General features: G+C 39.4%; 2 protein-coding genes across 10 annotated transcripts; one reads left to right on the forward strand and one right to left on the reverse strand.

Moving 5' to 3' along the window:
* Positions 1-353: 353 nt before the first annotated feature.
* LOC124214239 (protein amalgam) lies at positions 354-224,614 on the reverse strand. Of its 9 annotated transcripts, XM_046616446.2 has the most exons (8): positions 224,094-224,614; positions 152,161-152,248; positions 98,259-98,810; positions 29,474-29,652; positions 20,506-20,716; positions 17,309-17,420; positions 15,507-15,685; positions 354-1,390 (listed from the first exon to the last, which is right to left on the reverse strand). In XM_046616446.2, the coding sequence occupies exons 3-8, from the start codon at positions 98,326-98,328 to the stop codon at positions 1,281-1,283; spliced, it is 861 nt and encodes a 286-aa protein (XP_046472402.1). In that variant the 5' UTR covers positions 98,329-98,810; positions 152,161-152,248; positions 224,094-224,614; the 3' UTR covers positions 354-1,280. The 9 variants fall into 9 exon arrangements, with proteins under 9 accessions (XP_046472402.1, XP_046472405.1, XP_046472404.1 ...); XM_046616449.2 differs by lacking the exons at positions 152,161-152,248; positions 224,094-224,614 and adding an exon at positions 101,161-101,315; XM_046616448.2 differs by lacking the exons at positions 152,161-152,248; positions 224,094-224,614 and adding an exon at positions 101,148-101,315.
* On the forward strand, positions 213,561-219,950 carry LOC124214238 (uncharacterized). The gene is made up of 2 exons (XM_046616443.2): positions 213,561-216,258; positions 219,815-219,950. The coding sequence occupies exons 1-2, from the start codon at positions 214,996-214,998 to the stop codon at positions 219,839-219,841; spliced, it is 1,290 nt and encodes a 429-aa protein (XP_046472399.1). The 5' UTR covers positions 213,561-214,995; the 3' UTR covers positions 219,842-219,950.
* Positions 224,615-236,486: the final 11,872 nt, after the last annotated feature.

Genomic DNA, 236,486 nt, shown 5'->3' on the forward strand with positions numbered 1-236,486 from the left:
TTCTTTTCTTTTTTTTTTGTTTTGTTTTTTTTTTTTTTGGTTTTTTTTTTTAAATACAGATTTACTCTACTATTACACACGATGGGTAGTCGGTTAACAGCGAAGCCGATAAAATACGTCCTAAATGTTACAAACTATATTATACATGGATATGTCATGGTCTCGTGAGTAGTAAAACAGTCAATTTCATATAATTAATATTTATAATATATAATATACGTAAGTACGTAACTCTATGTGTGTATATATATATATAATGTAATATATAATACGTCATACCGTTGGTACACAACACCGCACAGAGGATTGGGATCTTATCGTTATTTAAAGTATTAAATTTACACCCACGTCTGTTGTTGTTGTTGTCTTTTTTTTTTTTTTTTGTTTTTTTTTTTTTTATATCATATTATCAACAGTGGAAAACCCAAAACAAGCCAAATTCAACAAATTCGGTATATTCAATTCGCATGCGGTATTTGCAGGAAAAAATTACTGACGATACGGAGAGCGGACAAATGCGGGTTTAAATTAAAAAAAGAAAAAAAAAAAAAAAATAACACTGCTTCGCATCGTAGAACGATCGATTACTCCAGCGTATCGCGCTCGGTCGCCGTACAAGCGTCTCTGCATCAATTCGACGAGATTAGTTACGTAAATGACACGTTAATTAAACTATCATTATACAGCCACTAATTCATACTTTGGTATTCCCTTCGCGTTAATACGTCGCATTCGTTTTATCATCGTACTAACAGTTATCATCGAGGTAGACATATTTACACAATTTTTCGCTCTAAACACTGTCCCTATATAATTAATTCACTTTATCCCGCCGCACGGTCACAAATTTCTCTGCACCTCATGCGGCAGAGCAATAACATTAACAACTATACATATCATCGTAAATTTTACTCATTTATCATTTCAACTACCGTCACTATTCGGTTATTATGTTATAGTTTACAATTATCGTTATCGTACTATCGTTACCATTATTTTTATCGTTATCGGTATAATTATTATTATTATTATTGTTGTTATTATTATTATTATTATTGTTATTGTTATTATTACTCACAATTTAACCGTTACGATCATCGGGCGTTTTTTTTTTCACAGTTATGACGACAAGGAGGGCGCTGATTCGTCGGGCGGTAAATTCAAGGGAAACTGCAGTCGGGGTTCCGTTGACACGGGGTGATCGAAGGGATGCGAATCGGGGGTTCGATGGGCTCCTTGGTTCTGGGCTGATGTAGTCAGTGGTTCAAGCTTCCGGCCAGTCACCTTGCAAACGAACCAGCGTGCAGGAGCAGGAGAAGCAGGGCTAATGTCCTTGTCGCCGCTCCGCTATTACTCGAATTTCCGTGCTGCATAGCCGCCGGATGCTCGCCTGGAATCAAAACGGAGTCAGTGATCATCCGTATGTATAAATGACAGATTCCGAGTTGAGGGATTATCGTTTTAATTCGGGTGCAGGAAAATAATTTGGATCAAAAGAATTTTTTTTTTCCTATTTCATAGTTTGCGCTAAGCTATAGGTAATAGCAGCGAAATTGGTTTCTTAACTGTAACTGTTTGTATATAATTGTTGAAATTGAAACGAAATTTCGTACTCCCGATCAGTGTGATTATAGTTGTTGGTACTAAATTTCTTTTAAATGTCATCATGGGATTAAATACAAAAAATATCGAGTTTTAATTATTTTGAAATTCTTAGTTACAAAATCTTTTCTCAGATTTTGTTTCACCTTAGATTGTGGTTTTCAAGTTCGATAAGATTTGTTTCTATTGGTTATTAGCGAGTACGAATGACACGAGATTCTCCGCCATCAGCGCGAATAATATTGTTTAAGATTTGTTAAATGATTTTTTTCTCTCTATTTACTCACGACTTAGACCGCGGGTCCCATTTATCATGCAATGAAACGATTTTGAATATGTCAGAATTACCAAAAATCCGAAATCCGGGATCAGATATTCTAGAATTACGTCGTGACATTCAGATTCAGCACTTTTAAAGAGCTTTGAGTATATAAATAGTTTCATAAAAATGCGGATACACTATCGGCAATGTGTTCTAATATAAAAGTGTTCCATGAATCAAATATTAAATGCATAGCTGTAATCAGTTGAAACACGTACGATAATTTTGTGAGAAAAAATACTTCACACGTGAAAAAAAAAAAAAATAATAATGAAAACTATAGTGCCACTAGTATTTTGCACTAAAATTTGCAGCAACAGCGGTGAGATTTATATTACTGCGTTGTAGACGAAAAAACGTTCGAATTATGATCCAAGATTCTTTTTTTTACCGTGTTATCTCTACCACCGTTATTTATCATTTTCACGTGGTTCTGCTCAAAAAACTTTGAGCCCTTAACCCGCACATCTTTCAAGTTTGTGAAATCAAAAAGATCTTCAATAAATAAATCCAGGGATGGGGAAGAAAAATAGGGATTCGAGAATTGCATTCGCGCTCAAGAGGTACACAGGTGAGTATCCACTATCTCAAGTTGTCCGTCGGAGCACTTTACGGAAACCGGAAGTACCTACTGCAAGTTGGGGAAATAATAGCCTGTCCAGATAATAAATCGTGGTCAGTCTGCAAACTACTCGGCGGATGTTTACCGTTCAAGCTCGCAATGGTTTTCCAGTGATTCGGTCAAGCTGGTTGGTTGCGAAGCCACAAAATCTACCAGAGGGAAATAAGAGCTGAGAAGAGCTCCGCTCGTCTCTCCAGAGCAATACATTATTTTCAAGCTCCGAAAGTGAAACAGCGCTAATAAAGAGAAAGGTGAAACAGAGGGAATGGGAGTAAGAAAACGTAGAGGGTAGAAAAAACGGAGGCAAGCTCACCTCGGGATGAGAAGATGAATTACGCAGAGACAAGTCACGGAGACACACCGAGAGGAAACGGCAAATTTTATCAGATTCAAGGTTTTGTCAGATCTTTAGGCAGGCTGGTTGCTTCGTGTTTTAGCCGTCAAACGCGTCTTGTCAAAGGTTATGTTCAAGTGAAGCGAATTTTTTTAGCTTAAACGGGTCTCGAACAGCCAATGTAGCGATTTGGCAAGGTTTGGTAAACTTTTTATTGTCAATTGACCGATGACTGATTACCGCTACAAGTTATCGCAACATTATTTCGATTCGCCACTTGACGCTGGTGAATTTGACATCTCGCGCTCCGCTTCGGGTAAGTTGGCTCCCTGTCTTACCGATGAAAGTATTACCACCAGAGTTAGATCGTTCTGCGCATGCGTAGTCGATCACACAGCCGGCTAAGTGTCACAGTTTCAAATCTTTACTTTTAACCACAGTCCTGCCAGCTGGGTTTACGTGCGATTTATGAGTTCGTCCAATTGCCGCAAGGACTCGGGGCCGCGACGTCGGGCAAGTGATAATTTTTTACTGAAACGAGCGTCAGCATTCACCGTCGCCGTTATGCTTCGTTGCGGAAGGGAAAAAGAGCCGGAAAAGAAAGAGTAGAAGAGAAGGCGAAACAGGAACGAAAACACGAGGTAGAGAAATTTGCACGTTACGATGTTGTACGTCTCGCTACGTTGGATTCTCCGGCAGCTTATACATGCAAGTTTTTACGACGTTGAACAGCACAAGTTGTTCATTCAATGCAAAAATCGAACGAATATCGAGTTAACTTCGCATCTCAGTACTTGGAAAATTCATACATAATATGAGTAAAGTATGTAATATTTACAACAGTAATTTTCGGATTGACATCAGATGTACAGTTCAGCTAGGATAAAAAAAAAAAAAAACAAACAAACAATGTATTATATGAAACAAAAATGTGATGTTAGGTATTTTTGATCGCACTTTTTTGCCCAGACTGTGAATTCAGCAAAAAACGATGCTTATTGTAATAAATTTTTTTAAATCCATTGTATAATCTGAAGCGAAAATATGTTCAAACTGAGCAAAGTTTTGTGAGATCTCGCCAAATGCAACAAATCTGCTTTTTTTTTTGTGCGACAGCAAAAACTATTTCTTTGAGAAATTGAGTTGATTAGGAGATAATTTTCCGAAATGAATTTCACTTTCGAGATAAATGCTTCGTCAAGATGTAGCATAACAGTTAATGGGTCGTATTGCTGAAACAAAAACCCGATTCCTTTGTCTGAAATAGACGTGAAGAAAGTTGGATAATAGATATCATTTTAAACTGTATAAGGAATGTCTCAGATTCTATGGCAGTAAAATAAGCTTTATTCGTTTGAAACGCTTTGTTAAATTGAGATGAACTTTCCATTGAGTATACACTCTATATACATCTTTCAAAAACAGCTTACGTCAATCAAAAGCGTTTGGAAATTTCGCATTGAGATGCTTATTTCGCCTTGAATAAAGCCTCAAAGATCCTTTCCGATAAGGATCTGGTGTGAAAAAAAGGAAAAAGGAGAGAGAGAGAAATGTTCTTCAGCAACGATCCGTTTCGATAACGAGGTAAGCGGATAATAACACAGTACTGGTGTGAGAATACGGATTGAATCAGTTCTCGAAATTCTTCTCCACAATAACGAGAAAAGGAAATGAAATTGGAGTGAGGTGAGGAGTTAAATTTATATTCGCAAAAATAAATTAGGCATTACAGGTAATCTGTGATTATAACAGTGTCTGAATATAAGAGACGCGGGGTAAACGGAGGCATCCGCACATCGGTGAGTTTGCTCAAAAGAGCTCGAGCAGGAATTAGGAAGGAAGAAAGAAAGGAGTGGGGAGGCGATAAGGGGGGAGGCGAGTAATACACTTTGAGTGAATAAATTTTGAAGGTAATTGGCTGCTCGACTGCAAAGGCGGCTGGATGTCGGTGCCCGAGAAGTAAGAGGCGCACCTTCTTCGGGGAAACTTTTAACATTATACCAAAAAATGAGACCGACGTTGGCCTTCCAACTCCCCGGTAACCGACAAGGGCTGTCAGATCCATTAAGGCGTAAATCACCAATAAACTCTGGCGTACAGCTGGACGATAATGAAAGAAAGCTTAATTATCAATTTTACAAACTTCATTTCGAACCGGGAATTTTGAAAAAAAAAAACATTTTCATTCCGTGTAGGAAACCGATTGGAGCTGGAATATAAAATAATACTTCGTGAAACTTGACCGATAAATCTCACCCTTTAAAATATGCTGATGAATCACCGAAAACGCGACGGTAAAAAAAAAAAAAAAAAAATAAATAAAATAAAAGAAATAAATTTGTTCGGCTTATGCAGGTGAATTAGGGATCTGAGCTGTGGCGCATTTTTTAATCTCAATTCCGGTAGGGGATTAAATTAAACCTTCCGTAAGGATTGCGGGGTGTAAAATACGTTGGAATAAAAGATGAAAAAAAAAAAAAAAAAAAAAAATAAAATAAATAAATAAAAATAAAAACAGGAAACAAATTGAAAAAGCTCTTTTGAACGACGGTACTGTTGCCTTATGATGTACCGGAAAAACACTTGCTTCACTCTCTGCTCATTAGGCAACGGTAGCATTCGGTAGTTGCCTCATTATTTTCTGTGAGATATGTGATAGGGTGGCTAGAAACGCGATGGATGGTGAAACCGGCGCGTTCCAGGCAGTCAATGAGATCGTATTTCGCGGTGACAATTTATCGTTTCAGGTATCGCTTGTGCAGAAAATTGGCGATGAGACGGTGAAACAATTGCCAATGTGTATGGCAATAATTCAAGTATATTCTGAAGCAAGAATCAAATTTGATAAGACAATTACAGCCGATCCTGATAGAGGTGTTGTATATTTCTTTCGTAACTGTATCTGAGTCGTATGTGGGACAATTGTTTAAAAAGAAAGGTAAGTAACAGGTTTGACTAAGCTTAAGTTATACCTTGGTGAAAACTTTTTGTTTTTTCTTTTCCAAGGTTGTTTGAAACCCGGAAAAATTTGTAAGCCTGAAAGTTTCAGATAGATATACAATCAAAAACGATTAGATAATTCAAGGACATATGTGAAATGCCAAAGTGAAGGTTTTCAGATTTTTCGAGGCAACTCAAGAATGGAAGAGCTTAAGTGAAGAAATTATGTTACAGCATTTGAATGTGAAATTGATATAATTTGAAAAATTTCCGAAGTTTATCTCACCTATAATTTCTTTCCGAATTACATATCGACTCGATATTAGAGTCTCCCAGTGTAAATTTAAAAGAAAAACATTCATATGGCCAAAAAATGTATAAGCATGAGAATATTTCTCAATTTTCGCGCAAGCTCAGCGAAGGCAACCTGTAAGATAATACGGAACTCATCGTGAGACAACGATAAGAATAGTTCTCTTAGTTATCTGGTATCGGAGTCTTCTTTTATTATTCTCGATCTTCTTTTCTTTTCTGTTTTTTTTTTTTTTCCGTTTCTTTAGATGTCTTTTTTTTATATTTTGAAAGTGAAGAGGAGCAATCTGGGGCAGCAAACAAAAGAATCATGCCGCGCCGATAAAGCTCTGATCGTAAATTATTCATGGGAATACCTACCGGCGAGTAGCTAGACTATCGGCATTGTGTGTAAAAACCGTTACTCCACTCGAGTGTCTGCAGGTAGTTATATAGCAACATAATTTACGTATTATAAACGGTGCTCGAGAGATTCTTTCGTCCGGAAGATAAATGCCGACCATTAACAGTTATGTAGAGCAAGAGCAAGAAAGAGAGAGAGAGAGAGAGAGAGAGAGTAAGTGAGGGAGAGAAAGGGAGAGGGAGGGTGAAAAAACCCATGAAAATTGATTAAGATTCCCGTATACATACACGAGTATAATTATCCCGCTATAAAGGGTTGAAAAAAATATCTGGTAATTTTACAACGTGCACTCTGTGTACAGGGTAAAAATGTTAAGCTTATAACGAACATGTTCGTTCATCGTCCGAGGGAGTGAAAAAAAGAAAAAAAACTACCCAAACCGCTACTTTTTTCAAGGCACTTATAATTTGCTAACTTATACCTGCATTAAATCTATTGTATAATGGAACACTCGTTATTTATATACGGGATCTAATATTACAAAGTTACCGATTAATGCATTATTCTTGACAGATTTATGAATTTGATTCCTACTTCGGTATTTCATTGTCGTTACTTTTCTGAATTGAGAAATTTTTCATTCAAATTGTCAATTGGACGTTAGCAGTACGACAAACGCTCAGTTTCGCATTTTCTAAAATTTATATCTCTCATCAGACTCACGATAGCATAGCTACTTCACCGTGTGTACGTTCGTCAGACGCAAAGACGTGCAATTTCGGAAGGATCAAAAAGCGTTGCTAATGTGTAAGCGCGACGTTGCGGATGGGGAAATGAAAAACGTTCGTATTTACCGACCACCGCCGGCACAGAGCGCTGTGAGAGCGAGATAATTGGTTTAGTTATTATACGTGGAATATATCCTCGAAAGGAATTGTGCAAAACCCAGGGAGAATTTCACCGCAGGCTCGCCTCTTTCCCATTCGCCTCAAACTCGGGCAATTCGTTGGGACATCAGTTTGAAAAAAATTCAAAAAAACATGTTTTTTGAATCTCGACTCGGGGTCGAGGGGTCTATTAATCATTTGATTCACCGGCGTTTTTGTGCGGTAGCGAACCGCGTTATCTTTGTAAGCATCGCGCCCGATTACATATTTTATGGCGGTTGTGCGGTTTTACGCATCGTGCAGAATGGCGGAAAGAGGCAAAGAGAAGTCACGTGATGATTACTTTAATCTCGCGGAATGAACGCGGAGAGGGAAAACAAACTCATTAGGGAATCATTTTCCGCGTCATACCGTCATCGCCTTTGTTCCGTCGCTCCCGAGCTTATGCCGTGATGAATTTTTTAAATAAAGCTCCCAGAGCGCAGTTCTGCTCTTCGCCCCCCCCTCCCCCCCTCCCCCTTGCCCCCCGATTTTCTACTCGGCTAACATGTACCTCGCAGGCTTTTGTTCGGGATCAAAGAACGTTATCCGTTATAACAGACGTTTATTATTTTGCCAAAATCGACCTGCTGTGTTCTGCAAGCTCGCCGATTTGATCGCCGTGCATGTTTCGCTGCTGTTGCTACAACGTGGATCACTTTTCTCCGATAAATGGAGATAATATACAGACAGGAGACGGGGCAACTTATTAGTAGGTTGAGTGATTTACCGCGCATGCGCAGAACAATCGAACTCTGTCGGTAATATTTTCGTCGGTAAGGTAGGGGGGAGCCAACTTACCCGAAACAGGGGACGAGACTTCAATTTCTCCCACGTCAAATGGCGAATCGAAATGATATTTTTATGATGTCTCGTAGCAGTAACAAGCGATTAGTGCAGTTGGCAATAAAAGTTTGCCAAGCCTTTGCGAATCACTGCATGAAATATTCAAAGTTTACTTTCCTTGAAAAAAATTTGCATCGAAAACCTACTTAAGCCGCGCTTGAAGCTCGAGGCAGCCAGCCAGTGTAAAAATCGAACAATGTTTAAGCATGCGCGTTCAGATGCTCAATTTGATAAGTTTCAACATATGAACTTCAATCAATTTTATTAAGACTAGGAGGGGGAACTTTAATTTTGTATAAATACTGATATCTGTAGTACTGACAATCGAAGGTATTATTTAACTATACAACTACAATATTCATCCGTCATATTTTTCTTATATTTCAATACTAAACAGTCGAAAGACAAACCTGCGCTAGCTTTTACGTGGGATGTTTGAAAGATGTCACTAAATTCTAACTTTGTTGATGTTCGGTAACAGGGTGACTGCAGGGGTCAGGGTAAGGATAGAGTTTGGTAAAGATTTATCCAGGAAACTCTGTAAGAAAAGGAAGAAAATTTGGGAAAAGTCAGCCGGGTTCACCGCGGGCAGGGAGAAGAGGTTGCATGCAATATTAATATCTTTTTGTAAAAAAATCTGTATGTCACGCGGTGAATATTTATTCAGGATCGCAGCTCTAGTTGAGTGAAGTGAACGTGCAGCTTTTATTGCGAAATGTCAAAAACTTTGCCTTCCAGACGAGTTCTGACGCTCGCTGTCAACTCCAAAACTCGAGAAAGAAAATAAGGAAACGTCAATCTGACAAAGTTCCGTACCGCAGCATCTCATAATTGAGGACGGATGGGCCCCGACGCCTGAATCGAAAGTTAGGAAAGGATAAAAAACTGTTTGAAAAATTTCTGATAGTGTTATTTATTGCCTTAATGAAAAAGACAGCGATGGAATGATATCCTTATGGTGTAATTAAAATCAATCTGAGAAAATTCGAACAGTACAAGCCAATTATGTACCAGCCATTTCAGGAGAAGTTACATAAATCGAACGAAACCTTAGTCTTTTTCGTACGATTCTCATGTTCTTAGGTTTATGTTCTGTTTTATCGTACAAGCTATTTTACAACAATTTTGGAATTTTTTTTTTACAGAAGCTTTCCGACGATCTCCATGATAAACAAAATGAGCTTAAAATCTTAGAAACGGATCAAAAACGGCAGAGTTTGATCATCTCGAACTTTTCATGATAAAACCTTTCGTCAAATTAATTTCTATTTCACATTAGGGGCCTTGTTTCTATTGTCTCTACTATCACTGACGCACATAATGTTGCTGAAAATTGTTTGAACGATTTTTTTCTCTTTTCCTATAACTTGCATCCGAAAGGTCTGATCATCTGTAACTATTTTTAACCAAACTAACCGCGCTTATATTACGTCTCGATCAAAGCTAGTTGAAAGGATCAACAGGATGGAAGGGAAAACAAATTCTAAATAAAATAAAAAAATACTAACATCCGTTTCTGCTGCGCGCAGCTCGCACTTGTATGGATTATTGGTTAACTTCGTTTCATAACACGATTCTACATATCCGGGTGTATTATAATGCATCGTACATTACGGCTTGGTGCGGTTTTAATGATACAGTCGTCTCTTGTTATGCAACGCCACCGGCGCTTAGCTTTTCAGGCATAAAAAAAGCTTCCACATGCTCCCGGATGATTAATTAACGGCTAGTGAAGGCTTATATTCCAGATATTCTTATGCCGATGTAAGCCTACCAAGGATTACATCTCGTGCATTAATTATCTCATTATTTCATACGTTATTAATGAACCAATTATTTCTCGTGCGAAAATTGCTAGATGCTCCAGTATGTTCATAATCTGCAGCAGATGCGGTAAAGCGGACAAATTTTACTCATAATTATCGAATTTACGGCGTAGATTTTATCTGAATTGCATTTAAAGAAATGCAAAATGTACGCATGGTGGAAAATAAATTCTACATCATTCTATACTCCGATGTTCGGCTCTTTGATCAGTTTCATCCTAACCTCGTTGAGTCGATTTTCTGAAAGCAATGCAGACTTTCGAATACACTTTGAAAAGTTTTCCGTGTAACTTTTTTCTTGGGAAAAGTGATCGACCTTTTCTCTCCCTCTTCACCTTCAAGTATTCTACGTATCGCAGCTTGGTAGATCATCAAAATGCGGGAGGGACTGCGATGCCACCGATAGAAGATAGTTTCTTTTTCGTAACTTCAAGAAGCCAATAGTTGATAAGATTTCGCTATTTTAAAATGCGAGTATTGTAGTATACCTTCCGATTTCAATTACGCAGTCTGATAAAGATTAGTTTGTGAAATTTGTTGTGAAAATAGCCTCGTAAATTTTATTCTTAGTTTCTGTATTCAGCTCATAAATTTTGGACATCTCTATTTTTACACATTTGCAGGATGATCTTTGGCATATTCCTCGGTTCAGGATTTAATCCAACTCACAAGAACTGTGAATACATGGACGTAACAATCGGTGATAAAGTTGATAGAGAATAAAGTTTGTGCTCGAAAAAGAATCGACACAAAAAATTGAAATGATGAAATTAGCTAGAAAGGAAAAGTTCAAACGATGCAATCGATCAAGCTAATTTGGTAGAGCCGCTAAATTTTTTACCATAGTAAACGAACGAAAAATATTCATTTACAACAATTCGATACACAGTAATTCGGATTTCTTGTAATTCTAATTTCTGTTTTTAACGGTACCGAAACAAAGGAATTGAATGTCGGATAAAATCTGCGTCATGTTAACCCTTTCATGCATGCAGTCTTCCTTACATGCGATTCACTTGAAATTTTGCGTACATGTGCTTCTGGGGTCGTTAATTACGAACCTGAACTCGAAATTCGAAAATTGAAAAAGTTGGATCGAATATGGAGGACGTAAACTTAAAAAATTATTTGATTTTGATTAAATTCTATGTTACATGGTTTTTGGGGTCATTAATTACGAATCTGAACTCGAAATTAGAAAATTGAAAATAGTGGATCCAATGTGACGGACAAACAAAAACAAGGACAAGAAAAATTTGGAAAGGCATTCGGATTTTCATGGTAGATCGGTAGAAAATGCTTTTTTCTTGTGGAAAAGTACGAATTTCGCCTGTTTGTTTACATGTCCCATCTTTGCAATAAATAAATAAACAACTTTTATATTTTTTTCAGACTTGCCAATATTTCAGGGACCGTATGGAACTAAAAAAATTCGGCAATTATACCAAAAAGGTAGTTTAATAAATAAAAAGCTGCAAAAAAAAAAAAAAAAAATAAAAATCTACGAATCAAAGGTTTCGTTGGTTCGAGCTCATAGAACATGCTTAAATTTTCATTTAATGGATTCTGAGTTTGGCGAATAAAAAATTGCGTGGGCATCGCGTATCTCGAATCGATTATCGTGCAGCTCGACGTCATTTCCACCCGTCAAACTTCTGAACCCCGCAATACTTTTCCTCTCCAACGATGTACCGACTCGAAGACTCCGGCTGCAAGTTTCCGTCCAACTTTCGAGTACGGTTCAGGATGAAGAGCGAGGGTATTGGCACCCGGTGCCTCCACCTCCGCCACAGTCATCGCCGCCCGTCGCTTGACTCTAAAAGACGCGGGAAGGTACGTGCTTAACTTGAACGAAGCTTTTCACGCGAAAGTGTATGCAAAAATGCAGCGTAGCCGGGGGCTGGAAAGGGGTTGGACGAGGTGAGTGCACCCCGTGCGGAGGATTTTCGTATGCGATAAGTCGTGGAAAAAGGGGATGAGGAGCCGGAAGTGCCGGTGAAGAGCAGCTCGGTCTAGGGGGTGGCATCAGGCGGAACCCCCGAGTTATTCTCCTGCAAGACGCGTAAGGCACCGAGGAAATAAATCCTTCGGATACGTTCCCCGACTTCTTTTCACCTCCGGGGCTTAAGGGATAAATCAGCCGAGATATTGTCCCACGCAAATCCAACCCCCCTTTTCTCCCCTTTCTTTCCCTTACGCACCGGTATTTTCGAAAGTACCATTCGCAGGATCGTGAGTCGGGTTGTGACTCTTGTATCATTTAACGGAGGTTGATTGGATCGAAATCGATGCTTTTCATAAATTTTTTTACGAGATAATCGTACACTGAGTGACTTCATCGAGTTTTCTTATTTGTGAGCAGCGAAGATCGATTTGAAAATAGTGGAAGTATAAAGAGAGATCCGAAATTTTATTTTGAATTTCATTTTACGATAGCACGTTTTCTGTAGAAGACTATTCTTTACGAATTCACTGAAACACATGATCTTCGTCATATTGTCATCACTGAATACTTAGTTTTAGAAAATTGCACGGAGTCAATAATAATCGTCCCGAAAAAAACCTGTTTCAGTGACTTCGTGTAAAAATGTTATTTCAATGAAATAAGCCATTTTAAAGTGAAATCGAACGAATATACTAAATTTCAAACCATTTTAAAGCGATTTAAAAAGAAGCAACGGTATATTTAAGATTTTCTTTATCAGACCAGTATTTTCTATTATTGTATTTTCAAAGAAATCTTCGCAGTTTCCCAATATAATGATTTGATAAGTACTAAATGAACGAATATCTTGTAATGAAATTGTTAAAATTCATCATTGTTGTCAACTAAAAAAGTTCAAACATACATACCTTTAGAGCAATTACGTCAATATATCGCTGGTTTATTTAATATCTAAAAAGCCCGTGTACCTTAAGATCGAATTTTAGCCAATTATGGCTCGGTTTATTTTTCATGTTATGAACAGCCAAGCTTCTGATATTTCAATTTACGTTGTTTCGTTTTTTTTTCTATGCTGAGATTATCTACAAGAAAATTGAACTCCGACAGCTCTACTCTCTCTTAATAAGCCCTCATCCTGTCTTTATGTTTGCTTGTTTCATTGAGATCCTATTACTACATATTGAACGTTTTAAAAGTTATGTCGTAAAAGCCATAAAAAATATCAGCCACGAAAAGTAACATCACAGTCCATAGAAATTTGATGGGTGGTAGTTAATTGAACCACATTTGCAGTAATTAGTGCCTAAAATAATTCGCCAAGTAGCTAGGATAAAAACACGCTATTGGATGAATTTTTCTATGTTTACTTATTGCTGTGAATAATATTTGTCGCAGCTATATTGAAATATAAAGACCAACTAATTAGATTCTAGTTTACGATTTTAACCATCACGTTTCCATTGGAAATACGGCATCTTGATCAATAGCATATTTTTCAATGCGGAGCGCTCCGATTTTATAGAATTCGGTTTCACGGTTCGTTCAGAGTATATCTTCATCTTCTCCACTGCACACTCTCTAGAAAGCGAGAAATCGGCCCCAAAATAGCTTGAGAAGGTCTTTCCGCGTTAGCCGTGACCCGCAGCTTGCGATTCGTTACGCGACTTATCTCGTTTAAGCTAGGCGGAATTAAGAGGTAGTGCTTTTGCATGAAAGCTATCTGGGGACTTGGATCCGTTATACAATAGACGTTTCAAGTGAGCGCTACTCAAGTGTGTCAAGGCGAAGGGATATCGACTTTCCTTACAACATCTTATAGGACCGAGTGTATAAGCGAATAAAGTACGACAGGCTGTTCTTTTCTTGTTATAGTCTCAGTTTTATTTCTGAAAGCTTTTACTCCGATTCCATTACATTTCATAATTAGGTACAACGAAAGCAATATAACCTGAGACTCGTGAATTCGAATTTCAGAATCACATTTCAAGTTCGTATATTTCTTTATTCCGATGACATTATACCGCCGTTTTGTATTCTTTTCAGTAAAGAAATCAAAAGTAACATTTAAGTTCAGAGAATGCTGATGAGATGTTCAGAATTCTTATTTCTCCATTTGAAAATTCGGTTTGTGGTAGCGTTTTATCGATCAACTTCAATTCGTATTTTCCATGATTTCGAATGACGGTAAAACTAATAATCCCTCGCCAGAGGAAAATTGAAAATAAAAATGCATATCTCAATTAAACAAGCTGAATCACTTTACAGAGAAAAATTAATAATTTAACCTGCAGTCGGAATGTTCCGATTTGCATCAAGTAATAAAATACATACATTTGAAATAACCATTTATGAAGTAAATATTTGCCAGTGTCGAATCAAACGAATATGAAATATTTAACATCGACTGTTATTTCACTCACGGTAAAACAATTTACAATAGCATATTTTCACGAGTTATTTTCACGTTACATAAACGTAAAACACTTGTAATGAGTTTTATGAATGCTGGAGTTCTTTGACTGGCTGTTACGCTCAATAATAAAGAATAAAAGGAAACCAAATACCCAAGAAACAACAATTTTGGGTGTTTTATGAAAAATCGATTCACCAGCAAAGTACGAAAACACGGTTCATCGAAATTGAACGAACGATATGCTTGTTCAGTAAAAAAGAAGAAGTAGAATAATGTGAGTAGAATATCAAGAAGAGTTCTGGATTCAGATTCGTTTACCGAATAATACTTCACTTAAAATTAGCCAAGACACAAACGATTTTCTAGAATTTTTGGGGGTGGGGGGATATTACCATTCTGACTGACTGACTTTATCGAACATCGAATCATTGTTACACGACGTTATCCATCATCCAATAATTTCATTGCTTTACCTCGCTGAAAATTTGTCTGCCTTACCACGCTTTTAACCCTTATCGGGTAAAATTCCGGAACTGCATTAGCAACACGCCTACCTTATCGAGCAAGATTGAGCGATTTTACCCAGTGAGGCATGAAACTGTGGTAAGGTAGGAAAACATTCAGTAAGGTAGAGCAACGAAATTATCGAACGATCGATTCCGTCGGATTCGATGATCGATAAAGTCATTCAATCAGAGTAATTATATCCTCTCAGCTTCAAGGATTTTAGAACAGGGTTTGTGTTTTGGCTAAGTAGAGTGTCGGTAACCGAATCTGTATCCAGAACTCTCCTTCATATTTCACACTTGTTCGATTGGAAAAAGTGTAGTAAACCAAACAAACGTATTTGACGACTATAACCACATTAAATAGTTACTAAATATACCAAATTTCCTTTTGGATAGAACAGTATTCAAACAGTGGGTGTAACGGTATCCATACACTGAGAGAAATTTTTAGTTCCGTTTACCGCTCATTCCTGAACTATTTTCATTTTTCACCACAATCGAAAAATATAGTTCCAGGTACAAAATGATAAAAGAAATACAGGAGTCAGGATAGACGACTCACCCACCATTGAGTACGTGCACCATGACGCTGGCTGACTCGGCCGTCGAGGGTGCGCAGGTGTAGTTTCCCGAGTCGGCGGGTAGCGCCCGAGAAATTAACAGCTTCGAAGTCCGCGTCTGTTTCTCCGTTACGACGCTGATTCCACCCCGCTGGCTGTAGTTTATAACGTGTTCGCCCCTGTACCTTTGGGGGCAGATGAAAGGAAGGAATTTATTAAGAGTGACCTCAGGATCGCTCGATTGCGCCTTGCGTGCAAAGCCGTATTGCGCAAATGCGTGAAGTTGGTGAATCGCGTACGTGCAGAAATTTTGCAAACTTGTGTATTAAATGGGAATTCCATTCTCGTACTTTTCCAGAAATTGCCGAGGAGCTATACCTATACGTACATACGCTATACAGGGCGAGATTAAAATTTCCTTTTCGTCTTCCGGCAGCTTTCTCCGGGAAACAAATAGCTTGCCAAAAGTTTTCAAACAAAGTCTCGCTAACTGCTAAAGTTACTTCTCTCTCACCGTCAATGAAGCGGGCAAAAGAGCGCCCCTTACCTTTTAAAAACGATCCACGAGTAAAACCGTACCTTCGCTTTGGGCAGCGATTTCTTTGCTTACTTATTCATTTCTCTATAGATCGTCACGCCGAGGTGAGACAATCGACGTTAAATTACATTCAAAATCGAGGTATTATAAAATACTGATTCAAGTGAGGCGGAAATTCGGTCAGAAATCAATCGAGGCTGTACTCAAAGTCCCTTTCATTCGCTTCAAGTTATATTCGTTGCGATTTGAAATCAGTAGAATTCAATTTGGGTAATTTACATTCGAAAATCCAATCAAAACAAAAAAGTCTTAAGTGAGACTCTATCCCGAAATGATCATCTCCTTATTAAAAATTTTGATCTCGCGTAACTCGAGTTGAAACTTCCAAATCTATGTACGGAATACGGTTTCAAGCAGATTTTACACAGACAAGCAGAATTTCCACAAACTCTAACTAAACAAGCATAATACAATTATCGATGAAGAGAAAGAAGAACTATTTTCAGAAAGCAAAAACAGAGCAAATTGTTTGCGCAGCTCTTTCTTCAATCGTGACCGCAAAGAAAAAAAAAGACCAATCGACGCCACGCGAATAAATTAATAAAATTAAAGGATTAATGACAAAAAAATATGAGAACAAACTCGTTCATAAATTGTGTGAAACGGAAAAGAAGTCGATGATACGGTGGCAAGTCGAGAGCGTTGCAAGCTCCTCGGGGAACGCTTTATTTCCGTTGGCGGCTACATCCGGGAATGCTTGAACCCGGGTGCGCTGCACGTTTAGTTTGGAGCGTTGGATGTAGTGCAATCGGTGAATTTGAACACGTATACGATTATCAAATCGAAGTATCTTCCGGGGTGAAATACGCCGATTCTGATAGCACATATCAACCTTATAGCCTCGGATAGCAGCGCGCGTCTTAAAGATATTACGATAAATGGGGTAGGATTTTGAAGGTCTTCGAGAGTTGCAATTTTGTTTTTCTCAAAATCTCAGCACTAAGAAAAAGGCATTAATTTTGTTATTGCAGAGTTAACGTGGAGTGGTATAAATTCGATGCAGATTTGAGAGTTAATTATATGTTTGTTTTTTTGTGTTTTTTTTTTATTGATATAAATTTTTGCCAATTAGTAAAGTAATTGAAAGAAATAACGATGGAAAAAGAAAAATCAGTGCCGAAGCTTATTTTAGTATCAGAGTTTCTTAAAGGTATGACGATGAAACCATTGAACGAATCCTGATACTTTGAAGGAGTTCAACAGGACTTACCAATAAATGAAGGACGGAGGCTCTGGAGTCTTGAGCACGGTGCACGTCAGGTTTATATCGCTTCCACTTTTGATGTAGAGTTCAGGGTTCCCCGTGATCATAGCCTTCGAAACTGAAAGAAGCCAGACGAAAGGTGTGAGAGCCTAATTGATCCTGGATGAGAAAAGGGCGCTGGTCTGGAGGAAAAAATTGATTACATAACGAAGAATAAAGGGAAAGAGAGATTAGATTTTTTAGAAAGATAAAGAGAGAGAGAGAAGGGGAGGGGGGAGTAGAAAGAGGGAGAGGGAGGATGGAAAAAAGAGAAACAAGCGGATACAAAAAAAAAATTCAATCACGCGGGAGAAAGCCAAGCCCAACGACCCGGCGCGCGCTAATATTATTTTTGCATCCCGTTGGGGATCGAGTTAGTATTTTACATTAAACCAAAATGAAGGGCAGCAAAAGCTCCGACCATATATATGTATACCGTTGCGCCGTTAATGCAATTATAGGGGTAATACGGTTCGGGCTGATCTGTACGATTAAAACTACCTTATGCAAATCCGAATAAGTGTCTGTTCATGTCTTAAAATCCCGTACCCGCTACTCGAAACAACCTAATTTGAAGGTGAGCTGAAATTTTTCCTTTCTTCTTGCTTTATATTTTCGTAACCTCAATTTCACGGTAAAACAGTCTTTATACATCGCAGATCGGAAGCCGAATCGATCGTTGGTCAAGAAGAGCGTTGCGTAATTTAGACTCGTGGTTCCAGCTCGTTGATTTCAAGTGGCGAATCAGCTCCCAATCAGCTAAAAGGTAAAGTAGATCGTTTTACTCGATAATAAAGAGCTGAATTTTGGAATAGTGCACTTGATTTATGACCGATTTGTCTCAAGGGTACTTTTGACTGACGAGAAAAGCATCACGCCAGTTTTTTCAATTTTTGGAATATTTTTAGGTAGATCAAAAAACATGGGTCACGCATTTTCACTTAACAGTGAAATCCATTCTCAAAGTTTATTCCCAAAAATCGGAGAAAACTTTGATCTTCGTGATTTGAACGGCTCAATCAGCGTGTCAAAAAATACGTGTCCAACTGTTTTTGACGTGCGGCAACATGTCACAAAACGAAGAAAATCGGTAAGGGTTATTTCGTTCTTGGGACTGCGAGTTACTGCTTACGTAATTGTCAGTAATATTTATTCGGTGAATAAGCGTCGATACCAATGACGCGTTAGAAACCAGTTGAACCTATTCACCCGGGTTGACATTGCGTGTTTTTCTACGGGTTCTATGAGCGTTGTGTAAAAAGCCTGTCAGTCGATTGATGGAACGGCTTATCCATATATCATGGACTCGTGAACGGACGGTGCAAAGAATAGTAAATCGAGAATATAAAAATGGGGAAAACGACTAGAAGTGGAGTGTAAAAAAGGAAAAGTAGAATTAATATTGACTGATCGTTAGACGGTAATCAAAGCTTCGTACATTGGGACGAACGACTGCAAACAGATTAACCTCGGTTGTACTCGGAGGCTATTCATCACGGGGTAATTGGTTCTGTCAGGCAGCATGGCTTTCTTCCCTCAACGGCGGGTTATAACAGCTTGCGGAAGGGAATGAAATGGGAAGACCAAAATGGGGAAAAAATGAAAAAAGAATGCGGAGAAATAAGCAGATTCGAAAGTGACGAATTGCGGATTTGCCGTCGGAGAAGGAAAAGGAGGAGGCGGAAATCTACTCTGCTTGGTGCACTGCAAACCAAGGTGTACAAGGTGCGAGGCACCGAACTACGGCACGCCACTTGGCGCTGCTTCGCAAGTTGATGTGTGTATTCAACCACCCACGGCGAGTCTAACCGCCACCTTTGAATGGTGCCTAATACCTGAGGGACATGAGAAGTGAAAAGAAGAGCAGAGGCGAGGAAAGAAGAGAAGCGAGGGCGGCGGCCATCCTCGAACCTCAAGCTGCACCTTTGAAGGATATTTTTCTCCAACACATAGCCTCGCCTCAGCTCTTGGGCATCGGTTATTGCTTTGATAACCAGGCCGCGTGTTCACCAGTTCACCCACACACGCCAGACACGTCCTGGAACCGTTTCAAAGCTTTTTCCTACAGCGCAAACGTTTCCCGTCGATTCCGTTTGATGTCGCGGACTCGGTACCTCGTCGTCTAGTCTGGGTGCCTGTTTATTCCAGAGTGAGGGAGTATGCAAATCGCCGACCGAGTTCTGCTCTGCGAACTCACGAGACCAGGTGCTCGGATCGCTTGCTTCTCTGTATTCACGAGGGAATTATGTTATCTGGAAACTCATCGATGACGCTAAGGATCAATTTAGAGCAGGCAGGGTCACAGAGGTCTATAAATAGGCAACGTTTATTTGGCGCCACCTCACTGTTGAACTTGATTCTGTTGGTACTATGCATGTATTCAGTTGTTGAGTTGATTACGAAAACGGTCTGTTAAAGGAATCATTACACAGAACTTCTGAGAAGATTATTGTTTGATCAAAGCTGACATTTCCACACCATCATCATCTTTGCCCATATCTCCATTTAGGCGTAATGGATATGGCCAGAAATGGATCAGTCGATATGTTTCAAGTGTCCAAACATAGCACATCTACTCTGATGGAATCTTAAACTCGAGGATGATGATATGGTCGGACAATATCAGTCAAAATGTGTCGATGCAAAAGAAAGAATTATTGACGAGTCACAGGTTCAGAAGCCGGGGAGCTGTATTTGAATTCAGTCAAGGTGAGTTTAATTAAGTTACCATCTTCCGTGGTATTGCAAAGGTAAAAATTGAACGATCGTTTCTCTTTGAAGTATTGCTCTACAATAGAACAATTTTTCTGCTCAATTCAGAAATTCACTTTCGGATAGCTTGACATTGACATCAAATTATTTTTTCGTACAGTGTACAATCTTGGCTTAACAGAAAAAACAAACGTGCTACCGCAGTTTAAATGCTTCGAAACGATTAGTAGCCTATCTTTTCGTTCGGAACCCAAGTGCTTCAATTTAGTTTTCAAGTCGCTCAAATTGAACTTGACTGACTTCAGTCAATAACAGTATTAGAACCTTTTCTGCAGTTTTCTTTTTCCAGTCTATTGCTTTTATGATTACACTGCACATCCTGATGGGCACAGTAATTTGACGAGAATTTTGGGAAAGGGAAAGAAGCCCACACGAATCTAAAGACAACTCACCGACTACACTGAGGTGGTAAGCCTGGCTGATCTTGGGCTCCGTCGAGACTTGACACTCGTAAACGCCGCTGTCTCGGATCTGGGGTGAACTGATCTTCAGGGTCCACTCGTCGCTACCGTCACTGTGGAGCGACTGAAACCGCTGGTCGTTCGTGTAGGTCAGAATGCCGACCGTCAGAATGTGCAGATCCCTTTTTCTGATCCACGAAACCTGGAAGAAAAATGACGATCGATGGATTCAACGTCAGCGTGATCAATCTATTACATGTATATTGGGGTGGTTCGAAAAAAGTTTTTGACTCTCTCTAACCCCGTCAAATGGTAGGGTTTTGAAGCAAAAAGAGCCTGCCAAAAGATGAGTTCTTTAGCTCCAGTCTCTTGGTTTGTGATCTTGATTTTTATCTCTCGTTCATTCGACACAGGGAAATTCCACTTTTTTTTAAAAGTTAAAATACTAGTGAATTGTTCAATGTGTTTTTAAATTTATGCTTGAAGCTGATTCTTCAAAATTTCCAAATCTGTATCAAAGCATAGTTCTCGTCGTTAGAACACACGTTACAATCACCTGGAAACTGCCAATTTTCTCTTTTTCGATAAAAAATTTGAACTTATAAGAAAAAGTGAAATTTTCCAATGTTAACTGAATGGGTGATAAAAATTAAGCTAGCAACCTGTTGGACTTGAGCTACAGAGCTCATTTTTTGGAGGGATCTTTTTTCTAACGAACACTAACACTTGAGAGGGTCAAAGTGAAAAAAGACTGTTATTTTTAACCATCCAAGTGAATATATTATTTTGTTTCTTTTCTTTCATCGATCTTTGGAAAACATTCTAATTTAGAATATCTACCAATTCGCTGGTTATTTGCAAGTGTCGACATTCCACGCTTTTAAAACACTGCATAAACCAGCGGAGTGAGTAACACAACCTCAATAATTGATGTATGCATAATGGCCTCTGGTAAGAAGCATATTCAGCACTGAATTTTTGTTTGCGTTTCAGCTACGGAGAAAAAAACGCCTTTCTGCAAGTCATATTTGAGTCACCGTATCTTCACAAAGAGCAGAACAAATCGTTTCAGCGGGTTCAGTGGCCTCGTTTTTTCAAATAGAAAGCGAAAAGATCTGTTTTGGAGGTTACGTTACCCGCTCCACTAGTTAAATCAGCTGTTCAAAAATCAGAAAAGGGTCGATTTATATTTGCAAAGAAATTATTTTTCAGATTGGCGAAAAGCAAAACAAATTAATTTATACTAGTTTTAAAACACTCGCTCGCTAAACTCCGGTCGGGGTCAAATGCCTAGTGTAACTGGTTTTGGTGTTCGTACGCTTGCTTACTCGTTGTCAGTGTTTTATTAGATGACATAGTTGTAGGGGAGACTGGGGCACGATGACTGCCCAAAAAATTCTGGTACTTGCTTCACAGTATACAGAACGAATACTGTCTTTGCGCATGTGACGCAAACCGAATCTGCCCGTAAGATTTTTTCTATATAATGCTACAAATCACGTTTACACATGCATGTAAGTATAACGTATTGAGATTTTATGATAATAAATTTCGTCAAAAAATACCACAAAACAACGAGCTAAGTACTGAGGGATTTGAAACACTACGCTCAGAAATTTTAGCTCTAATTGAACGACGTTATTTTCATGTATTCCTATGTATACAATGCCAGCCACTCACCAATTGCAATTTGTTGATCCTAGTCGTAAAGTTTTTTTTCTGATTCAAAATGTTATCTGAAGCATGCATATTGGTTTGATGGTATAAAACATGACGTTTTCAATAATAAAATTTGTAAACTTGAAAATTAGTCAGGAAGGTTAAAAGTCATCAGGTCAAGGACCTGGACCGCCAGAACTACGGAGTGCTTGTCCTGGAAGTCAAGTTTCGCCAGAAAGCGTACCTGGAACGCAGAAACTACGCAGCGCTTTTCCTGGATGTCAAAATCCACCAGGTGGAGGACCTGGACAGCCAGAACTACGGAAAATTAGTCCTGAAGGTCAAAAGTCACCAATACAAGGACCTGGACAGCCAGAACCACGGAGCGCTTGTCCTGGAAGTCGAGTTTCGCCAGGTAGCGTACCTGGAGCGCAGGAACCATTGAGCGCTTGTCCTGGAAGTTAAGTTTCACCAGGTAACGTACCTGGAGCGCAGGAACCACGGAGCGCTTGTCTTGGAAGTCGAGTTGCACCAGGACGCGGACGTGGAGCGTAGGATCCAGGAGGTAGGGAACCCGATACTCGAAATCTGCGGAGTGCGATTCTCATACGTCCTTTCTACTGCGCGGTTGTTTCCAGACTGAGGAATTCGGCTAGCTGATTTTCGTTGTCGACGATTACTATAGATCGATGACGTCGAGAGAGAAAAAATTTTTCGTGACGTCACTTTCTGAACATCCGAACATCCAAACTGTGGTTCCGAACTTTAATACAATGTATGATGTATGATTTCGTGAATAAGTTCTCGAGTTGCACATATCCTCGTGAAATGAATGCCTAACTACAATCCTACGTGTTTGCCTCGGGCCAATGGTTAGGAAGCCAACGAACCCGATTGGCGTAAACCTCGATCGACTGGCTAATTGTTTACAGACAGGCGGCGGGCGGTGCCTGGACTGGAATGCCAAAGTTGACACCGCTAACGCCAACACCTTGATGAATAAGTTGTCTCGATAGTCCGGACTTCAAGGTGCAAGTTGCCATTTGGCAGAGCTGCTTTCACGGGCCATCGAGTAGATCGTTCTAAATTAACCAAAACCCGGAATTCCGAACTTACGAGTCAATTCCCCTACATAAATTGCAGCTATATTCGACATTTTGCAAATTGATGTGCTTCGGCTTTGAACGTGGTGTGGCAACGTCAAACTGAGAAGGTGTAATGAAATCGATGCAAGCGTTGGAATTTCCATTCACACCAAATAATTGAACTTGATCTCCTCGCTCAGCATCCAACGATAAATACCAGTTGTTGCATGAATCCAAAGTCACTAGCATATCAGTGGGGTTGACATCAATAAATCGGAAAAATACAGTACCACCGTTTCTTGCAACGAGATTTACTGAGATCGTTGAAAAACTAACAAGTACGAATGTAACTTAAAAACTTGAATAATTCCTAGAGCTTATGCATTCGTGCTCGATCATTTTTCAGCTATTCCGCGAGTTTTCAACAACTGAAACGGCGATCCATTTATTATATATCACGATCGCATTGCCAAAGTGAACTATAAATTTTTCCCCAGCACGGATTCAGTCGAGTCGTAATGTCACCGTGAAAAATGCGACTGTTCGAACTAAAATAAAAACCAATCGTACATTTTTCATCCGAAAGTGACGTGAGAATGTTTCGTCGAATGGTTTCGTATTCATGTCGGTACAGTGTGTTACGTGCTCAGTCCCTCTTCGCACTCGCAACTCATTCTCCGTCCATCTTATCTAGAAGCCTCTTCACTTCATTAGACTAAACAATCTCTCGCACATCCTGTGCATACCTGACTATTTCCTCTCAACCCCAGAACCCTGATCACTCACTTTGCTTTGCGCACTCACCAACGCTTCTTTCTGCTCATCCCAAGTCACTTCATCTTCACCTCTCGACCCGCGCACTTCTCATCTACCTTAGAAACTGATCGCTTCGTCTGTATATTTTCGAACCAATCAATAAATATGAAATTCATGTTCTAATAATAGCACGCATCTGTTCGACTGTATTGCTCGACTTCCCGGTTGCTATTAAGGATAAAAGCAAAGTTCAACCCCATCGCACTGTATTCCTTACCGCTCGGGAATAAACGACCCTAAAATCGTTGCAACTGTATACTACGATTTCAATGGTGAAGCTTTTTTCCGCACTTTTTTTTCTATTATTTAAAATGGTAGAAGAACGAAGTTTCTCAATATTTTGCAACCCTCCGCGTCCCCAAATGAATAAAAATGAACGAATAAAAAAAGTTGGTGAAATTGATATCAATAGCCGTAAATTGCGAGGTCCCGGGATGACCGAGCCCTAAAATTCCGGACGGACATAATAAAACAAGTGTCGTGCAAATGTTTGAACATTTGTTTCCAGCCAGAGATGCGAATACTGCCGTCCAGCACGCAGACACGTTTTATATACACAGCAATTTTGGCATCGAGGGAGTCAGGCGTGTCTGAATGCAGCGGCGTAGATACAGTCGATATGTTTTGATTCATCATCGATGAAAATCAGGGATCAAGAGAAGGGTTCTGGGCGTCATTTGGATGATGCATGAAGCGGCAGATAATAGGCTGAGTCACCTAAATTATACACAACCACAAAGTTGTTATATATTGTACCAGGGACGGTTTTAATCTCGTCTGGTCGGAGCAGAGGGTCGTGATTCTAAAAAAAAAAAAAAAAAAAAAAAATAGAATAAAAAATGGCATAATGGAGTAAAAAATCCACTCGGCTAATGGGAAAGAAGAATTTGACGAAAGGGTAAATAACGGCCTGTTGATAATAGGAGAGTTAGTAGGTTTTGGTTTGTGGACATGAGCCAGCGGAGGGTTTGCACGGAGGCTCGGAGGCGTTACAAAGTTATTATTTCCACTCCTCGCAACTCGAATCTCCATTAACAAGAATCACGATCCTATAAAGTGCATGAAATCGACGAACGTCACGCAAAACGGACATCGCCATATCCTTTCACCGCGTAGAAATTCAACATCACAAAAAGAAAAGAAAAAAAAAAAGGACGGGCTAAAGAAATATTTGTCGCGATTGCCTTTTTTTAGCTATATATGTATATATGGGTCATTCCATGTCAAATCGACCAATAGTTGGAATCGACCCCCTTCGATTTGGCCGAATTTTGTTCAGGAGTTTTCTTTTATCCTATTACGAAGTTATGCCAAAGGAAAAAAATTTTTTAAATTTTTTTCAAAAGAAATGAAGAACTCAAAATTTCACAATTTTTCCTATTTTTAAACTTATATTTTAAATATCTTGAAAACTGTTGCAAATTAAGAAATGATCAATGGTTAATTTCAAAGAGGATACTTGGGGCTGTAAAAAAAAAAAATTCTCGAAAAAAATTTTGAAAAATCTCAAATTTGTGAAATTTTGAATTTTTAAAAGTTCTCAAAATTGACGCTCGACAATAAATTTTTGACTCAAATTTTTTTGTATACCATCTTGAACCAACCTTAAGAGATCCTGAAATTTTTGAAACTGTGTTTTTAGATTTTTCCATAATATGAATTTTTGAATTTTACTAAAAAAATTATTTTCTTAAAAAAATTTTTTTTTCATTTTCATCTCAAATGTGTTCAGTAAATCATGTTAGTTTGTAATTTTGAACAATCAAAATTTTATTTAGGGGCATAATGATGAGCAATAAGAACATTGATGTTATTTTAGTAATGAAAATTGATTCCGATCGATTCCAACTATTGGTCGATTTGACATGGAATGACCCATATATGATTCAACTAGTTTTCATTTTATTCTTTATTTTTGTTTTTTGTGCTCAAATACGGTGTATACTCACGTAATTATACTTAAACTCTTTATAATTTAGCGCGCCCGATTGTTTCATCCAGATTTATACTCGTTGAAATTGTTTGAAGCAGATTTTTATACTTTTCAAACTATTCGAAAATCGAGTCTTATTTAATTTGGATTGAAATTTATATTTTGAACTTTGAGTTAAATCCGGAAAGAGTTGTACATTCGGCGAACTTTAATTTCGGCGAAATTTCGTTAATTGTTTCAAATCTTTTCGAATATATTTTTTATACTTGTACAGATCTTTGGTAGTGACTGACTCCAATATTCCACGTCCATCTTCGATGCTTGAATCTTAAAGAATAAAAAATTCAATACCGATCTCTTATACATCAGTTTCATCCTCAGACACCAATATAATTCGGAGTTACGACGAAGTGGATTCGATGGGTTTGAAAATGATCCATATTCGGATTGTTAGATCGATGGGGCAAAGAAACCCTTCTTGGCACAATCGACCTTTATTTCTTACAGATTCGATTAAATGAATGATCAAAATGTAGAAATGATGACACATGTATCTGCATTGAGAACAGAAACTCTTCAACCGAAATGAACAATTACTTGATTATCAGCAAACAAATATGTGATTCGATCAAGAATCATTACATACGTGATGCTAGTGTTGAGGGGACTGTTAATCAACTAATTACAAATTACGATTTGTAGTTTCAATTGGTAATTATGAAAACAAAATTAATTTGAAATTACAAAAGTCCACCCCAATATAGCGCGGAAATTTGTTATTATATGCGCCCAACACTTCTCGACGCGAATATGAAACGTTATTCGAATTCACAGGCCAATACACAGCATATTGTTCGAATCAATTCGAATTCAATTGAACTCAACATAATCGTTAAATTCGAAACAAACCAAAATAATATTTTCCCTGCTGTTTCCTAAACTTGATTGGAGTAAGATGAAAAAAAAAAATGAAGAAAAAAATAACAGGGATCAAACCTCACGCACCTTTTTTTTTTTTTTTGAAAACCGGGCTTCGCTATCAAATCATGGAGTTAGTCTATAATGTCTGAGTTGTCGGGGTACGACGAGAGTAATTTTCTAAAACCCGGTTCCGGCCCGAAAGAGGCGTGTTTCCAACCTGCAGCGAAAGTGGGTGGGATTCGTTTGCTGGAAGAGCGGAGTTGGTATATTTATCGAAATCGACTTTCCTACATCGGCCGTGAGAGAGAGAGAGAGAGAGAGAGAGAGAAAGAGAGTGGAAAATGTGTACACGCAGCAGAGGGATCTCGAATGGCTATCGCGGACGGGGGTTTATACGGGCTGGTCGGAGGAGAGATTTGAAAAGTTTAAAAGTCAATAAAACGATTCCGCTGCCAAAGTAACGGCGACCGAACGATACTCGCGTACGTAGACGCGTAACTGCATCCGCTGCTCCGGCTATATACACGGAGAGTTCATCCCTTGGGATCAAAGTTATGGCTGTGCGTTACGTGTGTCTACCCTCATACTTTTCTGATACCGCGTCGCGAGAATATTTGGATAAATATTTAAAGACCGAGCTCATCCTTAACTGCGTAAGTACCCGCGCGATGATCAGAAATAAGTACACGCTATTTTTACTCACGTTTTTAAACTTTGATAATCGATGATGTAAGAAGGTGGTCTCTGTGTTTATAGCTTAGAGCATACACCGCTGGAGGGAGCTGCCATCCGATCGACCTCGCGAAAAATGTAGCCGAAGTGATGCGAGAGAAAGATATTCGTTAGGGTTACTCCGTTTGTCTCATTCCGCATTTGATTGGCTGAGATGAAAGGTGTCGACCAATCAGGTGTGGAGCGAGAGAGACAGATTGTGACAAACATAACCTCACTCCTTTTCACTCCTCCGCTACACGTTCCGTTTACGCGAAACTATCTACGGTAGTTCATGCTCTAAGGTTTATAAGGACCGAGCGCGAGTACAAGTAGCGCCTCGAGTGGCCAAATTTATCACCGTCGGTGGGACTTGCACTAACCTTGACGAGTCGTCTGGCGGTTATTCGTCATCATTTTTTCGAAAAAACAAACCATGGTACCAAAAAAATGTCTTCTCTCGGTGTGAGCTGAGTGAACGTTAGTTGTTGCGCTGTGAGTTGTTTCAATAGTTTCAGAAATACCGAGTAAACCGTTATTTACTGTGTGACAGGGTGATTCAAAACGATTGGTTGATTTCGTGACGTGGCGTAGCCACTGAAGATTATGATTGGCTCAGTCATTGGCGTAGAGAGAGGAAAATGCCCGTCGGTTGGGAGAAATACGGTCGATTTGGCGCTGTCGTCAATTTGACGCACGGTCTCTTATTTGTCGTGACGGCTGCTTGTCATCAGACCCCGCAATTGCGTTTTTTACATATTAAAAAGATCATTTAGCTACTGCAAAGCTTGTACGCTATTTGGAATCTGAAAGTATCTGACTTTGATCTGTAAATACGCGTATCTTGCGTAAATATAAAACCCGATGTAATATAAAAACACTAGCGTAGCGTTATATTTTAATTCCACACACCTAAATACCTGAGAAAAGCATTATTACTTAAGGGTGAAATGAAAGGTTATACTTGGCAGACCTGTGTTATCAATTTACCATCAACAGCCTGTGATTTTTTGTAACGAAAAGAAAAAGGAAAGAAGCTTTGGTATTAAGTAATATACATAGAACATATGAAGTGGTACGACGATATAAAATTTTAAGTACAAGTTGTTTTTCCTCAAGATCGATAATACTCTGTGTAAGAAGAAGCTTATTTCTTCGGCAGACGCAAAATTCCAGCCTTTTTCTCGAAATTCTTGACTTTTCCTTCACTTTTTCATGCTGTAAGGAATTTCATAAGTTTTCCCGATTTTCCAATTTTTCCTTGTGCGTACGAACTCTGCACTGAGTTTTCGCATATTTTTCCCATAGATTGCCACGTTTACATAAAACTTAAAAAAAAATAAATAAATAAATAATTCGTGAATTTGTCAACTACGGCGAAATAAATGCGGTTCTGATTGATAACCTAAATTATTGTCCTGACAACTTTTTTGTTGAATCAAATAACATTTACGTAACAAAATCTTCCGTTGTTAGGTATTTTTGAATCTCCGACTCCAAGTAAGACTCCAACCATCTCTGATATTCTCGTATTTATTTTTTTGCTCAGTGTGACGCCTTCGATTTTTCTGTGAAAATCAAGGAGCCTACTTTTTCTAAATAATCAAATACGTTTCTCCAAGTTTAGATACTTATTTTAAAAAAAGTTTATAATTTTTCTTCCAAATCTTTTTCATTCGACTGCCAAGTCCTATCACTTTCAGATTTTACACTCGGTCGTGTTCGAATTCCCCGCAAAAGTTTGTCTGACGGATCGACGCACTCTTCTCTTCTCGAGAAAGAAAGGCTTCGCGGATTCGGGTATCGGTTAAAAATGATAGTTGGTCAAACTCACCGCTCGATCACCGAGGTTCCTGACCCTGCAGTGAAGGTAGGCTGACTGTCCAACGGTGGTGGTGGTTTCCCTTCGGGTGGTGTTGTCGAAGTAGGGTTGGCTGAAGGGTGGCTGCTCCCAGTAGGAGGGCTGGTGGTGCTCGACGACGTTGCCCCCGTTTCCGTTTTTCGCGGCGCATTCTAAAACCGAGAAAATCCCACCAATCTGTTAGCAGAAACGACGCCGCATCTATTTCTTTGGTGATTTTCCGCGCTGGTCGGAGAGGCAAAGGAAGATAATAAAATTCGGAATGAGCGAGCAGGCTGACATTTTTCTTTATATCTTTTCCTTTTTTATCTCTATCCTCTACCCCCCCTTCCACCGTTTACTTGTCTTTTTTCCTCTTGTTTTTTTTTTTTTTTTTTTTTTTTCCTCATTCACTTTTGCCCCTCTCGGCCCCTCACCGTCCCGCAGAAATTAATAGCGCAGACGTTACCGAGCTCTTATACGCTTCTTAAGTAGCGAGGAGATGCCGAGGCTCGAGAAAGCGTCCGTCCCTCGGGAAGTGTTACTTAAAATTCCACCGTTCAGCAGTATGGGATGCCGAGTGGCGGAGAGGGCGGGGGCGGGGGGGGAGGGGAGGGTCTGAGCGATGCCTGTAAATGTCTTCATTTCCTGTAAAAGTCCCCCTAATTCGGTTGGGCTCTGACGCCCAACGCGAAGAAAATTCTGCCGCTCAGGTAATAGACAGACACCTGAGGTCAAGCTGAAGTTAGGGATGTATATGATAAACTGTTAGAAATCGCGGGAAAAAATTTAATTTTTTTGTTTTTTTTTTTATCCGCTACAAAGCCTATATTTTAGCTAAAGTCTAAGAGTTGCCTCGCTTGTTCATATTTAAAAAATATCTAAATAAGCGCTTGTTCAAGTTTCGTTCAACGGTAGCTTACAAAAAACGAATTAAAAAAAAATTAGGAGCAGCTGGATCTTGTTTGGATGTAACAGTTTGGATTATCAAATTGTGTTCAATACTGACGTAATATTTTTTTCACAGTAGAATAGTGAGAAACCAGATACTGAACAGCGTTACGATTTTCGTATCTGTTGTTTAAAATAGACCTAGGCTGATATTCCAAGGTCTAAGAATACAATGTTATTATTTTTGAAGCCACAAACCGTACAAACTGGAATGAGTATACCTTTTTGACAGTTCGTTTGTTGTCCTAGTCGGAAACGATGTACGACGAGTAAGATCTAAACAGTATTAAAACAATGAAGTGAGGAAACGAATGTTCGAAAAATGTCACTGAATTTAGTCTATCTAGATCTGCATGTAACCGACAAGTAAAAATATCCCTGTCACATGGAGAAAAATTTAAGAACACGGATTTCAAATTGCAGGATTTCATTTTATTCAAAAGATCAAAAAAAAAAAAAATCGTTATTCTTCTACTTCTTTAAATTCATATGAAAAATATCGGTCAGAAAAATTCATATTGCTCGTCAAATCTGATGAAAAAAGGTTTATTCTTTTCGTAAATCAATTCTCCACAAATCTTCTCGGTTTGACTTTAAATTAACGATAAAGTTGTTCTTGCTGAGACGTAAGTTTGTTACGTATAAATTATATTGATCGTGCACATATGATTTTTTTTTCATCGACTGTCGTTCAGTAGGAGAAAAATTCTACGTCAGAAAATTTGTAGAGAATTTGTAAATAAAACAAGCGATTTATACCCTTTTTTTACTAACGAAAAATTGCAAGACAATGTGATTTCTTTAAAGTTATCAAAAACGAGGTTTTTACAGTTGAAATACGGTTTTCGCAAAATTTTCGGTCTGGATCACAGGGAACTCTTATTTAGACCTGGCTTGATTAACTTCAAGTGTACTTTCGCGCCATGTATTGTCATATATTTGCACTGATAAATATTGGGATTCAGGAAATCGAAAATTTCATTTACAATTGTAACATTATGTTTAACAACTTTGATGCAATCACGTTACTGAAATCACCTCTCAAACAAAAAGATCGTGCGATTCGATCAATTTTTACAAATTGGAGCTCATTTAATTCGTCAATTATTTGCATCAAGTCACCGTGACGTCAGGTTCGTTATAACGATGAACCATTTTCTTACAAAGCATATTATTCCATAATATTCAAGAAATAACAATAATTACACTGTAATTATGAGTCTTTTGATCGGTAAAGAAGATTAATAGAAAATATAATTCCAACAGTTTGTAAAGAACTGAGAGTTGACTGTGATTAATTAAAATCGAACGAACGCTGCATTCGTGTAGCATCGAAAAAGAAATCAGCATCCAACAGTGCGGATGTTCTAACGTGATGAATGAATCTTGGTTAAAATTCATGGGTTTCAAAGAACTTTCTACGTCAAGATATTTTCGTAATCAAAATCCGCTTGATTGACTCGAGGCAAGAATGTGAAATTTTTGTCTTGTCGTTTTTTCGTTTCTGGTGTTTTCAGCGAACCGTGAAAACCAATTTTAGGTCAATAAAATAAAAAAAGGGTCGAAACGTCAAGCAATTTGACAGTATTCGTTGACCTAAGACGCCGAAAACTTACTCTCACAGAATTTGGATAAGGTCGGGTAAAAACACTTCAATAACAGGCTAATATTGCACTCACAGAGCTGCGCCAGAATTGGCTCCTTGTTTTTCAATACGACGAAGCAGATTCCACGGTCTTGCTCTTTGAGCGATTGAGGGCGAGTACTTCGCTCTGAATATTCTTCGAGCGTGCATTAACTCAGGAATAAAAGAAAACTCAGAATCCCTACGGGATGCTGCACATGTCAAACGCGAACAGCTTCGATGCAGAGAGAATTCCTGTCGTTTTTCCAATACTTACATTTAGATTCCATCTGTGTTAACGTGGCTTTGTTTTTCATGTTTTTGTTCCCAATGTAGGGCACAGGGTTCGCTGCATCAGTAAACGTCAATTCGTGACTGATCTGTACATGTATACGGTCGTTCGTGGATTCAAGAAGAGGGTGAAATCGGTGAATATTGATGTCTGAATGACACCTCTTGTCGGGAGGAATTTGGAGTTCCGGAAAATTCATGCCTTAGATCCTCATTTCAACAGTGAGATGTTTTGATTTATTAAGTTGACCGTAACAGAAAGTCCCAGAGTATATAATTTATGTTCAAACCATCTCCGCGTGATGTTTGGAGTTTTTAATAATAATAACCTAGCAACCGTCATCGACGTCTTGAGAAACTCTCTCACCACATTCGACGATGGATTCGCATACCCGTATAGACTTTTGATCGAAACCAACGAGGCACGGTACTCAATTCGCTTCCACCTACGCGCATAAATGGGGAAAAGTATAGTTCGAAGTCCGTGCGCAAGTGTAGAACGGGGTGGAGATCGGTAATTGAGATACCGGTTCAACTCAGCATAATATGCTGCTGTTTGATTTCGGTTGGATAAATTCAGGGAAAGGAGATATAAGGGAGATTTGTTCAGGTAACTGTCGGTGATTACTTGACTAAGTCAAATATAACGGTCAAACATGCCAGGACGACCATTTTCATGCATAAAACAACTCAGCTTTATTTGAAAAATATATAGAAGCCGTTTGTTCTCAGATTTCTGTTTCGGGTCACGCGGTGTCGTTCAAAGTAGCAAAAATCTTACTAGAATATTCGTGTAATATAATGCAAATTGAAATGTGAGATTTTCTAACAGCCAAACGATCCGTGCGCCTGATGCAGGCAACCGCGCAGTGTCGCCACATTCTATTTTTCATCATTTTCCACATTTCCTAATATTCAGGTTATTTTTACAAATAACGTTTAAAATTTCGAATAGTCACGGTGGGATACGATGATCGAACCGAACACGAGCTGTATCTCTGATTGACTTGCTAAGGCGCACAAATCCTTACGCTGTTAGAAAAAATTACGGTACATTTTTGGTTAGGTAAACGTTTCGATATGCTGTGACAATGTCAGAAAATTGAACACCCAAGTGTGCATGCGACAAATTGATCGTCTGTTTAGATAGGCTGGCTAATTTTATTTAGATAGGCGACGACGCGAACTGTTAATATACGCAAGCTTTTCGAGGTTATGTTGACTGAGATAAAAATTCTTCACATTTCGGTTACCTCAAATTCCCAGCGCAACATAACCTCGGGGCGCCAACGAATTTTGATAGCTATAAACGTCTAGCCGCGTGAACTGAGTTGGCAATCCTGACAAGCAAACAAAAAAATAAAACTCGGCGGGAATCGGTTGAACCAATCAATGAAATCACGTGATTTGACGCCTGCGCATTTGGGTGTTTGGTTTCCCGAAACTCTCACCGATACGTGCCACAAAATTTTTCTTCCTCAGTATTTCGTATTTGCATAAAAAAAAAAAAAAACACTCGATTCCTTTTTCTTTGCGAAACCCCATAACGACATAACTGTATTGAAACATGTATCATCGTTCTGATAATTTGGCGAAAATTTCGCAAAACAAATTGCTTGTAAGATGAAGTGTCCGGCAAGCGCAGCTGCACAAGTGGGAGAAACGATTAGCGTTTGAGGAAGGGGGATGTGTTTTCAGTTGAATGCACATCGCATCGCGTCGACGAGGCCGAAAGTGTCGGAAAAGCTTGCCTGGGTCAAAAAGCTCGCGGCGAAGTGCGGCGAGAGGTGGGGGGGAAGGGGGGGGGAGGCTGCGGCGTTTGCTAATGACGTCAGGGCAAGACTGCTAGGTATACCTATACGGTTTCCGTTTGATGGATGCGTGTGCGAGGGGGCGTTCCTCCCCCCTCCCCCGTTCCGTGCTTTTCCCCCCCCCCTTCTCGCTGTACCTTTCGGTTTTCGGAGGGTTCTTCCGCCCCGCAGGAGAGTGTGGTTTGCCGGGGTATTTTTTTTTTTTCTCGCTTTATAAATTTTCCTTCTCTCTCTCATTTTTTTTCTCCTACTTTCTTTCCCTGTTTTTTTTTTTTAGTTTTTTTTTAGTTTTTTTTTCATTGTATTTGTTTTCTCTACCGCCCCCCTCTTCTACTACGGTTAACTCCCTCGCAACATTTCATTACTCATTCGCAACCGCGCCGCTCGCTCTCATAGCTTAGGGCAAAGAGATGCCGTGCCCTGCGGTCGCGTACCTCATGTCAAAACTTGAGAGGCTACCCTTGCGTTTTAACCGACAGCTGCTCCTGCCGCTGCTGTTGATGTTGATGTTGATGCTGATGCTGCTTATAACGTCCAGAGTGGGGCGGAAAGAAGGGAGCGAGGGAGCGAACAAGCCCATGGACAATTATTTTTAGGCATGGCATAAAATGACGCAGCGAAATGGTAGGTACATGATTTATTTTTCATAGATAGCACCGGCATATGCAACGATCAATTTTTAATCCTACATTTTATAAGCTCTTGCGTGATATAAAACTTACACCTTCGGATTTCTTTTGATACGCTCTTTTTTCATCAACAAATTAGAATCTTATCGAAGTTTATAACTCTTCTGAAATATTGTAATATATGTACCACGTACTTCGAGAAGCTATATTTAGCTATATATGGAATAAATACAATTAAAACATTTTTTTTTTTTTTACAATTGTATTTGGAATATAATTTAATGATAACTTTTCTACTCGAGTAGAATGGCAAGCGCTCCACGAACCGCAAGTATTTTATCATCGCCGGTACAATATGAAAGCGGCAGGTAACGTCAAAAATGTTGCTTCAAATTCAAATGTTTGTAGTCCAGAATTGAAGTAGGATATTCAAGTATGAAAAAAATTGTTGAATAATGTCAAAATGTCACTCAAGCTCGTATCCAGTTACGTGTGCACGAATCCGCTCATGTAGACGTACATTATGTATTACATTATACATACCCAGAACGGGGATTGTGTCAGCTGAAAATTAAATCCAGGATCACCTCTGACGTCGTTTATTCAAACGCAAGAGGAAATAAAGAAAAATTTCACTGTACGTATGAAATTAAAGATAAAAGAAAAAACCACGTAGATCTCACAATTATATTCGTCGATTGAAGTTATTTTCACCTCCGTGAAATAGCTTGTAAAGTCTCGGCAATTAATATCGAAAATCAAGGTTTATGAATCTTAAGACCATAGAACGTAAAGCTTAAAAAAATAAAGCTTCCCAACGTAAAAATATATATTCTTTAACAGTTAGATTTTTAAACCCCAATTATTATGAGACTTGAAGAAGAATACTCGTGAATTTCGACAGCAAGAAATAAAAATCAATCACAATTTATTTAATCGTTCCCATTGTTTGCTTCAAAATAATCCACTTTGAACTACTAGAGTACTTTTCCTATTTTTATAGAGTGTTGTGCGTTTTTGCGGACACGAATCAATCGACTTGTTTTTTTTTTTCTGCAAGTTGGCTGATTCAAAGAGCTTTGGATTTCGGACTTAGAACGAAGCCGCACGCAGAAAAGGCGTCGATGTAGATTGCGACCGCGGCACGGTAGCTGGAAAGGGGGGGGGGGGGGGGGGAGGGGGGGGGAGGGTTTAGAAATAATCCTGACTGACGCATGACGTGAGCATGAATTTTCACAATATTTTTTCCCTCCCGCCGCTGTCACACTTTTTCCTGTCTCTTACATTCTACCGAATTTCTATTGCTTTAGTCTGGTTTCATCGTGTAATTTAATCGTATTCAAAATATATCATATCCGTTGTTCTCTACTTCTTCTATCAATCTACTGAATCATCTTGTTGTCATACGGTGTATAATTGGAATCAAGGAGTGCATAATATAATCCTAATCAATCGATTGAAGTTTTCTAAGTGGAAATTCACCATTTAAGGTGATCAGTTAACCAAAGATCGATACCGTTTCATGATTTTTTTTACGAGATTGGGTATTTGTCAAATCATTATATTCATAAGCAACGAAGATCTATTTAAAAATTCGAAAATATAAAATACATGCTTCATAGACAAAAGTTTGGATGTCGGTGCTATATTTCAAATGTTTTTATATTAAAAAAAAAAAAAAAAAAAAACCTAGCAGATGCGCCCGATTTCACTTTACGCCGGTTTATTTTATTCAGAAAATTAGTTTCTACAGAATCCACCGAATTAACACTTTCTAAAATCATTTTGGAATCGTTAAACGTTGAATTCTACAACAATACACCGATACTGATAACGATTAACAAATTTCAGTATCGAAATAAATATTGTAAGAAAGAAAATTTGTTCGAATGACTTTAGGGGAAAAAGTATTCCTATATCTATTTCCAGAGAGATTCTCGCAGCTTGGTAATACAATATAATACTTTTTAAAATACTCAATGTATGACCGATTTGTGATAAAATTAACACAAAGTATCGATTTTCCACCAATCAACCAACCTTCTAATTAACACTCGGCCGCGTCTGACTTCAACGAGCATTTGTACCAACCTTCTTAGGGTTATCATCAACGTTCTTTTGTCTCTCGAAATGATTCATCTTCGAAGAGAATAGCCTTCGGTATCGCAATTGCGCGTACGAATTAAGGTATTCGCCGTCTCAGTCCTTGGAGTAATCGTACGAAGCACGTACGGATGGAGAGTCGAAACTGGTTCAAGTCGGCTAATGAATCAAATTTATACGCGGTTTGCGCAGCAGAATTTCTACTTCCGGGCAAAACGCATCTACCCTCAATGTCGCCGTAGCCTTTCACGGTACACTGCGAGTACAGAACGTGCCTTTCGATGCTGCTTTAGTATAGTTTGAACCTCTTCCCCCCTTTCCTGTCTACCTTACAGCAGGTGAAACTTTCAATGTAGTCAAAGGAATATGGCAGAAATATGTAGACTGAGAGTAAAGTAAAAGATTTATGAGAACAAGAGCAGTAAAGTGGAGAAAAATGAACTAAAAACAAGAAATAGAAGAAGTCGGACAGAGATATCTGGTTATCACTCTCCCTTTCTCGTCGTTCAATCTTTTACTCAAGAGTGAAGAGTGAAGAATTTCGTACTGGCCATATAGTGTGTTTCGAGGAGGTACGAAATAAGAGATGAAGATGAAAATGAAAAATGGAAGAAAATCAGAGATACCGCGCCTGAAAAGTGAGAGAAAAATAAACTATTGTTAGAACAATCTTCGGGCACTTCTCAAATAATTTTCTATACACCTTACCATGATTTTCCTGTCTCATTTTATACAACTTGATCAAAAATCTTGTGCGCAAGAATAGAGAAGGTAGAAGAGCGATGGAAAAAAATACGTGTCACGTCGCACATGGCACAATGCCAATTCTGTGATGCTTGAATAGATTTTATATATTTTGCGCATTTTTTCATGCGTGTTTTCCGTACGCAAAATACCCGTTTCTATGACGGTAAAGTGAGTCTGCGAATGCGCATGCGCGGAGTACGGAAAAAATCACTTTCAAGTCGTGGGAGTTAAAAGTGTACTTTTCCGGACTGCGCGCATGCGCTGTCGCGATAAAATCTGACATTACGCGACCCTAACCTCAATTTCGTGCTTCGTGAAAAAACGCGTAACATACTCTTTTTACATAAATAATCGTATATAAAAAGGCGGCAATAGTCTTTTCGCCTCGCGTATTTGCAATATTCGTCTTCGGTTCGCCTGCGACTCATATTGCAAATTATAAATCGTCCAAATTATTTCTCAAAATTGTCTTACAACTTATACATCGGTCCAAAGTCAAATAACTACCGAACGAAATTTCCCGACAAATTTACATCCACGCAAACTATTCAGAAATAGCTTAGCTAAATTCGCTCGCAATCCAATCAATTCCAACTCACGAAAAACTGCACCGATTTTCTATAACCGTCAAAACATCGAGATCAAGTGTAAACTTGACTTTTTATTCCCCATTTGACTATCGTAACTTCCTTTTTTTTCTGAACACGTATACAGTGCCAGAAGTAACAAAAAAAAAAAAAAAACTGCTCCGTACATCATAAAATATTTTGCCTTTTTCGTCCCAGTTTTTTAACCTCTAAATCGTCCTATACGTGGCGCTAGTAGACTTTCGACACTTCTGACACACTTGCCGATGCCTTTGAGGTTATAATTCTGCTCATTCTGTTCATTCTGCTTGTGCGAAAATTGCGAATGGTGAATGTCACGATAGTTCCGATCGTATATTTAGACATAACACGTATAAACCACATAACGAATTCTGAGGGCACCGAGAAAGTTTGCCAAAGAACAACTAGCGCCGCTAGTGGCGGAATTTGGCGAGGAACGTTGCGCGCGCCACTTTAGCAGCGAGTGACAAAGGTTTGGTAAAAACCAAGCAGCCGGCGGATTTCGGGCATAATGCCTATCTGCCATCGCGATTGCGGAGTCAGGCGATTCGTTTGGGTCGGAAAGTAGGATTAGCGGTAAATGCAGCAATGCAGGACTCGAAGTACTTTGCTGCAGCGGTTAAACGACGCGAGGATTTATATATACCGACTAAGATTTTATCGGTTGGGTCAACGACTGGCCAGCCAGACGGCTCGTAAGAGTCGTAAGTTTGCGCAAAGAAATTGCCACAGGTATTATACGTGTTTTCAACAACACGTGAAATCTGTTTGCAAATCGCAATGGTAATTACTCACACGCGTTTACCGAGCAATTTTATCCCCATTTTTTATCACTTCGATCGTAATACGTTTATTTTCAGGCTGATCAAGTATACGTATAGTTGATGCACGAGTTTTTTCTATCCTAAAATCTGTGGAAAATATTTATTAATAATTTGATACACAAAATGAAGGAACGAAATTTGCACTGAAATTGATTTTAACAAAGACAATAGCTGTATCGTGTACGAAAGAATAAAAGTTGACAAATTTTCTAAATTATCTGTGAAAGAAATATTTTTTCAATTCGAATAAGTTTAACTTCACTTGATAATAAAAATAATTGTTTCACAACAATTTTCACAAAAATTATCGATCATTAATTATTGTGACAATTAGGTGGTGACTCGCGTAACTTTTCTTCCCTACGCTCCTCCAATAGCTGTCAAATCTTTTCAGATCCTCACTGCGAGAATCGTAACGCAAAGAGCTTTTCGAAAAAAACCACTTTCTGACGTTATTCCAAATAATACCTGGACACATACGAAAGGTAGTGAAAACCACTTGTTTTCCGGAATTCTATGACGAGTTAAAATTTTAAGCTAATCGAAAAATTCTAGACTTTCACCGACGTTCTCTTTCAACTGTCAGCAAGATTGTTCAAGCTGAATAAAATTATCATTTCATGCTAGTAATACATTATATAATTTACTCCGAAAATAAAGTCCCGCAAAGTATTTCCTTCCGGGCAGCGTGCAAATTTCGCGTTTCTTTTTTAAAAACGAGCAAAATATCGTTAAAGTAAATACCTTGCACCATAGCAATCGACCGGAGCAGCCATATATAATCAGGCGATTCGTCTCTGGAGCATCGCGGTGCAAAAATGAGGGCAGCCGGGCAGCGGGCTTGAAAATGGGGACGAACAGAGGCGAGGAGGAGCTTTCGTAGCTTCGGTAGGTTGGCGTAGGATATGGAACCTGGCCGGTAATATGCGTATGCAAATATCTCAATTCCTATGCCGAAATTTTGCCCATAGAAAAGGTTCGCGGACGCTCGTCGGTCCGGAGGTAGGTATTACTAATATTTTCCGAGTTACGAGCGTCAATATATTCCGAGTGGGAAATGATAATAATAATAATGACAATAGCGGCTCCGGTTACGGTAATAACGCCAATAAGATTCGGCTGATTTATCGGAATTTTTGGGTCCCCCTGCTGCTTGTATGTAAAACGCCTCCGGGATCTTATAACAATTTTATTATATCCATGCGCCCATCCATTGAGCGGGGAACATGACTTGCAACGGATATATTCTGCAGGGTACATTATACCCACTCCGCCCAAACCAATCCCACAACTCCTGCATAATAGCTTGCCTCAAAAATATATTGCTTTTAATAACACCGCCGCGCTTCCTTTTTACTTGTATCAATTTCTGCCTAACGTTATGCTTACCACCGGGAAAGAAAACAGGGTTATTATCTTGCGGTACTTCCCCAAGGACGACCGTAACAATCGAGTCACAGAATTTTTCGTGAGTTAGATTTTTTTTTTCATCGATTTTCGAACCATCGGTTTTATGGAATATGAAAACAGATTCGAACGATTTGTTCGACCTATGTCAATGGTGGTGGGTGAATCGTTCGTTTGATTCAATCTCGAGAAACGTAAGAACTGACGAAAAACGTAGAGAGAATCTGTTCTGAAAGTGCGCGATAGTTGGTGATCACTCATTTTCTCGGAACAAATAAAACTAGGCAATCAACGATTTGTCTTTGACATAAAGTTTGGGCTGGGTTGTTTGTACGGAAATGTTGTCACTTTATTCTTTCCCTATTTCCTATATCAATTAATTTAACATTTTTTCACGAATGTGAAAATTGAATCGGTAATCTAAGTATAGTTCAGATTGTGAAACTTGGTAAAAACGTCATTATTCGTAGCTTATGGTTGCGGGTAAAAGAGAAGGGCGTCCACGAGATAGAAGAATTCTCAAAACACGCGAATTTTGAAATGTATAGGACAGTAAAAATATAAAATTCTGAAGGTAAATAAGAATATAGCAAGTGAAAACTACGATTTGATAGTTTGGATTTCTATACTTCACCTTTCGACATTTTGAATTTTCTATTTTGTATTCCAACTTTCTACATTACAAAATTCTATAGAATAGGTAATGGCGTTTTGGAAAATCGGATACTGTGACTATTCTGTTCTCTAATCCTTCTACATGTTCATTTACACCCATTCCTAATTATCTAAATTTAATGGGTCGATTAACCACAAATTCTTATAAGAATACTGATCACAATTCTCAATTGAAAGGACCACCATTGCGATAGCGCACCTTTTTCAGAAAAGTTTTCCTCCTTCTCGCGAGCTTTCTCGTTCCATTGTGCGGAGAAACAACTCGGTGAAAAAGAACCGGGATTTTCGAGGATCGAGGTTTGACCGGTGGCTTCTAATTAGGGCCAATCCTCATCTAATTATTGTTTCGAGCTGCATGCAGGGTTTTAGATCCAACTTGAAGCCTCTCGCGAGGGACGATGGGAAACCGCAAAAAAAGCCTACGGGTTTCTTTCCTTGTTCATTTCTCGGCTATGACCATATCTGCCGCTCGGAAACTACTCGTATCATACATACTTCCAGATTTAGGTATATACCTATGTATACATACCTTATACCTACACGTGCGTGAATGGCACCGAGAGTTGAGTCGCGACGTTATTAACCGGCAATCGTCTTATGGGAGTAAAAGAGAATCGTGCTTTCTTGATTGAGATTCTTTGTTTTCTACCTCTCTCGATCTCTGAGATTGGTAGTTCAACTCCGCCTTTTTCAAAGCAGACTTATCACGTTTGCAGAGTTCTGTGAGAAACCTAACAACTTGACCGTCAACATTTTTTACTTTTACAAAACTTTGCTGAGCGATGATAGCATCTTTGAAACCCATTGATTTGTAGTTGTAATATTTTTTTCTTGATCGAGTTCTTGGAAATATGTCAACGAAAGAAATTTCTACGGAGAATATGCTCGGAAAATTTACTTCTTGAGTGAAATATAATAGAAGAAAGGACATCGGTAGCGTGCTCGGAAAAAGCAGATTTTTGCACAAATTTTGGACAAGTTTGCTGACAGTTTGGCATAAAGAAGTACAAACTGCAGCTTGCAAATTGAAATTTTCAGTTTCTCTTTACATTACATAAAATTTTACCAGGTGGATTATACAGCAAACTTTCAAAAATAAAAGAAAATCAGGAAGTGAAGAGTTGTCGGGTAAAAAAGAAAAATTGAAAGACACGTGTCACATTAATTTTGAGTGACGTTCGATTATGGAAAAAATTTTCTTAAGTCTCCCGTTTTTTCTAATCTCATTTTCAGTAGCTGAAAGTAGGTAATAATTTCCATACACATACAGAGTGGATTCCTAACGACTGCGCGGTCCGTCGTTTGCTAAAATTTAATGCGCACGCGCTGCATTTCGAGAGCGATTGTTTGCCAGGGCAACCAACCGACAATAAGTTTAAACGAGAGTTAGCGGTGTATGTTGCCTGAATTTTTATTTCACAGATGTCATTGTCGACCACGACTGCCAGTAACGAGCACCAAAATTTTTGAGGTTAGATACAGTTGGTCACCCTGTCGAACAACCGCTCTCGGATTGTGGCGCATGCGCGTGAAAATTTTATCAGACTTCGAACTACGCGGTCGTTAGGATTTCAATCTGTATGCATATACCTGCTCCACGTTGCCTCAGAGATCAATTCTGAATAGATAAACGCGCGGTGAGCTGCAGGGTGTATTTGAATGAGGTGTAGAATAATCTATGCGATGAAAGCGAGATCAGCACAGCTGGCGTGTTGCATGTCTCGTGTCATTACAGGCAGCGGCACGAGAGAGCGTCGTTACTACGCGAGAGCCAATATCGCGCCCGTTTGTCCATAATCTCGGCGATCGGATCGGATCGTGTCGAAAAAGTAAAAAAATAAATGTAAGAGAGGAGGAAAAAAAAAAAGGAGGAAAGAAAGAAGAATGGGAGAAAAAGAGTGAAGGAGGGAAAGAGGGGGGGGGGGGGGGGTAGGAGGAGGGGGGAGATTAACGAACGACGCTGCTGATATTAGCCTCGGCAAAAGAAGAGGGAAAAATTGGAGGAAAAAAAAAAATGGCATCCATCTTGGCCTGGAGGCGATGATCAAATCCTTGAAATAAGCGTAAGCCTTATTTTACGCGTCGATATTTTCAGCTTCGGCTCCGAAAAAATCCCGAAATCCCGCGAAAGCTCAAGCTTTTTTCAGTTCCAGTTTGAGGGGAAACTTTTCCTCTTTCTTACGTCGCATGGAAATCGCCGGCCGTTTGTCATTTATATTCGGTTCTAGATATACGGGTCCGCGCTCTTGAACAAAACGAATTTTCACACACGGCCAACTTTTCCACGTTTCACGCGGCTGACATCAAACTGTAATAACGGAATCGTACAAGTGTGAATAAGGTTATGGATACACGAATGCCTAGCCAACCAGACACTTTTTTTCTACCCACACTTTTAAGGATCTGTCAAACGTACAATTTAACGAAAAGACAGTCGATACGAAGATACGGCATCGACTGAATTCAATAGACCTGGAATTTCGGTGAAAAAATATCACGTTCGATCTCGGAAAATGGGAAATTTCCAAATTACAACTGCAATGGCAAAATTATTAATGTTACTTCAGAGAAACGAAATTATCTTCGATATATATTTGTTCGACCATATTTGGTTAACGGAACCAGTTCATTTTGTTCGTCAATGAATTCTCGATGAATAGGTACAAACCGGGTTTTCCCTAACGACAAAGTATTTTTTATTAAAAACTTAGGATATTATGTCAAGCCTTTTGTATTAATTATGTTTTTCTATCAGTCACAGGTGAAATTGTAACGAGTCGATCACAAGTTATACAAATTACAAATATAATTTACTGTCTCAATTAGAAGTACAATTATCGACACTTTATTTTGTTTCATTTGTATTTTTTTCAAATATACAAATTGCAACTAGCGTGTTTTTTCACTTCAGGAAAACGCATAATTGCAATTTGTATATTATTTTGTCCCAATTTGAAAACAGGAATATAATTAATATTTAATTTCACTAACAAATGAGATTTCTGTTCTTTCTGTCGATTACGTAAAGTAAAATAACTTTCAAAAAAAAAAAAAAGAAAAAAAAAAGAAAAGGTTCGAAAATGTGATCTATTCGATAGAAGTTTCAATAATAATTGTGCGATTGTGAACAACATTCGCGATTTCCAAACTTTTCCCAGGGACTGAGTGACATATTTCCTGAAATCGCTTGCATGTTTTTATCGCTGCGAAAATCTACCAACGTGCGGACCAGAAATAGTGAGGAAGAAAATAGGAAAACGGGCTCTGCAGCCACCCCGACTGCAATTTGTCAGAGCCGTCAAGCATCGGGTGTGAAATTTCCTCAGCTGAATATTCCTATGCCTGTAACGTGAGAGAGTTGCAGTGTAGGAGTGCAAAATTACTCGATGTTCAGCAGGGGGTTCAATTACAGTGCGAGTGTGTTTTTTCGAGCGAAAAAGAACGCGGTTGAATCTCTCGTTGCCATCGCTATAAATTACATCGAGTCTCGTCGTCAAAGATTTAAGATTTTTATTTTATTGTGAAATTTGTTTACCTTCAAACTTTTGTAAATCAACAATGAAATGCGCATTTGAATGAGCTGTATATTAACGTGTCAAATTTTTCCTGTATAAAAATATACATTCTCGTTGAATAATTAATTATTTGAGGAAAAAACTTGGGGGTTTCTTTCTCATCTGTATAAGATACGATTAAAAATCGATCGTTTACATGCGATTGTATAATTGAAAGAGGCAAGACTTTTCGGAATATTTGAAAATCCCGTAGATTGAATAAAAAAGAATATTGAATAAGACCAATTTGCCAGAAAAACATAGTGAAATTTGTTGTTGCAATTCGTTCGTCAATCTTTCCGCTAAATATTTTCTTCCTCCGCTTGAAATCATAAATTGAATCCCGAGCGATTTATATTTATTACCATACCTTCCCACCGATTACTTTAACTGTAATACCGTATTTTTTAAACTCTACTTCCGTACAATTTTGTTCGAAAAAAAGTTTTCTAAATTTTTGTCGCCCTGTAACGACGAAGCACCTCCTCTATAAATACCAGCGTCGTCTGGCGTCTTGAGCCGAATTCGTTTATGATAATCTTATTCAAGATACGCTGCACCTTATTACTTATAATGCATTGAGAAGCGGAGCGACGAGGGATGGAAAAGCACGGGGTGTGCGGAAGATGGGAAAACCAATCACGAGATTATCCATGCGATACGCACGCACACACACTCACACACACACATTACACATATATTACACACCCCCATTATAATCGCATGATGGGCTAGCAGTTGACATCAATTAGCCAGATAATTCGCATGGGCGAAAAGGGGGGGGGGGGGGGGGGGTGGGGGTGAATTGATTGGGCGGAACACGAAGAACCAGGTGTTGTATAAGGGTTAAGAGCGTGAGGGAAAAGGGAAGCATTCTGCGGTTAACGAAGTAATGGCCTGTGCACGTGACCTGAACATTGACGTCTAATGGGTCCGGAAAAAGACGGATGATCGCCGAGAGAACGACCCTTGGAACTCTCTTTTATTCTCCCCAAAACTTTTCCGAACTCCTTGTTTTTGGAATTGTTTTTAGGCGAAGTGTTGACCGCTTTTCGCGATTGATATTTAAGTCAACTTTGAATAGGCGGGTGGTAAACGTAGATGAAACAAGCGCGGAAAGATACTGGTATTTAATTTTGTTTTAGGTTCTGAAATTCGAGAACGGTCTATTAATTTTCAACATTTTATTCGTATCATTCCAGATGTAATTATTTAAGCCGTGTTTGAATTGAAAGAACAAAAGCTTACAAGAGATTGGTTGGTTGAAAATCGATACTTTAAGACAATTTCATCATGAGATTGTCACACATTGAGTATTTGTAAAATTAATGGAGTTATAAGCTGGGGAAGATTTTTTTTTTATGGTTGCTTTAAAAAAAGAACGAATGGTCAAAAGCCAATGGATACGTTTGATTTCACTTGGTGATAGATTTATTATGTTAAGAAAACAATTTTTCGCAAATTCACCGACACATTTTTCTTCTCTCAACAATTCATTCGATTCTGGTAGTTGTTTATAAAAATCAATGTCAGTGCAATCGTGAATAATTGAACACTTTGGCGTATTTTGTACTTTCTTACTTTACTTCAATTTAATGAAATTCTCGTTATATTAATTTGACAACTATAAAGTATTTGTGCTAAATGTGCAGCCGTCTGGCAATGAAATTTAGAAAAAAAAAACGTACATGGATTCACAATTAAGTATCATCAAATTTCTGTACAAGTTATATTCGACTGGGTCATAAATGAATCCTTTCTCTCCAAGTGTGAAAGTGAACAATTCGCGTACCCAGATTTCACCCCAACAACGTACGAGGAATGCACAAATAATCAATGTACGTACGCGTGTAGGTACAATAACAAGCTTTTTCGGAACGCGTAAAAGCACCCCAATTGCAACATTCTTTTGCACAGTATCGTAATTAGTCCGCGGTTTCGGCATGCCTATATTCAGTTCCCGTTTCGAGGGGGATGAAAAGTGGTTGGGGATGACGGGAGGGGATGGGAACGAGGCCAATTTGCGATGGTATTTCGTAAGCCTTCGGATGTTGCATCGAGGAATTCGAAGGGAACGGAGGACATCCCATTAAAACTTTCTTAAACGTTATTCCGATGCAATGACTGAAGATTACCGTTGCGAGGTAGTTTTCTTCCGCACCTCGCCGTTTCGCGAGGGGTTTAGCAGGGGGGAAAAAAGGGAAACAAGAGGAACCGGAAAGAGCACGCGGGCTTAGCAATTGTCGTCGATTCGAATCACGGAGCAGGTAGCGAGAGGGAGAGAGGGAGGAATAAGAACTGTCAGAGGCAAACGTTCGGTCAATTATAACTTGCTTTGGCACGTGATTCGCCTTCTAAGAGTGCTTTTCCGACTCCGTGCAATGCGTGATATACATACACATGCGGGGAGGAAAAGCAGGGCGTGCGAATAACTCGGTGCAGGGCAGGTACGTAAGGCCCAGAGGATTTTGAACGTCTTCCGATCTGCGGAAGAAAACGAATTCAGCGTCCTCTTTTTCGGTCCGGTTCGTGATTGCGATCGACTTTCCTTCTCATTGTTAGTTGGAGTTGGAGTCGCGATTGAGGCGCGTTGTGGTGCGGCAGGAAGTTAGGTCGTTTCATTCGGATAGTTTACATTGTGTAAGAAGTAGGCAGACTCGGTCTTTTATTTTTCGGCCAGGCGTAAGTTTGCAATGTGAGCTGGAGACGAATGTTGCAAATACGCGAGGGGAAAAGACCGTTGACTCCTTGTTGCGCACGATTCTTTATACAACAAGAGTACATTACGCGTTTTTTCGCGAAATTGAGGTTAGGATCGCGTAATGTCAGATTTGTTGTCGACAGCGCATGCGCGCGGTACAAAAAATGCCTCTTTTAACGCCTAGGACTTAAAAGTGGTACTTTCAGTACTCCGCGCATGCGCGTTCGTAGACTTGATTTACTAACATAGAAACGAGTACTTTGCGTATGGAAAGCATGCACGAAAAACGCGTAAAACATGCTCGCAGTTTTACACGCCGATAATAATGCAGGCACGAAAAATAATTAGATCATGTTTTTCTTATTTGTATCAGACAAGAGTTGAAGCAAATTTGTGGCGGACGGGAAATAGGTGTAGGTAAATCTGTTCGTTACCAAATTTGTAAAATTCAATTGCTTGTTTAACATCTGTAATGTTATATCTCTGTCGAAAGAAAAAAAAGAAAACAAGGGAAACCCGACCTGATTATTTCGTGTTTCTACGCTCCATACATTTGTAATTTTTTTTTTTTATTCTGTCACGTAATGATACAATTTAATCTCACGTGTTGGTTCAAATTGAACACCATGTCATGAGAATTCCAAATATGCTGTCGCCGACGCTGTGATTTAAAGAATGAGTAGGTATAATGCGAAGGAACGTTTCGGTCCCAAAAACAACCGCAACCAAGCTTTCTTGAAATTGTAATAAAATCACAGGAAATTCTTTCAAATTACACGAATGAAATTAAATTTTTGTCGGGAAAAGTAGCTGGAATAAATTAATGAAATCAGTGGCTAGATTATTTGAAATTGGTGGAATCGTTGATATTTTGAAATCACGAGAACAATAGATAGCAATAAAATTTGGAATATTTGAAATATTAATATCTTAAAAATGTTGAAATAATTCAAGTGTTGCGATACCTACACAAATCTCTGGAGATCTAGAAAGCTTGAGAACGTTGAAATCTGGAGAAAAAAAAAAAACAAACTTCTTCGACATTATTTATTGAAACTGAAGAAGCGTATCAAATACGATTAAATATCTGCCGACAAGGATATCAAAATAAATACATCTCTGCATTTTTTTTCGACGCGATACAACGAATACTTGCTGTTCGAAGAAATGGTCATACTTGGCGATGTACGTCGCAAATAACACAAGTCGCTGAAAATCCGTCCTGCAGCCGAAAACACCAGAGTTCCACTTTTTCATTGTAGGTTCCTCGAGTCGATTGTAGCCTGCGGTTTGGTTATTTATACCCCCAAGGCGTAACGAAAAACCTCCCCATATTAGTCGACTCTGCTTTATCCGACCCGTTGAGGAGGGTTGATCTGAATAATACCCAACGTCGTAGGGGTGGTGGTCCTAATTTGACATGCGAAACTCGGCCGAATGCGCAGGCGTCCGACTCTTTATGTACACGCGTACGGGAAAAAAGGGTGGGGGTAAGAATCCTGCAGAAATATTCCTTTCTCTTCCGTTGGAATTCAAGAACGCCGTCGTCTCTCCGCTCGCTTCAGACAATTTAGAAAGTTAATGTCGCACGCCGATGCATCCAGCATTTCTCAAACGAGGAGCTTAATTTGACTTTCTCAATTAAACGGATGAAAGAGGTTCAAGCGGGATTTTATTTTTAATCTCCCTTAATTAGCCAACAAAACTCACTCTTCTTTCCTTTATCACTTTTAATTGAAAACCGGGGACACTTTTCGTCAATGAATCGATACGTTTTCGTTTCCATATCGCGTAATCAGACATTTATTAATTTCGTGAAACAGATGTTTTTCTATTCCAGCTTGATATTTTTTTATCTTTGTGTCTCGTTTCTATAGAAAGTACCTCATTTCTTACATATTTATCGTTTTAACCAGTTGAAAAATATAACAACCAGCAAATCGATTATAATTATATAATTTCACACGTGAATATGGCAAGAACATTATAAATATATTAATGAATGGAGAATGAAGACAAAGAGCTGCGATTCACGGTCGAGGCTGGGGATAAAAATTTAAGGGATAAATCAAAATCCAACGTAGAATTGTGGTTTAGAGAAAATTTAGGGGTAAAACAGGCATGAAATTGTGCCTATACGAGGTTCTTGAATAATAAGGCTTATACAATGTCCATTACACAGGCGAGCAATGTTATTCAAAGGTTTTGTCGTATAAATTAGGCGGGTGTAATTCAATTACTTGCTTCGTAAATTAGCCGGAGACAAAAAACCGGAGGGAGGTGGAGAGGACGGAGTGGAAAAAAAAAGAGAAAAAGAAAAAAATTAAAAAGGAAAAAGGGAAAAAATTTTCAACGTGCAAGGGAGGAAGAGAGGGCAAAGGACGGCAGGATGTGTAATTAGACAGGCGGGGAGATGTCCTTAGAAAGATTAGAAAAAATTGCCAACATTACACCTGCAGCGCGTTTCGTCGTAATTTGGAAAAAGCGCAAAATTAATGAAAGCGAAAATTCACAAAGACGTGATATTATTTTTGCGAACGAACCGCCATCCTCGACTCATCCCTCTTGCTTTTATTTTCTCCCACCCAAGATCACCGACAGAAAATAACTTTCCTCTCTATCTCGAGAAGGAGAGTCATCTTTTTTTTTTCTCCGACCTCCGGTTCCTCGACTTTACCATCCCCAACCATTATTGCAATTTATTAGACTGATACGTAAATGCCAACGAGATCCCCAACGGGACTCCAAGATTTTTATTATCAGACTGCAGGTTTTTGTTTTACTGTCACTGTTTGTCGGCTGTGGCGGTTCTATCGTCCTGAAATCGTTGAAGAGAATATCAAACGTGCGAAGCAGAAAAAAAGTAATCAAGTTAAATTATTGTAATAGAATTGGAAATTGAAAAAAGTAACTGTGTTGCGTATTCGGGTGAATCTTATTAAAGCAATTCCTCTCTGATGTGTAAAGAGAATGTGAAAAATCGAGCATTCAGTTGGTCACAGATTTAAGAAAATTGTATTTATTTTCAGTCTTATTTTTGCAGAGGACAAATTATGTAATATTGACGGACGTTCATTTTCATTGGGTGATTCAAATTATCGGGTGCGAGTTTCAACATCGTTCATAATTTTTTCTCTACGAAGCTTCAATTTATCAATTCAGTCACCTGTTATTTTTTTGTGCATGTAAAGATTTTTCGATTAACTGAAGAACCGAGAAACAACTTTATTCTCGATGATTCCCAGATAATGAATGTGTAACGAATACTCTTTCGGAAAAATTTCTTTCACACGGGTTTAGAAATTGTTGCTTTTCAATGCAGACATTTCCATCATTCATTGTCAGTTGAATCAAGAATTTTCTTGGTACAAATGAGAAATTTTATTCCAAAAAATGTCGATTTTTTTGATACTACATCGATGATTGATGAAAGCTGTCTCGAAAATTCAACACGCGTTACGAAAAAATAAAAGAAACTTTTTTGGAAATTTAAAAAAAATAAACGATTTAAAGATTGACGAAAGAAAATATATTTATAAATTACACTTATGAGTTTTTACAAGATATTTGCGTTCAAGTTTTATCGTTCCTATTGATATAAAATATTTCCCGCATAATCAAGAACAGCTTGTTGTCTCACTCAACGTGGCACAGAAAATCTTAAACGCGGTAAATGATAAAAAAAATTCTCTCAACGAATCTTGAGTGTTCTCAAAATGAATCGAATCTTATTCCGCACAGCAAGGGGACAATGCCAGCACACGATGAAATTTTCCGAGGCTTTTTTCCGCTGTGATTCAAAACCGTTTCAGACTAACAGTATGACTTTGATACCATGAAAAGCGAGACAAAAAGCCCGCCAGCCGTTGTGTTTAGTTTGTGCTTAGCTGGCATGTATCTACTTGAGGATTAGGCTGCTAAAACACGCAGTGCTGTAGATACTCGCATCTGCATGTTTATTAGATGCAAAACAAAAACAAGAAATCTCGAGTGTTAAAAAACAACGTGGGTGTAATTGACGTGGAAGGTCTCGTTATGTATACCGGGACAATCTCCTGAAACTTGAAAATCAACTGCGCATGCGCGAGTTTTATCGGCTGTTTGCGCAGGCTGGCCACCCTGAGTTTTCAGCCGTAAAACTGTTTCTGGCGGCGATGCAGTTGATACGAATTTTCGAGGTTATAATCTCAAATAATTGAGGCAGTGACACGGAAAGGTTTGGGAGGCGTTTGTTACTGGGTCGGAAAGTCGATTCTTCAAAGAACGGTCGGTATTTGATGCTTATGCTCATTGAAAATTCAAACCTAAACATTTTTTGTACGTAGGCCCGTCTGCATCGCAGAAAAAAATATCGCTGCGTGAAGATTTCGTCGACAAATGAGATTGAATCATTTGGCGCATGCGCAATTGATTTTCAAGTCTCAAGAGATTGTCCCGGTATAAGGATAAATTACCGAAGGCGAGTATCTTTGCCCTGAGGTTATTTTTGCGAAAACCTATTGCGTTAGGTGTTGGAAAGTACACGAGAAAAGGAGGTTCGACGGAGGCGGAGAGCTTTTCCAAATTGGATAAAAAAAAAAAAAAGTGCCGACAATGAGAAGAAGAAAGAGAGGGGGGGGGGGGGGGGGGTGGTTGCTACAATAAAAAAATTTGCTGAAATTTTCCATTAATATTCTCGCATTAAGCGAGTTTCGCTCTTCAATCTTTTCATTCCGTTCGCCGTTTCCTCTGCGTCCCTGCAGCCAAGCCAACCCCAAATCACCCCACGTTTGACTTTAGAAGCCATTATTTCTCCGACTCAGAACCACGTGGCATGTCTTGTTCATTTTTTTTCCCTATTTCACCTTATTCCTGCTAAGTTTCGCGAATTTTTCTCATTTTCTGGCCGTTCGTTCGTTCGTTCCTAAAAATACACATGAAAATAGTAGAATTGTAAAACAAGGGTGGAAAGGAGGCGATGATGAGAAGTGTGAAGTTAGCCGCTCGAGTGAAGCGAACGACAAATCTATACTTTTTCTAAATGAATATTTATTAAAAAAACGAATTTGCAATTTTTTTTTATTTCAGTTTTTCTTTCAAAACTTTATCACTTGGCTGTCAAGTCTTATTAATTACAGATTTTTCACTCCGCTGTTTTCGAGATCATCGCGGAAGTTTGTCGGACAGACCGACAGATTCTTTTCTTTTCACGACGACGAAAAGTATTGCGAAAAAACTGATATTCCGGCATGTTTCTTTAACTATCGTCACTCTTGCTACATTTTCCTACAACTATTGCGATAAATTGATGTTGGTGTTATAATCAACTGATTTTAAGGCCTTATTTAATTGAAAACAACAATATTCAAACCGATATTGTGACGATGCATTTTACTATAATTTTTCAGAAACTACATCCAGCGTAGATATTTATTTATGCTTTTGAATCAACTAAATGAATTGATACGTTTCGAGGATTCTCTCTATTCAATATGGGCTATTTTTCCTGTCGATAATTTTCGCTTTCGGTAAAATAAACATACATTATATGTTAGCCTTGTCAGCATAAAGATGCGTGCTTTCTTCAGACTGCCGGGATTTTGAGAGCTTTATTCCCTTTAGAAAGTCACAAAATCTTGTGTCCGTATCTTATATATATAACATGTCAACCGTGCCGATCACAGGCAGAGACTAAGTTCAGACTTGCGGGCAATCTAGAGGTTAAATAGAATGCAAAAATTTTGTAAATATGCTTGAATATGTCGTTGCGAAAAAAAAAAGTTGAAAAAAAAAGAATCATTCATCTTCGTCGTTATATCACAGCTATACGAAATGTAACAAAATTGAAGAAGCGTTTCAATCGAGTGGAAGTATTGATTCTGAATAAACGGGAATAAAGAAACTCAACATTTCCCGTCACGCATTTACGACCGTCGGAATATGCGTATCGTCACCGAGTGTTCACGAACCGGGAATATTCGAACCATCGTTTTACATCCTGCGGGATTATTTGCATTTACACCCACCGCTGAAATACTCGTAAGCTTTTTTTTATTCACTTCCCGTTTTTCTCACCACCCTTACTCTTTTCTATTTTTATATCAAATTTCGCATTCCGAAGGACTCAAACTCCATTCCAGTTCACAGGCATCAATTTGAATGCTCCATGGAATACGTACGTTTCCGTTTCGCATATCGGAAAGAAAAGAGTTACTTGCCGTGGCAAATGTCTCCTTCAAATTACTTCGTTCAATCTCGAGTATGTAAAAAATATCTTCAGCCTTTTTCGTCAAGGAATTTTACTGATCTGATAAAATATTTCTCAGATTCAGTTCTCCCAAATAAATACTTTACATTGGTCAATGAATCGTATTGCCACAACAAAAAAATGTATTCATTTGTGTTAAATAAACAATATAGGGTAAACAAGATATTAGTTCGAATTGAATTAAAATTTGTTCAACCGTACACAGCAGTACAAAAATTTGGCGGATCTTAGAAATATGAATGAATTTGAGTGAACTTTTATCTGACTGTGAGTGAATCATGCACAAGAACGTCCGCAATTTGTGCGAATTCTGCGCCTCTGTCGCTCAAGCTGATCAAGAGAGGAACTTTACACCTGCAAGCTCGTTAAGTAATTGAGTTGATGGACGAGCTTGCAGCGTAAATTATCCGCTATTAGAGCAGCGGACTTTAACCTGTGGTTTCGTTTGTTGCAGAAACTTGTGAATAATTTTTACCGTCATTCGTCAACGTTGATGACGCGAACGTGCACTCGTGCTGAAAATTTGTTCTTCAAGTATTTTATAAAAAATTTCCCACGCTCCCGCTGGCATCATTAGTATTGTATATACCGGTATTCGCCAATTATCGGCAAATTATATCGGCCTTCTTCCCCCCCCCCCCTCAACAGGGCATTGATTAAAAGGTACGTCTCATTTAAATTCACCGATCCATTTAGTCTCCGTTAATGGTTCCCGGAAATTCTGAATTACACCGCAGTGAAGAGGAGAACATCTCCTCAGAATATCACGGTTTTGACGTTTCGTTAAATCGAACTTCGAATTCGTTTGTGGAGTAAGAAAAAAAAAAAAAAAAAAAACGAAAAAGGAAAGAAGAATCTACCTTATTGATTAAATACAAAAAGTATGAGAATTCTGAACGGTGGATTACACTTTTCCGAAAAACCTCTCAAGAAAGTTCATTATATTGTGAATATGATCTCGCTGAAACATTGAATCACGACTCGATATAAATTTTTCCACCTTGCGATTGACGAGTCACTTTTTTTTACGAACAACTTTCCCGGAGAGAGTATTATCGACTATTTTCAATTTACTCCAACAAATTGTCAGCATAAAAGTTGGAAAAATTTCTCTACCGCTGATACAGTTGATAAGTCATTATAAAACAGCAACAAGTTTCGAACAGTCTGAATCTTAACTTTTCAAAATTGTGTCAAGTTCAAAAGAAGGCATCCGACATAATCCGGGTTTGCTCTCGCCCATTATTCGAAATCTGAAGCAGGGTGATAACCGATAAGCAAGTTGTACTCTTCGCGTTCCGATCCCGATAAGCCACTCCGTCGAACGTCGCCCATTTTCTCGACCCTCGAGAAGCACAAGCTTTTAGGTTTTCTTTGACCGATTCTCCCGGCCAATTTCCTGCCCGCCTACATTTTATTTTCCTTCATAATGATATCATTAGACCGTAAATGCGCTCGCACCCTCGACTACAAAGGAATTCGAATTCGGATACGCCGAGGGCTTCAATCTGCCCTACCAGCCTCTAACCCCGCCTCGTGTCGCCTCGCCCAGATAAGAAACAATATCTTACACCGCGTCTTTCACGAGAGATGAATTGCACCGAAAGCCATGGAACTGGGCCCGATATTCACTCACCGATTTCCTCAATGCGAACAATTTTGAATCGGAGGTCAATTTTTCCGAAACCAAGTCGATTATGCTGCATCCATTTGCTGCTTGGGACGCTAATCGAAGTATGTTTCGGTGGTACGAGACGAAGAACTTATCACTGTACTCAAGTTTAAACATCAATAGAGTTACTATATTGTCAAGTAAAACACTTCCTTTATTCGTCGGGAATGAATTGTAAAACGATGTGGTTTTTATGATTTTGTTTGACTGTTTCTGAGATCAAATGACAAAAAAAAAAACGCTGCGACAATTTATTACACCCGTCATTTAAATCTGGTAAATTTCAGATCCTTTCAAAATTTCAGCTCTTAAAGGCAAACAAACGGACAGACATGTTTCTAGAAACTTGTTTGTGAATTCTGTAAACGTCCAAAATCCTTAATATTTGTTGTAATTAGAAACTAACTAAGCGATTGTTAATACAAAATGTAATTCGATATAATGAATCCAGCATAGAAATATATTTGGATCAACAATTTGTGTTTTCATTTTTATACTGGGAGCTGAAGATCGTCAGCACTCGGCAGCTGTCTGACCGAAACGTTGAAATAATAAACTCTCTTTCTGACCACACACTGACGAAATTCAACAGTCAATGACTTCCTGATCATGAACTTCAATACATGTAATTAAAAAGTAATTCTCTACCGAAACCCACAATTTTTTCGTACGTGTCACTGTAACAGGCAATAAAAATCAAAATGTTGATCATAGAAAAACGAAATTTACAACGTCACAATTAAAAAATCCGCAAATCACACATGCGATAATTGAACAAATCCTGTTAGAAAATGTTTATTGCATTTAACTCTTTACGATTATTGAGAAGTTTTGACAAATATACGCGTACAACAATATTGGCGAGGAAAATGCAAGTTTTCAAAAACGTGTGGCTGGAAACTGTGTGTGGTATTAAGGTAGGAAAAAACGATGCTTCTGGCTCGCAGTTTGCCCAAGAAAATGGCGTTTCCCTCGAGGAAGAAACTACCGCAGTTGGCAGTAAGAAAATACCGTTATTGGAGTTTGAATACAGTTTCTTCAATGGATCGTCGATAGTACTTTTGCGTTGTCGACAGATCTTTCCGAGTGTTATGCTGCTGTATTTTACTGCCAAAGTGTAATAAACATACGTTTGAAGTGTTATTACAACCACCGATCAGAATTTAGGGCAATCGCCAACGTGTTTTTCTCCCTTATCCTTATAGTCTCAACTTATCCGTGGTGCCACAGGCTCAAGTTCTACGTCAAAGGCTAGTAACTGATCAGTTTTCACCAAGTCTACGGCATCTCAGTGTTTTTTATTTCCCCGTGTACAATTGCGAGCTTTAGTTTCGGAATCGCTGAATGCCAGGTTTAGTTTAACGGTCAGTGACGATGACTCGCCAACAAACTCTCGTCACTCGAGTTTCATAGAAATGATGTTTTGTTACGATTTTGGTATCAATCAACAATAATGCTGCTAGTCAAAATTGGGAATGTAAAACAATCGAAGAGGAATCAGATAGAGATCGAAATTAATTTTTTAACGAATGCCGTAGAGGTTGGAAAATAGTTTCTGATTGGGATCAAAACATTTTCAAACGCTCCCGATTTACAAATTTTCCCTCAAATTGCGTTCTTAGAATTGTTTCTCTTTCGCCAAACAAATTTCAACTAAGGATTGAGATTTGAGACTTGCATGTTCAAGAGAAATAACTTTGGGAATTCGTTTTCTACAAAACTCTAATGGCATTATCAATTATTTTCCACAATCAGAACAAAATTGCAAGGTTTTGATTACACTTCGGTTAAAAAAAAATTTTAAACAATTGTGAAACATTATTGGAATGTTCATCGGAATGTAACATTCGTCATTTTGAAATACTGTCCAACTACCGCGTGAAAATATGATGAGAATATAATCTAAAAGTATAAAGAATCGAGTGGAAAAATTTTACAAGTATACGGACAATTCGTAACTACGTATAACAAGTTTTAAAGTTCAATCCAAGACGTCGATTCAAGAAGACCTGCCGTGGGCATAATTTCCGTAAAATCTCAAAAAGCTGAGAAAGCAGATTGCAAGAATCCCGCCTCTCGACTTCCGCCTCTCGGTAGTTCGACGTAAGCTAGGCGATGAATTCGGCAAGAATAAAGAAAGTACTGTCAAGTTGAGATATACATATATACAGACGCCCACGCAAAGAACAAAGAAAAAGTAAATGAAAAAGAAGGCAAAAAAAGAAAGAGGACGAGAAAAAAGTTCCGCAACTATTCCGGTCGACAATGAGGGAATGAAATTTGACGCTTCAATTCGCAGCAGTACGTCTCGCTTCCTTTCTCTTTTGCTCTCTCTCTCTCTCTCTCTCTCTTTCTCTCTCCCCTTTTCATATCCAACACGGTTAGTGTGCCAAGGGTCGAATGACTTTACCGCTCGGAGGTCGGGGGTGCGAAAAAGTTTGATAAACTGAGATATAGCGAGTGGCCATATTGTTTCCAGTTCTCACCAATCCCCCCCCCCCCCCCCTTCAAGATCTCATGGCCATTAAACGTGTCCCCGTCTGTGCCATCAGGCTTTCTCTCTGAATTCTTTTTTCCCCACACCATCTTCATATTATTATGTTCGTACCCCTTGTACAGGTCGAACAAAAGTAGGCGTACCAAGAACGAACGATGAAATTTATCCGTGGCGGATTGAGCGTTGAACTGCGCATGCGCGAGCTTTTTCATGCAGGCTGGCCACCATCTCAAGTTTTAGTCATCGCACGCGACTCTCGGAGGTTACGTAGGTGATGCGAATTTATCTCAAGTAGTAAATGCAGCGATTCGGAAAGTCTCGGGAAGCTTTTATACATTCTCAACTGACTGCAGACGAGTAATGACTACCACGATTCATCGTATAAACGTAATTTGAATTCGTCACTCGATGCGGGAGAGTTTCAAGTCAGTTGGTTGGCATGCCTTGCGGATGAAAATATTCTTGCGGTAAGATATTGCCGACGAATGGTTTAATTACTCTGCGCATGCGCAGTCAGCCATTCGATGCGCTAATCGCAAGTTTCACCTCTTCCATATATCACCTATAATACAGTTTTCGCTCACTTATATTATACGTTTATTAATTCTTCTACGTCAAAAATGATAGATTCTTCCATCAAGTTAATCGCTCAGAACTGGGTCAAAGGCTTATCTCATCTCTACAGCCTCGTGAATAGTTTCATGAAAAGAGACCGCTGTAATTGCGGGAATGTTCGATCACACTTACTTCTTTTTGGGCAATATGTGCAAAATCTGCGTAATCAATGTGACAGATACCTGAATCAATGATTTATCACACAATTTTGGTCACCCTGTACTTCTTCATTTTCCATTCCAACTCGTTGTTTCTGCCAATAATTGGCTTTCTTTGTCATCTCAGTACGCCTTGGACTTTTATTCAGGTAAGTACGTATATATATATATATACATATTCTTATACTTTTGTCCTTCCTCCTTGCTACCCTTAATTTCCCCGTCAGCTGGGCCGACTCGTTCGACCTGACAAAGGAGCTGCGTTTACAACAATACCGGGCTTTCGTGATTATCGTTACTGTTGTCAAGGTATCATTAGTTCGCGTCTCCTTCGTTTTTCTTTTGTTTGTTTTTTTTTTCTGTTTTCTTATTCACTTTTTTATTTTGTTTTAGCCTGGTTTTTTTCTTCTACTTTGATCGCCAGACAAAAAACACCGTCAAATAAAAAAAACTGATAAGGGGAAGGAGAAAAGAAGGACCGACAACACGGAGGAAAAGATGAAATTGCCGGTGTGTTTTCACCCTAACGAGCCTCCCTCTTAATTTCAAATTACACGGGAAATCAATCCGATGATCTTGTACGTCGTTACCCGAATCCTCGGACCCCTTAACGCGTTGCTTGGATGAATCGGGTTACTACCGTTATCCACCCGATTATCCCATAGAGTTTGAGGGTGCGCACGCCTGATTGAACCGAGATTAGAAATATATGTATATTGCACATCCATCCTTTCCTCCTCTTTTCCCCTCGTCAGCACGATACTTTTATCAAGAAGCGTAAATTTCGTCGTAAAATATCCGATCAACTGATACATACATATATATAAATATATATATATATATATATATGTATTGTATATCATATATATTACACCTTCACACCATTCCATAAAGCCCATTGCACGATGTAACACGATTCGAGGAGTTTTGGCGGTATCGATTTTATACAGAGTGTTTTCGAGCAAACGCCGCGGCATGTTGGGTTGCCTATCACTGAGGAGCACAAATATCGGTAAAACAGACCTACGGAGTCGTAGTCAGTTTAGTGGAGTCAAGTCAAGACATATAATCAATTTAACGTGACTCCGGAACACGATCGCTGAACGCTTTCGGTATGGATTATAAATAATGGAACATTTGCTTGGCCAAATTCACACAATTTTGCAATACCGGTAGTTCCAGCTAATTCGCGAGGATTTTAAATGCGCTACCTGGTGATGGTTTTTACCGATATTTGTTCCCCTCGGTCGTAGGCAACTCAACACATTGCGGAGTTTATTCGGAAATAAATAATGTAGTGTTTATGTACAAAGAAATTTATTCGATAAACAGTAAGCGAGATGAATTACAAGGGGGTGAAAATCGCTTTGTCAATAAATATGACACGCTTCGCTGAATGCACAATCGATGAGATATTTACTTCTTACAATCGAGTTTGTATTATCCACATGAGTATAATATTGTAAGCTATTTTACAGCGACGATGAAAAACGGCATAACTAGACAATAATTACTTTCTCAATTTTTTTTTTAGAGGTATCACACGAGTCGCAGGTTATTTATTATAACTTATGTTGGCAGTACATTTACTGTATCGTTTAACATGGCTGTTATTTTGTAATAAATGTAGACAGACAGTTATGTTGCGTTCAGTGACTGAAAAATAATGCGAATAATATAAAAATTTGCATTACTAGGCATAGTCATTGATGACACTCACTTTATTTCATTCAATTGGAAAGACAGTAATTCTTATAATGTCCATTTCGTGTTATATAGTTATTATTTTACTATCGAGTGAATGATTAATGCTCGTCGTTCAGAACTATCAGTTGTTCTAATTTGTGACTTACTTACATTTTGACCCCCGCACATATTCAAATCAAAATAGTATTCAGCGTTTCCGGTTTCGCTCTGTTCAACTTCAAGCAATACAAAGCAGCGACTTGTATCATATCGGAACATCTGGGCCGTCTACTGTGGTTACTTAAGGCGAACCCGAGCAAGTTCAGAGCTTACGTTCTGAGAAACTTTACACTCTCATTGCCGAATCAGCGACTGCGAATTAGTCTTTTGCAGGTTCACCGACCCGTTACAGACTGACTTTGGAGTTCTTCGCTTTGAACCTTCGTTTGCTAAGACAGAACTTTACTGTTCCACTGAGGGAATTTATACGATATCAATTTTACGAAAAAAAAGTAACCGCAAACAGCCTCGATTCATTGTTATTCAAGGGTAAAAAAATCAGCCTGAATCTTACTGTGCATCTTTATCAACCTCTGGGCTAAATCACGAAATAACAACGACAACGTTGCACAGAAAAAAGTTTAGACTTATTCGAAAATTCGAAACAAATTTTTAGATAGATCACAGCGTTGCGTATATTTATTTCATATCGAGAAAGAAGAATTTGCGTTAAATATGATGTGGTCAAATTTTAAATAAACTCGATCAATCAATAATCGAATTGTCCCGTCATCAAAATAACGAAGCGATGCCCCATTATGGTGTTATTCAAACTTTGATGTTTGCCTCAAATATAAGTAGCTTACTGAATAAATTTTGTGGATAACGCGTTATCGATTTTTTAAATACTCACGTCAATTTTGCAAACTAACATACATTTTTCCGTAACTGTAACGACTTTGGTTTCTACTAAAAAATCCACGCAATAAAATCAGAAAAAGAGTCAAACACATAAAATCAGACACCAAGAGAAATTGAATCTTTTACATAATTTTTGGAACTTCTATTTTTTTCATTTACTTCTCCACCCTTTCTTAAATTTTTTATTTTATTGTTACGGTATAAAAGGGACACTATTTGTCGTAGGTCTAACAAACTGTTTAAAAATTAATAAAAAAGATTGTGAGTGAAGTCTTCGTATTCTCTGTATTATATTCCGTTAAAATTTCTACCTGGCCAGGATTTACGCTTCAACTCAGTGTTACGACACGTCTTATATTATCGAACTACGTAGATCTACCAAACCCTGTCGACCCAAACTCGTCTCTCTCTCTCCCTCCCTCTCTGTCTCGTCTCCTATTTCCACTACGAATCGTCACATAACGAACATCGGAATCGTGATATAACTTTTTTGCAAAAGAGCAAAGTTATTTTTTCTCATTGTAAGGCAACGTCGTAATCTGCGTAAAGTTTTTGATTTCGTCGATAAAGCGTTTTGGCAAATAAAAACGAGAAAATAAAAAAAAAAAAATCCTTCGTCAAGAATTATTATTTTCCCGAGCGATGTGACGATTGTTGCTGATAATGCTGAACCGAAAAATTTCTCCTTCCTCCTGCGGATCGATCGATGAAAACTAAACAAACTATGACAAGTCTCAGATGAAAAATAAGAATTACAGAAGGTTTCGAATCGAGTTGTGATCGGGGCGTGATTCTCGGAGTCGCGTGGCGTTGGCGAAGGGGGTAAGATAAGGGAGAAAGAGACTGGGGGGAGGGGGGGGGGGGGGGGGGGGGGGCTAAATCAAAGTTTATCAGTGAGAGCAATAAATTGTGCAATTAATTAGACGGGTAATTAAATGCAATCAGATGGTGTACGGATTTAGTATACGAGGGCGTAAATCTTGCGGGTGGCAAGTCGGGGGAATTTCAGGTGGAAAAGGGGGGCGATGCGTGAGCGCCGGCAGTAAAAGTGCGGGGAAACAAGGGGTTGCGAAAAATCGCGTGGATCGCGCGAGTTCCCGAGATGCAAAGGTGCGGGTGCGTGAATCGCGGCCGTTTCGGCGAGTCAGCGACGGGAGGACGTCGCTTCGACGATGTTAAAAAATGCCCACCCGCTGCGAGATGCAGGACGAATTTATGCCCGGCATCGATGCCGACAATGGCGACAGATACGAGGGCCGGAAGAAATGACTAATGGCCGGATCACACGCCGGCAGAAACTGAGCGGCTTCCGGTGTGGTGGTCATATTCGTTTTCAAATCAAGCGAGTGATTTCAATTCATTAAACCTCCGCAGTCGCACTGGGTAGAATCGATTAGTCGATCAGCTTTCGGCCTAAATACTACGCTACTATTTTTCTCTCTAAAAAATATTACATCCAAGGAGTAGCGTATCAAAGTTTTTGTTTGAAGTTTAAAAAATTGTCAATGATACGATTTTTCACGCATTGTCTGTTTCTGAGTTTTTTACTACGATTTTTTTTTCTCAAAAAGATCACGTCCAAGGACTATCACCTCCAAATTTTTGTTGAAAATATAAAAAATTACCATAGTTATGATTTTTTGGGTGAAAGAAAGTCCTCTTTGCGCATTGACATCTTTATGATTTCGTTGTTCTTTGCTATTTTTTTTTTTTTCCCAAGTATCACATCCAAGGAGCATCACCTCCATGTCTTAGTTGAAAATACAAGAAAATTGATAGTCATGATATTTCTAGTGAGAAAGTGTCTTTTTTTTCACATTGATTTATTCACGAGTTTTTTTTTTTAACATGTTCTCACTTGATTTTTTATAAATCGATTTTTCGTACTTATAGATTTCTTACGATCGTTCCTTTAAAAAATGACTGGGTAAAATCAAACGGTGCGACTGCGGAGGATTCACATTGATTTTGCGTGACTTATGTTGATTTCTACCTTACCATGCGATTTTCGTTGACTTCCAGAGTATACAAAGTGATGTTTTCTAATTTTCCAGCGTTACAGAATATTTTTAATGATTTCTGGATTAGATGTAATCACAGGAAATCAGTTTTGACGCTGGAGAATCATTGGGAATCAATGAAAGTAACTTGGTGAAACGGAAACCACGAAAAGCACAGGATAAGTTACAATTAAATGGAATATCAATAAATTGAAATCGTTTAGCCTTCACCAAAAATCTTAACAACGATTTCCACGATTTCATACATTTTCAACACGATACCTTCAACGGCATCAAGCAGTATCAACCGATTCGGAACGATTGCAATGGTTTCAGTTACCTCGATTAATTCCTCGTTACTTCAAAGAATGTATCGTCGGCAATAATTATAGTTTATCTGATTTAAAATTTGATTTCTAGCTGTTGAATCGATGATTTCCTTCGGTGAATGGTCTCTCGGCTTCCGGCGAAACGGCCGTCTAGCTGGCACTCAATGTTGCCCGACTTTCCGGACACGAACAAGTTTTGGAATGGATTCTCTTCGCCGCAAGTTCAGGATGGGTTTCAACGGCGGATCCAACCTGCACCTGAGCTTATACGCAACGCAATTATGGGGGGAGTGGACGACTCGCTGCTACTGCTTCTAGGGGATGGAATTATTTATCTCTCTAAGTAGCAGAGCTAATGGATATCTTCCGCTCACTATCCTGCGTCTGTTACAAGCATATTGACGGTACCAGACTTCCTCGGAGAGAAATTAAATACCTGCCGTGAATTAACACGTTGAGAATGCTCAACGTGATCTTTGCTGGAGGTGAAGCGAAGATTCGAGAAATAAATAAACAAATAAATGCGTCAATAATTTTCAAACTCCAGAGCTTATTCGTAAGATTGCTAAGTCTCGTAACTTTGACGTACGCTTTCTACATAGTTTTGTGAAATTTTTAACGCAATTTTGTAACGCTTGGAGAAGTAAGTCAATATGTATACGATATTATTTAATTACACAATGTAGTTAAAACCCTTAGTTTAATTGATTTCGTTTCCTAAAACAATGTTCACTTTTTGGTTGGTGATAGTTTTCGGTGTTGATAGATTTTAGGAGTTTTTCTTCGAACAAACTCGATTATACGAGAATGTAATAGGTGGGGGTTAAAAAGTAGAATGACTACAGAATAGACCGAAACACAATATAATTCTCATTCATAGGATTTCGGAACACAAAAAATGAAAACATAGAGCCATTAGAATCTTGATATTTTTGATTTGACGATTCTTCGTTTTGACTTTCCATGTCGCAACTTTTGTTCATTGCTACTTTTCGATAATTCGACTGATTATGCGATAACTGACATTTATTTTACAGAACCAAGTACGAACTGAGAGAAATTTCATCTGTTACAGTAGCCAGAAAATTCTTGTTAAATGAGTGTCGTGACAATAACGATTTGAACGTTGTTGAAATTACAAGAAAATGTACTACGATTAACCATTTAGTGTGATTATATCTGTCAATGCTATATTTTCTGGTTCTCGCAAGCTTAAATCTGTTTGTTTCGTGACTCACAATTTTTTAGTTGGATACGACCTTGACATCAAATTGCCGCAACAGTAACAAGAAAATCTATAGTACACTGAGAGAAATTTTTAGTTCCGGTAACCGCTCAGTCCTTAAATATTATCATTTTTTACCACAATCGAAAAATATAGTTCTGGGTAGAAAAGGAAAATTAGTTTTCTAGCTGTTACCAGAAAGTCTAGTATCCGTTACTATTCTTTCTCATTACGATCACCGTTACTATATTTTCTTGCAGCTGTTGCGAAAATTTAATGCTTGCGCAACGATAAATTGACGTTAAAGCCTTGTTTAACTAAAAAACTATAGTAAATCGAATAAACTGACTTTGTTTTTCAATTACGTTGCAATATTCAAACAGTTTTTTTTAACGATACCTGTTTTACTCAATTTTACTAGTTACTATAACAAATGAAATTTTTCTCAGTGTACGAGTGGCCGAAAATAAAAAAAAAAAAAAAAAACTATCACGTATCAAATATTCTGGTTACAGCCACAAGACTCATTTTCATTTCGTACCAAAAAATGTATTCTTCGATTACGATGTGTAGTGAAAAAAATTGAAAAAAAAACTGTATAGAGACCAACACCAGAAATCTTTCTCGACGCGACGAATCAGACTCCACGATGTATCGACGAACAGTAAAAAAAAAATTCCCTCATTGAAGTTACATCCGGGTTGTTCCAGTGCTGCAGGATTCCTGCGGTAAATCATATCCAACATTGGGAAGACCGGGGCACCTGGACCCCGTCCTCTAAACTAGGCCCCCCACCACCGACGGGCACCTGAACTAACGTCGTTAATTAAACCTCGGACCCGCGGTTGAAACCAAGGAACCAAAAGCGTGCTGCGCTCGCCGGGAAACTAAACGCAGCGCAAAACGGGGGCCGAGGGAGAAAGGAGGCGATAAATGCCGAGCTTAGAAGAGACTCGCAGTATATTAGCGGGGCCCGCGTTAAGCTGCGCTTAAAGGAGGCTTCGTCTTCCCCCTCCTGCGGAGGCGCTGAAAAGCGCGGCGCTTCCTGAGCGCGTAAAGCAAAGAGTTAGCGCAACTGGTATGGATCGTAAAATCTTATTACGACTTGCAACAAAGTGCTCGGCGGAGTACCGTCACGTCGGGCGGTACAGATTTTATTGGTCACAACCCAGCGTTCCATTTTATTCCCCCTTCTACCACCCCCCCTTATGGCCACCCTTTCGTTTAATTGCAGGTACGCAGTCACGGGAGGGATACTCGTTCCCCGTGTTTCTGGACTTCGTCCGCCGAGGGTAGGTACTTTTTGTTTTATTTATATGCCGGAGGATCTTCATGCCGTTCACTGCAATTGCAACTCCTTCCAGCTTCCAAACTTTAATTACCTTTCTGCGAGTCGCTTTCTCATCGATTTACACGCCTCCCGAAGAAGAAACTTAATTCTCGAGGAGGAAATGCACGCTCAAGTTTGTGTCTCTGCAGATATTTTTATTACCTTCTTCGCTTCTGCGGATTAGTGAGAAGTTGCACCGTAGAATGCCCCGATTCGAAACTCCAAGGAAAAATGCATGGGTAGCATCCAATGTTTAATTAGGTTAGTTAGAACCTCCCTGCCCGAGGGTCTTGAAATTTCTCGTGTGAAAGCGAAAGGGTTTCCGGTCAAGTTACTCGGTGTTAATTCACTGCAATGATGGCTTTGTTGTTGGAAGGTCAGATAGTTCTGTAATTTCTCTGGATGAGTTGAATTCTGCGAGAAAGAATCAAGGCTTCGAACTACCGTAGTTTCTCAGAGGAAACCCGCTGATGCTGAAAACGGAGCGTTGAATCATTCGAACATCTTCGAAAACTTACCCCTTATACGTGTTTACAGCTGGATCTCGGACAGCAAAGCCTTATTAATAAAAATTTCAACAAATATCTCGGAAATTGACTGTGAAAGTAAATACTTATTGAATCGAGTGAGTCTCAGCCCAATAAAACGAACAGATCAGTTAACGCGAACGATTAACAGCTCTCTCATACTCGCCATAACATTGTCCAGTGAATGTTCAGTGATCACATCGAATGGTATTTCTCCAGTCGCACATTTCAGACATCAATCCCATCACCTTCCGATATAAAATGAAAGTAACCACAAAATTCTGCGGTCCAACAGCTATTTGGTCAGCGTGGTTCACTCGCGGTCCTCGAAAGAAGGACTTTGGAAAGAAGGCAACTTTGGTACCGGTTCATTTTCAAGCCTTTTACAATGTTTCGAAGGTACTCAAGCATCGGGTTAACCAGCGACGGGGGTCCGAATATCGAAGGCCGATTCACGGTCCAGTCGAAGCCACAAATGGGAATTGAACGCTCGTTTCACGATGGTAGCCGGAGTTGTGCTCGAGGATGTAACATTCTCGTCAAGAGGCAGCGATCCGTGAATTGGTCACCCAGTTGTCGAGCATCGAGCCGAGGCTTTCGGAGCTGAGGGTGGAGGAGGACGGCAACCGAAAGCGATTCATTTCTTTGATGTTTGTTCACCGGCTTTGACTAACGAACCAGCCCAACGAACCCATGCCCGCAGTATAGGCTTCAGCGATACCCAAAACCGTCGCATCGCTTCGTGCGGATTGTCCTAGCGAAGAGTACCAAAGCTTTGTGCAACGTTCGGCCACTGCATACGTCGGCCTGGTTGTCCAGGGAAAAGGATTAAATCCGCTTGTCGGATATTCTTGCACGTCCAAGTTTCGTGGCAGGTTTTGTGTTCGTCGAGGCTTAAAATCCACGCAATTCAAACCGCGCGGCGTTGCGTTTTTGGCATTCTTTTCATGCTCTCCGTGTCCTCCTACTCCCTATCTTTCTTTCACTTTTCATTTCTTCTTACGGTTTGAAATCGGAATTGCTCGTCGATGAACCGTGAAAGGTTTAAAGTCGGGCCGACCAAAGAGCTCGAACTTTTCTCCGGCTTTGTGTCGGTTACAAAAGTTAAGTGTACGGTTAGAGCTCGCAACCCTCCGTCCAGATTGGCACTCGCGACAGAGTCGCTGTTAAAGGAAGTGCGCTCAAGATTTCTTCCCTCCATTTTTATTTATTTATTTTTGTCCCTTTCTTGCTCACATCTCTACACTGCTCATTTCTTGCTTCTATTTTGCCACGGACGATATTGTGGTACTATCAGAGACATAATTCTACTGTCATGGTTTAATTTCTTCCTCTTTTTACCCTAAAGCTGCAAGGAACAGATGATCTTGTTCGATGGAATGCAACTTTTTCTATTGGGTAGTATAACATCATGATTTCGAATCTCTTCTGATTGGCACTTACTCGGAAAAGCCATGAATTAAGCGGATTTCTGTGACTTCGCTTCGGTTTCAGATTTCTTCGTTTATTTTTTGCGTCGTTAACCCGTTCACTTTAAATTGAAAACATTGACTAAAAATTCCTTTATTTCAGTGAAGAAACACTTTTCGGAAGATCTTGAGATGTTTCGGACATGTTTCAAAAATTGGATTTTATTTTCAAAGTTTACCTTTATCTCGCTATGTGAGAATAATTCAACGAAATAAATAGCGGCAATCGATTTTCGAGAAAGTTTCACCCATATTTCATATACTTGACAGTTAGAAAATCATAAACAACGGAAATCAAGATTGTACACCATAGCGTATAAAAAAGCGAATGGGTTAAGCGATATCACGGTCATTAATACACGCACTTGCGTCTTGCCGCTTTAGAGCTTGTTCAACTACATTCGTAATTTTTCATTCGTTGATCATTTTCTCGATCGATCTCCTTCACGATTGTGAAACGAGTTTGTTGTAATATTTTTTTTTCCCCAAGCGAAGAATTACACGAATAAATATATTTACAATCTCTGCGAGTCATTCGCAACTTTTGAGTTTGATAGCACGTAACCAAAACCCACACTGAGGAAAATTTCATATGTTATAGTAACTAGAAGAATTTAGTAAAACAGGTATCGTTAAAAAAACTTTTTAAACATTGTTGGAATTGCGAAAAAAGAGGTATATCTAATCATTTTGCGCTATCGTCGATCCTTTTTTGATAATTGCAGCGCAAATCAGTTTGTTCGGGTTTACTCTACTTTTTCAGTTAAATAAGGCTTCAACATCAGTTTATTGTTGCACAAGTATTAAATTTTCGCAACAGTTACAAGAAAATCTAGTAACAATGATCGTAATGAAAAAGAATAGTAACGGATACTAGACTTTCCGGTAACAGCTACAAAACTAATTTTCATTTTGTATCTAGAACTACATTTTTCGACTGCGGTAAAAAATGAAAATAGTTGAGGACCGAGCGGTAACGGGAACTAAAAATTTCTCTCAGTGCAGTAAATTCGAAAGAATGAACAGTGATTCTTACTATAAGTAAAACGAATGGATGCTCGATGGAAAACTTGATTAAGGAGTGTAAAAGCGAGCCGACCGTGCAAGAGAACCGTTCATGTAATTCAACATTGAGAATAAGCACGTTAGCAATTAAGGGAGGTCAAAGGCCAGACGATCAATGGTGACCGAGGTGCTTTCCGTCCCGTGGGAGGCCAGTAGAAGCAAGTACTGGTCAATGCGGTTTTCATTGTCGGGCAAAAGTGAGGGTGAGAAATGCCTCGGGTTTCTTGATATCTACAGGGTACAGAAAGCATCGCGATACGCGTTCAACGGACGCGGTTCCGGCAGGTCAGAATGGTAGGAAACACCTCGGAACTTCCGGAAGGCACGCGACTCGGCTGCGAGGTTGGTCTGTGTTCAAGAATCACGTGCACATTCGGCTGCGCGGCAAAGTTGCTTCTGATCGGGATTCCTTGATTCCGCATAAATTAACCCCTCGGTAAATCCCACGAGGAATTTACTCACGCACGATGAAGTTATCAAACGACGAATGCAATGGCCCGAGAATTACCGTTCGCGCCATTAATTGACCCTCGATTATACCGACGCGGAAAGTTGAAGGTGTGTTGCGTAATTGCAGGTTGAACGAAACCGCGATTCGATCGCATTCGGGAAAGTTGTCGCCTTGCTTTCTCTTGTCACGAACATGAAAATATCAGGAAAATATAAGGATGAAAGACCAGAGAAAGGTCTCGCGGTTTAAATTTCTTCAATCTCATACACGTGTTACGGTTTATTCACCCCTTGGATGGAACTAGGAGTGAAAAGGAATGAAAGAACGATTTTTTTTTTTTCGTAAAAATTTAGGAGAGAATAATGATAATGCTTGTAGCAATAACAAGATGTCGGCGGGGTCGAGGTCCTACGCGATATGGCTAACCGACCGAAACCCTCCTCCGCAACGGTTCGGTGGCTACGTGGCACCCTAAACTATTTCGGTTCACAGTTTACACCCAAGGCATTTCTACGGTCCTCCAACCATTTCGTTGTAGTACTGGAGTACCAACCGCATCCATGTTTATGGCCACCGCTCTGACTGTAATTTCGCCTTAAACTTGACGGCTTGTGTATTCAGCCTGCTACAACGACGAATGTTTGGGTTGTAGGACAGAATAATTGATTAAACATGAATCGGTATCGCTGTTTGAATGAAAAGTTGATGGAATAGAATAACTCGTTCTAAAAATCTCCAGCAACGTTATTTTTTTCATCAACGATGAACGTTAACGAAGCAACATTACATATACTATAAATTTGTGTATCACAATCAACTAGGGTATCAACATTTCGAGAAAAGGTCTCAAAATCAGAATGTCTGGAATGAATAAACTCTGATTTTTGTGACATCATTTCAGTGTTTTCGGGTTCATTTTAGACACTGACTAGACTCCTACAAATCGTTAGAAAGACGTTCAAGTGCTTGTGTTCGATTAATTTGTAAGGATAATATTACCGAAGATCTGCATACGGATTCCTCTTTTTTTTTTTTACTTTCCATTTGAAACGATCGAATCATCCTTAAATCCTAACAGGTAAGCAAAGTTCGAGAAGACAGCAACTATGCTCAACTTCTCGACTGATTACTAGACTGACAAGAATAGTATCAGACTCCTAGATCATAGATTCTGTTGAAACTTCAAGAGTCGTTTCCTTGTTCTAGAATATGAAGCCTGTATGCGATATGTAGTTTCATTTCATATACCTGTCTTTGTTTCGCCTAAGATTTATTAAATCAGTAATTTGATACGTAAAATGTCATAACAAATAAAACCTGTCGCACAATTTTGCCTTGAATATCAATTTTCGTTATTCTCCGTTAAAGTCCCGATGACAGGGTCTCATAGATTCAAGTTTAGGTGGATAAATTATTACTTCAGAGTCACAGTGAAGTATGAACTGCGAATTTTTGTCAGTCTGATATTTTCTAAATTGAGCGAAAGAAAGCCTAATAGATGAAACAACGCTTCAGAAGCTCCATATTTTGGGCCGAAGAAACTGCTATACAGAAGTTTCATCAGGAATTATGATCTGAAGGTCTGATATCACGTTGTAAGAGAAAAATATGGTGTATGAATTGTTGTTTAGAGTATCAATTTTGATTTCTGTTTTAACTCATCCAAAACATGGTAGAGGAGACGGGTCCTAGTTGTCACAAGGTCTATATCTCCGCCGTTAGATATCGGAACGAGCGGCGCTACAAATTGAACTTGTAGTTCAATGTTTCAAACAAATGAATGGTATTAATTAGAATATTGCATCATATGCGGCCTCGCAGTGATTGAAAAACTGAAATTGGACCCGATAAGTACACTGAGAGAAATTTCAAGTTCCGGTTACCTCAGTCCTCAACTATTTTCATTTTTTACCACAATCGAAAAATATAGTTCTAGGTAGAAAATGAAAATTAGTTTTCTAGCTGTTACCGGAAAGTCTAGTATCCGTTAATATTCTTTCTCATTGCGATCACTGTTGCTATATTTTCTTGCAACTGTTGCGAAAATTTAATGCTTGTGCAAGGATAAATTGACGTTAAAGCCTTGTTTAACTAAAAAAGTTGAGTAAACCGAACTATCTGATTTTGCGTTCCAATTACCAAAAAAGATTCGACAATAGCGCAAAATGGTTACGTGTACCTCGTTTTTCGTAACACCAACAATATTCAAACAGTTTTTTTAACAATACCTGTTTTACTGCTTTTTCCCAGTTACTGTAGCAAATGAAATTTTTCTCATTGTAATTATTTCCCACTTTCTAAATATGTTTATCTCATTTTCTTAGCTGCATTTGGATACTTTACTAAAAGATAATCGGAATCGTGATTCTTGTCACTTTCATTCGATATGTATGTCTTTGACATTTGAATAGCGGATCAGCAAGATATGCACATTTTTAAACAAAATCGTGGATTAGGGTAAGTTGTCACATGTGACAATAATTTCCCAACAACTTGCCCCATTTCGATTTTTTCGTGGTTTTCTGAGAGTCCGGGTTAAGTTTTTCGAGATTTTACGAGTCTGAGGCGAATTTTTTATAGTTTCTGGGCTTTTCGGAGTCTAGGTCAACTGTTTCGTGGTTTCCAGGAAAATTGCAACGAAGGAAAGAATTATTGCTTGAAAACATACATTGAAAACTCGAGTTTCTTACATCGAAAAGAAAACAAGAAAAACGAAGGTGCAAAAAAAAAAAAAAAAAAATAAGAAAATCATACATAATTTACTCCCCGTTTTCGTTATTTAAAATACTTGAGATAATTTACCCCGCCTCCAACGTAAATTAGCACACTCCGCAATTTTTGTCGAAAATTGGAAAATCCCTATTCAGACTTGTTTTGGAACAACCGCGAATTTTCTCAATGTGCTAAAAGGATGATTCTATGTTGCCCCACATCCGAATGAACTAAAATGTTATCGGAAAAATTTAAAAAAATCGGAGACTAAAAATTGTGGAAACCAGGATCCATTTCCCCTACTTTTGACCAATTTTACGATCGTGATTGAATTCTTAATAGCTCATTTTGACTTTAATCGAAGCTTGAGAAAAATTTTCACAATTTTTCATCCGTTCCGTATCGAGTTATGAAATCAGCTGTGGAAACCTTGACCGCAGATTTTCCGTGAAAATTCGGCATCAACTTGATTGAAATTGGTGAATATTTTTGTCTCGCTACATCGTCCCTCCATAACACATCGCGATGCGGGATTATTCGAGGGTGTTTCGCGGCTGTTCGTGGGAATTTTTCACTCTCTCGAAAAATCGCGCCCCGAGCTGAACATATCGGACACCGCTAAAGCGCAGCTTGCCACAGACGGTGTCGTCCTCCACACACATCGAGGCGTAATACACCCTCCGCGTGATCCGTGTTTATAACCTGTCTCGATGCTCGACCGTTCGGAGGATGAGAGAATGCCGCTCTAAAATCCAGGATTAATTACTATCCGCGGCGAGACTTGAGGCGGGGGATTAGCGGGGTATAAGTGGCGGTAAACTGGAGGGCTGGAGGGTGAAAGGGACGAGCAGCCCTTCTCCGGCTCTCGGTGTCCCAAAAGACCACCTGTCACGGTCTAACCGGCAACTGACGCGAACGGAGCTTAACGTTCGCATTTTGGCTGCAGGGCGAGAAACGAAAGGAAATACATTTCCGTTACTTAAACTAGCCCGCTTACTTACGCCAGCGATACATGGGTTATACTCACACACCTGCATCCACCACCCATGCAGGCGAAATCTCGACCGCGGAATTCCTTCGGGAACCAGGGAACAAGGGGGAGGAGTATAAAGCTATTCGGGAAATAAATCACTGCGTATGCTCCAGACGCGATATTAGAAATTATGACCCGGTTATGCAAGGTACATGAATTTGAGTGATGTACGATTGCTCGTATCGTGATTTGTGTTTTTATTAAACTATAAAGGGTAAGAGAGGTGAGAATGGATCGTTGTTAGATGAGAATGACGTCGGTTTACAACGAAAAAGGAAATAAAAAAAATACACAAGTTGTAGATTCTAGAAAAACTGCGGTTTGACATGCGGACGAAATTTGGTCGTAATATTGAGAGAAAGATACGAATTGCTGTGCAAATTCATAACTTCATTCCAAACAAATAAAGAAGCCATTTTCAGCTGAGAGAATTGGATTCTTTTTAATTTCTCTTGACAATTTCTCAGTAATTTTCTTATCATCGAATAAATTTGAAATTCAAGGGGAGAAAGATCGCAAATTTCATCAGGTCTTCTAATTTTTCCCATATTGCGTGGATTTTAAAACGGCTTTGTTTTTTAATAATTTTTTTTTCCCGCCAGATTTTCAAAACTGCAGCCAGAAAAATCGGGGTCTTGTGATATCCAGTAAAAACATTTTGTGCAAAGTAATTTTTTTTTTTCAATTATGCGGTATGCTATTCGTTAAAATTATAAGAAAATTGGGAAATGTAACAATCCGATGCTTATGTAAGTTGATAACCAAACGAAATCCTCCGACATACAAAGAACGTGTTGACACATTTTTTTTCGGGTAACGTAGTTTTCGCGGTGGAACTTTTAGAAAATTCACAAAATCAATAAACTAAAAGTGATATAAAAAAAAAAAAAAGCGCTCATCTCTTTTTGCGATTAAACAGTCACCGCGATTATCTTTTGAAACTTTGAACGCGGTGCTTTATTGAAAGATAACGGATGAGGAAGCCGTATGACAGCGGAAGTAAAACGTGGGAGAAACAAGAGTAACAAGCAAAACAGAAAACGGAACTTGAAAAACGGAAGGGAGAGAGAGAGAGAGAGAGAGAGAGAGAGAGAGAGAGAGAGAGAGCGAGAGAAAGAGAGCCAGGCAGGATAAAACGGCTCGTCGTGCTGCATGGATGCCCGCTTTGTCTTTGCTCGTTGCGGCAAGCACTGTAGTATAAGCTGCAACCCCCTGCAGCCAGCCACCCAACTTCCGGATTATTTGCATAAATGCATACACGAGCAATTGATATGCAAAGGGTGCGCACGCGGCGGTGAAGCCTTGTTGAATAACCAAAATAGATATAAAGATGAACAAAAAAGAAAAGAAAAAAAAGAAAATAAAAAATGAACAGATAAAAAAAAAAAAAAAGACCAAGCAAAAGGAAATGTCAACGGTGTAGTAGAGCGATAATATGCGAGCAAAGAAGAGTTGCTCGAAAGAGAGAGAGAGAGAGAGAGGGTGAGAGAGGAGGGGCAGAGAGAGGCAGGAAGGGTGCTCCATTCATTCGGGGATGTTTTATGGAAATTGCTTCCGCTACCGTCGCGTTTCTGCTTTGTATTGCCATTGCCGGGGGTTCGCCGCTATATATACCGATTGTCTGAATGCACATGTGGGTATATCATGCAGCGCCCGCCAAAGGGGGATGTAAGAAAATTGACGGAGAGTTATTGCACGGGGATCGTGGACGATATTCATCTTTATTCGAAAATTGGCCACACGCTCTTTCCAACAGACTCGACTTTTGGATTTTTTCAGGACCTCGGTACGTTTTCGAGGGTCGGAGGGAATGAAAAAAACACCGTATTTTCGTCCTTAGAATGGGAGATGAGAACGCGTGAATAGTTATTTCTTTCAAGATTTTTTGCCACAATCGAAAAATATAGTTCTAGGTAGAAAATGAAAATTAGTTTTCTAGCTGTTACCGAAAAGTCTAGTATCCGTTACTATTCTTTCTCATTACGATCACTGTCGCTATATTTTCTTGCAACTGTTGCGAAAGTTTAATGCTTTTGCAACAATAAATTGACGTTAAAGCCTTGTTTAACTAAAATACTAGAGTAAACCGAACAAATCGATTTTGCGTTGCAATTACCAAAAAAGGATCGACAATAGCGCAAAATGGTTACGCGTACCTCGTTTTTCGTAATTCCAACAATATTCTAACGTTTTTTTTTTTTAACGATACCTGTTTTACTCAATTTTTCTAGTTATTATAACAAATGAAATTTTTCTCAGTGCAGAGGCGTTTTTTTTTTTTGTAAATCCCCCCCCTCATATGCCTATGTTTTTGTCCTAAGCTTTAAGGTTTCAGCAACTTTTGACCCGTGGCTGAAGAACTGTTTGACATTTTTTCTTAACCATTCTGATCTTCGGAGTTCTGTCATACTTTTAATCGAAATGACGATAGTTCAATTCAATTTTCAATGTTAAAAAATTGATCAAGCTGCTTCATAAGCTCAAAGTTTGGGGTGTGAACTCTTCTGTTGAATTCATTGCTCAACGAATTATGAAGAGACAATTTCAGCGATTTGCTGGTTCTGTTGGGAGTTTATCATTCTTCAAAATCCACTAGTTTCGAAACTGCGTTTCTCTATCAGCCACAGACCAGAATTGAAAAGAAACATGCCACGAAAATAAGACTCGCTAAATATTGTGTGATACTTTTATAACTGTAAACACTGTATCCGTTAGAATAATAAATTGGTTATACATTCGGAAAGTGGTTTCAATTGTTTACTATCTATAACTGTCATGAGCCGGCGATTTTCACAGAAAACTCCTACTGCAATACAGAAGCACCAAAAGAGAGACCCTGCACGAAAAAAAATCTCCTTAAAAAAAACAAAATGTTGTTAATTTTGAGTATCGTGAAAGATGGCCGCCAGAGGTCTCGGTGAAGGCTTTCATCACCGATCTAACGAACAAAGTTCGGCCATTTCGCAGGTTAAGAGTCGTCGAGCCGTCCAACATCGTTTCTGCCTGCATTGTACGGGGCGAGTGGAGATGCTAGTCAAGAAGGAACTCCTGAATAGCCCATTTCACTAGCTCTTCCGGCTCTAACCCTTTGCCTCATCGTCGTACAGAAGGCGATTTCAGCCGAGGGAGAAATAGGCGCTCGTAAATGATTAGATATATGGATACGAGCGCGCTATGCCAGCGAGAAGCAAGTCGGCGCAGAGTGGATTTGCTTGATAAAATTATTGCTCCGACACGCAACGGCTATTCCTCCGGCTACTCGAGATGCCTACATCGGTCTGCAGACCATTTGTACCGGTGGTGGGCGATAATTCCGCTGTGTCTGTTCCATATTTGCGAGCCGTTTTATGACTAGAGATAAAGTGGCGTTCACCTATTTTTCCTTTCCATTTTTATTCTATCTCTTATCTGTAAGGTATGCGTAGCATATACACGAAAGAAAAATATCTTCGTGCACAACGCGAGCACGTTTTAGGCGCTTCCGTACGCAAAGTACCCGTTTCTGTTACGGCGCATGCGCTGTCGCGCGAAAATCTGACATTACGCAAGTCCTTTCACCTTGCGGAATAACCGAGTTTGTCCGCTTGTTACACAATGTACTATTATAAATGGAATCGTGTGCACGTTCTGACAATTCCAATAAAAAGATATTTCATTCGTTATTATAGTTGAGATAAAAAAAAAATTCTAGTTCAATTGATATCGTTGGATTAACGGTTTAAATATCATTACAAACCAAATATCGTATAATACAAGTGACTATAATTTGGTGTAATCTTATAGTTGTCAGTACTAAATTTATGATTATTTCAACAGTATATCAAATTTTTTTTTCTTTTATCGTAAATTTCATAACACAATACAGTACGAGTGATCATAAATAAAGATTAGTAACGTGTACTATATTTTTCAGTCAGCAAGTTATGGCCTGATTTATTTTTGTTGTGAGACAAGGAATCGATTCGCTTTATCTGCACTAATGCGCATTTCCATTTCAAGGAAATATGACGCTGGGTTTCTTTTAAAGTATGGAAAAGGATAGAAATTTGAAAACAATTGGGACTTTTCGACAAAAGTGATGAAAAAGAAAATCATAACAATTCAACTTACCATCAAAGAAGACACGTTGAAAGGTGCTTTTCAGTAATAACAGCCAAGTGTGAAAAGTAATTTTCATATTTACAGAGATTGCTCAATAATGTAATGGAATTAATGCTGTTACAAGTATGAAAAACCGGAAAACACCTGCAGAGAATTGCTTTATAATTGCCGACATCTCTCTGAAAATTCCTTAGGGCATTGGTGAGGAAAAAAAAAATCTCATCACGGTAAGTATACAGCCTGTAAAGAATTCGCTTTGTTTTAATAATGCATAACGAGAAAAATTATTCGTTGATGTTAAATAAAAAAAAAAAAAAGAAAATACGTATGTTGCGACGTAAAAATTACAACAATTCTTTTTTCAACTTTGATGTTATGTAATTTCTTATGCGATGGATTTCCCCGTGAATCGAGATGAGAAGCGAAAAGAAAGAAACAATTCTGCAGCTGAGAGGCTTTGTTAGATTAACAAAACTCTTTTTCTGCGAGTCCGATTCCCAGCGTATAATATATACATACAATATGCATACATGTTTATTTTTATACCGTGGGTATATTGTTTCTTTAATAAAATAAACCCGCGTATATATATGTAAGAATCGCCTTCCGCTCTCTCAATATTTGCGACTTGAATTCGCTTGGGGAATTCAAACAGACCAGGACTTTGAAATTTCGTAAGGTTAGGCAAACGTTGTGGAAAAACAATTTCTCACCGTCGATAGCAGAGTTTTTCTCCTTCGCGTTGTCGTTTCCGTTTCCGTTTCTCTCCTTTTCTTTTTCTTTCTCTCATACTTCTTTGACTTATTCATAACACCAGGCGCGTATCGCTGACTTACGAAATGCACCGGCAGCTATAAGTTTCCCCCTCGTCAAATCGCCTGAAACCCTCTCCTGAATCTTTATCTGGTACATGCATGAACTTATTCCGGGATGTGAGGAATCGGACCTGGTTCGATTCGCGATTCCGCTTGCGAATAAAATTTATCGAAGGGAAGGATACTTCCAAGGGAAATCACGAGGTTCAAGGTATCCCGATGTTGAAGTACCGGAATATTGTTAAAAATATCACTTGTGTTCTTGAATATTCAAAATTGCTTTTCAAGTAATTGACTTTGAAGAATATTTTAATTATATTCTGCCGTGTTATATGTTCACTGAATTTCAAACCATTCTCAAGTTGGGAAGTAGCAATTTAAAAATAAAAAATGTAACGTTACATATTTATGTACAATTCTTTTCGGGAGATCGAAATTTTTAAGCAAAGCCAGTAAAATAGCTTAAGTACTACAGTTCAGCATTTGTATGGCAACAATAAATAGCATAAGATGAAGGGAAAAATGTATCACTGAAAAGTTGAATCTTTATTCTTCGCACAGGACAAATCTAATAATGAGATTTATAGTTAATCATTCTTGATAACAAAAGCAATTGTCGATTGGTCAATTATCTCGAACAAATAACGTCGAGCAAAAATACTTCAGGTAATTTTGAACGTACTAGATTATTGATTTCTTTGACGTACAGCAATTTTCGTCATGTCCTTTGGTGGATTGTAAAAAATATTATGCTTACATGCAGAAAAAATTTCTGGTCCAGAAAAGATAGATTCTTATGTGGTTTGAATACTAGATCATTATTTTGATCGATAAACAACGAATACAAAACTTATAAAATATATAAAATCACAAGAATTCTGAAATTTCTGCAAAAGACGTTCCAACTGTTCGGCTAGTCAAATTTTCCCTACTTTATTGTTCGTAATGAACAGACGTTCTGTATCGGAAAAAGTTTGAGAGTTTAGTTCCGCGTAAAAGAAATGCGCCTGTTTCATTCTTGTAAAGTGAAATTGAAAAATGTTTCCACCGTAAGTCAAAGAAATACAGCAACGTAATTTTATTTCGAATCTTAACCGGGTCAGTGATTTTTTTCCATTCGTGAAAATTCGGTTAAGGAAATGCAAAAGGGCGGGGAAAAGGTTGACGAAGCCTTCGAAGTTTAGGGATGAAAAGCCCGGGCATAATTTGAGCGGCCGCATCTAATCTGGGAAAAGGCGCGTAAAGAGATATCTGCGTGCCTGGAGACGTTAGTCGAACGTGATACTGGTTCGGCAAAGAAATAGAGAAAGTAAGAAAGAAAGAGAGGGAGAGAGAGAGAGAGAAAGAGAGTGGCGGGATGTCGAATTTGCGGGGCGCGTGTTCCGCAGGATCCGGCAGGATCACCCAGGGGAAGAGAAAGGAAGAGGCGATGGAGCGACGCGCGCTGATCGTTCAGCCGCTTCCTACGTGATCCGAATTGTCATCCGATTGGTGGCGAACGGCTCACGCGCTTTTTTCGAATTCAAAGTCAAGGGGTGGGAAATTCACACTCGCCATGCGATCGAGATGCTCCACGATTATTCGACCCTGACAGAGATTAGGCCGCCGCGGGTATCGGAGAAACGTACACTGAGAAAAATTTCATTTTTTACTGTAACTAGAAAAATTGAGTAGAACAGGTATCGTGAAAAAAAAACTGTTCGAATATTGTTGGAGTTACGAAAAACGAGGTACGCGTAAACATTTTGCGCTATCGTCGATCCTTTTTTGGTAATTGCAACGGAAAATCAGTTTCTGAGGTTTACTCTACTTTCTTAGTTAAACAAAGCTTCAACGTCAATTCATCGTTGCACAAGCGTTAAATTTTCGCAACAGTTGCAAGAAAATCTAGTAACAGTGACCGTAATGAGAGGGAATAGTAACGGATACTAGACTTTCCGGTAACAGCTAGAAAATTTTTTAAATCTTCGAAATACAGGTGATGAGAGAAATTAGTGACGTGTAGTCAGGGCGGCTAGGTGGTCTAGTGGAGTAAGTCTCCGGTAAAGCATCTCTAGATACCAGGTTCGATTCCTGGCTCAACTCAAACCAGCTTGGGCGTTTCTCATTTCAACGATGTAATTGGGTAGAGTTGAAAAGTTTTAGTTATCTATCTATACCGAACCATCCCAAGTATAATTCTCAATTCATAATCAACAAAGAAAAGACGAAAAGCTCGTTCTCACACCAGCGAAGATCACAGCTGATAAGCACTTGTGAAACTGGCACCGATCGCCCCGTAATACGAGTTCTCATGCATATAGATAGAATTGGGTGAGTGGAGAAGAAAGGGGTCGAGGTGGGAGAGGAAGAGATAGGAAGGCGTGGTAAACGGAAGGGATGCCTATTATTTCCGGTTATCGCTGTTAATGGAAAACACATATTAGCTTAATCAGAAAGTTATTCTCGGTCGACAGAGCGGCGTCGGTTGATTGGGGTAGACGGCGAAAGCCGAACAGACGAGAGTCTGAACACAGACCGAGGGTTCGACCCAGAAATTTAATAAAAACATGCTTCAAAGGAGTGTTTGTCGTGGAGAATGTCAAAAGTTGAATAGCAGCGAGACGGCGGAGGTTTGGCACGGGAATCAAATGAAAACCGAGGCGAGTGCGGAGGAGGAGAAAAAAAAAATAAAATAAAAAGATCGAGGCTAAAAACCGAGAGGAGACAAACAGCGGTGAGCACTTTTCGCCAAGGCGAGCTTTTGCGACGTTGGACGCGCGGGGGAAAAGTTTTGGAAGCCGAAGCGAGCGAACGCGGTGATAAAGTCCAAAAGTCACGGGGCTTGAGGAAACGTGCTGAGGCGTCGGACCGGTCGGACCGACGTCTGAATAAACGTCAACGTCGTTACTCTGAAAAATTGAACGACGCGCGATAGTAAAAACGGGGCGGAAACGCATTTGAACGCTTCCGCGATCCGCTCCGTTTGCAAACTCCATAACCGATATACTTTTCGCCAGCTCTCGCCGATGGCTAACGACCCCGTCTCCAAACCCACAAATGGGATTCGTTTCAATTGATTCCAGTCGAACTCACCTACCGAAACCACTTTCGAGATTGTCCAAACTTTTCTTTTATGCGACCCCTTTGTTCGGGGCATCGGGGGTGGTGCTTGCTCGAGCGCTAAAACTGCGCGGACTACAACCCTTGTTCAGCAATTACCTTTCGCAAATTACTCTTATCGCCGCGATACCGCGTTGCCTTGGATTAACACTTTTTGTCAAGAAGAAAAGCTGATGTCTGCACTTTGTGCGGCTAAATCCGCAACGAATGCAGCTTGCAACGAAGAGATAACGATTGCAACAGAAATCGCAGGTATTGTTCGTCCTCGTTATGATTTCGCAGTTTTCAACGAATCGTGAGAAATTGTAATCGTTTGTACGAAAGTGGTCAAAGTCGGGTGGGATCGGAATGGAGGTCGGCCGAATAACCAAAATCCAACCTTCCAAAACCCAAAGTTCTGGGAACTCGAATGTCCTGAAAGCGTAAGAACTCGAATTTTGCCGAGTTTCGAAGAATAATATCCCGGAAATTGATTACCTCTCTACACTGAGAGAAATTTTTAGTTCCTGTTACCGCTCGGTCTTTAACTCTTTTCATTTTTTACCAGAATCGAAGAATATAATTCTAGGTACAAAATGCAAATTAGTTTTCCAGCTGTTACCGGAAAGTCTGGTATCCGTTACTGTTCTTTCTCATTACGATCGCTGTTGCTATATTTTATTGTAACTGTTGCGAAAGTTTAATGATTGTGCAACGATAAATCAATGCCAAAGCTTTGTGTAACTAAAAAAGTACAGTAAATCGAACAAAATGATTTTGCGTTGCAATTACGAAAAAAAGGTTCGACAATAGCGCAAAATGGTTAGGCGTACCTCATTTTTCGTAATACCAACAATATTCGAACAGTGTTTTTTAACGATACCTGTTTTACTGAATTTTCTAGTTACTGTAACAAATGAAATTTTTCTCACTGAATGGCCAAAGTTAACCCAAAAGACCAACAGTCTGAACGATCAAACTTGGAAGGTCCAGAATCCTAAATCTCTGGACTGTGGAATCATCGTCGCTGTGAACAACAGAGTCCCGATGTAGCATAGTTCACGAAGTTTGGTCGATAGGGAAAAGAATGCACCAAGGTGCAGGATAACGAGCAATTTCAGCTGGAATTAATTTATCTCACAATTTCTCGAAGAGTTTTTAATCTGCAGCAAACCTGAGGATCCGTAAAGATATCCGTGAAAACTGTGCCGATGAATTTCCGAACGTTAATTTAATGAGGCTGAAGTTTCAACGTTAATGTGAGGATACATTTTGACAAAAAGTCGTGATTTCGCAATTCTAGGATTGTGTGAAAATCGGTAAACCGTAATCAGGTAGAACATCAGGATATATATTCTAGAAACTTGTAGCATCCTTAAAGTCATTGTAAATTCACAAATTAGTGGTTTTGCTTTCTCAATGTTTCATTAGGATAATGTTACACTTGCTTCAACCTTATTCCGTATAGTCAAAATTTAAAGTAGCTAATACTGTTGCAATTTTTTCACAACACCATTGCGTACAAATGAAATTATTAATTCATTATTCTATGCTACTTTTTCAGAAAACTGTCGAAGTACAATGTGAAAAATTATGGAAAGAATTTTCCGTGCAAATTCTATCGGTCGAATAATTATTCTCGGCCATATTGGATTGGCTATTTTGATCAAATTTTTAGTCTTTATTCAAATTGAACAGCTCTCCGATTTTTCTATCTTTTATCTTAAACTTGACAATTTAAACCGTAATCAGCGACGCGAAAAATGCACGACAATCAATTTGCGAAGATTCAAGTTCGCAATTTACAGTTTCGTGGATTAGTGCACTTGTCACAATATTTATCTTAAAACAATCATGAACACCGCCTCAAAATGGGTTTAGAAATCGATCGGTGCGACGATCAATTATTCCTTACACATTCTAATCATACAACAAAAATACACCGAATTTGAAGACCCAACCGTAATTTCGGATTTTAAAATTTGAACCCAAAGCTTGGAAAGAAGAGTCGACAACTTCATAGTGGCGAAGCAGCAAGTTTTCCTGACCACGGAGATGACGCTGCGCGATCTGAAATCCACGATCAATCATTGCGACGGAGTAATTAAACGCAAGGATTGTCACTTCGGGTTGGATCAGTACCGGGCAAAACAAGCGACGGCAACTAATAGACACGGAGACGGGTTGAAACCTACGTCATGAAAGCACCCGGAGTTTCCCTAACTCGGACTAGGACTAATCCAGGTCTGATGCTGAGAGCAGCGAACCGAATATATTCCACCTCAACGTGAAGGCTCGGGTCATCGTCCACTACCTCCAACTTTGTAGAAATTGAATAATACCGCGGTTATCCGCAAAGATATCCTGCGATAATCACGCGGCGAGATGAACAATGTTACTCAATCACCGCTAAACGCGACTGTTGGAAAGACGTTTTCCTTCGCTGAGAAACACTCGGTAGAAATACAACAGTCACAAGAAAATATAATAGTGGTGATCGTAATGAGAAAGAATAGTAACGGATACTAGACTTTCCGGGACAAAAATTTCCGCAGTGATCCGATCCAGCATTGGTTTGACCAAGATCGTTGGTCTTTCCACATCGGCTGGTTTTAATCGGCATCGTTTCACTACCATTTCCCTGAATAAAAGCTGAGGAAGAACCTGATCATAAACATGGACGCGATGGTCTCCTTGCCGCACCCGAAAAGCTACGGAAAATCCGCGGATCGATACGTATGGCCTCCGGTTCAACGGTTGATATCGTCGAGCACTTCTCGGATAGAAGGTAGAGGAGAAGGTGGAGAAGGCGTGGGTTACGGGCGGTAAGAATTACGTGCATGAGCCCGTTGTTCATCCTCTGGGAAAACACGTGCGGAAACGCTTGTTATAGTCCTGGAAGAGCGTGGTGCAACGGCGAGTTATCCTCCTCTCAATATCCAGCTCATGCTTCATGGACCATCGCTAGGTACGTACAAGGTAGTCGCAACCCTGCTGCTCGAACTTTCGCAGGGAAAATTGTCTGAACTCAGTAGCGTATGGTTTTCACACTAGCGAATAAACAGAAGTTCGAAACACAGTGCATTATAAAGTTACAACTCTGGCTGAGTGGTTATTGTCTATGCGGGTTTAATTTCTTCAATTATAATTATCACGTCCTTGGTTTAGTCCGCTGGAATTAGGACAATTAACCACCGTTATGGCGTACAAACATAAACACTACGAGCTATTTGAGTTCCAGCTTTACCATCACTGAGTTATAAAAAAGAAACTTCAAGCCATGCGGTCGTTTTGATATAGACCAAAATTTACTGGTGTGGACGGCTAAAGAATAATCGATGTGGTCAGATATAGTTGGACTGACACCAAATTATACAGTCTATAAAAGTTCAACACTAGAATTCTTCTTAAAGCACACGAACCTTAGGATGGTCCTTCAAAGGATGATTTTTCGATTTTCACCCATTCGGCCCCCAGATCGGTTGTAAATAAGTAAAAACAGAAGAAAAAATTTGCGTAAAATTTGAGACTCCTATAGCTCAATTCGGAGGAGTGTATGTAAGCATGTACCTTTTACAATTTGAATAACATGAGAATCGGTCATACATTCAGCCCTTATTTTTCTGCAAGTGCAATATATACCTATGTAATCTATAATTCTCTGAATCTAATGTAAAAGATTTCTGCTATTTGTCATAAAATTCACAAAAACTACCAACGACACTGTTCATGCTACTATGGACCGATCAACTTGAAGTAAATTTTTTTTTTTTTTTTTTGGGGTGAATATATTTCATTTTAGTAGCCAATTTGGATTGCTACTATGCAGTTTTGAAAAAGTAAAAAAAAGATTGAGACACAAGTTCATCGATCCGTAGTAGTATGATCAAGGTGGTTGGAGGTATGTGGATTTTATGACAAATAGCAGAAACAATATACACTGGATCCATAGAATTATAGATTTTTTAGACGTATGTTACACTTTATGAAAAATAATGACTGAAAGTATGAGAAAATCTCATGTTATTCAAACGGGAAAAGGTTCGCGCTTACAGGCACTCCTTCCAGTTGAGCCAGGAGGCTCAAATATTGCAGAAACTTTTTTCAGTTTTATTTGAAACCAATCTGAGGCACGAATGGATAAAATTGAAAAAACCACGCTTTGAAGGACCAGCCTGGTGAACACGCGAACTTAAGTGGACTACAATTTGGTTTCAATTGACCCCAATTCACCCGATACAAAAATCACTCGGTAGTATCTGAAACTGGCTGATACGAGCACCAAATGAAAAGTGCTCGAAGCTTGCAATGCGCGTTATCAGGGTTCGAAGTGCACGTGTCACGTAATATTTGTGACACGTCAAAAAGAGCGGGGTAAAAGCACCAGGTGGGTGCAAGGTCCGTACAACGATTAGGTATAACCGGCACGGCCCAGTTTGGCACTACAAGTCTCGGCACTCGCTTGGAGAAGTGGCAAGGTGACACGGATAGGTCAACAACATGCCATTAAAGCGCAAAGTTGGCCCGATCCCGCGATTCCACGGTACAGGTTATGTTCGTTCACACCTCTCGGTGTCCGGGGGTGACTTTAAGTTCGCAGGATTGGCTGGTGCCGGTTCGAGTATAGCTTCCGAGTGCCCTACAGTCTCCTTTCAGCTTTCTCTCTCTCTCTCTCTCTCTGTTTCCGGTCTCTTTGTCCCGCTAAAATCGCTTTGTTCGTGGTGTTCCCGACGTTTCGTATGCAGGGATTCCAGGGTGTGTTACGTAGCCGAGTTGATTTTCGCTGAAGTCATGAAAACGATTGTCTTCCGCACAAATGGGGCTCGGAGAAGGTAAGGAGGGTGGGAGGGCGGGAGGGAGGGAGGGAGAGAAGGACGTTGTGACGCTGCTTGTGCCAAGAAGGGTTCCGCCTGTCCATGCAGCGTGCATTGCACGACACACGTTACGGAGCGGAGGGAATATATAATTCCAGATCGAGGCCAGCCTCGAGGTGGAAAATGCTGTACAGCAGCCGGTTGACGATGATCAAACGCAGCACACCGTCGGCGTTGGGGAGAGCTGGCGAAGCAATCTTCTTAAGATTCGTAAAGCAACTGGGTGAGAAGAAATGAAGCGGAAGGATGATAAAATGAACAAAAAAAAAAAAAAAGAAAAAAAGAAGGCGAAGTAGAAGATAAAAAAACAACAGACAAACAGAGGGAGACGTAGGACCGACTCGCTTTCTCTCTATCCTCCTCCGAGATGAGGACGTCTCTTAATCAATACATACTTTTTTCCCTGTCCCCGGGAGATTCGTTTTCTCCTTCATTTGCATCGCGCCTCTCGACTTAAGCTCACAGATCATCTACATCGGCTGTCAATGGACCGGTTTGCTGAAGTTCCATCGAGCCACGGACAGACAGACAGACAGATCGGGAAATAGACTTTCATCTTTCTACACTGAGAGAAATTTTTAGTTCCGGTTACCGCTCAGTCCTTAAATATTTTCATTTTTTTACCACAATCGATAAATATGGTTCTAGGTAGAAAATCAAAATTAGTTTTCTAGCTGTTACCGGAAAGTATAGTTTCCGTTACTATTCTTTCTCGTTACGATCACCGTTACTATACTTTCTCGTAACTGTTGCGAAAGTTTAATGCTTGTGCAACGATAAATTGACGTTGAAGCCTTGTTTAACTAAAAAAGTAGAGTAAACCTCACAAACTGATTTTGCGTTGCAATTACTAAAAAGGATCGACAATAGCGCAAAATGGTTACGCGTACCTCGTTTTCCGCAATGCAATCAATATTCCAACAGATATTTCAACGATACCTGTTTTGCTGAATTTTTCTTATTACTGTAACGAATGAAATTTTTCTCAGTACAACTCCATCAAACATATTTCTGGATATTTATTCGGGTGTATAAGTTCTATGAGTACGCGAGTTGAGGCAGATATGTACAGTTAATTAATCAATTGTTTATTCACGTTAGTTTGGTTACAGCTCGTGTTTTGTCAGTGTGCTTAGTACGTACTTATTTCAATCGTGTAAATAATCCCACGTTACATATCGTGCATTTTTCAATGATCCTCTTTGATTTATCGTTTGACTATGTTCGTGCTCTGTTTTGTCTTTCGACGAACTTGGCCTAGTCTTGGTAATTATGTTTAGAGTAGTAACGACTTGGGATAGGGGGCGAGATGTATCGAGTTACATGTGGTTCGATATTCTTGCAGTGTAACGCCTGTATACCTATTTTTTGTTTGTCAAGTCTGCACATGAGTTGTCGAAGACGATCGTCGAATGCCGAATGCGAAACGAGAGGTGCTTTCCGCACGTTAAAATCGGTGTCGTGAACACTCCGATACCTGATGTCGTTCAGTCCATTTGTCAATTCGTACGTGCATGTCTTTCGAGGTGACATATTTCCGTGCGAGGTGAAGCGATATTAATTTTGCTTGGAAAAAGAATCGCAAGCAACAAGCGACCATTGTAGATCGGAAAAGCTCAGATTCTTGCGAGACGCGCTGTTCGCAATTATTCTTTATTTGGGTGGGAAGCAGTTGCAGACCGACTCACATAATCGAACGTGAAAAAGAAATTCTTAAAAAGCTATTCAAATGACAGATAGTTGCATATTGTATTTCGAAATTCGATTACTAATATCTTAAAGAATGTAGAGGTTACGGATTTTCTAAAAGCTTGATCGTTCTCCGTTTTAAAATCGGACGAGAAGCAGGTCCGACAAAGTTACCAGAATATTTAATTTTCAAGTTTCACTTGTACCGGTAAATTATGTCGAGATTGACACGATCTTAATACACCATTCTTGAGACATTTTGATCATGAATTGGAAAACCCGACTTTTTATGAACTCGTAAAAAAAAAAAAAAAAAATCAATTTTTTTACCGGTGAAATGATCGGGTCTGATATTGTTGATCTTTTTTCTTACCCACAAATCAGAACCGCATTTACCTACATTTCTGTCGCATGAATGACGGATTGAATTTCATGAGATTCTCTTGTCCTCGCAGCAAGTTGTCAATAATGGAATTAAGGGAACGATTTTATTCGACATTTCTTTAACTCCACGATTGAAATACGAAAGTACTTACTGCCTCTCCGGTAAATTTTTCTATACTCACTTCAACCTCTCTGTTCGTAATACCTCCTGGGAAAAATTCCATCTCAGACAAAAACCGAGATATCAATAAAATCTCGATTTAATTGCGGCCACAAGCCTTGCTTTTAAAACTCGTCGCATTGCGATGGTTTTTTTTCTTCTTCATTCTTTTTTTTTTATTCTTTCTCTGCAGGTCTAGAATATTGAATTTTATTACGGCATGAGAATAGCTTGTAACGAGGTTTTATTGATCGCTTTATTTATTCTCATTGTGAACCGGGTTACCGAAATAACCCAAGACTTGCGAGTACAATGAAAAAGATCGTAATTGAGTGGAAAAAAAACGAGATTACACAGTAATGTAAAAGTGAGAGAATAAATTCGGTACAAACATTTTATAATAACTGTATTACGAACTCGTCCGTTGAATTTATCTTCCATTTAATACCGAAGCAATGTACCTGCCATCGCAGCTAGTTGTACAGCGCGCAGTATTATACGAAGTAAAAATATGCGGCTGTCGTTTAGGATGTAAACTTTAGACAGCTGCCACGGCAGCATCTGGCCAGTGGCAAATAAAAAATGATGAAAAAAGAACGAAATGCACGAGTTGCTCATACGGTGGTATGGAAAATTGGTTTGATACGTTGCAGTATGCCGCTCTATCCCTGATTGAAAAGAAAAACCAGCCATTTTTTACTCTATTCACGGACACGTCCGTTTGATTTCAAAAGAATTAGATGCAGCGAATGGAATTGGAAGCAAAAGAATTATTTAAATTATTCATTCAGCGGACTGATTATTCCATTTCCTCTTAATCATTGGGATCATTAATTTCGAAATACTCCCACTCAGAGAAATTTTTAGTTTAGCCCTTGACTATTTTCATTTTTTACGACAATCGAAAAATATAGTTCTAGGTAGAAAATGAAAATTAGTTTTCTAGTTGTTACCGGAAAGTCTAGTATCCGTTACTATTCTTTCTCATTGCGATCACTGTTGCTATATTTTCTTGTATAACTGTTGCGAAAATTTGCTGCTTGTACAAGAATAAATTTATTTCAAAGCCTTATTTAACTAAAAAAGTAGAGTAAACCTGACAAACTGATTTTGCGTTGCAATTACCAAAAAAGGATCGACAATAACGCAAAATGGTTACGCGTACCTTGTTTTTCGTAATACCAACAATATTCAAACAGTTTTTTTAACGATACCTGTTTTACTGAATTTTTCCAGTTACTATAACAAATGAAATTTTTTCTCAGTGTGGGATCCGATTTTGACTCCCAATGAAAATGAGCGAATTTCAAAAGGGTTTTGAGTAATCGTATACCTTAAGCAAATTATATAATATGTAATATGTAACGTCATATTTTAACGATAATATATCAAATTTTACAGATGGTGAGTTAAAATCTAAATTTTGGCACTAAAAAAAATTACCTTTCATTTTGTACGAAATATACAGAAGAGAGATAAAATTTGCTACTGAATTTCAATTCAAATACGTTACAATTACACTTTTTTATGATATATTTGACCCCATTTATTACGTACTGAAAAAACAGTGTATTCAGGAACTGAGAAAGTTTAAAAATTGTAACTCACGAGTATAACAATGTACATTGTTTGTTGGGTATCGCTGAATCACGTTTGATTTTATACATTTTATTACATTACGTATATTGTACGCGCATATTTCGTTGGAAAATGAATTTGACGAGTTTTTTGTGTAGGCATCGGGAGCATTATACACTGTCCCATGAGGTGTAATTTATATTCGCAGGCTACAACCATCCAGGATGGCGTAAAAAGAATTATTCGCACCGTCACGTTTCGAATGAAGTTTCAAAAGTCATGCCATCACGATTCCGGTGGAATATATATATAACATACGGGGCTTTCCACGCCAACTTTGTAAAAGGTTTGATCACGAAATTTTTTAATTTCATCAAGCATTTTTCCCCATGTTAGTGAGACCCTTGAAAATCGTCGAAAAATATATTAAAATTTGCTCAATCACTGATGCTTGCCCTATAAATTTTTAAACCCATCTCAAAAACACCCAAATCGATTTTTGTTAACCAGGAAAAAAACGTTCCATTTTCGGAATAAAACATTTTCATACAAGATTCAGAATGGAAGAACGTTTTTTTCAGTGTTTTTTTTTTTTCAATAAACTATAAAAAAAGGAATATAAAAAATGATTTAGAGAATAGAGATTATCATCCTTCTACTCTGAATCTTGCGTGAAGTTATTTTTTATCTTTGGTAGGATAATCGTTTTCGTTGTTTTTCGAATGGGGTTAAAAAATTTATAGTCTTAAAAGACGTGATCGAAGAAGAAAAAAAAAATTTTTTTCAAAGTTTTTCAGCGATTTTTACTAACATGGGAGAAGTCCTTGTTTAAATTGAAAAATGTCATGGTCGATCTTTTATAAAGTTGATGTGGAAAGCTTGACATACCTGACATGTACCCTGGTCAAATTGTCTTTGCAGTCTCCGTTAATTTAAATAATTTTTATATATGACCAATTCACATACATCAACAATTTGATGACTGAATTTTAAAAAACATTGCAAGTGGGGGAAAATAATTCCGTGATAATTTCATTATTTGAGATTATATTCACCAATAGAAAGTTGCGAAAATTTTGCTATCTCGGATAACCATGATTCCAAGTCGATATTTCTTATAAAGGAAAATTACTTTTTCTCTGTTTATCCGATTATACTGATATGTAATCAATCGAATCGAATCGTATATTGTTAAACTCCACGGTTGGTGAAAATAAGGAAAAAATAATAGTGAATAATATTGTCAAAACGAATCAGTCGAAAAATGGAATTTTAGATCGAGCGTGAAATATTTTTGAGAAGATTATTTTTTTCAATGAAAAATAGACTTCTTTTCTCAAAGACACTAGATAAGAATGATCATCGTTCGATCTGAACAGAGTATTTTTGTGATTGTCTCAACATCTTTTTTAAATTACAAAATTCTAAATAACAGCGCGAAATTCCGTTTCAATAGATATTTTTTATTTTTAGTTAAATCCGTGAACAACAAGTGGCTGTGAAATCAATAGAACGTCAAACCAAACAGAAGCGATGCACTAGAGACTCTTCGTCATAAATTATATTCCGGTCATCCAGGCCTGTCAATCACCAGCAAGTTCATTGACAGAGTTTGAATAATGGTGTAAGAATCTGAAAACAATCGCTGAAGAACTTATCGCGCTTTGGGACGAGTTGACCGAGCTTCGATGCATTTCATTAATTTTATTACGAGTCAGCCGTGCAACGAGTATCAACCAAAATAATGTATCCTTCGGATACGAAGATCTGTTTAAAAATACAAGTGCAAAAGAAGCTAGAATTTTCGACAAATTTAACGCAAAACTTTTCTCCTATCGTTCTTTCATCGTCAAATATTTAAATTTTCCAACATCAAATGGCAATTTACATTGAATTGACTACGGTACTGAGTTACGGGAAAATTTCATTTGTTGTAGTAACTGGAAAAATTCAGTAACAGGCATCGTTGAAAAATCTGTTTGAATATTGTTGGAATTATGAAAAACGAGGTACGCGTAACCATTTTGCGCTATCGTCGATCCTTTTTTGGCAATTGCAACGCAAAATCAGTTTGTTCGGTTTACTCTACTTTTTTAATTAAACAAAGCTTTAACGTCAATTTATCGTTGCACAAGCATTAAATTTTCGCAACATTTACAAGAAAATATAGTAACAGCGATCGTGATGAGAAAGAATAGTAACGGATACTAGACTTTCCGGTAACAGCTACCAAACCAATTTTCATTTTGTACCTAGCATTATATTTTTCGATCGTGGTAAAAAATGAAAATATTTAAGGACCGAGTGGTAACCGAAACTAAAAATCTCTCTCAGTGTACATTTTGAATAATTATCAAAGCGATTTGGAATAAAGGATCAATATTTAAGCCTTTTGCAGTACGGTTTTTTTAACATTGGCAATTAGTGGTTATTTATTTCTTTGATTTTTTTCAATTACTCGCAGCTTTCACTGAATGCGTGGCTCGACTTTTAATCTTGTCAGGCTGACTGCGAGCCTCGCAGTTTGATCCCAGACCTCGATAACCGGCACCTCTATACGAGCCTCCGTAAAAAGTGCACCACTAATTATGCTCGCCGGCTAACGAACACGTTATCGCTACTCGCGCCAGCTTGTTTCGCGAGAAAAATAAACAGGGGCACGAAATTAGTCGTGCAAACATTTCGCTCTGTATGCCCCGCCTATTAGAGACACATTTTTCGACACCTGCTGCTTCCGGATTCCAACAAATCCATTTTGTAAGTGGACCTTGGCACGCTCGTTGACAATTTGAAGCCTCGGATTCTGGGTTGGGTGAAAATAATGCGAAATACCAGAAAGACGCGCGACGGGACAAAATCCCGAAAGTCAAATTACCGACGAACAAAAACGTAGAATGACCCCCAATGCGTGAAATTGTATTGTAGAAAAATAAAAATCGAGGTAAGCTGAAATTCGCAAATAAATTAGAACCGAAATTTTATTTGGAAATGGGTAAGTTTACGAAGGGCAAAATGTTGGATTGCAAAAATAACGAAACAGTCAAACAGCCAACTTTACAAATCTCAAACTCGTGCATTTTCGAAAATTCATGAATCCGAACTTATCAATAACGACTGCCGAATGTCTCGAAAGGTTAAAATCCCGAAACCCACTGAGACAGAATGGAAAAAAAATTGTTTCTTTTTAAATAAATTTATTTAGAAACGGATTCACTTTTTCCAACGTCATCAGTTTCAGCTAATAGATGGCGTTTCGCTTGTGAAATGACACGACTTTTTTTCTTTAATGACACAGACGATTGTCCAATTGAGCTAATCTTGATAAAACTAGCATCGAATTGACGAATTTCACAAATTCCAAATATTTTTCAGAAAATTCGTTATTTCGTCCTTTTGGGATTTTGATTCCCCTGCATTTTATGGATCGAAATTTTACTCCTTCTGAACTTTGATTTTCGACAAATAATTTTTTTAGTTTTTTGACTGTTCGAAGTATTAAACGCTATCAATTTTTAATTTCGGAACTTTCATTTTTCTACATCCTCACATTCTGTGCTTTGTTCATTCGGAATGCAGACTGTTCTGAAAATACTTTTTCGTATAAAAGATCGTTCGGATAAATGAAATCTCGAATTTTCGATCAGTCGAATCTTGGACTTGGAAAAAATGTAGTGCTGATAACGATTCAATATTTTCTTGTACATAAACCTACTTTTATCATGTCGGTAGTAGTTTCTTCGCGCGTTTCAAATCCTTATGCACCGTGAAAAGAGACAGGAATTCGCAGAAATAAACCATTCAATCATATTTGTACCTCACTAATTGCGAGATGATTTAACGACAGTCCTAAAAAATTTCTACACATTGACACCGAATAACGGTAGAAAAAAAAAAAAAAAAACGGAGACACCAAAAAGGCCTGATTGGCGTGGATTTGGAACAGGGTCCATTACCCCCGGAATCTCTACCTATATCGGATATCGAAATTGAATTATTCGCGATTATAAATTCTCGGAGATGGAAAAGTTCGCTTAAAATTCTTTTTATAAATTTCAACATCAGTTGAATTACCGATATTCGTGAAAAAATAATTCTGTTCTCCGTTACATTAACCTTATACGTAGGTTAACTCGCATGACAAAAACCCTTCGCTTTATATGATTACCGAGATTAGATGCTGTTAATTTGTGGGGTTCACAGCTGAAGTTAATTCGAGCCATGCAGAGGGTAGATAACGGCTCTTGGAGACTATTCAAAGTGAGAGCTGCACGACGGTGGAAAAATATGATACTGAAATATGAATAACACCCGCGAAGCGAGTGATTAAAAGTACACGCAAAACCGGTTCACGAGTATTTCACACGAGCCTTCAACCCTCCCTTTAGCTCTCCCCTGTAAAAAGAATCACTCACATTAATGTCCGTACTCAGCGACAAAGATTATCATCGCTGCCGGTTAAAGTTTAAATTAAAATACAAGCACCGACCGTGTCGCGTTTTGAATTGATAAGGTTTCGTGTTTAAGACAATTTTCGAATTTCAAATCAGAAAAACGTTTATTTCGAATATCCAAAGCTAATTTTGAGATCAATATACTCGTACAAGCCAGCAAAACGTTGTATCTAATAAGAGTTTAAAAATGTTTTAAGACTCGGTATCTTGTGCAACAAATTGATTTAATAACAAACTGTACGAAAAACTTCAGCTGGATCTACTATTTTGATAATGCTATGAAATAAGTGGTAATTCATCAAATGTATCACATCGAAATCGCCGGTTTGTATTTGAAAGTATATTTCACTCGATCGAAAATTTGTTTTTTTCTCCCCATTTCACAATTTCGAAGAAACTATCCGATCGAATCAGGTAATTGTAAAATTAATCGAGTCGTTAACTACAACGAGAAATTGTCCTGCCCAGAAATAATTTTCAAAAAAATGTGACGAGTAATTTATTTGGTTGAAAATAAAAGTCTTCTATCAGCGTGCAAACTCCCAGCGCTGTTCAACCATCGCAGCATTCGGTTCGCGAAACGATGTACATTTTTTTCTCGAACACGGTAGCCACGCATTCAGAGCGAACATTGGAGCGCAAATTTCAATATTCTGTTTTCATTTCTATACGGTTTTCGGTTCCATTCGTTCAATTTTAACGTGGTGGTGAAAATCCCCCCACCCTTGACGACCGCAGTCCGCACTTTTGCAGCGGCGCTAACGAAGCGTGATTTTAAAACAAACGCGTATTAATTGCCAATCGGCTGGCTAAACTGCAGGCCGAATTCGGTAGGGCAATTCATAATCAATTTCCGTGTATCGAAGCGCGCGGAACGCGTGTTCCGGAAAGGTGACAATGGGGCGGGGTTGAAATTCGGAATTTAAAAACTTACGAAAGCGCCAAGTTCAGAATTTTTTGGTGGCGGAAGTTGGAGTAAAGAAATCAAACTTTGAATAAATATCAAAATTTGGAATATTTCGAAAACCGAAACTCAAAGTTTCGAAAGGACAAAATGCCGAAATGACGTAACTCCGAAAAAATCAAAGTTTCAATCATTCTGTGAATTTCTGATTCGGTGAAATTTCACCGCTTCGTTCCTTCTTTGTTTTTGATTTTCGATATTTTATGTTCAGAATTCCGGTTATTCCGACTTTCTGATTTCTTCCACCCACTCGTTAAGTAAACTACGCTCTGTGAGTATATTTTAATACTCGGAATTTCACTGTATCGAAATATTATTTTCGAAACTTTGTATTTTAGAACTTTCAGCCATTGGGTTTCCGAACATTCGAAACTTTGTTGTTTTGTCAAAGTTTGATTTCTTTACTTCAAGTTTCGCCACCAAACAATTCGGAATCGTGCGCTTTCGGAACTTTTCAAATTCAGAACTTCAACCTTGCGCCCCAAAAATGTAGAAAGAGAAAAAATAAAAAAGAGAGATAAAATATTGCGAAACAGAGATGGTGATATTTTTATCGTTTTTTTTTTTTTCTTCTCCATGTCTCGCCTCTCCGATAACAAATGTTCACAATAACAGCACAGTTGAAGGGACAATTAAAGCACTCGCGAGTTACTCTCGATTCAATCTCTTTGTTGGTCGTACACATCGGCTCACGCGCTTATTTCATATTCGTAATAATACGTTCGGAACATATTGCGAAGCTTAGGATATATACGCACAATATTAAGGGTGTGGAAAGTTTCGTGTGCGAGAGAGAATTGCGCAGCGTTGCGTACCTTGACGATTGGAAAAAGCTTCTCTTAACGAGAGAATCTTTCAGGCGAACTTGGAATGAAAGAAAATGAAATAAAAAATAATGTACCTTGGGTATCTACTGTCGGATAAGATTTTATCTTAACAGAAAAAGAAGGATACAGAATTTTAGAAAGAATATTGAAAGAGAATTCTTATGCGGCAAAAGCGATATTCTCGTAATGGACACCGTGTTTCAAATTTATGGTTTTATTTTACCTTTGTCGCGAAATAAAGTGAATTTTACGGTGATTCTACGTTTGATCTTCCAATTATCCGTGTTCACATTCACAGTGGATAAAAGAATACGTTACGAAAATTCACGGAAGGCGGAATAAATGCTACGGCAATTGTTAATCTTCTCACGTTGTAAATAGTGAAACAGATCCGAAGAATCGATATTTTTTTTTCATCCTCGGTTGTAATCCTCAATCGAATTGATGAAGACGAGACTGCAATAAGTAATCGGAAGTCTGACACCAGCGGACAAGCTGACTGAGTCACGTAGACGCGAGAAAATCCATGAAATAGAAAAGAAGAAGATGCTGACGAAAATAAATATCGAATTTAATCGGACAATAATACTTTCTTCATGTGGAAGAAGAATTGCGAACTAAAAGGCCGATATATTTTTAGAGAAATATAGAGAAATCACGCTTCATGGTATGACTATTTCTAATAGCGAAAATTCCCCTTGACTACAATTTTATAAAAAATTGTCTTTTATTCTGGCTCCGTCGACACGTTCATTTATTTATGCATCACAGTTCAAATGACAATAAGATTCAGTCACTAAAGAAATCAAAGACAAACTTTATTTTTTTAAAGATATTGACAGCTGAACTGAATTCTGTAACCAAATTTGCTTTTTTTTTTTAGTTGCACTTCACGTGAAAGAAGCGCTCGAGATTTTGTTTCATAAAAGCTCACTGAAACTATGTCGGAAATGGAAGTGCAATTTGTATGTTAATCATACTGACCATCCTGATTAAGAAATTTTTTTCTTACGCGACGTCCATTATTATAAACAAAAAAAAAAAAAAAAACAAATCAACGTTTCGGTTATTCTTCAACAAATTTCAGTGAACTCTTCTTGTAATGAATCACAAATCGAACAACATCCCCGACGTGCTTAAAAGCTTATTTTTGTTATTTCCAATTCTCTCGAACACTAGTCAACGTTAGAAGAACAGCAAAAATAAGTTTCTGATGCTGGAAATATGCTCAAGGGTGTCGTTTGGCCAAAAGTCGATAAACTTTATTCATTTCACTACGAGATGGTTGTACATTGAGTATCCGTTTGACAAATCATTATATAACGCTCATAAAAATTTCGGTAGAGCATCTCAAATAGAATATATCATTGTTAGTCAAATACGAGCTCTTTGGAGGTGCCTATTTTGTTTTTTCCATTTTCCATGTATAAAAAGTAAAACCTTCTGAATATTTTGTCCTCGCATACGGCTTGACTTACAAACTATCTAGATACAGATTGCTGCAGGAAGTTTCACGCTCTATAAAAAAATACTTACACCAACCGATTAGGAGATATACAAAATGACTCAATGTGTATAGGCGAATATATCTCAATCGATTATGGTTGGTAAAATTCTGTCAGTACTTTTTTACAGTACGTAAAATTTCCTGTAACAATCTGTACTTAGATAGTTTATAAGTCAAGCGTTTACGAGGTAAAAGAAATTCTAAAATTTTGCAATTTTTGTTTACATGTTATTCAAATGGAAAATGGAGAAAATGAAATAAGCACTTATAAATATCAATATTAAAAGCTCATATTTGGCCGACAATGAAGTATTCTATTTGAAATAATTTACCATAAATATCGATGCGCGTTTGAAGAATATTTTTTTTTTTTTGGTTTTTGGTTTGAACACCCTGATCTACACGCATAGGAATCACGGCTTCCGTGAACTAACAATTGATAACCAAAAAAAGAAAAAAAAAAATGGAAAATTCAAAGTTACGAACCAGACTGACGAGAAAGCAGCGCCAGCAGAGGCCAGAGAGCGTGGAGCCAAAGGTGCGGAACGGCCTTCATCCTGCAGCGACTTCCGGTATTCCTTCCCGACTAACCGGACTTCCTTTCACCTGCAGCACTCGAGGGCAAAAGCTCTGGCACCCACATCACTGTCACTAGGTATCACTGTCACAATTGCTGCTTCCCGACAGCAGCAGCGGCAGCAGTTGCAGCTTGCGGTTAAACCGGACGAAGCTTTCCTTCGATTTGAAACTGCGCTCCGACCAGGCGCGAAGGATGCATTTGATCGAGGCTGATCAGTCACAGTCACAGTCACTGATGTCGTTCACAATCCTGTGTCACTTTTCCACACCGGAACTTATCACACCTTTAACCAGAAACGGGAAGAGTTTCAACGCTCGGTTTTCTCGCATTTAACGGCGCACTTCACAGGGTGATCCGATCCACGATTAACAGAGATGCGATAATCACCGGGCATTTTTTCACTCGTATCACTGATATCTGCATCACTGTTGCCTCGTCCGTTCGTTCGATATGCGATTCTGGAACAGAAGGGTGAAACAGTTTGCTTAGATTCTCGATGCCAATTAAATTCGAGAGGATCTATTTCACGGTCAACATTTCCCTCCGGGTGAATTTTCCCAACCCCCGTGAATAATAATGAAGGGTGAAATTGAACTTGAATTCATATATTTGAACGGGTGAATTATTCATCAGGTTCTCCTTTCGGCACTGGGATGAACATTTTTCATCCACGTATGTAATCGATTCAATCAACGGGTTCAACGTAAGCCTTGAAATTTAATGTTTCATCCCTTTAGGAGAACGCGGGGCGTCAAATTCATGCCGTTAGGTAAAAACTTTATCAGCACATTTCAAGGGCGTCTCTCGCTCTTGGCGATATTTCAATATTTGATCTGGGACATTCGACGTGCGCGACTGTCGATGAAAAGCTCATCGGGAATAAAATACTCCTGTTTCTTGCCGCGCGTCGTCCCGAAATTTATTTCGGTTAAGCAATTCCCCGAACTTCGAGCTTCTCGAGCATTTTGACGATACATCGAAGTTCAAGGCACACACATGCTCGCTAGTAAATCTTTAATCACCCCGTGGCGTTGGCAAATAGATTCAGAAGTGTGTTATACAAGCGCGATGGCGAATGAATTGATGAATAATTTAGCCCTTAACTAGATCGATCAAAAACCTAGTACGATTTGCACGCAGGGTATAACCGCCATCAATAGACTTCCCGTCGATAGTTATCGAGAAATTTCGTCATCCAAATAACGATCAAGATTCCTCGGCCGCGAATTCGGTGAAATAACCTATTAATACGCAAGTCCGAGATCGATACGGAGAAAATTCAAAGCTCTGGTAATTTTCCACATTTTCAAGAGTAATGAAACGCGTCGTTGAATTGATTTGAGCTAAAAGGAAGCAGAAAAAAAAATAAAATAAAATAAAATAAAAACGAGGTTGTTGCCTAATTACCGAGCCCCATTTTCCCGTAATGAATTATATTTACATAATCGACGCGGCTGCGACGCCAGCAGATTTTCGATTATCATGTTTCCAGGGAAACTCGAGCCGCGATGAGCTTACGCAAGTAAAATTTTTCAAATTGGTAAGACAATGGTTACGGCGGATATTGGTCGAGGTTGTTTACATCCGGCTCAGTATGGATCACCCGATAATTTCCCGGCGGCCCATTGTGCCCACCTTCATCATCCCCTAGAATCCCGTAGCCGAGTTTCTGCTAATGACTGCTAATTATCCGAGGGTGTAACAAGACGTGAAAAAATACTGTCAGCGGGAGGACTTTGTTTTTAAAATCTTGTCGCGACGCTTATCCGATTCTTTTTTCTCACGCTTTAATGCATCATCGAGGCTTGATACACACTTGGAAATTATTGAAAAGAAATGGGAAAGACAATAAGATTACGAAAGAAGTCTTTCGCCAGCGTGTGGTGTAAAAATTTCATCCAACCCAACGGTATCAATTGGTTTCCAACAAGAAACGTATCCGAAGTGCAGTTCACAGATTTTCTTTACTCCGTGACATTTTACGTAACATCAAATACCAGTAAACATATACGTGTGTTTCCACTTAATTTGGCTCGTTTCAGAGACAGAAACCACCCTGAAAGTTTACCACTTAAAACATGAGGAAAGCAGCCCTGAACATAAAAACACTGCGATAATTATCGTGTGTTGAGAGTGAATAATGTTCAATTAGATTTATCAAAAAATTTTACTTCGTTGTAGAAAAATATTTGAAAACCGAGTAAACTTTGGGGATTTTAAGTGCTAAAAAATGAATAAAATCGGTGAGGTACACTTCGGGTTCTTTCCTTACAATTAGTGGTAAGCGAATTCTCGATTCCACGTCGATTAAAACTCAAACCCGAACTTCAAATAGACCCAGAATACTCCGGAGGGTGAAGTCGTAAGTACACTGAGATAAAAAATTCGGTCAATTAACTAAATGTGCGGTCACGGTCGGCGGAATGAATATTTATTTGTCTCGACTCAAGATCCGTTGATCTAGCAAAACGTTTAGTTGGACTATTTGAATGAACTGAAATTTTTGTCAGGTACCGACAAATCTCGAAGCGCCACAAATAAATATTCATTTCGCCGTCCGTGATCGTACATTTGGATGATTCAACTTCAGACTTCTTTCTCTCACAATCAGTTTGGCAGGCGCGCTTTTGCGAATCGTCGTTTCGTCGTTTGATATACATCGAACCTTCTTGCACACATACCAAAGCATTCTTACGAACATCAAACGGCAATCGTATCCACAATTGAAAAACCACACAGAAGAATGAAAAAAATAGATAAAACACGGTCACACGGTGTGGTTGTCGAATATTCACGTCGAGCTGTTACCCCGCGATACTCGAACGATGCAGCGAAAGCTCCTCGGTGGCTTTGACGCTTCGTTGTTAAACTCATCGGGGATGAAATTTGGCGCCCCGCGATCCTCGCGAATTAATCGACGCGTCCCGTTCGGGGGAGAGACACGAGACGACGATATCGCGTGGCGGTTTCTCCGCAACTGAGGGTTTCTGCTCGGTGTTCCTCGTTTGGTTCGAAAATCTACCGCCAGAGCGCCCTCGGATCCGCTTCATCGTCGTTCCACCTCCACCCCCCGTGTGACTCGAACGACAAGCCCTTAACGAATCGGGGGGAAAAAACAACCCATCTTCATCCCCGATGCGCCCGGCGTATCGGGACACACTTTTCAAACCGACCTGAACTGCGAGACCGCCGGCTGACCGCGCGCCGACTTTTACTACTAGCTGCGTTTTGGCCGTTATGCGCGATGCGAGATGATGATTGAATTTTATTGGTTATAGTGACGCTTCGGTTTGGCTTTAGTGACAACTTTTTGGAAACTGCTTGTACGGGGGAATTCCATTCCAACCCAACCAACGCCTGATTCTCGCAATTTTTGATTTTCTTCAAAATTGTTTCAGCAACTGTCCCGACTCTGAAACAGTACCATGAATATTTTCAGATTTTTTCGATCAACTGGGCAATATTTATAAATACTAAGAGCGATAAGATTGAAAAGGACCTTCTTCAAAATTCTCAAAAACTGTATTTCCTTTTCCAAACATTCCAAGACCAGGCTCATGATGGATCGATTTATAAAAATTTTTTTTTAGCACATGTAATCTTTTTGATCGACTGAAACAACGTTTGGACGGTTCGAAAATTTTCAAAAAATTCTAAAAACTTCTGGCTGTCACTTGAAAAATTTCTAGACCGGTTTCATTGTGTTGTTGATACAAAAAAAAGTCGAATGTGTCGAAAAAAAAAAAAAATATATATAGATGTAAGTCACTCCATTTACGAACCGGTCTAAAAATATTTCAAGTGAGAAATAGAAGTTTCAGGATTTTGATGGGAATTTTTCAGGCCGATCAAACAGTATTTTAGCTGACTAAAAAAATTGAAAGTGCTACATGTTTCGGCAAGGTATCGAATAGTTAAATGTGTGTCTCGCGACACTCAAAATCGTCCTCGCACATGTACGCACACTCGCGTGCAATGTTTACTTGCCGTCTCTGCGTCAAATCTCGCCTCTTGCCCGTGTCGCGACTCAAAACCCATCAGCTGTATCTCATGTATTGTCTACTATCTCGAAATCATGTATGTGTATAATCTATGTGTTCTCTCGCTCTGTAAAATCATCACTCTCTGTAACGTTCTCTTGCGATACGGTTTGTATCGCCTCATCGAAACCAATAAAAATCTCAATTATCGGTATTCATTATCTCTCTCCATCTCAACATCACTTTCGTTTCATTCACACTCGTTCTCATCACTAATTCGCCGATCCCACGTCGATGATCCATATCTTTTTGCCATCTTTCTAAACACTACATAAAATCGAAAAAATTGACCCATCATGGGTACGGTCTCGAAATGTTTGGAGTAAAAAATACACTTTTTGAGAACTTTTTGAGAATACTAAAAAGGTCTTTTTCAAAATTAATTGGAATATTATTGAATAATTAAGCAGTTGAATAAAAAATCTGAAAAAATTCAGGGCACTGTTTCAGAGTTAGGACAATTACAGAAAATTTTATTAAACAAAATCAGAAATGTTGACGGTCGGACGTTGGTCTGGGTATCACGGAATTGCCCGTTAGTATCATATTTCACTAGCTACAGTCACGCTTGACGCAAAAAAATAATTCTCTTCTTTTGTAAACAAATTTTTGCGATGAATCAAAATTTTGTTAATTTTTCAAAATTATTTCGTATAATTTTGTTTTATGTAATGTCACTTCTTTGGCACTATTGTAGGAATTATTGATCGCACGAAGTCAATAAATTTCAACTTATTTCAATCTGATGAAATTATGGAAAACTTCATTGTAACTGATGACAGTAATTTTTTTTGGTCAAATAAGGTATTTTCCAGTCAAAGTGAACCAAATTATTTCATATAATGGAACAGTATTATTGTTTAGGAACGGTTTGAGGTATATTTTTATTACGATTATAATTTCTGAATAGTTTAAAATCTTACGGCACGAATTTCGTGCTACTTATCGGAATTTAGACTTTTTCAACCAGTCAAATTGCCACCTTTTTCAAACTCATGTACGTTACATCATCGTTACGATATTTTATCGTGACTTGAATTCAACTTTTCAATGCTAATAATTGAACTGACGACTTCTTTCTACTTGGTTGGCATGATTCAGAAGTCTTTTCTTTCATTTTACAAAATTTTGCTACTCTATTATCTAGTGGCGGCGAAAGCTTTTTAAATTTTGCACTATAGGTAATCGTCAAAAATCATTTCCCAATTTAGAAAAAACTACATCACATTCGCTCTATACGTCTCAAAGTAGAATCATTTCAAAACATGTTAAAGAAAGAAAAAAAGCCTCCGAAAACAGGCTGTTCAAATTCTAAGTCTCGCTATTCCCGTAACCGGTTTTAAAATTCTCCGGCTAACGTCAATGACTCGCACGTCTTATTTTTCAATTCCGATGATTCAATGAGATAGGAAAAAAAAAAAAAAACATTCGCCGCACTTGTCGAATTTGCCAAATGAGCAGAACTCGATAAATTCAGACACAAAAAGAAAAGCTCAATACTACTCACAAGATCCAAAAGTTTAACTCTTGAATTTCGATCCCGCGTATTTCAGCTGACACAAAGTTGACATGCCGATTGTCGATCGTCGATAAATCAAGACGCACCGCCGTCCTGCATGATTTACCCGGTGTCTGTTAGTACCTGGCTAGACAATTATATTGGCAGCTGTTGGCTCGTGGGGGCGATAATTAATTGGATGACGTGACGAATTGATGAGGAATGTGCTTCGGGGACGGGACGATCAGGGCAAGTTCGTGCGGATGTAACCGGCGTCACGGCTTAGCCAAGCTTTTAACAAACCCCCAAACACACACCGAGAACGATGTACAATTACGGTATACCGACTTCCCTAACGAATGTTTTCTTGTCACGAACTCGGGGGGAGGGGGAGGAAGACTGCCCGACGTTATCTTCTTCTCTGCATTGCCAGACAGACGATCCGAACCACCCGGCCTATACGGGACGTGAAAGAAGGGCTCGAGGCCCGGCTGATTCCTACCGAATTACGCCAGTTAATTTTACCCAACCTCATTCCTATCGGCCAAAGCAACGCGCCGAAATCAGCTCCTATTTTTCAGAGATTACCTCCCTCTCTCACTCTCTTTCTCTCTCTCTTTTGCTTCATTCGTACACGCATTCTGTAGTATTCACGCAAGAATGTAGATATGTATATGTCGGAGAGAATTGGGAATGATTTATGGGAACATGGTATCGGGCATGTAGGGGTGTGTACGGCAATTTATCCGATTCAAATTATACATAAAAAAAAATAAAAATTATATATATATATATATATATAACAAACAAGATTTAAATTCTCCTTCCCTCGATGGGTGTGGTTTTCCCATCGAGCTTAAAGTTTGCGATGAAAAATCCTGTGATTTTTCTTTTTCAATATCGAAAAAGAAAAAGTTGACCACAATTCATGCTCTGTAATTTTTTTTTTTTTCACAAATATACGAAAATAAAACCACACGCCGAGTGAGCTCGAGTAGCGTGACAAACGTTGGCGACGATTCGAACAGCTTTTTAATTCCTCATCAGTCGTCCGTCCGAACGGTAGCTGTATAATTTAGAATCCCTTTGGACACAATATGTTTTCGAAAGTCACGAGGGTCGTAAGCACTCAAGGTCCGCACAACTTCTACGCTCTAACGAGTTCCTATCAGGGTTGCGTGAATGGAACAACTGTTTTCAGCTTTGAGATATCGGCTGTGATTAAAATAATAAACAGAAACTCTAGCTGCGTCAAAATCCATCGTCTGATTACCTTTCCTTCGCCCGATGTAACGATCGAACAAATTATAATTCTTTATTGCGACACACATTGTGCTGTGCTGTAATAATTCACTTTATATATCGAATTACTTCGAGCCCTGAATTACATCATTAGCTTTTTATCAGATTTCCAAAATCAACCGCTGCCCTTGACCCTGCATTTATTTCCTATTTCGTAACTAGACTCAACCGAGATTAAGACTGAAAGATGATCTATGTAGGCTTTTGAAGGCGAACGTTGAGAGTCGATTGATTTTTTGAGAATGAAGAAGAGAGAAATTTTTAGTTTCGGTTACCGCTCAGTACTTAACTATTTTCATTTTTTACCATAATCGATAAATACAGTTCTAGGTAGAAAATGAAAATTAGTTTTCTAGCTGTTACCGGAAAGTCTAGTATCCGTTACTATTCTTTCTCATTACGATCACCGTTACTATATTTTCGTGTAACTGTTGCGGAAATTTATTGCTTGCGCAAGAATAAATTGACGTTAAAGCCTTGTTTAACTGAAAAAGTAGGGTAAACCGAACAAACTAATTTTGCGTTGCAATGACCAAAAAAGGATCGACGATAGCGCAAAATGGTTACGCGTACCTTATTTTTCGCAATTCCAAAAATATTGAAACAGTTTTTTTCAAGGATACCTGTTTCACTGAATTTTTCTAGTTACTATGACAAATGAAATTTTTCTCAGTGTAGTCAAAGTATGGTTTCTTGTGCTTCGTTGAATCATCAATATCGAAGACCAATTGGTTTATTTATACACATAAAAGTCAAGATTGACAGTTTACTACGAATAGAATAATTTCTTTTTCAATTGATTTCATAAATAATTCTTTTCATACAGCATTCTAAAACCACCATTTCGAAAAATGAAAGTATCGGTGGATCCGAAATAATTCCAGCAATAATCCAAACGACGCAAGTGGAAATAAAGTATTCTACGTAAGATATGAAAATCGTTCTCGGTGGATGAAATTTAAATTAGGGCAATTGAAAAACACGTCTAATAACCCATCAACGGAATGTAAGCGCGCGTCGAGGAAAACGGTTCGAAGCTGAAAGCTTTACATATTATAAGCGCGTCTTAAGTTAACGCTCACAATTAAGGTAACTGCGTCCAATAACCCCGGTGTTACCGTACATTTCGACGCGATATTAGACCGAAGATTAGTCAAATTGCCCGAACCATCTGACCCAGTTACATCCCCATTGACCGAGGCGCCGCCTGCGCGGTTCGACTCGAGTGACTCGAAGCCCCCGGGGGGCATCGAATAAAACTAATAAGGGGGAACTCAGCTTCCGACTTGGAGTGCTTGCACATACGCGTGTCACTCGCCCCGAGCATACGTCGAGCTCGTCCCCCTTTCGGCCTCGATAAATAATTTTATGTCGCCGCAAGCATATTTCCCGATACGCGGTTGCGACCAAGCAGTTGCAGAATTCACGGAAGAAAAGTGCCGTCTGACGGGAATTTTAACGGTATGTTACGGGCCTGTATGTGATATGAAAATCTCGCGGTTTGTAGGCCTGGGCCCGGGTTGAAGTTCCGATTTTTAAACGTTCCGAAAGCGTCTAATTCCGTATCGTTTGGTGGGGAAATTTGAAGTGAAGAAATCAAAATTTTACGAAATAGCAAAGTTTCAAATGGTCGCAAATCCGATTTATCAAAGTTCCGAAATGCAAGATTTCGAAGAATAAAGTTTCGATGGAGCAGGATTCCGAAAATTGAAACATACTCACACAGCGCAGTTTTTTCAACGAGTGGATGTAAAAAATCGGAAAAATTCACACAACTGATAATCTTTGATCGTTCAGAATTTCGATGCATCAGATTTTTAAATCTTCTCATTTTTGCACTTTTGGAATTTTGAGAGTCGGGTTTCGGGTCATTGGAAACTTTGATGTCTCGTCAAAGTTTGATTTCTTTACTTCAAGTTTCGCTGGCAAAAAATTCGGAATTTGGCGCTTTCGGAACTTTTCAAATTTGGAATTTCAACCCAACCCTGTAGACCTTACCGTAAGCTAACAAAAAACAGTTTGATCAACTTCATTCTCGTTTTTGACATTGACATTTTCGGTTTGACTTCGAAATTTTAACAATCATATCTGTCGGCGTTTGGATTTTCATTTGATGAAATTCATGTTTGGGTATATCCTAAAGAACTACTATAAAAACATGTTTTTTTACGTTTCGAGATCAGAAGAACTAAAAAATGAATCGTTCTCACTTGATCGTGTGCCAAAGTAAGCATTTTCGAGAATATCCCGATAATTTTGGACTGGATTGAAAATTAGATCGTAATTAACGATGAATCGGTACAACTGTTCCAGGTATCTTCTATGTTCTTAGAATATTTGTACCACTTACATATTGCCGGAGTGAAAATAGACTGAAACTACGAAGGTGAAAATATCAAAATAATATTATTATTAATTGGCAGTTTATGGGAATCTTAAAAAAGGATTTCATATTCCGACAGATGAGATTTTCTCTCACACAATCCAAATAATCGTAAGAGACACGTGTGATTAAATTTTTTCCGATCACGGGAAGTGCTGAAAATTTGAAGACGAAGGTTCAATTGGAAAACGCTATGAAATTTGTGACTTTAAAGATATTTCAAGATATCTTTAATGACGGGTGGTCAAAAATACGCCATTTAACTTCGGGCCGCCGTAATAAAGAAGGCAATATCGACAGTAGTCCGGAAGTAACCCGAAAGGGGAGAAGACTCGGGGTTGGTATTGAAGTTTAAACTTTCACAGACGAATTAACAAAGTTTTGACACTCGCGCCGGACGAGGATAATAACTTGTTCATCCGCAGATGTTTGAACAGATTTGAGGAGGCGGGTTACGGGATGACTGCATTAGAAATTGCGGTTTGGGATCCGGGATTTAACAGCGCGGGTTTCCGCGGAGAAAGCGCCGTAGCATTGGACGATAAATAAAAAGTGACAAGGAAAAAGTGAAACTGAAAAACGTAATAATATAAAAGAAAAATAAACAAGGAGGACACGAAGAAGAAAAAATTGTAAACAAAGTTTCGACAATTCTGGTATATGGTGTATAACTTTATCGCTCTCTTGTTGGTAATCGCTGGATAGAACGAGGCTTATTACAGCTTACAAGTCCGGCTTGAACTCCGCGTAAACTTTCCACCCTCACCGCCACGTTTATGCCCTCCGGCTTTTTTCCCCACGTGCAGAGGTAAGCGTGTGTTATACTTTGCCCCCCTTGGCTTGGGGGAGAAAAAACTCAAATAAAACTAAATAAAAGCAATGAAAAAAAGGGAAAGGAATTTACGAGCGAACCTCGAAAGTGCAAGCCGAAACCGAAGTTATCACCTCTACGCGTGAATAAATTCTTATCTCTTTGATGCATTCATACATACTGAGAGTTCTTCTTGAAAGGACTTGCTCGACAATTGCAACTCGTCTAGTTTACAGGCGTGGCTAAGTTTTAAAAGATTCTGCTCACACGGTAGGGGTCGATTACCAGGGTGTCCCATACTTGGGGCTTTGAAAAATTTTTTCAAGCATACCCCCCAAATCAATTTCAAACAATTCAACAACAATTGCCTAATTTTTTCAGATTTTTATCTCAACTCTAAGCCTCACCGACAACAGGGTAGATTTTTCAGTTTAAAATATACGCTTATTGGACTCGTTCGCAGTACTTATTTTATTATAAAAGTGACGATGTTCAAAAAAATCTCTAACTGCGAGGATTTTGTAGTCATCAGTGCTGAAATCTGAGAAGAATGTCACATAGTCACGCCATGCAATTGCGACGAATTGCACACCCTAGAAATCCAACTTTTTTGCATTTAGAGGAAGCACAAATTCGTCGAGATTGCTCACTATGCGAGTAAAATTTTGACAAAGTTGGCTAAGCTTATAAACTATACAAGTTGGAATTGTCAAGTGAGTACTTTCAAGAAGAACTCTCGGCGTGTACAAGGAGTAAACATGATCGCTGGGGAAATGTGTATAATCAATGTGAAATATCTCGCTACCAGCGAGTGGATTTGACTCGATGAATATAAAAGATGCGATGTGACGTGAGGCGAAACGTCTCGTATTATAAAAAATAAAGTCGTCGAGGTTATACACCATAATTTGTCACAAGCTGTCAAGTGATACTTTTATCTTTAGCTTACTGAGTAATGATTGGAATTCAAGCTGAAATTTCCATCTCAGAGTGAAAATTTTCCAAAAGTTACTTTTTAGATATTTAGCTGGCGAGTATTTATCGAACGGAGACTTACGGAGCGGGTATTTATCGAGCTGAGACTTATGGAACGGGTACTTAACGAGCGGGCACTTACGGAGCGGGTATTTATAGAGCGGGCACTTATCCAATGACTGATTTGCTTTTTTTTTTTTGTTTCTATATCCGTTGACTCATATTTCGTTGGTTATAAACGGGATTCAATTGCATAATTGCTTTCGTGCTTCTGCAGAAACTGAGAAGACGAAGAAGAAGAAGAAGAAGAAGAAGAAGAAAAATAGCTGTATAAACGGGGACGAATATGAGTAAAATTTTAAACCAGCGGAAATTTATCGCAGCACGGTGTGAAGTGCAAGTTGGCGCAAGAAACGAAGACAAATGCAAGAAAGACAGAAGGCGGAGGGACTGGAAAGCGTTATGAAGAGGAAACACGATAGCTGGTAGACATCTCTGCGCGGCTCTTAGAGCCGGAGGCGAGAAGCTCCTTCCTTTTCACATCTTCTTATTATATGTATTATGTACAATACTCGAGTATCAAATTTCCTGCTTCCACCGCTTTTGGCGAGGGGAGTAAAAAATTTATGAGTGCTTTTCGAAATTGCGATACCGCAGTTGGGGTACCTTAACTGCGGCCTGCGACAAACCAATCGGCTGTCTCGAAGCTCTGAAGCCTGCGAAAAAATTGAGTTGATGTGTCATTTTTCGGTTTGGCGAGAAGAGAGAAAGACAAGCTGTCACACCAATTTTGTGAGGAATCGGTAATCCGCCAATTAAATGTCAAAGAAGAAAAATTGTCACTCTGAAGATCTATTCGCGAGTCTGCAAGCTTTCCTATCACCAACTTAATAGCTGGTTACAAATTTTTTTCATCTATCATTCGTTCATTCGATAAGTCAATGAATAGTGAAAAAGATGAATTTAATGAATTTAATGAATTGAAATTTGTATGCTGTGAAGAAATAAATATTTGAACCTCTCTGTGTATCCAAAGTTAAAATTTTCGGAAAGAAAACAGAATTGTTTCGGTCCTTCATGAAAAATTATCCCAAACAGTTAGAATTGAAGGAGAAAACGACGTTAATCGTCTTCCCACTCGTTAACTTAACGTCGATGTAAAAAATATTCATACATTCATTTTTTAATGTATTCATTAATTTTTGACAGCAGTTATCGCCCGTCGAATCTTGATAGAAATCGAAACTCGCAAACTGTTTATTAATAAAAAAAAAAAAAAAAGAAACAACACAAGCAATTCTCGTTTTCTGATGTGTTTTTAACAACGAAGGACGGACTCCCAAGTGGCTCGTATATAACGCCCCGACTTGACTTACCCATCTAAGTGGGTCACGCGGGGAAGTGAATTTTTTTTCTATTTCTCATTCCTTCGTCAAATTAAGGTTGTGGACATTACTTCGAGTGCCTTAAATTGCTTCGACGAGTGAATTTTTAATTCATAGTACAGCTTTACGTGGATTTGATTCTCCGAAGATAATCGATGAATTTTATTGGGTGTATTTGCTGGCCTGCTCCACGTACCTTACATCACAGTGCTTGCTCTAAACCCGCTCTTCGGCATTGTTGAACAACGACTAACATCACTCATACAGGAAAAAACAACGTAATGATCGCGGTATTCTTTCCGCAGCTGAGAAACGATGTAAATTTTAACTTCGCGAATTTCTCGTACCCCTGCAGTGAAGCTGATTCTTGGGATATTTCAAGTGACGTCGTAATCGTCTCTGGGAATCATAATAATTCACACCCAAGAAACGTCTATAGGGCCAGGCAGGCAGCCGAGCGTGCTTCTGTGCGCGTCTGGCGGATGTAGCCGCCCACGCAGTTATACAAGAGGTAACAAAAAAGTTTATACTGCACTGAGATCTACTGCGTCTCTGTGGAACAACAGCGATACGAGGATACGAAAAAAGCTTCCATCGAAAGCGGAGATAATAAGAAACGTCCGCGTGACCTCTCAAAAACTTACGCCTCGGTTACTGCAGATATTTCCTCATTTCCAAACTCGGGATATTATCCGCCGGAAATTGTTTGTTAGCGTTTTTTTTTTTTTTTTTTCTTTGTCAAACGTCATTACTTTCAAAAAACTTTCGTCCCTTCCTAACTTCATTTTCAATCCTCAAAGTGCTCGTTCTTTATCGCGGTAACAAATTTACCGAACAAATTTTCAGAAAAGATTCGTTGGCCAATGAATTTTCCACCAAGAGAAGGTTTACCGTTTCATGTAAAAAAAAAAAAAAAAATGAAAAGTAAAAAAGACGAACAACCTCGTAACGATTCACATAGTTTAAATACAACTGTTTTTCATACTTTTCACGAGTAGTTTTTACTGTCACCAACACATGTGTACATCCTTTTAGGACCAATCGCTCTGAATTTCACAGTGTTCAATTCTCGTGGTCCGAGACCGAAAAATACTGTAAACCATCATTTCTTCTTTTCCATAATAAATGCCAAACGTTGAAGCGTTTAGAGGGAAGAGAATTCCGAATCAAATCATCCCGGATGTTCGCCATTTTGATCCAACGGTACGCTTGTCAGGGCGCGTTGTCTCCGCTTCGTAGAGCCTCCACGAATATTTGGGGAAATTGGTCGAGACGGAACACCGGGATTACGCCATCCTAGCCGGCTAATCCAGTTGCACTCGCCATTGCACAGCCGTTTAGCCCCTGGACGGCACATCGCGACTAATTAACACCTAGCACCGGATCGCCGATTCAATTGAACCGATGTTCTCTGATCAGAATGGACTCACTGGATCCCAACAAAAGACGACAATGTCTCTGTTTTTCGGTGTTTGTTTTCGATTAGACTCAGTAATCAAATCCAAGACTTTCATGGCGTTGCAAAATTTGATCGATTCGTGTTTTTTTCCAAAAAGTATGTTCACCATCCGACTCGTATTCTTTCCTATCATGCTGGGCTCGCATCAGCGACTCGATCGCTCGTTGATGGATAGAGCTTTCCGATCTAAGCCGCATCTCGATCAGGGAAGAATTGGGGCGTCATCGATTGAAACTTTACGGAACAGGTACGTTGATCGTTGAAAAATCCTCGGTTCGTATGTAGCCGCTAATCCTTGCCAAGAAAGCGCTCGTTAGCGAGCGCACGAAGAGGAAGACCGTTGATTGCATCGCTAGGTAGTTTTGGCGGTGTGTGTGCGCGGCTCCGAGGACCTCTAAAGAAATAATAGCTCGTAAAGGAGGACCGCAGCGAGTCGGTTCCAAGGATCCGAGGATCCGAGACTCGGCTGAAGCCCCGAGGGGTAAAGGAACGAGAGAATCGCTGTGAGAATTAGCAAGGAGCCAACTCGGTCCTACGGTAATTGGGAGCTTTCTTATCAGTAGTTAACCGCACAAAGATGAAGAAAGCACAGAATTTATCCCGGATTGCATCCTGCACAGCCTCCGAGCCGCAAAGCTCGCCTCGTTCAGCTCGAGTACCCCTGTATTACGGCTCGTAGCTTGCATATCTGCTCCAATTTTCTCCCAGTTAGGTATTGGCCGATGTAGTTACCGCCTAAGCTTTCTCAAAGTTCGACGCTCGTATTTCCTCCACCTCTAAAACTCCAAGTATACTCGCTTTTTCCAAAACACAGTCTCGTTGCATATATTCAAATGAGTGAATTTATTTGCGTTTCGATCAATAACGAATTGGGTTCCAATGTGACGCAGGTACACAGGAATGTAATAAATTTCATAATTGTAAATTCAATGCAATGGTTGTTTGGTTTGATTTTTCTTCCTTGAATTACTTGTACGTAGGAATATTATTATTCTTTTACAGTATAAGGTGTGTCGAGGGTTTGGATAAAATTATTTTACAAGAGATACGATGCATGGAAGAAACATAAACGCGCCATTTCAGTGGAGGATATACGAGTATATTACGTACTTGAGAAAGTCTGCCAAGTCGGTGAGGTCAGATTTTAGTTTCCTGTTTATCTAAACTCGATGTAAAGTAAAACCTGGAAGAATGTCACGAGTATTTTCCCACAAATCTTCTGTTACATCTTTCATACGTTTGCGGACGTGTCGTGAAATAGTGAAACGGGTTGAACACACCGAGAGAAATTTATAATTGTAGTCGCTATGCAGTCCTCAACCATTTTAATTTTTTACCATAACCGAAAAACATAATTCAAGGCTTAAAAGTGAGAATGAATTTTGCTGCTTTTACCTAAAAAATCGAATATATATATTATTACACCTTTTAGTTCAGGCAATCTGTTCGATATTTTTCTGTAACTGTTCCTATAATTTGATGTTGGAATAGAATAAATTGATGTTAACGTCTTATTTGATTGAAAAAAAAATGCAACGATATCGGAATAACAATATTCCGAAAATTCAGTATAAACAACTATAATTACACTAAACAAAGTAACGATATTTTCTAGCAATACCAATAATATTCAAACTACCATTGTAACGATGCCCATTTTATTATAATTTTTCAGTAGATACACTAGATAAAACAAATGAAAATTTTCTCAGTGCTGTAAACTCGATCTGGATAAGTCCCTGCCATCGGGTGATGGGTGTGGAGAGTTCTCGGAAACCGTGAAGTTACGGAGAGTCCACCGTATTCGGTGTAAGCTGGAGCGTACGACACGGATTCTCTCCGTTTGGTGTTACAGAGTAAACTTAGTTCCATCGGATTTTTACCCAAGAGGGTATTTGTCTCAAGCAGCCTAATTAGTTTCCCTGGCACTCGTAAAACTCGAATTCACGTCCTCGCGAAACAAATTCCTCGAGCAATGCCTTTTTTTCGGAAGAGAAGCTGCGTCGAAGAGCCGCAGAATGGCCATAATTCATACCTGGCGAGGTCCGTTATCTCGGGTAAATTTTATCTGTCCCTTGTTATACACAAGGTCATCATTTCCGGCGACCGCCAACGATGACGGACTCGCGTTCATCGCGGGTCCGGGAACAAACAAGCCGCGCATTTCGCTGACTTCCGACCTTTAATCGGCGGCCGCTGACGTTTATACGTCGTCAATTTCGGATTTCAGAGCTTGCGGCTTCGTCGGGACACCACGCAATCAATAACGAATCGTATAAAACTGGCGACTTATACTTTTGGGAAAAGATCACTTTCTACCGTCGAGATAAAGTGGGGGAAAAGTGACCCCTCGGGAATCGGAGAGATGGGTATTAAAAGTTAGCCACCGTATCGCTCTTCCATCCCTCGATTCGACCTACCCAGGTAAACCTCGATTCCTGGCCGTCATCGTTACGCCAACTTTTGATGCGACAAATTTACAAAAATTATTCAACATACTAAAACTTTCGCGTGAGTTCTCTCGCGCAATTCTACTCGCACTGAACACACTTTGATTTATACAGAGTGAATTCATAAAAAGTAAACACTCTGTCGTCTGCTAGAGTTTAAAGCACTTGCGCTGTAATCGGACATCGTTTGTTAGTCAGGCTGACCGACCATTAAAAATCTGACAATCGAGCCCAACTGTAAAAATTTTTGAGGTTAGATACATCGCGACGAACGTTCATGATAAAACTTCAAGTTTCTGATCGTTGGTATTCCTGAAAAATACGCAGTGTCGACTGGCTGTTAGAAATTCACTCCGTACAACCTTATGTACTCAGAAAATTATTTTGCAAAACTGCTTCTAACAAAGTAAGTTCTGACTGTCCCAATGAAGAGGTTGAATATCGGCCGAAATCGAAAGCTTAGAGATAAATCGAAGGTTAAGACATAGAAAAAAACGTGAACAAAGCCTCCAATAATTTTATTGGGGCCAATGATGGTGAACATGAATGAAACAACATCCGTCGCAATGGTTTCGTAACGAAAATCTTTTGATCGTAAGTCTCTTTCTCCAATTGTCGATATCTTACAAGTTTGTGTTATTAGACAGTAGGGTAGTTGTTTCATTCATAATCATCACCATTGACGCAAATGACAGTGCTGATTTTCTAAACTGTTTTTATCTTTTCCCCACTTTCGATTCAGAAAGTAGGACCCGTTAATCGTTGGGTAGACTTTTTCGTTCCCATATTCTATCGATTCCAAGGATGCAAGAGTAGACGGACGAGTTTCAAGCGTGCATCGTTGGGCACCAAGCAACAAGTGCATCGTCAGTATGTCCAAGAAATCTTCCCCCTTTACTTTCCGTCCTCGTCAGTCTCACGTGGAATTTCTCAGAGAGTATTTCGTTGATGGAAAATATCAAAGTTGGGCCATCGTGCCTTTGAGTTGTTTAACCAACCAGTTCGGGGTGGAGATGATGGAAACTGACGGGGAGAGCAGAAGTTGGTTTCAATGAGCCGAGGGATGTGTATGGTCGAATTACCGAGCGTATTCGGCGAACTGGCTATTTCGCCTGGGGTCCGTTGACGGGTCCACGAAGCGATGGCAAGAAAGCTTTGAATCTCCCCAGAATGACCCTAGAGAGCCTCTTCCCTGAAGGGCACGGCTTCCTTGCGGTCAGCCCCGAGCTAGACGAATAGCAGTCTAACGACACCCAATAACATTCCTCGTTAATCAACTGGCTACTGCTATTTTAACTGCTGGTCAATATAATGTGCACGATCCTGTTTCCCATCAACTCTAAATTGTTGGGACTGTACCGCAGACCCGTTAACCCTTAACGTTTGAAATGCTCTACTATCTTATTCTTCGGCCCAGCTTCTAATTCCAAGGTCTAACTTCAGAAACAAGAATACTTTTCTGGAGTAATTGTTTCCATGTGTCTCAAGTTTCGATCGATAAAGCTTGGTCGAAAAGAGTCATCGTGATAAATCGATAGATCTATTTACCGTTTTATTCACTCGTCAGCAATTTGTCATCAAATTTCAGCTACCGGTAGCAGCTTGAGTTTTCAATCAAAATTCACCGCTCCGCAATTCAGCTAATTTTATACTCCTCACGACTATGAGTATGTTTTTTCAATGATACGGGAACATTTCAAGCATTGGTGATCGGTATTCCGGTCAAACACTCAGGTGCTTGATATTTAGAGACTTTTTCAAATGTTCAAGTCTTTCAAAGTGGTTCTGAACAATCATATTATACCGAAGCTGCTTTACAATGTCCAAAAGTAAATATACGGTACTAAACAGTTCAGCTCGTGACAGAATAATATTTTCAACCGATTGTAAGTAACATTCTCCGCTTCTGTACTTTTAATTCATGCTGATAGATAACTTGGTTCGTAATGCAATTCAACTTGAGATTCTCCTGAAAATGTGATAATTACACTATTCAGGTATCCTGTCGGCAATAATGTTAAAAGGCTTTTTAGCATCTTCCGTACTGCTTTAATGATCAATACCTGAGATTCTGTAGTGCGATTTTGGTATATCCACCTTAACGTTTTCAAAGGAAGCAACTATGGAACTAAAAACCATAATTTTCCGAAGATATCCAGCCTTACCATCTGCCGATACATACATCGTTCAGACGAACGAATCCCATTTGTAAATGAAAGTCAATCGTTCTTCATCCCCATCGCATAACAAGATCTACATTTCTCTATAAATGTCAAGAGCAATATAATGGGTGGTTGAGAAGCGAGCAATATTTCGATTAAGGCAGTGAATTTCTCGCATAGCCCGAGTTATGGGTACCTAATGCAACGCGATGATGCAGAGCAATGGGGTCGCAACAGGAAAGGAAAGATAGATAGCTAGAGAGAGAGAGAGAGAGAGAGAAAGGGGGTGAGTGATGATGGGCAAGAAGGCTCGAGAGGAAGAGCAGAGTCGAACCGGGTTTGCCCGTCCAAGGAAGCAATGGTAGGAAGCAATTAATAACTTTGTCCTGGCAGGTGGGCAGGTAGCGAGCAACGAAATAGGGAGAAAAAGAAAGAGAGAGAAAGCCACGTTGCAATAATTACCGCGTCACGCCTCCCGCCCAACCTAATTAACTTATGCTGTATGCTGGCCGCCTTGTACGCATTACACCATCCAAGGGGGATGATTTTTTTTTTTCATCCAATTTGGCTGTATTTTTTTTTTTTTTTTTCTTTAAACCAAAGCTCGCAGTTTTCTATGATGTATATTTTTTTAATTTTTTTTTTCTTTTTTTTTCAATTTTTCTTTTTTCTTTCTCCTTTCGGCATACGAACGTTTCCGAAAGTTTTGTAATTGGAAAACGTGCAGCAGTTGCATTTTTCCCTGCATTGGCAGACAAGCTGCGTATTATTTTACCCGTTATCGGAGGATGATTTAATGTCTATGCAGAATAAGGAGAACGAGTAATTCTTCTGTTTAAATATAACCGCTCTAAGCTCCCGCCATTCTCTGTTATAGCAGCCTGAGGAAGTCAGCCATGTTGTAAAATAAATCTTCACTTCCGCTTGCGGCTCTGAAATATACACACGTGTCATTCATTTTTCACTCATACCAGTCCGTCTGTAAAACATCAATCGCAAGTGTCTGCAAGATGAGGTATGGCAAAAATTCTCTAGTGGCAACAAATATCTTTCAATCACTACTGCACGCAACTCGTGTAGAACATGTGCATTTTTATTTGAAAAAACCAAGTTGTTGGGATAAAACTGATTTTAAACGTTGACTCAAATAGTTCACGACGATTCGTAAAAGAAACAAGAAATATACATATTGTTTACACAGAATAAAAATAACGACAAACGTTACGCCAGAGAGATGAAATTTGTTGTCAAAGAATTGTATTTTCACCATTTGAAGAAACCGAAAACCGTGAATTCCGTTTCGATGTTCATCCATTTTCGATAAAGTCAAGAAAAAATTGACGAAACTTAGCGAGAGAAAAGGGTAATAGAATGACGTAGACTCGCCGAGCACGAACCATTTTCCCGTACGACGAGCCATGGTCACAGGTGGGGATGACCTGCAGGGAAAGGTAAAAGTTCCGGGTGCGGAAGTTGTAAACAACAGCGCGCCTCCGAGATAAATACGTGAAAATAACCCGTTGTTACCGGGCAGGAGACAACCCGGACTGGCTGTTGTAGGCGGTTTCAATAAATTTCTATTCAACGAAAGAAAACACGGAGGGACAGGTTATGGCTCTCGAGCACGCCACCCCGAGCCCTAAGCCGAATGTAAATCACTTCGAAACTACCGCCGGCTATCTAAACGGTGATCCGCGAGTCTCGTCGAATCGCGAATCGCGAATCGCCTCGATTGCACTCGCTAATTATGCGCCTCCTCGTGGTCCGAGGGACACTGGTTGATCTGGTTGGTTGGACGACGGGCTGGTCCTTAATGCGGTTGTTTTTGAATTTTTATCTTTATTTACGTTATTAATTAACGAATTTAATCGAACTTTGAATGATAATTAATATGTGAACGCTTTCGTTCGCGAATTTTGAGCATCAGAGCTTTTTTGTTGAGCGTTCAACTCTCTACACAAATATGTAGTTTCCACAATTTTAGGTATATTCGTAAACGATTTATAAAATTTCAGAGAGCAGAAATAGTTTTTCACCTGTCATTTTCATGTGATATTTAGATCACAAAAAGGACTGTCTTAGAGTTGATGTAAAGAGTTCAAATATTCAGGGAATTTTTTTTTTTTGATATTAATTTGAAAGCGTTCAAGCCCCTGGGAGCATGAAAATTCAAAAACAGCCCTATTAATAATCCTGACAATACTCAATACCGTTTATTGGTTTTATTTCCAAACGGATATGAATGGAATAATTATTGAATCATTTTATGCGAAAACAGCGAAGATATTTTTAAAAATAATTCAATAACCTGTAAAGAAAAGTTTAGAAATTCACGCTTCGTGGGGAATCGCTTCAAAATTGTTAAAAAATCTGATAGATTCGGTCGATTTTATTCTACGATGGATTATTTCATTCGGAAGACTATCCAATCGTTAACATCATTTAAACCTTATCACTGCACGCTTGAGTCACTTTGCGGAAAAATTGCCACTGTCCTTTACGTTTCTTTCACCCAAATGGAAATTTTTTTATTACTCATAATTACTCATACTTTTTCATCCCATATCTCAGTCTTCTTATTCTATAATATTTGACGAAGATGCAATCGACGAGATTAAATTCTTTCGCGAGTTTCTAAGATAATTCTCAAATTTGTTCAGATAGAAATTAAACCTCTGGTATATAAACATCTGAACTCCAAAAGAATTCCATTGAAGTTCACTAGATTATTTTGTGTATGATTTTTCACTTTAAACATTCAAGCATATTCTTGAAACATGAAACGAGTTCTCATTCTTCAATGTTTTGTCATCTACAGCGAGTTTTTTTGGAAAATACAGCGTATATGGGATATTTATACGCGGACGATGGGAGGAAGCGAGATTCGGATCGCTTGAGAATATACACGTCGACACGTCAAGTCCTATTTACGGAAATGAAGCAATCGTCGAAGGCACTGGGCTTATTGCTTCCTAGTTCCGTCCGATCCCGAATCGTAATACCAGCAGGCAACCGGTTTCCCTTTTCCATCCCCTCCAGCAGCCGATCCTCCGCCGTGCCGGACCTTCGGGAATTCGATAACTGCCCCGACCTCTTCGTTAGTCCTCCTACATTTTCCTTTTTTGTTTCCTCTCCCTTCAGACGCGACCGTATCGCCGTACCGTGGCGGAAAGCTCAGTTTTTTGATTTGAACGAAACCGCCCCTCGAGGTCAGTTTCGTCGCTCGAACTTGTGAATATCCCTTGGGAATTGGAGAAAATGAATAAGGGTGCGTTGATCGGGGTGAAAATGTTCAAAGGTTAGAAAATATGAGGGTTACAATATCGAATTTTTAAAGACACGAAAATCTGTTTCATCAAATTTTGAAATAAACGAGACTCAAAATGTATAAAGGCAGAGTATAGTAAATAAAAATACAGAAATGTCAGAATTCTGATGATTTTCTAATCAAAAGAATACTTCTATTTACTAAACTATATATTACTCGTAATCGTACTTTGTTCAAATCAAAAACCTAAGCCTTTCGTTATAACTGAGAATCTTCGGATCTTTGATAGACCTGTAGAAGTATCGGAAAACAGAAGTGACGATCAAAAATTTTTAAATTGAAAATTTATTGAATAGATTTCGAAAATTTGAAAAATCGAAATACAGAAAAGTCATCGAATACGGAGAGGTCAAAGTGTGAAAGCCAAGATATATACGTATATGATCGATTTTTTTGTTCGACAATATCTCGAGGACAAGTTGCCGAATTTAAATGATTTTGGTCTCAATTATCACCGCTTTTCCAAACTTAGAACTGATGAGAGTTTGGCTTCAAACGGCCGAGTTCTTTTCGAATTCTTGAAATAACATGATCTTAAACAGTAAAAATAATGATATATTGAGATCGGATCAAAATATTTTAATAAATTTTGGTACCTTGACGTTTTTTCAATCGCTGATCACGAATCCGAGGTTAGATTGTAGATATTACAAAATGGCGGATCCAACATGGTGGAAAAAAAGCCTAATTAAATCGATTTGGACAAAACTCGGTGCTCGGAGGTTTTCGAGATCGCTGATCACGAATATGATATTAGATTTTGAAAATTCAAGATGGTTGATTCAATATGGCGGACGAGAAACGCAAAAATATGCTCTTTGGCCTGAAAATTTCGTAACTCAGGACTTTTTTCGGACGCTAATTACAAATCAGATATCCAACTGTTCGTTTTGTAAACTTGAAACCTGCAGTTTGAAAACGGGCTCACGGTCAGCCCGAAGCCGCTTGTTTTTTTCATTCTTTTCTTGACCTCTCCTTTTCTCAAGTACCTTATACAAGGTGAATCGAACACCGTCCTGTTCCATGGATCTTTTCTCAACGAAATTTATAAGCCGAGAGATCCAAGGAAGGCCCACCAGGAGCAGTTTCTGTTGGAGAAAGGTAAACTAATCGTAAGTAACGCCGTTTGCTCGATCGTAGTCGTATTATAACGTCGGCTCGAAGAGATAAATTTAAGACAGGGCTATCCTCTCGGTGATTTGGGGTGAAATACAGTCGGTCCCGGGTTTTCTTCTCTTTCGTCCCACCGGGTAAAAAAATTTTCTCCCCACCCATCGTTCCTCCATTTTACAAATTTGTGTTCTTTTTTCTCGATGGCTTCTCAAACAGACTCGAAACCAAAGATATGTAAGAAAGATACTGTTAATTTCTCAGCGTTCACCTGCCTGCAGCAGAATTGAGATAACGATCAACTTTCGAGTGTGATAAATTTTGTTCAACCATTTCCGACGATCGGCATCTTTGAGTACCGAATGACGAACAGATTCCTTTTCCTACCCCTTTTTCGCGTCAACTTTTTTTCGCACTGTCTGGACAAGAAACGAGGCGAAGACGAGCGAGCGCGAATGAAGCTGCCGACGGAGAACAGAAACCGTAGAGAAAGATATGGTACATGGCTTGGAAGGGGATGAAAAAGTGGCAGGAAAAATACGACGGGGATGAAAGAGCGTCCGCTTCCAAACGACGAATTGGACCGGAAACAGGATCTCAGGATGCGACAGGCGAACATGGACACCAGCTGTTTTTCAAAATTCTCTGTTAAAATTCAGCCAGATTCCTTTCGCGGAAGTCTGTAATGATGCGTTTGACACCCTTTTGTACAAGACGCGAATTCCGGCAAGTCGCAGGCCTTCGTCGAATCGTATTGGCTACAAGTGGCACGTTGAATCGGCCTTTTTCCTCTTTCTTAAAACTAGCAACTCGAATACATTCACCCTCTATTTTAAAGATTCGGATTTTTTTCAGCAGTGGCCTTCTTATTTTTCTTCTTCTTATATTTCACTTTCTCCCTATAACAATCAAGCGGTATCAACGGAGTTGGTAATAAAGAGCCTCGATTAGCGGGGGATTCGCGTGAATAGAATTACCGCCATTCGCGGAGGCGAGCTGTGGATGAATAATTTTATCCACCTCGAATCGGGCACCGAGCGTCAATTTCAAAATGAGCAGGAAAAACGTTCGCCTTTTATTTCTTTCGTCCCGTCATTCCCATTCTTTCTTTCACGGTTATCTTTCTTTTTTTTTCCTAATCGACGATATTTTGTCAAAAAATCCGGACACGTGAAATATATGTTTTTACGCCAGTGAGATATTGTCACGTCGAAATGAAAATTAAATGGATCACACGAGCTTTTACCCGAAATGTTTTAACTCAATTTCTGTGAAAAATTCACGCTTGAAGTTAGGAAAAAAATTGAAGCTCTGAATGAAAAAAATTTCGGATAGTAACGCGGTTGAAATAATTCAATTGACGTAACGACATATTTTGTAAAATAGTAATATTTTTCAACTTTTGATTTACTTTAACCGAGTCAAGCTTGCAGAATGTGAATATGTTTTGATACAAATCCCAAACTCAGAAATGCCTCAATTTTTCAAATCATTAAAATAATTATTAGACTGGGCCAAAAAAAACGAAGAATTTTTTTTTAGTGTTTTTTTTTTAATATTAATATTAAGGGCTCAAACTTTCAGGATAATTTTTATCTGTCGTCATGAACAATGTTTTTACAGTACCACTAAAAAAAAATTCTTATATATTAATATTAAGGGCTCCAACTTTCAGGATAATTTTTATTTGTCGTCATGAACAATATTTTTACAGTACCATTAAAAAAAAAAAATTCTTCGTTTTTTTCGGCCCAGTTTAATAATTATAGATACTGGAAAAGATATAAACGTTTTTTTAGAAAAAAGCAATAAGGAGGAAAAAGTATAGGTTTGTCGATAAAACATTGAAAATTGATTTATTTACGGTAGAACCAAAAGTTCAATACTCAACCCGCAAGCAATAATACTTTTCTAACATCACCAAAGATGATGAAAAGTAAAAAATCGTCGCACCAACTTAGCCGGAAATCAAACGTTCCGTGTGATACGGCGGTGAATGTTTTCTTCGAATATAACCAGACCTCGACCACGGCGGTATGCCGAACAATTCTCAAATCCGTCCCACCGATTTTCGCGCTTGAAGAAGGTCTGCGAGAAATGGGCAGACGGCAGCTGTTCCGAATAGGAGAGTTGAATCACGCAAACCTCGAAGATTTGCCGAATGGTAGCTGAGCAAAAAAGTTATGCTCCGATGTAGGTTTCAGCGCGAAATTAACCAACATCCCAGACGAGCTGAGTTTCTTTTCACGCTGCTGAAAAAATTGGCAACGAACTGCTCGTTCGGTTTCTCAGTTTTACGAATAAAATAAAAAACGCGTTACTTGTCCGCGTCATTTTTCCTTACTTTTTTCTTCGCTGTTTGGCTACTTTTTTACTTACGTTGAAATCTTGACTAGTCCTACCGTTACCTGCAAGAAACTGAATTCACAAAACGCAATAAATAATGTATCTCGTATTAATTATTTTTTATACCATCACATGCATGAAGTAAACCTTGTCAAGATTTTTGTTTTTGATCAAATAACGGAAAAAATGATGAACAAATAAGTACCTAGGTTGGAAAATGATAATAAATTAGTCAATTCCCGAAATACCTGACACGGTATTCGATCACTTGTTCCATCCCTGTCTTATTCATTGTCTTCATCTCTCTGTCTTTTTATTAACTTTATTTTTCATACTTTTTTTTTTTGCACGAAAAGTAGACGCATCCCCCGAAGCAAGTACGAGCGGACTCTGCTATAAACTGGGGGAAGAGAAATGCAAACGGACTTATCATGTGCCGGCCAACTTCTGATCCGAATAAGAAGACTGGAAACAAACTCGACCCATTCCTAATGGCGCCCCGGGGGCCTTTCAAACGGTAAATGTATATCTTCTCGCTCTGCCTTGCAGCTCCTTTTTCACCCCCGCCCAAACTCCGTTTATCCATCCATCCATCCGACCATCCATCCATCTGTCTATCCCTTCGTCCGCGTTCGCGTAGTGCAGTTTATTCCGACACACAACTTCGGCAAAAGTGATGGAATACTCATGAGTGGGAAGTGAAGGTTCATTATGCCTCCCACCCAGAATCGTGATCATTTTTTGCAGACGACAGACGGAAGTCAACTTTAAAAAATCCACTAAATAGCAAATTCGTTGCGTTGTGTTCTAATTATTATTTCAAAATGTACTGCACCTTGGCACTTGCGAAATATAAACAAAATTTAAACTGTAAAATTGGACGAGATGCGGGTCGTAAGGAACTGAACAAGAGACAGTACACGCTACTGAATTTTGTTGGCATCTCATGAGTTAATGAAAAACAATTGCAACTAGAACAATATTCTGATAGTACGACTTGGAGAAAAATAAGAAATCGAATAGAAGAACTAGAAAATTTAATTTCAGTACGTAGTGTAAACAACTTTAGAAAAATCACACTCGCAAAAGAATTGATTGTCCACATTTTTGTTAGTGAATTTTACAGAAATAACTTGACAAAAATTCTTCGTGACGTGTTATTTTAAGTTTATTTTGATTATAGATTTCTTGACACTTTAATGTGTCCGGCCTTGAAGAGAAATGAACTAGGTTATTTGATAATCAAAATAATCGAGTATTCCTTTTTTTAATGTTTCACTTCTTTTATAGAAAAAAGAAAATAATAACGAAGTCGTTACACAATCACCCAGAAAATAGAAAGCTGAGTTTTTACAAATTCTTACGGTTGAAGGTTCAACGATATCTCGAGAGTGAATCAACCGATTTAGATGATATCGGTTTCAATCGACGAGACTTCTTCTAACTTCGAACTAATTAGATTTTAGGTTCGATTGATCCAGTACTATTCGAGTTAATCGAAAGGTAAAATCGATAAAGAAATAATAAATAATATATTATGATATAATATAATCAAAAGGTAAAACCAAAAAAGTAACGACAAAAATAACGATATCTCGAAAATGATACCTATCAGGGTCAGCCAAATTAACCACTTGTTGATTTTCGTTTCATTTTCTACTTGACTCATTTTATTCAAATCTGCATAAACTGTATCTGAAATATATTTTCGTTCCTGAGAATAGTTCGGTGTTTGACTATTCGTTGATAAACTTCGGTAACTAATATCGACTTGAGTCGCTTCACCGCGTGTACTGCAACCATTGGATCGTTGAAGATTTTTGGACCCTTGCAATTCCTCGACATTCATCCACTCCGCGATGAATTTAGCCGGTAAAAAGGAATCGATCTCTAATAAACGCATATATTAATTTCATCGATCTTGTGTAATTTGTTACTATTCTGGTAACAAAAAATTGATGTTAAGACAGAGATGTGAAAGGTTGCTGAAAAATCTGAATCGTCTATCGTCTTCTTCACTCTCATATATCACATTGGCCGAATCGAACAATACAAGTCGTGACTGCTGAGAGTAAATGTTTAGTAATCGTGACTGGGTATCGAAATGAAAAGAAAATACGAGCTCAAGTCGAGTAAACGCGGTGGTGCCGGGAATAAAAGAACGCGGTGAGGGAACTCAACCCCGGACTTGAATCCGGGAGAATAACGAAGCCCGTCGTCGTTCCTGTTCCCGTCGCACGACGCCGACGACGCCGGAGGCGACGAAGACCCGAGGCTTCTTTTTTCCTCCCGGCCAAGTCCCGGAGGCGAACCAACTAGTCGCTGTTCTATACGGAGTGAATTGCTAACGACGGAATGTTCTGTCGTCTGCTGTTGCTTTATGCGCATGCGCCAGAACCCAGGAACAGTTGCGTGCCAGGGCAACCAACTGTCATGAATGTAACCTCAAAATTTTTTACATTTGTCGCTGGCAGTTGCGCTCAACACCGACAACTGTCGGAATCTTTCAGGTTATATTACATACATCGCGGTCATTGGGTTCTATAATAACTGTATTGCTGAATTCTATGCTTCCAGGCACACGGCAGCTCGTGACGATTTGATGCTCAAAAAAGTGATACTAGCGCAGCGATATCCAAAGTTAAACTAACGGGTCACGTGGGTGACAGCCTATCAGAAATAGGTTAGATCACATGGTTGTGTAACTTTAACCAATGATATACATGGTGAATCACGTGATTCGTTAATTCTATTGAGGCTATTGAAGCGTTGGTGGCGATTTCGTCTGCTTTTAATAGACGATAAAAATCTAGTAAATCAGTTTGATTTCTCTCTACAACGGTTCATTTTATTATAGATACTATTTTCTGTAAAAATATTTTTTTAAATAGTACAAGTATTGGATTCTATTACATTAATCGTAGTGTTTTTATTTCAATTGTGATTAAAAAGTAAGCGTTATAATTTGACAGATAATCTTCGGATTGAAAATTAGATAGAAATCTTTGTATTTTAGCTGCTATTCTCGTATTTCCTTTCCTTTGTCTACAACAACAGCATAGATTACCTACATGTGAAAGGAATTACAAAATGAAAATACATTTTCCTTAAATCTGTTCTACGAAATATCGGATTTTCACAACTGTACGATTGTGACGAAATACGGTAAATTAGATTTCCGAAAAAATCTGCAAAAACCTTAGTGGTAAGAAGGAGGCAAAACCGACTCTCCTCCTCCTCAAAAAAAAAAAAAAAAAAAGGAAGGAAGAAAAAAACTGATTCACCTTCTTCGTTATACTCGGCCAGATTGAATATCTGAATATTACCTCGAGGGCGGAAAGAGGGTTTGTAATACCTATGTATATATATATATATATATAATATGTGCACGTGTATATATATATATACACGCTCACACGCACACACACATATACCGCAAAGACAAAGCTCTCCTCCGAGTTTGCCTGATGATTTAGCGCTCGACTAAAGAAGGATCAAAACCGAACTCGTTCCACGTTTTCAAATATTAATTCCCTTTTAATTAGCCTCGGCTATCCAAGACGGAATATGGAATATAACTCGGTTCCCCGACGAGGTCACAATCGTCAGCAAAGGATGAGTAGAATTATTAAAAAATCGTACGTATATACACATCTCTAATTGGTAAACATCTCGCGGTGGTTTCGCTTTCGTTCGCAGTTCTTAATCTCGTTTGCAAAAATATCTCTGCAGCATCGCAATCTGGGTATCGTATTATCGCATCGATGAAAGCGAGCTTGAATCAACAATCGAAAGGTAAAGGCTGCAGGAATGAGGAGAGTAAAAAATAAGGAAAAAATGCCGGTGAATATATTTGTGCGCAAACAGCAGAGTCTGGTCCAGGGGCGGTTCGATCGGCCGATCGCAGCGCTTTCAAGCTCCGGAGCCGGAGGTCGTGGTTCGCGAAATTACTTCAATCCGAGTTTATTGTGACTGTCGAGACGCCCGCGCCGCCTCCGGTCATTCGGCGACCCCCGGCGCAACCTCTGCAAATAAATTGGGAGAGAGGAAGTTCCCCGAGATTGTGCCCAGATAGACAGCAGCTAGTTTCGGAGCCTCGAGAAGAAGACGCGCGTGGCTGGGCACGGGGCGGGTATAAGAAAAAGACAAGTGATATGGAAAAGGAGGAGGAGGAGGGAGGACGAGACACCCTCATTTCCCATGACTTTTCCAATTTCGATAAAACCGGATCCCAGAGTGTACCTCCGCCGATCGAGTCTCACTGAAACAATCTGTTACGGTTTATTCGCTCCGTACGCGTGCAGTGGACGGGAATCAGGAAAGGGCCGAGATTACCCCTGAGCGGATCCTGCTGATCGGTTATTTGCTTTATTCCCCCAACTATACACGTTGTGTCGATAAATTGGTAATTAACTTTGACATTTTCTTCGGACGGAATCTTCGGAGGTTGCCGGAATCACGTATCGGTATAATCCGAACTGGGCATCCGAACGTACACTCGGGGACAATGAATCTGAGACGGCTGACTTTTTTACACTAGACAGTTATGTTGGCAATACAGACAAACCTACAGCGCCACAGTCGGCCGAGCGCGAAACAAACTCGATCTCAATAAACGTAACATAACCCATGACCGTCGGATCTAGCCTTAGAATACGTGTCGATCCAACAAGTCATTATCCTCACGGTACGTAATACGTAACCAGTTGATAAAAATCGTCGAACTATTACCTGCTATGGTGTATATAATAAAATTGTCGTTATTTGTATAAAATGTATAGAATATGCGTAAAAGGAATATAAATAAGTGTATATGGTAAAGTTATCAATAGCAATCCAAGTCTGATTCTATCCTCGTGTTTGTCCAGTTTCGTCCGTTAATTTATTCGACTACGCTGCGTTGTCTTTCCGTATGTTCCTTCAATATACATATTTTTCCTTTTTTTCTTTATGTGTAATTTAAGTGACCATGCAACTTTAAATTCAGTGAATTTTCAAATACACAATTAGTTTTTTTTTTACAAGCTCACTCCATTTTGATAAGTATATCTATTCTTATGTGTTGACCCACGTTACTAGTTTGGTTGCCGTCGAGGGAGTGAGATCGAGAAACGGTGAGGAGGAAAGTTATAGGCTACGACGGTCAAGCCTTTACATCCACATTAAAATCTTATTATGATTTAGGCGGGCTTATTCGACTGTTACAACACAATGTAAAGACGCCTGATTCAGACAGAACGAGAGGCTGCTACAACAATTTAATTGAAATACAACCAACGTGAAATCTTTTTTATGCGCCAATTATCTGAATTTAAGTTCTGTAATTTATAAGTCGATAACGGCTGACCAAATAGTAACCCAATCTTTGATTTAATTGTCCTATCTATTTTGATCCTATTGGCTTTTCATTGTTTCACTTTTACTCTACAGGGCCTACATCCGAACGCTAAATAAACTAACAATAAGATGTAAAACCAGCTTTACAGACACGCTTAAATTTTGACACATTATTTACTGCTGACAATGCGGTGACCCAGTTAACGGCTGTTGAAAATTTCCGTTCGATAGAGTTCGCTTTGTAAAATTAATCGCTCTGCAGTGGATCTGTTTGAATATACGATGACACAACATAATCATGAGTAAATAGATAAAAGGAGACAACGAACCCTAAATAATCAGAAGAAGATATTTCCAATAATTCTCTCCAAGTATTCTACGCTCTACTTATTTACAAGAATAATTGAACATTATTTTAGAAATGGTACCGTAAACTTCTTTCGAGTCCAATATAAACAGAAGTTATCGGAGTGGATTAATGGCGAAGTTTTGATCAAGATTTGATAAACCTGCCACGTCCCGGAAACTAATACTCTCAACTTGAATGATAACCGGATTCTGGATTCGCACTTGAAATTCGCCGAGTTGTACATATTCCTGATTGTTAGAAGGACGTGCTTAATTTAGTCCGGAACTGCGGCATTGGTGGTTTACTTATCCACTCACTATTCAAAACATGATCAGGTGTTAGAAATGTTCAAGAAATCCACTTCTTTTGTTTGATCGCACTTTCTTTCGAGCTGGTTCTCCTTCTTTCTCTAGTCCGATCCTCGTCCAACGGTCATTTTAGTTAGTTATGCACAAACCTTGCACAAACGCACTTCGTAATATGACAAACGTGTTCGAAGCATATCTATAGCCGAATTCCAAGCTGCTCAAATCGTATCCATTTTATCTATTCAACTGTTCATTGGCAATGTTTGGTCCACCGAGTAGCACTCGTGGGTAATCCCTTTAATTTTCCATGGACTGAATGCGGTCTGGGAACGAATTACCAATTGGCCTGTTTAGCGAGCGACACTCGCGTCGTGACGGTAAAATGTGTAAATCTAATTATTTTACTCGTTATCCTAGCCAAACAGAGACCTATTCCTTACCAACAAGTATTCTATTCGTCGATTACTCAGCGAATCGAAATAGACTGTCTACTTCTGGCCAAGTGGTCTGCCAGCCTAACGAACCAAGAGACTGCGAGGATATTTAGCTGGGGAGAATTGCACTGTGTAAAGAAAAACAGGGGACGCAAAGCGACACCTTGCTGATCCTGGCTACGCATCCATCCGTTGCCAGCACTTGAAAAATAACGAGCGTCGTAGCGAGAGGGAGGAAATGATAGCACTATCAACCCAGAGCTCTTCGCGTTTAGTAACTACCAGTCTCCGCGGGTCGGTTGCACTAGGTTAGAAGCCGCATTTAATATCACCGTGTCCACATAAATTCGCGTAATATTTCCGGGCCACTGCTCGTATTTGCTCATATTACACGTAGTAAATGGTATTTATCTGGGCTCAGCCCTTGTAATGGCCATTTCGCAGTCTCCGCATCTGTTACAAACCCCGGCGATGGAACACGCGGATTACAATTTTACGATTCCGCATCTACTAGGGACGCACAGGTGTCAGAACAACTGGACATAGACAACCCACCCTTGGTTCCAGCGGGTTAGTCTATGGCAATTTTCGAGTATAACTGACTGTGAGACTGTGATTGGCTGTGGAATTTCCTGAAGAAATGCTGCGAATAAAGGAGAAAGTTGTTGGTGACCCTGCTTCAGAATTCGGAAACTTCGAGCGGGACGAATGAGGACAATCATCGAGGGGTCACGATGTCCTTGGTCCTTCTTTTCCCACGAAGAATAAGTAAAGATTTGAACAAGAACTCGGTACGTTTTCCGCGCCGAATCCTTGGAGACTGAAGAAACGATTAAAATTTTTTTTCGGCATGTTTTCTTTATATTATATACCGAGATATTACGTGGATGCGCGCCGTAAGAATCAGTCTGAGCAGCTCCGAGGTCCGCCGTAGCGACATCCATTTAGGTATAAGAACAGAGTAGGGGAACTATAGGGCTCTCGCGTAAGTGGAAGTGTATCCCTATCAGAAAGAGAAAGAAGATGAAAGGCGGCTACCTTTCTCTCTCTACTGGCGCATGCGCACCGTGATCGCAAGCATCTGAATCGGTGAGCGCCATTAGCAGGTTAGTTTGTACAGCTTGTTGACATACAACAGTTCGGAAGGTTATGTTTGGAAGATAGTTTCGAATAATGAAATATGCATGTTTCTACAAAAGTCTGGTGGTTTCATTGGGTTCTCTTGCCCGATCTTTGAATGTGCACTACTGCGCTTGCGCCAGTAAATAGAGAAATGTTGATGGCTCTCACTCTCTCTCTCTCTCTCTCTCTCTCTCTCTCTCTCTCTCTCTCTCTCTCTCTCTCTCTCTCTCTCTTTCTAGACGGGGGACATCATAGACTTACGGAGATAGTCTACGCGGTCCGTGTACGAAGCTGAAGCCCTGATTAGAAAGACAGCGCAACAGCGGGAGCCGACCTCTCACTCTAATCGGTGACTTGGCGGGGGAAGCACCTAGCTTATACAAGTATGTCTCCCCCCTTGCCTTACTGCTTTCCCCACTCTTTCGACCGTGCAACAGAGAGGTCGGACTCCCACTATTACTTTCTCTTTTTAGTTAGGGCTTCAGCTCGGTGCACGGACGGCGCGGTCTATCTCTATAAGTCTATGTAGGTGACACTTATTCTTATACCTCTATAGTCTATGGCGACATCAACCGCTTGCTAGCGGCTTCGATCCAAACAATCCAAGCATCGGAAACTGGGAGCTCTGCTCAGAGTGTACACTGTAGGTGTACCTTGAATTTCACATAATTAGAGATCCTTATAGTGCACATCCGTGTAGTGTCCCGGTATGTACGCATGATATCGAATGTTCAATATATTTTTATGAAAGTCCGCCGATCCATACCCGGAAGAGGAACGTGGTGGATGTTTATTTTGAAATATCAGAGCTTCTGGCTATTGGAAAAATAAATTATGATTTGTTTTCTTTTTCCAACCTCATTTCGATTCTTTTTTTGAACGAAAATTCTTTCCAGATATTTTGTTTCTGGTAATATCATAAAAAAAAATACGAAACATACTTACAGGTGTTAAAATTTGTTGCATAAATAAAAAAGTAATAATTTTAAAACGTGAGATATGTAAATGAAAAAAAAAAAATAGAAGCGGAAAATCTCCGTGAGATTTTTTTCCAAGGTTTGCAAAAGAAATCTGCAAAGACTGGTGAAGAAAAAATGTTCACCCGGGAAATTCTGTATACCATTCGTTACCCGGTTATACGATAGGTATTTTCGAAGGCTTGGCTCGTACGCGAGGCGGAAAGGCCGACTGGGGCTTCGAAGCCCCGTGATTGTATATTGAAATCGTATTCAAATCGACTGCGGAATGGAATCGGTTTGAATTATACGCGGATAACACTTATTTACGGGCTCAGAATCTACTCTGGAATTCCTGTACCAGCGCCACGTACCCGTTCCTGAAAGAAAAAAATGGAATCTGACAAAAAAAAAAAATGAAAATAAAAAGAAAACAACAAAAGTAAAAATTGCGGACCGCGATTTCGAACGTAGGCGAATTGGAATTGAACGTTATAAGCACCACCTATCGGTGGCGTCACCCAACTAGCGAGACCTTTAAACGGAGGGCGAGCAACGATTGGTTGGTGAGTTCGAAGACTGCGAGATATAGTTCGTACATCTCGCGGAGGTAAGGCGAGCATTTCCAAGATGAAAGGATGAGCGTGTGAGACGTTCATCGGCAGAAATTGGACACGGGTGAGAGAGGAACGCGTAAAGAAGGAGAGGATAAAAAATATGTACATCAAAAGGATGGAAATAAAACGACCTGAGAGTGTAGAGTGAAAGCATTTTCAATATCGTTGAATATTTGAACGGCTTTTCGGCTGCTGGCCGTGATCGGCACTCTTACGAACACCGAGGCATTTTTCACGCTCGTTGAGTGAACCTCGATCGAAGGCAATACGTAAACAGGCGCCATGACGCTGCGACGTTTTTCCAGCGGTAGCTAATTCCGCTCACTCGTTACCTCGTTTCCGGTTTCGCGATAAAATAGCGCTTTTAATTTTGCCCCGGTGATATTTATTCCCGGTAGTAAAAATGTCCCGCGTCGTACAGCAGTGGGTTTATCGGTCAAGTGGTAAATGATATTCCGGGCATGCGCATGAGTGCCTTTTCAGCTACGCGATTTTAATTGCACAATTCTCGTTCGGATTAATATCACAGGGAATATAACCGGGTAGGAGAAACTGGGGCTGGAAAGGTGGTGGAAGCGGGACTTCATGACGTCGTATACGCCGGTAGGAACCCGCAGAAAACTCAATGAGAAGGAACAGTGAGAAAACGTGAGAAAAGAAGAGATGCGAAAGGAGAGGTGAACGATCGGGGTGTAGTTTGAAGGCGTACTTCGGTAAACGATAGGACGATAAAACGCCCGAAATGAAAAATATAAGTCTACATTATTGTATGGGTGGTTCTTCTGAAGCTCGACACACTTTTTGACTTTACGACTGCCGATTCTGTTTTCAACTGTCGAACACGTCTCTATGAAATATCGAACGATATATGTACGTTTGACGTGTTTTTGAATCGATTTTCATTTAGTCCAGTAGATTTTATAGGAAAAACAATAACTCAGTAAAAATCAGAAAGAAAATTGACTTTGCCCGAATAACTTTTAGCTATCCAGTAGAGATGTTGAAAAAATTATAAGTAAATTCGTGTTTCAAATTTTTGCGAAATTGTCGTGAATTATTCGTGGAAATGAAGAGAGAAGATCGACTGAGCAAAACGTTTGAGAGATCAGGACTTAGGGCTGCGCCCCCGATACCGAAAAAGCTCTTTGAGGAAGGCTCACGTTGTCCGAATCGCCCCCTCGTTGCGAAATAGAACCACGCTAAGCTCTGATCGTGACACTGCGGAGACGATTCCAAAAAGACGAGAGGAAGGGGAGAGCCATCTCTTTGAGATGAAGGTAAAGAGTATTCAAACGCAATCCGAATCATGAGTACGACTGGTACCTGGGTCAACGATTTTGTCTTCAATTTTCTTATTTGTCTCATGTTTTCGCACAAGTGAACTCGACGCATCTGTTTTAATTTCATTTTGTGATTGATAATAAATCTGTTTCTTCAGTAGATTCAATCAGGCCTGCGTGTTGATCGGTGCATCAGAAACAACCCGGTGTGAACGCAAGAAAGAAATTTATTATCGTTAATCAATGTCACTACGTAGCAAGTAGAAAAATAATTAGTTTGAATACGAACTAGATAGGTCAAATCTCAGCACAAGTAAATTTAAATTATGGTGTAAAATAAAATATTTCAAACCTGTGAACTTTCGTATTAAAAAAGAACAAAGCGATCTTACTTCTACTACCAAATGCAGCTTTAATTTCGATTATTCTGAAAGTTTTGTAGAGATCATGAAGGGAAATTTGTGAATTGTGAAATAGTGAAATTTCCCGGCTAGTTAATATTGGAATAACTCTTCTTCTTGTCACGTGTACAACGAATGCTGAACTTGCTTTTCTGTGTAAAAGGAAAGTAAATAAAAAAAAAAAAAACGAACACACAAGAACGGATGAATACGATAAATTGATTTCAAGTTATTAGTCCAGAATTACATATACGATGAGAAATAATTCCAAGAATCGTGAAATCACCCAGGGGAGGAAATTTTTTATTCAAGACGCTACCACCGCGATCAATATTGACGAGTTATTTCCCTCGAGGTAAACAGTAAAATTCTCGTGAGTTTAGCATCTTTTTCGCATCCGTTATTTTTCCACTCGTTTCGCCTTACGAATTATCTATACACAGCTCCGAGTAATTTGATTTTTCGAGAAAGTTCCCTCCGCCTACTCGGCTCAGGTTCGCACAGTATAACGCCTAATTAGAATTTGAAAAGGACCTAGCGGTTTTTTTCTCTTAAAAAAATTTTTGTTGGGTGTTGCGAAAAAATATAATTAAGTGATTAAACGTCGATCACGAACGGATTCCTAATTGAACGTGCTCAAAACAATTATAATCTGTAGTGAGTTGGATCTAGGGGACTAAAATCTCTTCAAAATGGAAGGATCGGCGACCTAAAATGAAGAGGGCACAGGCTGGGGACGAGAAAAAATGAAGGGAAGCTTCTGATGATCCTGTCGTCTTAGGAGAGCGAGTAAAGCAGGACCGAAGGCTTTCATTTCTTCCGCCAAAGAGACTTTTTACCTCCCACGGTAGCTGGGCTTAATCTGCAGACCGCAATCTGCTGAGTGCCGTTGGATATATATTACACCGCTTATGCTGAGAAGGAGCAAATAATCATATCGTGTTTCGCATTTTCTACGACTACTGCAGCCTGGAAGACGACTTCGCTACGCGACATTGCGAAAGCGCAATATATTTATTCTCGCCAAAGAGTTGGGCAGATGTGATATTGCACCTGCTTCCAGAGAAACTGAATAACACGAAAGGGTGACGGGATGTATACTGAAAACAGAAAACAAATGAAAATTTTTCGAGAAATTTCATAATCCCGAAAGATCTTTCTTGTCCAGATTTTGTCGGAATAAAAAATACAATCGAATTTAGGTAACGGTAGAGATTCAACCGTGAAACGGGATCAAGCCACGCCTCGTTGGTCGCTTTTTAAGAATCCAAGGGGCTTAATTTTAATTGACAATTATTCGATTTAATCTTATCTAGTTATCGGAGATCAACCCTGAAACCCCGACCCTGGACTGTCGACAACAGGTTTACCACCCACCTGAGTTTCGATATCACGGTCCGCTAAAACCCCCCTCGCGTTTCATGTAAATCGTTCTTTTACCACCGCTACCGTTTCGTTGAGACGCCTGGAATACGTCGAGCAGCTCTTACTCAAATTCGAAACTCTGCGAGGGGCACGATAAAAAACTTCCTTGCATTACCATTCTTTTCATTTCGTTTTCTCTCTCTCACAAATATATCATGTACACTTAGGGACAATGAATCTGAGACGGCAAATTTTTCACACTAGACAGTTATGTTGGCAACACAGAGAAACCTACAGCGCCACAGTCGGCCGAGCGCGAAACAATCTCAATCTCAATAAACATAACATAACCCATGACCGTCGAATCTAACCTAAGAATACCGCGAGGATAATGGCTTGTTGGATTGACACGTCAATTCTAAGGTTAGATTCGACGGTCATGGGTTATGTCATGTTTATTGAGATTGAGTTCGTTTCGCGCTCGGCCAACTATGACGCTGCAGGTTTCTCTGTGTTGCCAACGTGACTGTCTAGTGTAAAAAAGTGAAAATGAACGTTGGAACTCCTCATATCCGAGCGTCTGACTGCGCATGCGCGAGCTTTGCCAGATTTTGACGCAGGCTGACCACCTGAATGTTCGGCTTTCAAACGTAGTTTATGAGGTTACGGAGATAACGTGAACGTTTTTAGATTAAGTGGACTTCAAATAGTAGATGCAGGGATTTGGCAAGCAAAACTTTTACTATCTGCTGACTGGTGTCTGATAACAGCAACGAATCATCGTAACAACATCATTTCAATTCGCAATTTTACTTGAGAGAGTATGGCGTCTCATGTTCCATTTTGAGTAAGTTGGTTGCCCTGCTTTACAGACGAAAATAGTGACGTAGTTCGATCTCGTCGGTTAATGGAGTTCAATTATTTCGCGCATGCGCAGTCGGTCATTCGGCATGCTGAGTTTCATGGTATCCTCTCGGTATATCCGTGAACAGAAGAGTGAATGGCGCACTAAAGAGCTTTCATCTGAACTCTTATGTTCGTCGATAATTTAGATAGGGAGGCAAAGTCGTAAAATCAAGATCCAAGCAAGGAGAAAATCACAAAATTTGAACTGCTACATACGTAACGCATTTGACACGGCTATCCAGACTTGACGTGAAAACTGTGTCACCAGTGGAATGGTCTCTGGCCGCTTATGTAAATCCTGAAACGAGGTTCGGTTTGCTTACAGTGAAATTTTGTCGAGTCAGGCTCATCGAACGAATGGAAATTTCATCGGCAAGTTTCTATATTGGTTTTTCTGCCAACCTATTTTTCCAGAATTGTTTTTTGGCCCGGTCTGCACAAAGCGAGTAAAATCCAATATATTGAACCAACACGAGCGTGTGCGATAACATCGCTTGTCGAACGTATCTCTTAAAATTGAAGTGACTATCAAAATTGCGAATGGAAAAGGAAATCCACATTGAACTAATTTCACTCCTTCTAATCCGAACAATGATTATTAGATTGTTGAAGACATGTCACAGCTGTTATCGGTTTACAGAAGACTGTATAAACGAATGCTCAGAGTAAAGAGAAGCAATAAGTAAACGTAGCGTGAGGGATTCAGGGAATAGAAAGTGCTGCACATCATTATCAGTAAACAGGTTTCACTGATCCAATTTTCTTCGCGAGAGCACCGCACGAGCAACAAAAAGACTACGTTGTCTCTGGCTAGAAGAATCTGAAGTGGTGTTGCCCGTACCCCGAACTCTGACATGTAAGTTACAACCCGATGCTCTCCCGCATCGTTGGCTTCGTACGTACGTATACAACATACGCCCCTGCAGGTTATCCACTCGGAGTTTGCAGAAAGCTAAGCTGGGCAGCTATCAGGCCGGTAGCCTTCTGTAAAATAGACAAGTGCACATTTCTATGCGATATCTCTGCCCGCGCTTTTGAAAAGACCTCCCTTATAAACGTTCGCCATCATCACCGCCGCTCTACGCCCCCTGAGGTACAGTTTGCGGATAAAAAGCTCCGAGGGGGACCTAAATGAAGGCATTTCAATGCTTTCAACTCCCTGCGACACGGGAATTTGCGCCTGTACACCAACGTTTCTGCATTTATTAACATATTTGTCCTCTGTCACGCGCCGTCTGCCTTCCGAGGAAACCCAATTCCGTTCTGTTTTCAGGATCGTTTTCGATTTGTTTCTACCCATCGCCACCGGGTCGCGCTCTCCTGTCACTTTGCAACTACGAAGGTACTCGGGGAAATTTTAAATCTGGGTTTCATTATACGCTCATTTATTCCTCTTTAGCTTCCTACAGCTGGCTGGGTCACTCAATTTTGATTACGAAAATCCGGAGCAGTATATTCTCCATAACTTTCTACCTTCAGACCTATTCGGTGAACTATTTCCAATATTTTTTTCTACAAGTGGATCGTCAAGATCATCATGGTGAGCATAATGAGTTTAAAACATTATGACTGGCTCCAAGATACCAAAATTTCCAATCAAATCACGTTCAAATATTCAATGTCTGAGCTCAGCGTATTAGAATTCCACCTGACAGATTTCTTACTTGTATTACAAGTTGAAACGTTGTTTTATTCACCATTAGCGATACTTGTCCTGTGAAAATACCCCTGCGGATGTATGTAGCGACCTCTTCTCTTGTCCTAATTTTCAAGGTGATCGTTGCGACGGGCGAATCCTCAGCAGCGTTCATTGTACCTACTCTACGGACTAAAAAGACGGACGGTCGGACCAGACGGTCGACTCGTACTACTTGCGACGGTCTCATTCAAGACGGCAGGATGCAGCGGGCCGGAAATTCGCTGTGAAAACGGCCCTCCAAGTAAAAGAAAGACAAGAAAGAGTGAAAAAAGGTAGCGTGGAGGAGCGAACTCTCTGATCACTAAATTCCATTTAACGTGGCACGAGCTGCGTGCTTCCTGCAAGACGCGTTAACGCGAGGCGACACGCTAAGTATTGGCTTGTCGCAAGGGCGATCGAATCAATCAACCCTTAGGCGAGTGCCGCGAGATATACGTTGGTCGTAAAAGAAAGACGCCCCGGCGGCGTCGGCGTCGAACAATGTGAAACGGAAAGCCCGCGAAGCTCGACACGCGGCGCGGAGCGAAGGAGTGTAATCCACCCTTCGCCTCATCTTTATACGCTGAATTTCAGCTCCTCTCCAGGTGCGAGGTACTCGTAAATCGCGAACTGAGGCGTCCTTCCCGTTCTCTCTCTCTCCCCCACTCTCTCTCTCACTCTCTCAACGCTCTCTTTTATTGTCAAACGGAAACGAGGTTTGTTGTTACTTGATTAATGACCGGCACTTCCTCCTGCGGTTCTTCATTCATTAACTTCCGGCAATGAAGAACAACTCGAGAGAGTAGGAGAAGAAGGAAGAGGAGGAGAAGGAGAATGGAGAACCTCCTCAGAGACCACTTAAGACAAACAGGTTGCCACCCTTGCGCTTCTCGGCAGGCAACCTTGCGACGCTTTGCTTCTCTCGATTGAAAGAAAAATTAGCACAGATCTAACCCTCGGTTGACGGTCTCTTTTAATGTAATATTATTATACCATGTACCTTAGCTGCTTGCTCCAATCGTGGTATGGCGGGAAAATTGTTTTCCACCATTTCAGCCCTCAATGAACTCGGCTGCACCCTTTACACATGGCAAACTTCGGCCGAGTGTCGCCCCATTGAAATAACCTAATTTCTATTCACAAGAAGAAACGAAATCCAAGCCCTTTCGATTTACATGGAAATGTTTCATGAAATTAGTATTTTCCTGACTGTTTGTACACGTTGTATGTATTCAGTCTCTTCCTGGATATCAACTTCGAACGACGTCTAAAATTGATGTTCTGCAAAAAGCTCTTGCAATGGATTCACAGTTATCTTAGTAACGGGAAGAACAGAATATGCCGTCCAACTTTCCGTCAAATCAGGTTTTGCAGAGGAACCATTTCGCGACATTTGGGACACAATAAACGGTCGCGATTACGAAACTGCAGAGAAAATATGTGCGATTAATAGATACGTACGTGTATACATAATATGTGAAAGGTATAATAGTTCTTGGACTCTCCCCTGCAAGATGAAAGCAATTTGCAGTTCGTGCTAAGCTATATCTCACAGACGACATTCCTCTTTTTTATCACGACATCCAGGGTGCACTTATATTGGTTCACATTCGTTACGTTTATTTCATAATGAACGACGCACACAGCGCGGTCGTCCAGTTTCCCTTTTGTGAGTCCGCACCCCACGGAAAAAGGAATTGGAGAATTTATTCTCCTCCGTTCCTGCTTCTGATACGACAAACGACGCGACGGAAGTTTACGTGTCCTCGATAATTGAATTCCTAAGTTTTGGTGAAATTGCTGGAGTGATTTCACAATTAAGGAGGAGAGAAATACTTTGGGTTGCAGCAACTGACCGCGACATTCGAATTTTTACCCTGGCCTGTATTCAAGATGGAATCATTTGCTATGTTGAAGGTGAACTTCTTCGACAGCAAAATTTTATCGTTAACAGAAACGATTTAGATGATTGAAGCTCAATTATAGAAGAGATCGAGTACTAAGGTTGCCAAAATTTTTTGACGAAAGCTGTTTTTTGTTCGATCAATGTCAATTTTCTAAATACTGTATTACAATTATTCACCGAGCCGATGAAAATCTAAATAGGTCACGATGTGACTTCCAAAAAGAATTTTTCGTGTCCTGAAAAACAAGTAAAAATTTGTCAGTTTTTCCTTCTCAAGTCAGCAGATTTCAGAGATCAATCAATAAATCATTTAATGGATACGTCAAATGAGAAGAAACTAATCTTATGAGATCTTTTCAAACGTAAAAAGAACAATTGCATGATCACAGCTCGGAAGCCATCGGTGAAATACATTCCTGAATTTTTTCACAGGTCTGAGTGAGATTAGTTTATTCCTGAAAAGTTCAGATTAATTTGAAGAATCAAAACCGGAACAATTGGAAGATGTCGAAGGTACGAAAAGCTATATTTTGAAACCGACTCGAATTTTTTCAGTGAGATTACGAACAGCGCAAGTCGCTTCGAGAAAAATGCCAGTATACAAACTTGAATATTCAGAAGTGAAAATGTTAGACCAGAATAGAAAGGTTGAAGAAATATCTAGGTTAAGGTAACAATGCGTTCTTGCTCATACTTTGCATACTCCACATCTTCAAAGTTGTTATCAAGTTGAAAAGTAATGAATTTGTCTTCAATGTTCCGCTACGTTAACGTTCCTTACGTCAACCATGTGAAAAGTTTCCATAAATTTCTTTGAAAAAACGGAAATGTTCCACTGTACCCGACTTCAAAACAAAAATACTAAATCCTGTCAACATGAGCGTTGAAAAAAAAGCTGTGTCTTTTTTCGTCCCTATCCTACGAATCGTATATCGAGTAGTTTGTCGTTCACGAAGTGAATACCCCCCCCCCCCCCCCCCCCCCCCACGGTGAGAGTTACGACGTGATCGCCTAGGGATGCAGTAGGTAGCCAGGAAATAGATCGCCGATGATATTTCTGGACCGTTGAAGAGGATCCTTACCCAACTTCGCGAATGTAAAATATACATAACGCGGTATAAGTGGGCGTGTTGCGGATAGTGGCAAGATGGCGGGGATTGAGAGGAGCCGCTCCTTATCAGTGGTAATTAATAGTCCAATTCGTTAGAGGAATTCCGTGTAACGAGAGACACTCGGCTCGGCTCTTTATTCCTCGATGGGAATTGCGCTGCGGGACGGGGGGACACGATGTGACAGGTTGACGCGTTAATGAAATGAAACTCCGTATCCTGCACCGACGGTACTTTAAAATTGAGCCGTAAACCCGGCGGCCCTTTCTTATGGCCTTCTGGACGAAGAATACAAATCCATGATGTTCCTGTCCGAGGGACAGTCCTCTCATCTCTCCGCCTACAGCCTCCTCCGTAATCGAATCACGTATCGTTAAGGGTTGCTCCAACGGGCCTCGACCATCCGATCGGAATAATGACACCCTAGAAACACGCGATCGTACGCAATTCAAAAAAGATGCGGCTGTGCCGGTGGTGGAGGAATATAATGACGGCTGACTGGAATAACAATATGGTATGTAGTAATTTGTTCGAGGAACATCGTATACCAGAATTTTATTCAAAAACATCGTGTGTCCGACTAAATCTTGACTTTAGATACGATGTTATTGAATGAAATATTGAGGTGAGTTGTAGTTTTTGAATATAATTTTGAGGTACGAAGTTGTTCTAGTTAGCCGACGAATTAGGTCGATGATGCGCCTCTGACAATACGGATCGCATGATGGCAGTTTTCAAGTCACAATCAGTCTTGATTTCAACTCAACTATTTCATTGAGCAGATGATTTACTTTCCGAAACTCGTAAAAGATTCGAAATGATCGTTTTGCTGTTCTACATCGTATGAACGATAAATTGTAAAAACATAGTGAATATATATATCAAAATATCGCATTATGATAATCTTATTCTGAAAGTTGAAATCACCATCATTTCGTACCCGGAAGTTACGGTCGTTTGAAAAAGTCCAAAACAGACTTGTTAACTCACAGAAGGGATAAAATGACTTCCCGGCATATGCACCGTACATTCCATATAAAAAACGTCTAAAATAATCTGATTTGATTCAAGATAAAAAATGAAAGATCGTAAAAATCGTTAATTCATTCTTTTTCCAAAAATTCAACTTCACCCACTCAAATGAATACCTTTTTGAGATTTGAAGTACTTTTTGAAATAAATAAATAACCCACGAGCGGATTTTGACTCGTGTGAAGGTCGCTAACTTCACACTACTCGAAATCGCCTCCACTCAGCCCTTGACACGTGCAGCGTAAAGGTTAAATACGTGTTTGCCTTTTTTATTTTACAGTGAAATTTTCTCAAGTCATTGGTCAAAATTGGCTGAGATGGAAAATTGATATGATGCCGACAATCGAGTTTTTTATTGTTATAAAAAGTAGGAAACGTAACTACAGAAAGCAAAAAAACAAAGAATTGAAAAACCCGACGAAAATTCCTTGGAGCATGAGAAATTGGTGCGCTGAGTGATTATTATCGGTAAACAAGAAAATAGGTTACAAGTGAATTACTCCATGGTACCCGGGCAGAGATTTGAGATATTATTCGAGGGGGCGAATTCCCGCGTCAATAATGAACGCGAATCAAAGATAAATATCCGAGTCATACGGAGGAGGGAAAAACGGATCGTTGATTCCGATAGAATCGTGATTCAATTATAAATGATTCTCGTTACAGCGGGATGATTGGGAATATACGCGAGAAATTTGACGGCAGAGGAGAAACGAGGGGCTTCTTAAGCATCGCCTAACTTGGGACCGAGTATTTCTCTTCAGTTGGCACAAACTTCGCTGAACCTCTTGCATATCTAACTTGAAAACATTCCAACACGATGGAAATCGATGCCTTCAAACGAAACGCGAAGCATTATATATTCCAAAAAACACTTGACCCGATGATCATTTACCGAGCACGTAGGTATGAATATTCAAATGGAAAGCTGCAAGCCTTCTGAATTTTTTCTTCACCAAGATTCTTTCACTTTTTTCACAAGCATCGGTGCATATTAAGGGGGTATTCTAGTGTAGAGGCATGAATTTGAGGTGTTTTTTGAAGTGCTATAAACAAAAAACAAAAAATATTTTTACCATCCATTTTTTTATCAGGCGTTTATTATTATTTCACGATTACAAAAAAAAATAAAAAAATAAGTCAAAAAATACAAAATTGAAAGTGCTATGAGTTGTTGAAGTGGGGTGTACAAAAAAAATGGCGCGCCAATGTTGTCACGATTGCAAGCATTTTCAAAATCAGAAAAAAAAAAAAAAAACGATTATTAATCTACATAAATGCAGCAATCGTACTAACTAAAAAAAAGTCGAAAAAAAATTTTTTTTTGCCAAATTACGGCTGTCCGAAAAAATAATACGTTTTTTTTGACTTTTTTGGACGTTTCTGAATTTTTTAAAAATAGTAAAAATTATTATTTCGTTATAATAATAGTTCGTGCGATAGAGACATGTATTGAGAAGATTATCACCAAATTTCAAGTAAATCGGTTCAATAGAACTTGAGAAATCATGTCAACCGTTTTGAAAAATGTGGTTTTGAGAAAAACGCGTTTAAAGTTTCGAGTAAAATTCGTTCCAGCCGAGCCAGTATTGAAGACGTGTCACTAAAATAGCTATATCTCTGAAAATAATTGAAATTTTGACTTGTCCTTTTAAGGACACATTCTTGAAAGGTTAAGCTTTGAAAATATAAAAAAAAAAAAATCGATTTTTTCAAATTTCTACACTAGAATACCCCCTTAACGATTTTAGAAGATTGACAGGATTTAAATAAAAACAAGGAGATGGCTAAAGATTGTTACACGTTCCCGTATTTCGATTATTATGAGTACTAGACGTAGTTATAATTGAAAATTGACGCAAAAATTATTCCTAACTTGTTCTTATTTTAATTTCATGCAGAAAATAACCGATTATTTGTTCTTCCACTTATAACTGGCGTCAAACGTTCTTCTTACATTTAACGTTCAACGAAATTTCTCTATTTATTTTTGATTGCATTTGCCGCCTTATAACTCTGCCAAAGATTTTTAACACCCTGACTGTTTATTGTAGCGACTCTTCTTCTTTCGTCCCCTGTTCCTTTCTCCTTTGTATCAGCAATATCAGACGCTGATATGGCGGCGCACAGAGACGCCAGGTCGGTTTTATTACTCGTGATAAAATTTTCTTCTCTTGGATGTAACGGGATTCTTCGTCCTGGCCGCAGGCACCGTCACCCTTCCAAACACCCCTAATCCACAGTTCCCTGCAATGGCTTTTCAGCCCGTGGGAGAAGGGTTATACTTTATGACCTTTCTTCCAATGATGCGCGACACTCTCTCCCCTTCACGCCTTATGGAAATTTCGTTAAGTTATATGAGAAACCCTAATCATAAAACGGCGGCCTTGGAGAGCCGGACCTGCGGCAGGATTAGGGTTGTTTGAATTTTTTTTTTTTTTTTTTTTATCCCGCTAATATGATTTGGGCACTGATGATACCCGATTACTTTCACCGAGCTATTTAATTTCGCAGTGTTACTGCATCCGTTGAACAAACTCACGAGTCGTTTCGTTTCCCGTACTTTGAAGTGCGAAAATCTTCGGCATCATGACTTCCAATCCCAACTTCAGATTCCAGCTCACTTACGACAGAGACAGCGAAAGCTCCTTTGTAACAAGGACTAAAGTGAGTACGCGCGAATTATACGAGCTTGACTCTCACAAGTCAGGTATTATCGCTGTATTTTTTGAGAAAGTTACCAGTTCCTAGTTATTTTTGTGACAATACTAAAATGTTAGCAGCAATAAATTTCCACCAATGATAGGGTCTTTTTACCAAGTTCTATGACGAAGACGAAAGATACATACATTATAGTACAGAATTCTCGGCATGCTCTGTGTAACATTTGGGAATCAATCGGTCAGGTTCGAACCCTTTGCTCTCAATCAGCCACTTCATTCATGTAACAATGCTCATTACCTGAGAACAATTTAAGTTTAGATAGAGTTTATGAGCAAATAACTCAATATGATTACAGAATTTGATGTTAAAACACTAAAAAGCAAAGGAACCTGACAATTGCCTATGTAATATAAAAAGAAATGAACCTAGATTCTCATTGGAACTTTTACGAGGATATTCACAGCAAACACGAAGAGCCCAAAAACTGGAACAAGTGTTTCACAAATTTCGAAAATTTGAGATATCCGTTTCGTCAATGGATGTTTTTCATTTCTGGTCAGATCGTGAAATTTTATTTAAAATATCGATGGAACCTTTTCAATGAACACGAATAAAATTACCGAACTTACAAAATGATGAACAACTACGTAAGTTAGCCACCGAAAATGAACTTCAACAAAAGGGAGTCAGAGTAACTCCACACTGAATCGAATCATTCACCGAGAGGTTGTTGGGTGGCCGCGAAACGTGCCGCGATATTCTGAAAATTTTGTGTAGGAGGTTGATGGAAGGGTAGCTAATTGAACCCCTATTAATCTCGGATACATATTCTGGGAAATTGAAAGTTTCCTGGCGCCTCTAAGCAGACCTGTCGGTAATTGTGGCCGTGGTTATTCACAAATCACTGCTAATTAACAACAAACTCAGTTGCAATCTAACCACCGGACTTGTTATATTGACTTACGCAGACATCGTATCCGGTTAATAAATAACAATCCAGGAATGTTTCTAATCGTTGTCGATTTGAGAAGAACTCATTTGGTCAGTTTTTTTTTTGGAATTTTCTGGAATGCGTTAAGAAATAACCAGAAGTACCTGGTATCTTGGACCAACAATTTTACCGTACTTTACAGATTTTTTTTACATATTTTGGAAAGAGACATCAGTTGACAAACCAGTTGAAACCATAACAGAAAATTTAGGTTCGTAATTGAGAACGTGTGATTGAATAAAACAAAAATTGCACTGCTGTTGCGGGCTGCATTGCAAATACAATTTTTATCCTTTTCAATCACTTGACTACCTGCAGTGCGTAATAATGGTGGAGATCCGTGCGCTTCAGGTCAACATGAGATAGAAATGAATTGCCTTCGGTGGCACTGAATGATCATTACAACAAATAGAAATGGTACGTTTTCATCGGCAATCCCCTGAACAATTTTTTTTATTTTTTCATGAAAGCCTCTGACGGAATTGTTTCCTGTTTTGTTTGCTCGTTTCGGAATAATAATGGTGTTTCACATGCCGATATTGCAGGTATCGTGTAATTGGAGAACGGGGAGATTTAATATAACGGAAAGAGTGTTACGAAATGAATATTATCTGTCGAGTATGCGGCACCGGCAAAGGCAAGAAATTGTCAATAACGAAAGTAATTTAAAACAGATTACACTCTGTCTAACCTCAAAGACCTACGCTGTACACCCACGCTCGTACATTTTTCACGGAAAAGTCATCCGGATTTTTCATGCTCTTCGTATATCCGATGGTATTGCATCAGTTTAATGAAAAATCAGACCACTGATCGAATAGCACGAGAATGGAAGTTTCTAAGGTAGAAATCGACAACGTTAAATTGAATCATCGGTAGGGTCAATGCTGGTTTGAGCATTGAACAGCATTGATCGTTAAGCGAATACTGTCCAATTGTTATTTCTCAAGTTGTCACGTTCAAAATCTTGCAAAGCACTCGGAAAATTGAGGAACATGAGTGGTGAAGGCGGTTCGACTTATCCTTGTTGCTATTTAGCCGAGGCGGATCTCGTTCCGATCGCAGGCCAAATTTTCAGTCTCGCGAGCCGGCGCGTGGGACGAAGATAACGTGATATAGGAGGGCATAAAGAGCCTTAAGAATATTAAAGTGCCGGGTTGGTACCAGGATAACGGGCAGCTCTTTTCGACCATTCTCCGAAAGCCTCTGAAAAGTGGTGGGTGGGCGGGTTGTTCCGGAGACGGCCCTGAGTACGGGATGGAATTTAACTGTCCTCTCGACGCTGGACTTGAGCACCGGACTGTCCTTATCCGGTCGTAGCCATTTGGCTCGAGCAATCAACAATAACCGATTCGAGCCAAAGGCGAGCAGGCGTGGAAGGAAATCATCGGAGGATCGGGATGAAAAATTTTGAAAATATACGACACGGACCCTAATACTTGTGAACGATTCACAGGGATAATGACATTATACTGGTACCTGCACGCAGAACACGATTGGCATGATAGTGATACCCAATGTCTATGAACTTGACACACCCAATCCAGGATCAATCTTTGGAGCTTTAGCCTCTCCGAATGGAATTGTTTGGGTACAATGGTTTATCACCGTAAGTTGCTAGCCTTTTGAAGTTTGACCGTGCGAAACTCTACCTGCTACGAAGTGATGCTTTTCCAAGTTACGGAGACGTAATGAAAGTTGAAGCTACATTTTGTCGAGGGGTTCGCACAAACCGTAGTTTCAATTTCAGATCATCCGTTCAATGTTACAACGAGTTATTTCGGAAAGAATTTTCAATGAGGAAATTACATTCAGAGTTAAAAATCTTTCACGCTCATACGATGAAGCGGTCTTTCATCCTGCGCAATACCAGAGATCACGTATAAGATCGAATATTAGTGCATTGAAAACTATACACACTATTTGCAGAATATTGAAGTAACAAGGTCAGCAAAGTTTGCAAGGTTCAAGATCCCTTAGATAACAGATTACAGGTCTAGCGAAGAGGGTTCAAAGCTGCGCGGCATACTTGAGAAGGGATATTGTTCAAAAGAGACCGAAATTCATCCATCGCGTCGCTCAAGTGTGAGAAGAAAATCGTTCAAACGCGCCAACGATATTAGATAAAAGGTGAACGAGGGACCGGCACGAGTCTGGAATTGTCCTATCAGGTGATGACTTCGAGTCTATGGAGGGTGATCTCGAGAAGAGAAGTAGGAAGAGAGGGAACGGGTGAGGGAAATATCCAGGGATGGTGGTTCGCGGCCCGAGTCGTCCCATCTGCGTTTGCTAATTACTCGGCACCGGAACATTTGCATCCCCGTTTGCGCGAGCCCAGCGTCTGGCGGCGTTAACCTTCTCATTAAACGTAATTGTTTGCAATAATTTGATGCCACCTGTCTGCCTGCCACCCTGCCGACAGTCGCCTGCACGAGCTGACACTTCGCGGGCTGTGAACTCCAACGAAATACAGACACTCAGGTGGAATCCCCGAAGGCCGGAAGACTTGTTTGCGTCTACGTCACACCAGTTTTTTTCCCCCTCACTTTTTGTTCGTCGTTGAGGAGAGTTACTTCGGAAGGGTTGAGAGAGGCGTGAAGACGCGGACCGATCGAAGTTACCTCTGCAACTTCTACCGTGAAACTCTTCCCGTATAGCATTACCACTGTGACCTCGATAGCGGCGCTTGGAGGATCCATCCGAAAGTTTTCGCCCCTACGCGACCACGGCTCAATTCCCTTAGTGCGAAAACAATCGAGAAACCTTTTTTCCCGACATCTGGCACAGCCACGATTGTCCGATCCCTCGGGATGAGGTGTCGCCTTCACCCTCCCCTGTCACCGCGTTATCCATTATTGAAAAATACTGTTTTCCTTATTTCTCTTCACCGCACGCTTATAAGCCAATGCCATTTTACCTCAGCCGATGCCACTTTGGCGTCTTATTTCATCGCATGGATGGGAAGATGATTGACAGTCTGCTACGCGTTGCTATCGACCACTGTGTTGCAGACTATTTTATAATATTCAGCAATGCCAGACAGGCTGATAGAATCAGACTTGACTTCGGGATTCCAAAACACTTTGAAACACTTCTCTGTGAACTTGAGTCACTTCGAAATGTACTTTAGGTTGTACGGAATACCAAAACTGACTTGAAAAGTGTTCAAACTAATTACTACTGAGCTCTCTTTTCACACGAGTTTCGGTGAATTCGAATGACCTGATAAATGATGCGCTGAATGAATTTAAATGACTTTACGACCAGAGAAGCGAATCTCAGTTAACGTCGCTTGGAGCGTCTTTGAAGGACTTTAGACGATTGGGTATGACCTGAATTAATGAGTTCACGTAACACCAAAGAGTTTTAAATAGTGTCGCGTGAAGTCGTTATACTTTCTCCAAAGTGTATACCAAACTTCAAGTCCGTTACCAAACTATTACTAAATCTTTAAAAATTGCTCCACTCAAGTTCAACGATCATGTCACTTCGTTAATGACAAACGTAACCATTGCGCTCTCTTTCTCTTCGTGATCCTCATCCAGCGTTTCAATCAGAAACGTACCCTACGTGGTCTTTACTCCCACTTTGACCATGGGTTGAGAACGAAACGTGGCAATGACCTCCGTCGGGTTCCGAGTGGGCCAAAGTACCGCTTAAAAACTGGGTTGTGGAATATCGTAGGTGAAGGGTGTGGGTCTGGGAAGCGAGGTACATTCGTACAAGACCATCCTAAGCGGCTTATCTGGGCGTTGATGATGCACTGTATTTTCTCCTAATACCCACCCCTACGAGAGTCTCATCCCGACCGAGACACCGGAGTGTTCCGGGGTGATAGCGCACCGTCGTTCTCGACGTAGGCGTCACCCTCTACCCTTCCCCGTTCCCCACCTCGAGCTTCCGGTGCCTTTTTCTCGTCTTCGTAGACTGTTGGACAATTTCTGCGATGCGCTCATTATATGAATACCTGCCCGCTGGGTACCCGGCAACAGAAATCCGGGAAATGTTTATTAAAACGTTGAAGAGGGAGTTGCTGGCCGGCATTTCCAAGCGTCGCGACGCGGCAGCTCACTGCCAATTAGAGACTCCCGTATTACCCGTGTGCACAAAATGCGCGGCCGGAGGCCCGCTTAGTTTTTGCCAGTCGTACCGAAAACTTTATGGAAAGAAGCTCCGGAACGACCTCGTATTTTCCGAAAACGCGGCGGATGTCACTCAACCGAATTACTTATCCACTGCAGAGCTTTCACCGGCACCCTTCATCCATACGGGGAATCAGCGCCAATGCTAATTCCGTTCTTTATGCAGGCACCGGAGAGAGAGAGCTATTCATTTTCGCGATTGTGTACCGAGCGTGCATCGCATGAGGGCTGCCTAATAGATCTTTGATTAACAAATAACTGCTAATTATAACAGGGCGCTGAATCAGCTGGTTTCGATTATCGGAATGCACGGGCTCTGCAACGAGGGGTCGTCGATGCAATAACAGAACTGTGCACCGGAATCTAATTTTAACCAGTGAATAGCCATTTATCTGTCCATGCCACTGATTACCCATTCCAGTCACGCGCTATTGGCTGTTGCCGGAATTGCTATACGCGTCGGGTTTGCAACAATGTCAATACCTAATCAATGCAAATGCGGGATTGGCGCTTTTGACGCTGAGCCTACGGCTTCCCTTTGTTACGCGCCTGGGGGACCACGTTGACCGCCTGATATATCCCTACGGGAGCAGGAATCACCCAGACCAAGTTCTCTACTCCTGTTTTGTCTCATCGGACATGATTACTTTCCACCCGGAGGTGTGCCCGTCGATTGGCAAGTCCGTTTCGATCATTCCTCGTACACTCACCAAGGAGAAATTCTACTTCGAGCGTGAATTCGTTTATGGTGCACACTGTAGTAAAGTTTTTCAAAATCGTACAGTCTTCGGCCACTCACGTCCTTACAGAAAACCCACTTGAACAGTCACTCAGAAATCCACGTACAATTATAAACACTTTGGAATGGTTGATTTCTTTTGGAAATTTTGGAGAGAGTTTGATCCTGATTAGAAATGCAACTGACACACCCACTGACCCCAGTTATTCCCGTCGCTGTGCAAGTGTTGCGTTAAAAAATTAGAGCTGTATAATTTGATCAAAATCGCTGCATCGCTGCATCAATCAATGCCTCGGCGCAATGGGTAAATTTATACAACGGCAGCAAACCGCGTGCATGATTCTGGTTCATCCATTGTCGCGATGAAATTTTTCAACTTGTTTACCGTCGCCTTTCCATTTGATTGCTTCATTATTTTCGTTCGCATGTGGACGGATAAAATTTTTAGTCAGATATAAACGGGACGACGGCCATGCAAGCTCATCGAGACCAAGTCCTCGTGAACATAGGGAACGCGGCTGGTGTGTACCTCGGTATTTAATGCACGCGGTCTGCGAAACGATAATAGATCACACCTGGAATTTTAGCTCGCGTGCAGTCTGCTCACGGTTATAGTTTACATGCGGATTTGAGGGCGCAAAATTTTGTCTAACAAACTTGTGATCTATGGATCAGCCGGCTTAGCCGAACCAACGCCATGAAGATAACCCGGAGTACACGAATGCTTGCTTCTCGTGCGGTGATTAATATTCAAGCTATTTTCATAGTTTTAGAAACTCCAAGAAGGTCTCAAAAATACTTCAATCCATGTTTAGGGCACAAATGACGACATTTTTTAATTAAACGTACGTTTCGACTTGACTTTAGGGAAATTTTTAACTGCGAGCTTTTTGTTCGATTGATGTTTGGACTCAAAACTTATTTCGCAATTGAGCATAAAACTTACTACACAGATTTCGAGAAAAATCATTACTATTTGATTAATATTTGTTTATATTTTCTTAGACTACTTTCATTGATTGGTGAAAACTTTGTTCAACCTTTACTGTAATTTCAAGAATCACAAGTGAGTCAAATTATTTGAAAAAATAAAAGTCGTTTGAATTTCTACGCAAGAAGAAAATAGAAATAAATAATAGAAATAGACTTCATTACCGTAATATTTACAAATTTCTTTGAAGCGTGGCAAATGTTGAATGAAATTGAATTAGGAAAGTACTCACTAGTTTATCCACGATGTAATAATCGATACAGCTACTGATGCACGTCGTTCGATCCAAATGCTGACGGCAGCCTTGAGTATCCGTAATTCTGAAAGATTGAAGAATGAATAAAAAATTAGAACACATATTCCAGCAATTATGACCGTGTGTAGCTGTATCCTATAATTAGATACATATCGGCGAATGTAATTATATTTTACACGAAAGCATGGCTGCCTCGTTGTGTTCCTGATGAGCCTGCGTGCACGTGCGTTCCTTTTTACTGTTTGAAAAAGGACTAAAACATGAAATAAAAAATAAACCACTACACGATCGATTCCGCGATGTCCCGCAAGCGATCCGTGGCTACCTGCATATTTTATGATCTAGTTTATGCACGGCGCCACAGCTAACGGTTGTAAATTACAGCCCATGCATCCATACGGATATGAAGGTATTAAGTACAATTTGAGCCAGCCTTTATCCAGTCATGATAATGTCTATTTTTGTAATTTCAGTCTCTCTCCCCTCGCTCATAAACTCCCTATGAATAATAAATAAGCGCAGTTCCGCTTCACAGGTGTAATTTTTCTTCATCAATCCCGTGTATGAATGAAATTATTTCAAAGCGCAAAAATAAAATTGTACTTTCTAAATTGCGCGTATAATAGTTTCAGCTATAAATCGAGCGTCTGACCTGTTCATATAAGCGAGCCCAAAAAAAGCAAGATGATCCATTTCGTGTTATCCAAACATTCGCTCTGTTGCTGTGAGTTTCATTGCACAATTTAAAGTGTTTGAACTTATTCGAACTTGGAGTAGCCACAAAAACCGTTGGAAATATATTTGGTGTCCGTCTTTGGTCGATCCATTTTGCGATCCCAGTTCATCCGCATTGTGGGTGAAAAAAAAAATAGAGCAAGGTGAAGAGAGAATTAAAAAACCAAATAGATGCAATTGAATACGTGTACGCATACTGCATGTATGGGGCATTCCACGTTAAATTAACAACCTATGTACCTCACCACCTTTGATTTGCATCACTTTTGAGTGTGATGTTCTTATCAACCCAAAAAAGCATCAGGAAAGAAATAAGAAATCCCAAAATCAATTCCGAAATCACCATTTTCCAAATTTTGAAATAATTCAAACTGATTTTATAGTTTAAAATGTGGCTTTTAAGCCAGGGTTGTACAATTCTTAATAGAAAATGATACGTTAACCATTAGGTTCAAATTTTTAATGGAAATGCCAATGCATTGAAAAAATTTAATGCATAATTCAAATCTCTGTTTTGAACACCACGTGATAATGGGATCTCAATACTTCCTATTTCTTTCGCATATTTTCGTTTTTCCATATCGTACTTGTATTTTTTTATACATGCCTCGATCCAAATAGATTTTCAGAATCACGTTATTTTTATGATTCCGTTATCTACTTAGATCGCGGAATATAATAAAAACAAAAAAGACTCCAATTCCGGCAAAAAAAACTGATTGAAATCGAAAGGGGTGAGGTACATGGACTTATTGACATGAAATACACCATTTGTATATATATGGGGTATTCCAAGACAGCTCGATCTCAATTCTACGTTGATTCTCAGATTAGCTTTATAATTTTTCGTATGAAATTGCATGACAAAAAACGCAGTCGCAATTTTTGTCAGAATTTTTCGACCCAGCGTATCTGGATTACGATTTAAATACTTGAAACAAAAACACCCGCTTTCTAAGATCTAAAAAAATTCAGAAAAATCTTATGAAACATAAGAAAACTTTTTACACTTATTAGAAGATGAAGATTTTATAACTTCTAAAGATAAATAAGGAAAATGAAAAATTATTATCAATCGATTGCATTTTTGACATAAAAAAAAACATGTACACAAAACGTGCATTCTTAATAATAATAATAATACTTTTTTTATTTTTCTCATGTATCCTTTGAAGTTATAAAATCTGCATCTTCTAATGGGTGGGAAATTTTTTTTTTATTTTTCACAAGTTTTCCCTGAATTTTTTCAGATTTCACAAAGTGTAGGTTTTTTTTTCAAGTTTTTAAACCATACTTCAGATACGTTGGGTCGAAAAATACTTAAAAAATTGCAACTTCGTTGTTCGTCATGTACTTTCGTACAAAAAATTATAAATCCAATCTGATACACCGAGATAGAATCTCGATCTAGATGTCATGGAATACCCCATATATAGGTATATACATTTAACATCAGGGTTAAAGAGTACACGAAGCGGCATACGTATATGCGTACCCATGGCTGTATAACATGCATAGACACAGACGCGACGAGGGGAATATTTTCGGGGTGGTTTGATGAGGGTTGAGATATTCTGGAAGAATGAAACGGCGAGATTACACGACGATGCAGAAGAAATGTTTTTTAGGAAAATTCGGCTACACCATCGTGCAGCAAACGGAGGATTACGTCGTCGAGACGCGGATCGTCAGGCCCACGTAGGCTCTGCTCCTGGAATATCGAGGCCGCGTATATACTTCCAAGAGTTTCATTCGGCCTCAAAGGAGCACCGAAGGGGGTGAAGGAAAAGAGCGAAGGAAAGGGAGGGGAGGGGAGGGGAGGAGAGGGGGGGGGGGGAGAGGTTTTAGATAACAGAGAGGGAAAAGAGATGAAGGAAATCGGAAGGAGGGGGAAAGAAAAACTGAGGAGGGCAAGGCCGAGGCGCGGAGTGAAGCTTGTCGAAGTTGTGCGGGGAAATCAGTCTGGAGAAATGCCAAAACAATTTGGCGCCGCTCCGTCAATGCTGCCGATGGATTGCTCGCCGACGAACCGAAAATACGGGGGAAGATACCAACGATTTGTTTATGGCATCGCACACTCACTCCTGCCGATCATTGCCTCGGGCTTGATTGACCTTGCTTTCACGTTTCAAAGAATTCACAATCTCAACCAATTGTGGGTGCACTGTTTTTGGGTAACTTCTTTTGCATTTGGAGGAAAATGTTAATGGTGACACCATTTTTTTTTTTTTTTTTTTGTATGGAATCATATAAATTTCAATTTCTCTGTTCGACGCTGAATTCAATGAAAAACGAGACGATGCCGGTTCGGATTTTTTGACTCGGGCTATTGAAATAACAGTTCTTTCGAACTAACCGTGAGTCGAGGCATGAAATCAAATTTTATTCTCGGGTAAAATCGTTTGGAGGATTGCCCCTCAGGAAACCTTGGCTTAGGCCTGCAATAGTCAGGATTTTTCTTTTGCATGAAGAAATCCATGAAAAAGTTAGGAAATTTCTACGAACGAACTATAGTTCCACTCCTACGTCGTTGCAAATATTATAGACCCGGTGAAATACTTCGCATATAAGTACGTGCGGTGCAATATGCGTGATTCAGTTTTGATTGACGATTTATTATTAGATATGAGAAAATTAGTAGAAACAAATTTCAACGAAAAAATTATTCTTAATGAACAAAGACAAGTGGCACCTAAAAAATTACAATTTTGGATCTGGGAAGTTTGGAGAAGTCTTGAAGTCTTACAATCCAAACTTAATGGCAAGTCTGCGTTGTTTAAGGGATAGAAGTCGTGTTAAAGACGAATTTCTAGTAACATAAAAAATCAATTGCGCAGGCATCAGTCGAAACAGAGCGTCTTCGAATACAGCAAATTCAGTTTTCAAAAAAAGCTTTTTCAAAACCAGGAAAATGTCTCGAAGAAAACGAACTATTAATTGAACCGATGTATCGTGGGAACTGCATGATTACCATAGATTGCTGATATCAATTTTTTGATAGAACACACTAAGTTCTTGAAAGCTTTATGAAAATTCAAAGTTGATGTTTATTGTTTTAACATCATAAACTACACTTGACGCGATTCGTTCATTCATACCCAGCCTAATCCAACCTAACCTGAGCTGACCAGTGTTACAAGATTAGGAAAAGTCCTCTTGAATTTAGGAATAATTGGAAGCTTCCGGAAAAAAAAATAGATGGAAAAAAGTTCAGGCAGTTTTTTCGGGACCAATTTGAGGAATTGTCACATTTACGCTTTGCTCTCCAATTTTTCAGTTTTTACTGGCCTTGTTTGTTATTTTTCTATGCGATAAGTACGGTGAGCTAAAGGCGACCACTTGAGTTGGTATGAGATTCTATCGGTAAATTAAATGCCAGAATTGCCGGTAGGTTGAAGCATTCTGGATATAGAAACAGCTTGTTCTAAAAGGTGGACTGTATTGCTACATGTCAACCATATACGTGATATTGTACAAACTTGATTCAATCTTGCTTCGTCGTTTAAAAATTTTCTAACTAAATTCAGGAGGATTTTCTTTCTGGCTTAGGAGAATCTCAAAATTATCCTAGATTTGTCCGTCAGCCTTCTGGCAACACTGAAGCCAACTATATTCTGTAATAATTAGTTCCTACGACATATTGATTTCCTTAAGCATCGATTTGGCTATTTTCACGACTTTCCGGACTTCTGGTATAAAATTACGGCGTCCTTACTAGCCGCCAGTGTGAAAATCGTGGCGTTTAGCAAAGTCGGCGATACGACGACGGTCGAAGTTGAGCTGCAAACAGCACAAATCGGTTGTTATAAGGGTCACCTGACGCGAGTATAACCAGAGAAGGGTACCGACCCGGTATAAATTCATTCAAATAGGTGATCGCACTTCCGATGGGCACGTATTGTGAAGTTGACTTTGGCGGAACAGGTTCGCCCCGTGTTTGCTTGATGAAATATTCATCCCCGATCCAACCGGGCTTCGAAGCCGCTCGCTCGGGGCGCGAAACGGGAAAGAGAGAGGCGAGAAGAGGAGTTTGTATAATCACGGTTGGCCCGGCGCAGCTTCGTATATTTCCTAATCTCGGGCGACGCGGCTTTGAACGATTCGCTGGCCTGCAGACTCAGGGCTTGGGATAGTACCTACGTAACGCATGTGTGCCCAGCCACATTTTACACGGCCTTCAAGCATGGGAAACGCGGGGCGCAAACATTTGCCGAAGCCTTTCTCGGACCCCTGCAAAGCTTCGCCGTCTTACCCGTCAAGACAGCGATCGAAGCGTCGGTGTGTAAGGGGAATTTCAATCAGCCGAATCCCTCGTGGCCATTCGTCACGGCTTGTACATTTCGCATGGGATTCCAGTTTCCCGAGCTACTTCAAGCTGCGGCACGAAAAGTCTTCCGGAGCTTTTTTCCATGTCATTTATACCACATCGATACACTTTTTTTCGTTTATGATTTCTTAATCTGTGTGTGTGTGTGTGTGCGTGTGTGTGTGAACACAATGTTTCCTTTCGTGACACTGTCGTCACACCTCAAAATCTGTTTTCCAGCCTGATGGATCGTCTCAACTGAGGAGATATTTTTTGTGCATTAATAACCGGCTATCCGTGCGACATCGATCACTCGAATGGTCCGATTAGAGTGATGTCGATGCGAGCATGATACGAGCTTCTGGCTATTACGTAAAGGCAAGTTCGAGCTTCGTCGTTTAGCTGGATTTCACTGTTTCAAGAAATAATGGTCGAGGGAATATTTCAATTAAAAATTTGATAGCTGATAAATTCTCGTAGCGAGTCAAAATGTTTGACTACCGGCCATGACTACAATTGTTGAAAGCCAAATTAGCAGTCACTTAAATTAGCCATTTTCAGTCAAAAGCTTTGGATCATTTTTTTTTTTTTTGTTGAAACGAGGTCCGAAGATTGGTTTTAGCGGTACAAAAAAATCTTTCAGAGATATATGATTTTGAGCTCAAGACTGTGCGAGTCTTTCTCATATGATTAATTTGTAAAAAAAAATATACAGATGCAGCGACTAAAGCAGCAGATTTTACTTCAAACTGGACGAAAATAGGGATATTGCAGGTTTTTCGGTAAAATATACTTCGTAAAATGCAGGATTTACTCTAAAACAGTGAAAACCACTGTGTGCAGACTAAAGTCTGCTACATTAAAATGGTAAAAAACATATTCCACTGGGATATTTTTTACCAAGAACCTTCATGTGTCCCTCTTTTTTTGCGGGTTTGAGTAAAATCCTCTTTTCTATTATCTTCGTGTACGCATTCCAGTTTCTTCGCGGAATTTTTCAAAATAATCATGCAGTTTTAACATCGTTACAAAGGGTGAAATCCCCCGTCTTACCCCCCTTTCTAATGATCTAGAAGTCACCATAAATAAACGATATACAACAGTTCTCATATATTATGAAATGAATAAGGTCGCTGCGTCAACCAACATTATTGTAAAAACAGTCTTGTTACCGACTTTAAACCGTAGACACGCATTTTTTCCGTTAAAAGCATTTTCCTTCAAACATTTAATTTCGCTACCTGATAAGTCTCTCAATAAACTCACGAACCCGATTATTATATTCTGTAACGCCCACTCCGTTACGATACAAATGATAGCGTATTTATTGTAATCAACCTCGAAAAATCGGTTTCAGTTCGTCATTTGAAACAACAGTTACAAAGAATCCAAATTCTGCTATTATATGATTGCTTGTCTGCAAAGAAACTGAAATAAGTATATTTTTTCAACGAATCATTAGAACACTAAAAAGTCACAGCCTGTCAGTCATCTCTTAAGCCGGTCCCAGACACGTCGTTAGTATTGTCGAGTTTCGACATTCGGCCTTTTTCTGATCGCTGTTGGTAAATTGTCGCGAATCAAATGAAAATTTAACCCGTTGTCGTACTCGTGGATTAACTGCCAGACTACTCGGTAATCCTCGCCATCCTTTGCGTATGCTTGGGAGCAGGACAGTCGAGAACGAGCGAATAATTACGAGGCTACCCAAGTCCAAGTACACACAAGTATCCACGAGTGGTGTGGGAAGTTAGACTTGACATCAGCTATACGCGTGAATAATTGCACTTGCGGATACTCGGAATGTGTCTGGGACCGGCTTCAGACTTGATCTAGAATCCTACATTTCCCGAAAGATTTTTCGTACATCGGAAACCAATGTTCACATCTTGTCACGGCCGATAAAAAATGTATACCGGGACAATCTCTTGAAACTTGAAATCAACTGCGCATGTGCCAAATAATTCGATCTCATTGGTCGGCGAAATCTTCCCGCAGCGATAGTTTCGTCTGCGATGCAGGCGGGCCAACGTACGCAAAATGTGTACGTTTGAATTTTCAAAGAGCACAAGCGTTAAATTACGACCGTTCTTTGAAGAATCGACTTTCCGATCCAATAACAAATGCTTTCCAAACCTTTCCGAGTCACTGCCTCAATTATTTGAGATTCTAACCTCGAAAATTCGTATCAACTACATCGCCGCCAGAAACAGTTTGACGGCTGAAAACTCGGGATGGCCAGCCTGGGCGAATAGCCGATAAAACTCGCGCAAGCGCAGTTGATTTTCAAGTTTCAAAAGACTGTCCCGGTACACACAACGTGTGTTGCCCTATTTTGAAACAGTCTACTACGTCGTACGTTATACTGTTCAAATTTCGCCAGTTTTGCAAAATAGTTTTTCGCATCCACGGGTAATTCCTTACTCAATCGTTCAATATCGATTACATTCAAGCGAGTAACAGTCACGTCGTAGAAACTGTCGAACCACTTGTTTCCTAATAACTTGAAGTAGAAAATTGCAGCTCGATGCCAAACTTTCAGAGCTTCAAAACTGCGCCCCACAGAAGCAACGAAAGTTTCGTAACGAGGGTTGGGGTGAGTAGGCGCAAACGAGAGGAGACTGGTTATTCCACACGCCACGTCGATCCGCCGTCGTGTAGCACATTTCTCCTCCTCTTTATAAGGTTGAATCAATTTTTAACGCCCGTGGTAAAATAGAACGTTGGCAACGAAAAATCTACTCGTATCAGCCGTTGTCCTGAATCAATTGAATCGCGATTAACCTTTCGCCTGTGTTTTATTAGTTCAGGGCAAATAAACACCACCCTTGATAGTTATGATAACCAATTATTCATCCCTTGAAGCATGAAAAATAATCATTTATCATTTTGCTCTCTTCGATTATTCCAAATTCGTAACACAAGTTCCTTCACTTCAACAACAAGATCCTTTACGAATAAATTACCAAGCCTTGGATTGGTGACGATCATTTTCGAAGCACGTTTCTGACTGTACCAATTTCCGAAAATTCCTCTCTTCGAAGGGATGACAATTAAGTGTGGAAAAGTATTCGATATTTCTAAAATAAAAATACGGAGGTGCCAGTCGATGCAGATAAGATTGCTGGGTATTAGTTTTAGGGTTAGTTTCTATCTCTCGGCTTTTGATCCAGACGGTACAGCTCGTTTATACCTAATCCCGCAACGTGAAAATTTCCGAACGTCACCAAGCTGCTGTCCATTCCGAAAGGTAAGCACGTAAATCGCGTCATCAATGTCCCCGTATCTTTGTAAAGAGAATGAAAAGCACGGCAAATTACGCTTCAACGCCAAACTACGTATCACCCTGACGTTATACATACATGGCGATGATATGAACCGTTTCCACGGTCAAGAGAGTCTAGAGAGAGGTCACAGAGCTCTGTAACTGTAGGGTAAAAAGCGTGTCACACTGGAAAGGGGCGGAAAACGACAAGGCGACAGCAACGGAGTCCTGGATGAAACTTAATCAACGTCACGTACGTTTTAGCCAACTTTTGCGCAAGCTCACCAACGCCGTCGAGGAAAGCTTTTGACACGAGGCGCGTCCTATGGCGAGGCATTCCTCCAGTCTGTAACAACCGAAACGAGGGAGTCAGCGAGCGAGTGAGGGGAAAAACGGTGGAGGAGAAGAGGAAAACTAGAGAGAAACAGAAGGAAAGTTCGTATCGCGTTTTACGAAGTTGACACCTCGTAACTCGAGTCAAACCTCCCGGGTTTCGTTACCGTAAAAAGTCTAGCCCGAGCTTTTGTCTTCATTTCGAACAGGGAATTTCGGAATTTTACGGCGACGTGGATCCAAGGCAGGTAAAACCGCGAATCAGGGTGTTACAAAGGTCGAACTAATCGTAATAGAAATCCAAAAATCTTGACGCATATTTTTTTCAGCATCTGAAAATACTTTCAGATTTTGTATCGATAAGTTGAGATTAGCTTCGTTTCCAGATTTACTTAATACACCTCGCGATAATCGTAAATTCTATCGAAAAGGGTCGAGTACGAAAATGGGTCGACTAAAAAAATTAATACCGTAACAGTAGTTTGTAAATAACTTAAGGAATATTGAACCCGGTTCTTTTTAAGTGTAAAAATGCAATGAAAACAAGATTATTACGAATATTCTATTGTCAATCGTGTATGTTTTATCACAAAATTTTGCAATCATTTGCGCTGTTTCATTCTTGAAACTAGTATAGAAATGTAATTCTATAAACAGTTACACGGGTCGAACGAATCTTGCGGTAATTCAAAATCAGTACAATTACAAAATATCCCTGAGTCTTTAAATTGTAAGAGAAATTGAAATTGTGTCGGACAATTTGATTGGATAATATATTTGAGATACGACGAGCAAAGTAAACTGTAAATTTTCCTGTCGTAATCAAGCCCGTCTTTACAAGCCATTAAAAAAAAAAGTATTTTAGCACAATTTTTTCACTAATATTCACAAATAGTAAATAATATTAATCCAAATATTCAATTTAAATCACTACTGAATATATTTTATTGCCACATATATAATTCGCACTTGTATGAAAATAAAACACGTGTTGTGACTGTAAAAACTGAAACCATGTGGATAAATATTATAAATAAATATGAAAACAGTGATCAGAAGCGACAAGCGTACCAACATTAGCTTTTTTTCGAGACTTAATGAATTCGGTTGAGTGGGCAACTTCATCCTGTTAATTTTGTGTTACAGTGATGCGCGCGCATCTTGAAATTTCACTCTCATCAGTTTTTCATAACGCGCCTAAAGAAGTATAACTTCAAAAAAAAACCGCACTCTTCACAGCGGAGTCGAAGATTTGGTCAAAACCAATGCAACGCCAAAAGAGCAAGGTTTAGAAATCTGACATTGAGGAAAAAACCACTGATTGATTTCCGAGCCGACGATGATGTAAGCTGAAAAATGGTAAGCCTGCGAACATTCCGTGTATCATGTTACATCAAAACGCGTCTGCGGCTTGCAGGGAGAGACGAAAAGAAGGAGAATGCGGGTGTCTTGGCGATAGGTGGACACGTGAAACGGATATCGCGTGGCTCGGGGAGTATACGGCATAGGTGTGGGTGAGGCTAGCAGCGGGAACAAGGAGCACTTGGGACTGATTTGGCGAACTGCCCAACGTCCAAGCAACCCGACGCTAGGCGACGCGACGCCCCGTCGTTCGTTGTGTAAAAACCCGTTGCGATCCGGCCCGCATTCCACGTCGCATGCCCGCAATCCTCTTCGTGTTCAACGAGACTTACCGTGGCAATGTTCTTTTTCACCCTCGTCCCTCTGCGCCTTAGTTTTTCTTTTTACATGTTATTCCGTTCCCTGCTTGCGACCCCCGGCCGTCGAGGAGTTTACGACTGCAGGGTGTCCGTTAATTTAGTTACTTTTTTCATGATGCGCCAGTTGAATTTCCTAACTGTTTCCCGTCTTCGCGTCGCCAGATGTAAAATCGGCAAGGAATGTGATGGAATTTTTATTTCATTTTTTTTTTTTTTTTGCTTGTTATTTAAACAAGTAATAAGTAATTCAAATGTATTTTATTTCATCGAATTTTATCATGCATTAATTGACTTGGTCGAAATATTTCTCCCAATGATAGTGAAATAAGAAATTGTCTTTTTCAATGCAGAAAATTTTAACTGACAGAAAGAAACGAGTCCATTCCGGATTGTCGATGAAATATATTTTATGAAGCAATTTCGTAAGTTTAATGGAACTTGAAGCAACTTCATTTTAATATGAAGCTTAATATAAAGCGATGTGAATATTCTACGAGTTTGAATATATTATAAGGTAAGATCGACTAAATATTTAGTTGGTAGTCTGGAACGGATTCGTGTTATTAAATCAAATCGTATGACGTTGATTCAACTAAACCATTTTTAGTTTCATAGTTACAAGTGAATTGTATTTCTTCGGTCAAACAGAGTGTATTTGAAAGTAGGCCACTTCGTTAAATCAAATAAATGCAGGTCAAATGAGGATTTTTCAATTTTTTACTCAATGTGGGAGCCAGGTTCGTGAATCTGAAAGTGAATCTGACGAATTTCAGATCCACATCATGGATAAATCGAAATCTCACCGATACGTGCCACAAATATCAACCATTTTCGTAAAAATTATCGTCATGCAGTATTTTTTCTATGATTTCAAATTTGACTCTCAGCATATTTTTCTGATTTCGTATTATGTTGAATAAATTCAAATTCTACCTACGAATAATTGGGAAATTTTTATTTTATTCCGCGCACGGCTGAAAAAGAGTAGAAAATTTTTTAATCTCAGAATCGAAAACCGGTTTGAAATAGGTATGTAATTTCGTACACCAAAATGGCATAAATCTTGATTGAATTATCCTGTAGGTACGTATGAATTAAGACGAGCTTTAAAACGAATGAGGGAAATAAATTTCTGCCCTTGGCTCACTTAACCAACGATATTATGTACACATGTATGATGTATATAAAACCTACACCTGCTTCGTTGTAACAGTAAGGAACGTCAACGTTCATCAGTCATTTTATCTCCTCCCCGCAGTTTAACTCAATTAATTGCCGTTCACTTGACGGTTAATTTAACAACAAGCTTAGCTTTGTGAACAATTCCTCGCAGATACTCAGCTTACCGAATTTCGGTGAATAAATTTTCACGTTCTCTCCCCCTTCAGTTTCCTCCCTTATTCTCTGTCTGTGTCTGTCTTTTCACCCCTCTTTCTCAGCAGACAGTCGGTAAAATACAAAGACATTGTCGAATTCCGATTGTATAATCCGAGTGTAATATAAGGTAGATGCGACCGCGAGAATCGAGTGATGTAAAGAAATAACAATAGCGGCAATATATTGCAGGAGGAAAAATATCAAGGTGTAAAAATAGGAGAATAAAGTGTTCGTTCTTCTTATCTTTCCTCTCCTTTTTACTCCGCATCAAGGCGAATATGAGAGCCTGGAGAGCGATTCGCGCGATAACGGAATCATTTAATGTCAAGTGTAGCGTGCGGTGTGACGCGAATACACACTGATAAAAGCTAAACCCGTACGAACACCCTGCAGCCAGTCAGCTTGCACACGCAAACAGACAAGCTTCACTTTGGGAGTGGAATAAATATAACGGTAAAAAAGTTTTGGAATAAATTGCTCGTGAGGAAACGACTGCAGCCTCGATAAATCACTTCGGCTGGCTATGCTATGTTATAGTTATACACGTATATATATGCATTACGTGTACATTGTACGCGTTGTGTAAACGATGTGTGAAATCGCGTCAGATGCTGTGAAAACCAACCAATTCAGTTTCAACCGAGCCAGTCGGTGAAATTCTTCATTTTTCCTTCTTTTTATCTTTTATACACACCAGAAATTTCATGCAACGAATGCATGCAGAGAGACAGCCAAAGACCGTTATACTCTAGCCCCAAGCCACTTCGGTTTTACCTCGCGGATTTACCACTCACAGTGAAGTTAGCTGCGGTCCGCCCTCTCCCTCCTCGATTTTCCGCTGAATGGCTGCCCCATCTGCAGCCTGTCAGCTTTCGCGCAGAGATTGATTTGAAATTGTAATTTCATAGCCGAAGCTTCCCGCAGGACCGCCGAGCGAGAAGGAACGGGTGGCGCTGATACACACCGACAACTTCCACACAACCATGCACAACTCGAAGGCGGCCACGGTTTACCCGTATTCAAATCGAACCGAATTGCGATAAGGAACAGCCCTTCGAATCAGACACGGCCTATAGCCAGTAAAATTATACCCTCACAGATAGGCGACAAGTCCCTGAATTTCGATAACGGTTAAGCTCCGGCTGCGGTAACGAGTATGATCGTGGGGTGGTATAAAATACTGCGCAGTAATGAAATTAGTAACTGGGATATGAAGTGGCGAGTTGAAACAACAGCAACTATTGCAATAAAATTGTGGTATTCGCAAGTGGAAACAAGCAACGGAAGCGGAGGTAACGATGGTAAAGGTATAACTATATTAGACATCGTAATACCAAGAAACAAGGCAGTGAGCACTGCGGCACGAATAGTTTGATGAATTTGTAGAGGAGTATAAAGTTGTAATAGTTTGAAAAAGTAACAGTATCATTTCGTAATGAAGCTTTGCAAAGAAAATTTTCTCATCAGAGAAAGCCTGAACTTAATTTAGCCGGAGCTGGTTGCAACAGCGGCAGCACGGTGGAATACAGTGAATTGCAGTATAGAGATAAACTTGACAAATGAAACTGTTCCCATTTGCAGACTTCACCAAAGAGAGAGGTGGACGAATAGATAGCTTTCGAAGCTTGGAAGATACAGGGGGAGAGAGAAAGAGGGGGAAAACTGGCGAGAGAATTAAATGGATTCCTATCTTTCGCCCGAGTGAAAAGATTCCTCGCTTTCACCCAGGCGGAGTCGCTTATATCTACATGTATACCCAGCGTGCGACTAAGAAACGCGATACTCGCTGGAAAAGGAATCAACAAGCTGTTTCGTCCCGTATCTCGCAGTACGTAAGCCGAATCCTCAAATACACACTTCCGCTAAGAGTTCGCTAGTGTGAAATGGACTGTTTCCATGCTGATTTCAAACCAGCTTCGAATGAGCTTGACAGTACCCACACGGAACATTTACTTCCGATGGATATACCACGGACATCCATCATGGATATGCAATACCTCTGATGAGTATTCATGGTAACCGAAATGAAGTACAGTCCAGTTCCATCAGAGATCCAAACATCCGCCTTGTTGTATATTTAGCAGAATTCTACTACACATATCCAAATAGATGAACATCGGAGATATGATGGATTTTGTGGGGAAGAAATTTATATTTATATCATCTAATCCTGTTTACGTTTCATGAAAAATATGAGAATCTATCATTTGCACATTTTGTTCTGCCCTAGATAAAATGTCCAAGGCCTAGGCTAGATAGACTACGAAATACGTAGATACCGGACGAAATTCAGACTAAAAGATAGATCTGAATTGCTAGGGGTTTGTGTAATTTGGTGCTCTCTTTTATGGCGAGAGAGGAGAGCCATCATTCGCCGCCTAGTGGTTATCTATAGTACCTCCACTTATGTGCATGAATATTCATAGACGTCCAATAGATATCCATCAGCGACTTTAATATGACTATAAATATAGTGAATTTCTGTAGTTGTCTGTTAGAGATCCACCATGGATATGGACCTTTCATGGAGCTGTGGATTCTATATAGACCTCTGATAGATGAAGTATTCCGTGTGTTTATCTTCCCCCCAAGTTCGCACCTGGTTCGAAGTATAACGCGTTTATAGTGCGACGCCTTCTGCTGTATAGATTGAAAATTGTTCTGTGTTGGATGTACATAATTGTTGCGTTCTGATCGGGCTCAAGATGAGAGAATATAGAGCTGCACCTATAAGGAAATTAAGGTAAGCAATATACTGGAGCATTAATTCAAGACGAGGGCTGGATATTGCCATCGCCCCACTAAGCTCTCATTTCCCATTCAATTATACCAACGGCTGTTGAGCAGGTAAATGTTTCAAGTACTCTCCAAGCACAGTTATGCGGAAACTGTTTATCGGTTCGTCGATCTTGGTACACGGTAATGGACTGACGGGGAACTAAGCTCATGTGGTTAACCTTGCCAAAGTTCTCCCGCTATTCAATCACCCAATAACCCCCTCTGAAGTATTCTGAAAATCATCAAGTTACCGGTATGAAGACTTTACACGAATCCTTGTTTCGTGGCGCAGTTTATGACTTCGTAAAAATTGGGAACCACACTTGGGCTCCAGACGGTAAGTACATCAGACAATATTCTTTCCATCCCCGCTACGTGCGACACAACCAAATTCCAATTCACCCGTGTACGATGCAGAAGATGAGGGATGACAAGTGGTGGTGAAAAGATCGAAGAGCGTAGGGTGAGAGATGCCGTGGTAAGAGACGCTTCCGTGAGTTCATTTCTCAGTTTCATCTCAAAACGAAGAAGTGAGTAAGTAAGACGATGCTGGTGGCGTGATCCCGGGTGCGATCGGGCCGCGTTGTTGCGACAACGTTGGCCATGAACTCGTGCTGGCAAACACGTGTCACTCTCTGTAACTGGTGAAAAAGCACCGGACCAATTTTTTCCACGAACACATGGTCTGCATACCTGCCAGCGTATAACGTCTCGGGTCAGCCACGCTGCGTCTGAAGAATGGGTGTGAAAATCCTGCGTTGGAAATGCTTTACGGCCGCTTGACGACCCGCGTCCTAGGGGAACGTTTAGATGTCACATCAGCGCCACGCTCCGTTGGAAAATCTTCATCCCTCAGCTGAAAGAAGGTCGTTCCTTATCCACGCCTCGAATGAATCTTGCATGCTGATTGTATGCGCGTGACCGGATCGACCGAAATCCGATCAGTGACTAGGTTGGATTGATTTGAACAAGAAAATTTGACAATCTTTTGGGCCAAAATAAAAAAAAACCCGTGCTCCGGTGTTTCACTGAAATGGTGATTTTTTCCGATATCTTTTGACAAATCATTCGGCGATTCTTTTGAGAATCTTCTCGAAATCATGCATCTAGATCATTTTTACAACTACTTCATTTTCACGAAATATTTTACACCCATCTTAACCTAGATGTTTGAGTAAGTGCACGACTCTGTATAGGAGCTACGATACTTGGGACCTGTAAGTTACGACCCATTTTCATTTCACAGTGACATTGCTCAAAGTAAAAAAAAAGTTATTTCTCAGCCAACATTTATTGTGAAGTTGACCTGTCCTATTGCGCGACATTTCCTAGCGAGTTTGCGTAGTTACGTATTTGCACTCGAGCATGACCGCAACGACGGGAAGAAGTAAACATTTGATCTGATTAAAAGCTGAATTCTATCACGCTCCGAATAATTCGGTGTGGTTCACCGGATGTCGATGGAGAACGACGCGACGCCCACGCCGGTTAAACCACTTGCGATGAAATTGAACCGCGATTCAAGTATTGACCAGCCCCCAACCGTTCAACCGTAGCTGCACGGATCTGTGTTACTGCGCTTTATGTGCTGCCAGGTAAATACACCTGCATTCGAACTTGACTCGAACCGCGAGCAACGCATTTCGCAAGGACATATATTTAACCCCGACAAATATGAGCGAACCTCGCGCCGCGGGCAATGGGATTCGAATTTTGTGATGATAATACAATCGATGAAAGGAACTGGACGGAAATAATCGTGACAAAATCTGGAAGAAGCCTGCAAGTTCAATTACAATGCAATCGAATTTTTTACTGGTCATAGTTTAGAGCGCAGATGCTAATTTTCGGAAGCTTGTGGTGTACGTGGAATCGGGAACTTTTGTTTTGTGAAAACTTTAATTAACAAATTTTATCTTTTCGCGACCAGTTCGAAACTGTGGTAATCGACATTAGACCAGCAACGAACTTGGAGGAACAGGAAAGCTCGTTGATCGTTGCCGCGTTCTAATATACGACCAATATTCTTACTCCAATAAATTGTAGCCGGTTCGAGAAGACTTGAACATTTCTCTCATGAGACTAATCTTCCGCTGTCTGTGTGAGAAATTGAGTTCTCCTGTCGAAAAAATGATTGCAACGTGACTGAATCTGTTACACATTTTCCCAATTCTTCAAAATTGAAGCTCAGAACGGTTCCTTTGAATTTCGATTGAAGATCGACCGAATGAACCGATTTTGTCAGCAATTTATACGCCTGAGAGATGTGCGTGTATAAGGGTATGGAAAAACGATGACTCCGCCTTTCGCTGGGACTAACGTAAAGATATTCTTCAAGGCGGTTACCAATGGCGTACAAATCACGTATTACTCATACCGTTTTTGCCATCGCAATCTCGCCTGCAACCCTCGAAACAAATATTACTTCGCAATGTTTTCCTATTTCTTTTTGATATCCTTACCCAAAATTGGATTAGTATATCTGCCTACATTGGTTCGTGCAAATGGTCAAGCTGCAACCATGAAAAATGAGCGTCGTCTTGACTGTAGGTTTATTATTAGTTCAGTGTGGTTTGGTTGATTGAACCGAACTGATAACTGTTCCATGACTTGAATTGGTCCCGATGTTTCCTGAAGGGTTTCGAACGAAAGATTGAAATAGGATGCGTAGTAAAGGTTTAATTATGCATCCAAAAAGTTCGTTCAACGTTAGAATCTACTTTTGATGCAGAGTTTGTTCGAAACACGTACATATTAATATGAGTTTCACTGAAGTTTTCGTAGTCTCTTACCTTACCGGGTGATAAAAACTGCACGGTTTGATTAAGTAGATAGACTGCAACTCGAGGCATTCGGAGCACTTTCTCGAATGAAAATGCAATTAATACGCGTGGACGTGCATCCAATTCGTCCGTGAATTGCAAGGCACGATGTCGATATACAGAGAGTGAGTAGCTAACGCTCGAATGATCTAACGCGCATGCGCTAAAATTCTAGAGCAAACATAGTTGTTTTGTCAGGTTGACCAAGCGTCATAATTTCAGATGACAGATCGCCGCGATGTATGTAACTTCAAAAATATTGGCGGCATTTGTAATAGATAAAATATTTTGGCCGTTGGAGCTGTTTTTGAAGGTCAAATGGGCAGATTGTGAATGTTTAGTCGTGAAGATTATTAATCTTCGGGAATGACCGAAGTTGAGCACAACTGCCACCGACAGCCGTGAAAATTTTTGAGGTTAGATACATCGCGGTGATCTGCCATCTCGGGGCCTATTCTCGAACTCGATCGATAATTACCGCATGTGAGAATTATCGTTAGATATATATATATATCTATTTCATTATTCTGTTGGTAATCCGTGTTCATTTCCGGGTCCATGATAAAGTTTTTCCGGAGAAATACGTAATTATCGTATGTTAAGTTTGTTGGTCTTCGTGAAATAGTACATTTTACAATAAAAGATGATTCAAACTATCGAAATTTATCGCATACGATTCGCAGTGCCGCAAGGTCTTACTCAGTCGATAACGAGTGAAGAATAATTATCGTATGCGATTAAATAACCGAAGCTCGAGAATAGAGTTTCGTATACCGCATTTGATACTTCAGACCTCAACTCGACAACAGAACCCCTGAACTTTTGACCGTTGGTCAACCTGACGAAGCAACTGCTTTTGCTTTACAATTTTAGCGCATGCGCATTAAGCAGTTCGACTGTAGAGCTACTCACTCTGTGAATTTATGAGTTCGGACGAAAGCACCGCCTCCTATATTTGTTGGGAAATGGGTTAGGAGAGCGAATCGCGATGTGCATATCTCGTGATTTCCCAAGGGATTCTCTATAGTTACTTCACACTACTGCAGCCACACTGTTAAATAATACCTCAAATACCGATTTCATCCTAAAGCTACTGCAAACATCCCATTCCTGCCGAAGTGACTGCGTACAAACATGCGGGTAATTTTTTAACCCATTTTCTATATCCTCCATTTTTTCTCTACCAACACTATTTTTGTGTACCCATCGAACAGGAACGAAAAGCCATTCGCACCGCACTCGACTGTTTCGAATGATTTGAATCCCGAATCAATTTCGACAGGTGGCGTTAAAGCAAGGAGCAATTAATCAATCATCGCACCGCACCAAAGAGGTGCAATTTATCCAATCGCAACGAAAGAAGTATGTCGTCAACGGTTCGAGTGGACGGCTAAAAAGTATATTGGATTCTGGGTACTCATATGCCTCGATGATTAATCATTCGATTCGATTGGGTTTTGTTTTGTTTAAAAGAATCTGGGTAAAGATATGTTTACGTATTTTTTTAAATCTTAATCAATTGCTTCTTTTTTTTTTTGATGTTTTAAAATTGATAATATTGATGTACATGGTTCAAAACTTCAAATATTGCTTCTAATGTCTTATGAAATATCTCATTGAATAATGATAAAAATTATTTAATAGTAAAAATTTGCAAATTAGGGTAATCAGAAGTAGTGAAAATAACACCGCCTGGATTCTGGATTGTAAGTGTCAAATTCTTAATTGTTTCACGTAACTAACAAATGAGAAAATAGTTTTATTTGATAAAGTTTGCTTTTGTAGAAACTACACCGGTGTTTAGGACGTTAAGAAAAATTACCTATCTTCTCAAACATTTATTGTAAATAACAATTAAATAAGCTTCAGTTACGCATTTGAATCACTTTTATTCAAGAGTAATAATTAATAATAAGCTACAAATGTAAAAAAAAGTGATAAACAAAGTTCAATATTTAATAATTTTCGTACTTCTTCGATGTTTGTATGGACTTTCTCGTATTAAACCCCAAACGTAATTTCCCATAATGCTCTCATTATACTGCCCCTGATAATATTGTTCAAAGTCCATCACATCTTTGTCAAAACGTTTTCTTTGTTCTTCTGAATAGGCACCCATATTTGCGAACAACCAAAAACTTCAAGTCTTATTTACCAACGTAAAAAAACGAAGAAGCAAACTTTATCATATCAGTAATAAAAGAAGTTGGTTATTACTCGATGTATAGAATTAAAATTTATTTATTTGAATACAAACTCAAAATAAACTTTTTTTTTTCCAGACCTGTGAAATAGATCAGTATGTTTCACGATATCTTTTACTCTCAAATTTTTAATTTCTCTCCGGCTCTCGATGGAATATTTTCCATAAATGATTTTCATTTGATCGTGAAATAACTCACGAAAACCGAATAATGTGAAAAAATTAATTAGCGTGTTTTTCAGGTTCTGCTACACCAAAAAAAAAAAACAATTTTGGAAAAAAAAAATACAAGGGTCGGACTGGGTCGAAGTGAAGCAAAAGCCCCCCCACACATGTAAATGCAGCCAAATCTACATACTTTTGAATAAAACAAACTTCAAGCGAATCGAATAATCGGTTGCCGGGATACAATTTCTCAAAGTTTACCCACTTTTTCAACCGTCTAGTCGAACGTATACCTTCTTCGTTCCTTTAAACGGTAGGAAAAGAACTGGCGAACTAAGGTTAGGTAATTCGGTACGATGCGTGGCAATGGTGAGCAAGGGTCGAAGGCACGAACCCTGGAAGCTCTACGAATACATTGAGAAGGAAGAACGTGTTGCGGGACCGAATTATAAAGCAGGCAGAGAGCTGCGGGTATCGCTCCCAGAGGAACATTGGTAGGGGAAAGGTCCTGGAAGCGAATGCGAGGCTCGAAGAATACGAGGTAGGGGAAGAACTCCGAGTTGGGGGGAGAGCCTTGGGAATTATCCGAGGGTTAATGGATTATTAAAACAATGCTGAACCGAGGCTCCTTCTCGGCTTGCAAAGCGTGCGCCCGTTTGGTAACGGGGCATAACGTACCTGCCGTCTCTCCTTTGGAATCCGATTCCGGCATTGAGATATTTCACCCCATGTAGCCGAATACCTCGTTTGGCAAACAATATGTCATACCCGCAGTTTATATCGATCTGCCCGACCTTCGTGCCGCAGAATTATAACTGGAACCAGTCCGACACGGTCTGTCAATGTTCACCGGATTTCTCGCATTATCGTGGAAGGGCATGGGAAATCCACCCTCCTGCTTTCTTCCGCGGTAAATATGTATCCAAGCGATTTTTTCTTTCTTTTTTTTTTTTTTTTTTTTTTGTCGTACCCGTTGCCGGTTCTGCACGCGATTCGACTTTAATTGCACTAACTGGGGCTTGATTGAAAAAAAATGTGTTGACAGTCTTGTACAGATAAAATTGCTTCGGTTTTCGTTTAATCGTCAAACAAATATCCGCGACGGTTTAGCTTTGTCAAATTGTATCGAATATTTGTCGATCGAAATTTAATCGCATGTCACATTTCACGGACTGCTTGCGGATTATAGGAAAAGCTCTGTTTATAAACGGTGAGGACAGTGAGAAATGTGAGGTCCAGCCCATTGGAAATTATTTTCAGAACACTCCGTTAACCGCATTGACAAATAATGCACCGAAGACAAATTTCCGTTTATGGTCACCCTACAACCCTAAAGTATTTTCATTTTTCAACATAAGTGAAAGGCATGGATCTGAGTAGAAAATTAAAATGAGCTTCGTAGCTGTAGCCGGACGATGTGGTATTTTTTACGATGCTTTTCGGATACATTTACTCACACTATATTTCTCACAGTAAAAAAACTACTCGTATAAAATTTTCCTAGAAGTATCGCAATACTCAAATGTTTAATAAATCCTTCGTTTGCGAGAATTCATTTTCCTTCGATAATCAGGCAACTGTATCAAAATGATTTTCACAAAAAGCGCCGCGCTCTTAACGAACAATGAGAATTGTGGAACTCGTAATTACGAAAAGGATTATTTTACGAAACAGTTGCGATTCTCGACCGCGAATCGTCGGCCATGGTTGGCATCCCGAAGCTTCAGGATCGTGATCATCGTCGTATCTGCAGGCTCAGGACATCCGTTTTCCCTTTGGCAGGAGGGGCATGAGGTGGTCCGATAATTTCGTGAATTATTCAAGGTGGATCAGTCTCTCGGTCTCACTTTCTCTTGGCCGTAGCTATCGCGAAACGCCACTGGTGGTAAATCCTGCTCGTTTATCCGTCAGAGGCATGTCTGCAGGGTTGATAAATGTGGGCATCGAGTATAAAACCAGGCGAGAACGTTCGATCGATTAGAACGAAATCCGACGGATTTTTTTCGCCTCGCTACCTACTCCAGAAACTTTCCAAGTTACATGCCCGGAGTGAACGCTCGCTTTGTTCTTTTAACCATTTCGTGCGATCCGTCCGGCATTGCAGCCTCGAAAAGTAGCCGGCGTCGCACAAATCCCCGTAAAACTAACCCCTAGATTTTTGACGGATTGTCTGTCAGGTGAAAAACGGTTCTCAAAAGTCTTACTGACTGCTTGATCGGTTCGATTTTGAATTTGAATTTATCGGAGATGGGCTGTGCAGAATTTTTTCCATGTCTCAGCTGTTTTATACACTCGATTGAAAAGGTACGGGGGCCTTAAGAAAATCCTCGGCTTACTCGGGGGCAAAAGCTTTTGCGAAAAGTTGTTCTTGCGAGAAAATTCAATTTTTTTTTTTTTGTTTTTCACCTTCAGCTTTTATACTTCAAACGTGAAATATCCTTCCTTCTCACGTTTGTAAAAAAATTAGTTTTCAACACCGTTGAAACTCATTTTTGCATTAAAATTTCACAAACATTCTCTGACCCTGCAAGCACTTTGATTCACTTTCGTTTTTCTCTTCTTCTTCTTTGTCGTTCCCTAATCTCAGAGAAGCTTAGATGATTACACGACGCCAAAGCTACAGCCGCTTTCGACGCACAAATTTTTTTATTTTATTTTTTTTTATTCCGTTTCAGCAATGACTCAAGATAAGTAAGAACGTAAGAAAAATGGCGATAAAACGATCGTGCAAGGATCGAAATACAACAGACAATGTGTTTGGCGGATAGTAATTGCATTTCCGTGTTTCTATCAAAAGGATGCGATAAATCGAGAAACGGAATTTCGGTAAGTGTTCGAAAGAAAAACCAATTCCGTTACTTTACGAAAGTTTTCCTGATCCTCTACCTATTATCTCACCCACATTTTAACTTTTCACCCTATTCAGTTCGGCGTTATTCACTATATTTTATCCTCTCCGACAACTCGACCTAGTTCTTATCGAAATATTCAGGTAAATATACTCCGGATGATACGGTTATACAAATGTCGCCGACAATCAGACGGAGGAACGCCGTTTCACCTTCTCGCACGTATGCGCGTTTATCACAAACTTCGCGGCAATTTTTCGCTTCACACACTCTCCTTTATCCATTTCCATTTCCATTTCCTACTCGAGAAAATTAGAATCTAAATTACCGACCGTAGATTCGCAGTAAGAAGACCTTCGTAACTTCTCTCAAACCATAAGAATTAATTCGATAGTCATTACATCATACCCCAATTGCCATTGGCGTGTAATGGGATCCTCATAATCAAGAAAAACCCTCGAGGATCCTGAACTTCGCGGCACTTAGGCACCCAATTTCCGACAGTAAACACGCACGAGGTTCCAGGTACCGGTTTAGCTTTCGGTGTATTAATATATACGTATAGCTATAAACGATAAAGCTAAACGCTTCTGCTTATAGTTGCAAATTTGCTCCCGCAGTATAATCAACGATCGGAAATTATCGAGGCAAGTTTGTTCTCAATAAGCCTGAACTAGCGGTCAGAATTCCGGATGACAGGAAATGTCTTTTGATCTTACGATTAGGATATTTGATGACACTGATTAGGCAGATCGGCTCTCACGAATCTTTTCGTTTACTTTTTGAACACATCAATGAAAATATCACGCTCTACCGTACAATTGATTCCAACTACACTGATTTTACAACGGCGTTTGACACTGTTAACGTGGACTCGCTATTGCAGAGGAAGTTTCTCAAATAGGTTTCATCTTTCTTAAAGGGGAGTCTCCGGTAAAATTTTTATCAAATCGAGTTTTTCGTTTTTGAAATGCCTGAACACAAGACGTCATCAAGAATTTCTTCCGGCAAAATTTATTTCCGCTTACCATATTCTGATCAGCCTTATTGATAGCCCTGACTTTCTCTATAAGTTTAAATTTCTGGTACTCGAACGTGTGCTTAGAAATCATAATTATTACTTCTGTGTTAACGTCAAACCTGATTTTCGTTCTCCTGTTCACCGTACTTCGTTACTTTGTAACAACGGCATTGATTGGTTTTAGTTTCATAATTCCTGTCAACATATAATTAAGAATAAGTGTAAAATTCAATTAGAATACAAACGAAATACTCAGCGACTGTATACGACAGCGTCATAAATACTGAATATATGTTAAACATGACTCGGATCACGAGTAATCTTGCACGTTTGCGTCAATAAATGAATAAATAAAAATAAATTACATACATATATGTATTGATGTACGATCATAATTTTACAGAAATTTATAATGAGTGTTATCTTTTTTAAGATATGAAAAAAAAGTATGAAGAAGAAAAGTTCAATTTGAGCAGCGCTTCGTTAGATTCGCTTTAACGTGTATAATCAAATATTTTTAACAAGGGTTTAGAAACAATGTTTGCAATAATACGATATCAAGACGCATGATCCGATCTCGTTCAAAGTTCTGCACGTGACAGCTGGCGCAGTGATTGTAAAATACATCTTACAGCACGACAAAATATAATCCATTCTTTCAGATGAACGTTATAAAAAAAACATCGAGCAGAGAAATGAATTCCAGCAGTGGGGTAATTATGGGGTCACAAAGGGGAGTGCGATTGTGGGTGATTTCCCACGGTAGTAGGGCTGTCCGTGCAATAAATCTTGAAAGGTCTTATCGTATACCAAGAAAAATCATGATTTACGAATACACACATATGTGTACACGATGCACACATTCATACTAACTTGTATGCTTGTATATTTGATCCCGATGTATAATATAAATCTTTGGTGTGGGACACGTGTGACAAACGTTCAGCGGCTACAACTTCCATCTTTTTCGGATAATATTATATCCCCCTGCAGGCACTTCGCGTCTCATTCCACCCGAGCTTTTCAAACCCGTCGGACGCCATTTTTAACCCTCCGTATCCTTCGCGTGCCTTCAGAGGCGGAGCGTAAATTTAAATCTAGAATTTCTCCGAAATAAATGAAGCGAATTTTATTTTGTATTTAAAACACATCCTTTGAACGCTTGACATTAAAATAACGTCTGGATGATGTACCAGACACTCCGAGGAGTATCCCTGATTTTTTTCCAACTTTTTGAAAGCCGAAAACAATGAAAACCGGGATCTACGGTCAAAGACCCAGGGGGCATGCCGAGGGTCTGACAAACAACTAGGGACACGGAGGGTTAATATTTAAAAGACAATCGGCCTTCGTGTCGTTTGCAGATAATGGTGGCGCAAAACTGGTCACCCATTTTTCGACCTTCTAGTACGTCTATCGTATTTTACCAGGCCGAAGCCGTTCGCCATTAACAATATTCTTTTTGAAAATTCCCCCGGACAAAATTTTCCCTTTTAAAATCCCCCTTCCAAAATATTCTAACACATGTTTAGAAGAAACACAAAGACGCCCATGAAAAGAGGACAGAATCTTGACTAAAATCAATCAGAGGTGAAAAACGAAGCTTTTCTTTTTGACAGAGGTGGTGTTACGTTCCAGCCGCTAATCGTGACTGCGCCGTTTTTACGCCATTGATTACCGACGTGCAATTACCCTAACAGCGTTTTACACACTCTTACAATAAGTTCTTAGATCCATATCGATCGACACAGTTACCACCATAGTGTACAACATCGCTGAATTCATAATTCTTAACAATCTGTTATCAAGCAAACCAACTTGAAGCTACGCAATGCTAAGTAGCGAAAATATATTTTTTTCACATTTGAACCGCAAATCATTTTCAACACTAGAGTGCACACAAGATGCATAATCTCAGACTCGGATTAATAAACTCTTGCAACAGATTTTGAACAGACAAAAAGGTAAATCTAAATACCGAAACGCCAAGAGCTTGAGACATGAAATTCGTAAGCATTTCATCATCCTTTACTCTTACAATGCGAATAGACGAAACGTCCAATCATTTTGCACTAAATTACCTAAGAGCTAAGCTCACCGATGAAGAGCTCTTTCTCAAAATCCTCCTACTTACACTTCTCCAGAAATCTCTAAAGACATGATATAGAACGTAATTGAACGTCAAAGAGTAGAGAACATAATTAGACATCGTACATTCAAGAATCATTCCAGACAACAGAACATGAATTAACATCGAAGAGTATGGAACAAAATTGAACTTAGAATCAATGCTAAATTGAAGTGCAGAGCAAATAAACTAAATCAAACAAACTTTTAGATTCAGAAACACCGAGCTCTCAAGTATTGCTGTAGCGACCGTAAGTAACAACTTTACGAGTGAATAAGACATTGTTAAAACCTAAGGCTAAGCGTTGCTCGAGAAGAACTTGTTATTTGTTGATAAATATGTAATTTAAATTAAAGTGTTCCTGTGAAGAGAATTATTTCAATCAGGCATAGCGATATTTGGCACGAGTAAAAATAACCGAACTTACAGATAGGCAAGAGGTGAACGAAAAACCTAAACCAACCGAAGATCGGAGTTCGCAAACATGAACTTAAATTTGATCTGAATCAACGAGCGAATCGAAGATCGCTCGCAGAGGTTCTAAGATCACTGATCGATGCGTTACCATTCCAAAATCAGGCTGATTGATTAAATGTACAAAAAGCTGTACACTTTGTTACTTAAGTCGCACTTGAAGTTGGCTGAAAACGAGGAGTGAAAATATTGAGCACTTCTTGCACTTTGCTCGAAAATTGCAGGTGATTAAACGAACGCGCGCATGGAGAGCATTCGCGCTTTAACATTTACCGCGATTGCACCGAGAGTGTATCTCGTAGCCTGCAGAATACTTGGGACTCGTTGGCGGATGCCTGCAGGTTCGGGGATTCGGAGGAAAGACCGCGAAGCGCGACCGGCTAGCTGGGTACTCTTGGCAGACAGTAAACACCAAGTCAGTTTCACAAGCCGCAATAATCCTTGTACCTTAGACCATCTACCTGCAGGGGCAAACAATCATCCTAAACGCCCGCCGGTCGATTGGGTGGATGCCGGGCCCCGAGGGTTGAAAGTGGAAAGCGGGAGAAAGCTCTTTGAATCCAGAGAACCCTCCCCGACGACCAGAATTCACATAACAGCGAACTTGCCGTCCGCGACGCGACTCTAATAGGGACGCAAAACTGGAGTGACGAGACCTTTTTATGTTTCAGAAAATCTGTGTGTCCTGGATGGTTTGACACCCAAGTTGGGTCAGAATAATTTCAGCGTAAGAAATTATCAAACAATTGTTCAGAGGCATGCAAATGAGGTTGATATATTATTTTTTCGAAATAAAATATAGTGCAGATGCACCATTTATGATCACGTTTATAAAATTCCCTATTTTTTTCATTTCAATTTAACCCTCCTTATTCACACTGGGTAGAATCGACTCATCGATCAACTATCGGCCTAAACACCATACTACTATTTTTCCCCTATAGTATCACATCTAAGGTGTTACTCCGGTGTGAACTCTTTTTCACTCACATTTTCAAAATTACGTGCATAGATACTAAGCACGACAACTGCAAAACATGGCCCTCGATGCATCAGTATTTTCGGATGTGTAAGTTCGTATCCCACCGCTGTCACCAGTATTACGTCCGTTATGGATAATTGATGTTGACAAGGGTTCTTTTCTGCTTAACGTGTGCCTACGCCTGAAGGGTTGATCTTGATTCGATGGGGATGTTGGTAGGGTTACTCATTGATTATTGATATTCGACGAAACGTAGTTTATTGAAGAATTCTAAATTGATTGTTGTTTATAGTTGGAATTGAATGAAGGATCAGCAGTGTGTTTTAAGAGAGGTTTCCTTTTTTTTAAAGACTTTTGGTTGAAGTGTGAGTGAATTGTGAAAAGGAGAGAGGTTCAGATGATGCCTGAGATAAATGGAGGTCGAAGACAGCTGATAGCTGAGTAACTACATTACAGCTATGTGTAAGTTCGAGACAACGCGAAAGATAGAAGGACAAAAGGAAAAGTATGAGGTTCCATGGTTAAGAAATGATACTAGCAGTCCGGAACGTTGCCAGATGTAACAACTTTTTGCGAATTGACCTCTTTACGGATTTTTCAATATGTTTTCATTCGATTTTTTATAAATGGATGTTTTCCGCTCATGTTCTATAATTTTTTTTACTTACATCGGACAAATAGTTAGACTTAGAATTCTACGTTGAAATGAAACTATGGCTATAACTGATACATTTACTACACATTGAACAAATTTTTCTCAATCCGCATCACGACTAATACTTGCAGATTAGGAAAAACTTTGAATAAATTAGCATGTTTCGGGATCCAATCGAACGTCAATTTTTTATTCATATCGTTACTAAGTTCACTTCCGTAGTACCAGAATAAATTTTCTAAAAATTGTCTCACAACAATTTTTGCATCACGTTCTCAGTAAATGTGAAAAAAGCGATGTATTACAGCGACGCAGATCGTGAACAAAGCAAGCTGACATTATGTTGGAAAAATTATTCTTACAAAAAATCCGTTCAGTATGTGAAAGTTCAAACACCTATATCTTGATCATTGAGAAAGTTTAAATCACTTTCACTTCGTGAAAAAACATTGTGACAACGGTCATTGTAAATAACGAAAGAATGTTTCGAGTATCAGGTTAAAGTTTCACTGTCAAATTAAAAAAAAAAAAAAAATCCAGCAATCGTTATCATTAGAATTCACCAAAAATCACATCTTGATTTGAAATTTAATTTTAGAAGTTTGAAACGTATTCTTAAGCCTCGTGGGAATTTCTTGGTAGCAACAAAAAACTGGCGCCTCTTCCTCCCCGGAGAATAGAGCATCTTTACGAAGTACGTAAGGTGGTTAGACGGATTCAGGGAGAAACCAACGTCGTGACGAGGTGCAGGAAACATTTCCACCGATTTTCCGTAAATTATTGATGCATGCGTGTTTGCGAGAGCACGTTTCTACGTCAATGGGAGTGTATTTCACATGCTCGAGATCCCCGTAACAAGAACACAATTCCTGCTCGCGTTGGCAGCGATCATAGAAATGGTGGGAGAGTCGTGAACTGTGATCCTCACTTCCGACGACGCCCGATTTTGCCCCTCGTTCGTTCCCCTTCTGCACCCACGCAAACGGCAATTTACTTTCACGTATAGACTGTGTGTGTATGCCAGGTATTTCTGAACCTGAATACACGCTCGGGAGGAATTACCGAGTCGGTAAACAAGGCGATGCGGCAGAGTCTGGATGCGGAGGTGGGTATATATGTACTTATATATGCGCAAAATACCAGCCTATGTGCTATTCGCGAATCTTGGCGGCTCGTTGTTCGCTATTCAATATCGAGAAATCCTCGAGCAGAGGAACTTGCATTAGGCGGAAAACTGGGAGTGAGGATCGGATGAAATGCTGTGTGTATAATAATAATACACTCAGGGAAGAACGAAAACAAATTGAAACGATGCGTAATTGGCAAAATTCTAGTGAAGTCGGGTTTCGTTTATTATTTTTAGCACAAAATTTCATTCGTTGGATTCATTTTTACATCGAATTTACTTGAATTTACAGTTTATTTATTACTGCCGAACGTGGATTCGCTGTTACTTTTTTTGAATAATTTTCAATCTAATTTCGACTATAAATTCCAACGAATACACCGTCTGAAACGAAAATCTGTTTCGAAATATCGCACGTCGTTCATGATGGTGTGTTTTTTTTTTAAATCAGCGATCGATGGATGATCTGTGATTTGATAAATTTCTGTACCTTAATACGGAAAAAGTATGTACCCAACAATTTAGCAAACTATTCATGCATCGTAACTAAAATTACAACCCTCTTAACTAACTAAATTTCTGTTTTGCTGTGTCTATTGAAGGAGCTGGTCACCTTTTCACACTTAATTTTCAAACAAATTTTAGATTAGATAATACCGATGGGTGAAGGTTGGCGAATATTCATGTGGTTATAAAGGTTGAAGGTACTAGATTTATCTCTGTTTTGAGCTTCGATATTGCCATCGTTTAAAATAAAGAAGCCGGGTATTTTCAGTTTCAACTCACTCGTAATTACCTTAGGAACTAAAATGTCTAATATCGTCGAGCTACTTTAATTCTTCATTACGCCGCTCGTAATTTTATCGACTTTCAGCTCGTCTTCAAAGTGTAAACTCGTAAAGTCTAGACGTACATAAATTATTCTAGTTCCCGCGAAAACGTATCGGAATAGAAAAGTTACCAAATCCCATCAGTATCGTACTAAAACTTTGAAGTTATATCATGTAAAAAGTTTCGAAAACGCGTCGACCCGAGTAAAATGAATGATAAGTTAAAAAACTAAGCATACGCATTATAATTCAGCATTGAGGCTCGAGATAAAAATAAAACCACTACCCTGTACCCAAGTCAATAATATCCATTCGAAGTTGCCGAAAAAAATTGAGCGCAAAAGGTTGACTTTAAAGCCTAGCCCAGTCCGCCTCATATCCAGCCCCACTTTTATAAAACTTCGTGCCAACGAACACCAGGCATAGTTTTCGTCACCGCTTGATTGAACTTGGAAACGAATTACCGCCTCCACATTTTCATTATACTCAGGTGTAAGGTGAAACCAGATGCCGCCGCCTTAAAGACGCGTATTTCTTTCATACTCTCGACGCGTTTCAGGCAAGACCTAAATTTTCAAGCTCCTCGGCTCGGCCTCCCACGCATATCGACGTAACGGTTGAATCAGTTCCAGCCTTCGGCCATCAGCACCCCGGAGTCGACGAAAGCAGCCCCTCATCTCTCTTTCACCCCCCCGATGACAAATACGCTTTCCACCGTCCATTCACGCGGCTATTAATCAAGATTTCTCGCTCGTTTCGTACCTACAGTTCTCCATCTTCCTGGCTCTTATCAAAATCGCTCGACTTGCTTAACTGCCTTCTTCAGGATTTACACGCAGCATTAATCTCGTAGCAAGTGTCGGAAAAATAACTTACACAGAGAGTGAAAACAAATTCCCAGCTGGAAAATGCATTGGTATATTATAACAGTCATTGACTGTCACCTACTCTAATTTTTTCACTGCCAAGAAGAAATTCACGATATTCAGAGTACGAGATCAAAGTAAATGTTTCTGTGTATTCATTAATTGTCTCTGTTTTTCTTTTAGTACGCAAAAATCGATCAAACTGCATTTTTCTTATCCTTGCAATGTAATTCCATGTTGCTTATGAAAGATTATAGTGATGTTACGTTTATACTTTAGTAGACCGATTTCGAACGAAATATTATCAACCTTAAGGTAACGGTGATCGTACTAAACTATGACTATACGTAATGCTGTGTCGATTCCTGAATAACTGCACTGAGAAAAATTTCATTCGTTACAGTAACTGGAAAAATGCAGTAAAACAGGTATCGTTAAAAATACTGTTTGAATATTGTTGCAATTACGAAAAACGAGGTACGCCTAACCATTTTGCGCTATCCGCGATCCTCTTTTGGTAATTGCAACGCAAAATCAGTTCGTTCGGTTTACTCTAGTTTTTTAGTTAAACAAGGCTTTAACGTCAATTTATTGTTGCACAAGCATTAAATTTTCTCAATGGTCACAAGAAAATAGAGTAACAGTGATCGTAATGAGAAAGAATAGTAACGGATACCAGACTTTCCGGTCACGGCTAGAAAACTAATTTTCATTTTCTACCTAGAACTATATTTTTCGATTGTTGTAAAAAATGAAAATATTTAAGGACCGAGCGGTAACCGGAACTAAAAATTTCTCTCAGTGTGTAATTCGAATTTGAAATACTCCTCTACAGTATAAGAACCTCGGCTGGACGTTGACAACGCGCAATGCGTTGCATCGAGAGCTGGACAAACATTCCAATGTTCACGGTCCCTGAATCGGACCTCTGAAGTGGGATATCGAAAATTTTTATTTTTCATTAGAGCGAAGAATCGTACCTCGCTCAAGTTGTCGCATCGAAGAACCGAGGGTTTGTCTCCGTCGAACTGCAGTGGGTACGTAAAACGTACATAACTGTGCAACGAAACGATATTGCGAATCGAACCGGAAACAGCTGCATGCACGGTATAAGGATAGTTACTGTTCGCTGGTTGCATATGCAGTAGCCAACGTCGGGCAGTAGTTTTCTCTCGCAGCGAATAACACGGGATTCTAGAGGACGTTCGATTTGAAGTAAAATTAACGATCCCGATTCGTTACTATCAGTTTCGAGTGATTTTCATTGATTTTCGACGATTTCCCAACGTTCCATACGGTTTTCAACGACTGTCGGATTGAATAGAATGACAGGAAGTCATAATAAATCACCTAGAACGCTGAGAAGTTATTGGAAATCAACGGAAATCACTCGGTAAACTGGAAATCACCGCAAGCACGTTATTAGATGGAAGACTATGAATTGATCAGTAAATGAATGCTGATGAAATGAAACGATTTAGCATTCGCCGTAAGCCCTTCTTCAGCACTGTAACGTGATTTAAACTGATTCGCAATGATTTCCAATGAGCTAGTTATCTCGACTGATTACTCGTTATTTTACGAAATATTGCAGCCGAGCAAGTCCTTAAAAAGACCCCGCAGAATCCTTGTGGAAATTGGCTGTATTTTCGGTATGTTATAACGTACGTAGCACATATGCTCCCGATACAAAGTTGTCATAAACACAAGTCCCAAAAATGTGTACTTTCTGAGATATAGGTTTCGGAAGGGGGGTGTATGGATATTTTGGTACCAATGGATTACGCCTTCTTTACGAATTACGAAGCTTTGAGGGGGACTCGGAATCAGAGATATCACTCAAAAACTGCACATGCGATTCGCAGAGACTCCGCGCACGCGTCAAAAACAGGACAGGTCGATTATTGCAAGAGTCGGAGGGTCTCGTTCTTCACGCGAGATCCGACGTTGCGCTTCCTTCAAGCGAAGCAGCGAGTTCATGGATGGAATTTATAATTCTTATAATTTTACTTTATAATTCATGAAAATCACGAAATCCGTAGGTATAAAAAAATCTGGACACCTTGCTTCCGAAGCCTGTAACTCGGAAACTACTGATTTTTGAAACTTGTGTTCATGAGAATTTTTGATCACGAGCATGTGCACTGTGACATACTGAAAATCCAACTAATTTGACCGGGAGCCAATTTCCATAAGGATTCTGCGAAGTCTTCAATTTGATTTCCCACTGTTAAATTCACGACTTATTTAATCGAGTGCAGAACCATGCAGGAAAAACGATGAACTAGGAAGAATGAAGGAGAAAATCGAGACGAGAACGTACATAAGAGAAAATATCGATGATTTACCGAGAATTCCTTTCGACGACCGACCGTGCGACGGTCAACGGTTTTCATTTCTGTGCTTTTTGTAAAAATGGTGTTGTTTACTTTTCCGTTTTCCCCAACGGACGGAAATGATATCACTGGGTTCGAAAAAACACTGCAGGAATACGGATTGTTGTGGAATTGTGAAAAATAAGTCACGGGGATTGGGCTGCTGATTTTATCGCGGGTGAATTGAGTTGCAAATAAATACCGAACAGAGCTGCAGAGCGACGTGTCGGCTGGAGGACACGGATACGGCTGATAAATCCTGTCAGCCAGCCTCAACGGGGGCGAGGAAAATCAATTTTCTGCGATACTTTTCCCCAGTCGAAGTAGACGCGAGAGAGAAACGTCACGTATTGTGCTCTCCGCTCGCTAGTCGCAGAAACTGCGATTGGATGAACGAATTTTCAAAGCGAGTTGGGTCACTCTTGTAATATGGAGATACTTTACAGCGATTGGAACAAACTGCGAAGACACTGCACCAGTTTTCCGGCATTGAAAAATTATTGTAGCGAAATTTCGTACACACGAGGAAAGGATTCGTTCAAAATTTTATCGAATATCACGATAAATCAAGTAGAAAATGTTTTTTTTTTAAGATTTTTTTAAAATATTTTTACGTGTAATCACTGTATTGACATGTTTGAATTTGAAGAAAGTATGCTTTAGAAAATTAAATGATTCGTTAATCTGCAGTTTTGAACAAAGATTTTTATGTAACGTTTGTGAAGTGACGACAATTTGTTGGTGACTGCAGGAATTCGAGATAAACGTATTTGAATTGAATAATATTTATTGGGACAGAAATCTGTTTGGAATACTCTTCTTTACGTGCAGTGTGTAAACAATCCTGAATACATGCCAAATTGATTTTTCCAATTGATTCAAAGCCTTCTTTCAAATATTTCACTCGAAAATATGCAATCATTTTTCAATTCATTGAGTGCGAATTGAAAGCTCTTTTAGTTACGAAATCTATAGCGAAAAAAAATATTCATATTTTCGTATATTAAAGTTAGAGAGCAGTTAATTTCAGGTATTCAAAGTTCCAAGCCCAATAGGAGAGAGAGAAAAAAACTTTGTAAGCCAAAATTTTAGCACAAAGTCTAATCATCAGGGAATTGCTAAAGAGAGCCTGATTTGTTTGCGAACTAATTATATGCAGGACAGAAGTTTTCAAAAAACAAGCTTCAGCTTGTGACGATTCAAAATATCATTAACAATTATTGGGTGGTCAACCTTATTTAAAAATCATATGCGAAATTGAAAACGATTTTTGTATTACAAAGAGGAAACGATTTCAAGATTTTTAAATTCTGCAAAACCGTAGTAGTTTATTACCAGAAGATATAAATAATTTTCAACCGAGTGAACAATTCGTTTCACCAAAGTTCGTTTGTTACGACTTTATCGTTGTTAACGAACAGACAGAGATACGTATTTTGTATGACGTTTTTTAGGTGCCCAAGAAATATGTTTTAATGAGCTATCTCCATCATGACGTCGAAATTATAATCCTATACTAAAAATCTGTCCTCAGATTCAAAATCACACGAGAAACATGCTTACTGATGTATCGATCAAATATACAGTCCAATTTATAGACAGAAATACAATATAAGGAAGCTTTGAAAGTGGAACTAAAGTTGACCGAGTTGAATTCAATTGAAACAACATTCTCCGAATACTGAAAGCATTGAGAACCATAAATTTCAACCATATTTCTACCGTTGTACAATTATCGATGAGACTTTGAAGAGATGACATAACTGAATCATTTCTACTAGGAAAAAATCGCATCGTTTGACCAATTTCAGTGAAGAATAACAAATTTTGTCCGTGAATGAATTCTTTACAAACCTACAAAGTGATATTTTCTATTTTCATTTTTAGTTAATGGAAAGAAAAAAACAACACGATCAGTGAAATCATCAGAAGTGATAAATCGTAAATTTATCCATAATCTGATCTTGTACCTGTGTAGAAACCGTTTGCGAAAAAAATTGGGGACAGTTTATTGAAACCGATAAAGCGATGCGATTTTTTCATAGCAGAAATGAGTCAATAATAAAATCATCCACTACAATTGTTCAATTGTATCTGAAATTACATGGTTTTTAAATTTCTTCCGTGTCAAGGTAATATTACTTAACGCCAGTTTTACTTTTAAACCTACACGTACTTTCGGTTCATTCTTAAAAACGATTCAAGTACTGACAAGTTTCTAGAAAAATTCAACGACGAAACGTGAAAATATCTGAGAATTTCTCGAATACAGTCATCGTGCTTAATCTGCGTCCATTTATTGATGATGGGGCTTATCATTGTGCTTATCAGAGTAGTCCTTAGGAGGGACAACGGGGGTCGTTACAGAGGAGAACTAGGCCTTTGTATATATATGACGGACGAAACACGTTGGTACACGTTGTACACAAGTCCGCGAAATTGCTAGAGTAGAGGAGGATACCTATGGCACACACGAGAGAGAGAGAGAGAGAGAGAGAGAGAGAGAGAGGACAAGGACGAGGCTAGATACCAGCTACATCCTGGTAAACTTGTACAACGAACAGCTCGTAATACACTACGAGATGTAGACCGCGGTTTGGGAAACGTAATAACATCTCTCCTGTCCCACTGACTTCCTTCCGGCACTCTAGACTTGTGTAGACAGATATGCGAACCGGCTCGCGTTTGTGTAAACTGAATTATTTGTCGCTATGTTTTACCGCAAAAAAACCATCCGATTCTACGTTATTGCTGGAGATTGTAATGTGTGTTGGGTTTACAGTCTCAAACACGGGAATGTCGCGACGATAAAAAAAAAAAAAAAATTTCGAATCGACATCTTGGGGGTGAAGAAAAAAAACCAGGCTTGCAAATTTTAATCAAATTTTAACCCTTTGAGTCACGCGTTATCGCAATGAGTCAACTGTTGTAACAAGATAGTATCTTATGGTGTATGGGCTCGCTGATTACGAATCTGAAATCGGATTTTGAAGATTCACTGGAAATAAATTATCCGTTTATTAATTAACGCGTAACCCCCCATTCTTTCTTCTAATATTCCTTACTCACAATCAAACTGTTAGAACAATTAGTACCCTGCATTCTATTAAACTTTCAGTTTTACTTAACAAGAATTTTTTCAAGCTCGGGTCGAGTGTTCTGGAATTTTTCCAATTTATCCAAGCTCTAATAATGAGAAATACATAAATAATATATAAAGATAACAATTTCCGTAAATACGAATCATTCTTGTTATGAAATTGAAGAGGAAAAATATACAAGAAATTTGTAGAACGTACTAATTTTGAAAGTTGTAGATTTTACCTTTAGTTCGTATACTTCTCTTGCGATTGTGGATAATTTAAACAAAGACTTTTGGAAATTTCAAAGAACGAAAATTAAGAATTCAAAGCTGGATTAGGCGTATGAAAATCGATCGGGATCGACAACTGCTTGCGGGTTAATGAAGAATCATGGTTCGAAGCACCGACATCCTTTGACACAGTGTTGCGGTGCCATTCGATTAACGAGAACACGAATTCGGTTTCAGAGCACGCCAACCCCTGCCGGGATCATCCATTCAATCATAAAGAAAAAAAAGAACGAACGATCTTTTCCTCTCGACTTTTTCTTTCGTCCTTTTTTCCCTCTCACCCTATATTTTTATTTCTATTGGTATTTTTTCGGTTTTTTTCCCCCTCAATTCTAGACCCGTCGAACGTAACACCCAGATCACGATACCTGGCAATCCCCATCATTGTGCGGCAGAGAGAAGAATAAAGAACAGGTCGAGAGAAAGAAGTATTTTTGGGCCAAGGTAAACATCCGAGAAAAACTTACGTGGAAACTTTTCCCTCGTTAATTAAACCGTTGAAAGAATGTAAAGAAACTTGTCGCTATCTAACATAAATAAGAAACAAACTGAAATCAAATATTTCGTCATCCAAGATCAGCAGGATCTTGATTCTTTCCCCGCTTTCCTTGACGGATCTTTGATCTTGCGGCGTTGTATTCAGAATTTATACAAAACTGCTGGCAAGACTTGATTCGGAAAGAATTTACCATTCGTAAAATAATTAAATTAATATTCGCCATTCAAAATGGCGATAAAAACTTTGCATATGTGAAAGAATTGATAAATACTGCTACATTGAGAAGTAAATTCTACAACATCTATTACGAAAAATCAAATTTAAAAAAAAAAACAAGAAGTTATGTTCTCCGAAACACGTACCTTTCAATACGTAATGTCTAAAAAAAATGCACCAAAATCGAATAAATAAATCAATAGTATTTCACTCACGTCGATTTGTTTCGTTCTGTATTTTCAGTCCGGCTCGGTAACAACTTTTCAGAAAAGCGAAATCGCTGAATACAAAATATATACACGTAATGAAAAAGTCACATAGCACGAAGTTTACCGAATATAATAATCTGATGAAAGAAAAAAAAAAAAAACTAGAAATTAAACAAAGCTACGTTACATATTCAACAAGAAGATCTCATTTTTGAGCCTAACTTAAATTAAAAAACGATGTAATTTCACTGGGGAGATAGAGAGAAGAATAAATTTCAGAGCGTGAACGGTATTTCGATGAAATGTGCGAACTGGGAAGGATTACAGAAACAAACAGGCTTCTGATGAGAGGCTGTTGAATAATAGGTGCCTCCTCGGTTACTTACGTGAAACCCTCAGGCGTTAAGACTGTATCACTCAGCACTATCGCCGCATGCACGGCGGGCATAGATAGCTGGGTTAAACTTCCGCTACCCACTTACTTAGCGCGATAGCTGCTTACTCATTTAGTAACTCACTCACTTACGCGCCTGCCTGCTTGCTTACTTAATACACGCGTAGCTGGGCTGGGCTTTATGCGGGGTTTTATTCTAATTGGCGAGAGAGAACGAGAGGAGAGAGAGAGAGAGAGAGAGAGAGAGAGTAAGGCGCGTGGGGCGTAAAGCGCCGGAAGACTCGTCTAAATAACAGGATAATTAGAAAATCCGCGACGATAAGTAAGCGCGTGATTAAGGAATTTTCACCATACTTTGGTTGCTCTCCACGCTGCAGTTTCGAACACTCGTTGGCTCGCTGAATTCTTTCCTTTCATTAAAATGCACCGAAATTACTCGTTTAGCTCGATATCAGTTTCCATTCCGTTTTGAATTATACCCCATTAAAAAATTATCTACCTCGTACAACGCGAGTCCCGGGCAGAGATTGCGCGGAGCCTGGTTCAAAAATTAGATAACAATTGTACGCGCTCTGTTGTTTTTCATTTTTCACTCACTGCTGTGTTCCTATACACACAGCGCTCGACGCTGAAATCCGCTTGCGCTTTAACGAAATTCATTCAAATTGCTGCAATAAACGAGCTGGTTATACGCTTTGAATGTAATTAGACGGTTATTACCCCTCGACGCGAATCTAATACCTGTAGCAGTGTGTATTATACATATAATACAATGTTTCTCTCGTCTTCTGTCTCATGTACTCTCTAGTTACCGTCTTGTTCGAGAGAAATTCTCTACAATTATTTATCCATGGCTTCCAATTTTCGTACAAGAGTATACATAATTTACCGTCAACTGCTCGAGGCTGTTTTGTATAAGATCAATAATTTATCAGTAGCTGCGTGTTTGGCAAGAAAACGATTGAAGTAAACAGAAATGTTAATCGTTTGAAAAGTTTTATAGGAGTGGACTGAGTTGAATTTCACCGAAAGAATTATTTTTCATAGACAAGGAAACAAAAATTGTAAGTAACTTGCCAATGTTTGTTTGTTGATATAACTTTAAAAAGATTGCATCTTTACCTCGTTTTCTTAATGTAAAAATTTACTTTACCACTTTGTCTGATTTTTATATATCACGGAGGCTTGATTACTTAGTTAGTTAGTTAGTTAGTTAGTTAGGGCCAATATGTTTTTCTCTTCGCAAAGCACAAGTTCAACAATTAAAAATAATAATTTTGCATGCAACGTTATTCTTTTCAATTTAGGATCTACGATTCATAATTCGTAGAATCTAGAACAATGGATCAAATGAACAATCTACAATGTGTTAAAAGCGTACATTACAAAAGTGTGATTTTACTAAATTTCATAATAACGGACCGATTTGAATTTAACCTCGTATTTTTCACATTTGTTTTATATGAAAAGCAGATACATTCTCTTACAATAAGTCGAGTTTTCTCGATTGATTTTAGTCACAGCTTCATGTAAACCTCTATATCTTAAGATTATTTTTTCTTTATTTATATTTTCATAACGATACTATTTCGTTCTGACACTTTGCCGAATATGCCTCCAAAACTAAAAGCAAACGTACTATTTTCTTGCATAATCGCTCGTACTAATGGAATTTGGAAATTTTGCAAAGTAACTATTTCATGAAAATTGTTGTAATTTTATACGTAAAAACTTGGGATAATTAGATGTTGAAAAATCTGCGTTTTTCAATTTTTTCTGATCTGTATATTGTCCTATGTTTGAACACGAGACTTTTGCAATTAAACTCGATGAAAGTTTACAAAAAAAACGAGTCAAGCTGCTTTGCAAATTAAACACACACGAAAATTTTTATCTTCTGCTACACGATGTAAAATTTCTAAGAATACAAATAATCTTTGTCAGACTTCAATCCCTGTTGAAATTCACGAATATAAAGAGCTGAGGTTTTTCCATAGTAAAGTTATACATCGCAGACTTGAGTCGAGGTCCGTTCTTTCAATTTCATCAGCGAATGTTTTATTCCGCGAAGGAATTTTAAACGAGCGATTAACGCTGCAGGCAGATTAACAGAGTGGAAATCGAGAGTCGGTGTTTAATTTTCCGTATAAATTGGTACGAAACGTGGGTTGCAGAGGCTTACTCCGTCTCTCATGTAATTTTCGATTTAAATTTTTCGCCAAGAAACGTCTTTTCCAACTAAATACGTGGCGCACCGAAGGTTGTCCAAATCATATTCGCATTAGGTTGCACAGGTACAAACCTGCGCCAGCCGTTACGCGAGCAGAACGCAATTCCCCGAGTGTCTTTACGCCGTGCACGTAAAACATGTAATACAGATGTACGCGAACATGTGGAAACACGCACACAGACGGGGAGGAAAGCAAATTACGGGGTAGTTACATTCTCGTAAACATTTTTAATCTCGGGTCAGAGGCAGTCAACCACCCCTCTGCCCGAAATTAAGTACGCTCCCTAGATGGCGGCGTTACGCTAGCTAACGGAGAAAGGATTGTTCTGCGCCGCCAGTTTTACATGAATTTGTTCTACAGATTCCAAAGCCATGCAGAGAATATCCCAGAGGATCTTTTTCGAAGGAATTTCATTCTACATAGGACGGTTCTATCGAATTAGAATTCGATGCCGATCGATTCTACGGAATACAGTTTCTTGATGAATATTCTATTCGGTCTTGTTTTTTTTTTATTGAATAATCGAATCATTCTACGTCACATCTTTCGACAGAAATAGATTTAACGTGAGCTAAGACCTCGGGTTCTACAGGTATCTGTTCTACGGAGTTTTGAGTCATAGAGAAAATATCCCAGAGAATGTTTTTACCCAAGATATTTTATTCTACATACGATGGTTCTACCAAATTGAAATTTAACACCGATAGATTCTGGAGAGTTTAGTTCTGTAAAATAACACTTCGTTAAAAAATATTTTATTGTTTCTTTTTCACCGAACAATTGAATCATTCTACATCATAGAGTTCTACAGAAATAGACTTAACGCGAGCTGAGACCTCAGGTTATACACGAATCTGTTCTACAGAGTCTCAAGTAATACAGAAAACATCCCAGAGAATCTTTTTTCAAGATACTTTATTCTACATACGATGGTTCTACCAAATTGAAATTTAATACCGATAGATTCTGCAGAGTTTAGTTCTGTAACATAAAATTTCGTTGAAAAATATTTTACTGTTTCTTTTTCACCGAACTATTGAATCATTCTACTTCATACAGTTCTACAGGAATAGATTTAATGTAAGCTGAGACCTCAGGTTATACACGAATCTGTTCTACAGAGTCTCAAGTAATACAGAAAACATCCCAGAGAATCTTTTTTCAAGATACTTTATTCTACATACGATGGTTCTACCAAATTGAAATTTAATACCGATAGATTCTGCAGAGTTTAGTTCTGTAACATAAAATTTCGTTGAAAAATATTTTACTGTTTCTTTTTCACCGAACTATTGAATCATTCTACTTCATACAGTTCTACAGGAATAGATTTAATGTGAGCTGAGACCTCAGGTTATACACGAATCTGTTCTACAGAGTCTCAAGTAATACGGAAAACATCCCAGAGAATCTTTTTCGAAGATATTTTATTCTACATACGATGGTTCTACAAAATTGAAATTTGACACCGATAGATTCTGGAGGGTTTACTTCTGTAAAATAACATTTCGTTGAAAAATATTTTATTGTTTCTTTTTCACCGAACAATTGAATCATTCTACATCATAGAGTTCTACAGAAATATATTTAACGTGAGCTGAGACCTCAGGTTATATACGAATCTGTTCTACAGAGTCTCAAGTAATACAAAAAATATCTCAGAGAATCTTTATCGATGATATTTTATTCTACATACGATGGTTCTACCAAATTTAAATTCGATGCCTGAATATATTTGTCATACACCTCGAAGACCTGATATAAATGAAGCGAAATTGTACACCGAACGGAAAAATATATGATATAGATTTTACATCTATCGTGGTGAATATATGGACGTCACTTTCTTGTAGTCAAATCTACATTAATCGTGGTAGATCTACCTTAACATAATGTGACTATTACTATTTATTGTAAAACTCTTACTATCGGTTTTGTAAGTCTTGCCACAACTACTGTAGATTTAACTCCAAAAAAGTGTTATCCATACATTCACCACGGAAGATGTTAAATCTACATTACATATTTTTCCGTTTGGTGTTCAACTTCGCTTTACTTATACCAGGTTTTCAAGGTATACAACAGATATATTCAGACATCGTATTTAAATTTGGTAGAACAATCGTATGTGGAACAAAAAAAAAAATGAAAATATTTTTGTTCCGTGCACGAAACGGGCATTAAAATTCACGCATGACTTGGGTAGATGGAAATCATTCCTTAGCGAAAACTTCGCAAGGCATATATGAGGGATTCTCCGTCAACTCGGCCACTTTTTTTTCGACCATCTCAGATCTGCCCCATAATTGGTTACATCAAAGTACTACTAAAAGTTACTCCATGTGAATTTTTTCAGATTTTTTAATTCATTATTTGAGAAATTGCCGTTTTTTTTTCAAATGAATATATCTCGGAAATTTGAAGTAACTGAAAAAAAATGACCGTGCATAAAAGTTGTAGTTTTGTGTTAGCTTTCGAGAGGAATTTTTGAAAAAATTTTCACGTTCCGGTAACGCTGATATTTTACCAAAAAAGGAAGAAATAATTTTTTTTTTTTCAAAAAGGACCCTTTTTTTTGCTGAAAAAATTACAGGGTCTTCCAATATGTGTGACAATATCGCCAAAAAATCACCATTTTTTTCCAGTGACTTCAAGTTTCCGAGATATATTAATTTAAAAAAAAAAAAACGGCAATTTCTCAAATAATGAATTAAAAAATCTGAAAAAATTCACATAGAGTACCTCTTAGTAGTACTTTGATATAACCAATTATGGGGCAGATCTGAGATGGTCGAAAAAAAAGTGGCCGAGTTGACGGAGAATCCCTCATACAGGCGCTTAGAAGCCTCCAAGAGTGGCCCTCGAGTGAAAAAGCAGTAGGTATAAGGTAATATTTACAGCGTGTCTGCGGGGAATTATCTACCCTGCACCTCCTCCACCTACGGCAAATCCAGGTATAACATACGAGTTCACGGAGTTGATTACAGTCGTAAATAACGCGATCGGCCGTTCACTGCACCCCGCGATTCCACTAGGATGATGCATTTCCTGCAGGAACATATGTATCCGGTGCATCCGAGACTGCAGAGACTGCAGTGGATGTGCTTCGCGGGCTTCTGCCCATGTTTCGAGAATATCGCTCCGCTCCGCGAGTAGACCGTATATCCTGCAGGACCAAGTTAACTTTATTCAATTTGCAACTGCGAATGCAGACTGCGTTTCTCGCTAACCATCTTGGATCCCCCCCCCCCTGATGCCTTCTGATTGAGTTTGAAAATCGGAGTGTATTCGATCACGTGCGATCTAATCGTCGTTAAGATGGCAACGGAATCGTATCTCTTTTATGAAGAAAAAGAGAAGAAAGGACACCGACTTATGTTGGCGGAGGCTGGTAATCAATGTCGATTTTCGAAAATTATTTCTTCTTAATTCGTATTTTAGAAAAATATTTCTGCACGGTTCAACCTTTCCAAGAATACGTTTTTGATCGGTTTGATAATTACAATTTTCGGAACTCGGCGAGTTTAAACTTAAAACCAAATCGTTGGATGTTAAAACTTGCATTCGTAAATTTTAGTACTTTCGTGTGATAAAGCGAAAAACAATTTCCAGCAAGTTACGTCCTAACGGAAAGAATTTTAACATTATTCCTATTTGTTTTTTCCTGTTTTTTTAAATCATTTTTTTCGTTTTTTTTTTCTTCTCATTCTTATCTTATCTACTATTTAAGACAGTACTGCATGAATTTATGAATTTAGACGTCGATTGAACTATCGATGCCCTCTTTAATTCTTTATTATACGATGTCAACTTTGCAGTGAAAATTATTTTAACACTAAGCGAACAAATCAATATTCAATTGTATCAGTGAGTGACCAAAGTTGGATATGATAACAGCGGTGAAACAAATTTTAAACGGGAATAATTCTGCACATCCAAAATAAAAAGATTTCTACCTCTTATAATAGAACGAATACGATTATTAACGTAAGATTGAACCGCAATTTCATTTCAGTGACTTCGATTTTTTTTTTTTTTTTTCTACCCTTAAACGTAAATTAGATAAACTTTCATTGAAATAAAAATTGTTGATAATTGTTGAATCGTCAGAATTTTTGTAACCGTCTGCTCGTGAACACGACTACTATACATTACGGTAAAGAGGTGTAAGAAAACTAAATATAAAACTGAAATAGTTGCAAATCACGGTTGAATTAGCGCCGCAGGCGTTGCCATTGTGAAACGGGCTCGGTTAATTGTTTAATGCCCAATTTTCGTCGCAGCGATAATCTAGCTGTGTAGGTGTTGCAGCCAGCGTAGGAATTCCGGCATTATAATTCTATCATTAACGTAGCTTATCTCAGCTGTCCGGTTAAAATTAGGTCACGATAATATTGTGCTTCTAGCGGTCTGCCAACTTCCAGTACGTCCATGATTTTGCTTCCTAATTACACCTGTGTATCCACGTATGTACACGTGCTTCTAGCTGACCACCCACCCTCACACTCCACCCTTGTCGCAGCAGCTACGCGATGATACATAGTACACGGTGCTGTGTGGATATGCGCGGCAGCTGACGCGTAAGTTAGGAACACACACATCGACCGATGCTCAGGTACGTACGTAGGTGTCAGTGCTTGTGTTCCGCACACCCGAAACATTGGAATACGAACTCCACGTTTCGGACAAGTCTGAAACCGGATTTGTCCGTATGGAAGAGTCCGGTATTGATCTTGACCAGGAACTGTAAGAAAGAATTCAACGCGTTCAAGCACTAAGATTTATCTCAGATCTAAAAGTCCAAACGGTATCGATGCTGAGCAGGATTGGTGAGAACTGATTAAATTCTCGAAACACAAGCTACGATATTTTTTATATTGTTATAATTTGAAAAAGTCACCGTGGCTTATCGAAAATGTAGAAATTTTTAAATATATGCAGTAGCTACCTTGTTCAGAAATTGCATGAAAGAATCTTTCGAGCACTCAGCTATGAGAGAGATTTAAAAGTCTGCAGCTTCTATTCCGAATTGGCCAAAACTTTTCAAATACATTTTTCTCACACTGACGATCTAGATTCTTGTTTGGAAGCGTCACCGAGGTTTCTCGACAATTAACAAAGTCCGCTATCGAGCTTGTTCGGGAAATAAAAGACTCTCAAACGCCAAAACTGAAGTTGACAACTTTTACAGCGACAAGAAGAACTCTGACTCGAGTAATTATCACTGCATGGTGTACGCAAAATAAAAGAAATCCGCTGTCGAACTTGTCCAAAAGCATCGGTGCATGGTCCAAACTTGATGTTCGGTAATATTCATCAAATGCCTCAACGTTACGGCTAACTTGTTTTCGATGCCGAAAAAAAATATGAGTTAGATTCTGTACGAATTACGTGACAATGAGTTCCGATGCAGCCAGCGTGAGAGATTGGAAGCCATTGTCGCGTAACTCGAATAGAATCGTACTCGCATTTTGTTTCGGACCGAAAACAAGTTAGCCGAAAGGTTAAGTCGTTAATAAATATTACTGTACCGAGATGCAGATGCTAATTATTCTAAGCTAATTATCGCTCTGAAATTATTCTTCTCGTAAAGAACAAGAGCAGCGACTGGCGAGATTCTCAATAATAGGCTGATGTCTTGTGTATTATTCGAGCTCAATTAAAAGTTGGACCAGGGTACAATGATCCGATTTCAAAAGACCGTATCTAGGTCTGCAAGTTTACACACGAACGCGACGATTATTGTTACACGTAGCGTAAACTCATCTCCGTTTCGTGTTCCGTTACTCTTTGCGCGTTATTTGACGCACCCTGACTCGACTGTGATGTTTTGAAGCGACGATGACTATCTTAATTGCGACTAACACGTGACATTTTGCCAGCAAATAAAATAACCCTCAAATATAACAGCGATTAGCAGCGCAGGGCTGAATTTCAAGGCTCGAGGGAATCGGATTTTCGCTTGTTCACCACGCCCAATCATTATACTAAGGCTATGATAATGTACAGTTCCATAGCTGGTGGGGAATGAGATAAGAAAGACATCGCGTAATCAACTGCCAGTGAGGAATAATAACTGAGAATAAGAATACTAACGCGAATATATTTTTATACATGCGATATATAATAAAAAAAAAAAATTAAAAAAAATATACATACGGTAATTGAGGGCTTCTATGCCGCTTTCAACTTTGGTAAATGTAAGTTTGTCATCCTTTTCTTTCTATCTTGGTTCTGTGATTGTGTATTTTTGAGTCTAATAATACATATGTTGGTTGGTTATGTTTTAATTAATCGGCCATTCACATTACAATTTTGTATTCACATACATTTGGACAGTTCTTTTTCAATAAATTTCTAATCTGACGAGCCCCCTCCCCCAAAAAAAACGTCAATACGTGTTTTTTAATCCATAACGACCGATGACACTAAGAAACCCATATGCATTTTATGGGAACCTCGTCGAATTAGTTGCAATTGGGTGAAATCGCACCTGCGCAACGAGGTCCTCTGAATTCCGTGAAAATTCTAGAGTTCGTTTAAAATCCCTCGACCTTTTTTTGAAGAGTTTAACCCCACGACGATTCCTTGAGGAGTAAGAGTTTGGGACCTGCATAACGTCCTTGAGCTGCAGATTACAGTAGATATGCGGTAGTTTTGCTGCTTTGAGCCGGTAGAACGTTCTTCGCTCGAAGGCCAATCGTACAAAGGACAAAAAGCTTTTCGCTATTTCGCGTCGAAAAAAAAAACATACAGAGTGAAGGACGGAGATTTTTAAAGAGTTGGTACGGTCACCGCGTATCTTACAGAGAATTCCCAGGCCTCAAGATAAGAACTTCGCATCGTATTTTACAGTGACTTATGATAATCCAAAGAGAAGAAGGTCTTAAATCGACGCTTTGTTTTTGCCGAGGGCATAAACAGACCAGGAAATCGATCAAAATCGTCCGATCGCATTTCTTCCGGCTCCCGCATAACTGTGAAATTATTAAATAAACGCGACGTAAATCGTTACCTCTGACGAGGGTTCGACGGCGCTTAACTCGCAGTGGCGATAATCGAAACAGGGATAGCAAATGTGAGAACGGTAACAATTTTTCCCCAGCAACCGTTCATCGTGGCTAGGACCACGTATTCGATACCTGGTGGACACCCCCGGTCGTGTACGTAAATCGATCTGTTTGCAGAGCTGGACAAGAGACAAGGACCGAGAACCAATATGGACTTCCGTGAAAACAGGAGGCACCGGCTGGATCCGACCTGGACACACCTCTGTTACCCACCTCTTTCCACCCTTCTGCGAAGCTCTGGTAACCTTTATTCGTAGGCACGACACTGTCTGGGAGCTGGATGGTGTAGGAGAATGCGGAGGAGTGTGTTCAACCAGACCCCATGATCCAAGCACCGGATTCCCACCTCGACAGTCCCGACTACCTTCCAAATGACAAATTACAGCCGCAAGGTACTGCAGCCCTGCTCCAAGGTACCACTTCTCCTCTCTCTTCTACCCGCTTTCAATTTTAGAAACGACTATTGCACTGCAGGAATTGTACAATGCTTCTTGTTACCGTTCTTGTTCTTGCTACAGGATCTTTGTTTGAATTATTCAGGAAAGATTGTTACACGATAAACCTGCGGAGACTGTCATGCGGTGTGTAATACGACTTCGGAGGGGTAACGATATGGGGCTTCTATTCGTTTTACCAAACTGATGACGTCCGGACGTTGATTACGCCGATTCAACTTCGCTGGATATTGTTATTTAGGATCTATTCAAGGATCTGATACTTGGACAGTACATAAAACAACTCTTGATCCGTTGTCTTTGGTAAAATAAAATTTTGGATAGCAAAAAAAAATATATATATATATATATATATATATATATATATATATATATATATATATATATATATACCATACACCAATGTATCGGAAAATGAATCATTCTACTCAAAAAATCTTGACTCACTAAATCTTTGATATTTTGAGCTGAGAATTGACTATAAAATTCTTAAGACACAGATATTTATTTGAGTGAGTGAAGTTGAATTTTTGGAAAAAAGAATGAATCAACGATTTTTACGATATTTCATTATTTGTATTGTAATGATTGGAATATATCCGCTAAGAGAGCAAAACGAGAGCGAATGAGAGTTGACCCATGGAGTGGGACACGTGGTGTGTGTCGTCACCAATTTCGAATATATTCAGAAGAAGAGATCTTGGTCAAGGACTCTCTTGAAGAGAGGAGGTGCGGAGGTTCCGGTCTCACGTGATCGAACATGAGATACCGAAGATCGACGAACGTCTTATCAATGCAAAGTTACCACAAAGATAGACACTTAAAACTCAAACAGTAAAAACTCCAAAAGCTGTATCAAACTTAGAGAGAGACGATTTAAAAGGAAGAAACAAAATAAACCAAGTGAAATCCAAGAGTAAAGTGCATCGATGAAAGACAATTATTTACAATTTCAACAATATACACCATTTTAAAGAACTTGCACGTGAAATGAATAAATGACCGAATGGATGAACGAATGAATTTTAAACTTAAGGACGGCTCGTGTTTTATATATCGATAAAGAAAAGAATTTGTGCTATGTTCGTCGTACCTTGTGAAATATGCGTAAAGTTTATTAGTTAATTGAGTGAATAAAATTTTAAATTTCCATATATTCTTACAGTCTTGGATCAAACCGTATCATTTCGGCTGTTTTTCACATGTAATTTACGGTCAAGACTCCGTAGGGTCGTTTTTACCCTTGTGCGCAGCGCAAGGATTAAAGTTTCATATATTTCGTGGATTGTCGAATGCACCCTCGGTGAAAAATATTATAATTTACTTGGCGTCAGTGGCACACGTGTGTCGCAGCAGCGGGTCCATTCGTTCGAGTCGATTTCGAAGCGACACGCTAGTGCAAATATGTCCAATTTAATTCGAAATTCATTTCAATCCGCCGTAGCAGCTATGAATACAGGTATGTAGATTTATAATCTACAATTACACGAGAACAGCAGTGCGACGTGACGACGTGACGGTTATGACAACATTGCCGCCTGTACACCGGCTGCTTTCACCTCGCGCATAATGTTGTTATGTTTACTTTAAATTATTATTGCTAAAACCGCGGTGTGTTGTTTCAGCCGGTCTCACCTACGCGTGAGGAAAATTGTTATTTACGATTTCCGTTACAATCTGCTACGGGGTGCCAGCCTCGCAGATTTCCGCAACAGCGACGTTTTTTCACCGCTTGCATACCTGCTCTGCGTTATATTCCCGAAGTTCGGAGACTCTAATGGGTATAAAATAGTTATATGCACTCTGTCGCGAATAGGTTGTGCATGGTATTATAACCGACCAAAATCCAGATTCATTATCCTCGGAGCTGCGGGTGAATCAATTCGCACGGATCTGGTACCAAGCGTATTGACTCTCGTGCAGAAATTCGAGAACACTGGATGAAGAGTTACGTTGCTTTGTTGTAGTTGTTCTCATTTTACCAGTTTCAATTCATTACATCCCGAATCGATAGTGTAAGTGATTTTCCATTATTTACACCACAATGTTAAAATTAATTATTAGCGACTTTTGGCGAGACGAGTCATAATTCAAAAGCAATTTTTGTCTGATGTAGTATTTCAAAATCCTCGTGCATTTTAAACTTAACGCTTTATTGAAATTCGACTTGACGAATGATGGATGGTGGAACTGTTCGGGGTAGAAAAATGTGTAAATTACAAATTTTCATATCGCCTCTTCTCGCTCAAAGTTATTATATTCAAAATAGAAATTAATCCGAGCGACACAAAGCCGCTGTTGACACACCATATTAAAGCACGAGTATAGTTATCCGATCAACCAAACGATTTGTATATTCAAACCACTTGCAATCTTAGAATTAATTCGACAGCGATCCTTTCCATTAAAGATAAATAATACCCGGCAATGATAAATTGATATTCCAAACTTATACCGACGTGTAAACATTCTAGTCGTACAAAAATTTGTTCATTCTCTTTTTACTTTTCGTTTCACGCTCGGCTATTCTCGCCCCGTTCAAATTCATTTTTTTCCTCAAAAATCATAATGTCAACGATTGTAAAATGCATCATTTACAATAATTATAAACCAGTCAATGCGTGAGTTAAACTTTCAATTCCCAAACGCTGAGGGTAAACCGAAGTTCGGTGTAGTAGCGACCCTTCGTTAATACAAGTATAAATGCGGGGTACGTGTAACGTATGCAAAACTAATACCGCCATCCTAACAAAATTACGCTGCGACGTATATATAATAGTTTCAATGCGCACCAACTCACCCCTTTTCTCTTAGATATCCGTGTGTACGTCATAAACACCGTGGTGTACATGAATATATGACAACATGTACGCAAATCGTACCTGTGCAAAGACCCGTGTGTGTGATTTCTGGAACCCAGCGCAGCGCGCCAAATCCCTGAGGACTTTGCGGGATGAGGAAGTCAGCGGAACCCGGAAATTCGCCAGGTAATAAGTTTAGCGATACGCTACTTTGGTAAACTGTGATAATACTTGTTCGGAAATTTGCCGCAACGGGAAATCTGCTTCGAAATTTTACTACTTTGGATGCGGCAGGCGCGTTCATTTTTTCGGATTTCAGATTAATGTCAGTCAAGTTGGATCACCGCAAAAAAAGTAAGAAAAAAAAAAATATTCAAGGAAAAATTACAAGACTATTCGAAATTCATGAATAATAAAAGTCTGACTGATACTCCCATTTTGAAAACAAAAGTAAGTTGGATCCTGCGGAAAGAGTGTGTGTACCAAGATTTCGTGTAACAAAAATTGAAGTATCGTTGCCAGAGATTATTTCAAAATTGTAACTGTATTTACGGAATAAAATTATTGCTCTCGGATATCCCCGCTTGCGTATTGTAATTTTCAGAAGGTTGGAACAATCTTTAAGTTGGTGAAAAAAATTAAAAGTGCTACAAAAATAAAAAAAAAATAAAAAAATAAAAAAAAGAGTTCGGAGCAGCACGGGACCGGTCTTGAATTGTTTGGAAAAGAGAATGCGAGTGTTTGACAATTTTAAAAAAGATCCTTTTCAAAATACGAATAATCACATGATAATCAGAATCATTCTTCATATTTATGAATAATTGGCCAGTTGAATAAAAAATGTAAAAAAATTCAGCATACTGTTCCAGACGTGGGAAAATTGGAGAAATATTTTTGAACAAAATCAAAAATGGCGAGGGTTAGACGAACTCGGTGGGTTTGAATTCCCCCTGTACAGGTAGCCGTAAATACCATTACACGCATGATCCTCGTTACTCTCATCCATCACGGAACTGGGTCAAAGTCCAACTGCGGTTGTTTTTCGATCATTTTTACAACGAGATGAGGGTATCGCGGATTTAAAAGTGATTTCGGGCAGACTTTGCCCTTTGGGAGGTGAAAGAAAGTACGCCGAATCGTCGGACGAACTGATCCTGATCGAATTCGAAGGGTCAAAGGAGTGAATGTCGAAAAGTAGAATGGTCAGACAGTAGAAGGGCCTTTGCTTCGTCCTTCGGAGAAGAGAAAATGAGAGTTGTGAATGGAAGTGTATTCGATCGGCAGAGACTAACGATCAGACGGAACAGCCTGTTCGGAAAATTAATTACCCGCAGGTACCTACATTTTGAATCATGGAAAACTGTTTTAGGTCTCTTGAATCAGGCATGAAGTACCTCTTTTTATAAAAAAGATTTATACCTCTGTTTCGAAGTTTCGGGAAAAATAGATGTTGATCCTTTAAGCCCGACTCCCACTTGACTTCAGTTGACGAACAGAATTTTTTTATTGAGTTGCTAAACATGTTTCTGAGTCAAAGTATGTGGAAAATATGGTTTCTCCATTTTTTTGTGCCTCAAGAAATGTACTCTTTAACGAATTTCGTGTTTTTATTTGAAGTTTTTTTCGCAAGGCCTGAAAACTTGTCGAAATTTTGAATAGTATTTCTTTGTTTATTAAAGTTGACCGACATATTCAGAAAAATAACCATATGTATATGGAATTTAGCCAATTACAAGTAAGTGAACGGGTGAACAAATTTCGATTCGACTGCATCCAAATGTTTTCCATAGGCGGTTGAGTCTAAACTTTTGATATTTGTACGAAAGTATATCTGATAATATATAAAAATTCTGAGATTGAATTTTGTAACGTTGAGGAAACGAACCGTTTGGGAGGCAGGATCAGTATTTTGCAAGTTTTAAGTGATTTCCAACTAGTCGAGTTTTCAAAATATGGAAATTTTTTGTATTTTTATAATTTAAAGCATTTCGGAAATTTTTCCCACTGCGAAATAACGATATTTTTCGAAACGTGAAAAGCTGGCTTCACCTAGCCGCTAAATTGAAATTTTTACACCTATCATCATGACTTGCCTGTAAAATTGGCGTAATCATCCGTACCGTTTGACGGCTAAAAAAAAAAAAAAAAAAAAATAGTCGCTACTCTCCGCATCGAATTTTCAGTCATTCCTGTGGTTAAATGGTTCTTCATTCAACCCCCCCCCCCCCCCCCCCCCAAAAAACGTCAACGCGCCGAGGGTTATCGTATCACAGGGCGTCCAACATCGATTCGAAGCAGCTGAACGTGGCCCTTGGTTCCATCCGACCCTTCGCCTCTCCCATCTCCTCTGCTTATCTGTATCCAGGGGAATAATGGAAATTCTCCGAGTCACGAAATTGCGACCTGGAAGAGGGAAGAATGGAAGGCAAGGAGAGGAGGCGCGTGTCGGAGGTCTGGGATATCTCGCCGGGGTGTCGATCCACCCCTCAACACGCGTGCTACCAGCGTTCGTCTATTCCGTCTGGAACACCACATGACGCGTAGTTACGTATCTTATACGTATGTGCCTAAGCGGAGGCATTCGTACTCGTGTACCAACCGTGACTGATGATATCGCGATTTTCGATGGCTTCTAGCGGCGAATAAGAAGAGCGGGAGTCCGGGAAGCCGATCTTGATGAAATTTTTTTCGGGGAATATTGGATCGAAATAAATACACACGTGTCTCGGCGTTTCGTTGAATGAGACCTTTTTTTTGCTAACAAATAAAATATATCATAATATAGATACGGTAGGTACGATTTATACGAATTCGTATGTAGGTATACGTAGATCAATGAAGAGAGAACGAATTTCGTCGAAATAAATAAAACAACGGTCAAGATTGGGGAAAAATGAATTGCAAACAAGAAAAATTCAATTGTCGGTTACGGATAATTTTCTTCCGTTTTGTTTTTTTCTTTTTTTTTAAAAATTTTATTGCTCATCTAGCAATCTTTAACATCAGTGCGGTATATTTCAAAGGTTACTCTCGCCTGTCTCGGCCAAATTTAATCCCACAGGAATTCATACTGCAACGAATAATATTCATTAATGGATAATAAGCTTTTACATTTCTTTACATCATACGCTTCTCTTTACGAACTGACGCCGGTTGTGCATCGGCCGTAGAAGGTTGATTATTTAGAGAGAACGCCTCGTACACATACCGGGACAATCTCTTGAAACTTGAAAATCAACTGCGCATGCGCGAGTTTTATCGGCGCAGGCTGGCCATCCCGAGTTTTCAGCCGTAAAACTGTTTCTGGCGGCGATGCAGTTGATACGAATTTTCGAGGTTAGAATCTCAAATAATTGAGGCGGTGACTCGGAAGGGTTTGGGAAGCATTTGTTATTGGGTCGGAAAGTCGATTCTTCAAAGAACGGTCGTAATTTAATGCTTATGCTCTTTGAAAATTCAAACGTAGACATTTTGTTTACGTTGGCCCGCCTGCATCGCAGACAAAAATATCGCTGCGGGACTATTTCGCCGACCAATGAGATTGAATTATTTGGCGTATGCGCAGTTGATCTTCAAGTTTCATCCCGATATGCGTCTAACTTGTCCATCGAACCTCATCCTAACTATTTTGCATTCAGGTTACAACATCGGTGTCTACGAACATAAGTTTTACATGAAAAAAGGCTATTATCGACTTTCGTTACAATCATTTCTGTTTTATTCTACATAAGTTAAGTGGCGATTATTTTTTTTTCAGATAAGGTTAAGATCAATGGTAATGAAATATGCGAAAAAGTCAGAATTCGTAACATGCAAGCCGAAATCTACAGCATCGTAAGAATTATCCGACCAGTTTCAAATTGTTTTCCAATTCGCACACAGCCCGCTTTTTATTAAGTCCGGTCTGTTCGCCAACCCGTAAGTGATAAGCATCATTCCAAGCCACGAAATTTTCCCCTCTCGGCTCCGATATCACCATTGTGCAAGACATGTAAAGTAGATTATATCCTGCCAGCTGCCAGCTGCGTATGTGACAAAGAATGTACGGGTATTGGAGCGAGAGTTTGGGAAAGGCGCAATTCTGCCGATGGGCAAGTAACGATCGTACCGGAAACCGGAAACCCGAAACGTGGAACGACTCCCTATTAAAACAGCGATATCAGCTTCCAATTATCGCGAAAAACAATCAGTTAAATTGACCAATAAACGGCGCTCGACGATTTTGCTGTTAACTTTCCCAACTATGAATGTGAATTAGTGTCTTGTTTTTCCACTCCAAAAATGGAAGACATAAAATTTATAAAACAGATTTTCCTAATTTCAAAATTTTCATCAAGACCTTGAGAGAGACGCTTCGGTGAAATTTATCATTTTTTATTTTGTTTTTATTGCTATGGCAAGAAACGTCTGATACAAAATTAATTTTATAATTATTTAAATTGGTACAGATTTTTTACTCGTAGACTTTTTTATTCTACAAAAGAACATTGTAAATGAGACATTAAAACCATTTTCAGTGTAATGTGTTTTTCCTTTGAATTTGCAAATTCTTTTGAAACGAAAAGAAGAAATGTTAAGATCTACCGTGAGTGATGATGATATTTTTTGAAAGTATATTAGACGAGAGTAAATAATTATGCAATTAGCCTCATGCCGGCATTCAAGGAATTCTAAAAATGGAATAAATCTACTTAAACTGCGTTTCGGGAGAGATTTCAGCAAGAAACGACGGTGAAACATAAATGAAAGGAATCAAAAATAAATTATTGCTTAATAAACACAACCGGCAAACGAGAAAAGTAAACGGCTGCTTACGTCTGGAGGAGAAGAAACGACGCAGTAGATTCACACTCGCATACATATTACATACGTGCAAACCCCCACGCATTCCACGCGCTGCTAAGAATATCGGGGGTGTAAAAAGTTTCGGAGGGGTTGATGATATAAGGAAAGCAAAAAGAGGGAGAGACGAAGTAGGAGAAGAAAAAGAAGAAGAAGAAGAAGAAGATGATGAGGAGGAAAAAGAGTAAAAACTGTTCATATACCTACAGTGGAGTGACTTTTATGTGGGTGACTATCGTGAATAACGACTTTACTGATTCCCGGGTTTCCGGCCTAATAAAGACATCAAACGAACGATGTATGGGTTCCTGAATTTTTTATTCATCTTTTAAAATTATAGCATTACGGCTTACGAACTTTATTCTTTATTCTACTTCGGGCATGGTTCCGACTTTCGTCCTTGTCGTACACGCATACATACAAAACGAGCTGTACCTACAAGTTCGAAGAAAATTCACAGCTATTTAAGGAAGAGAAAAATTTTTCCGATACGTCGTCGGATCGTAGATAAATAAATCGATAATATTATTCTGCAGCAATTGTATTCAGATGGAGAACAACAAAGGAGCGAAGATAAGTATAGAGATGTGGAGAACAATTTCGTGTTGGGGAGGAAAAAACAAGAAAATTAAGTGTAGATTTTACAAATGTGCAGTAAGTATTGTGGCAAAAATAGTTTTCGTAGGATGTACGGCGATTGGATTTAACCAAAATGTAAAACTCGGTAATAAGGGTGTAGATTTCACCACAATTGCTGTAAACTCTACTGCGAATTCACTGAGAGAAATTTTTAGATCCGGTTACCGCTCGGTTCTTAACTATTTTCATTTTTTACCACAATCGAAAAATATAGTTCTAGGTAGAGAATGAAAATTAGTTTTCCAGCTGTTACCGGAAAGTCTGGTATCCGTTACTATTCTTTCTCATTACGATCACTGTTGCTGTATTTTCTTGCAACTGTTGCGAAAATTTAACGCTTGTGCAACGATAAATTGACGTTAAAGCCTTGTTTAGCTAAAAAAGTAGAGTAAACCAAGCAAACTGATTTCGCATTGCAATTACCAAAAAAGTATCACTGAATTTTTCTAGTTACTGTACAAAGGAAATTTTTTCTCAGTGTATACTGCTGGCATAATTTTACGATTTTTACGTTATTATCGTATAAAAAAAAGTAATAATAATAACTTTCAATCAAGGCATGGAAAGATTGAGAATAAGTGAAATTTGAGAAACTGAATCTCGTTTTTATGCCAGCCGCAAAAACTTATTTATTTCGATTCAAACAAGCCTTTTTCAGTTTGGTTGAATTAGAAGAGCTTCTTTATTCCTCTTTTTTCCCCAGGAAATTATACAATTTTTCACGAAATATCGAGAGAGAGAGATTTCAATTTTACTTTCTCGCTGACAAATGCCTATTCAATGAAACTCCGAATCATGGGACTTCTTAATATGGCTCGCAAGTGTGTCAAATTACTTGTTGAAATTGGTTTTCTCCATTTTAGAACTTCTCTTTGTCATCAACATTACATACGTGAATAAAATTAGAAAACTCTTCATGCTTCTCGTACAGGTAGTGGCATAAAATGAATATTCGATTGTTTTGGAAACGCGTTCGAAAGTTGACAGGGGCGGCTTTCATCGGGCAAGTTTTTCCGTACATTCCGACGTATATGCATATCAAATCCGTTGCAAATACCTCTGAACCGGGAAAAATTTCTCGCAGTGATTAGTATAGTCCTTAAATATTTGTTTTTTAAACGTAACGGTAAAACAAAGTACTGGGTACGAAATTAAATCGAATTTTGTATAGCTGCGATCAAAAAATGTCTAGTACCTATACACGTTACAATTTCTTGCTTCGGTTTGATTTTGGTGCAACAATAAAATGATTTTGAAGCCCCATTTAGCCAAAAAAAAAAAAAAATGTAACGAACTAATTAGACAGATTCGACGTTACGATGGCCAGAAAATGTATCGACAATAACTGAAATCAAACTGAACAGTAGCTTGTAAAATATTTAAACCGTTATTGTAACGTGTTGCGTTATATATAAATAAATTAAATGAACGATTTTGGAGAAGATAGAAATTAAACCAGGGACTTGTCATTCATTGATAATTTTGTACCGCATATCATTTTGTCATTAACTCGTAATCATATTGGATCAGACGGGTGGGGTACAAAAATGGGAAAGACCAAAACGCGTCGACGCGATGAAATCCCGAAAGTCAAATCATTGACAGTTACAAACGTAGAAACACCATAAATACGAAAGGACGACTCGTAGAAGAATACAAACTGAGAACGCAAAAATGTATAAATAATTTTGCACTGTCATTATTTTTTTTTTTTTTTTTTAGAATGGCCAAGATTCGAGGGGCAAAATATTGAATTACGAAAACACCGAACAGTCAAAGAGTCGAGTTTTCAAATGTTAGACTCGTCCTTTGTCGAAAATCTACGAATCGGATTTTATCAGTAACGACTGACCAAGACTCGAAAGGTCAAAATCCCGAAGCTCGCTAACGACAGAATGGCCAGAATGCCGAAAGGTTAAATGACGTCAGAAACACATTTATTCTCTGCAACGCCACACGTAGATATCCAACGGTCAGTGCCTTCTGTCATCTGGCACAAGTCTCCATAACTATGACAACCGTACCGCAGCCTTTCGAATTTCTGGCGCTTTTACATTTTGCGGATCGTAATTTTGCACCTTCTGAATTTTTGATCGTCGACAACTAACATTTTCGGTTTTGCGGCTGTTCGAAGTATTAGCCGATCTCGATTTTCAATTTCGGAGCTTTCATTTTTCCGTATCTCCACGTTCCGTGCTTTGGTCATTCGGAATGCCGACTGTTCTGACAATACTTTTTCGGACAAGAGAGCGTTCGGTTAAATGAACTTTCACGTAAACATTTATTCTATCGCGTGATCGTTCGTTGTTTTAAAATTCGTATCTCGAATATTCCGGGTTTTCGACCAGTCGTCGACCTTCCCGTCTTTCGGGATTTTCATCCTAACCCGATCTAATAATTTTTTATGAATTTTGCTTACATCAGAATCGCACATCGATAAATCGATACGCGGTCGACGCGCGATCCGTCGATCACCACATAAGATCGCGTGTTGACCCGCGTAATTTAAAACGGCACTTAGGCTGGCTGCATATAATTTTCCACGATAATAAATGAAATTTCGCTCAGTGTTATCGGCGAGCGTTCCTCTCCGCGACAATAATAACATTCCTCCCACAGACATCTCGATAAATTCGCAAACGATATTGCTTAACTCAACGGGGGTTTCCTGCTTACACCCGTATAAGGTACGACAGGCGATCAACCGCGGCTTTGCGTTCTGCCAGCGAATGCATATATCGAGTGAATTATATCACGTTGACACGAATGAGTTGTCGCGGCGGAATGCTCGGAGTCAGGCGAATACCGGGGGTTTCAACCCCCCCAAGAAGACAGGGTGTCGGCAACGAAGTTCGCGTGCAAACGCGCATAGCTATAAGCCACGTGAAACGACGCGGTCTGTGCGCCTCCGGCGGTAATCAAAGCCTCGTTTGTACGCCGGTTTTTACCCAGCGAACACAATTTTTGTACGACACGATTCTACCTTCGCACCAACGACACACGGATTTCAGTGACTGGGCATAAAATAGAACAAGTTTGCACGCGCTCGCGAGAATTTGTCCGAGATCGTTTTCATGTTGAAATAATTCAAGTCTCTCAAAAAAATTATTTAAAACTAGCATAAAATTCGGCCGTCGAGGAGAAAATTTTTATATTTTATCATCGAAATGTACGGACGACATGTAACTGTTTATTTTTTTATCAGATATTTTAAAATACAAAAGTTACGCGCGCTCGAGTTGCGTTGTTAGATCAGGATTTGACACGGCGACTTCGTTATTCGATAGTTTGAAACTGGGAATGACTCTTGTGATTTTCGAAATTTGCAAAATTGAAAGACAATTTACAATTTAAACTTAGATACAATCTTCCAAAATGTGCAAAAGAAACGTAAAAAACGTGACTATTTCCTACTCTCCATTGCCATTCTTTATTTGGAGTTAAAATCACCTCAGTCATAAAAAATCTTTAAAAAAAAATACATTTTTCATTGAAACCTCAACCTTTTCACTTGTTCCGAGTCCTAGTTATGAACGAATATACAAGTTTACTATTTGGATCTTTCAGTTATTAGTATTCTCCATCGAGCTTGATCGATTGAAATTCCAGGTATTCCAGAAATGACATTTCAAAAACTTGCATTCTAATCAAATTGCGACGTGAACTTCAACGTACTACAATTTACCGCCAATTCAACACTGTCCAACACCATTATCGTACATCGTTCAACACCACAATTTTCGACGTCTTTTTGCAGGTGATTAGATTCAATTTTTCTTTCAAACCAAAGCTGGCTGCACCGATGAAGCCTTAACGTTCCGCCGTCGTAACAGCCCGACGCGATATCCGCGTCCGTGAAACCATCGGATAATTAAGCCGCGGTTCGTTAGCCACAGATCTAAGTGTCAAGGAGTAAACACACGACGCTGCATGCAGTGAATTGTTTGCGCGCAACGACGTAAGACGGAGGAAGATACGGATACGGGTGATAGCTGCTGGTGTCTCCTTATATATACATATATATATACATATATATGTATAAGTATATACACCCTCGGCCTTGCCTGAGAGAGAGAGAGAGAGAGAGAGAGAGAGAGAGCCTGTTTTTATATCAGTCGGTGAAGGATCTGGTGGACGCCTTCTCTTCCCGCGGGATGGAAGGAGAAGAGTGACGCATTGTCCTCCCGCTTTCTCTATATCTGCGGCTCCCTCATCCCTTGTCAACGGGAGTCTCTCCTCCTCCTCCTCCTCCTCCTCCTCTCTCTCTCTCTCGCTCTCTATTCCTCATTCACTCCGCGCAGCTTGCTCTATTTTTCTCTCCATTCCGCTTTCTCGGATCCTCAGGCAGCGCAGCTCCCGGGATCATCTGGCCCATTGTTGCCAGGTAAACAATTTGCTAACACTCAACCCCAACCCGACACAACTGCCGCCGTTGGAGATCAGAACCAGTCGAGTGACGCCGCTACTTCACCCTTGCTTCCTTCTCCTTCCTTCTCCTTCTCCTTCCTCCTCGACCCCTCTGTTAGGGAAACCCTTTCGTTCGCCCTATCTTTTTACGTCACCAGCACATTCGGGGGAACCACTAACTACCGTCATCCTTACCCAAGACGAATCTATCTTACACCCCGCGAAGGAACGATCGCCGTGAGTAAAGAGGTGATGTGGAAATCACAAAAAGGAGAAAAGGAGACGGGAACAAGAGAAGAACAAAGCGTGCTCGATAAGAAGCGAATACTCAGATTATCCTAATACATCTTGGATATTGTTGGTCCAATCTTGAGGAATTAATTAAGACTCCTCCATTCGTCTCAAAATTGGTAAGTATCATTCTCGAGTCTACGTGACAGACGTTATATATTGTTACGGTTTCCCCCTTCGAAGATGCATGTATTTATTTGATTAATCAAAATGACAACGAACGACTTTTGGAATCAACGAGCAGCTTGCGGGATTCCTGAAACGGACTTTAAAACGTCACGCGTCTCCTTGTACTTTTGTCCTAAGATAAACCGCCCCAGTCTTTTCGAATTCTCCTGATTATTTATTTCGCCCTTTTACGTAACAATATTTATACCGACAAGTATGAATTTCAGTCTGAAGTGAGCTAATGAAAATTGACTCAATCGACTCAGAATTCATCAGATCCATATATTGTTTTTTTTTTCTCGCTTCCTCTTACTACGACAGCTTGTTGAAACCGTGGTTTGAGAATTCGGACGGGTACGGGTCAGGAAATAATTCTCTGACCGTGTTCGGAGAGGGTCGGAAAATCGCAACGTACACTAACAAATAATCTCCAACATGAATCGCATATATATTACGCATACCGGCCGATAAAAACGTTACATCGCACAATACACGAGGAGTGGAACTCTTGAAAGAACTGATTTCCACTCGTTCCAACTCGGAGAACGCGGAGCTTCCAGTATTTATTTACCGAACTTCTCAGCCGCCTTCACCTCGGCATTCACCGGCGAATCTCTTGAGGAATAAAAAAGGGGGGAGGAAATATTCTCGTACAAGCGGTTCGGAGGATCGAGTGAGACACTCCAATTACTGATTTGTACGTTCATCTGCTGCCGATAGCCGATGAAAATAAAATCGGAATCTTTGGTGTTCAGTGCCTGAGCGTCGTTTTGTGCCCGTGTCATTGCAATCTCGAGTGCGAGCCGCGCTCGAACGATTCGTCTCCGCAGGGATGCCAAATCTCGCGTAGATGAGGAGGCGAGCGCGCATCACGCATTTTTTTAAAACAGTCGAGTTAAGTCGTCCGTCTAGTGACGATCGTGAGTGACGCCGTGCGTTCTCTCGTAACACAACCAAAAGACGAGAGGCCCAAATATCCTCTCGTATCGTTCGCTCCTCGGAGTAAGGTAGATGAGTACGGCCCGAGTGTCTCTCATTCTACACGGGACCGAGTGCCCATACACGCATACCAAGGGTCTTGCACCCTTCCATCATACAACGAGCCCGAGCGCTCTTGGTGTACTACCAACACCAATCATTCATACACGTTCGCTCTACGGAGTAAGGTAGATGAGTACGGCCCGAGTGTCTCTCATTCTACACGGGACCGAGTGCCCATACACGCAAATCATACGAAATTCGATCGAATCGAATAAAACAAAAATCACAATACGAAACGAACTCGAGATCGCGGTGGCGCGAGCCAAACGGGCTGTAATCGGCATATACACATTCATATACACAATCGACACATACTTTTATACGTTTACAAAATACACGTTCATACTTCGTGGGTTTTTATGCCGCAAGGCTTTTCCCACAAGAGCCAATAAACATTCATAATTCGATGGCTCAAACGCGAGAGTTTTTTTATTCAAGAAAACCTCAACCTCTATCCTTCACCCAAATAAAAAGGGTTCAATTCAAAACTACGAGGCAACTTCGCCTATGAAGAAGCTTCGACTATACAAATTTGGTGTCAGAATCGGGATACGAACACACGCCCGCATAGAGGACAAGAAGAAAAAGGTGCAAACGTGCATCGTATTCAATAAATCGTGCCACTCTTCGACTAGCCAGCCATCGTCTCCAAACACGTCACCCCCCAGTTCGCCATCGATGGAAAACGATCATCATCTACAAAAAGATAAGTACACAAACGGTACAAGATTCTTAATATCGTATTATACACTTTCTCTGGCGTTATACGTCTTTCTATAGTTCATAACGTTCGACGTAGTCGAAAACACATTTCGGTCCAACGCACGCTTTGTGTGAAGAACGTAGCATGCATATATCCGACGATCACGTGTATAAAACATAGGTCTCGTTTTCTGTTATGAGAGTCTCGATATCTAGGCGTTGAAAGATAACCGTCGCACGGGGAGGTTTGTTTACACTTGACGCGGGCCGCGCTCGCTCTCTTGATCTTATACGGTGAAAGACGGACGAGTTCGCGCGCGTTTTCGAAAAGATACGCGCTGCACGGGGAGAGGCTTAGAGCCGACCCTTGAAAATCAGTCCAGCTTCGACATCGAACGCATAGACGTCGTATCCTGTTTTTTCTCGAAGATCTCAAATATTTGTACGCACAAGCTCAGTAAAATGGCTGCCCGCGTAAAGTTTATTAATCAAAAGCGTGCGACTTTAAAGGCGAACATTACCAAACTTAAGCGACTCACGGAGGACGCGGATTTTGAACCCGCGAACATAAAAATGCGGGCGGATCGTGTAAAAGAACAATTTCGAACATACGAGGAATTACACGATGAACTCGCATTATTAACCGACGGAGACGGTGACAACGTCGATGACTTCGACGAGTTGCAAGATCGATTCTACGCGATCATAACTAAAATCGAGACAGATTTATCATCGACAGCACCACAACATCCCGGTGTAGCAAACGTGACGTCGCTGCCGATCGACGGCACGCGTCGACTTAAATTGCCGGTCGCCGACCTCCCAAGGTTCGACGGCAACATCGAAAAGTGGCTATCGTTTAAAAATACATTTTTGACAATGATCGACTCTCGCGAAGACATAACGAAATTACAAAAATTCTTGTATCTAAAAAATTGCCTAGAGGGTGACGCGTTAAATAAAATTCTCATTTACAACGTGAGCGAAGAAAATTACGGGACGGCATGGAAGTTACTTCTAGATTCGTATGACAAGACTCGAATTTTGATAGTAAAACATCTCGACGCGATCCTCGAGTTGCCCGCGGTAAAAAAGGCGACACATAAAGATTTAGCGCGACTCGTTGACGACATGCGCCAACACGTGAACATGCTCGCGTCATTGGACGTGATACCAGATGAACACTTGTTAGTCCGGATAATCGAGCGCGCGTTACCCAACAATATTCGGGTGAAGTGGGAAGAGACGCTCAATCTCGACACCTCGCCAACGCTCGAGCAAATTTACAAATTCGTCTCCGAGACCGCGTTTCGTTTATATACGCTCGAACAAGATGTATCGCGTTCCAAAACAGAGACCAATTACAAACGACCGCTTCCGAATTATAAAGATCAAAGCGGAATCAAGACACGACGCGGAGAAAATGGCGCGCGTACGTTAGCGATAGGCACGTCAGCAAAGTGCGTAGTGTGCAAACGGGAGAGTCATCCCATATACCAGTGTCGCGAATTTCAAAAAATGACGGTTCATCAACGGTGGAATTTCGTCAAGAGTTCATCGCTCTGCAAAAATTGCCTGCGCTCGCACCGCGGCAAATGCACTTCGACGCATTGCAAAAACTGCTCCAGGTTTCACCACACTCTTTTGCACAACGAATCTCCTGCTGCATCCACCCATGCGACCCAAGAAACGATACCATCGGATACACCTAAGTCGACAACAAAGGTAAATTTAACATGTAGCAAAATGATTACATACAGCTTCACGTCAAGGGCGTTACAGTCGCAGTTAATGCTGAGCGCTCAAATACGCGTCAAAGACTCACGCGGTCAATACCTAAAACGTCGCGCTTTGTTAGACACTTGTGCGACAGCGCATTTTATCACGGAGGATCTTGTGAGAGAATTGAAACTACCGATACGCGCGTGCACGATCGCGGTAGGAATGATCGACGACGCAAATACAATTTCTAAAGGCGCGGTCGAATGTACATTTTATTCGATACACGATAATTTCAACAAAACTCTCACGTTTCTGGTCATACCGAAAATAGCTGATAACGTACCGAACGAAATCTTTCCTCGCGAATCAATCGACTTACCGCGGAATGTAAAATTGGCCGATCCGCAATTCCATTTGCCTGGAAGGATCGACATCCTCATCGGGTCAGGGACAACGTTGTCATTATTATCGATCGGACAATGCGATTTGTCCCGCGACGGCTGCGATCTCGTCTTACAGAAAACTCAGCTCGGCTGGGCCGTTGCCGGCGGAAAATCAAACACGACGGTCGGGAAACGAACGTCGTGCCAACTAACCGAATTAAAGGAAACAATCGAAAAATTCTGGTTGCTCGATGATGCAAACGCTGGTCAAAGAAAATTATCAGAAAATACAAGCTGCGAAACTCATTTCATTCGAAACGTCACTCGCGAACCGTCGGGACGGTACGTCGTTCGTCTGCCGTTCCGCAGCGCCGATCGAGACCTCGGTGATTCGCGATCTATGGCTTTGCGACGATTTGCTGGCTTGCAAAAAAGGCTTAACGCGGACCCGGTCCTTAAAGCGGAATATCATCGCGTTATGAATGAGTACATAGAACTAGGCCATATGTCACTCGTTGTCGACGAATCGCTACCCGGTTATTATCTCCCACACCACGCGGTCATAAAGGCGACAAGCGCTACGACGAAGACCCGAGTTGTCTTCGATGCGTCCGCCAAAACAAGCATGGGAGTGTCGCTTAACGATACGCTGATGGTCGGCCCGACTATTCAATTGAAACTAATCGAGCATCTTTTACGATTTCGCAGTTATAAATTTGTGATTACCGCGGACATCGCGAAAATGTACCGACAAATTTGGATCGCCCCCAGCGATCGTCGGTACCAACGAGTTTTCTGGCTCCAACAGGAAAGAATTCGCGTATTCGAACTAAACACCGTAACGTTCGGCGTGTCGTCGGCTCCGTTTCTTGCGATACGAACCGTACAAAAACTTGCAAGCGATGAGAGCGCGGATTATCCTAAGGGGGCCGAGGTTTTAACGCGCGACTTATACGTCGACGATTTGTTATCAGGGGCAAACACCTTTGAGGAAATCGTACAAATTCGGGACGAAGTGATCGAAATATTGAAGCGTGGCGGATTCGACATTCGACAATGGGCGTCAAATCACCCGCAGGCCCTAAATAATTTGAGCAAAAAAACCGCAGATATCGATTTTCTGACAGACGAAAATCCTGTGCACAAAACACTCGGTATATCATGGAACGCGCGGAATGACGACTTCCTTTATACGGTGAAACGTATCGAGCCCTCCGAGAAGGTCACAAAACGATATATCTTATCAGAAATCGCGAAAATTTTCGACCCCCTCGGTTTACTCGGTCCGGTGATTCTCACCTCGAAAGTGATTATGCAACGATGCTGGAAAGCAAAAACTACATGGGACGAGTCCGTACCCAGCGCGTTAGATTCCGCATGGCGATCGTTCGCGGAACAACTGTCATTAATCAACAATTTAAAGATTGACCGATACGTTTCGACAAATAACCCAATCGATATCCAGATTCACGGATTTTGCGACGCGAGTCAGACGGGTTACGGAGCTTGTATATACGTGCGCTCTTGCGAGCAGGACGGCGAAATTCGCGTAAGACTTTTCTGTTCAAAGGGACGGGTGGCTCCGCTAAAAGATCAAACCATCCCTCGACTCGAACTCTGCGGCGCTTTGACACTTGCTCGCTTATATCGCGAAGTCCTCGAGGTAACGAGCTTTCGCGTGGACAAGACAATTTTCTGGTCAGACTCGACAATAGTTTTACAATGGCTAAACAAACATCCGAGCGTCCTAAAGGTGTTTGAGGCACATCGCATCGCAGAGATACAGGAAGTCAGTAAAGACGCGGAGTGGCGGCACATCCGGACTGATCAGAATCCGGCAGACGCGTTATCGCGAGGTCAATTTCCACGGGAATTTTTAAATAACGACTCGTGGCTTCGGGGGCCTGCGTGGCTAACTCAGCCCGAATCCGTTTGGCCGCAAGTCGCGGTAACGCCTCAGAAGGATTTACCGGGGATTAAAAAATCATTGTGCATGTTCTCGCAATCGCAATCGGAAGAAATTTTCAAAAATTTCTCGTCATACACACGATTGATTCGTGTCGTCGCGTACTGCTTACGTTTCTCACCCAACAATAATGTCAAGGGCGCTTTAACAATCAAGGAAATTGAGGAGGCAGAGTATCGCGTTATTCGATTAATCCAACAAGCGCACTTTCAAGACGAAATCGATCGTCTTTTATCCGAAGAAAGGGTGAAATGCGCAAAACTCGGATCTCTGAATCCGCGAGTCGACGAGAGAGGCTTGATTCGCGTCGGTGGTCGTATAAATAAGGCCGATATCTCGCTCGATCAAAGAAATCCGATCCTTCTTCCGTCGCGACATCACGTAACCGACCTTTTGATTCGTCACACGCACGAAAAATTCTTTCACACTGGGATCCAATCGACATTATATAGTATCCGGCAAAGATTCTGGATACTAGACGGCAGAAATCAAATACGTAAAGTCGTGCGACGTTGCGTGCGATGCATCCGGTTTCGGGCTAAACCAGAGACGTACAAGATGGCCGATTTGCCAAAATCTAGAGTAGACAATGCACCGCCGTTCTACCACACGGGAGTAGATTATTTCGGTCCGATACTCGCAAAAGAAAAGAAACATCGGAATCGGAGCAGCATTAAAGTCTACGGCTGCGTATTTATTTGCATGTCGACTAAAGCTATTCATATCGAGATCGCAAGCGATCTGTCAACAGACGCGTTCATAGCGGCTTTACGACGATTCGTCAGTCGTCGGGGCATTCCGGGCCATATCTATTCGGACAATGGGACGAATTTCGTCGGCGCGAACAGTCAACTTCGTGAATTTTACGCTGTCAGAGAGTCCGAAGACTTCCGTTCTCAACTGTACGAATTTACGTCGACCAGAAAAATTGAGTGGCATTTCAATCCGCCCCTCTCACCTCATTTCGGGGGTATATGGGAGGCGGCTGTAAAGTCGTGTAAACACCATCTTAAACGCGTCATGTGCGATTTTTTGTTTACGTACGAAGAATTGACTACTCTAGCAATCGAGATTGAGGGCATTCTCAATTCGCGCCCATTGTGCCCTATTTCCACAGATCCAAACGATCCAATTGCTTTAACCCCCGCGCACTTTCTTGTTGGAAGACCGCTCACAATGCTGCCGGAAAATGATCTTTCGCTTGTTCCAGACAACCGAATATCCTCGTGGCAACTAATCACTAAGACACGACAAGAATTCTGGCGCCGGTGGCAACTCGAATATTTGAGCGAGTTACAAAAGAGACAGAAATGGATAAATCCGACCAAAAATATCGCGCTGGACACGGTAGTCCTATTGATTGACAAGAACCAACCATGTATGCAGTGGCGACTGGGTCGAGTGGTGGAACTACATCCTGGAGACGATGGCGTAGTCAGGGTGGTCACCGTAAAAACGACTCGAGGACTCTACAAACGCAACACGAGATCGATTTGCGCTTTGCCCATAAGCGCTTGAGATTATCGGGAGAATTCAACGAAAACGATAATTTTCGAACTCTTCTCAGTTGAAATTTACAATTGATTCTTTCTAATTTTTCAAAATTCGAGTTTTCGATTCATACTTACGCAATATTCAGTCAATATACTATGTAGATGTAAGCCAAGGATATTTCATCAAGGTCATATTCCAATTAATTATTTACTCTATGCATAAAATATCAACTTTAGACTTAAGGTAATCGCTGTAAAAGGATCAGTTATAATAAGGTTAATGACATGTACTACTATTTGCATAATTTTGTTCGTTAGCACTCCCAACGGGGGGAGGGTGTTCAGTGCCTGAGCGTCGTTTTGTGCCCGTGTCATTGCAATCTCGAGTGCGAGCCGCGCTCGAACGATTCGTCTCCGCAGGGATGCCAAATCTCGCGTAGATGAGGAGGCGAGCGCGCATCACGCATTTTTTTAAAACAGTCGAGTTAAGTCGTCCGTCTAGTGACGATCGTGAGTGACGCCGTGCGTTCTCTCGTAACACAACCAAAAGACGAGAGGCCCAAATATCCTCTCGTATCGTTCGCTCCTCGGAGTAAGGTAGATGAGTACGGCCCGAGTGTCTCTCATTCTACACGGGACCGAGTGCCCATACACGCATACCAAGGGTCTTGCACCCTTCCATCATACAACGAGCCCGAGCGCTCTTGGTGTACTACCAACACCAATCATTCATACACGTTCGCTCTACGGAGTAAGGTAGATGAGTACGGCCCGAGTGTCTCTCATTCTACACGGGACCGAGTGCCCATACACGCAAATCATACGAAATTCGATCGAATCGAATAAAACAAAAATCACAATACGAAACGAACTCGAGATCGCGGTGGCGCGAGCCAAACGGGCTGTAATCGGCATATACACATTCATATACACAATCGACACATACTTTTATACGTTTACAAAATACACGTTCATACTTCGTGGGTTTTTATGCCGCAAGGCTTTTCCCACAAGAGCCAATAAACATTCATAATTCGATGGCTCAAACGCGAGAGTTTTTTTATTCAAGAAAACCTCAACCTCTATCCTTCACCCAAATAAAAAGGGTTCAATTCAAAACTACGAGGCAACTTCGCCTATGAAGAAGCTTCGACTATACATTTGGAGTTCTCTTCACGATTTTTGAAAACGCGATTCTAAATATATGATACCTGCATATCGTAGGTGTAAAAAAGTGTTACGCACGGCTGTGTTTGGTCGAATAATAAAGGAAATCTGCGAGGTGCGATGCCACCTGAATCTGAGCTGCTCGAAGATCGAAGAAAAAGAAAAAAATCGAAAAGAACAGGGTGAGTTTGGGCCGTAAAGGGGGAGAAGAAGGCCCAGCCCGCCATCCCGATACCCACCCCTGTTATTTCATCTCATTTTTCCCCCTCGCCGGTATAATTTCGCATCAGTTTGCCGGCGGTATCCGCTCTTCACACGCTTAACGAGCCGAAAGTCTGTACGATAAGAGGAGCAGACGATTTAATAGTCATTAAGGAGCCCCGACGCTCCCCTCAGCTCGCCGGGACATCGAATATCCGGCATAAACCGCCCCCTTTGCTCCACATTTCGACAAGCTCTGGGTCGTGGATGGAGAAAGGATTTACCGCCGTAGCCGATCCGGTCCTTTAGACATTTCAATCGACCACCGGCCTGGCTTAAGATCAGGGTTAAATTGAAATTTCCCAGCTGTTGCGAACCACGTGGAGCTTTGGACGGTAATCGTCGAGCGAAATATCAATTTCCCACCAATTCATGAATCCAGATTGTTCGTTTGCCACGCGCGTTGCAATTCTCATGGGATAAAATTTATTTAACGATTATATATGGGGTTGATGTCTGACGAAATTACAATATACCGAATATAATTTTTGACAGCTTCGCGGTTGAACATTATTTCGTTTTCGTTCTCCGATCTTGCTTGACGTTCAAGATTTTTGTTTTTCATCTTTTGTAGTTCAAAATGCCCGGCGCGGCCTAACAAGTCACTTGAAGAGAAAAAAATCCTCTCATAAATCTCCCCGGTTTCCAGTAGCAATAAGTTATATTTTCTTCTTCATTTTTTCGGACGTGAAATGTCATAATTCATGTACACTGTAATTAAGAATTTCAACGTTATACCGTCCTTGGTGAAAAAAAGTTTACGTAATTATAATTCAAGATGCAAAAATTTGAGAAAAAAATTATTCAACATGAATTTAAATTTTCAATTCCAAATCGGGTTATCATCACTGGGAACTTTTTTACCTCAGGAATAGACAAATTTTTTCAAATTTTACAAACTTTTTCTTTTCAAGAAAATGAATTCGCCGTATATCAATCATTGAAGAGATTACGTGTTCTTTTTACTAATCGTGAGCCGAAAGTAATTAAACACTTATTTGATGATTTTTGAGCGCCTAAATAGCCCGATGAAAAAAATATTCTGCAGGTGGTTCAAGAGGAATCTATTCGAGAAAAAATCAACTTTTCATGATATACGAAAAATTCGATTCATAGTACGATGTTTTTGTTTTTTTTCATCCCGAAAAAGGAAGTGCAAAAAATACTAATCGCACGCTATCAAACGACTAAAAATTGTTTAATTTAGATTTTTTCTTTTCATCTCTTCCTGTTGCACCTGAGAAGAAATAAGCTACTTGAAAAAAGTCTATTTTCAACATATTCTTATATTTTACCGAGTCCTGCATATTGTTAGCATAAAAGTTTAGACTTTTCTATCGCGTAGTTTATGCATAATTGAACAACATGGTATATCTAGTCGTAGCATTATGCAGTTCTTTTGAAAACTTGATATGTATCTATTCTTGCGGGAGCTGTTTTCACGTCCGCAAGAAGAAGAGAGGCAAAAAAAAAAAGAAAAAAAGAAAAAAAGAAAAAGTAAACCAACAACCATTCTAGCCTACTGCAGTACGGAGGGTGAATAATGGAGGAATTTGATTTGGCACACGTCGTGCCAAATTTGCATAGATAGACGAGCGAAGAGACGGGATGTATGTGAATACAATGAACAGTGAAACGCTTTGTTGGTTGTGATATTTGTCTGAAACTTTTGGTGAAAGATGAAATTTTGATTACTCTGTCCAATTTGTAAGTGAAGTTTGCACAGTCGTTGTTTATTTATTGATCGTTGTAGAAATGTGACTCGAGTATGTGTCAAAAAAAAAAAAAAAAAATTTACAAAAGAGTAAAGAATTTTGTCAAGTTTTGAAAAGTAACCTTTATATAACCCACCCCGTTACGATCATGATCTTGTTTTTTCTTTCGTGCTACATTTTCATGGAGCAAAATTCACGTGGTACTTGAAATATGATTACTACCGCACAGAAATGCGAATACGAAAGAGAAAAAGTAATCAATCGGACTGATTATCGTGTGAAACGAATTCATGGATAACCGGAAAAATTCGCCCGAAATGACATTCTTTTGCTGATATCGGTAAGACAACTGTAAGTGAAAATGCTTTGGAATGAAATAAACCTTGACCTCTTTCTTTCGATCCTTAAGCACCCTCCTGCGAAACGAGGGTTGAACCAAATTACTTTCAATATCCGGAACAAGTGAATATTCGTAATGATTGTATAGCCGGCTGATTGATCGTTGCGTCCATTAAAATCGACTCTCTAATTCTCCTCTGAGCAATTAAACGGGCAAATATTTACTCGCCGGTGGAGAATATTATAAAATATCGAAGAAGAAAAAAGGTAACATGATATTTCATTGCTGTAAAATGATGTATCTGCATAAAATACAGTCATTCAAGATAGACAAAACAATTCAGAACATTATCGGTTCAACCAGCTCCCAGCCAATTTATCGGGAAATTGTTTTGTCGGCTGTAAAGCGTGTGCCAAAAAAACCTCAAGACACCTAGTCCGCAGTTTTTTACTGCAGATGTGAAACTGTCGTGCAAATGTGAGCAAAAGAGTAGATTAAACGTGTTCTACTCACCCTTAATACAGCGTAACGACGAAGTATATAAACCACAGTCCGTAGTCGTCTGTTGCACAGGTAATGAAACAGCGGGATCGAGTTTGAAGACGAACGAAGAGTCACAAACAACACTTGTTATCAACATATATCACGACATTCACACGATCAACAGATTCGGTTTGTATACGAAGAAGCAACACGCAGCCGACCAGAAATGACACGGTAGAAAATAAACATAGCGAACGCAATTTGGCCAGCCCAGTTAATTACTGTAAATAGTAAATCATCGGCGATCCAATTAAACCGTTTAACCGTAATTTCCTGTCACTTCCGGTGTTTCAATTATCCCGTCATCGTTCCAGCTTATCGTTATCGCATCAGAGGGAGCAACAATTGTTGCTGTAATTTTCGCCCAGGGAATGGCCAATCTGCAATAAATAAAGAAAATTTAGTGAGGATTAGCGGCGCACAAGAATTTTCAATTTTCCTCAATATCGGCGAAATACGCGAGCAACTATCGGATCGCGATACGTCGAGCGGCGAATGTCGGCTTCGACTGAATCCTAGAGCGTGGTTTGCTTGCACCCGCGCAGGTCTCGACACCTTAACTTTGCCCGGTGGCCCGAGGCACCCTCCAGCGGTGTGTTTAGACGGGGGAAAATTCCGCTTGCTTGTATGTATGGGTGCGAGTGTGTGCGAGACGGATGGAAGGATATCCGGATGCGCGACGGTGAAACTGTCAATGAAAACTTCATACGTCAATCCTCCGTTTCGTTCGTCGCCCACGAATCTCGACTCTGCGCGTCTCTCCAACGATCACGGCTAACCATTTCACTTGGCGCGCATATTTATGTCGGCGATAACTGTGATCGTCGAGAAATAAAAATGGTATATCGACTGAATTACAGATGGGATCATTTTTCTCGACGATCCACACGTTTCAAATTTCCCGCCATCGCGCATGCGCGCCTGTCAAGTGTTTTTGTGCATTATGATTGCGTATATTTTCAATTTTCTTTAACCGTAAAATCCTCTCTGAAAGCTAGTGGATCGGCCCGTATACAAAAACTGATGTCTAATTTATAGATGTCTTTGTATAAATTTCTTTCAATGACGGAATTATCATCATCCGACGGAAAACTTGTTTGAACGCAATTGCGATAAGCTTGTCGAAGGGTTTTGCGCAATTTTTGTCTTCCGGAATGTTAAAATTTGATCGAAAAACATGAAACGAAATACGCTGGAGATTGGGACGATATAAATTATTCAGTCAACGGAGAATCTGGTAAAAATAGTAAGAACCAAAAAAAAAAATAAAAAATTGTAGAACGAAGAGTTTGAAGGACGCATTGGTCTAATATTTTTCTGATACGAATGAAGGGCAATTTTGAATTTGTTTTTTTTTTTGTTTGAACCCACCAATCTTGACTGAATAATCCACGTGCTTCTAGATTTTAAAAGACCGTACGATTATTAGTTGATTTTTAAAATTTCGAAACGTATACTTTTTAACCGATTCGAATTGATTAAATGTTGCCAAATTTCGTGCTACATAACGAAAAAATTTAACAAAATATTGAAAACTTTCGACGCAACGGTTTAAAGTTGGAAGTGTGAAATGCTTTTCAAACTCCCGTATAATCGTTCAACTTCATCTAATGCGAAGTGAAGGAGAGGGTTTATGTTTTAATCCAAAAACCACCCGCAAAAAGCAAAGTTCAAACTAATTTTCAAGTCCGTAATTTTGCTTCGTATTAAAAAGAAGTTCTTTACTTTTCCCTTTGTTCTCTTCGGGCTTTCATCAAATTTCATCCGTTTCCGAGTCTTGCGCTGGGAGCTTTATGTTATTCACATTGTTGGCAAGCATCAATTTTATATGTATACGTGTGTACCCAACGCAAACGAATCGATAATGTAAATATAATCATTTCACTCGGATATCCAGAGAATGATTCAGCTTTGGGTATCCACTTTAGGATTGGCATGATGTTTTCTTTCACGGACAGGATATTTGCTCACAATTCCCTTACCCTCGGAGCACATGGCTCCCGAAGAACGCGAAACCACTGTGTGATCACAGTGAAGCAATTACTTTTAATTTTGCGTATGAAAATATACAGGGCGTTCCATGCAATATAGTATGCACAGCTCAAGTTGTATGCTAATTCGTTGATCCAGCTTTAAGTAACTCTAACGAATGAAAATATATGTTTGCAACTTTGCAATATCTCAAAATTCTAAACCTTAGAAAAACTTCTTCGTTTCCACTCACCTCACAATCAAAGAAAAGTGTCTTAAATCGCTTCTCTAATTTATATCTTTCGTGCCAGCAAAAATTATATTCATTAATGAGACGTTTGTAGTTTTTGAGAGCAACTTTTCAATGCCGTAATATAAGAAAAATGAATCTCGATCCGCAGTGAAAACTTTTGCGCAAGCCCTGGAAGAAAAGGTGTTCTTATTTTTTAATTAAAATAATTCATAAACTTAAGATCCAACCAAATCAGTGACGGTTGGGATCTGAGACTGACTGCATTGACAAGGAATGTCCCCTACGAGCGGGTGTGTGCCTACATAAATAAACAAATAAGGAGCAGCGTTCGGTGCCTGCAGCAGGGTTTTCACATACTTACCGGAAATCTTGTTTGAACCCCTGATCTCAAAGCTTTAGAGATAAACTTCAACTTTATATGTATAAGGCGTATATTTACAGTATAAAAAGCGAAATTGTATACAGAGGTATCAAATCGTGCAGTGTATAAACGTGCACAGAACGGCGGTAAAATCAGGTATAACATACACCTCAACTCTGAGGGGAATTCTCATTCGGAATATTACAACGAGAAATCCACGTTTTTTTAAGCGTGTATACTAAACATCACGCCATACATAATTTACCTCAGGGGTCAATAAAAATTCGTACCGTTGTAGAAATATTCCATCACATTCGTAATGAAATGATTTCTTTTACGGTGCTCCAATATCTTCTAGGAAAAAGAAAAGAACAGTCCAAAAACGTTCCGTAAAAACTGTACAAATTTTCACAAATATATTGAGAATACATAAGTATCCTATCACGTCAGGAAATTTTTCTACAAGTGTTCTCAACGTACGATACGAGCGTAATTGTTTTCATTTCAATCAACGGACAAATGAATATCAAAATTACATCGTACATTCGATTCCTGTTGCCGTTTATCTTGCGGGTACATTTTCAGGATATACCATCACTGCAAAGTACCTGCCGTACGAAAATGAGTTACGTGAAAACTGCTTATAAAACGGTCAGTCGAGTCGGCATCCACAAGTACACTTGGGCTCAGAGACTCTGAGACGAAAAATTTCTTGGACAAGTCCGTTACGTTGGCAATAAAGAATCACACCGCAGCGCCACCGACGGCAGGCCACGAAACAGGCTCAATCTTTGTAAACATAACATAACCGATGACCGTCGAATCTGACTTTAAAATACGAAATTCTATAGTCAACGGTTGATTATGTTTACAAAGATTGAGTCTGTTTCGCGGCCTGCCGTCGGTGGCGCTGCGGTCTGATTCTCCATTGCCAACGTAACGGACTTGTCCAAGAAATTATCCGTCTCGGTGTCATTGACCCCAAGTGTACACGTTCACATTCACCTGTGGCATGAAATATTTCCATCGAAGACTACACTGCGAATATTATTCGATAACCGAGCACAACAGTAGTGGCAGAAATTCAGCCAGATTCGAGACTCGGCACTCGAATCGTTTCGTATGTAAATCCAATGATGTCCAGAGAAGCGTTCTCCAAACCAGTGGTAAGGAATACTGACAATTGTATAATATGCATTATAGCTGTGGCGCAACTCGTACATTAACTCGGCACAAAATATCTGCAGTGCCCGAGGTTCGCACAAATTAATACCCGTGTCGATTGCCCGATGTATTCAAATATCTGGAATAATTTCCCGACCGAATGAGGTCTAGGACATATATCTTCGTATTGAAATAGTACGGATGCGTAATATTTTGCGAAGCTTGCAACGAGCTGCTCAACTCTCGGGACCGCATATCGGATCCTGAATCTGCGAACAAAGCTATAACATTGTTGTTATAAGCATACACTCCCATCGACATACGCTCGAGGTACAGTAACAACCTTTTGTTATTGTTTTCATGTTTATACCGAGTAAGCAAAACTCCTGTCAATGAATGCAACACACCTTGAAATTCTCACCGGTTTTCAGCCAACGCTTTTCTACGAGGTCAAATTATTTTGTACGTTTCGTATCGATTGCAGTATTATACGAATCCACTTGGAGATCAAATGTATCATTCCAATTCATTGTTGTTGATTTCGAGTGATTTTTAGTGCATTCGACTTGAACATGATGTGATTTTAATTTATTTCCCCTGTTATCCTCGATTTCCAATGATTTTCGAGTGTTACAGGTGATTTTTAGTCGTCTGTAGATTAGATAGAATTGCGGAAAATCACAAGCAATAGGCGGAAATTGCCTAAAATGTTACGAAATCATTGAAAATCAATAAAAATCTCTGGGTAAACTGAAAATCAACGATGGCACATGATAAGATATAAACCAATAGAATGTTAGTGAATTGATACCACTTATCATTCGATCAATATTCAAAGTCAGTCGCAATCATTTCCGATGCTTTCAGTTATCCCGATTGATTTCTCATTATTTTGAAAAACATCTTAGTCATTCGAGTTCTTTTGATTTATAATTCGATTTCCAGCGGTCGAAATAACTTCCTTAAGCAAGCAACCACTGGATCCAAATCGTTTATAACCTCCGAGTTCGAATTGTTTCGCTAAATTTCTCTGTGAGATTCGCGTGTAGGAAAAAATCAGAACTTTGAAAAATGTCTGAACCGTAAATTAATAATCAGATACTCATAGTGTACGTAAATTGATATTTACTATAAGAGGAAGTCACTGTCTCTCGAATTCTAAACGAATGTCGAAAACTGTATTAATCATGCCGATTCGATCTTGGAAGTGACGTGTGTTCCGTATCGAAACTCGACTCGTGCAAACTAAATTTTGTCCCGTCCCACAGCGTCTGATTGACGCTCATGTTAGACACAGTAAACAGACAAGGATTGATCTAAATCGAAACCGGATACAAAGTCAGAAATACCTATCATCAAGTTTGACAATATCGCAGAAAAAGCATGTATATAATTTTCTGTACGCCAATAGGACAAGAAAAAACAAATAATAACAATAATTAGTAAAGCAGTAGAAAAAAACTTATCGTACGGAAATCCATCTTCGGTGCATGATTGCTGTGAAAAATTAAGTATCACATAATTTGGTGCATAAACGTGAAATTGAACGTGAATTAGCTTTTGGAATAAAATTTGAGAAAATAAATCAATGGATTTCTTATTCGAAGAATCTCAGTTTAGCCACGAGTGTGTTGGTAAATTACATCACCAATTTTTATTTCGATTGCCTCATGTCGCCATGAATGCCCGCAGCATACAACAAGCAAGAAAAATCTGCGATATCGTATGGCAGCGAAATGAGGGGGTGAATGAAGACGATGCCGAGGAGCGGGGGCGGGGATACTTTATTTAATGGGCGGCGGTATTAGGCTCAACGTGTTTTTTTTTTTTTTTTTTTTTTTTCCAGGGTTGCAGCGGCAGCGTTGGAAAAAATGTACCGGCTTTAGGGTTCATAATGACAAACAATTTCCCAGTTTTATTCATTTTCACCCGGCGAAGGTACCGCCATAAACCGCCTCTGCTGGCCGTGATGCTTGGGTATTACAATCATCGGAAGAGGCATAAGGACGTTAAACTCAACTTAGGGTTAACTTCACTCGAGAACCGCGCCGTGCCGATGTTTCAAATCTTTTCACGGGGGGGAAAATAACGACAGTCTTCGCAATTTTCCACCCTTTGTATATTTCGCATCGAAAAACATTGCGGATAACGTATAATAGGAATAAGCGATACACATAATCGTGGAAATTAGAAAAAACACACTGCAAAGCACTTTTTCTGCATATACGTTACCTTAAATTCGACAGGAAAAATTTCACTCAATGATATTTGAATCAAAAATGATTGATATCGTTTTGAGAATTAAATTCACGAAGCGATTTACCGTACAAAAGCATTATCATAGCTAATAAATTGAGTTAACGTGCAAAGGTTTTAAATTCCTGAACTTTTAAGTTTTCCGAATTGAGTTGAGATTATCATTCACCGTCTCGGAGTTTGACTTGGGATCTAGATACATTTAAGAAAAAAACAAAGACAAGCGCTAGTGCGGAAATAGTAAAATAAATTCACAGAAATGATTTCTGATTGTCTGTTAAATGTTCAAAGATTTTCTTTATTATTAACTTGAATAACGTAACCTTATGCACTTATTTGAATGAAATTATTTAAATGAATTTGGATTATTCGATAGATACAGTATTCAATTTATAATCAGTTGTTCAGGTAGATTCGAATCTGTGTAGTCTAGAAAATTGAACCACCATTTATAAAGTTTTGAGTGACTCCGTCTTCAAATTTTACCATTGCGGTGGACAAATAATTACAGTTTTTTCGACGCAGATTCCTGTGCCGATGCAGTTACCGGCACTTAGCCAGGACGCAAACCTTTTTTTAGAACACTTGTTCTTACTGTTAAAATCTAAACTCTTTTCAGTATGGTGAAATAAAATTGATTCACACGAGAGAAAAAATGTCCTAATTCTCAATCAACTACCTAAATAATGGGATGAAAAACTAACTTTCTTAGATCAAACAAAAAGTGCGTTAGCTTTTATAGCAATGTGAGATTGTTTTTTATCGAAACTAGATTTTTTTCCTGAGCGCAACGTTTCCATCTACCATGAATATACCAATTGAAGATTTTCCGCGGTGTAAACAAAATCACACACAGTTCAAGTTGCAAAAAATAAAACAAATGACGCGTATTACGGAAGTGTTTCCGTGAAATATTTCTAGACAAGGCGCTGAGTCTGACAATGAAATACGTGGGAAATAAATCCTTGTTGTTTGGCTAGATAGCATCGATGGTAATCTGAATATTGCTATAACATCACGTGTACGTAAGTTTGTGAAGGTTCTGTTGAATTCCGACCGGGAAAAGTTTTTCCTTCAATACTCTGGTGAGAAGAATTCAACAAAACATATCACAATTGTCTGAATTCCCTAAAAATCTTGACAAACTGATCCAAATTTTTTAACTCCTTCAACAAATGCCTGTCAAATTATTTTGTATTTGGTTCTTCTTTGTATTTGGAATAAAAGTTTAATTTTTTTTTTCTTTTTTTTTTTTTGCCTAATCTAAAATGATGAATTCGAAGAATTTAGCGAGTGGATGAGGAATCTCTCAAATTAAGTGACTGAACAGATTTTGTAGAGAATCGCTACCGCCTGTTTGAACCGTATTACTTGATGTGTATGTTAATTAACATCGCGCATTTGAACTGTGAATTCTTTGAACTAACGATTCGTTAGTATAAACAGCCATCCACGCGTACTTTCTTCAAGGAGCTAGGGTTCAATCAAGCAAAATCTTTTCAATCCAATTACGAAGATCAAAAAACCATCGAGATCCTCCTTGTAGAATTGCTGTGCCAAAAGATTTCCATGTAGGAAGGCTTTTCAATTGAAATTGGAAAAGATTTTAGAGTGAATTTTCTGATTAGCTTAACTTTTTTTTTTGATTTCATTTTGCCTATCCGAGAAAGTATTCGTAATTTTTTCGATATTTTTATTTCAATTTGTTCTATCGTTAAAAATTGTTAATAACCTTACTGTTTCAACTTTTCAAGGGGATGAACCTCGAGATCGAAAAGTGATTTTGAGAAATTGCAAAACACACTTGTTTCATCTCGAATCATGGATTCGTGAACAAATGTGGAGAAATTGTTTCTCTTTAACTTCACCAGCTTATTCGAATTTTGAACAAAGAAATTATTTTTCGACGTGATCATGTTTTATTTTCTTGTGAAAAATATCGAGAAAAAAGTTGATTTTTTTCATGAATTTCGAGCCAAGTATCATTACAGGTCAATAATTCGTTAAGCTTTAATTACTTATTTAAATTTGAATTTAATTCAATTAAAATACAAATTGAATTGAATTAAATTTCAATCATCAGAATTTAAATTTGAATAAATCATATACGTGCGATTGGCTAATAATGATACTTGGCTTAAAATTTCTAAAAACAGCACTTTTCAGGATACTTTTTGCAAGAAAATAACACGTAACCATTTTGTCAATATATTTCTTTCCGTTTCTGTGTAATATCTAGTTGAAAAGCGAAAATAGGAAGTTTTTGAAAACTTGTATCTGAATTATAAATTGAGAAAAAAATGTCGAAAAAATCGGGAATGCTCCTTTTAAATAGCCGGGTTGAACTTTAAGAAACTGAAGCAAATCAAAAATTCAACTCAGAAATCTTGTCCAATTTCACGTGGAAAGTCCATAATACATGTTAACAAACACATAATGTATTTAATTGGAATTATTTAACTACGGAATCAAATTGACATGAATGTCAGGAAGCATTTAAATTGTGTCACAAAAATTTTTGATTTTCTGTAGGTGTAACGCAATTAAAACCGCCAATTTATTTTTTAATAGCTAACTAGAACTACAAATTTTTCTATTCTACATAAAGTCTGCTTTTACTCGTTGTAAATTTTGCATTATATTTATAAGCTTCAAAGTCATACAAGGCTTTAACATCAATTTATCGTTGCAGAAGCATTAAATTTTCGCAACAGTTACAAGAAAACATAGCAACAGTGATCGTAATGAGAAAGAATAGTAACGGATACTAGACTTTCCGGTAACAGCTAGAAAACTAATTTTCATTTTCTACCTAGAACTATATTTTTCGATTGTGGTAAAAAATAAAAATAGTTAAGGACTGAGCGGTAACCGGAACTAAAAATTTCTCTCAGTGAACCACGCGACGAAGAAAAAGTTCCCCTTCGCTTACGAAATCTTAATGACGATCATGTTCGAGAGCGAGAAGAAGTTCTTCTTCACTCACGGGATCAACGACGAAAGCAAGATGAAATGATGGTTCATATTAATTGCCCGACGACTCAGATTCAAGAAATCTAGAGCTTCGCGGTTCACCCTTCTCGTGGTAAATCTCCTGTTTTCCCGAGGCCAACTGTAACTCCTCGAAACGTTCCACTATTTCAAGACCAGGTAACAAATGTTACCCAAAGATCAGCGCCATTTATGGGGATTAATCCGCCTTGGTCTGCTTTTAATAGAGCTTTAGTAGAAAATAAAGATCAAACAGAACGACGATCTAAATCCAATTGCAAATTAAAACATGGAACTTTTGATGGTTCATCTTCTTGGACCGATTATGTACGTTTGTTTCAAATCATTGCTCGATTAAATAATTAGAAATCTGCTATTGAAGCTTTTCCATTTTTTTCCATTCAACCTATCTTCAGCAACTTGGCGTAACACTATGGGGCGAAATTTTGGCTAATATTGATATTTAAAAATATTTCAAAAATTGTCATGAATTCCTTGTTGTTGATATGAAAGACGAGGGAATTTAAGGAATAGATTTCCTTTCAACACACAAGTGTACCTTAAACATAGAAGGTCTTACACTTACTTGTAATGGAATAATAGTTCCACTTCTTTCAGTTAAACTAATAGATTCACATCAATCGAATCAAGGTTCCACTTCTTTAATTAGAAGAATTAACAATATACCTGACTGCCATAATATTAATAACTTTGGAAATAATCACCTAGTGAAACAGACTGCTCGTAGAATTCTTGTCAATAATAGAGAAAAAGAAACTGTCAATCCTTCAGATTTTGCAAAAACCGTACATAACGTACATGCGGATTGGCTTATCTATAAAAAAAATATATTCTCGCGTATCAGGACCGGTTGTGATTTTAAATGCAGCCTATTCCCCGAACATTATACAGAGTTGATGTGTTATCAACGTTTCTAATTTTTTCAATCTCGTTGAATTTTTTTTCTTTTGATTAACGTCGATTTTCTTTATATAAGGCGTTATATTACGAGAAATAATCATGATAATTAAATTCGATTAACACTGACAAATTTTAATTGACTGATAAATAAGTGGGATTTTATTCGACAGTTGTCTAGGTTGAATTAAATCAATCGTCTATATTTTTGGGGTATAGCGATTGCTCGTTTCTCTTTTTGACAGTCGTATTTTAATTTTCACATTCATGTTTTGTCTTTTGATTTAAACATCACGACATAAAATTTCTTTGATGTTTTAATATTATCATCGTCGTACGATATTATTATTATTTTTCTTTTAATGTGTATGTGAAATTAATTTTACTTGAGACGAATTATAGGATTATTTTGTCTTTATCATTTTCAACCTCATCTTTGTCCTCGGATTATTCCGGCTTCTGCAATCCCTACTTTTTGGTCGCCTTGGTCTCTTGGTCCAAATTATTTGGCACTCTACCGTACCATTTTTGAAAATTTCTCCGTTGGATTCCCGTTTATCTTTCCGAAGGTTCAAAATTGGCCAAAGTCAAATCTATTTCTGAGAAACAGATCGCATCATTCTTCTGATTTTCTTCGATGAATGGGCCACTGACTTTAGCGAAGCACAATGTATATTCACCGAGAAGAAAAATTGACAAATTTTCATCAAGCTACTCGTACTCCCTTCTCAAAGTTTTTCTGTGGTTTTTTCCTTGAAAGGGAAAGCAAATGCCGGACAGAATAGGGGAGATTTTATCATTTTCGGGATGACTCTTCTTCGGAGATTGAGGTAAGTAGTGTAACGAAGTTACCTTCTCACTCTGTACATTTGAATAAGGTAATATTACGAATAGATGAATTGCTCGGTTTCCGCGCCAGCTGCAATTACTGTAAAAACAGTAAAAACGGAGAGCACGTATTTTATTGAATACACAATTTTGCCTATCTTATTTTTTGTGTTTCACTGCATTAACTTATTAATCGGAGAACCCAAAGTTAAAATATACAATATCAATAATAATAATAAAAAAAAAAAAAGACAAGACGGTTATTAAGGGATGAAAATCGGTGGCTGTAGAGCCCGGCTTTTTTCAAAAACGGCGTGAAAATCGGCACACAAAGCTTACAACTGAATGTGAAACGATCCGTGGTTACGAATTTAGTTTATCTCCGTATAACATGTTATTATTACGTAATCTGGTAAACACGCATACGTCAGGCGTAACGGCCAAGCTTAAGAGGATCAGGCTGGTGAAACGGAAGGTGGAAAGGGGCAAGGCTGAGCCAATCACCTCGGCATTACTCTGCGCTCGTTACACGTAAACCGATTTCGTACCCTGAAAATTCGTTCAAGTTACGTAAATAACGTTCTTTTTTGTTCCTTAATTTTCTCCGTTTTCCTGGTGATTTTTTGCCACAACATCATTCGAAATTTCCCATTGCAAAAAAATGAAACGTTTTACTGAATAAAAAGAAATAAAACTTTACGAGGAATTTGTTCTAACAGCCTGAAGTGAATGGGAATTTTGATCGAATTGGGACTTACACTTGATTATCTAAACCCTTAACGATGAATTAACCGAATCATCTGCATCAAAAATTAGGATATTAAGAAAAAAAAAAAAAACGTTCGAAAAATCTCCAGCGATGTGATTTGCGTCGATAATGATAAACAAAAATGGAACAACATGCCTAATATACGTGACATCGATAAGCCTGAGGGAATCTAAAGAGAAATAAAAAAATGTAGAAGCCGGGTCGTGAACGATCTAAGAAAAGCTTTTACAATTAGTTATTACAGTACGTTCGAACTGATAAAAATTTCGGGTTTTTATACGATTCGAATGTTTTGAACTCCATTTGGTAACTATCGAAATCTCCATGGATTAATTCAAAAAATGTTACAAATAGTTGCTTCTATTGCAGAGTGAGTAAGAATATAACTGTTTTAATACACTTGAACAAATGTCCGTCCAGAATAACATTTGCGCGTTGCAACTATACTATAACGTGAGAATTCTTGAATTTTTTAGCGACAATTTTTGGGAATCTGATCAGCGAGAAAAATTAGCTTAAAAAACATTAGATCGTATGAAAAACACCAGAGTATCATCACTTTGAATGTTCTATTTGAAAAACCTTTCTTAACTTGTTAACATTTTATCTCGTGTTACCAAAATTTTCTCAGATCCGTTTCTATTTCATTAGTTTACGAGGAATGTCGCAGTTCGGCAATTATCATTTTTTCAATAATTTCTGTTATATTCCTATAATTTTTCGTTCCGGCCGTTTCGACCTTAGTTTTCTTCACGTATCCAAGAGCGTAATAGAGATTATAATGAGATTGCGTAGATGTGGATTACGTAACATTTCGTAACGAGCAAATTCGCTTGATCAAACAGTCGGCTT

This window comes from Neodiprion pinetum, chromosome 3 (genome assembly GCF_021155775.2).
Source record: "Neodiprion pinetum isolate iyNeoPine1 chromosome 3, iyNeoPine1.2, whole genome shotgun sequence".
NCBI classification, from domain to species: Eukaryota; Metazoa; Arthropoda; class Insecta; order Hymenoptera; family Diprionidae; genus Neodiprion; species Neodiprion pinetum.

What these genes read in the sequence shown, in the direction of transcription:
- LOC124214239 (XM_046616446.2), bottom strand. Translation starts at nt 98,328, where the DNA reads ATGAAGGCCGTTCCGCACCTTTGGCTCCACGCTCTCTGGCCTCTGCTG. An exon ending in GCTGCTTTCTCGTCAGTCTG is followed by an intron (nt 29,653 to 98,258) that starts GTTCGTAACTTT and finishes TCTCGGTTTTAG; the next exon opens with AATGCGCCGCGAAAAACGGA. An exon ending in CCTCCGTCCTTCATTTATTG is followed by an intron (nt 15,686 to 17,308) that starts GTAAGTCCTGTT and finishes CTGCCCCCAAAG; the next exon opens with GTACAGGGGCGAACACGTTA.
- LOC124214238 (XM_046616443.2), top strand. Translation starts at nt 214,996, where the DNA reads ATGGCTGCCCGCGTAAAGTTTATTAATCAAAAGCGTGCGACTTTAAAG. An exon ending in CACCTAAGTCGACAACAAAG is followed by an intron (nt 216,259 to 219,814) that starts GTAAATTTAACA and finishes CGCTTGTTCCAG; the next exon opens with ACAACCGAATATCCTCGTGG.